Source organism: Schistocerca piceifrons, chromosome 3 (assembly GCF_021461385.2).
Source record: "Schistocerca piceifrons isolate TAMUIC-IGC-003096 chromosome 3, iqSchPice1.1, whole genome shotgun sequence".
Classification (NCBI taxonomy): domain Eukaryota; kingdom Metazoa; phylum Arthropoda; class Insecta; order Orthoptera; family Acrididae; genus Schistocerca; species Schistocerca piceifrons.
In genome coordinates, this window is record NC_060140.1 from 869,715,861 (window position 1) to 870,004,218 (window position 288,358).

General features: G+C 41.9%; 1 protein-coding gene across 1 annotated transcript; it reads left to right on the forward strand.

Moving 5' to 3' along the window:
- Positions 1–56,930: 56,930 nt before the first annotated feature.
- LOC124789137 (AP2-associated protein kinase 1-like) lies at positions 56,931–191,835 on the forward strand. The gene is made up of 3 exons (XM_047256429.1): positions 56,931–56,986; positions 183,831–184,477; positions 191,591–191,835. Exons 1-3 carry the CDS (start codon positions 56,931–56,933, stop codon positions 191,833–191,835), a joined length of 948 nt encoding a protein of 315 aa, XP_047112385.1.
- The last annotated feature ends 96,523 nt before the right edge of the window (positions 191,836–288,358 follow it).

Below are 288,358 nucleotides of genomic sequence, written 5' to 3' on the forward strand. Positions count from 1 at the left end.
CTTCACTTCACTGACCCCTATCTTTTGCCAATGGGGAGATCATCATGACACTTCTTCAATTACGACCTATGACAGGGCTCAGCCAACACTGGGCACAGTTTCGCCATTCTTTTACACACACACACACACACACACACACACACACACACACACACACACACACACATGTCCCGGTTTCTCGCAAAATAAAGATTGCTGAAAGTTGACTAGCAGTCGCAGCTTGAGTTCACGCAGAACATAAAATGACATTTTGTGTGTGTAACAATATGTAACTAGAAATAAATAATACTGCTGTTGAAACATATGTATAGTACATATTTTGAATACTTGAAAACCTATATAGAACTCGAGCCAGTCCTTCCTTCCACTTCTTTTATTACTATTATTCACTCTTTGATAACGCATCAGTTACCTTATTTTTTCTTTTCTCACAGGATTCAGTTAAAGGTCCTCACCTATTTCTTATATATGTGAATGACCTTCCATTTTACATTGAACAAGCAAAACTGGTCCTTTTTGAAGACGATACTACTTTTATAATAAATTCCATTAGATAGTAAGCAACAGAAGAGTTAGTGAATGATATTTTGTAACGAATTATTAAGTGGTTCTCTAAAAATGGTTTCTCTCTAAACTTTGAAAAAATTTTAGTTCTGTACAACAAATAGTCATAAGCAGCATTTGATGTAGGACATGAGCAGAAGTCAGTAAGTAGAGTAGAGTGCTCCAAATTTTTGTGTGTACTAGTTAATTAAAATTTGAACAGGAAGAAATATATTATTGAGATTGTCAGACGATTAAGTTTAGCTACTTTCGCTGTTAGTATAATTGCTAATCTTGGAAACAGATTATTGAGTTTGTCAGACTATTAAGTTCAGCTACTTTCGCTCTTAGTATAATTTCTAATCTTGGAAACAGACGTATCAACCTCCTGACGTATTTTGCATATTTCCGCTCAATAATGTAGTAAGGGATAGCTTGAGCCGCGTGTCGGCTCTCATCATATATCGCGCTGTAAAGATTGTTCTGAGTCCTTCCATTCCATCGTTAATTGATTCTTTCATATTTATAGTTATGCTGCTTACGATTCTGTTGAGATTCCCCTCTGGCGGTGTGTCTGGCCTTATCGATCTTCGAGTCGTTGCTTCCTGTTAGCCTTGTGTAAGGGAATAAGATCTTTGAGGGGATGACCGGTTGATTGCCTAGCGGTGACGAGTCGGTCGGTCGGTTTTTAAAATCGGGAATGAGAGAGTGTCGTACGATGAGACCGCGGCGTGGCGTGGCGGTGGAGAGTTGGCTGTTGTTCCGAGAAGCCGCGTGGTCTATACTGGCGGTGCGAGACGAGTGGGACGAGCTGACGGGACAAGGCTGTAAGCTCTTGCTGTGAGCACCCGGTGGCCACGGCTGTGGTTCCGAGTCACTACTTGGTGGGAGCGGCGACGGATGTCTTTAAATTTTCGCCCCTGAGACGGGAATGATGGACTAGTAGTAACTCGCCTAACCTGAGGAGTGGTTTTTGGCCGCCGTGGGTGCAGAGAAGACGAGGGCTCCGGTGACAGAGCGCGTGTCTGCGTAACTGTGCCCAGTTGGGTATGCTGGCGATGTGTACACGATCGGGTGTGAGGAAACTTTGCATCGGAGTTAACCTGCTTTTTCTCTGATAAACTGCAAGTTAAGTTGGTTAAAGGTTTAGATGTTAATTGAAGAATTTTGCTTTGTGCAACCAGCGTCTTTTCTGTCTTGTGGCCTCCTGCGTTCAGGTTTCCTGTCCCTATCGCCGGTGTATTTATAGACAGTGATCTTTTCCGCTTCTTATTAGTACTGCCCGGCAGGAAGTGTATTTTTGGGCAGTGATTATTGTTAGAGATTACTTTTTTTCTGCCTTGTGGCCTCCTGCGTTCGGATTTCCTGTCCCTGTCGCCGGTGTAATTATAGACTGTGATCTTTTGGTTTCTTGTTAGTACTGCCTGGGAGGCAGTGTATTTTTGGGCAGCAATTATGGTTCCTGATTTGATTCCTCCTCCTCCCCTGGCTTCGCGTGAGGTCGATGTGATTGCTGAATGTGAGGCGTTGTGGGTCTGTTAGTCCGCTTCTAGCCTGAGCATCCTTCGGGAGACAATTGTGGCCGCCCTTACACCTGGTCGGTTAATTATTTCTATCCCAGGACGTTTTGGTGGCAGGACATGGTATTAAAGTTTTTAGTTATTGTAAAATGTTAAATGGTTGTATTTTACTCTGATTGTTTTCGGCCGCTGTTTGAAAAGTTTAAGTTTGCCTTTCAATGGTGGGTTTTTAAAATTACGTGGCTTTAAAATTGTTAGTTATTGTAAAAGGTGAATGACTGTATCTTTACTTTGATTGTTTTACTCTACTTGGCATCCTTTGAAAATGCTAGTTCTGCTTCCCTGTTAGCGAGCCCTTGTAATTTAATGTCATGTTGTGGCAAAATTTAAAAGAAGTGGCTCCCTACATGTTCCGTAGCGAAATTGTATGCAATTGTATGCAATTGGTGGTTTTGTTTCTTTACTTGGAAAGCTATAATTTTGTTAATAAATGCTTTATCAAAGTCTGTTTTAAGTAAAATTGCTTGGCTATTAACGGTAATGTAAAGTTTCTAATTTCATTACTTGGAAAATTTTGATTTGTTATCAAATGTTTTATCAAAGTCGGTTTTAAGTAAAATGGCTTGGCCGTTAACTGTAAAGTAAATTGTTTTGAAAAGGCACTCATGCGTACTAGCTTTTTCTGGATCTGTTCCTGGTCAAGTGATAAAGAAATGACTTTTAGTGGTTGAAGTAATCAATAAAGAAATTTTAAATTGCAACTCGACAGTAACCAACTAATTTTGGCCCCATTTCCCAACTGGGGGTGTTTCTTGATTAATCGTAACACCTGTCTCATCACTTAGAAAGAAAATATTGAGCCGGCCGGTGTGGCCGTGCGGTTAAAGGCGCTTCAGTCTGGAACCGCGTGACCGCTACGGTCGCAGGTTCGAATCCTGCCTCGGGCATGGATGTGTGTGGTGTCCTTAGGTTAGTTAGGTTTAATTAGTTCTAAGTTCTAGGCGGCTGATGACCTCAGAAGTTAAGTCGCATAGTGCTCAGAGCCAGCCATTTTGAAAATATTGATTTCAGAACAGCGAGCAGTAAAAATAATATGTGGTGTTCACCCACGGGCGTCATGTAGGTACCTTCTCGAGGAACTAGGCATTTTAGCTGAACCATCACAACACATATTTTCGCTCATGAAATTCGTCAAACTAGAGGGAAAAATTAGGTTTATTACCCATTGTTAAAGCTGTCAAAGGCCCAGAGAGGAATTCAATGTGCAGGAAAAGAAATTTTCGATCATTTCCCCAATAAAGTTTGACAAGTAACGAAGAAAATTTTAAATCTAATTTAAAATCATTTCTACTGGTCAGCTCTTTCCATTCCATTGACGAATTTTTCTTAAAAACTAGTAGCCATTAAAAGAAAAAGAAATGTTTTTACGTGTAGTTGCATCAGTAGGAATAAAACGATAATTTTCTCAATAATGTAAACACTTATCATGTATACATAGCCGGCCGAAGTGGCCGTGCGGTTAAAGGCGCTGCAGTCTGGAACCGCAAGACCGCTACGGTCGCAGGTTCGAATCCTGCCTCGGGCATGGATGTTTGTGATGTCCTTAGGTTAGTTAGGTTTAACTAGTTCTAAGTTCTAGGGGACTAATGACCTCAGCAGTTGAGTCCCATAGTGCTCAGAGCCATTTGAACCATTTTTGTATACATAACCTACAAACTGACTCGTTCCTTATCATTTGGATGAAAGACTCGTTCAGCTGATCTATGGAACTTGTAACTAACTAACTAACTGCCAAACTAACTAACTTGCTCAAGTAATGAGAGATCTTATATTCAAATGAGATACCGACGGCTGAAGAGGTCATAATTTCCCTCTAATAACGTACATCCGATTAACTGACCATTTGATGTGCATGTCATACTAGGCTGGTAAATTAGCTGAGTCTCGGTGAGCTATTGCAGCAATGGGCATCCTGTTAGCCAGAAGTGGGAGGACCCTATGGGTACCCACTCTCTCGTGACGTAGAACTATGGTAATGCTGCCAAGGCGAATACGAAACCAGAGTGATAAGACAGTGGTAGGTGCATTTCTTTCTAAAGTTATGGCGATCTTGTTGGGAATTAAGATGAGTGTTCGAAGGCTCACTCATGATTCAGGCTATCAGGGTTCCTGCACGTAATGTCGTTTACCTCTCAGTAGACCGATGCAGTAATCACGTTTGATGTGGAATCGCGTGTTTAATTGACTTCAGAGAGCAGATTCGTTCCGCTACAGCTTCCCCGCGGGCTTTGCGGTTCGGTGGTAGGGTTTAATGGAACTTATTGTAAGGTTCTGATACTCCAATGTTCCTTCATCTCCGTTGGTTTGGAAAATATGCTGTATCTTTTCTTAATCATGTTCGTGTTTCCCTCTCGCATTTTCAACAATGAATTAGTAGAGTAGACCCGTATTTGAATTCAACAGAAAGAGGAACCGCACAACTCTGTTTATTATTACTATTTTGTCAAGGACCACAACCTCGACTCATTTATAAGGGCCGCTAAGTCCTAAATCTTTTCCGTTGGGCACAGTTTGCCACTGTACACCTGTGTCGGTGGGAGACTATGTTTATATCGTCAGAGACACTGTTTACAGTTTGCCATAAAAAAGATGTCAGTCATTTGAGACAATTTGGGGGGGGGGGGGGAGCAGACAGAGTATGTATCAAGCCCTTTTGGCCTCTGGTTTTGGTAGGATAAGGTGTAATAGCATATGAGCAGTGTTTGTGTTCAAGTGTTAGCGTGGGGTGCAGCTAGACTGCACACGGCCATTTCAGTGCAACAGATTGTAACTTGATGATGTGTATTCCTCTCGAGTTAGTGTAGACTTTTGATATTCTGTTTTTGGTGACCTGGTATTTAGAGAGACCTGAGTGAACTATTAAACGTTTGGGAATTTGTTCAGGTTCGTAGTATGGACACACGGAGCAGAGGAGTTGGATGCCTTCCTGACACATTTAAACAGCATTAATCCGAAAATCCAATTCACTATGGAGACAGAAAAGAATGGCTATTCTAGCAAGGATATAGATCGAGCACTTCGCTCTAGGCAGAGAGTCAGGAGTAACGACGAACAACAGTCGTCCATGGGCAAAGTTTATCTTCTGTTCATTAGCAAGGTCACAGATCGCATTGGGAAAGTTTTAGGCAAGTATGGGGTGGAAACTATTTTCAGACCTACTAGGAAAATAAAAGAATTTTTAAGGTCGGCAAAAGATGCACGGCACCCTTTGGCTACACCGGGGGTATATAAAATTCCTTGTAGTTGTGGACTGGTTTACATCGGTACCACAAAGAGAAGTGTGAACACCCGTCTTGCCGAACATAAGAGGAATTGCCGCCTGGGTCACACGGATAAACCGGCCGTGGCGGAACATGCTACCAGGAAGGTGATCATGAAATAAAATTCAGCGAGACGAGCGTCATATCAAAAACCTCGTATTATTATGCACGCTTGTATAGAGAGGCTATCGAGATTGATAAACATCGTAATAATTTTAACAGGAAAGACGAATGTGCCAAACTGGATAAAATTTGGATGTCAGCGTTGCACCGCAAGCGTGACGATCGATTAATTTCAGTCGAGAATGTTGGCATTACCAGAGACAATCTTATAGCCGACGCCACGTGATCGACAGTGGCGCCCTCTGTATTGGCTATATAATCAGCGCTTCTTCGAGTTCTCTTCGCAGTTCGCCGCTTTACCTCCGAGGATGTCTCCCGTAGTCGGAGACGAAACGTCAGGAGACAGTTTTATACTTCATGTCTAGAACGTTTAGTGGCCAGCGGAAGTGTGTAATCTCAGAAGAGTGTTTTTGAAGCCAGTCTGTAGCAATTCTGGACGTGTAGGTGTCGCATTGTCCTGCTGGAATTTCCCAAGTCCGTTAGAGTGCACAATGGACATGAACGGATGCAGGTGATCAGGCAGGATGCTTACGCACGTGACACCTGTCAGAGTCGTACCTACACATATCAGGGGATCCATATCTCTCCAATTGCACGTGCTCCACACCATCACAGAGCCGCTACCAACTTGAACAGTGCACTGCTGACAAGCAGGGTCCATGGATTCAAGAGGCTGGCACAATACCCGTACACGTCAATACGCTCGATACAATTTGAAACGAGACACGCCCGACCAGGAATGACGTTCCGAGTCATCAGCAGTCCAATGCCGGTGTTGACGGGACAAGGCGAGGCGTAAAGCTTTGTGTCGTGCAGTCATTAAGCGTACACGAGTGGGCCTTCGGCTCCGAAAGCCCATATCGATGATGTTTAGCTGAATGGTTACGATTCGCACGCTGACACTTGATGGCACAGCACTGAAATCTACAGGAATTTGCGGAAGGATTGCACTTCTGTCACGTTGAAAGATTCTCTTTAGTCGTCGTTGGTCCCGTTCTTGCAGAATATTATTCCGGCAGTAGTGATGTCGGAGATTTGATGTCTTACCGGATTTCTGATATTCACAGCACACTCGTGAAATGGTCGTACGGGAAAATCACCATTTCATCGCTACCTCGGAGATGCTGTGTCCCATCACTCGTGCACCGCCTATAACACCACGCTCAAACTCAGTAAGTCTTGATAACCTGCCGTTGTAGCAGCAGTAACCGACCTGACAACTGCGCCCGTCGACTGCAACGCCGTATTGTGCCTGTTTACATACCTCTGTATTTGAATAGGCATGCCTATAGTAGTTTCTTTGATGCTTCAGTATAATAAGCAGAAAATTCGTAGGATTGTGCGACAAGAGTGTGCTAGTTTTACAGATACCATGCGATCATTGATGTCATCGTTCTTGTGCAGCTAGTGTGTATTGTGTTATAGGCAAACGGAAATATTATAATATGTATAATATTTTATTAATTTTAAATACATTTATTTCGGGTACAGCTTCATGCAGTTCTGTAATACTTCTCTGTCTGTTGTTTATTGAGATAGAGCCATAAAGTATGGTGTAATCGTCACACACACACACACACACACACACACACACACACACACACAGACACACACACACACAGAGAGAGAGAGAGAGAGAGAGAGACAGAGAGCGTTTCAAAACTGGGAGGTTGGAGTCCTCCCTTGTGGCATGGGTGTGTGTGTGTTTTGTTCTTAGCATGAGTTAGTTTAAGTAGAGTGTAATTCTAGGGACCGATGACTTAAGCAGTTTGGTCCCTTAGGAATTCACACTCACACAATTATAAATTCTTCGCTGCAGATGAAGCAGATTTAATACAATGTGGAGATAGCGATTACTTGTTAAAGTGGCGGAACAGACATAAAAATAGTATACGAGGGATGGCTGCGATTACAAGACGTATTTTAATTATTGCAGCAACAAGTGCACCTACTGTACTGTGCTCTAGTAAAGTTGGCATGTTATTAACAAATCGGCGCAGCCAAGTTACTTAAAATGAGTCCGCGACCTACTGCCGATCGACAGTAACTATAAATTTTACCTGAAGTGAAAAGTGTGAATAGTAACTGCAGCGAAAATGTAATGTTCTCCGTATATTTTCTTTAAGAATATTTGAAGCATAGTATTTACCTAATGTGCACGTAATTTCCTATTATTGAAAAGCACAATAAATGTTATGTTTGGAAATGAGTCTTCTTGGTGAGCTTATTTTCCACATGCTGCACGAACTTTACTTTTTTGTTTAAAAAGATGGGGTGTGTGGGAGAGAGGGAGAGAGAGAAAGGAAGAAAAAAGGGAGAGAGAGGATGGGAGACAGGGCGAGGTTTTGACGTGTGCAGTGCGGTGAGGCGTGTTGAGGTCAGGCGACAGCGATGACCGGTCACGCTCGGCCATTCGCATGTCCCGAGTCGGACATCATGCATGGAGTGAGTCGTGTGGGGGCGGACATCAGCCAGCGAGCCGTAACCGATAAACGTAGAGCACTGCGGCCCCCTAGTCTGTGCACTGCGCGGCGCGCCGTGTGCGGTCGACCAAGACAACGTCGACACCAAAAAGGATACTGGTCTGTAATTCTGCAGGTCTGTTATTGTAGCCTTCTCATATACAGGACTCACCCGCGCTTTTTTTCCTGTCGCTCGGCACAACGCACTGGGCGAGAGATCAGCTACAAATGTTTCCTGTAAAACCGAATTGATTTTCATCCGAACCTGGCGGCTTATTTATTTCCAACTCTTTCAGTTGCTTCTCTGCGGAAGGGATGGCTATTTCTACGTCGTCCGTGCGGAAATGTCTGCGACGGTCACACGATGGCATGCCTGTACGATCCTCGTGCTTCAATAATTTTGTAACTCTGAAATTTACAATTTCTGCTTTCCTTTTTGCCACACCGGACAAGTCGATGAGTGACTAGATAGAAGGCTTCGATCCACTTTTTGATTGTACATATAACCGGAATTTTCTCGGGTTTTCTGCAAGATCTTTCCCTAAAGTAGGACGGTAGAAGTAGTTGATGCTTAGCGCATCGATCATTTTATAGACACGTGAATTTCTATTAACTTTTGCCTGTCGACATTTCGGCATTCTTCTCCGACCTGGGAGTGCAACAATTTATGTATCTTCAGCGTTTTACGAGTCTATTATTAACCTACGTTGGGCCTTTTCCCTCTTTAATCCACTTATTGGGCACACGCTTATCCAGAGCTTCAGAGCTTGATTTGTAGTGAGTTTAAACATTGCCCATAATTCCTCTACGTCCGTCATATCGGAGCCAAGTGTGTCCGTTCAGTGTATAAGTAGGAGGCTAACAACTCTTTCCAACGTAAAACTTTTCTATCCTTCTGATTGATTTGTTAACTTTGGTAAACGCCGTCACTATGAAAACATCATGACTCTATACTGACAACGTCGATAAGATGAGGCCTGTTTGTAGCTAGAAGATGAAAAATATTTCCATCGCAAATGAGTAGTCGAACTGACTGCTCATAAAAATTTACGACTTTAACCTATCTAGACTGGATTGTACATGGTTCCATTGCAGGCGAGACGAAGAGCCAGCCTTGCGAAGTAGAGGGTGGTTATAATTACAGTGCAGAAACTCACGAAGTTCATGTGTTGGCTGTAATTAACGTATGGCAGCGAAACTTGGTAATGAGTTAATGCAGCACTGATTTACGTTGGAAAAAAATTTGTTTCTGCAGGTGAAAATAACGTGCTGTACAACATATCGTCGGCGTCTCCGGTGCTCATGTTGAACAAATTGTGTAACGGGCGGACCATGTTAATAATAAAATCAACAATATGCGCTGGACGGTGTGGCCGAGTGGTTCCAGGCGCTTCAGCCTGGAACAGCGCGACCGCTACGGTCGCAGGTTCGAATCCTGCCTCGGGCATGGATGTGTGTGATGTCCTTAGGTTAGGTACGTTTAAGTAGTTCTAGGTTTTAGGGCACTGATGACCTCAGATGTTAAGTCCCATAGTGCTCACAGCCATATGAACCATTTGAACAATATGTCTCTCTCACTGTTTTGACCTTTTCTGTTTATGTACCACTCCTAATCCGTTATATATGGAAGCATTTCTACAGGTTTTCTTGCATTCACAGCGCCAGTATCCACCTGGTGGCCAAAATTAGATCTAAATTTTTTTCCAACGTAAATCGGTTCCGAGTTAACCCCTTAGAATATGTGCCACGTTCCGCTGCCATATGACAGTTACAGCTCACACTGTACCTCTGTGAGTAGCTGCACTTTAATTATAACCACCGTCTTCTTCACAAGGCCGGCTGTCCGTCCCACCTGCAATGGTTTCATATACAATCCAGCCTATACCCGACATGTTACAGTCGCCTCGAACTGATATTGCATGATAACGGAATTCTTGCGTTATTAAGCGTAGATTTTCTTTGAATGATTCTGCAACAGTTACGGCGGTAGTGGGTGGCCAGTAAAAACTTCCGATGGTTAACTTGATTCCACATAGGCCGGTTAATAGTATGCATATAGCAGTTCCCCTTCTACGGTGTCTAATCTGTCTTCTTGGTACACATTACATGCCTCAATAAATGTTTCCGATGTTTCTACGTCGGTTTTCATCCAGATCTCTGCCTATCAGCGAATTATACGGGTATTGAGACAGCCTCGTGAATCCATGGACCCTGCTTGTCAGCAGAGGACTGTTCAAGCTGGTGGAGGCTCTGTAAAGATGTGGAGCATGTGCAGTTGGAGTGATATGGGTTCCCTGATGTGTGTACATACGATTCTGACATGTGACATGTACGTAAGCATACTGTCTGATAACCTGCGTCCATTCATGTCCATTTTGGATTCTGACGGACATAGGCAATTCCAGCAGGATAATTCGCTACCCCACTCGTCCAGAATTGCTACAGAGTGGCTCGAGGAACACTCTTCTGAGTTTAAACACTTCCGCTGGCCACCAGACTCTCAAGACATGAACATTATTGAGCATATCTGGGATGCCTTGAAACGTACTGTTCAGAAGCGTTCTCCACCCCCTCGTATTCTTACAGACTTACGGATTGACCACAGTAACTTTTCCGATGGTCGGTAAATTCAGGAATTTTGTTACAAAGTCTTTGCTAACTTGAAGTTTTGACATTTGCAATTACTTAGCATTGTGCAAGATCTGACTCTGTTACCTGCAAGTCGACTGACAAGCGTTCATCAGAGGATCTTAAACATTCGTTTAGTCTAAGAAAATCTATGTGCAGCTGATAAGTGCTCTGCTATCGAAGTAGCTGCATACTGAGTGCAGTGCACCCCTGAGCTATCAAGGGCAGTCCTGAGATTCTGCAGCCAGAATTCTGCAGGCAGTACTCTCATAGAATGGACGGGACTTCTGGCTAAGAGCCTCTACTTGGCTCCAAGCCAAAGGACCCCGGTCAATTCTTGGTACTGTACTGCCATTTATGAGTTCTGCTGGCACACCGCTAGCGAAGTCAGAAGTCTCCACCATTTCCACCAGCCGCTCATACATCCTCGTATGTTACTTATCAGTGCAACATTAACGTGGTGTCATTTTTAAGGCTCCGTACCTCAGTCGGTAAAAACGGTATTCTTTTAGGATCACTTTCTTCTCCATTGTGTGTCTCTCCGTCTGAGTGTTAACATCCCGTTTTCTCGGGAGCCGGTAGACGTATAAAGCTGAAATTTATTTCACATACTTAAGTCTATGGTCTCTTGGCTGCGTGAAACCTTTAAGCTTCTAAGTCAAGATAATAAAAACCACGGCCATTTATGTAAAATATTTTGATTCTCCCAGACACATTCATTGAAATCCGTAGTGTACTTCTCGTCGACCTAGGAACATGAAAATTTGACCAGGAGCAAGTTTTCACAGTATAATTAGAGGAAAAATTCGGAAAACTGTTAATGTGTAATTACATCACAGGGAAAAATATTTTATTGATATCTGTCTGTCTGCTTGTTTGTCAGTTAAGACCACTTTTTCCTAGGAATGGGTAGACGTAGAAATGAAATTAATGTCATGTGATGAGATCTATCGTCCCTTGGTGGTGGGAAAAAATGAAGCTTGTAAGTCAGTTCTGCCAAAAGATACAACCAGATACAACACAAAAGATACAACACAGGCAGCAGTAGCCGACCGCGACAGACGCAGCAAGAGATTAGTAAACCGATTTTGTGACATATTACAAGTTCCTTATTTAGTTTCACCTGAGTGCTTCGGTAGTTAGGTTTCCGAAAATATGCGTATTACGAGACACACTTCATGCGTTTTCGTCAGGGTCTACATTAGAGTTGCGCAGCACGTGCCGATAGTCCGTTTTTCTGCATAGTTTAGTTTTCCACGGTCTTCGCTATGGGCAGAGACTGCGATTGTAGTGTGCGGATGCGAGCCCCGTTGGTGACACTTCACTCTCAGCTTCAGGCTGTGCTGGCTTCGGTTATACAGCTAGAGGCTGCAGTGGATGGGCACCATTGTTGTAGGCCGGCCGTGGAGATCAAACGGGCGTCCAGCGCGTCAGAGTCCTCCGATCGCTTCTCACTGAGGTTGACCCCTTACCTGTGGTCGAGTGGGAGGTCGCCCCAGGGCGAAGCAGGCGGCAAAAAACTTCCCAGGCGGCCGCACGTAACGCCTCCCTCCCCGGTTTGTCTGACAAACAGGTTCCAGGTGCTGTCTGTGGCTGACACTGTCGCTGATCCGGATGCTGTAGCCTGTCCTGTTTCAGAGGAAACCACTCAGCCTGCAAGATCCGAGCAATCGCAGAGGGTGGGATTATTGGTAGTTGGGAGCTCCAACGTTACGCGCTTTATGGGGCGCCTTAGGGACTTGGCTGACAAGGAGGGTAAGAAATCCAATGTGCACTCCGTGTGTATACCGGGTGGAGTCATTCCAGATGTGGAAAGGGTCCTCCCAGATGCCATGAAGAGCACAAGGTGCAGCCAACTGCAGATGGTTGCTCACGTCGGCACCAATGATGTGTGTCGCTTTGGATCAGAAGAGATTCTCTCTGGTTTCGAGCGGCTAACAGAAGTGGTAAGTTGAAAGCAGGGCTGACCATTTGCGGCATAAACGACAGGACTGATTGCGGACCTCTGGTACAGAGCCGAGTGGAGGGTCTGAATCAGAGGCTCAGACGGTTCTGCGACCGTGTACGCTGCAGATTTCTCGACTTGCGCCAAGGGTTGGTTGGGTTTCGGGTTCCGCTGAACAGGTCAGGTGTCCACTTTACGCAGGAGGCGGCTACACGGGTAGCAGGGGCTGTGTGGCGTGGACTGGGCGGTTTTTTTAGGTTAGAGGGTCTCAGGAAAACATAAGAAGGGCTTCAGTCACAAAAGGTGCAGGATGAACACAGGAAGAACATAGATACAGGAACCATTGGTATAACAGTTGTAAATTGTCGTAGCTGTGTTGGCAAAGTACCGGAGCTCCAAGCGCTAATAGAAAGCACTGATGCTCAAATCGTTATAGGCACTGAAAGCTGGCTAAATCCGGATATAAGCTCACCCGAAATTTTTGCGAAAAATCTAACGGTGTTCCGAAAAGATAGGCTAAATACGATTGGCGGTGGCCTGTTTGTTGCTGTTAGAAGTAGTTTAACTTGCTACGAAATTGAAGTAGATAGTGCCTGTGAGTTAGTATGGGCAGAGGTCATTGTTGGCAACCGGAATAAAATAATAATTGGATCCTTTTACCGACCTCCCAGTTCAGATGATACAGTTGCTGAAAGGTTCAAAGAAAACTTGAGTTTGATTTCAAACACATACCCGACTCATATGATAATAGTTGGTGGTAACTTTAATTTACCCTCGATACGTTGGCGAAAATACATGTTTAATTCCGGAGGTACGCATAAAATATCATCCGAAATTGTGCTAAACACATTCTCTGAAAATTATTTCGAGCAGTTGGTTCATGAGCCCACGTGAATAGTAAACGGTTGTGAAAACACACTTGACCTCTTAGCAACAAATAATCCTGAGTTAATAAACAGCATCAAAACCGATATAGGGATTAGTGAACACAGGGTTGTCGTAGCGAGATTGAATATTGTAATCCCCAAATCCCCGAAAAAAAGCGAAAAATATACCTATTCAAAGAAAGCAGATAAAAATTCACTTGACGCCTTCCTGAGGGACAATCTCCACTCATTCCAAATTAATAATACAAGTGTAGATCAGATGTGGCTTAAATTCAAAGAAATAGTATCGGCAGCAATTGCGAGATTTATACCAAATAAATTAACAAACGACGGAGCTGATCCTCCTTGGTACACAAAAGGGGTTAGAACACTGTTGCAGAAACAACGAAACAAACATGCCAAATTTAAACAGACCCAAAATCCCCAAGATTGTCGATCCTTTACAGAAGCTCGAATTTCAGCGCGGAGTTCAGTGCGAGACGCCTATAACAGTTTCCACAACGAAACTTTGTCTGGAAACCTGGCAGAAAATCCAAAGAGATTCTGGTCGTACGTGAAGTATGTTAGCGGCAAGAAACAATCAATGCCTTCTCTGCGCGATAACAATGGAGATACTATCGAACACAGTGCTGCCAAAACAGATTTACTAAATACAGCCTTCCGAAATGCCTTCACAAAAGAAGACGAAGAAAATATTCCAGAATTCGAATCGAAAACTGCTGCCAACATGAGTAACGTAGAAGTAAATATCATCGGAGTAGTGAAGCAATTCAAATCAATAAAAGCAAGTCTTCTGGTCCAGACTGTATACCAATTAGGTTCCTTTCGGAGTATGCTGATGCATTAGCTCCATACTTAACAATCAAATACAACCGTTCGCTCGACGGAAGATCCATACCCAAAGACTGGAAAGTTGCACAGGTCACACCAATATTCAAGAAAGGTAGTAGGAGTAATCCTCTAAATTACAGGCCCATATCATTAACGTCGATATGCAGCAGGATTTTAGAACATGTGTTGTGTTCGAACATTATGAATTACCTCATAGAAAACTGTCTACTGACACACAGTCAACATGGGTTTAGAAAACACCATTACTCTGAAACACAACTAGTTATTTATTCATATGAAGTGTTGAGTGCTATTGACAAGGGATTTCAGATCGATTCCGTATTCCTGGATTTCCGTAAGGCTTTTGACACTGTACCCCACAAGCGGCTCCTAGTAAAATTACGTGCTTATGGAATATCGTCTCAGTTATGAGACTGGATTTGCGATTTGCTGTCAGAGAGGTCACAGTTCGTAGTAACTGACGAGAAGTCATCGAGTAAAACAGAAATGATATCAGGCGTTCCCCAAGGTAGTATTGTAGGCCCTTTGCTGTTCCTTATCTATATAAACGATTTGGGAGACAATCTGAGCAGCCGTCTTCGGTTGTTTGCAGATGACGCTGTCGTTTATTGACTGGTAAAGTCATCAGATGATCAAAACAAATTGCAAAACGATTTAGAAAGAATATCTGAATGGTGCGAAAAGTTTCAGTTGACCCCAAATAACGAAAAGTGTGAGGTCATCCACATGAGTGTTGAAAATAAATCGTTAAACATCGGTTACACGATAAATCAGTCTAATCTAAAAGCCGTAAATTCAACTAAATACCTAGGTATTACAATTACGAACAAATTAAATTGGAAAGAACACATAGAAAATGTTGTGGGGAAGGCTAACCAAAGGCTGCGCTTTATTGGCAGGGCACTTAGAAAATGTAACCGACCTACTAAGGAGACTGCCTAAACTACGCTTGTCCGTCCTCTTTTAGAATATTGCTGCACGGTGTGGGATTCTTACCAGATAGGACGGACGGAGTACATCGAAAAAGTTCAAAGAAATTAAGCACGTTTTGTATTATCGCGAAGTATGGGAGAGAGTGTCACAGAAATGATACAGGATTTGGGCTGTAAATCGTTAAAAGAATGGCGTTTTTCGTTGCGACGGAATCTTTTCAAGAAATTCCAATCACCAACTTTCTCCTCCGAATGCGAAAATATTTTGTTGACACCGGCCTACATAGGGCGGAACAATCACCACGATAAAATAAGGGAAATCAGAGCTCGTACGGAAAGATATAGGTGTTCATTCTTTCCGCGCGCTATACGAGATTGGAATAATAGAGAATTGTGAAGGTGGTTCTATGAGCCGTATGCCAGGTACTTAAATGTGATTTGCAGAGTATCCATGTAGATGCACATGTAGCTGTAGATGTAGATTTACGTCACATATTTTGATGGAAACACACTCATCAATACGTATAGTGTGTTTCCCGTTGACCTAGAACCATGAAATTTGGCAAGAAGAAAAGTTTCACAGCGCAAGTAGAGGAAAAATTCCGACGATTGTTAATTTGTAATTATATCACACGAAAATGTTTTTCTATCCGTCTGTTTGTGGACCAGCAATTAAGACCGCTTTTTTTCCACGAACTGTTAGACGCAGCAAGTTGAAATTTATTTCATTAACTAAGATTTACGATCCCTTGATGGTGGAAAAAAGCTAAACTTCTAAATCAATGCAGTCAAAAGATACGGTCATTTATGTCACATAGTTTGATACTCGCAAACACACTCATCAGAACCTGTAGATGTTTGTCGTCGACATAGTGGCATGAAATTTGACAAGAAGCAAAGTTTCATAGTGCAAGTAGAGGAACGATTCCGAAAATTGTTGATTTGTAATTATAACAGACGAAAAAATTTTTTGGTTATCCGTTGCTGTATTTTCTTCAGTTAAGACCCATTTTTCCCAGGAACGGGTAGAAGTGTCAAGTTGAAATTTATGTCATGGTCACTTGTCGGTGTAAGATCGGAACGGCAGACATATCGAGTTACCATGCGTCATCACAGATTGTACCATTCTTTCTTCCCATGCGCGGCTGGTCCCGAAGAAGTTTCGAGTCCTCCCTCGGGCATGGGTGTGTGTGTTTGTCCTTACGATAATTTCGGTTAAGTAGTGTGTAAGCTTAGGGGCTGATGACCTTAGCAGTTAAGTCCCATAAGATTTCACACAATTTTTTTTTCTTCCCATGCCACACCGTTTTCTGAAACCTGGGGATATCGTAGCGACACCTTTAAACCTGCAGAGTACACCGTCCGACAGTAATTAATGCAAATACAGTTTGGTGATCTGCTGCATATATGAGTCACAATGTTAGAGATGTTGTGACAGGTGGATCATGCAAAAAAATTACTAAAATAACCCGGGCGCTGCAAACGGCCGCTGGGAGTATAGTTACTTTGAACTCTTCGAGGTCTGGTTGATTGCTGTTTATAGGTCGTCACAATGTCTGACCAAAGTCGCTACAGAATATATAGGCACCGCGATGTACGATAACAATGGCAATGATTATATTTCTGCTCTGATTGTTGTAGGAGATTTCAAAACAGATTTTAAGACCAAACCCCAAAATACAGTTTTTCTATATTTCTGCTTCTAAGGCATTTTACCATTATACCAAGACAGTACAGGAGCCAACATGATTATCGACAAAGTTTTTTCCAGCTTTGATACACAATGCAGTACTAGTCATTCTTTTTCCATAGTCATTTAGAAATTTGGTTCAAATTTAATACTTCAGCAATCATTTTATTTAATTTGCGATTTTCATACGAACTAATAAACCCGCATTTGACCTTAATCATCTGATTATGACTGAATATTGGGCTGAATACAATCCGGTCTTGGAAAACCCAAGCACTCTTTCTTTAGAGATACAACAATGTATTATCGTATTCGGGAACCGTCTTTTTTGGGAAATACTTTTTAGTAAAACATCTACTTCTAGTTTTGACGGGAATTTAAGTCACTGGGCTAAATTTCCCGTGGTTTGAAGTATCACACTTCAGTACCTGTTACTCAGTTTCTATCATAATTTATAATTTAAAAACTTAAATGATGCCTGAGCGCACAGGGTCGCAAAAAATTACGCACATTGATCTTTAAACTTTGTTTCAGCTGACTCAGATATTACACTACTGGCCATTAAAATTGCTACACCAAGAAGGAATGCAGATGATAAACGGGTATTCATTGGACAAATATATTATACTAGAACTGACATGTGATTACATTTTCACGAAATTTGGGTGCATAGATCCTGAGAAATTAGTACCCAGAACAACCACCTCTGGCCGCAATAACGGCCTTGATACACCTGGGCATTGAGTCAAACAGAGCTTGGATGGCGTGTACAGGTACAGCTGCCTATGCAGCTTCAATACGATACCACAGTTCATCAAGAGCAGTGAGTGGCATATTGTGATGAGCCAGTTGCTCGGCCACCATTGACCAGACGTTTTCAATTGGTGAGAGATCTGGAGAATGTGCTGGCCAGGGCAGCAGTCGAACATTTTCTGTATCCAGAAAGGCCCGTACAGGCCTTGCAACATGCGGTCGTGCATTATACTGCTGAAATGTAAGGTTTCGCAGGGATCGAATGAAGGGTAGAGCCTCGGGCCGTAACACATCTGAAATGTAACGTCCACTGTTCAAAGTGCCGTCAATGCGAACAACAGGTGACCGAGACGTGTAACCAATGGCACCCCATACCATGAAGCCGGGTGATATGCCAGTATGGTGATGACGAATACACGCTTCCAATGTGCGTTCACCGCGATGTCGCCAAACATGGATGCGACCATCATGATGCTGTAAACAGAACCTGGATCCATCCGAAAGAATGACGTTTTGCCCTTCGTGCACCCAGGTTCGTCGTTGAGTACACCATCGCAGGTGCTCCTGTCTGTGATGCAGCGTCAAGGGTAACCGCCGCTCTCCGAGCTGATAGTCCATGCCTGCTGCAAACGTCGTCGAACTGTTCGTGCATTTGGTTGTTGTCTTGCAAACGTCCCCATCTGTTGACATGCGGATAAGGTGCCTGTCATCTCGACTGCTAGTGATACGACGCCGTTGGGATCCTGCACGGCGTTCCGTATTACCCTTCTGAACCCACCGATTGCATATTCTGCTAACAGTCATTCGATCTCGACCAACGCGAACAGCAATGTAGCGATACGATAAAGTGCAATCGCGATAGGCTACAATCCGACCTTTATAAAAGGTCCTTGTATGAATGCTCTGAAAAGCTAATCATTTGCATATCATAGCATCTTCTTCCTGTCGGTTAAATTTCGTGTCTGTAGCACGTCATCTTCGTGGTGTAACTATTTTAATGGCCAGTAGTGTACACAATAACATTTTCTCAAAATTTTAAATAGTTGGTGTTCTTTTTAGTACAGCATATTAACGTAACTGCAGGAGTAATAAAAGTAAATGACATTGCAGAAAGACTTGGCAGGAATGTAGCCACCGTACATGATTGCTGGCAGCGGTGGTCACGATAATAAGGTCGCCAGAAGACCGGGGTTCGCACAGCCATATGGCTCTACCGAGAGTGATAATTGACGTCGACGTACGGTTGTGGCGCATCGTACTGCGTCTGTATCAACAGTTCGATGTGTATTTGACACCATAGAGACACAAAAACTGTTACAAATCGGTTACATCAAGGACAGCTCCGAGGCAGACTTCTTGTAGCGTGATCCCACTGGCCCCAAAACCACCTCCGTTTGTAACGTCAGTGGTGTCAAGCGACAACTCGTTGGAGAGCAGGGTGGAGGTCGGCTGTGTTTTCTGATGAATACTGTTCTGCCTCGGTGCCAGTGATGCCCGTATGTTGGTTAGAACAAGGCTAGGTGAGCGTTTGCAACCAATCTGTTTGCGTGCTAGAAACACTGGACGTAGACCTTGATTTACAGTCTGGGGTACGAGATCGTATTAGAACAGCAGCATTCTTAGGGCTATCCCACGCACCCTGCCTGCAAATTTGTACGTCAGTCTGGTGATTCGACCTAGACTGCTGCAATTCATGAAGAGCATCCAAAAAATGGCTCTGCGCACTATGGGACTTAACTTTTTAGGTCATCAGTCCCCTAGAACTTAGAACTAGTTAAACCTAAGTAACCTATGGACATCACACACACCCATGCCCGAGGCAGGATTCAAACCTGAGACCGTAGCGGTCGCGCGGTTCCAGACTGTAGCGCCTAGAACCGCTCGCCCACCGCGGCCGGCAGCGCCTAGAACCGCTCGGCCTCCCCGGACGGCAATGAGCATCCCAGGGGATGCTTTCGAACAGGATAACACTCGCCCACGTTCCACTGTTTTACCCCAATATGTCCTGCTGTCGGAACCGCGCGACTGCTACGGTCGCAGGTTCGAATCCTGTCTCGGGCATGGATGTGTGTGATGTCCTTAGGTTAGTTAGGTGTAAGTAGTTCTAAGTTCTAGGGGACTGATGACCACAGATGTTAAGTCCCATAGTGCTCAGAGCCATTTGAACCATTTTTTTTTGTCCTGCTGTGTGTCGACCCGTTACTTTGGGCTCTTTATACACAGATCTGTCTCCAGTCGAGCACGTATGGGACATCAACCAACGACAAGTCCATCAGCCATGGAACTCCACCCTAGGATATGATATCCGGCAAATGAGCGAAGCAATGCAAACATTCTAGCGGTTACACCAGTATGTCACATTTGCAATGGCTTTTCGAGTGCTTACATTAGCTTGTTAACTTGCAATGTTAATCATTTAAATATGTCACCTAGGCAAAAGTATTATCGAAATAACGTTAATCTGCACTAATTATTTCTTGGTGTTAGTACTTTTTTCTGTCAGTGTATGTATCTCAAAAGACTGCTCTGATGTATATATCACAAATCTCATTTTTTAAAGTTGTCAATGCATTTATTTTTATGTTTTAATCATTAATATTAAGTAAGACATCATCTTTAGTCGAAAAAACTTCCTATATCGATGCATCTCGACTCTGTACATTGATTGTGGCACTTCATTTGCTTTAGAATGCTTTTTAAACAAAGTGCTTAAAACTAAGATTTGTAGTGTTCTCATACAAGACTTTGTGGGATTAATCTTTGTTGAAAATGGCATCAGTGTAATGCAGGAACTGGTAGCACATAAGAAGTTCATAAAATAAATTTCTAAAATACATAGGGCTGTTGGTAAATTATTGCATCAAGAAAAATTTGTGGGATTACTTCTTGAAAGCTGTCCTCCGCAAAACCTATTATGTCACTGTGAATAAGAGTTGGTTCTGACTGCTAATAAAGGTTGGTAATGCTAGAGATGATTTCGAAAAGGGAAGCCAAATACGAAGACTCTAATTACATGAAGACAGCCGAAAAAATTAAATTTAAATGAAATAACTTGTCTGAAAAGAGACGGATAATTACAAACAGTTTTCGATCTAGCCGAAAGGGTATGTTACGTTACATTTAGTCCGACCCGACAGCTGAATGGTCAGCGTGACCGACTGCCGTCCTAAGGGGGCCGGGTTTGATTCCCGGCAGGGTCGGGGATTTTCTCCGCTCAGGAACTGGGTGTTGTGTTGTTTCCATCATTTAATCCCCATCCGCCGCGCAGGTCGCCCACTGTGGCGTCGAATGTAATAAGACCTGCACCAAGGCGGCTGGACCTGCCCCGTCAGGGGCCTCTCCCAGCCAATGACGACAAACTCTCATTTCCATTTCCATGTTACATTTATTACACGAAAATTTAGGCTATGGTGAACAAAGAGCCTTCCGTCTGAAGCAATTGATCGGGTACAATGTGAGTGCTTGCACTCGATGTTTGGTTTACAAAAAGAGTTGAGAATTCAGTAGAATTGTGTCATAGCATATATAGTGAACCAGTTTCATTCTTTAATTTAGACAACTTTTCATTATTTTTTACGTGTCATACAAGTAAACATCGTCAATCGATTTCATATATATATATATATATATGAGGGTTGGAACTTAAATAGTGGCAACTATTTAGCCACAACCGATACAAAAGTGTTACATATTTGGTACCTGTTACTGTCCTTCGAAGTAGTCACCAGCGTTGTGTAGAACCCGTTGCCACCGATGTGGAAGGCATAGTATACCGTTAGCAGAGCCTGTTCTGTTGATGGTGCGAATGGAGCGGTCTACTTCCAGTCGAATCTCTGGAACAGTTCTGAAGCGAATACCTGCGAACACGGTGCACAAAATGCATCGAAACGTCTTGCATTTCTATCTACACAAAATTACCCATGTTCAGGAGTTGCTACCAGCTGACCTGCCAGCAAGACAAACGTTCGCACTGGAATTTCTTGCTCTCAAGGAAGCGGACAATGAACGGGAACGCCCTTGGAACAGGAGAGACGAAGCCAATTTACATCTCCAAAGACATATGGGCAACAGAATAGACGCACCTACATCAGCCGGTACCACTTTATCCTGTAAAGGAGACTGTGTGGTGCGGGTTAACGGTATCGTTTATCGTAGGGCCACATTATTTCGAAGAGGTGAGTCCTACGTGTCCTGTTACCTGGTAAACGCTTTCTGAGTCTTTTACCTGATTTTAATCCGTGTGACTTCTGGCTGTGGGGTTACTAATAATGTGGTCACTGCTCCAATTACGAACGCAGCTGAAGGCACCCATTGCACAACGCATTCTAAACGTGGCCCCCGACAAACAATGATCTGTTGTGGAATATGCTGTTTCTCGATTTTAAATTGTGGCAAGAAACGGTGGACAGTAGCGTCAGTCTCACGACACTTAAAAACCGATGTTATTTTGCTTTTTATGCGGTTTTTGGCTTCAGGGAAATTGAAAACCTATGTTTCTCATCCGATGTGGTACGACCTAGCCATGGTGTATAGGCCTACCTGGCAACAGTGCCACCAGCTGTAGAGTGCCGAACGTGTGCAGTCATGTACATTGAACAATACGGATGATATAACGAGCAATTCACACCATAATAGTTGTACTGCGATTCATTTGTAGCCGACTTCATTTACGTTAAGACGCTTACAGCGCCAGCTGTTGGTAAAATTTTCTTTTGTTCCTTGACATTTTCCCTTACGTCAATCATATACTGTTCAAATCTGACGACATTGCACGTAGTGGTTCTCTTTCTACAGCGTTTTAAAACTCTACAATTTATGTCCTCTCTACTTCGGTAAGCATAAATTATTTTACTGCCCCGAAAAACGAAACTCATCTACTACTTTTAGTGTCTCATTGAAGAATCACGCTCTGTCAGCTTCGCCTGAGTGAAGTCAGTCCATTACCTTTGTTTTGCAGTTGTTAATATTCATCTTACATTTTCCTTTCAACAAACTATCCATTCCGTTAAATTGCACTTCTAAGCTCTTTGTAATCTCTCACAGAATTACAATGTCATCAGCCACCCGGAAAACTTTTGTTGCTTCTTCCTGAACTTTAAATACATCTTAAGAATTTTCTTTACCTTCTTTAACTGCTTGCTCGACTGGACATAGCGGCTAGGCTAAACGCTTGTCTCACGCTCATATCAACCCATTGCTTCCCTTTCAAGAACTTTTACTCCTGTAACTGCTGTCTTGTTTCTGTACAAATTGTAAATAACTTTCCGCTTCTATTCAAGTCAACATTATTAAAAACTTTCTCCAAATCTTCAAGTACTATAAAAGCATTTACTATCAAAAACATTCTTGATCACAATTTATTTATTACGGTGACCGGTTTCGACCACTATTGTGGTCATCTTCAGACCAATGAGTAAGAACCTCCTTCTGCTGGAGAATCACTATCAGTGATCACAATAGTGGTCGAAACCGGTCACCGTAATAAATAAATTGTGATCAAGACTGTTTTTGATAGTAAATATTTGTAACACAATGTATTCAAAAGCTACAGATGTAGGTTTCCCTTTTCTTAGCCTGTTTTCAGACAGTCGTAGGGTCTATTTTTCCTAGCGTGTTCCTTCATTTGTCCGGAACCAAACTGATATTTCACGATGTCCGCTTCTTCCAGTTTTTCTATTCTTCTATAAATAATGCGTATCGGAATTTTGCAAGCACAACTTTTTACACTGATAGTCGCTATTATTCACACTTGTCAGCACTTGTTTCTTTGGAATTGAAGTTATTACGTTCTTCTTGTTGTCTTCGGGCACTTCTCCTGCCGGTATATCCTTTACACTTGGTGGCATAGTTTCGTCATGGCTGGTTCTCTCAAGATTATCAGTGTTTCTGACGAGGAATCGTCTACTCCGGGGACCCTTTTTCAACTTAGATCTTTCAGCATCGTAACCAGTTCTTCTTGCAGTATCATATCTTCCCTTTCTATAATGTTGTCTTGAAGATCTCTTCCCTTGTATAGCCCCTCTATTTATTCCAACTTCCAGCTTTCCCTTCTTCGCTTAGTACTGATTTTCCATTTGAGCTGTTGATATTCAAACAGCTAGTTGTCTTTAATTTTCCTGCAGGTGGTATCTATCTTTTCCCTAGTTATACATGCTTCTACGTACTTACATTTGTCCTCTAACCATTCCTGCTTAACCACTTTGCTCTTTCTGACAGTCTAATTTTCTGACACGATTGTATTCCCTTTCGCCTGGTTCATTTGCAGCATTTTTTATTTTTTCACAATTAAATTCAGTATTTCCTGTGATGACAATGGTGGCAGATCCCTCTTTCACTTCTTTTCCCTAGTCAGTGTTCTCCTATTAGTAGCTTACAAGCATTCCTATATTATTATTCAGTATTAGATCTATTCCTGTACTAATTCTATTTGATTTTGTATTTATAAACCTGTTCTCGACTGACCTGAAGTTCTGTTCATACAGCCACCGTGTAACCTCCCCACAAATAATATATAATCAAATATTATTTGGTTAATGATTCTAATTTTAGTGTAACCTCAGAACAAAACTGATTCCCATTTAATGTATCCTCAAAATTCTATTCTCATTTAATATAAGCTCGAAACAGAAAAATTCCTAAACCTCGTAATAAAAAATAAATTCAGTAACCTGGTAAAATTTGGACGACAGCAGTGCTGCGTCATGGCCCTGTAAGATCATTCTGAATAAAAAGCAAAAATTCTCACATCGATAAAGTCGGCAACTATCTGCTCTTACAATAGCTCTTTTCCGGCACAGCTCTATGCAGTGCTGGCCTATACATTTGTTATTTATGAAAGGAAGTAAATGATTTTTCTTTTGCAACAATCGGAATGATCATGCATTGAAAAAAAAATTAAATTCTTTAAATTGAAATGAATGTTTGTTATTATTAGGACATTTTTAAAAGATATACATCGGAGTTTACATAATATTACTAGATATGCGCGAGGCTGCTTTTTTTACCTTATACAATAATACTCAGGCTCCGGCATCGCTGCACCGCGATCGGCCCAGCCAACATGATACACCAGACCAGACCAGAGCAGACACACACACACTGGCAACAACTTACTGCTACTGGTACACAGTTCGTACAGTCAACACTGCTCTCTGGTCAGCGATTCTCTTATACCTTGCATATCGCAGGCAGCCCATGAGCAATACATCGAAATTACATCTGCTCGGACCACTTACATAAAATTACATCTGTATTACATCTGCTCGGACCTCTTACAACCGAACTTCGCTAATCCGCACTATATTTAATTTCAACCTATCCATGTCCCTTTTCAAATTTTTTAATCTACCTACCCGGTTAAGGGATAGACAATTGTTTGCTCCGGTCCGTAGAATTACAGTTTTCTGTTTTCTGAAGACATTCCCACCCGGAGATCCGAAGGGGGGACAATTTTAGCTCCGTAATATTTTACGGAAGATGATGTCATTGTCGCCGGCCGGAGTGGCCGAGGGGTTCTAGGCGCTACAGACTGGAACCACGCGACCGCTACGGTCGCAGGTTCGAATCCTGTCCCGGACATGGATGTGTGTGATGTCCTTAGGTTAGTTAGGTTTAAGTAGTTCTAAGTTCTAGGAGACTGATGATCTCAGCAGTTAAGTCGCATAGTGCTCAGAGCCATTTGAACCATTTTGCCATTATCTTTTAACCGTACTGGAGAGCTGCATGTCCTCGGCCAGAGCAACGGTTGTAGTGAACAATGCTTTCAGTCGTTTGCAATACCAGCACAACAAGGCCGTGGTGGCTAATGTTACAAGGCCAGATCAGTCAGTCAACCAGACCGTTGTCCCTGCAGCTACTGAAAATGCTGCTTCCTCTCTTTAGGAGCCATATGGTTGTCTGTCTTTTCCACAGATACCCCTCCATTGCGGGTGAATCCATGATACAGTTATCTGTAACGTTAAGGTACGCGGACCACCCCTCCTCGGCACTGTCTGTGTGGCGTGGTTCAGGTTTATACTTTTCAAATATTAGTTCAGCTGATACGTTTTGACTATAATTTTATGTGTGAAACACAATCTACTGTGCTCCAGCATCTGCGGAGTAAACTTTGTTTTACAATGTAGCCATCCAATTAATTTTTAATGTTACACATTAACTTTCTTCCTTTGTGTGTGATATAACTTAGGAATTAGTCCATGAAATCTATTGTCTTATTATGGTCTTTAGTTGCTGTAGGCCCTCAAGTTATGATTGAAAAAGATGGAATAATGTTGCTTCGATAATCGATTATGAATTTATATCGCATGCTTCTCCTCGTGAAACATTCTTGGGCTCTCTCTCCTTAGCACGCTATCTGAAGCCTCTCCACCTTACATGGCACCTACAATTTGATCTCAGTAAGATTCCAACAGGGTTCATGCGGTTTCAGGAAAGAAAGTAGGTGTACACTATGGGATCAAAAGTATCCGGCCACCCCCAACAACATACGTTTTTGGTATTGGGTGCATTGTGCTGCTGCCCAGAGCCAGGTACTCCATATCAGCGACCTCAGTAGTCATTAGACATCGTGAGAGAGCAGAATGGTGCACTCCGCGGAACTCACGGACTTCGAACGTGGTCCGGTGATTGGGTGTCACTTGTGTCATACGCCTGTACGCGGGGAGTTTGCACACTCCTAAACATCCCTAGGTCCACTGTTTCCGATGTAATAGTGAATTGGAAACGTGAAATGACACGTACAGCACAATAGCGTACAGGCAGACCTCGTCTGTTGACTGACAGAGACCGCCGACAATTGAATAGTGTCGTAATGTGGAAGAGGCAGACATCTATCCACACCAGGATCCATTGCGAGTACTATGACAGTTAGGCAGGAGGTGAGAAAACTTGGATTTCATGGCCGAGCGGCTGCTCGTAAGCCACACATCACGCCGGTAAATGCCAAGCGACGCCTCGCTTGTTGTAAGGATCGTAAACATTCGACGACTGAACAGTGGAAAAACGTTGTGTGGAGTGACGAATCACGGTACACAATGTGGCAATCCAATGGCAGGGTGTGGGTGTGGCGAATGCCCGGTGAACGTCATCTACCAGCGTGTGTAGTGCCAACAGCAAAATTCGGAGGAGGTGATGTTATGGTGTGGTCGTGGTTTTTCATGGAGGGGACTTGCACCCCTTGTTGTTTTGCGTGGCACTATCACAGCACAGGCCTACATTGATGTTTAAAGACCTTCTTGCTTCCCACTGTTAAAGAGCAATTGGGAATGGCGATTGAATCTTTCAACACGATGAAGCACCTGTTCATAATACACGGCCTGTGGCAGAGTGGTTCCACGATAATAACATCTCTGTGATGGACTGGCAATGGAAACCACTGCATTAAAGACACGTAACTTGTATCCACAGAATATGTAGGCCTGTAATTGAAGAAGTGTCATGATGATCTCTCCATTGGCAAATCATTCCGGAATAGTCCCCCATTCGGATCTCCGGGAGGGGACTGCCAATGGGGAGGTTACAAAGAGAAACAGATTGAATAATCAACGAAAGGAATACGTTTTACGAAGTGGTGTGTCAGAAGGAACGTGGCAGGGGAACTAGAAAATCTGAAAAGTGAAGTGCAAAGGCTCAATCTAGATATAGTAGGAGTCAGTGACGTGAAGTGGAAAGAAGACAAGGATTTCTGGTCAGTTGAGCACAGGCTAATATCAACAGCAGCAGAAAATGGTATAACATGTGTAGGATACGTTATGAATAGGAAGGTAGGGCAGAGAGTGTGTTACTGTGAACAGTTCAGTGACGGGATTCTTCTTATGAGAATCGACAGCAAACCAACACCGACAACGATAGTTCAGGTATACATGACGACGTAGCAAGCTGAAGATGTAGAGAAAGTGTATGAGGATACTGAAAGGGAATACTGTATGTAAAGGAGAATGAAAATCTAATAGTCATGGGGGACTGGAATGCAGTCGTAGGGGAAGGGGCAGAAGAAATGTTTACAGGAGGATATGGGCTTGGGACAAGGAATGAAAGAGGAGAAAGACTAACTGAGTTTTGTAACAGGTTTCAGCTAATAATAGCCAATACTCTGTTCAAGAATCACAATACAAGGAGGTATACTTGGAAAAGGCCGGGTGATACGAGAAGATTTCACTTAGATTACATCATGGTCAGACTGAGATTCCGAAATCAGATACTTGATTGTAAGGCGTACCCAGGAGCAGATATAGACTCAGATCACAATATAGTAGTGATGAAGAGTAGGCTGAAGTTTAAGACATTAGTCAGGAAGAATCAATATGCAAAGAAATGGGGTAAGGAAGTACTAAGGAATGACGAGATACGGTTGAAGTTCGTTAAGGCTATAGATGCAGCAATAAGGAATAGCTCAGTATGCAGTACAGTTGAAAATGAATGGACATATCTGAAACGGGCCATAACAGAAGTTGGGAAGGAAAACATAGGTACCTAGAAAGTAACTGCGAAGAAACCATGGCTAACAGAAGAAATACTTCAATTGATCGATGAAAGTACAAAAGTGTTCCGGGAGACTCAGAATACAGAAGTACAAGTCGCTGAGAAATTGAATAAATAGGAAATGCAGGGAAGCTAAGATAAGATGGCTGCAGGAAAAATGTGAAGAAATCGAAAAAGAAATGATTGTCGGTTGGACTGACTCATCATACAGGAAAGTCAAAATAACTTTCGGTGAAATTAAAAGCAAGGGTGATAATATTAAGAATGCAACGGAAATTCCATTGTTAAATGCAGGGGAGAGATCGGGTAGGTGGAAAGAATACATCGAAAACCTCTATGAGGGGGAAGATTTGTCTGATGTGATAGAAGAAGAAACAGGACTCGATTTAGAAGAAATAGGGGATCCAGTATTAGAAGCAGAATTTAAAAGAGCTGTGGAGGACTTAAGACCAAATAATGCAGAAGGGATAGATAACATTCCATCATTGGAGGAAGTAGCAACAAAACGACTATTAACATTGGTGTGTAGAATGTATAAGTCTGGGGAGATATCATCTGACTTTCGGAAAAGTATCATCCACACAATTCCGAAAACGTCTAGATTTGATAAGTGTGTGTCTATCGCAACATCAGCTTAACAGCTCATGCATCCAAGTTGCTTACAAGAATAATATACATAAGAATGGAAAAGAAAATTGAGGATGCGATAGATGACGATCAGTTTGGCTTTAGGAAAGGTAAATGTACGAGATAGGCAATTCTGACGTTGTGGTTAATAATGTAAGCAAGACTAAAGAAGAATGAAGACATGTTCGTAGGATATTTCGAGCTGGAAGTAGCGTTCGACAACGTAAAATGGTGCAAGATGTTCGAAAATCTGAAAAAAGTTGGGGTAAGCTATAGGGAGAGACTGGTCATATACGGTATGTACAACAGCCTAGAGGGAATAATAAGAGTCGACGACCAAGAAAGAAGTGCTCGTATTAAAAAGGATATAAGAGAATGATGTAGCCTTTCGCCCCTACTGTTCAATCTATACATCGAGGAAACAATGATGGAAATGAAAGAAAGTTTCAGGAGTAGAATTAAAATTCAGGGTGAAAGGATATCAATGATACGATTCGCTGATGACATTGCTATCCTGAGTGATAGTGAAGAAGAATTACATGATCTGATGAACGGAATGAACAGTCTAATGAGTACAGAGTATGGATTGAGAGTAAATCGAAGAAAGATGAAGGCAATGAGAAGTAGTAGAAATGAGAACAGTGAGAAACTTAACATCAGGATTGATGATCACGAAGTAGATGAAGTTAAGGAATACTGCTACCTAGGCAGCAAGATAACCAATGACAGACGGTGGAAGGAGGACAGCAAAAGCAGACTAGCAATGGGAAAAATGGCATTCCTGGCCATAGGAAGTCTATTGATATCAAATATCGGCCTTAATTTGAGGAAGAAATTGCTGAGACTGAACATCTGGAGTACAGCATTGTATGGTAGTGAAACATGCACTGTGAGAAAACCGTAACAGAAGAGAATCGAAGCATTTGCGATGTGGTGCTACAGACGAATGTTGAAAATTAGGTGGACTGATAAGGTAAGGAATGAGGAAGTTCTGTGCACAATCGTAGACGAAAGGAATATGTGGAAATCACTGATACGGAGAAGGGATAGGAAGATAGGACATCTGTTATGACATGGGGAATGATTTCCATGGTACTAGAGGGAGGAGCTGTAGAGGGCAAAAACTATAGAGGAAGACAGAGATTGCAATACATCCAGCAAATAATTGAGGACGTAGGCTGCATGAGCTACTCTGAGATGAAGAGATTAGCACAGCAGGGGAATTCGTGGCGGGCCGCATCAAACAAAAATTAAAGAAAAGAAAAGTATGGACTGGCCTGCACAGAGTCCTGACCTGAATCCTGTAGAACACATTTGGGATGTTCTGGAACGCCGACTTCGTGCCAGGCCTCATCGACCGACATCGATACCTCTACTCAGTGCAACACTCCGTGGAGAACGAGCTGCCATTCCCCTAGAACCCTTCCGGCACCTGACTGAACGTACGCCTGCGAGAGTGGGATCTGTCTTCGAGGCCAAGGATGGGCCCGCACCATATTGAATTCCAGCATTACCGATGGAGGGCGCCACGAACTTGTAAGTCATTTTCAGCCAGGTGTCCAGATACTTTTGATCGTATAGTGTATGTCCAATAACAAACACTGTCTCTGATCATGATGCATAGTTATAATAAACAAGATAGTACTTCAAAGTATTGACTCCTCTCAGTGAAGATATGTCACAGCACAAAAGTTTTTATGAATGCTTTACAACAGACGGCGTGGAGTAATAGTGAATCAAATGATGACAAGAATTTAATCTATTCCATGGTATTATCATTTTCTTTAAAATTGCTTCCCTCAGTAAGTAATCAGGAAGAACACTAAACAATCACGTAAAAATCTATGGATCACCAGAGAGGTTAAAGTGTTTGTGAAAGGAAAAGGTTGGCAAGGACTAGTAAAGATCCCACATTAGTCGCTTACAACAAAAAGTACTAAGAAGAGTTTTAAAAAAATCAAGGTACATGCACATTTTATCAGAAATTTCGACAACAGATTTAAGTGTATATAGAATGTAGTGAATATAGAACAACAAGCTACAGAATAGTACTGATTTGAACTGGAGGTCTATAATTGATCAGTACAGCTAACAGGTATGTTTAATAAATTAGATTAAATTAGATTAGGCAGACATTTCTTAAGTATGGTAGAAAAAATAGCGAGAGGCTTTTCAAGAGAACAGTGTACCGTTAGCTTTCTGTTCATGACATAATTTGAATTTCCGCGGTACCCGGCATCGTTATTCATCACCTAAGTTTCTGCGTAATCTCTCTGATTTCATGTTTACATTCATGAAGAGCCCTCTTGCGTTACTCCTGTGTTTGTCTGTGGGATGTGGCTTACAGGAAGACACGCGGGCTGCGCACACATAGGTCTGTTATCGTGACGCTGTTAATACCTATGGATAACATGTACCATTCCATTTTCATACGGTTTATGTTCTCTTCCGCTTCTCAACTTCCATAGTTTCCTATTTGTCTGATCTTCTTCCTTCATAGCCCTTGAATTCATCACGTTTTTAACATCTTGCATCCATCTTACAGGCGGTCTTCCACGATTTCTTCACTAGGGTGGAGTCCATTCTTTTCGTTTCAGAATAGCAATTGCAACCTATGTTCTCAATTATTTGCTGGATGTATTCCAGTCTCTCTCTTACTCTACAGTTGTTACTCTCTACAGCTCCTTCTAGTACAATGGATGTTATTCCCCGATGCCTCCACAGATGTCCCGTCATCCCGTCCCTTCTCTTTATCAGTGTTTTCCATATAGTACTTTCCACGCCGATTATGCAGGGAACCTCATCACTCCTTACCTTATCAGCCCACCTAATTTTCAAATTTCTTCTGTAGTACGACATCTCATATGCTTCGATTTTCTTTTGTTATGGTTATCCCACAGTTCATGTTTCACTACCATACAGTGATATGCCCCAGACGTACATTCTCAGACATTTTTTCCTCAAATTAAGGCCTGTTGTGATACTGTGAGATTTCTCTTGGACAGAAATTAAACAGGGCACCGGAAAGAATGAAATGAGAGCTTTCTAACGATTGGTGCCACTTCTCTGAGCCCTACTGATTAGCTCACACTAATTTTCGTATGGCACGCAGTTGTGACGACTTTGATTACTAATTTCTCTTAATTAACAAGGCTTCACTGAAAATTAACAATGATATTTCACTCAAAAGATTTAATGTTATGAACTTGATAATATATGGCGAGTGGCTCGACCTTGCTATGTTTCAAGTTGTTCTGTCCATATGTAATTCATAAGCTCTGGTATTGCATTTCTGATATGATACTATAGAAGTGGAACATTACACAGGTAAGCAGTAAAATAATCAGTGTTAAAGTGCTTCAGTAACATCCATTTGATTATTATGCATTAGATTCTTCGGAATTTCGATAGACTTGACAGACGAAATTTAGTTTTTTAGGTAACGATTAGTTAAATTATAACATAAACTTCCTGGCAGATTAAAACTGTGTGCCCGACCGAGACTCGAACTCGGGACCTTTGCCTTTCGCGGGCCGTGAGTCGTGCTTCGGTGGCTCAGATGGTAGAGCACATGCCCGCGAAAGGCAAAGGTCCCGAGTTGGAGTCCCGGTCGGGCACACAGTTCTAATCTGCCAGGAAGTTTCATACCAGTGCAGACTCCGCTGCAGAGCGAAAATCTCATTCTGGAAATTATAACATGTTGTTTCAAATGTTCAAATGTGTGTGGATTCCTAAGGGACCAAACTGCTGAGGTCATCTGTCCCCAGACTTACACACATGCTCATGCCCGAGGAAGGAGTCGAGCCTCCGGCGGGAGGGACCGCGCTATCCGTGACATGGTGCCTTAAACCACGCGGGCACTCCGCGCTACCATGTTGGTTGAAGACAGCATTATTAGAAAGGTACTGCAAAGAATGTTATTTCCTCGTGCTGCAGAACGATGTGTCTTCGCATAATATTACACAAAATACTATTCATGTTTGTACTGCGCTCTCATGTGCAGCCTTGGGGTACGACCCACCCTCATAACTTCACTTCTTTATTTCGAGAAGTAAGACAGTGACGCTGGCAGAAGTGAAGATTGATAACGGGACCGAAATCACACCTGGATAACTCGGATGGTAAGAGCGTAGCCAATAAAGGTAACTTTCTAGGTTCGTGTTCTGGTGCGCCAAGCAGTTTTAATTTGCCAGTAAATTCGAAAGCCGTGTGAAAGGTAGATTCTGAAAACAATTCTCGAGCCTGTGATTAAGCAGTTTCCCCGCAATATTCTTTCTTTCTGCAGTGCTAGTGCAGCAATCTATGCGGAGAACTTTTGTTAAGTTTGAAAAGTAGGACGTAGGTAATAGCAAAAGATCAGGTATTGAGTCGTGCCTAGGTACCATTGGAGGTAAGAACATTGGCAGTAATAGGTAAGTTTACTAGTTCAAATCCCGGTCCGCACACAATGTTAATCCGTCAGCAACTTTCGAAAAAACACACATTCTGTGGTGTCACCGCCAGACACCACACTTGCTAGGTGGTAGCCTTTAAATCGGCCGCGTGTCGCCACTATCAGTGATTGCAGACCGAGCGCCGCCACACGGCAGGTCTAGAGAGACTTCCTAGCACTCGCCCCAGTTGTACAGCCGACTTTGCTAGCGATGGTTCACTGACAAAATACGTTCTCATTTGCCGAGACGATAGTTAGCATAGCCTTCAGCTACGTCATTTGCTACGACCTAGCAAGGCGCCATTATTAGTTGCTATTGATATTGTAAAGAATGTACAGACAAGAGCTACGTTCAACATTAATGGATTAAAGTTAAGTATTCCATCATCTGCGTCCGTTTTTCTGAAGTCTGAATTCCTTGTCCTGTTCCAGACCTCACGCCAGCCTGCGTGAGCTTAAACGCGTGCCTTTCGGCTTCCTCCAAACTCCGTGGGTTGCCTCCTGCCAGTGCACAACACATTCCACTAGAGAGCGCATTATTAATTATGGAACCAATATCGTAGGTTCTGACTAAGCCATTTCTCCGCAATATATTTTCTTCTAAGAGTGGTACCGTAACGATTGTCGTAATTAGCCCTTTAAGCCAACTCAAGTCTGCGAGCTGTTTCGGATGCAGTATTGTGACTAGTAACAGCAGCTATGCACTTACAATGTGGTGTGACACTTGATATTGCCATATAAGATAAAACGTTTCGTAAGCTGGATGTTGTATGTATCGACACTCTGCCGTTAGCGTCGCGTTTGTATCTTCGGCATGCGCCGAATGCTGCGAATAGGCGGTGTGTTGGAATTTCCCCGATATAGACTGATGGAAGCCTGTCACGCTCAATCGATGGAGTGCTATGTAAGCGGAAACGTTTGAGTGGTAAAAGGCAGTTATTTAGAGTTGCGTGTAGGTGCGCGCCGTGTAATGCAAATGACACATTCAGCCCAGAATTAAAGACTACTCGTGAGTGCTATAAACTTATTTTTTAAAAAAATGAAATCATTTCCGCTTTAGGCCGTTAAAATGACAGACTGCTTTCAGGATGTCTGAAAATAACTATGTGCCGAAATTACAATCGGAATAGATAGTTATTGCGATTGCAATTCTCAGGCATTCTGAAAGCAGTCAGTCGTCAAATGTAATACACGTAATTATGAAACTAACAAACGTTGAAACTGAAAATTTCAAAGCAACTTCCGTAGGATGTTGCAACCCATCAGTAACATAAAGATGTGACATGCTACGTGAGAGCAGTTGCACGCGGTTTCGTGAATTTATCTGCGGTTCCGTATACCATAAACGTTAGAAAAATGGAGAAGCAAATAGGTGTCAAAACTTCAATCTCAGTAAACAACCTTTTAACAAGTTTAATATCCACGACTATATTTTATTCAGCACAATATTCACGACAGCATTGTGTGTGGAATTTGAGCGAACATTCTCGTGATATTAATAAAAAAGTAATTCATCGATACTAAAATAATAATAAATAATTATTGTCAGTGACATAATTTAATTTTCTGTGAATATTATATATTAGACAATACTCACGGAAAAAGATAGTGGAAATATTCATCTTTTGTTACCTGTGGTTCTTCTACAATAATCCATCTTCTTGTTCGAACTGTTGTAATGATCGGACGTGATTGATGTCTCCTAAGACAGAGGTCTGTAAAGAACTATATTATGCTGTTAATTAATATTTGAAAAATAGAGTTTCTGTGTCATTGAAATGAATTTTCTTTGTTTAAACATTTTTTCATTGTAATTCTCGTCCTTTATAAATGTTAAGTTTTCCGCTCAGCTACAAAGGAGCGCAGCCATTAGCGCTATTGATCTGCTGCGCGGTTTATTGGTAAATGCTGAATAATAAGGAATTAACATTGAGAAATGTTTTCAAATGTTAATGCATATAGTGAACGTACAAAAAGATTTAATATATATACCATCTGTTAGTAGTAAAACAGGGCCTGAAGCAGAATCGATGAATGATTGTCTTATGTTAGCCGCCATCTTAGTGAAATATTGCAGCGGAAGTTTTAAATTGATTTTCTGTACGGACATTAATGTTGCTGGTCATAATTCCGATAATAATTGTGTATTGGTGGCCCAGAACCCACTTACAGGAAATAAATTCGACTTAGATTCTGAATGATCTTTAAATAAAGTGCAAATAGCATCTTACGTGATATAAATTCTTATCTGCTGATGTATGAAGCCTGGTTATTTCGTAACAACTTTTATGAAATATTTTGACAGGAAAAGTACATTGGTGTTGTGTGGGTGTCGTATTGTGTGACAAAACTGTTCATTTTGCTTAAAGAAAAGTGCTGCCACGTCGAATAACAGTAGCGTTAAATTCGATAAACGATCTGCAACTTAATGCCATTTACAGTGCTTGACGGACAACAAGGTTACACTTTCCCAGGTGGAGATATCTTTGATAAAATAACGATCATTTGCCGGGAAAAGCAGTGTTTAAATAAAACCTCATGTTACATTGATAACAAGTTACTAGTTTAAATGTAATCTTGCTGAAATTGTACAACACGCAATCAAACCACAATATTCGCAATCCACACAGCGTTCAGCGAAATAATTTCAGTTAAAAATTTCACGAAGACTGTAGACCAATCCATCAGCAAACTGTATTCGTGTGCACCTGCTACATCTCATTAAATCAGGACGCTCTTGATAATGCTTACGATAAAGGGATCGACAGACTTGAGTGGTCTGAATGTGAAAGTTACTGACATTTATGTAAGGGAATAGCGTGCAGTCGTGAGAGATAACAATTTTCAGAGTAGAGACCTGTGTTACTAATTGGTGTAATAGCACACGTTACCTCCACGACCAACTTTTATATTGTTTTGGAATATTTCAGCAGAGCTTCAGAAGACAGTTCCATGAAGAAAGGAGCAGTCTGTGATGAAGTTTCAAGTAGGTTTTACAGGTCACGGTCTCAAAACAAACTGTTCTATCACCTACATAAGTGCAGCAGAAAGATATATTTCTGCAGCTGTGTCGCTTACTCTTCCGTGGCCTCTCTTTGGTAGAAGTGAGATCAAAACTGTTACATCATATTATGTATAACTTTTCCTGGCTTCTGACAAGATGGATTGGAACGACCAGAGACTAACCTTAAGGAACACAAAGGAGAGACCGAGTTGAGCCCTTACAGAGTGCAGTCGTGTTGTGCACTGTTGCACAAATGCAAACAGCCCAGCTCAACACTTTCCTGCACGAAGGGATTTCAAAGTTTCTTCTTCTTTCTAGTGTCATAAAACAGCATCGAGTTACGTCATAAGCTTTTAGGAACCATGTTGACGAGAAAGGACAATATTGTGAGGCTCTTGATGTTTATAACTTTGTCTCACAGATTTTCACCTGACCAAATACAGTGATTACATCCCGAAGGGACCGAGAAGCGCCTCTTATATTTCGTACGTAAATTAAAAAAAAAGTGTTTTTGACAATGCATTGCTCTTAGTTGCTTTTCTACTGTTCTCTCCAAATTTTAAAAGTTTTGATATAGTATTTCATAATTTGACCAGAAAAGTGTTATTTACAAAGATGTAGATTGAATGGTACAGTACTGTATATTTTTTTTAAATCTGCCAGACTCGTGTGAAATAATCCACCATGTCTTTGTAAATGGATTTATTCATTTTTTCTAGCTGCACTGCTAAATCGTTCGTTGGATCGTTGCCAGCTGCCTTACTTTACAGGGTCAGTCTTCTGAGTAGTTTAGTGCAGCCCGACACAATTTCTTCTGCACTAATCTCTTCATCTCAGAGTAACACTTACACCCAACGTATTCAAATTATTTCTTTGATATATTCCAATTTATGTCTTCGAATACACTTGTTTACCCGCTACAAAACCCTCTAGTACAATGAAAGTCATTATGTCCTGTCGAGCTATCCCTTTTCCTTTTCAGTGTTTTCGACACATCCATGTCCTCGCCGATTCTGTGGAAAACCTTTCTATCATCAGATGACTTCACAAAATTTTCAAAATGTTTATCACCAAATCCCGAAGTCTTCGATTCTCTCCTTCTCCGGTTGACCTCAGTCCATAACGCAATGGCATACAATGCTTTGCTCAAGCTGCACCGTCTCAGAAATTACTTCCTCAAATAAAGACCAATGTTTGATATCAGTAATCTAATTTTGGCTAGCGATACCCTCTTTGCCCGTACCAGTTTGCTGTTCACGTCCTTGCTTCGTCCGTCATATGTTATTTTGCTTCCAGTGTAGCTGAATTTCGTTATTCCTAATTCTGATGTTTGTCACTTCTCTCATTCCTACTATTTCTCACTATTTTTGCCTTTCTTCAGTGAACTCTAGATCCATCGTGTATGATCATTAGACTATTTATTCTGTAGAACACTTTATGTAATTCTTCACCACTTTCACTGAGGGTAGCTGCGTCATCTGCGAAGCTTATCATTGGTATTCTTTCACAGTGAATAATACGAGTAATCCCACTGCTGAAACATTGTTTCCCGTCGTAATTGCTTCAATGTGAAAGTTGCTTATCATTCGGCACTCTCATTTCTTCCCATTATACATGGCCGGAAAAAAATTAGTACACGCTTCGACAGGATTCCATTTCACTCAAGATTAATTGTTGCAACAGTGTGTATGGAGTAAGCTACACGAAATGATCACTTTTACAAATCAATAACACAAGCGGTTCGGAGGTAACAGGTATCGACCCATTCTGAAACACCGATGCCATTACGTGGTGTTGCCTCTACAGACCGCAATGCAAGCGCTGACTCTGGCATCAACTCGATCGTACACATGGTGAATGCTGTCCTGGGATATATTATACCACGCCTGCTCGACCTGTTCGCGTAGTTCTGTAAGAGGTGTTGGTTGACGAGTCGCACGAGTGACTTCTCGTCCCATCACATCCCACAACTGCTCGATTGGAGACACGTCTAGAGATCATGCAGGCCAGGGAAGTTGCTGCCGGTCTTGCAGAGCACATTGAGGTTCACAGACAGTGTGCGGGCGAGCATTAACCTGCTGAAACAACACGTCACCTTTCTGTTGCAGGAACGGAAAAAGAACAGGTCTAACATTTTGCACTTATCGAACGCTTCTTAGCGTCCCCTCTAAGGAAAACCAAAGGTGAATGAGAATTGTTGGTTTCGCACCCCATAAAGCCTTGGGGAGAGCCAGTCTGTGTCAGACGAGTGCACCCTACGAGACAGTGTTTACCAGGTTTACGTCATACATGCAACGATCATCACTTGAGTGCAGGCTTACATTGCCGAAGACTACGGCGTGCCATTGCATCATCCAAGTAATCCTTTGACAGCACCTTCGAGCTACGCGCGTCGATGCTGTGGCGTGAGTGGAAAACCGGCTAGAGGTCTGCGTGCCCATAATGCCACTGCTAATAACCGGGTTTTAAAACTTCGTGTTGACACGTCTGGGCTCAAAAGCCCTTTTATCTGTGCTGTCGTAGCTGTACGATCTGCCCTTACAATGATCCTCCCGGAATCTGTGCTGTGTTGACGTCCATAATCTCGTCTACGGGTGTATGTTCACCTGACCAATGATACCAGCATCGTTCCACAACTGACACAGCGCATCCAAAATGTATGAAAATCCTCCGAAAGGATCTTCCTGCCACTTCGAAAGCCACCTTTTGACCCCTTTCAAACTCACTCAGTTGGCTGCAGGAAGCACGAGTGGGTCCCCAAGACATGGTTGCCTGTCTGCTTCAAACGTCTGCACTGCACTCAGCGTTCTGGCTGTGAGCATTCCCTATTAAAGGGTAAACACAAATGGGCTCTGGTAACTATACCACTACGCTATCAAAACCAATGTTGTCTTCCCATGTCAACTATTTTTTTCAGTAGATTTCGATATTTACCTTGCAATACTTTACGTGTATCTGATATTCTCACCTTCTATTAATCCAGATAAACACTGCGATCGACCTCTTTGCATTGACATTGCACGTGATCTCACATCTGTAGGCAGCGCGTTTCTTTCGATCAGTGGGAAGTCATTGCGGGTTTTAAGCCACAAGTCTGGTAGCCCTGTTTGAAATAGCATTCGAAATTCTGTTCTTTTAGTTTCTGGTGCTGTGTTTGGAGGGTCCCAATGTGTATTTCGTCTTGGGATGAAGACTGACTTTGTCTGTGCTAATGTGAAGATTCTACAATGATGAAGGAACTGGGTGAGACCATTTCAGTTATTTCAAGTGGTGAAGCTTAGCTTGAGTGGTTAGGTTATATCACATTGCTTGGTCACGGTTACTCTGCGATTACGAAAGTACTTGAGTGTGGTAAAATGGAAACTCGTAGATTGCTCTTACTTGACTGTGCAGCAGCTGATTATAGCACCGTATATTGTTCTTTCGTCATACTGTAAATTCAAAGTTGTCACTCTCTCCTAAAAGATAAAATAATTATTTCCATGATCAGTGTTCCAATTACCTGTCGTCAATCTTAATTTTGTATCTGCTGCTTTGAAGACCCGTGTCAGCTTGTAAATCATTTACCTGTGTTCAGTAACAACATATATGATTCAGAATCAACCTATTCCGGAATTATTTCGGTTGAAACATCATTCTCTGTTACTGCTCCACAAGACGGTAACATGCTGCGTGGCCGCCATCTTGTTCTATATCATGGTCCATGAATAACGTGGCGTCTTGGAAAAAACATTCAACTACGACTGTAAAACATTAGTAATCAGTCGCTTTTCCTGCATAGTATCAGGTTTCACGTGGAGACAAGGTTGGTTATGTGTGCTGTGTCGACTATTGGTACTTGTTAGATATTGTGCAGATTGATCTCATGTATTACTACAATGTTACTTGAAAAGGATATTCACGAATTATGTATTATTGCTGATGGTTTCATTATTCTTTGTATTTAAAATCGATGATTAAAAACCGAGGAATCATCTTCACTGCAAAACTGGACACTGTAAGCGTTCAGTTTTTGGTCACTGTCTTTATGAATCAATACCAACTGACTAGTACTAAAATTGTAGTTACACAAGCCCATTTTTTCAGCTGCTATGAATTATGGAAGTACATTTGATTGTGACTGTTTCTGTTAAACTTAAGGCGTCTGATAATGTTTCCAAATTCTCTCTTGAGGCATAAGAATTATACGTTGTACATAGAAGTCTTCGCATTTAATACTTTTCTTGTCAATGTCATGCTAGGATTTCTCATTTTATTGTTGTTTTTAGTGCATTTTATGCTTTAATAGACAAGATCAGAATGTATTATTGGTTTTCGAATGGTGTATCGAAATATCCATTGAAACTAAACTCGCCTTGCGTGTGTTTTGTCTTGTGGTAGAGAGCTATGGCAGTTTTCTTGCTGCGTGCTCTTGAGTCCGTTGAAAGACACCATGTTTATTTGCAGATTCATTCGCCAGTCTCCCCATCATCTCTCCAACTCCAGATCGGCGTAGTGCATCTAAGACTTTCTATAGTAATTAGAACGACTAGAAAGAGTAATTTTTGATGTGTCGGCGGCTGGGCCAACACCTTGTAGATCGAGGTGGCTGAAAATGCACGCTAGACTAACGCAGACGGGTGTGAAGTACTGGAACAGGCTACGTAATTAATGCTATGAAGAAAAGTACGTAGCTGGATTAATACTTATCTTTAATCAATCATTGTGGTACATCGCTCTTGACGATACACAGGAGACTTTAATTACAATCACTGTAAGGCTAATGGCGCCTTGCTAGTTGGTAGCCATTAACTTAGCTGAAGGCTATTCTGTCTCTCGGCTAATGAGAGAGAAAGGCGTCGTGCATCTAGTCGCTAGCTAGGTCGTCCGTACAACTGGGGCGAGTGCTTGTTCGTATCACGAGACCTGCCTTGTGGTGGCGCTAGGTCTGCGATCACACAGTGGCGACACGTGGGTCCGACATGTACTAAATGGGCCGCGGCCGATTTAAGTTAACACCTAGCAAATGTGGTGTCTGGCGGTGACACCACAATTTTACCTTCGAGTCTCATCTAATTATTTATCAGAGATGATCACTTGCTTATTTCTTCCGTGAATACAACTTTTACTCTTACTATCGAGTTGTAATAAGCAATATAACATTACACTTAACTAAGAAATAGTAAAAATGGGAGGGGGGCGGGTAATACAATGATAATGTTCGCTTCTCTTATGCAAGGAGTAACGTCTTTGGTTCCTACACACACCATAGTATCTGAAACAGTTATTTCCGTAATAAAATGTGATGTTTCATTGTTCCTACAAATTATCTGATCATTTATTAACTACAGTTGTTTCATCTCATTCAGTGCGTATCACTCTTCTTTTGATCAAACTTATCGATTTATGATTCTGATACTGATGAGAACACATAACTTTACATTTATATCCATGTTTTGGTAGCGCTTGCTTTTCATTTACCATTTAACTGTAGTTTTAGGATACGAAGATTGTGTGGTCAAGTTGCGTGTGCTGGTAAGGTACAGAGGGCAGCACTGACTTTCATAAGTTGCTTAGAAGAAGAGTGAAGGATACTCGTGATCATTTTTTGAGATTATGCTGAGGATTCAGGCAATACAGTGTGGAGAATTGGTAGAATATTGCGGTTTTTGGATGTAATTAAAGTTTTCTTTAAATTTAAATAAACAGTGGAAACTTGGCTTTTATTTGAAAGTAGGACCTACATCTTCGTAAAGTATTCAGTGGATAGGAGATCACTCTCAAATGATTACACGGTGAAATTATGTTATTTTCTGATTGAATTTATTCTTGATTATGTGATGAATATTGTGCGTTGTGTGAGAAAAGTAATTTTGGTAGTTTGAAGATAAGATTTCTTTTGCATTGCTGTTTTCATTTATCATTAATGTACCATACTCTATGGGGTGCTTACTTTGAGAAATGGATATTTGTCCCCTGTAGCTGTATTTTGTTAATTGAAGAACATTATGGAATATCTATTTTGTTCGGTTTTATGGATGAGACGTTTGTAAGAGAAGTCGTGTGCAATTACATCTGTCTCCTGAAAAAATTAATATTGCTATGAGACAGTGAGTGGTGTAATCTTTTTTGGAGAACACCGAGCACATTAAGTAATACTCAGACAATACGGGAATTGACAGTGGATCTAATATGGTGTATGAAAATAACCATAGAAACAGTCAGTCAGGATGTAAACACGATACAAACCCGACTGACTTCACTGGATGTTAGTACAGCAGAAGCGAGACTTCCAAGAACACTGGCGGATAGCATAAGAGATGCAAGAGTGCAAGTGTCTGCTTTACAGGAATCAGTGCACCTTGCAGTACACCGACAGTTGAGGTTTACAGTTCTGTCTCTAGGACCGCATCAGCTGGCCTACAGAATATCCAGAAAGTCTAAAAGTCTAACAGCTGAACTGGGGCATACGACAGTGAAGCCGATAAGCAGAGCTTGTAGTTGTTCTATTATATGATAAAGTTAGAAATCAGCAGTAATGGAGCACAATTACACATGCTAGTTCAGTTTCTGGTGGCAAGCATTGCTGCCCTTTACGGTAGTTTTTCATTCCATCCTTAATCGATGAGATGCAGGCCTCTGGGAAATAGGAACAAGTAAGGACGCAAGAAACATGTGTTGATCTCCAACGCACGGGGAAGCTACGCGTCGACGGGAGAGTTCCGACAAAGCCAAAGGGAAAGGGTTAGTATATGGGCAACAAGGGTGGTCCAGACCGACACGAAAGCGTGTGAGATACAGTTACGCATACATGGAACGAATGCAGAAGGGTGTCGAAGGGGTGTCCTGCCGCCAAATCCTTAATTCCAAAAAATCGGTATGCATTGGATTTACTCCGTGTTACATACACCAGAAGGAGTAATTACAAATTGTTACAAACAAGCTCGACCCATGGAATGACGAGGCTGGAATTACAAAGCAGTGGGCTATTGGCTAATGATACCACTTGCGATGCAATAGGAACTGTCTCCCGTCCTCCAGCTGCTGCCACTACTGTTGTTGTAATTAATTTGACACAGTTTTTGTTGTATTGGCCGCCAGTCTAGAACTGACCTATCGCAGCAATACCTAAAAACCTGACCACCTCCATTCTCTGGATGAGCTTACAGCTAAGAAAAAGATGTGGGAAGCTCCTGGTAAATACGTGCTAGTAAGGACAAGAGAAACAATCTTGGTCTCCAAGGGAAGCACAAATTACGCTTTAATGTCAACGGAAGGGTTCTATCAAAGCCAAAGGATGATGTTGACAGACACGAAAGCGTGTGCGATATAGTTATTCTTGATTGAAATGAATGTATAAGGCAAAGGGGTGTCCTGGCAGCGCACCCTTAATTCCAAAGGGTCGGTATGCACTGGATTTACCCCATACTATACACACCAGAAGTAGTAATTATAATCCGTTACGAACATGGTCTACACAAGGGAATAATGAGACTGGAATTGCAAATTGGTGTGTTATTGATTAATGATACAACCTGTCATACAACGGGTAATATCTCCCGTCTTACAGTTGATTTCACTGGTATCACTATAATGAACTTGACATACACTTCGTTGTATTGGCCGGAAGAATAATTCGACTAACGAACCAACACTTTGAAACATGACCACCTTCAGTCGCTGGATTAACTTATAGCCATGCAAAAAGGTTTTATTTTAGAATAAAAGCCGTCTTCGTTGCGAAGTTATTTAATATCAGTGATACGTTTCACCCTTTTGTGGCGCCGTCAGATTGTGTAAAAGCAGCTGAATGTGTAGTCCATCGGTCATAAAGGAATATGAAATGGAAAATGGACGCAACAGTAACTGGATCCGTCATGAAAACATACAAAAGGCAAAGTGCATACTGAGCACATCAGCTGATCTGCCAATGCAGGGCGAGGTACACTTTGCCTTTTATATGTGTTTATTACAGATAGATTTCATATCCAGTTACTACTTCGTCCATTTTCCATTTCATATGTTGTTATGACGCATGGGTTACACATCCAGTTGTTTTACGTGATGATACATCGAAAGGGTGAAATTTGTCAGTGATATTTAATAACTTTGCAACCAAGACTGTTTTTATTCTGAAATACTTCGAAACTGGTGGCACAATTCTGCATCGAAATGGAATTTTTTTATAGCAGGTGCTCCTACATATACAGCAATAAAGTGACGAAAAGAGCAGTAAAATCGCGACCGCGACTGCCTCGGTTTCTGATACTGCCTATGCTATGTATAATCTGTATTCACTTTAGGTGGAAAACTGCTTGGTCTGTTGAGTTTCCGCTGCTCCAGATCTCAACGGGTATGTTAATCTTAGTAGGTAGTATTTAGATTAATAAACAGCCAATGAGCAGTGCGACTTTCCTAAATTTGAATAAGGAAAAGTGGGGAATATGGGATTTTTTGTCAACTTATCAGACATGTATCAAGACTCTTTTGTCCAAGAAAGTAAAAATCTTCATCAGGTTACCTTCCATTCAGAGGCTGTTGCATGCAGCGACTGTTAATGGCTTGTAAATAATAGATTTCAGCTATCAGTCGTCCTTTTGAAAGTAAAAGTAAAAATCTGCGTCGACCAACAAAAGGACATCATAGAGAGTGAAAGAGTATAACATTCCAGCCTCACCCAAGATTATTATGAAGTGTCTGATACCACATTTTTTTATATGCATCCGTGTATTTATCGTACGATTCAATGCTCAGACAGGCCTTTTTTGTATATCTTTATAGGTATCATTCAGTCCAATTACCAAAAAACCTATTATTCTTTGTGAACACATATAGAATATTCTGGAAGGACGTAAATTATCGTGATTGTCAGTGGATTGTTGTCATTAACTAAATTATGTCCATATGTAAAATTATATATCGAATCGAGATAATGAAGTAATAAATGTTTAGCAACAAATATTAAGAGGCTGTGGAAATATTGGCATAAACAAAAACATTTCTAATTACAATTGCAATTGGCACATTAGTTAAAACAAAAGTAAAAAAACCAAAAATTCAAATGAAAATAGCAATTATTATCCAGTGATGCAGATTCATTCGTTATTCATTTTTATATAATTCATTGTAATTAATGTTGCTTGTAAATTACACCAATAATTATCTCTTTTAGTTACACTACCCAAATTTACAAAACTCCAGCATATAAGACAACAAGTATGTATTTAATTTATGTAATCTGGCAAAGCACGATGTGTCTACTTCGAACTAATGTTAACAACGAAATTCGTACAATCACTAATTCGAAATGAAGTTAAATCAAAATAATAGTTGAAATCAGACTGTAAACTAATTTTCACACAAAAGACCAAAGATGACAATAAATAATAATATATTATTTTGCATTATATGTTATAATCTGTACAAATGTAACAGCAGTTAGTTTATATGAAATTGTTTTTACTTGTAAGTTACATTCTGTAATAAGTAGCAGTGTAGCAATTGTTAAAAATTGTATTTAAAGCGACGCAGCGAGGCTCAGGGATGTCAGTTAGTGAAGTCAGTCAAAGAGGTCAGTCAGTCATTGTTTTTGTTTACCTCAGGAGTCTGTGCAGTTTGGCTGTAAATTAATGTCAGTAAATAATTTTGTGAAGCTTGAAACTTTCGTGATGTTCTCATCAATCATCAGTGCACCTCAAGCGAAGTTAATGTAAGTTAAGTAATGTTAGAAAACATAAGATCGTTACATGTGGTGGAGTTGAGCTGGAATTCATGTTTGAAATTGGAACTGTGTTTAATGAGTGATTGCTTCAGGCCATGTAAAAAAAAAAAATCAATGCAAGACTTCTTTGCCCAGAGAATTATTTGTGGTGACAGTTTATACAAAGATCGAAAACATCATTACCTGCTGTGGGAGGACCACAAATCATCTGTTTTGGGTATCATTACTTGATGATAATGGACCAAATTCTCGGACTTCACCGCTGGAATTCAGATGAGTCACTGTCCTTGTAATTTTCTAATTTTAAATATTGTTGTATGACGACAACACGAAAATGAATCAAGACAAACGTGTAGGCCGTGAATCTGTACGAAACACTTTGGAGCTAGGATCAAGTATCAGTGAACTATCGTCCAGCAGTATTTCAAGTGTAGATCCAAGTTTTCGTCGAGAGGGTTCCAGAGAAAATGTCGCCACGAGTACTCCTATTACACAGGGAAGAGTAGGCAGAGATACTTTGTTAACCATATTATTGCAGCGTATGAAGGAATAGATGGGATAGATCAGGTGGGATATTGATCAGCAAAGTCACCATTTAAGTAAACAAATGGCGGAAGAATACTGTTACTGAAAATACTAGTCAGATAAGGGAAATTGTGCAGTCAAAAATGGTGTAAAAGACTTGGACTTTAGAGAGATTGAGGATGATTTGTTGCATGAAGACAAGGAAAACAGGAAGGAAAAAAATATTTAGGTTGCCTGCATATACTTACAAAAGTTGCAAATTATGAGGGAGTTTGCCTCTTAGACATAGGTAGCCCTGTTTGTGCCATTTCAGACATAGTGCTGACGTTGAAGAATATCCTGTTATTGGAATCAAAATTAAGGAAGCAACTGATAGGCACAGCAAAGTTGTAAACGTGCAAACCCTAATATCTTAGACCATTAATGATGTACAGTATAACCAAGGATGTTTTGTAGGCCCTGACCTCAATGGAAATATTTTGTTCGGAATGAATTGGATACAAGGAAAAAAATGCAGATTTTGATTGGAATAACAAAAACTTAAAACTTTCCAATCCAAAGAAAGATGTAACACATGTGACTGAACTAATCACCCAAATTTTCCTAGAGAACAATTTTCAGATTAGAAGAGTGATTTGTGTAAACGAAAAAATTGACTTTAACGAGGAAGACAGTGAAGAAGAATGCAGTGAAGACAAGTCTGCTGAATTAGTGGCCACCAAACTAAAGGAAACTGGGAGTCTAGATAAAGAACAGACAGATCAGTTAGGAAGCTTGTTGTGGAACTACAAAGATGTGTTTAGTCAGAAACATGCGAAAATAAAAAAAAACTATGAAGGTCGACTTAATGTAAAACCTCACGAACCATTTTTATCAAACCATATGGAGTGATGATGATGAGGTCCAATACTCCAAGGAGTGTAGGAGACATTGCAGGAGACCTGCACCGCCAACTAGGCAAGGTCCTAGCGGAGGTGGTTTGCCATTGTCTTCCTCCGACAGTAATGGCGTTGAAATGAATGATGATGATGAAGACGACACAAAAACACCCAGTCATCTCGAGGCAGGGTAAACCCCTGACACCGCCGGGAACCGAACCCGGGAACCCATGCGCGGGAAGCGAGAATGCTACTGCAAGACCACGAGCTGCGGACTACGATATGGAGTACCCTTCTCAAAAAGAAAAGCTGTGTAGAAAGTACAGAAGATGGAAGAGTGGGAAGTAATTGAAAGGTGCTATAGTGCATACATTATTTCGCTGGTGGTAGTTGAGAGGGAAACTGATCACCCTGAGAACATAGACGAGTTATTACATAAATTTGAACATATGAATTAAATGTCTAGTTCAGACTTAACAGCAAGTTTCTATCAGGTACCACTGGAGATTCAGTCTAGTAAATATCCCGCATTTTCGTATGGAGGAAAATGCTATTGCTCTTGTGTTGTACCATTTGGTCTTAATGTATCAGTTGTGGAATTTATTCGAACATTAGATTTGGTTCTAGGAAAAGAATTGTTAAGTAAACTAGTCCTTTATATTAATGACATACTTGTAACAGGAAAGAGTTGGGAAGAACATATACATTTGTTGGGTGAAGTGTGTTACAGATTGAGACAGGGAGGTATGTCATTAAAACTAGAGAAGTGCAAATTTGGGGTTAAACAACTCAAATTTTTAGTACATACCATCTCAGAAGAAGGAACCTTGTCTGATGAAGAAAAACTTGGAGCCATTGCAAAATTCCCTGCACCCAAGACTAAGATTAGATTAGATTAGATTCGTACTTGTCCCATAGATCAAGAATATGACACTTCGTAATGATGTGGAACATGTCAGGTTAATAAAAGGTGTCTATACCAGATATTACATTAGACAAAATATTACATGACACTCAATATTTTTCATTTTTTAAATTTTTTAAATTGTTTCTGTGGGGTTAGGAAATTACCCACTTACTATATCCAAAAATTCATCTAATGAGTAGAAGGAGCTGCCATTAAGAAATTCTTATAATTTCCTTTTAAATGGTATATGGCTATCTGTCCGACTTTTTATGCTATTAGGTAAGTGACCAAAGACTTTTGTGGCGGCATAATTTACCCCCTTCTGAGCCAAAGTTAGATTTAACCTTGAGTAGTGAAGATCATCCTTTCTCCTAGTGTTGTAGCCATGTACACTGCTATTACTTTTGAATTCGTTCGGATTGTTAATAACAAATTTCATAAGTGAATACACATACTGTGAGGCTACACTGAAGATTTCTAGCTCTTTAAATAAGTGTCTGCAGGGTGATCGTGGATGAGATCCATCAGTTATTCTGATTACACGCTTTTGTGCAATGAACACTCTTTTACTCAATGATGAGTTACACCAGAATATGATGCCATACGAAAGCAGAGCATGAAAATAGGCATGGTAAGCTAAATTACTCAGATATATATCGCGAAAATTTGCAATGACCCTAATAGCATAAGTAGCTGAACTAAAACGTTTCAGCAGATCCTCAGTGTGTTTTTTCCAGTTCAACACTTCATCAATGCATACCCCTAGAAATTTTGAATATTCTATCATAGCTACCGATTTCTGATCGAAGTCTATCTTTATTATTGGGGTCATTCCATTTACTGCATGGAACTGTATATACTGTGTTTTGTCAAAGTTTAATGAGAGCCCATTTGCAGAGAACCACTTAATGATTTTCTGAAAAACATCGTTTACAATTTCACCAGTTAATACTTGTCTGTTGGGTGTGGTAGCTATACTTGTATCATTGGCAAAAAGTACCAGCTTTGTATCTTCATGAAACTAGAATGGCAAGTCATTAATATATATTAAGAACAGCAGAGGACCCAAGATCAAACCTTGTGGCACCCCATTCTTGATTGTTCCCCAGTTTGAGAAATCACCCGAAAGTAGAATGGCAAGTCACTAATATACATATATTAAGAACAGCAGAGGACCCAAGATCAAACCTTGTGGCAGCCCATTCTTGATTGTTCCCCAGTTTGAGAAATCACCCGTTTTTTTGCATATTATGTGAACTGTTTATTTCAACTTTCTGCACTCTTCCAGTTAGGTATGATTTAAATCATTTGAGCACTGTCCCATTCATACCACAGTACTTGAGCTTATCTAGAAGTATTCCATGATTTACACAATCAAAAGCCTTTGATAGGTCACAAAAAAATCCCAACAGATGACTTCCGGTTATTCAGAGCATTTAATATATCATTAGTGAAAGTATATATAGCATGTTCCGTTGGAAACCCTTTTGGAAACCAAACTGACATTTTATTAAAACTTCATTTTTACAAAGGTGTGAAGCTACTCTACAATACATTACTTTTTCAAGGATTTTCGATAAATCAGTCAGAAGCGAGATTGGGCGGTAGTTGTTGACATAAGTCGTATCCCCCTTTTTATGCAGTGGTTTAACAATGGCATACTTCAGTCTATCTGTGAAAATGCCCTGCTTCAGAGAGCTATTACATATGTGGCTCAGAATCCGACTTATTTCTTGGGAACAAGCTTTTATTATCCTGCTGGAAATGCCATCAATTCCATGTGAGCGTTTATTCTTGAGAGAGTTTATTATCTTCCTAATTTCAGAAGGAGAGGTGGGTGGAATTTCAATTTTAACAAATGGTGTGGGTAAGGCCTTTTCCATTAACTGCCTTGCTTCTTCTAATGAACATTTAGATCCTATTTTCTCTATAACATTTAAAAAATGATTATTCAAGATGTTTTCTACTTCCAGCTTGTTGTTTATCAAGTTTCCATTTGCTTTGATGGTGATATCATCATCCTGTACTCTTGGTTGTCCTGTCTCCAAATTGTGTTGATTTTGTTATCAGAGGTATTAATCTCAGGCATGATGCACATCCATCTGGACTTTTTAATAACCTTTCTTAATGTAGCACAGTAGTTTTTATAATATTTGGCTGTTTCTGGGTCATTACTCTTCCTTGTTGTTGGATACAGTTCCCTTTTGTGGTTACAAGATATTTTTATTCCTTTAGTAAGCCAAGGTTTTTTGCATGGTTTCTTATAATTAGATTTAACTACTTTCTTGGAGAAACAGTTTTCAAATTCTCTTACAAGTGTATCATGAAATAAGGTGTATTTTAAATTAGCATTGGGTTCCTTGTACACCTCATCCCAGTCTAACTGCTGAAGATTTTCTCTGAAATTTCTAATTGTTGAGTCATTAACTGAATGCACAACTTTGGAGGGTAGTTTTGAATTACTGAATGGAACTATATCATATACTGTAACTAGCTGAGCATCATGATCAGAAAGCCCATTCTCAACAGGACAAGAATTTATGTTTTTAAACCTATCTTAGTCTATAAAAGTGTTATTTATCAATGTGCAGCTGTCCTTTACTACCCGAGTAGGAAAATTAATGACAGATGTGAAATTGAAAGAACCGAGCAAGACTTCCAGGTCATTCTTCCTATTACACTCTTTCAGTGAATCAACACTGAATCCCCACAAATAATAATTTGCTTTCCCCTATCTGACAGATAGCACAACAAGGCATCCAAGTTTTCCAGGAATAAATGAAAGTTTCCTGATGGGGACCTATATACTGTTACAATTATAAAAGAGCCCTCCTTCAGTTTGACAGGCACATGCTTCTATATGTTGCTCTAGACAAAACTTTTTTGTATCTAAGCTTTCTACACAGTGATAACTTTTGACATATATGGCAACTCCTCCTCCCACCTTATTCTCTCTACTCATATGTGCAGCTAGTTTATAACCACTGATATTTACCTTTTCCATATCGGACACAATGTGATGCTCAGACACTCATAGTATATCTATTACATTATCAGATTCAATGTCATCTAAACAAACCAGGAGCTCATCTACTTTATTCTTCAATCCTGGAATATTTTGGTGAAAAATGGTAACATTATTTTTTACTTTACTTTAGTGAGAATCTACTTTTTTCTTTAATCCACCAATATTTTGGTTAAATATGGTAACATTATGATTTACTTTCCTGTTGTGAGAATTTTGTGAGTTTTGAACCTCTTTAGCACCTGCCTGCCTGAACTTCTCATTGGACACTGATATTAGTCTAAAAAAAGAGGTACATCCATGAGTACTAGTGTCCCTCCCCCTTCTGGATTTCGCTAACAACCCTGCCAGTTTACCCTTCCCTTCCCTACTGAGAAACTTAAATTGCTCTATGGAATTTATGGCTACTACCGTAAGTTTGTCAGCACTTGATCTTTAAATGCACCATGTTAGAACAACTTGATGAAGAAGAAGTTGAAGAAGAACAGCTATTGAGTAGGGGACAAGGATTGTCTGGAGGAATTCGACAACATCAAGAAACAGATGTGCAATAGTAAATTGTCATGTCCATTATAATTATCCAGGCTGTTATGCCGTGGTCAGTTGATGAATTCTGTGTCGATTCCCAACGTTTCGTCTCCGACTGCGGGAGTCATCTTCAAGGGCGTCCGTAGCTCAGTGGGTGTGTTGGACCTTCCATAGAGCTACGGACCCCCTTGAAGATGTCTCCCGCAGTCGGAGACGAAACGTTGGGAATCGACACAGAATTCATCAACCGACCACGGCATAACAGCCAGGATAATTATAATGTACATGATATTTCCGGCCGTGAAAGTCTACGTTTTAGTATAAATAGTAAATTGTTATACAGACCTGACCTTACAGAGCCATTATGCATTGTCACCGACAGCAGTGACTACAAACTGGGAGCTCATTTGTTCCAAGAAAAGGTTGTAGATGGTGTGATAGAGCATAGATCAATAGCTTTTGCCATTAGAACTTTGCAAAAACATGAGAAGATATATACTGCTCACCGAAAAAGAATTGTTAGCTGTCTACTGGGCTTTCACCAAATTCAACAGTTACTTATTAGGACATCAAGTAGTGGTATACACAGACCATAAGGCTTTAATCTCTATACAAGAGCGTACTTTGCATCACAGCAGGATAACTAGGTGGGCAGTATTCCTCCAGTAGTTCAACTATACAGTAAAGTATATAAACGGTGAAGAAAATCTAATTGCTGATGCTCTATCAAGATTGACAATGGGAGGAGAAGATGAAAATAACAGTGATGAGTGTGAAAGGGAATTTCGGATTATGTATCTGAAAGGGGTGAAAGATGAGAATAAAATAGGAAAATTTGTAACGACATCCGAAGAAACCAGAACAATGATTCCAACTGGAAGTTAGTTAAAAGTTACCTGGGTAAGAGAGGATACGAGAAATTAGAGCAGTATTATAAAGTGCACAGGGTATACTTTTCAGAAAATACAGTGCAGACAGTGATACTTGGAGATTGTGTTGGCCAGAGCATTATATTGAAGTACTGATAAAGTATGTACATGAGAGTTTCGGACATTATGAGACACGGTAATGTATCCAAAACATCCAAGAAAATATATACTTTTACAACATTGCCAGGAGAGTGAGGAAGAAATTATCTACATGTGACAGGTGCCAGGGGGTAAAAGTTAGTAATCAAACCTGCAAAGCATATATGCAAAACATCTTGCTAAATGAACAACTACAACTTGTAGTAGTTGATTTTATGGATCAATGCCTAAGACTAAAGAGGGATTTTGTTATATACTTGTCATGGTGGATCTTTTTCAGAATTCATTGAACTATATCCGGTTAACAAAGCAACAAATAAGAAAATCATTTTGAAAATTAGAAGAGACTACTTCACAAAGGTTGGAAAACTGAAGAGCATACTTTCTGACATTGGAGCACAATATACTTCCAAGCTTTGGAATGCATTTGTTGATGATGGGAACATAAACTGTATTCTTACATCTGCTTACCACCCATGAAGCAATTAGAACTTATTGCAACAAAAAGCATGCAAGTTGGATAGAGTTCGAAGACAGCTTTGAAGATATACTGAACAGCTTACAGCATTTGTCTACTGGGTTTTGGCCATATGAAATAATGTATCACAAGAAAACACCAAATCGGAAATGAATTAAATGAATTCCCAGCATGTAAGACTATAATTCCACAGGAAAGAGAAGAAATAGTCAAGAAAGTAATTGAACAACAAGGGAAATTGAGGAAAAACAAATATGATAAGAAGTTGAAACCTACAAATTTTGAAATCGATGCTTTGGTACTGGTAAAGACACATGAAAACTCCAAGGCTATAAGCAATGAATTAAAGAAAGTCTTTGACATCTATATTGGTCCATTCAAAATTCAGTCTATGCCACACCCAAAGCAAACAGGTTAATGTATCCAAAATCTGGAAGGTTGTTTGGTTTATGTGATATAACTGAACTGAAACACTGTAGGCAAGTGTCAAACACCAAGAAAAAATAAAATAGTGCGAAAGCCTTAGGAGGATACCCCATCTTTGTGTGAAGTGTGTGGCGAGCACTAGGTCTCCTAGGTATGTAGTATTCTATTTTCTTCCTTTCGTTTTCGGATTCTACAACTTATACTCATCTATAAACCTGTAATGAGGCTATCTCTTACTGTAAATACTATCCATTATTTGTAGTATAAGTTTTCTGTATGTAAAATGAATATTGATTGACATTATTTGAGAAATAATTAGAAAATGTAAACTGTGTACTAAATTTTGACTTTCTTACAGTAGTGATTGATCAATAATTTATAATTACTTTGCAACTCTTAAGATGTGTAAATAATGATTCTTTAAGCATTTCAGACAGTAGTTACTACTATAACAGAAACATAAGTGAAAAGGACGTTTTAAAATTTGGTAATGAGTAATGAGTTGTGTAAAACATAGTGAGAAAGTTATGGCAGCTTTGTAGAGATAAAAATGATAATAGGTTAAAGTGTGTACTATGTATTTAATAAGTATCACAAGTGTTGCTAAGAAACCACTTCCTGGCCATCACACCCTGTGGACGATCTGTATTAATAAATAATGGTTACTTTTTCTATCCATGTTGTCAGCTATATGAACCTGTGATGATGTTCAGGAGGTAACTGGTGGGACAATGTATAGTGCTGGGAGTGAAAGACAATTTCCCAAATCCATATGAGTGTGTACTGTACAGTGTATAATAGTTATAGATAATTTAGTGTTATCATTTTCTGACACAAGAGAATCTGGGAGTGTATAAGATAATGGAGATTGTTGTAGTTATACTCTGTAAAGCATGTATTTGATTTGTGGGAAGTCCTAGCACCAAGTAGTTCAAACATGGTTCTTTGTGAATTACAGGCACGGTCATGATGAATTTGCTAATGAGAGGTACAAATGGACATTTTTAAAGATGTATGTGTGTTACTAAATGGATCAGTTACACTGTGAAAAAAAGACATTTTGTGAAAAGTATGTCATTAAAAGATTGTGTAATGTGGAACAGTCTTTGAGTTTACGTTTGACATGATAAAGAGTTAAATGAGATCTGGGGGGGGGGGGGGTCAAATATACTGTATAGTGGAATATACTGAAATACTAATTAAAAAGTAGGGGTACTTACATGATTTATTTTTGTTCATTGACTTTAATCTCTAAATAGCTAAATCTTTACAGTTTAGGTATGCATATCTTCGTGTGATTTTATTTATAAATATGCTAATAGGATAGGATAATATGTGAATAACTTTGATACATTTATACTTCACGTGACCTTAACTGTAACCTACACGAGTACCTTAAGTAATGACTTTATCACTGTTCCTACCCAGAGAACTGTATCCAAGATCCTTACCTGACCTGGAAGTAGAACACTAAAAACAGTAAGCATATAGTGGAATGTGCTATTGCAGCATACAGACTGCCCAAAAAGTTGGGTTTCAGACACGAGATGGACAGCGCAAAAGGACTGATGATAGTGAGCCGCCAATTCCCTAAGATGTGTGATGTGAACCAGTGACTGGAATTACAGCTAAGAAAGAAAAAATCGATTATTTCTATTAACATTAACAATATGAAAATGCAAATGAATTGAAAATATGTGATTTTATAGTACCAGATCATGTATATGTATTCAGCAGCCATTCATAGAAGTAATACTTGTAAGAGTAGTGGGGGGGGGGGGGTGTATAACGCTTTCGCCTCTTCCAAGATTGTTATGAAGTGTCCGATAAAACAGTTTTTTATATGCATCTGTGCATTTATCGTACCATTCAATGCTCAGAAAGGCCTTTTATGTGTATCTTTATAGGTACCATTCAGTTCAGTTCAATTTGCCAAAAAACCTATTATTGTTTGTGAACACATATAGAATATTCTGGAAGGACGTACATTATCATGATTGTCAATGGATTGTTGTCATGAACTAAATTATGTACATATGCAAAATTATACATCAACTCGAGAAATTGAAGTAATAAATTATTAGCAACAAATATTAAGAGGCTGTGGAAATATTGGCATAAATAACTAACGCCTCTAATTCCAATTGCAATTGCCACATTAGTTAACAAAAACTCATCATTCAGACTCAAATGAAAATAACAATTAGTATCCAGTGATGCAAATTCATTTGTTATTCGTTTTTACGTAATTCATTGTAGTTATTGGTTCTTGTTAATTACGCAGACAATTACCCCTTTTTAGTTACACTACTCCATTTACAAAACTGTGCCATATAAGACAACAATTGTGAATTTAATTTATGTAATGTGGCGAAACACGATGTGTAAACTTCGAACTAATGTTAGCAACGAATTTCGTAGAATCACTAATTCAAAAGTAAAGTAAAATCAAAATAATTATTGAAATCCGACTGTAAATTAATTTCCACACAAAAGACCAAAGATGATAATAAAAAATGTTATTCTACATTATACGTTATAATCTGTACAAATATAATATCCGTTAGTTTAGATGAAATTGTTTTTAATTGTAAGTTACGTTTTGTAATAAATTAACAATGTAGCAACTGTTAAAAATTGTATTTAAAGTGATGCAGTGAGGCTGCACGGAGGTCAGTCAGTGAAGTCAGTCAAAGAGGTCAGTCAGTCCTTGTTTTTGTTTACCTCAGGAGTTGTCAACTAATGTCAATAAATAATTTTGTGATGTTCTCATCAATCATCAGTGAACATCAGGCCAAGTTAAGTTAAATCAAGTAACGTTCGATAATTGTTACAAGAGTCATCAACCTGAAGTCCAGTGGCTGTTGAGCAATTAGGAGTATTCAGAGTGCAAGAGCACTGATTTAGGACTCTGATGAAGCGGAAGACGCTATCTCTGAAAGCCAAAGTTGTGAATCTTGCAGCTTCTGCGGGACGGCTGGACGAGCTCAGTACACAAGGAATCTTTGCCAAATGAAGTCATCGGTGCTGCTATAAGCACCAGGGGGGGGGGGGGGGTGGGGGGGGAGTGCTGCTGTTGGAGAAGCCGTAGCTAAATGGCGCACATATATAACCCCAAATCAGTCCCTCATTCACCAATGTTCGTTCCATCTAGCAGTATCTACGTGTGTATAGTACGCTGTGTGGGACAGTCTACGCCATATGATGACTACGAGATGGAAACCAGCGGCAGCTCACGATGACGCCGCCATCTGCCATCCACGAACTCTGGTGCCAGTATCCACTGACTCTCAAGTGAGTTACATAGCTGCATGCCTGCATGCGGCGAACTTGGCGCCTCTGCACCACAGAGGCAGGCAGCTGCAGGGTGACAACCTGTTTTTACTAAGCCACCTCCCTGGCCGACCACGAGTTCGAGACTCAGCTGGCTGGCTATAGTGTCGTAGTCTTCCTACCTACGTAGCTCTACATTGTCACTGATCATCGACTGGGACAGGCCCACATCATCATTTTTGGCCATGCCAGGTAACACATCTTAAACTCTGTCTCTGTTGTCATGGAGCAGCTGAATCACGAGGAACTACCATGGTCATTAGGGCACTTGTTTGAGGCTTCTTTGGCCATGCGGGTGTTAGCAGCTATGGCATACTGCAGTCGTTGCCTGTCGGGCAGGTGAAACACTAATGTAGTCACACTGCGCGCCCATGGCCTCCTATATCCCTAAGGCCAATAACCTTCTCTCTGATTGTGGCACCATCTTTGTAATTGACATAAATAGAGAACTATTACAACTAGAGATATTCTACTGGTGAGTCACCATACGTTTATAGATATCGAAATACGTGCAGACCACATTCAAGTGGAGAGAAGACGCTCCATCCTGATTTACCATCAGCTGATTCATGCACTACTACGGGGGGCGTCACGTCTTGAATCCTACGATAACTTATCCGCGTTACTGTGTTCTTATCCAATTTTGGACCTACTCTTGCATTAGTCCTGTTTGATTCTGTGTTTATAACTGTATATTTGCTTGACAAGGAGTTCTGTTTTTCCTGCCATTGCAGTTCGTTAACTCCCAGTCCATTTTCCTTTTCAAATACTGTAACCTCTGTACCCAATTAAAGGGTTAACATTCCACACTCTGACCAATAGAAGTTTTGTTTTTCTGATGACGACATCTTCCTGACTAGTCCCCAGCTGGAGATATGTGTAAGGGACTATTTCACACCATGAATATTTTATCTAAGATGATGCCATCATCACTGAGCCACACGCTAGAGCTACATGTGTTACGGAACAGCTTTTCAAAAACTGCTCCATAACCTTGTTAGTGGTTGGCGCTTACCGTCAGCACACAAACTATATCTGACACGAATACAAAACACAGTTCTGTCCAGGAAATGAAGCATAAATCAAACATGGAATTAATAAACAAACGTCACTGTAAAATAGTGATATTGAAAATACTTAACTTACACATGGAAGATCTGCATATGGTGTGGTACAAAGTCCTTTGTTTAGTGATGACGTTGGCACGCTCACTTGTAAGTCCTCAATACTATAGTTCTGTTGCGCCTGACTGAAGTCAAGGTTCCAAAAAGCTAACTGTCCTAGCTGTGAGTTGGCGTCTCTGAGGCGAGGTAAACCCTGAATAGCTATGTACGTCGCTGTACCGCTAATTGGTTCTGCGCCGGTGTCGTCGTAAACCGGTTTGGCCCTGAAGAGTAACCGGCAAGTAACTGGCCCAGCCACTGCAGATGGCGCCTCTATACACAATCGAGTCTCGCGCCCTGGTGGCACTGTTGCTCAGTGGCCCTGCTACTCGTGTTTGGACGACGCTCGTTGCAGTAGCGACCCCTGGTGGGCGGCTGCTGCACTTGTGCTGCAAACTTTGGAGTCTTCAACGATGTTGGTCGCTGTGTGGTATCGATTGTTCAACGATACCACAATAAATCATTATTCAGATGAAGATACCCAATCCATTTAAACTTTTAACGCTGCATGAAAGCATGTACAAAATTTAATCTAATGTCAACAAATGCAGACGTAAGTAGTAATATTTCTTTTAGTTCTGTAAAGTGATGGGTCCTTTTTGTGTTGTTTTGCAACCTGAGATGGCCAACTAGCTATGAGAATGGACAAGAGTGATGAAGAGGAGCACGGCAGGCAAACAATAAAAATATTCCAGCTGAAAGCTACAAGTCAGGCAGGTGTGGACAGAGCGCTGTTTTACTGACAGATGCGAGAACACCAGGCGACTGCCGAGGGCACGGCAAGATGTCTTAGAGTGCACAGCATACTGTAAGATCGCAGAATTCGAAGAGCTTAAAGAATCAGCTTTCAGAAAAAATATCTGCGGTGGCAGTAGAAAACGCTACTCACTGGGTGTGGGAGATGTTTGTTGGGGGCCAAAGGAAGTCACAGGTGTAGATGTTAAAATGTTGTAAAGAAGCCCACGACTGCTTGATAGTAATCATTTTGGTAGTGGGGATGAGAAATAATGAGTGCCTACTTGCAGTCACTTTGATTGGAGGAAACAAGGAAACATACATACAGTGGCAAAGAATTTCCGTCTTCTGCTCCTCTCTAGAGAACTGAGCCTGCACCTGAGTATCAGCGGAGTGGTAAGCATGAGCCAGATTTGCATGCATTGGCACTGCGAAGTTATTTGTTTCATTGTTCTGAACTAATTCATAGCCAGTTGGCTGTCCTCAATATGCGCTTAGGCGAGAGAACTGGTGCTTGTTCGTACTTACCTGTATCTTTTCTTTAGGCTATCATCTTACCCAACGATCATTGGCGGTTTTCGTGGACTCCGGTTTTGTATCATTCTGTTTCTGTGTCAAATCCATGCATCTGTTCATGACTTTACACCCGTGTGTCTATTTGTAAATATTCTTGTTGTTCATTCACTGATTAGAATCATATAAATGCATCTTGCAATAAATCGGATTGCTATAGTGGCCTTTACATCATTTAGTAGCATCATGGAAACTATCAATATTTTCTGTGAGTTGTATTAACCATATGCCTAGAGTGGAGTACCAATTCTTATGTGTAATGGAATTAATGTGCCTAAAATTTGTTAAGTCCGAAAATCCTAATGAGATGCCAGTGTATTACAGAAAAAGTAGGTATGTCTCCTTACCATGGACTACGATGCCACTGTAACTACATGTTAGTGTAGTATTCTACCATAAGGGCCTCGAGTTTTATTTACAAGGTTTCGAATGTATAATATAATGGTTCTGACATGCTGTAGCTATATGAAGGTGAATACATAATCCAGGTAGCAATAACGTCAATCATAATGCGAACTAGTAATATGATCACATCACGTTCTAATGGATCGAAGCTTAGGTTGCTAATAGTTGGAAAACTATTTGCATAAATATTACATTTTATTATTAGACCTATTTATCCAGTGCGACAACTGTGGTGTCACCGCCAGACACCACACTTGCTAGGTGGTAGCCTTTAAATCGGCCGCGGTCCATTAGTATACGCCGGACCCGCGTGTCGCCACTGTCAGTGATAGCAGACCGAGCGCCACCACACGGCAGGTCTAGAGAGACGTACTAGCACTCGCCCCAGTTGTACAGCAGACTTTGCTAGCGAAGCCACACTGACAAATACGCTCTCATTTGCCGGGACGATAGTTAGCATAGCCTTCAGCTAAATCATTGGCTACGACCTAGCAAGGCGCCATAGCTTTGATAATTAATATTATGAAGCATGTATCATCAAGAGCGATGTTCTACAAATGTGGATTAAAGTTAAGTATTACAGCAACTGCATCCATTTTCTAAGTTCTCATTTCCTTTTAACTGTTCCAGACCTCACGCCAATCTGCGTGAGCTTAATGCGTGCCTTTCGGCTTCCTCTCGTTGTGAATTGGCTGTCTTGCTAAGTCACAACATATTTGGCGACGAAGATTTAACGGTCGTATTGCTCTAATTTACTTGTGTCATGGCTTCGCCACAATCTCCAGATGTACTGTCCGAATTTTATCGCTTGCAGAATCAGCAGACGCAGGCGTTATTGGATGCCCTTGGACAGCTCGTCCAGGGTCAACGTGCAATGCAAAACGATGCGGTAGCCGCCGCTCCACCGCTACTGCAGCCACAACATGCAGTTGCACCACCTTTTCGTCCGTTCGATGCGGCACTGGAAAGCTGGACGGAGTGGTCACGCCAATTTGGATTCCATCTCGCCGCCTACAGAATTCAAGGTAACGAGCGGCAGCCCTTTTTGTTGGCATGTGTAGGTGTGTCCACCTACCGCATCATAGTGAAATTGTTTCCCCGACGCGACGTGGCAACTCTGTCCTACGACGAAATTTTGTCTGCATTAGATGCATATTTCAAAGAATCTGTCAATGTAGTTGCAAAAAGGTACACGTTCTTTCGTACCAAACGTACGGCCGGTCAGACTAATAGGGAGTGGGTTGCAAATTTGCAAGGCCTTTAAAGGGATTGTGCTTTTGAGTGTAAATGTGGACTCCCTTATTCAGATACTATGGTACGTGATGCAATTGCACAGAACGTTTCTGATGTTCGTACACGGGAGCAAATTTTGAAACTAGTCAATCCCTCCCTTCAACAAGTGATGGACATATTGGATAAGCAAGACACACTTGACTTTGCTCAGGAATGGTTTGAACCTTCACCAGCAGTGTGTCACATTAACCGGCCCGCTGGGCGAGCTGCACGGAACTGTAAACAGCCCTCGCGCCCATCCACGCAGCTGCCGCCATGATCTCAACCACGTGTCCCGCAGCAGCAAGCAAATGCAGTGAAATCACGCCCGCGGTGTGCTACTTTTTGTAGACTTGGACATTAATGGCAACGTGGTCCCATTCCAGCTCGATACCGGAGCTGCAGTTTCATTGATCAATAAAGACACGTACAAACAACTGGGCACACCTCCGTTGCGTGCCGCAAATGTTACGTTAAATAGTTATTCAGGTCAGAATATCCCTGTGTTAGGACAGTGCAGCCTTCTTGCGACATACAAGGGACAAACAAAACTTGTGTCATTTTACGTACTTCGGTCTTCTTCTGCAGTGAACTTGTTTGGTTTAGATTTATTTCAGTTGTTTAACTTGTCTATAGTAAATCAGGTCCTCTCAGTGGACCAATCTGTGCCTTCAGACAGTGTTTCTCGTCTATGTGAAGAATTTGCAGACATTTTTGCACCGGGCCTTGGTTGCGCTACGAACTATGAAGCACATTTGGACCTGAAAGTAAACGCGCAGCCAAAATTTTTCAGAGCGCGCAATGTTCCCCACGCATTGCGTGATGAGGTCGCAAGAACATTAAATGATTTGGAATCACAGGGTGTGATTGAACGTGTGTAGGCTTCTCTCTGGGCATCACTCTTAGTAATTTTGCCAAAACCTTCTGGAAAATTTAGACTTTGTGTCGACTTCAAGGCAACAGTGAATCCACAATTAGTGATTGCAACTTATCCTTTACCCCGCCCGGAAAATCTTTTTGACAAACTGTGCCCGGGTAAATATTTTTCGAAATTGGACCTAGCAGATGCTGTAATATTATTGGTATTTCCGTCCTATGAAAGCTTTGAGTACTCTTGGAAAGGCATTCACCTATCTGTATATTAAATGATCAACTTATAAGATGAGACATATTCTTTGAAAGACATTTGTTTTGTATAATTTACATAACTGTAGATGCGCATCTAGCGCGGACGCTAATACATCGATTGCGCAGTCAAAGAAACATTTTAACAGAAGCTGAACTGTCGTTCCGCTTCGATCTAAATAAAAGATGACAGTAAAAAAAAAAAAAACCTTTTGTAGATCTTCAGATTTTAATCTACTTCTGCTTGTAATGTGAAAACGTAAAGGAGGTCGACTTTAAGTTAAAAAAGTGAGCGGTCTTGCCAGCGTGCAGACAACATTATTAATTAATAAAATTAAAGTAATTCATTTTCGGAACTGTAAATCAGCAAGTTATTGTTATCGGAGGTGTTGAACAGTGCAAGAATTGTCTTTAACGAAAGGAGAAAAGTAATGACTGTAATTTGTGACAAAAACGTGAACCAAGGAGACAGCACAGGACAGGCTGAAATCTGATCGCACCTACAGTTAGAAAAGTACTTATGTAAGTTATATTGTGTATAAATAAGCCCTAATTTGCTAGTGAGAATTGTTTGACTATATTTAGTGTTTACCAGACTTCTTATTCTGTTCTTTTCCTTTATACTTTTTTATCCTCCATGCCATATTTTTTTTTTTTATAAATGTCAAACAGCCTTTACTACAGCAGAGAATACTGCGGCATCCTGGTCGTAGACAGAAGGCCGCTCCTTGTCTTCTATACAACTCATAGCTGCCCCATTTATTAATGATTTCATTTGCAAATGCAATTTTTTTTTACTATTCATTGTTAAAGGTCCCTTAGGTAATTATAAAATTCATACTGATTACGTAAAGAAATCCGGGTTGTTCTTTTCCAAATAATAGAAGTCTTTGCGTAATCAAAAACTAGTCTCCTTCTGACAACGATCAGAAGCCGACCAGAAGACGGACGTCTTCGACCGCTTTCGTGTCTCCTATGGTAAAGCTGTGCCAAACTGGGAACACGGCATTCTAGTATGAAATACAGATTTAAATTGAAAGAATTGAGCTATATTTAATAATAATTTTTTTTTATCATACTAGATGTGGCGCCCGAACAGGGACCTGATAAAAATTTTTTAATCTGTTCTGTTATTGTTTCATGACATCATCCGGTGGACATCGGGAAGCCGTAAAGGAAGTACTGAACGAAACCGAGGAGGTATTAAAAAAAAAATTCCAAAAATAACAGCAGTGCGCAAAACGACTGATGTAAGTACGGTTTTCATTACGCATAAAATCTCGCGTCTTGTATAAAAAAAAAACTGATTTCCTGAATTTCTTTCCTTACTGCTTCATTGTACGCTATCGCTGTTATTTCCTTGCAGAATTGCTTATTTACGTAGTTAGAATTCATTTCTGATCATCTCTTCATGCGAAGTTTATTTGTTAGTATTATCTGCATCTTCATTGTTGCTACGGTTAAGAACACAAGATGGATGCCATAATAGCAGGATTCAGTGTGTAGTAGGTGTTTGTCACTTATATTCAAAGTTTGGTGCCATCTTGTCTTCTACCCGGTATAGCTCTGCAATTGTCACCTACCGCGGTGTGACGTTTGACTATCAGGAAGCGTCGCAGCGTGCGCATCTGAGAGTTGACGATCGGCGTGCCGCGAAATATTTCTTTGAGCAGTTACGTCACAAACTTGAAAATAAACATGGCAGATGACAAAGGAAAGCCGACAAACAGTCTGGATGACGGTGATGACACAGTTGTCAAGTCATACCCACTACGTTCGCGAACGGGAACAGGCAGACCCGATTCGCGAATGGAGAGAACGGTAGACGATGATGGTGTGCGTGACGTATCGTCACAGCAATCATCGTCGCAGCAAGCGGGAGAAAATTTGATGGTTGAAATAATGAGAATTTTTTTCCAAGAAAGAGAACAGGAGAAACTGGAAAGGGAAGCTTATAAATTACAAGAACAACGTGATAGGGAACAGGAGAAACTGGAAAGGGAAGCTTATAAATTACAAAAACAACGTGATAGAGAACAGGAGAAACGGGAAAGGGAAGCTTATAAATTACAAAAACAACGAGATAGAAAAGAAAGGGAACAAAAAGAAAGGGAAAAGGAACGGGAGACAGAGCGAAAATGGTTTGACCTAAATACCATGATTGGTACAATGAAAAATAGGTTAGATAATATTAATGCCAACTTAGAGGCAAGAATAAGGACAGTCACGGTGGAATATATCTCGGCATTAAGTACTAAGGTTAATGAAAGGATAGAAGGTATTCTGCAGAAGGTAGATGCATGTGAGAGCACAGTAGGTAACGTGCACAGAGACATCAAAGTACAAATCGAAAGTTGCCAGGCAGTTACAACAGAAGTTTCAAAAAAGTCCGCTGAGGTCGGAACTAAAGTAAACAAGCTTGCAGACAATGTCGTCACTCTGCAAGGCCAGGTCAATGACCTGACACAGGCGCTATCCGAAATAAACATTGAAAAGAGGGTGAATGATGCTGCAGCAAACGTACGTTCCACGATAAGAAAAGAATTTGTAGAATGGGTCGAGGCTAAGGAACAGTACATAGAAAACAAGGTTCAACACGACTTAAAAGAAGCCGTTAAGTCAGCCACAGTTGAAGTTTTAGCTGCTCCAGGTACATCAGGAGATACGATTCTCACTGAATTAGGAGAGATTCGTAGAGTTTTTCACCGAGATCTTCCCGAGTGGAAACGACACCTCACTGAGGAAATCGAGCAGTTGAAACAACAAGTCAATGATTTTCCTAATGACAATAGAAGTGAGCATTCACACTTGCTTTCTTCAGAACATGAATACAATAATAATCCCGTGTCTCGTGTAGAATTCTCTCCACTTGTACATGGACACAGCAGTAAGAATCCGTTAGTATGCAACCAGAATGATCAAGTAACTCTTGTCGAGCTAATGAAAGAAGAAAGCGGTCTCAAGCACCGCGTGTTCCAGCCTTTTCTGCTAGAGAAACGCAACATCCACCCAATGGTTTTTCTGAAGTCATTTAATGGTGTTTTTCCTGAGAGCTGGGATGACAAGCAACGTATGCGCTTTATAGTAGGTTACATTCAAGGAGAGGGTTCTGTCTGGGGAACAGAAGTAATTGACAGATGTAATAATTACGCTGACTTCGAAAAGCAATTTCTGAACAAATTCTGGAGTTCAGGTTTACAACAACGCCTTAGAAAGGAAGTATATAATGCTGAACCGTTTAACACGAGAAGTGCTGGTCTCCGTAGGTACTTTGAGAAATACCTGCGAAAAATACAATATTGGGCACGCCCATTTCCACGAAGGACGTAATTATGATCCTTAAGTCAAAGCTACCGGTATCAATCAGGGAGAAGTTAGTAAATGTCAGTGACAACGACACGGAGGCTTTTCTGTCAGTACTTGACAACCTTGACATGATTCAAGAAGACGTGCGTGCTAGTGCGCGGAGTAATTGTAATCTTGGCCCGCACACTACACAGCCGCACGGTGTAGGCTCAGACCCAGGTATGTCATACCAACCCAACAACAGTAAAGGACACGACGTTCCGTGCGATAATAACAACTACTATCGCCGTAACGGGAAGCAGAAACATAAATTCCAGGATCAAAACAGGTACCACCCCATATACCAGACAACACAACAGCAATACGGTAATTCACCAGTTAATTACAATGATCGCTATCTCTACAATAACGATCGCCAAAATAATAATAATTTCAATGGAAAAGGACGTTGGATTAACACCAACAGTCAACAGCAGTATGATAACCAGCCTAGATTCCAGCACTGTTCTCAAGGGAGAAGTGCTCCAGATCCTTCCAGGCAATACAAACAACAGTATGCTCCAAACTTTAGGAATAGTCCTCCACCTTTTACTAACTATCAAAGTCAAAATCATGAACCTCAAAATTCTCGCATCTATTATGCCTGAGCAAACCCGCCAACACACACCATCTCGACTGAAGTTCCGGCAAATAGCTCGCAACTTAGGTGGAATACGGAAGCAAACTTCGTACCGAGCGTACCGCCTTGTGCTTCAAAAGTAATTGTGAGCGAAATTCAACCTAGTGATCATGCGGAAAACTAAAAGCACACTGCTACCGGTTTCACACCTTCAGAACTAATCTCCAGGCAAAGGGAAAGCAATGAATGGACTGATCCTATCCCCAAGATACAAGGTCCAGAAGTCAACCTAGATAATAAGTTAAGACAAGCTCTGGTTTCTCTCACAACTCATGCCAATTTAAGAAAAAAAGGCATTTGACAAGCATGTCAGTAAAGTTCTGTCGTATCGTTTGAACGAGCGTGTTCTTCTGAGGACACACTTTAAACCATCTCTCATCTTACGTAAAAATCGTAAGTGGCAACATCTATACGAAGGACCGTTTATTATAGTCAGGAAGCCACATATTGGTTGTTACGTGTTGGCAGATCCAGTTAGTGGACGAATAAAAGGACTTTATCACCATGTAGACCTAAAGAAGTACCATGAAAAACATTTAAAAAAATATCATGTATTATGTTAAGCTGCAACTTGAAACAAGAGTGTGATCTGTTTAGAAAATATGTGAGTCAACAGCATGTGCATGTATTCTGCAGGTGACGTAATCATTTGAGTGAGGTGGACACAAAGTAATGATGGAACTTGAAAGATATGAACTGACTGAAGAAGGTACTCCACGTATTTGGAAAATAAGATTTGCTTTAGTTTTAAGGTAGTTTTAAGTTTCTTGAGCAAGAGAAGACTGCAGGCGTTGAATTGAGTAAGGGATGTGCCAAAGTGCCACCTGCTGCTTTGGTTTTAAGTTATGGCAAATCTCCTTTTTACCAAGTAGTAAAGGTTTTCTATAAATCCCTCATTCAGACCAGAATGTACGTATATGTGAAGTATTAACCTAAGTTAAGCTTTCAAAGGATTGATATTTTAAGTCGCTAGAACCATATACGATGCAAAACTGATACATTGTAATCTGTAGATTACACCGAGTATAAGCAGCAACATATAGTTAATGTACAAAGAAATGAATAATGGTACCCGCAACTGGAAAGCAACTTTAATTTACACTCCTGGAAATTGAAATAAGAACACCGTGAATTCATTGTCCCAGGAAGGGGAAACTTTATTGACACATTCCTGGGGTCAGATACATCACATGATCACACTGACAGAACCACAGGCACATAGACACAGGCAACAGAGCATGCACAATGTCGGCACTAGTACAGTGTATATCCACCTTTCGTAGCAATGCAGGCTGCTATTCTCCCATGGAGACGATCGTAGAGATGCTGGATGTAGTCCTGTGGAACGGCTTGCCATGCCATTTCCACCTGGCGCCTCAGTTGGACCAGCGTTCGTGCTGGACGTGCAGACCGCGTGAGACGACGCTTCATCCAGTCCCAAACATGCTCAATGGGGGACAGATCCGGAGATATTGCTGGCCAGGGTAGTTGACTTACACCTTCTAGAGCACGTTGGGTGGACCGGGATACATGCGGACGGGCATTGTCCTGTTGGAACAGCAAGTTGCCTTGCCGGTCTAGGAATGGTCGAACGATGGGTTCGATGACGGTTTGGATATACCGTGCACTATTCAGTGTCCCCTCGACGATCACCAGTGGTGTACGGCCAGTGTAGGAGATCGCTCCCCACACCATGATGCCGGGTGTTGGCCCTGTGTGCCTCGGTCGTATGCAGTCCTGATTGTGGCGCTCACCTGCACGGCGCCAAACAAGCATACGACCATCATTGGCACCAAGGCAGAAGCGACTCTCATCGCTGAAGACGACACGTCTCCATTCGTCGCTCCATTCACGCCTGTCGCGACACCACTGGAGGCCGGCTGCACGATGTTGGGGCGTGAGCGGAAGACGGCCTAACGGTGTGCGGGACCGTAGTCCAGCTTCATGGAGACGGTTGCGAACGGTCTTCGCCGATACCCCAGGAGCAACAGTTTCCCTAATTTGCTGGGAAGTGGCGGTGCGGTCCCCTACGGCACTGCGTAGGATCCTACGGTCTTTGCGTGCATCCGTGCGTCGCTGCGGTCCGGTCCCAGGTCGACGGGCACGTGCACCTTCCGCCGACCACTGGCGACAACATCGATGTACTGTGGAGACCTCACGCCCCACGTGTTGAGCAATTCGGCGGTACGTCCACCCGGCCTCCCGCATGCCCACTATACGCCCTCGCTCAAAGTCCGTCAACTGCACATACGGTTCACGTCCACGCTGTCGCGGCATGCTACCAGTGTTAAAGACTGCGATGGAGCTCCGTATGCCACGGCAAACTGGCTGACACTGACGGCGGCGGTGCACAAATGCTGCGCAGCTAGCGCCATTCGACGGCCAACACCGCGGTTCCTGTTGTGTCCGCTGTGCCGTGCGTGTGATCATTGCTTGTACAGCCCTCTCGCAGTGTCCGGAGCAAGTATGGTGGGTCTGACACACCGGTGTCAATGTGCTCTTTTTTCCATTTCCAGGAGTGTATTTATTACTATGAGTCAACCAGTAAGAAACTTGCATTTATAATAAGAATTAGGTCCTGTATTGGAGAAACTTAGACTATTCCTATGTCACGAGTATTATACAGAAACCTTCGATATTAAGACACCTAGTTGAGGACTGAGATAATCTGCTTATATTATTCTGCTATGTCAGCATGCCGTGATTTTGAGATATATTTGAAGATACTTTGGAAGCGGATTTGTGCGACATTTTAATACTGAAGTCAAGTTATGCCACGTGGATGACACTAAAAACGGTGGAGCCGAAGAATGAATTTGCTCAACTGATTATTTCACCTATTATCTATCTTCGTATCTTTCATTTCCTTGCACTATCCTATTGTATTTTTCTTCTTTAGCATTTTTACCTTTCTACCCTACCCGGTAGGGGAAGAAATTTGGAAATTGGTTCAAAAGACTTGGCGTGTGTATATTGTGTGTATTGACGATCGTGGCTCGTTGGCTAATGCGTATCTGCAGTTACTTATCGAAACATGATGTAAATCTGATTTGCTGTGAGCAAAAGCATCCTAGGAAATAGGAATAATTTTCCCGATTTCTGTTAGATGAAGTTTTGAACGTGAACTGTTCGGCACGCCAAAGTGGGTATATTTTACTGATTATTGATGTAACCGAATAAATGAACAAAGAAACAAAAAAAGGCTGTTATAGAACAATAAGAAAAGGAAAAGAATCAGATTTAAGATACATATAAAAGCTAACATGCTTCAGAAGCACCATTCAGAATAGCAAACACGTTTTTCGTTAGGTCTTGGACAGTAAAAAAAAAAAAAAAAAAAAAAAAAAAAAAAAAAAAGAGCATGTATTTTTGTAGATGATCCTTTCATTATAAGTAATTTAGCATTGCCTGTACTACTCTGTAGTATAAAGACACCTAAATGGACACGTATGGATTGCTCCGTGTGACTCAGTGGCAAAATGATGGACATGTGTGTAAAATCGTAATTTGACACAGGTATGGACACGAGAACTAGTTATCTCTTGTCTGAATCAAAACTGTAATAAACCTATGGACACGAGTGATGTTCCGCGTGTGAAGTAGCATTACAAGTATTCTCAGGTTGCAACGACGATACAGTGACTATCAGTCAAAGGATAGACAAGCTATTGTACTCACTGCAATAGGTGACAGTAGTCATTTTCATCGATGACTGTTCTTCGACGCTGGTGCAGTTAATTTACTGTCCAGATTGACCATGTCACCTTGACGAGCGGCTCCAGTACCCATGATTCAACAAAATGCACAAGTTATAAAACGATTGGTAGCCACTGAACTATCTGCCTCGTGCAGGACGCGGACTGCCAACGCTGTTAAACCGCCAGTTCGTTACCACGTGACTGTGAAGCACTCTGGCAACATTCAATGACTGCTCGCCGGCCCGTACTCAACAATAAGCATTCCTCTCCGTAACGGGCGCGAGCGTGCTCCAGATTTGAGATGAAAATGGTCATAAAAATAATAAAACGTTGATAAACTACGCACGATTTTACTATATTTACATTAAAAGGACACTAATGATGACTTTTCCTTAACTATGAAAATTGCTACGGCAATATTGCTAAATACATTGCTTAAGAAAGACCTGTACCAGACGAAACTTGTTTTGCTAATATTTGCTAACGAAAGAATATAAAACCTAGACACAAAATATGAATAAGATATAATGTATATGTACATAGTCTATGTAGTAATTTTTATTGTCTTAAATTCTTACTCTATATTCCCTTAGATTAAGATGCTAGTTAATGAGCAAGTCCTAATACAGATGTTTTTTCTGTATTTTAATGTGCTGAAACATGAATTGGAATGAGATTAAGACAGCCACCAAACTGACTCATTCGTCATTGAACCAGTCATCAACTTTCCTGTTTCGCGACATGACCCGATGGATCGTCGAGTCAAGAAATATCACTTCCCCCTTCACATAGTGAAATTCCCATTGTTTTCCACCAGAATGTGAAAAGGTGATCCCCAGTTTTAGTGCAGTGAAAAGTGAAAGGTGATGAAAGAATTCCCCTGTGAAAATGACCCGAGTTCATGGGAAATACTCCCAACTACAAAGTGAAGAATGACGTCGCTACGAGAAAGACTGATAAAAGTTTTATGTTCTGTTCACAATTGGCGGAAATGCACCAATACTGTAATAGAATTTTTTTCTTATTGTCAATATTTATGTATATTTGTATCTGTATGTGTATTTAATTTGTACTTGCATCTATGTTAGTATTTCAATGTTTCAATTGACTGAATGAGAGTAATTCTTGAGAACACGCAAAAAAAAAGGAACCTATGTTAAATCCTTGAACACTTATGATGGCATCATGCCACAACCAAGTTTGTTAATGATCAAGCAACTGTGAGTAGCTTTGACGACTTAGTATGAAACGTATATAATTCTATGTGCCTTATGTTATGTTTGTTTTGCTCCCTACAAGGAGAGATCCTTAAATACTTCATTCACTAAGTACGTGAATCCAATAATATTACGACTGCGCGTGAGTCGTAACGATCTTTCAGACTCATTACTCCTCACGCGGAAAGCGATGTAATATTATTGGTATTTCCGTCCTATGAAAGCTTTGAGTACTCTTGGAAAGGCATTCACCTATCTGTATATTAAATGATCAACTTATAAGATGAGACATATTCTTTGAAAGACATTTGTTTTGTATAATTTACATAACTGTAGATGCGCATCTAGCGCGGACGCTAATACATCGATTGCGCAGTCAAAGAAACATTTTAACAGAAGCTGAACTGTCGTTCCGCTTCGATCTAAATAAAAGATGACAGTAAAAAAAAAAAAAAACCTTTTGTAGATCTTCAGATTTTAATCTACTTCTGCTTGTAATGTGAAAACGTAAAGGAGGTCGACTTTAAGTTAAAAAAGTGAGCGGTCTTGCCAGCGTGCAGACAACATTATTAATTAATAAAATTAAAGTAATTCATTTTCGGAACTGTAAATCAGCAAGTTATTGTTATCGGAGGTGTTGAACAGTGCAAGAATTGTCTTTAACGAAAGGAGAAAAGTAATGACTGTAATTTGTGACAAAAAACGTGAACCAAGGAGACAGCACAGGACAGGCTGAAATCTGATCGCACCTACAGTTAGAAAAGTACTTATGTAAGTTATATTGTGTATAAATAAGCCCTAATTTGCTAGTGAGAATTGTCTGACTATATTTAGTGTTTACCAGACTTCTTATTCTGTTCTTTTCCTTTATACTTTTTTATCCTCCGTGCCATATTTTTTTTATAAATGTCAAACAGCCTTTGCTACAGCAGAGAATACTGCGGCATCCTGGTCGTAGACAGAAGGCCGCTCCTTGTCTTCTATACAACTCATAGCTGCCCCATTTATTAATGATTTCATTTGCAAATGTAATTTTTTTTTACTATTCATTGTTGAAGGTCCCTTAGGTAATTATAAAATTCATACTGATTACGCAAAGAAATCCGGGTTGTTCTTTTCCAAATAATAGAAGTCTTTGCGTAATCAAATACTAGTCTCCTTCTGACAACGATCAGGAGCCGACCAGAAGACGGACGTCTTCGACCGCTTTCGTGTCTCCTGTGGCAAAGCTGTGCCAAACTGGGAACACGGCATTCTAGTATGAAATACAGATTTAAATTGAAAGAATTGAGCTATATTTAATAGTAATAATTTTTTTTATCATACTAGAATGCGTACTTGCAAATACCGGTGGACGAAGAATCCCAGCGAGTTTTGGTGGTTAACACGCATCTTGGTTTGTACCGATTCAAAAGACTGCCATTCGGGTGTGCCTCCGCCCCTGCATTGTTTCAGCAATATCTGCAAACTGTTTGTGCGTCGGTCCCTACTGCAGCGAACTATCTGGACGATATTGTGATCTCCGGAAAGACGGAAGAAGAACATTTAGCCAACCTCCGAACATTATTTCAGGTCTTGCGACAAAATGGTCTTCGCTTGCGGAAGGACAAATGTGTGTTTTTTGCTCGTGATTTACCGTATCTGGGACATGTAATCAATGCCCAAGGCATACATCCTAGTCCAGAGCACCTCCGTGCCATACAAGACTTGCCTTCGCCGCAGAATTTGAAGCAGCTACAGAGTGCGCTGGGTAAAATAAATTATTATCATAAATATATCCCCCATGCCTCTTCCATTTCAGCTCCGCTTCATCGCTTACGCCGTAAAGGATGCATCGCATTTCGGGATCGGTGCTGTGCTTGCGCACAAAGATGGCTCGCATGATCGACCTATTGCCTTTGCGTCCAAATTGCTCTCGTCTGCGCAAAGAAATTATTCACAGATAGAGAAAGAAGCTTTGGCTCTCGTCTTTGGTGTTACTAAGTTCCATGATTTCTTGTATGGTCGTCAATTTACCATCATCACGGACCACAAACCTTTGACATCGCTTTTTCATCCGAACAAGCCTGTACCTCCGCGTACAGCGCAGAAATTCATTCGCTGGTCTATTTTCCTCTCGCAGTACCGCTACGATATCTTGTATCGGTCCACTGCTAAGCACGGAAACGCCGATGCGTTGTCCCGTTTGCCTGTTGCTGAGGATCGAGCATTCGATTCTTCCGAACTTGCTTGCATGTTCATTGATTCGGAAACCGATGACGTGGTCGAATCGTTTCCGATTGATTTTCGTCGTGTAGCTACAGCCACAGCTGCTGACCCTGTCCTTGCTACCGTTTTGCGTTTTGTTGCTACGCAATGGCCCTTGTCAAAGTCACGGATCGAGGATCCGTTGGTTCGCCGATTTTTTGCTCACAAGTCGAGACTTTTTGTACGACGTGGTGTTTTGCTGTTGCGTTCTGATAATGATCAGTCCAGGGTCGTGGTCCCACGTTCGTTACAGTCCTGTGTCTTACGGCTTCTCCACCAAGGACATTGGGGTATAGTGCGAACGAAACAATTTGCTCGTCAGCACTGTACTTGGTTCGGAATCGATGCTGCGATTACGAATATGTGCACTTCTTGCATGGCGTGTGCCGAACAACAATCCGCACCACCGCGGAAATTCTTTGCATGGCCGAAAGCCACTTCCCCTTGGCAACGCTTGCACATAGATTTTGCTGGTCCATTTTGGAATGCTCGATGGTTGGTTGTAGTAGATTCTTTCAGTAATTTTCCTTTTGTTGTCTGGATGTCTTCCACGACGTCATCTGCCACCATCCAAGCGTTATCCGCTATCTTTTGCATTGCAGGTCTTCCACAGACTATTATTTTCGACAATGGCCCACAATTCATGTCCGCAGAATTTCAGTCATTCTGCAAGGCCAATGGTATTCCACATCTGACATCCGCGCCGTTTTCGCCTCAGTCAAACGGTGCCGCTGAACGATTGGTCCGGACTTTCAAGTCGCAGATGTTGAAGTTGAAAGAGTCGCTTTCTCGGGAGGACGCGTTATTGCTCTTCTTGTCCTCGTATCGCTCTCAGCCCCGAGATGGTCGCTCGCCGGCTGAGTTGCTCCACGGTCGTCCTCATCGAACCTTGCTGTCTTTGCTGCATCCGCCGCATCAGGTTCCTGTTCAGCGGCAGCCACCTGATTTTGCTCCGGGCGACGTTGTATACTATCGCAACTATCGAGGTTCACGGCGTTGGCTCGCAGGGCGCATTCTTCGCTGCCTCGGCCGCGCTATGTATTTGGTTTTGGGGGCCTCTGGTGAGGTGCGTCGGCATCTCAATCAGCTGCGCCTCTGTAGTCGCACGGGTTCTGCCGCTCCCCGTCTGCTTTCAGCGACGGTGCCGTCCGGTCAGCGCCCTGGGGACCCATCTACTGGCTCGCCTCATCCCCAGGTGTTACCGACGCTGCCTTCCATTTTGCCACATGGCGACGCGCCGCCGCCGCCGCCGCCGCCGCCTGTTCTCCCGCCGGCGACGCCCGCAGTGGACGCTTCGATTTCACCGCCGGGCTCCTCCCTGGGTCACGCGCCGCCGATCGCTTCCCGTGACCAGCTGTCTTCCGACTTGGAACTCTTGCCGGCTCCGGACCAGATGTCGTCTTCGCCCGTCGGGTACCCCGACGCGATGGAGGTCGAATCTTCGGCCCCTCCTGTCTCTTTACGGGCGCATACACCGCATGTTGGCGTGCACCCTGGACTAGGTTTTCAGGCGTTTCCTAGCTCCCCTCGGACCGAATGGCCGGATGCGGGTGGCACAGCCTAGCCTGTTGTTAGGCTCCCCACCTCGTCGCATACGTCAACATGCGGTCCTCCCCACGGCGGGCGGAAGCCTTATAACACAACCGTTCGCCGATTTGCGGGGGAGGAATGTGGTGTCACCGCCAGACACCACACTTGCTAGGTGGTAGCCTTTAAATCGGCCGCGGTCCATTAGTATACGCCGGACCCGCGTGTCGCCACTGTCAGTGATAGCAGACCGAGCGCCACCACACGGGAGGTCTAGAGAGACGTACTAGCACTCGCCCCAGTTGTACAGCAGACTTTGCTAGCGAAGCCACACTGACAAATACGCTCTCATTTGCCGAGACGATAGTTAGCATAGCCTTCAGCTAAGTCATTGGCTACGACCTAGCAAGGCGCCATAGCTTTGATAACTAATATTATGAAGCATGTATCATCAAGAGCGATGTTCTACAAATGTGGATTAAAGTTAAGTATTACATCAACTGCGTCCATTTTCTAAGTTCTAATTTCCTTTTAACTGTTCCAGACCTCACGCCAATCTGCGTGAGGTTAACGCGTGCCTTTCGGCTTCCTCTCGTTGTGACTTGGCTGTCTTGCTAAGTCACAACAAGAACAATTGATTCCAATCAGTATCAACTGCCAACGCTATCCAGACATTAAGCTACAAGTTTTACATATAAGAAGGAGTAATTTGTACAGTACAGTTACCGGAAACCTAGTCAATGTGCTAATAGTTTTATATGAAATAAAGGATAAATACTATAATATATGTGGAATAATCGGGTCTACTGCCGGATGTTTGTGTCGCTCAAGCACAATATTTCGGACACATAACTCGTTGCCTTCTTCAAGTGCTACCGGAGACTGCCGTATTGGAGGAAAAGCGTGAAGAATTACTATAGTATAGTTTCTCTCTTTAGATAGTTTTATTCATATGATGATGTATACTTATTCGTATGACGGTGTAGCGTAACCAAGATGTAATAAAATATGTTTGTTTAGTAAAAAGAAAACTCTTCCACTCGATGTCTATTCAGAAACAATTATAACATCGAATATGTAGCGGAATTAATGTGCACTACACAAGATGCTTTATCTGAATGATCACATTAACTTATCTTACTTTTGACTGTGTCCATGATTTTAGTGTAAACAGTTAACGCCTTTTTCAGTGTGTAGCCCAAGATAAAATTAATCTAGACATCAAGTAACGCGGTATAGAGCACTTGGATATCAGACTTTAATACAATTATGCATCAAAATATTTTACGAGTATATAATGTCATCATGAATAGCATTCGAGCAATTAAGAGTGCTATCTGTGTATGTTCAGTTGCACATAAAACCTAGCAAATAAGATCCCCTATTTTGATGTATGTTACACAATAGTGCTTACTACATTGCGTCACAGAACGATTGGATGTCCCAGTTACATATTATTATTACTGTTTTAAGGGTTCACTTTAATACAATAATAATTTTATAAAATTGACTGGTCGATGTGTGAGGCGGTGGGTAAATTATCAATAATCTTCGCCATTTACAAGAGCCTGAGATCTATTTTTGCGGTCAGCCAGGACAAACTTAAAGAAATTGTTCCTACTTGCTATTTACTCAGCAGGCTCAGGAACTGTGACTACAAATAAAAGTTTTGAGCTGTAACTGATTAACATATTCAGTGAAAGTTTACACACGCAAAATATAAATAATATTACTGATGACATTAATAATAATAATAATAATGTCCTTATTGGAAACATCACTGTTAACAGTTCAGAGCTGAGATCTACGAGAAGTTCTAAGTCAAATAATCACCAAGACTTCTAATCATCAACGTTAATCTCTCGCCTTAAAAGTAGAAAATAGTCTCGCCACTTGCCATGCAGTTGAATCAAAATTACGCTTGGCAAACGAACATTACTTTCGTGAAATCTAAGCGATCCACGACGGTGTACAATCCTCGCGAAACCTTCCTACTTTACCGAAAGACTTCTGGTAGCTATCCAGCAGTGACGTGATTGAAGGCACAACATAGGCAGGCATTTGACTGACGCGGCAGGTTGATATCTCGGTGTGAAGTATCTCTGGCCGTATTTGTACATGGCCGCAGCGTACAGCTGACTGGAATATCCGCTAACAACTGCTCTAGGCAAAGGTAGCAGCATCTAAATGGCCCCTTTCTCGGACAGGTATTAATTAATATCTCTGATTTTTAGTAACTCACAGCCTTCCTAATTCTATATATAATTAAAGTCAAGTTTGCTTTAGTTACTGAAAATGCTTTAGCTCGACTGCGTTTAAACTTTGTTGGCTAGAATTTTTAGAATGGAACCAATAGTAGTTCATGACCTCTCACCTGCCTCTTTAAGATTTCTTGTAATAATTGTTATTTATAATAAAGTCTTGAAACTTGGTACAGTTGTATTATTTCATCCGCGTAATAGAGTGCTGTAATTAGTACTTTCTGAAAAAATATAAATGAAATTTAATCTATTATGAATAAGGATGTTTTCGCTCCACATTTGTTTTTAGTAAATAACTTGAGAACTAATAGAGTCATATAGTTAATTATTTTATATTATACGAATTTTCATCCTTCTGAGTCTAATATTCAGTGCCTTCAATTTTTCGTAAGAACGCAGATTTTGACAAAAATATTGCCCCTCCCAAATTCTAACTTTTGATTGTGACATACTTTTGCAATTCTGAACAGTAATTAGCTTTCTAGCTTGATTATTTAGCGTTAGTTATATTTTTCCTAAAATAATATATTTAGCAAAACATTTTCATTTGATCATTCAGAGACATCACAAAGGTAACATTAATAAGCTGAACCATACATTCACAACATTTGGGAAAATTATTTAAATTTTTAATTTCACTCTTAGATTACGGTGCAATCGTTTCTGTGCTAAGCAAAGGCGCTTTATGTTGAAGTCCCAGCACAGTCGGTCGCCAGTGTATCTCTCACAATGACTCACATGCCGCTGAAGTACTTGATTGAATTGGGCGCCGAAAAAGAATAACGACTATGTTGAAAGCCTTTTTAGGTACTTTTAACAAATCTTTCTTATCGTACAGCTTTTTCAATTAATACAAAAACAGCCGTTATTTTTGCATAATTGTACCTTATCTTACGTAAAACCAAACTGTAAATTGTACTACTGCAGTGCCATGTGGCGAGCTTATAATGAATGTTGCGTGTACCTGGAATTGTAGTCTGTATTCAACAGTGAGATGAGTGCGAACGCTGGCAGTCTGCGCATTAATATTATGTTTTTTATACACTGTTGTTTCAATTATGACATGCCGACATCAAGTGTTTTCTACGATCATTACACATACATTTGTGATATGACACGGCACAAAGCGCAGATTGTATGCACTGTAAAGTTGATGTTATGTAAATTTTCCAAACTGTATCTTTTGTAAAATTATTATCCTGTCAATCTGGTTCTGCCTTTGCAGATACCAAGAGGATAACATAGTGCTGCCGAAACTGGTCATCTAAATGAATACTATAGGTCTTGGCTGTCTGGAGTTTTCCAGAGTTTAATATCCGCATTTCGTATTCACTTGGGCCACCACTGCTTAATTCGGACAGTCAATTAGTGATACGTTGGGCGACTTTGTTTTTTAGTTTCACACGACCTCATGGGGAGTAATCGGTCCATTGTATAGGCGAATATGGCCACACGGGATCTGATCACATTACATCTTTAGAGTTTCCTAAATGTTCAACCGTCACCTCACACATGCCCTCATGAAAAATAAAAGCTGTAGTTTCCTCATGCTTTCAGTTGTTTGCCTTACCATCACAGCCAGGCCATGATAGCTAAATATTACAAGGCCAGATCATTCGCTCATTCATATTGCTGCCCCTACAACTAATTAAAAGCATTCTGTCCCACTACAGCAACCAGATATTAGCCTACCTTTTGCATTGTGGTTTGCTGCTACGGTATGGCTGCATGCATCATTGAGAAATGCAATCCACCAAACAAAGCACATTATATTTGGGAGGGGGGGGGGGGAGGGTAAGCATATTTGAGAATGCCAACGATTCGTCTTTTTTCCACATTTTGTATCTTCTTAAGAGTGTAGTGCTTTAATGACTGACGAATGAAAATGGTCTGACATGCGATGCTTGTTGGTGACAGTGAAATGCGCACATTGTTCATCTAGAACTCTTCCTATACACGCATAGAGCAACTGTATCATTTCTGTATTGTTGGTCTGTAATTTTATTGAATGAAATACCTTTTAGTTAATGTTTCAAGGAACCACATTAGCGAACTTACGTAGCATTTAGAAACTAGGATGAAATAATCTTGAAGCTCTGACTCAAGACAGAACCATTGCTTGCGCAAACAATAAACGTGAAACATTTTCAAGGCAAGTTAAAGCCTCTTTGAAGCAAATGATCACCTAACTGCCACGACAAGGGACAAGTGTGCGCTAATTAAAACATGAATGTATGAGCTGACACGTTGGCTCACCCCATAGAATGGCTTCTGTTAGGTAATTAAAAAAGTTTCCAGCTCGTAACCGAATGGCGAAAAATCGATTTCTGCTCGTCCGAGCCAGTTGTATATCGTGGTTCGTCGGGTAGTCTTAAACTCTCGCTTAGCATCGTTCCAGTAATTGATAGCATTTGCATTGAAAGAGAACACGTTTTGATGAGATAGGATTCGCATGCGTAAACAGAGAGGTGTTTTTTGGATCTTTATGGTGGCATCAACTTGCAAATTCCTCTATGGTAAAATTAACTTCTGAAATATTTCGTGTTGTAGGTTCAGTGAAAGAAATTTCGTTCATTTATTTTTTTCCTTCCTCTTCATTTTACATTCTTTGGATCGAAGCAAATAAACACTTCTGCTTTCTAGAAACTCTCCCTCACATCACATTGTCGTTTCTTTTCTCCTGTTTGTCTTTTCCCCGAGTTCTTGTTTTTTCCATCCTGGTAGCTGGACTGCTGCATATACCCCATGCGCCATAGCGGTGCGGTCATTTACCGCGCGTCTGACGTTCCGCAGCTACACTCCTGGAAATTGAAATAAGAACACCGTGAATTCATTGTCCCAGGAAGGGGAAACTTTATTGACACATTCCTGGGGTCAGATACATCACATGATCACACTGACAGAACCACAGTCACATAGACACAGGCAACAGAGCATGCACAATGTCGGCACTAGTACAGTGTATATCCACCTTTCGCAGCAATGCAGGCTGCTATTCTCTCATGGAGACGATCGTAGAGATGCTGGATGTAGTCCTGTGGAACGGCTTGCCATGCCATTTCCACCTGGCGCCTCAGTTGGACCAGCGTTCGTGCTGGACGTGCAGACTGCGTGAGACGACGCTTCATCCAGTCCCAAACATGCTCAATGGGGGACAGATCCGGAGATTTTGTTGGCCAGGGTAGTTGACTTACACCTTCTAGAGCACGTTGGCTGGCACGGGATACATGCGGACGTGCATTGTCCTGTTGGAACAGCAAGTTCCCTTGCCGGTCTAGGAATGGTAGAACGATGGGTTCGATGACGGTTTTGATGTACCGTGCACTATTCAGTGTCCCCTCGACGATCACCAGTGGTGTACGGCCAGTGTAGGAGATCGCTCCCCACACCATGATGCCGGGTGTTGGCCCTTTGTGCCTCGGTCGTATGCAGTCCTGATTGTGGCGCTCACCTGCACGGCGCCAAACACGCATACGACCATCATTGGCACCAAGGCAGAAGCGACTCTCATCGCTGAAGACGACACGTCTCCATTCGTCCCTCCATTCACGCCTGTCGCGACACCACTGGAGGCGGGCTGCACGATGTTGGGCCGTGAGCGGAAGGCGGCCTAACGGTGTGCGGGACTGTAGCCCAGCTTCATGGAGACGGTTGCGAATGGTCCTCGCCGATACCCCAGGAGCAACAGTGTCCCTAATTTGCTGGGAAGTGGCGGTGCGGTCCCCTACGGCACTGCGTAGGGTCCTACGGTCTTGGCGTGCATCCGTGCGTCGCTGCGGTCCGGTCCCAGGTCGACGGGCACGTGCACCTTCCGCCGGCCACTGGCGACAACATTGATGTACTGTGGAGACCTCACGCCCCACGTGTTGAGCAATTCGGCGGTACGTCCACCCGGCCTCCCGCATGCCCACTATACGCCCTCGCTCAAAGTCCGTCAACTGCACATACGGTTCACGTCCACGCTGTCGCGGCATGCTACCAGTGGTAAAGACTGCGATGGAGCTCCGTATGCCACGGCAAACTGGCTGACACTGACGACGGCGGTGCACAAATGCTGCGCAGCTAGCGCCATTCGACAGCCAACACCGCGGTTCCTGGTGTGTCCGCTGTGCCGTGCGTGTGATCATTGCTTGTACAGCCCTCTCGCAGTGTCCGGAGCAAGTATGGTGGGTCTGACACACCGGTGTCAATGTGTTCTTTTTTCCATTTCCAGGAGTGTATTATTGTTGACATGCTACACATTGATAATGTAACAGCAATGCACAAATATAACAATAGAAAAGAACAGCATATTTGGACAATAATATGTAAGAATTGGCAATAATGGTATCGATTGTTTTGCATTGCATGAATTAAGCCACATGATCGCCTTGGACAATTACAATATTGGATAGAGTGATAAATCACTAAAAATAGAACATTAAACAAACTAGGTTCAGTAAGCACTGCTCTCAAACGAGTTTCTGGATAGTGTAGGAAAGAGTCAACAATAGCTGATTAGTTAGTGTTATTAAGTCTCAGGTGAATTTACAGGTGTAATTACCGATAATAACAAGCTAGAACAATAAAATTAATAAAACTGTAAATATTAAGGAAAATGCATAAAAAAGTTCATTTTCTGCTCTATGTAACACCTCAGATTTTGCTGTCCTGCCAAGGCACTTTACCAGCCTCACTTACAAAATAATTTGCCGTTACATCTCTGTTTCTTATTGCTGACACACTTCTTCTTCTTTCATCCAAGTTTGTTGCAGTCTCAAATCCATTCACAATAAATGTGTCTTCAATTTGGTGTCCATCTCTCTCGCGCACATAATTATGCAGAACACAACATGCTTTTGTTATGTCAACAGCAAAATCCAATTTCACATTCATGGCTCGCTGGAACATGCGCCATTTGTTCGACAATATGCCGAAGGAACATTCAACGTACCTACGAGCCCGTAGTTGAAAATTTTCTTCTCGCCTGTCGACATTTTACCACCATATGGTAGTAGTACGTGTTCTGAGAGTCCAGAAGCTTCGTCACCAAGAAACACATATGGTGTAACTATCCCAGTGGCATTTGGTAAGCCAGAGGGCTCTGGTACAAACAATGTATTTCCGTTCAGACGTTTCCACAGGTTAGTTTTTTTTAAAAATTGTGCTGTCTGAATCTTTTCCAAACGAGCCAATGTGAACAAAAACGAATCTATAATCTGAGTCTGCCACCGCTAAAAGAACATTGGAAAAAAAGTCCTTATAATCATAAATCAGTGAACCACTCGTCTTAGGTTTGACCAACCGAATGTGTTTACCATCGATTGCCCCTATGAAATTTGAGAAATTTGCACGGATTTGGAATCCATTGGCAATATTCTTCCACTCCTCCTCTGTCGGCTGAGGCAGATACTTGTCACGCAGGCAGCCCCAAATCGCACGCCACACTTTCCTCACTATGTCACTGGCTGTTGAGTTGCCTATTCTGTATGTATAGTGCAGATCAACTAAGTGACAACCATTAGCCAAATACCTAAAACCAAAGATATAAATGTATAAAATTACGTTCAATATTTAGTCATTATTTAATGATGTTAAAGATTTTAAAGTTACGTTAAATTTCCGTTTCTTTTTTTCTCCTCTGTAGGCCAGAAGGCACAACAAAAGGGGCGTAACATTAGGGACTATTATCGGAAATATGTAAGGAAAGTGAAGAAATCTGGTTCAGAAGCAGTAAGAATATTAAAATCCGTGTACGCTGACCAGCTGGGGTTCTTGTCACCTGTTTTAGAAACAAGAGATTCAGTTTCAAGTCTACAGGAAAACGAAATTCAGCACTTGGAACATCCTTTGGAATTATCCCTGGCAGAAGACGACACCGGCAATCCAGTAACATCAGTTGACGCCTCAACACCTGAGCAGATTTCAGTAGGCTCATCAGTTCCTCAGAAACCGAAAGTGTGAAGCGTGAAAACAGATCATGAAGCTATGTTATGCAAATTTCTGGATAGTCCTCCAATTCGTTCTCCGTCCGCTTAGGACGAAGACAAATCGTTTTTTGATTCCTTGTTGCCCACGCTGCGTAAGTTTGATTTAGATCAAAAATTGGAATTCCGTATGAAAGTTTTACGCCTACTTCAGCGCATCCGAAACGCAAAATCGCAACCATTTCATGGCTGTTATGCAGCGTGTCAGCAACCTATGCAACATGCACCAACGCATGCAGTAAGCCCAGGACATTTCCAAACATTACATACACAAGGAAATATGTACAACCAGCGTGCAGCTCCTCAGTTAGTGCAGATGCAGTCCCAAAAGTATGGAGCTGAAAGAATTCTGACGCCTAGAGAACAGTCGTCTTCTATTTCACCAGAGTTTATTGATTCTGGCTTTTGAGTAGAGGGTTTTTGCAGAAAAGTGAATTAAAAGGAGTTACTTTCCGTTCTTGCATGTCCATTCTGTTAATTTCATTTAAAGTTAATTGATGTTTCTTATCCTCAAAAGACAGATTTATATCTAACATTTCATCAATAAAGAAAAGAGAACTACACTTGTTCGTTTATTGACCTAATCATTATATATATTTTTTAAATTGAAATGAAACTGTGAAAGTGTTGTTAAAACTAGTGATAGACATTACTGGGTTTCTTTAATTTTAGCTGAGATAATTTTTAGCTGAGACAGGATACTTACACATTAGAATTCACTTACCTTAAAGTTATAGCAAGCATTTCCATTGAAGGTATAGCGAGTCTCATGTTCGTGTCTTGCTTCTGTAAAGCGTTTCTAAGCGGGTGATGTAATCCATCAAAGCTTGAGAAAGATATTCGGAAATAGTTGAAAAATTTCATTTCATCCTCTCGTAGATCGTTAAATATAACGTGAAGCGCTCCTGGCAACAACCGACTACTCACTACCGGATGCACCGAGTACTTTCGGTGTATTTTTCTCTTTTTCAGTATTTTTAACCCTACGTATGCCACTACTGCACAGTGTCGAGCATCCATCGCGACCACCAGATTAAAAAAAAAGGAGAGAACAATTCAGTCTATTTGCTTGGCCTCCTCGCGGCTACGAAGCGAACTATCTTCATTCTAAGAACATTTCGCGCTGTACTAGAATGAAAAGTGTATTTTTTTTCTCGTCTCTATTGTCATTTAATCGCAAGGTAAACAGTTACCAGGTCGACTTTACTTACTTTCTTAAAAATTGTGTTGATAATAGTTATGTAATGTTTCGTGAATGAAACAGTGTAGACAAGAAAAAATGACACATACAGCAAATCATAGACGACATGCGAAAAATAAACACGGCACAACTCTGCATTGTGAGCGAGAATAGCCTCGAGCGTGGCGCGCCGTAGGCAGCTGCGGCAAAGCTCCAATATATATCACTCGATTACTCGAGACTGGAAAGAGATATGGCTCTCCTTCCAGTGTTAAAAATAATTTCGATATCTTAGCTACAATTCGTACGCAGCATTGTTGTTGTTGTGGTCTTCAGTCCTGAGACTGGTTTGATGCAGCTCTCCATGCTACTCTATCCTGTGCAAGCTTCTTCATCTCCCAGTACCTACTGCAACGTACATCCTTCTGAATCTGCTTAGTGTATTCATCTCTTGGTCTCCCTCTACGATTTTTGCCCTCCACGCTGCCCTCCAGTACTAAATTGGTGATCCCTTGATGCCTCAGAACATGTCCTACCAACCGATACCTTCTTCTACTCAAGTTGTGCCACAAACTTCTCCCCAATCCTATTCAATACTTCCTCATTAATTATGTGATCTACCCATCTAATCTTCAGCATTCTTCTGTAGCACTACGCAGCAATATACGACTTCAAATGCACCAAATGCAAAGTAGCCAGCGACGACATTTTTTACTGCAAACTTTACAAAATATGCGCTGTATTTTACTTAATTATGAAGTATCACGATAACCATGGGCAGCAGCGAAAAGAAAACCAGTTCGTTATCAAGCTGTGATATCAGGCTATAATACGCGTAAAAATAATTTTTTTTCGTCGAATAGTTTCCTCACAATCGAATGAGAGAGATTGCGTAGGGCAGAACACAGACGAATTCCAAAACAGTGGTTTTTAATTTTTTACACGAAAAGTATAAGTTGTAATAAGAAACTAACTACATGGACGGATGTAGCTTTCCTTCATTTACATGAAACAATTTTTTTCGAGACAAAATAGATGACTAGATATTTGGCTCTCCGCACGAACATTCCGCAGCTAGCCGCATCGGTACAGGACTGCGTCTAGCCGCAGGCCGTCGAAGGTTGCGGAAACAATCCGCTCTTGTGGCCCCGGCCTTAACCTGCTTTACAGTGCGGGCCAGGCTCCGTCCTGCACGTTCTTTGTGATAAGGCGTAGACGTCGCACCCCTGGTCGTCTGCTGATGGTTTCACTGCTCTTCAACCACTTTTCATAAATGCCGACGACAATAGAACGCCAACAGCAGACAAGATTCGCCGTTTACGAGGTGCTGGTTACTCCGCCAGGAGCCATGACAATCTGCCTTTTGTGAAAGTAGCATATGTCAATAGATTTTCAAATTTGTGATCCGTCTAGTCACTAGAATGATTCCCCATTCGTCTCTAGTTCGGCTATATACTTTCCCTAATGCGTCACGTACCCGCAACATCACCAGACAGCATTAAATTGCGCGGATGGAGACTCCAGAATGATTATATAATCAGTATATGTCTCTAGTATGTGTGTTAACTGGCTCACGTTTAAACATGTCTGTATTCAAAATTCTTTACGTGCAGGTTTCCACTGAACTACATCCCACATCACTGCTATTCGGGGCACTTGATCTTGCTGTTAGGCTAACTGAGAGGGACTGTGGGAGGTTACTAATTGTAGAGTGTGGCAGTGGGGAGGAGAAGTTGAATTGAGGTGGTGTTGGGTGGCGCGGTAGTGGAGGCACGCAAGTGATGTAAGTGTGCAGCTGCATGCATCTCTGAGTGAGATACATTACATACATTTACTGTGACCTGTGGTGTCACTGAAACGCTCTTTGCACACACTTTAATAGCAGTTCACCCTATAAACAACTAAGAATAACAAATTTATGAGAACGGTTTTAAAAGCTTAGTGAAGGAAATTGTAGTAGAAACTCGTTTGGACGTAATGTACATATTATTATTATTATTATTATATTTTTGGGCCATACTGGACCAGATGATGTACAACATGGCGCATTTTTAGAGCATTGTTTTAGGTTACCTGTGTGCCAAAACTAATTTCATCCAGAATTAGCTCCTTCCCACTCGCCAGACCAACGTTCTTCGATCTTCTGCGATACGTTTAATTTGATCTTTGCCTTTACTTTTGATTGAATGCTCCCACTGTCTTTTTAGTTTTGACGCAAAAGCCTTAAATATTAGGACGTAAAATTGAGCGTGAAATTTCTGCAAAGTTCTACCTGCCCTTTTCCATTTGATTAGTCCATTTGTGCGTGGGAAAATCACTAGCCTTGTCCTGAATTTTCTCTCTTTTCCTACTGTGCATTACAATCGCCCATTGGGATTTTCACGTGATTTTGGGAATTTTGCAGATTGTATTTTCCCCGTCTTCCATTAATTGGTTATTTTTCTGGGTATGTTTTATTTTCTTGTTTGATCAGCGTATGTGCATTAATTGCTGTGTAAATTTCATTCTCATCCTTCAAGGAAACTGTCATTAATCTGTTATTCACAGGTTTTACTTTGATTACGAAATTAAGAATGTCGTTTTGTAAGCATTCTTTTGTCTGTTTTACTGTTGAACAGTCTGTAATTTTCAAAATTCACAGTGTTCACATGTGGCAGTATATATATGTATATGTGTGTGAAATCTAATGGGACTTAACTGCTAAGGTCATCAGTCCCTAATCTTACACACTACGTAACCTAAATTATCCTAAGGACAAACAAGCACACCCATGTCCAAGGGAGGACTCGAACCTCCGCCGGGAACAGCCGCACAGTCCATGACTGCAGCTCCTTAGACCGCTCGGCTAATCCCGCGCCGCCATGTGGCAGTCTTTTTTCTCTCAAGATTGTTTTGTTCTTTATGTGTTTCTCTTAATTCGTAGAGCTTTCATGGGTTCAGAGTAAGCTAACATTGGTTTTGCCAAAGACAGTTATTACACTCCTGGAAATGGAAAAAAGAACACATTGACACCGGTGTGTCAGACCCACCATACTTGCTCCGGACACTGCGAGAGGGCTGTACAAGCAATGATCACACGCACGGCACAGCGGACACACCAGGAACCGCGGTGTTGGCCGTCGAATGGCGCTAGCTGCGCAGCATTTGTGCACCGCCGCCGTCAGTGTCAGCCAGTTTGCCGTGACATACGGAGCTCCATCGCAGTCTTTAACACTGGTAGCATGCCGCGACAGCGTGGACGTGAACCGTATGTGCAGTTGACGGACTTTGAGCGAGGGCGTATAGTGGGCATGCGGGAGGCCGGGTGGACGTACCGCCGAATTGCTCAACACGTGGGGCGTGAGGTCTCCACAGTACATCGATGTTGTCGCCAGTGGTCGGCGGAAGGTGCACGTGCCCGTCGACCTGGGACCGGACCGCAGCGACGCACGGATGCACGCCAAGACCGTAGGATCCTACGCAGTGCCGTAGGGGACCGCACCGCCACTTCCCAGCAAATTAGGGACACTGTTGCTCCTGGGGTATCGGCGAGGACCATTCGCAACCGTCTCCATGAAGCTGGGCTACGGTCCCGCACACCGTTAGGCCGTCTTCCGCTCACGCCCCAACATCGTGCAGCCCGCCTCCAGTGGTGTCGCGACAGGCGTGAATGGAGGGACGAATGGAGACGTGTCGTCTTCAGCGATGAGAGTCGCTTCTGCCTTGGTGCCAATGATGGTCGTATGCGTGTTTGGCGCCGTGCAGGTGAGCGCCACAATCAGGACTGCATACGACCGAGGCACACAGGGCCAACACCCGGCATCATGGTGTGGGGAGCGATCTCCTACACTGGCCGTACACCACTGGTGATCGTCGAGGGGACACTGAATAGTGCACGGTACATCCAAACCGTCATCGAACCCATCGTTCTACCATTCCTAGACCGGCAAGGGAACTTGCTGTTCCAACAGGACAATGCACGTCCGCATGTATCCCGTGCCACCCAACGTGCTCTAGAAGGTGTAAGTCAACTACCCTGGCCAGCAAGATCTCCGGATCTGTCCCCCATTGAGCATGTTTGGGACTGGATGAAGCGTCGTCTCACGCGGTCTGCACGTCCTGCACGAACGCTGGTCCAACTGAGGCGCCAGGTGGAAATGGCATGGCAAGCCGTTCCACAGGACTACATCCAGCATCTCTACGATCGTCTCCATGGGAGAATAGCAGCCTGCATCGCTGCGAAAGGTGGATATACACTGCACTAGTGCCGACATTGTGCATGCTCTGTTGCCTGTGTCTATGTGCCTGTGGTTCTGTCAGTGTGATCATGTGATGTATCTGACCCCAGGAATGTGTCAATAAAGTTTCCCCTTCCTGGGACAATGAATTCACGGTGTTCTTATTTCAATTTCCAGGAGTGTATATTGGGCATCAGTGGCCAGAGGACTCCGATTTCCTTTTATCTTTTATCTCCGTCATAACGTCTCAGTTTAGTCTCTCATGGGCACATCTAAAGACGATAGCTCCCTTCTGGAGGAGAGTCACATGACTGCTTGTACCTGACGTACAACGTCTGCAGCCCTCCAAAGCGACCAGTGTGCTCTTTTAAGGGAGTGAACAACATTTCGTGCGTGGAGCTCATGTTATACATCATGTGAGGTTATGAAATGTAGATTGTAGCTGTTGAGTAGGGATGTTGAGATGATGTAGGATGCTATGTAGGATGCTGTGTTGTATCGTGTTTAAGACACTCTTCTTGATGTTCGTTTGTATGTGTAGAAGGTAAAAACAGATGCATATAATGGCACCTCTGTTTGATTCAAAGGGAAGATTTCCACCCCCACGGTAGGCAATTCCACTCAGCGGGAATGGATGGAGGTTGTGCTGTCCAGTACAGGAACAAAAGATAAATCCTCAACGACTAGATGAACTAGTCTACTGGTTCTTGGATTTCTACAGTAAGGCTGTTAAAGTGACTCCCTCAGAGAATGTGCAGCCTAAGCGATGGCATACGCCTCTAAGTGTGGCTCTACAAAGATTGTTGTTGTTGTGGTCTTCAGTCCTGAGACTGGTTTGATGCAGCTCTCCATGCTACTCTATCCTGTGCAAGCTTCTTCAGCTCCCAGTACCTACTGCAACCTACATCCTTCTGAATCTGCTTAGTGTATTCATCTCTTGGTCTCCCTCTACGATTTTTACCCTCCACGCTGCCCTCCAATACTAAATTGGTGATCCCTTGATGCCTCAGAACATGTCCTACCAACCGATCCCTTCTTCTGGTCAAGTTGTGCCACAAACTTCTCTTCTCCCCAATCCTATTCAATACTTCCTCATTAGGTATGTGATCTACCCATCTAATCTTCAGCATTCTTCTGTAGCACCACATTTCGAAAGCTTCTATTCTCTTCTTGTCCAAACTATTTATCGTCCATGTTTCACTTCCATACATGGCTACACTCCATACGAATACTTTCAGTAATGACTTCCTGACACTTAAATCAATACTGAATGTTAACAAATTTCTCTTCTTCAGAAACACTTTCCTTGCCATTGCCAGCCTACATTTTATATCCTCTCTACTTCGACCATCATCAGTTATTTTGCTCCCCAAATAGCAAAACTCCTTTACTACTTTAAGTGCCTCATTTCCTAATCTAATTCCCTCAGCATCACCTGACTTAATTAGACTACATTCCATTATCCTTGTTTTGCTTTTGTTGATGTTCATCTTATATCCTCCTTTCAAGACACTGTCCATTCCATTCAACTGCTCTTCCAAGTCCTTTGCTGTCTCTGACAGAATTGCAATGTCATCGGCGAACCTCAAAGTTTTTATTTCTTCTCCATGAATTTTAATACCTACTCCGAATTTTTCTTTTGTTTCCTTTACTGCTTGCTCAATATACAGATTGAACAACATCTGGGAGAGGCTACAACCCTGTCTTACTCCCTTCCCAACCACTGCTTCCCTTTCATGTCCCTCGACTCTTATAACTGCCATCTGGTTTCTGTACAAATTGTAAATAGCCTTTCGCTCCCTGTATTTTACCCCTGCCACCTTCAGAATTTGAAAGAGAGTATTCCAGTCAACATTGTCAAAAGCTTTCTCTAAGTCTACAAATGCTAGAAACGTAGGTTTGCCTTTCCTTAATCTTTCTTCTAAGATAAGTCGTAAGGTCAGTATTGCCTCACGTGTTCCAGTGTTTCTACGGAATCCAAACTGATCTTCCCCGAGGTTGGCTTCTACTAGTTTTTCCATTCGTCTGTAAAGAATTCGTGTTAGTATTTTGCAGCTGTGACTTATTAAGCTGATAGTTCGGTAATTTTCACATCTGTCAACACCTGCTTTCTTTGGGATTGGAATTATTATATTCTTCTTGAAGTCTGAGGGTATTTCGCCTGTTTCATACATCTTGCTCACCAGATGGTAGAGTTTTGTCAGGACTGGCTCCCCCACGGCCGTCAGTAGTTCCAATGGAATATTGTCTACTCCGGGGGCCTTGTTTCGACTCAGGTCTTTCAGTGCTCTGTCAAACTCTTCACGCAGTATCATATCTCCCATTTCATCTTCATCTACATCCTCTTCCATTTCCATAATATTGTCCTCAAGTACATCGCCCTTGTATAGACCCTCTACATACTCCTTCCACCTTTCTGCTTTCCCTTCTTTGCTTAGAACTGGGTTTCCATCTGAGCTCTTGATATTCGTACAAGTCGTTCTCTTATCTCCAAAGGTCTCTTTAATTTTCCTGTAGGCGGTATCTATCTTACCCCTAGTGAGATAGGCCTCTACATCCTTACATTTGTCCTCTAGCCATCCCTGCTTAGCCATTTTGCACTTTCTGTCGATCTCATTTTTGAGACGTTTGTATTCCTTTTTCTACAAAGATAGGTAGCGGCAATGCTATTTTTCGATTTTACAAAGCTTTAATCCGATGATGGGAGGTTGCAAGGTAGATCCGACGTGAATATAAGGACAATAAAATATCATGTTAAAAACAATGAGAACGAACTGAAGATTGCGCTGCTGCCATACGTTGTAGCAGTTTTCGCAATTGGCCGAGAACGTTAAGGACCAGGTTCCTAAGACCAAAACAATGAAAAAATATCTGGTGAAAAAAATGCTCTATGTCTTAAAAGATATGAGCAACTATTCACCTTCGATACTATGAAACACATCTTTTATGTATCAAACTCCTTGCTTTTCATATTTCTGGAGGAGATAGTGTGGACCAAAACAAGAAAGATATGTCTAGCAAACGTAGGCTCTAAAATGCAAAACTTAAGAGCTAAGAGCACTTGCTGGGAGGAGAGATGTGTTTCACACAAGCGAAGATGAACATATTCTTATAGCTAGTAAAGTATGCTTTTTAAACCACATCTTTACTAGGCTTCTTGTTTTGATCAATACTTCCTGCTCCAAAAATACAGTTACAGAACATTCCAGTACAATGATTCTTGACTACGAAAGTATGATAGGAGCTGAAAAGTAATATGACGTTGGTTTTTTGTTGCTAGATGGGGTCGCTTCAGAGATATGAAGGTAAATTTTGATTTCTTTTTTTAAAACGGGATGCTATAGTTTGGTACGTATTTTCTGATAGCGTCTATTGAGACGAATTCAATGATGTATGACAGTAATGTCTTTGAAGGTCAAGGAAGGTCAAAAAGGTAGCATGAACGTCCGTTTGCAGAAGGTGTTCGAAGTGATGACCATTGGTATCAGTATAGTGATGCAATCTTCTTATCATGGATTGAGTGGTATTCCTTATCACATCGGCACTTATCGAAGCACATGCTCTGACATTTCTCTCTCTCATATCTTCAGATGTAGTTGGAACATCTTGATAAAAAATGTCTCTTACGAATCCCCACAAGAAAGTATCCAGAGGCGTCAAGTCTGACGAACGAGCCGGCCACAACACATCTCCCAGCGTCCAATCCAACGATTTGGGAATTGTCTCTGCAACTCATTTCTAGCCATCAACGAAAAATGTGCCGGACACCCATCGTGTTGATACCACATTCTGTTCCTGGTTCCTAAAGGTATTTCTTCCAATAACAGACCTAAGTTTCTTGCAGGAACGTGATGTACTTCCTACCATTAAGATTTTATTTGATGAAATAGGGACCTATAATTCTGTCTTCGAGAATCTCATACCATGCATTCACCGACCACGGTTTTTGGTGTTCAACTTGCTGCAGGCAAGATGGATTTTGAGATGCCCCATAATGCACGTTGCAGATTAACGTTCACATGGTTCGTGAATGTAGCCAGCAGATTAACGTTTCCATGGTTAGCGAATGTAGCCTCATCAGTAAATAAAATCAAATTAATAAATGTATCATCCCTCTGAATCTGAAGTTGAGACCATCGGCAGAATCCAATGGCACGCATCCGTAGTAGTTAATTCTTGGTGGAGACTGATATGGTAAGGATGATATTTATGGCGATGCATAACATGAACAACACTATTATGGCTCATGACAAGTTCCCTTGCGATTTGACGCGAGGTAATCCAAGGATCTCGAACCGCAGTGGCAAGAGTACCAATATCCGTTTCCTCGTTAGTAACTTTCCCTTGCCGGATATGTTTCCGATGCGTTAAAGATCAAATTGTTCTCAATTTATCATACATATATTTAAATGTACGACGTATAGGGTGAGTACATTGAGGATGTCTGTCAGCGTATAAGTCTCTATGTCTCACTGAATTTCGTTGGCATTCTCCGTAAATAAGAAGCATATCGACTTGTTCTTCGAAGGAATACATCACTCACATTCGCTTGATTCGACGTTATTAGTCTTACTGTTCCTATCAGTGCCCTATTACGAAACCGTCGAATGGTGCTTACATGTCAAAGGCATGTTGGATGGATACGCCGTATTCGGCGAATATTTCCTATTTGCACGATACACGAGAGAGAACTCTCAGGGCATGTGCTTCGGTAAGTGTCGTAGTGATAAGGAATACTACTCAGTCCATGATAAGAAAATTGTAGGACTGCATCGATACCAATGGTCATCACTTCGAATATCTTCTGTAAATGGACGTTCATTCCACCTTTTTGAACTTCTTTGACCTTCAAAGACTTTACTCTTACACATCATTGGACTCGTCTCCATAGCCGCTATCAGAAAATAAGCAGCAAAATATAGCACCCCATTAAAAAAAAAAGTTGACCTTCAGATCTCTGACGCGACCCCCACATAGCAACAATAAACTAACGTCACATTATGGCCCCCGTTGTCCCATGCAACATTTGTCCCACAATCTTTTCACCTACTACCATACTTTCGGAGTTATTGTAGGTGGCAATAGTTAGTGACTCACCCTATATATATATATATATATATATATATATATGTTCGAAATCTGAAATGTGCTTACCCATTCACCTGTGCTCGGACACACCACACACACATTATATATATATATATATATATATATATATATATATATATATATATATATATATATATATGTATAGTGTGTGTGTGCACATACCCATTCATCTATCTGTTCGCACACGTGAACGGGTAAGTACATTTTCCATTTCGAAAAGCGTTTTGTCAGCTATACAGCTAATGATTTCTGGGTTACCATTATTAAGGAGGCATTTCAGTATTAAGTATCGCCGAATCGATGTAAGGGTTTGGTCCTCAGGACAGCCTTTTTAAAATTTTGTTTTACCTAATTTCAGGCAGAGCCTATTTTACTGGGTACAATTATTTCACACAGTGACACAAGTAAGATATTGATGTGACTTCGTTACAAAATACAAAATGTAACTGAACAAGATAATTGGTCAAGGAAGTACGCAATCAGCATTTGAAGCAGCAAGATGAGATAGTCAGCGTAGGGTAGGGCGAGATTTAAACTCCCGCCGCCGATACCGGTGTTAGAAGACGGACTGTGATACACGGGCGCTTTAGAGAAGGAGAAGTCTGAGAGCAGCCTTCTCAAAACATCACGCTCACATTGCGGCAGGAAACCCGTGGAGATTTTATTGCATGTTAAAAACAGCTTTGATCATTATTTAAGTATTACGCGATCCTATTTAGGCATAGAAGAGAACGTTTATTTAGGCAGTAATAAATGAATGCTCTTCAAGACACTTTCATAGTTTTTGGTTTTAAATAAATTATTTCGGCATTATTTTCCTATTTTGGCAAACGCCAGGCCCATTTTCATAAAACTGTATGTATTCACGGGGTCAATTTCAATGCCCAAGCTATCGACAAATACTCGTATTCAGCGTAACAACTGTCTTGTTGAGAAACGGAATTTTTATTTAGGACGAGATGGAAGGACGGCTGGGCTGGCTTTACGATGCAGTCAATGACAAAACGCTAGACCGGTCGGCCAAGGCAAGGGTTTAAATCATCCATAGCTATGTTAATTCCTCTCATATGATCACGGACAGTACGGACAACCTAAACCAGAGGACCCAGTCTGTACTTCCGTCTTACTGCGGCACTGAACAGAGATCGATGTCCTAAATTGTGTCGTGAAGAGAAGGAGTTATATGTACCTACGCAGTGTTATAGTACTCGTGTGCGATTTTTCGGGATGTCATACCAGTGAATAATTACCGCGAGAAACATTTGTGGGGCATTTGGAAGATAAATTTGAAAAATATTACGGGGTTTCTTGCTGGTGTTTCCTATATTGGAGCAACCGCAAGATATTGCTCTGTAACGTATTCCTATATGCTCTGCGGATTTAAGATGTCGTTGGCTTACTGGATTTATTCAAAAAGTGTATGCGCGCTTCCTGCGCAATACGAGTAGAACATCGGCGAGAAAGCCGTATGTGAGAACCTGTCGTAATCTCAGGTTTTATGCGTATGTCATTCGAACGCCACACTCTCCCGATTGGACGTAAAACTGGAGAGCGCCAGTATCACGGGGAATGGCTGCGCTGGCGGCTGTAAGAACTTGAAAGTACCCTCCCCATGGAACTGTCTAGTTGCAGATACTCTCTTCTATGTTCTGCGGATCGAATGTTGCGTGCTGGCTCTTTCGATCGCTTGTAGGTAAAGCAGGCTCCAGAAGGGACCGCGATGACAAGCATTCACACATTCAATTAAGCAGTCCATCCCCCCGCGCTCCATACGTGATCGGAATTGGAAGAAATCCTGATACATGGTACAATATTAATTATCTGCTAACATGCGCTTCTCAGTTGTTGTGATACCAAGGCATTTCTTAAATTCTCCTATATTGTTCAGTGCCTTGTTCTGCATTCTGAATGTGCTGTTAATAACGGTGCACTAATACGTGCAGTGGGGTGTCATCAGTGACGACTGGTAAGTCACAGGTTGCGACACGATTCTCATGTGATGGTTTTTCTTAGCCGAAACTGGATACCTGTTTTAATTTTTGTGGGAATTCTGGTCCGGTATGTTTTTAATGGAGCTGCGAACTACGTTTCGGTGTGTAAATGACTTAGTAAGTGGTAGGGTTACCGGTACTATTGGTATGAAAAGATACTTAAAGGAATGTTCAGAAAAAGAAAATGGAAGCTGAAGACTTCTCTTTGTTTTTTGTTTATTTGTTTGTTTTGCACGTAAATACAGCCTCACATCGTTCAATGTTAGTCCACTGTGTATTTTATGTCCACGCAAAATATAAATTGCATTTTATCAATAATAACAATTAGTTAATCGTGTTACTTCTGTGCTCTTATGCAACCAAAACAATTATTTTTGGTGCAAATAGAATATACACGCACAAACATAAAATAATCTGTTCAATTATTCTTGCTATTTTGTACTCAACAGACGTTCCTCATCATAATCACAGGAAACAGTTTCTGTTGTTATTAATTACAAGCGAAAGTTGTTTATGAATTAAAGACACATGTTCTATTTGAGCTCAACAAAACATTCAAGCAATGTTTTCGTTTGGTACTTTCTTTTAAATTTTACTCTTTTCTGAGGAACTTGCGTTTTCTAGCGTTATACGCTAAATCTGTTTTTTTTGTTTTTTTTTGTTTTTATTACAACATTCCTCTACTTCTAGTTATAAATCAACAATTTTCGAATAAATCTTAATTAAACATTGAAAATTTCAATTTTTCTATAAGAAATGTTTTTTTCTTTTCAGTAAGATAGGAGGATAACTATGTCGAACAGAAATGTTTCGTAGGTTACACGGTCCTTTATATATCCTTACTCAGTTTCTGGTCGCAGGTCATGGATGTGTGTGATGTCCTTAGGTTAGTTAGGTTTAAGTAGTTCTAAGTTTTAGGGGACTGATGACCTCAGATGTTAAGTCCCATAGTGCTCAGAGCCATTTGAACCAATCGGTTTCTGGGCGGTTCACCACTTCCGGTGTCAAGGGAAACTAGTAAGACACTAATCACATATGCAGACAAAGGGATCGAAATGAGGTATCCAACACACGTAATATACTGGTAAGGCAGTTAAGATCTTAACTGACTAAGGCTACCGGGAAAACTACAATAGTATTTATGATAGTCTACAGTAGCCCACGGTGATTTTACTACTCTAGTTTTTAATATAAAGGTCTGCCACTAATGAAAGTGTAACTGCTGAGGTATGGGCTACCATACCCTGCTGGCAGACAAGAAGATTGTAGATACATAATTCGACACTAACGGCCAGTAAAGCCGTCGGTATAAGGACCGTGCATCCGAAAGTTAGCGTTACGCTTGCCGAGTATCTGACGTGATAATGTAGAAAAAGGACGTTGGGGGTCTCTCCAAATGTGCAGAGCAATATCAAGGATGACAGATATTCTGAATGTGCGTTAGATTGTAGAGCAATGAGATGGAAGAACGCCACCTACGTCGTATGCTCCTTCGTCTTTTCAATATAGAGTCTGGAGACGCTATATAGGCTTTCAGTTGGAGCCCCGTTTTTGTTTTATGTCCTACGAATACATGCCATTTCAAAACAATAGAAAATTAGATCTCTTGAAAACCGTCTTTTATTAATACAATCTGTTGTGATAAGACGATGGGAAACGTCTTATTAATAGTTAAATAATTTTAACTATTCGTCAAAAACGCGTTTTTCGTGGTACTATTTGTTATACTGTAATTGGATGCCAGATGATAACATATCTGCGATTGAAGCCTGCAGAACGTAGTAACACAAAAGATAAGTTCGCACTTAATGAAAGTTTAGTGGTGCAGAGAGAATAGAGATACAGAATGACAAAGGGAGGCATGACGTATTTCAGGTTCGCGTCTCACAGCATCCAAATTTTTTTTAATTACCTTAGTTTTCCCGTAGGCTTATTAGCTTTTCAATTGATTTAATATAAGAGTATTCTACAATATTCAATGTTATGTAAACATAACTGCCTTCTCTTTCAGGAGTGTCTGTGTTTGATTGGCTTTATCTGTAAGAGAGCTATAAGATATTTTGAAATTTCTCGTTTAGTCTTCTATTTCACGTGTTCTAAAGACCCTGCTACTGAGTGGGAATAGTGTTGCAATAAGAACATCTTTAAGGACTTACTGAACAGTGACAATGATGAAATAATTTCCATCTTATGTTGGAGACCATTGTAAATTTTTCTCATATTATTTGTAATGTAATGTTTGTAACTAATGTCCTTAAGCACACATTAACTCAAGACGCTTGATGGTGATGTTCCAATACAAGGTCCGCGTGCAACGCTACAAATAAGAAAATGCAAAGAATAATTACTCATAGATTAACAAGGACATTGCGTATTGTATTGTATATTGAACCGGGGTCCTAGAAACGATGGAGAGGCTTGGTCCCGCCGTAGCCCTCAGTGGTTCACAACTCCATATCAGGCCACCCCACCCCATCCCCACCGCCGCCCTCCACTGAACCCAGGGCTATTGTACAGTTGGGCCCCCAGTGGATATCCCCCCCCGCCCCCTCCATCGCGGGAACGTCTCATACCAGACGAGTGTAACCCCAAATGTTTTTTTGGAGTAATTATGGTACACGCGTACGTGCAGACAGTGCTTGCAGAGCAGTCGCCGACATAGTGTAACTGAGGCGGAATAAGGGGAACCAGCTCGCATTTGCCGAGGCCGATGAGAAACCGCCTTAAAAACCGTCCACAGGCTGGCCGGCACACCGAACCTCGACACTAATCCGCAGGGTGGATTCGTGTAGGCGACCGGTACGCCTTCCCGCTCTGGAAGCAGCGGCTAGCTGGGCGAGTGACAAGGACATTCGTACATACCTTAGAACTCGAGTTCATGTTAAACATCACAGAGTATGGAAAGGAGCAAATACAGCTCAGAAACATCAAGGATCGTGCATCTTTGACACTGTCACAGGGTCACTCATTGAAATACTAACAAAATTAGTCAGTGACACCGAGGTCACATTAGGGATAGGAAATCAAAAATCTACGTAATTCGATTCGCTTGGGTGCCCTGGTATCTCATTAATGAACAAGTGAGTGAGGACTTGATCGAGGGGGAGAAGTACTCGGTGCTACGTGATTACCTGATCTTTTAGCTTCTGCGTGTTGCACTGCCAAGGTTTTGACTCCGTTCAGACGACGTTCTCGCATCGGCCGACCGTCTTAATTCGCAGTGCGATCGTCTGTAGGACTGTATCTTGTTTCTGCTGATCATCGTGCACAAGAGGGACCACGGCACAGGGGTCCAGCAGTCGGGGAGGAGCACCAGACACCGTTGTCAGGTAGTGGCTTAGAACGTTCTGTTCTGAGCAATCAGTGGTCTGTCAGAGATGGTAAGCACTGGTTTCGTTGCCGGAGTCTTCACCCCTACAAGCGCCGAAACGTCTCTCAGCAAAGCATACGTCCGCGAAAATGGACAAGAAAACTGTTCTGAATAAAATAGCCACTATAACACCTGGCAGCAACGTTAAGGGAAATGATGTTTAATAAATTGTGATGGCTGCCCGTCTGAAATTTGAGGCTCAGATAGTGCAGTGTTAGGAATCACGTTATGACTTCTTTCTGCAATGAGCATGCTTTATTTCACAGATTATATTTAAACGTTCATCAAATAGTTACGTAATAAATTTTCTAAATACCACAAATAGTTCCAGTGAATTTATGCATTAACATTCTATGGCAATATCTCTCTGAAATACCATAGTCTTTTTCGTCAGTAGGTACACTGGTTCGTCTCCAGAACGAATTTTTTCCTTTGCTTTACCCTTTCAGTCTTTAATTTACAGTCACCAATGAGTTATTGATATTCTTGGTTAATGAAATGAAATTATCGTATGCCATTATTGGCCAGGACCCCCACCTGGGGAAATTCGGCCGCCAAGTTACATGTCTTTTCATTTAACATCACCTGCGTGCCGATAGTGGTGAAACGACGATGAAGCCAACAGAACACGCAGTCCCCACGCGGAGAAAATCTCCGTTGGTAATCGAAATCGGGCCCGCTGCATGGCAGTCAGACGCGCTGAGCACTCAGCTGAGGAGGCGGACGGTATTCTTGGCACTTGGTGTTAGTACTATAGCGAGTGGCGTGTCCTTAATTCAGTGTCCTCCATACAATTCGTGAACTACTACCTTGATCTCGAGTTTTTCATGTGGAGTAAACTGTAAGATTCTTTCAATTCTATCCTGTAATACAATATAAACTTAAATCATGTCGCCAAAAGCCTCCAAATACGCCACTGAAGAAACTGATTTAGCTAGGGCTGTCTGTCCGATGGTATACACAGGAAACCGCGTAGCTCAGACATTCCAAATATTTCGTGAGAAATTCTTTGCATCGAAACTAAGTTTCCGGTGAACAGCAGTACGCAAAGGGACGAATAAGTACATGTGTTTGTACCTCATCTTCTACATCATGACACTGAACCAAGTGTTGGTATTTTAATGGGACGATACTCCCTGTAAGGGGTCCGCAGGCCCTTACTACTAGGTTTGCACTCACACAGGTCGACAGGGCAACTATCGATTAGTGTGTCGGGTCGCGAGAGCGAGAGTTGAGTCAAGTCAGTGCATGTTGTAGGTTCCCGCGAGGCGGGCAGAGCTGAGCGGAAGCCAGCAATTGAAAGAAATTACCGACAAAGGGAGTGACCATCGCCGCGGTTTAACCCCTTTTGTGTTAGAAATATACGGGAAAGTGAAAAAGTATAATTACTAGTGTGATTCAGTGACATTTTTGTGCCGATATTGTAATTACGCGTCTACCGCGCCGGCATCATTTGGATTGCAGTGTTGGATTGCAGTGTTGGATTGCAGTGTTGGATTGTAGTGGTGAATTACAATGGTTGAAATTGCGTGTGACGATAATGAATAACAAAAGGGCCTGTGCTGAGGTTAGCCGTTATTAATTCTGTACGACGAAGGCAGTGGCTGTCTCCTTACTTTGTGTTTTTGTGAGAATATAGGTCGTTGATTAATGAAGCTGTGTTGTTGTTCTTCCTGCCACCAGACATTTCATTATTACAGCATTCGAGAAGGACAAAATGGAATGTAACAACTCCGTAGCAGTCCAATCCGATTGCCAGCCCTATTAGGTACACGGTCACATTAGTTATTATCTATTTGGGCTGCTATCAGATCCCGATCGAGCGGGAGAAGCTAGTAGATTAAACCAGAGTGTTACACCCTTGGCTTACCGTGAAAGGACTAGTGCAATTTTCGGACGAGTAGTAAAGAACAATAGATAATTTTACCTTGCTTAACGCAAGAAAGTGTTTTTTCAATTTGGATCGAGACAGAGTAGGAACTGTAAAATCGTGACAAGGAACAGTGCATTTTTGAACAATACGAAGTAATAATATCTTACAATTGTGACTAAACTGTTTTTTCTTGCCATATTAAATAGAACAATAGTGTCAATAAACTGTGTTATAATGTGCAAATGCATAAATCCGCGCGAAAAACTGTGAAAAGTGAACGCCAAAGAAATACACGTGTGAACAGTAAAATAGCAAAACGAGCCAAGAATTCGTCACGAATGTTTTTAAAGAAGTGTTTAGCGGTAGTATTTTGACTGAAATTGCTTTTTGAATAGTGAAAATCGGACAGCTTCGTATGGACCCATAAACTGCTATGCGGACGACAATGTATTGTGGCGACGCAATTATTGAGTGACGTCACGCAGACCCGTGTAGCAGTTGCACCAAAGAGCTTCGATCCGCGAGGTGATTTCACACGACATCCCACCACGGAGCGGCCGGCTGAGCGACGCGACTTCGAGACACCGAGCGCAGTCCCGGCACCTAGCGGCCAAACTACAAACTACACCCGCCTGCAGCGCCACGGAGCGGCCGACGGAGAACTATGACGACTTGCAACAGCAGCGCAACCTCACGCAGCTCCAGCGGCAGTACAGCGCCATGCCCACCTCAAACGTCAAAACATCGCGACTCGCGGTAACGTCAGTTGGTCAGTGAAGACGACTGGTTGACGTAACATTAAATTGCGGTGTGCAGTCTTCGCGATAAATAAACAATTTTTAACTGATATTTACATTAGGACAAGTGCCCAATTGTAGTAATTTCCGAAAAATTTGCGAAGCATACTCTGAAATATAGCATACTTATTTATGCACACTGCACTGTCTAAATGGTAATTATACAGATATGCTCATTGTTTTTGGGGATTTTACATTTATAGATTTTATGAGTGTTGTGATTATCTTGTTTAAAACATTTTTTACATAAACTGTGTATGTGGAAGTTGTTATTGGAAATTATTAGGTTTTTGAGAGTTGTAATGTTCAGTACTCATGCATGTTGTGTAATTTTGGGGATTAACTGAAAAGACTGCAGGTACTGTTTGATTAGTTTCATGGTAATTAGGAGTGTTTTGGGTTACTAGAGGTTATTTTGTATTACTTGCCTGTGCATTAAAAATAAATCAAACATGTCTACGGAAGATAAGCAGGTTTGTGAGGCAGTAGTTGAAAGGAAAGGGATAGGACAGGAGGACAGAAATGATTCAGGAATCAGTGATTGTGGATTGTCAGTAGATAGCCCATTAGCACACTCAACTAATTATCCCGAGACACCGAGACAAACGACGAGAGATAAGCCAATTTCAGAGGATGCCGATAGATGGTCGATGTTGGTAGACTTGATAAAGAAGACTAGCGCATCGTTAAAGGAAGATGTACAAGAAACTAGAGAAGAGGGAAGAATATCCCGAGAAACGTTAGAGAAGAATTCACAAGAAATAAGAGAATCGTTAGAGAAGCGTTTACAAGAAACTAACGCATCGTTAGAGAAGAATTCACAAGAAACAAGAGAATCGTTAGAGAAGCGTTTACAAGAAACTAACCCATCGTTAGAGAAGAGTGCACAAGAAGCTAGAGAAAGGGAAGAAATATTTCGCAAATCATTAAAGGAAGATTTGCAAGAAACTATAGCACAAGAGATCAAAACATCGCAGATGAAGATGGAATGTAATCTGAAGAAGGAAATACAGGAGCTACAAGAACAGTTGAAAATGGATATCAACGAGAGAGAGAATAAGCTGCAGAAGAGTATAGACCAAGTCCAGGGAGACGTGGAGAAGGTGGAAGGAAAATTAACAAAAAAGATAGAAGACGATATTGAAGAGACGAAAGCAGAATTGGGAGAAAGAATCAACGAAGTGGAAACAAATTGCAATCATCGAATCGCCGAGGTGGCGCAGATGCAGAAACAATGCAATGATGCAGTTAAGGGGATAGGAGATAGGCAAAACCAACTAGCTGTCAATCTGAGAAATGCCATAGCCGTGCAACGAGAAGAGGATAACAAGAGGGTTGAAATGGAGGTCAGGCAGTTACAACAGGGAGTGCAGCAATTGGAGAGCAAGACAGAAGAAATTGATAAACGAATTAGCAACGCCACCTTAGCCATTGGGGGAGGTAAGGTCGTTACATTGATGAGCAGTGATAATCGGTGCATCCAAAATAATACAGGGCAGAAATTTAGACCGAAAGAAGGGTTGCACCCAATGATATTTATGAAATGGCTAAAAGGAGTTTTCCCAGCACATCTTAAGGACTCAGACAAGATTCAATTTGCAATAGATAGAATGGAAGGTGAGGCCTTCACTTGGGGGGTCAGGAAGAAGGAAGGGACTACTAGTTATGATCAGTTTGAAGAGGAATTCTTGAAGAAATACTGGTCCAAAAGCCATCAATGTGCAGCAATTGAGGACCTACTCCATCGCAAGTCACTTAGTACATGGAGAGGAACGTTGAGAGAGTTTGCCGAACATTTGTGGGAATTGAACGAGACCCTGGAACAACCCCTGAGTGATGACGTAATGATATCTGCGATAAAAAGAAGATTGAATCAGAAAATGCAAGAAAGTGTATCTGGGAGCCTAATTAAAAATAGGGAGGCTTTGATGGAGATACTGGAACAGTTGGAATCTGTTCGATCACAGGGACACAATCAAGCTAATGATCAAAACCGAGGGGGAGGTAATGACCCAAGGAATCATTTTGATAATTCGTCTAATTATAGAGGAAGAGGTGGTGGTCATAGGTACAGGAACCATGGTGGTGAACATCAATGGAGAAATGATTGGAGAAGGAGTGACGAACCAAGAGATCAGGAGAGAAGATGGGATAGGCGAATGAATGACACAGTGCATATAGAAGAGGTGGAGAGACCGGAAAACTGAATGACACTCCAGATGAGGTCCGATCGGGAGTGAGAGCTACGAGGACCAGGGTAAACCTACTAAGACACGACAATGGTGGAGACCTAAGAGAAGATCTACTGGAGGAAAGAAGTGGGATTCCCAAAGAACCCATGCTACCCATGATACGGATCAAGTTATGTGGACTGAATATCGAGGCATTAGTCGATACAGGAAGTGAAGCATGTGCAGTATCCAAAAGGTTATATGAACAGATACTAAAAGCAAATATTAGCTTGCCTAGTTTCCCAGTGAGTGGAGTGAGAATTGTGAACACGTTGAGTGCAAGGAGTAAACCTATTAAAGAACAAGTGTTGATTACCTTCGAGATAGAGGGAGAAGAATACGAAGCAACATTTTTGGTGGTGGCCGGATTGAACACATCAATTATTTTAGGGATAGATTGGTTGAATGAAGTTGATGCAGTAGTGAGTTTTGATGAAGGTACTATCAAGGTCAAGGGAAGAAAGGGAGAAGAGAAGAGGTTAAAATTTGCTGAGGGGAGTGCAATCGAAGAAGAGGAAGAATTCAGAAGAGTAAATTTGTGTCATGAAGAGGAACCCACCACGGGATACGGGGAAGAGGAACTAGGAGGAGAAGTGTTGATATACCTTGAGGGATTAGCACGAGAGGATAGGCATAAAGAGGATAAGATCAGGAAAAAGTTGGAGGAGATGACACACCTAGATGAGAGGACTAAGAAGAAATTAGCCACAGTATTATACAGGCGTTGTAAAGTATTTTCTCAACGGCCAGGTATCATGAAAGGGGTGGAGTGTAAGCTAAAGATAAAGAACCATAAACCGTTCAATATAAAACAGTATTCCATTCCCCATGCGAAACGAAGAGCAGTAGATGAAGAAATACAGAGGATGATGGACCTTGGTGTTATAGAAAGGACCAATAGTCAATACAACAACCCCCTATTTGTCGTTGATAAGAAGGATGGAAAGGTGAGGATAGTTTTGGATGCACGAACAGTGAACAAAATCATCAAACCGGAGAGGGACAAACCAGAGACTATAGAAGAACTGATTCAAAAATTCCGAGGAGCAAAGGTGCTTAGTAGTATCGACTTGACTGCTGGTTACTGGCAGATACCATTGGCCACAGAGTCTCGCCAGTATACGGCATTTACTTATGGAGGAAGGTGCTATCAATTTAGGGTGTTGCCGTTTGGACTTAATGTGTCAGTGTCTGAATTTATAAGAGTGATGGATAAGATACCAGGCGAGGAGTTACTTAAGAAAGTCACCGTCTACGTGGATGACCTCTTGATAGCAAGTGAATCATGGGAAGAACATTTGAATAGACTGGATGCAATCTTGGCAGCTTTTGAAACCGCAGGGGTAACTGTAAACCTGGACAAGTCGGAATTTGGCAAATCAAAGATAAAATTTCTGGGCCATATAATATCTGAGGAGGGTATCTATCCTGATCCTAGTAAAATGGAGGCTATTAGAAATTTTCCGACCCCCCATAGTAAGAAACAGTTGCGAGCATTTTTCGGGGTTTGTGAGTTTTATAGAAAATTTGTCAAAGGATCTGTACTTAATGCCCCGAGTATGAGGGAATTGACTAAGGCGAGGATGCCGTGGCATTGGAGTGCAGAGTGCCAAACCGAGTTTGAGAATATCAAGGAAGCACTATATAGTGCGGATATATTGTACCACCCGGATTTTTCCAAGGATTTTTATTTAGGAGCAGACAGCTCTGACTATGGACTGGGAATACATTTGTACCAAATAGAGAGGAGCGGAAATGGTGAGAGTGTAAGAACAATAGCGTTCGGTAGCAGAAGTTTAAATGCTTGGGAGAGGAAATATTCGATTATTGAAAGGGAGGCATTGGCAATTGTGTTGGGGTTTAAGCGTTTCCGGTACTATTTGGCTGGGAGGCATGTGAAAGTCGTGACTGACCATAAGGCCCTTACATTTCTGACTACAAGCAAGTTGAGGCATAGCAGACTAACGCAATGGGCCCTGGCATTACAGGACTATGACTTCGAGATAATTTATGAACCAGGAGCAACACACATAATACCTGATGCTCTGTCAAGATTACCAGCTGACTCAAGAGGAATGTTGGTGGACAGGCCGGAAGGAGAAGGAGTTAGAATTAACCTGATGAGGGGAGTACAGTATGAAGAATGCATAAGGAAGTTCCTAAAGAATGTGCGTAGGGAACAGAACGAGGACGAGAAATTGAAGACAATTAAAAACAAATACAGGTGTGCAGGAGAGGAAAGAATTCGCACATTTTATTATATTCACAATGGGATACTTTATAAAAGGAACAAGGAGAGTGAGGAGAACTGGAAACTCTGTGTGCCTGAGTATGTGATAGAAAAATTAATTTGGTATACGCACTATAGTAATGCGCATTATGGACCGAAGAAGTGCCTGGAAAAGTTGAAATTAGATTGTGCATTCAACAACATGGGAAGGCGTATACGTAAAATACTGAGTACATGTGACACCTGTCAAAAATCTAAAACGACTACAGTACAGCACAAAGAATATATGCATCCAATTGTACCAACAGCAATTAAGGACATAGTTGCAGTGGATCTCTTTGGGCCACTTCCTGCATGACGGGGGAATTACACACAAATCTTAGTAGTGGAAGAACTGGTTTCCAAGTACATAAAATTTTACCCATTGAAGAAAGCTACTAGTAGAGCCATCATTAACCATTTTGAGAAAGACTATTTTCAAAAGGTGTGTATTCCTAAGCGAATTTTGAGTGATAATGGGTCACAGTTCAGGTCAAAGGAATAGACAGAGATGCTAAGTGAGCACGGAATAGAGCAAATTGCCATTTCTAGGTATAGGCCAGCTTCTAACCCAGCGGAACGAACAATGAAGGAATTGAACCGTTTATGCCGAACCTACTGTCATAGGAAGCATGGTTCATGGAAAGAATATCTGGAAGAATTTGAGCGGGTTAGGAATCACCTCCCACATGATTCTACAGGGTTTGCCCCATGTGAAGTATTGCTCAATCAAGAACCCGATAGTATTTTTCGCGAGTTGGTAGTCTACCCACCAGGAAGTTCATTGACCTGGGAAAGGAAATTGGAGCTGGTGGAATTAAGTATGAAGGAGAAGGCTAGGAAAAGACAGGAAAGACACGACAAGCTAGTGAAACCGATAACTTACCGAGTGGGAGACCTGGTATTAGTAAAGGTTCATGCTAGGTCAAAGAAAATAAACTCTGAAATACATAAGTTTAACCACGTTTATAAGGGACCGTACAGGATTATAAAAACTGGTCATCCTAACACTGTGGAGTTGGAATATGCACGGACAAAGAGAGTGCATGGTAAGGAGCATGTGGAAAACATAAAAAGGTACTACTCCCATGAGAGCAGAAATGACCCAGATGAGGAAGAGGAACTCGATTAGGGCCAATGTCTGAACTGAGAGTGTTCAAGCTCCTTGATGTAGTGGGGAAGGACATGGTTAGAACATTTAGCTGTAAAATGGACATTTGAAAGAGGGAAAGGTTTATTTACATTGTGTTTTGTGATGTATTACAATTAGAATTGCATATTTCATGTCGAAGATTATCTAAGAATGAGTATAAAACCTGTAATAACTAATTTGTAGTATAGTAATTCATATGTCCTGTGTTTAAGTAATAATTTTTGAGTGTATATGTTGTGTGTTTCATTCAATATTGGGCTAGAGAGGACTATTGCTGGTTGATATAAAAATTGTAATTTGGACAATGCCATGTTTATGAGATGTATAACCTTTTGTAAAAATTATTGTGGAGGCAGCCCACTACCGGAGTCGAGGGATTATTTGATGAATTGTAATTTCATTAATTATTTACACAGTGTGTTTGTTCAAATGTAGCAATGTTTCATTCCCTTGCCGATTCTTTTTCGCCTGCGGCTCTAAAGAAGTTTTCGAGGGCGGGGATGTAAGGGGTCCGCAGGCCCTTACTACTAGGTTTGCACTAACACAGGTCGACAGGGCAACTATCGATTAGTGTGTCGGGTCGCGAGAGCGAGAGTTGAGTCAAGTCAGTGCGTGTCGTAGGTTCCCGCGAGGCGGGCAGAGATGAGCAGAAGCCAGCAATTGATAGAAATTACCGACAAAGGGAGTGGCCATCGCCGCGGTTTAACCCCTTTTGTGTTAGAAATATACGGGAAAGTGAAAAAGTATAATAACTAGTGTGATTCAGTGACATTTTTGTGCCGATATTGTAATTACGCGTCTACCGCGCCGGCATCATTTGGATTGCAGTGTTGGATTGCAGTGTTGGATTGTAGTGGTGAATTACAATGGTTGAAATTGCGTGTGACGATAATGAATAACAAAAGGGCCTGTGCTGAGGTTAGCCGTTATTAATTCTGTACGACGAAGGCAGTGGCTGTCTCCTTACTTTGTGCTTTTGTGAGAATATAGGTCGTTGATTAATGAAGCTGTGTTGTTGTTCTTCCTGCCGCCAGACATTTCATTGTTACAGCATTCTAGAAGGACAAAATGGAATGTAACAACTCCGTAGCAGTCCAATCCGATTGCCAGCCCTATTAGGTACACGGTCACATTAGTTATTATCTATTTGGGTTGCTATCAGATCCCGATAGAGCGGGAGAAGTCAGTAGATTAAACCGGAGTGTTACAACCCTTTCAGTGTCGTTCGAAGCTTCTGAAACTGTTCAGTGTTAGGTTGAGGTTTGCAGTGAAATTTTTGCAGAAGTAATGCGGTAGTTTCGTAAAAGCAAGTGTCAAAGAGGCACCTTGGCACTCCATCCCTCCTCCAAAAGACACTATTTCCATTGTCGGGCTGAACTTTTGTTAAAATTATCCATTATGGATATTGTAGAATACGTGACTGTAAGTCACTTGAATATATACGTCACTGCGACCAGTCACTTATGAAACGGTTTGTTTCTCCATATACTAATTTTCGAGCCTTTTCAGACTCGTCTCAGACGGGGCAAGCAGAAGTTGTACGTTTATGCCTGGAGCGTCGTGCTGGGAAACTGACTCTGTGCCAAGAAGATACTAAACATTTTGATGTATCGTTCTGAGTGTTAGTAATACGGTTAGTTGCGTCGGAAAACCGAAGTATTTTCTTAATGGGCCAATATGTGCAGTATTGTGGTTAATAACCACCTGACAGCTTCTATCGTCACTGCCTATCGGAAACAAAATTACTCACCATTCGCCATAAATGCTGAGTGTTACCATAAATCCGCCATCATGCAGAACGTGTTGTACAACTGAAGTGTAATACAGATTTTCTTAAACTCACTGGAGAAGTTTAAATAATTGAGATGCCCGAATCTATCCCATGACAACAGTCATATTCGTATAAGTGGTTACTAGCCCACTAGCGGTGAAATGGAGCCTCAGCTGACAAGATGAAGTTTAGCTGGTCCGTCTCGACCTTTTGGGATTTAATTACCTTTACATTTATTTGTAGTTGCAATCCAGAGACAACTTCATCCTTGTCCATTTATGGAATGCACATGGGCATATTACTAGCTATCTTTTACTTCTTTTTAATTCTTCCCTGTGAAGAACACTTGACTTGGGAAAACGGCATCGTTTTCCCACGTCAAGTGTACATAAAAATTTTCCTATGTATCTTTTCAGGCCAAGCACATTTTATCATATATCTATTTGACAATAGCCTTTAATATAAGAGGCGATAATTTTCTTTCGTAGCGCGTAGTGAAATTGACCTCTGGCGGTCGATAGAGTATAAGGGCGATGAAAGAGCGTCGCACGTACGTTCACGCAATTACCATTTTTTTTACACGAAAAACATAATTTGACCTATGCTAGTTATTTGCTATTACATGGCGATGAAGTAGCGTTGCTCGTTCACTCACTCGTTATTTTTAGTTATAAGATAAAACATTAATCTTGATAATATTCTTCATTCAGTGCGTGTCAGCAACAAGAAGTATATCTACATCAACTGATTAAAACACCTTCTGTGTGCAGATTAACCGAGATTATTGCATTATGGCGATTACATACTACAGGTTCGCTGTTTTATTTCCTACGTCATCTTTCACTAATACCGATGGGTGCATTATGCACCATTCGTTGTGAAAGGGCCGATATATTTTAATAGTATAAGTCGGGGTAGTGTGTTCGAACTTATATAAATCCATGCATAGTTTGTTACATTTTAGTCATAACCTGGTGCAGAGGCTTTATGTTTAAGATTGTCAACCTTTCTATAAGTTATTTGTTTTAAGATATAACTGGGTTGGTTCAAATGGCTCTGAGCACTATGCAACTTAACTTCTGAGGTCATCAGTCGCCTAGAACTTAGAACTAATTAAACCTAGCTAACCTAAGGACATCACACACATCCACGCCCGAGGAAGGATTCGAACCTGCGACCGGAGCGGTCGCTCGGCTCCAGACTGTAGCGCCCAGAACCGCACGGCCACTCCGACCCTCAGATATAACTGCATTGGTCTTTTATCTTTGACAGTCATGGTCTGAGTTAGACATGCGCAGTGTTCCCCGCCACTTTGATTTGCAGCGCGTCATCTAGTCCTACTTAGCTTCACGTGAGCTCCCGAGGCCCACTGCACGGTGTCCATGTAGACGAGGTGCACGCCAGAACTTAAGTCAAGTCTTGGTGTTGACTTAGTTCTTACGTACCGCATTTTAAAAATGTGACGACGCCTATTCAGGCTGTTTTAGTTTTATATCTAGACCACGACCTCTTAACAAATTCTTCTGAAGAAGGCTCAATTATTTGGGCTGAAAAGTAGGTAATGGTTGATTTCACTACCGCAATCGAGGATGATAGTTTCTTATATATTACTAGAGAAGCATTGGCTTTAATTATTGCTTTGTCCCTAATATTAAAGTGCCTTTGAGTTGCTGTTTGTAGTAAACTCAGATTTAGTATACTGATGTTCTTGCCCAAATGTCTTTCTGATCAGAAAGCTGTCACCACAGTCCACAACCAGAAGCTGGTAGAGGCAAAGCTGCCCTCAGACTTGTACGGTTGCCACGCGACTATCTCGTATGCCTGCTGCTTCTGGAGTTAGGAACCGCTGTCGACGCAGCACCTTAAGTGGGCCAGACTGTCGCAGGGCTGATCTGGATTACACGCATCCGAGCTTGGAGCAGCGCCACATCCGAGACGCTCTGTGCCTCTTCCCTTCACTGTCGCTTGGCACCTGTACTGCTTGAGCAGCAGACCTAGCGCCGCTGGGGACATCATTACAACTCCACGCTGCCGCATCCTAGTCCCTACCGAGACCGCCGACCCTTCCCACCTGGTTTTTGCTGCCGACAACACGGCCGCTAGGCCAGTATGCATCACTCTGGCGCTGAAATTATCCAGACAGTGCGAACTATGATGAATAAATATACTTATATTACTTTTTGACTGCATCTGTGACTCTACTACCTGTTGTTAATAAACTCTCGTTATACAGGTATTATGATTATATGTACAGGAGTATTAAATTTACTGGACAGCATTGTTTTCTGTAAAGTCCAACCATCATCTCAGATATCACAAGTTGGAAACTATTATAGCTAGAGAAACGTGGTTTGTTGTAAAACGTTTAGCAGCTCTCATATTTTTTTCTTTCTCTCGTCCTTTGTTGCAGATTTAACGCAGAGTGCGTTAAAAAGGCTACAGATCACAGAAGGACCAATGAGCCATATACTATATAGAATCCAGATCTGTCTCAACGGTACTGTCGAATTGTCAATGCCATGGCACTATTAGCAAAAACAAGCACAATGAGTTCATTCAAAAACTTTAAAGAGGCAGGCATGATTAAAGAACTTCCTGGAAGTGAATGACCCAGTGTGTCTCAAGCATGTGTCGACAGAGTGCAAGGTGCATTTCAGTGCAGCCTCGAAACGTCAATTCATCATGTTGTTGTTGTTGTGGTCTTCAGTCCTGAGACTGGTTTGATGCAGCTCTCCATGCTACTCTATCCTGTGCAAGTTTCTTCATCTCCCAGTACTGCATCCTTCTGAATCTGCTTAGTGTATTCATCTCTTGGTCTCCCTCTACGATTTTTACCCTCCACGCTGCCCTCCAATGCTAAATTTGTGATCCCTTGATGCCTCAAAACATGTCCTACCAACCGATCCCTTCTTCTAGTCAAGTTGTGCCACAAACTTCTCTTCTCCCCAATCCTATTCAATACCTCCTGATTAGTTACGTGATCTACCCACCTTATCTTCAGCATTCTTCTGTAGCTCCACATTTCGAAAGCTTCTATTCTCTTCTTGCCAAACTACTTATCGTCCATTTTTCACTTCCATACATGGCTACACTCCATACAAATACTGTCAGAAACGACTTCCTGACACTTAAATCTATACTCGATGTTAACAAATTTCTCTTCTTCAGAAACGATTTCGTTGTAATTGCCAGTCTACATTTTATATCCTCTCTACTTCGACCATCATCAGTTATTTTACTCCCTAAATAGCAAAACTCCTTTACTACTTTAAGTGTCTCATTCCCTAATCTAATTCCCTCAGGATCACCCGATTTAATTTGACTACATTCCATTATCCTCGTTTTGCTTTTGTTGATGTTCATCTTATATCCTCCTTTCAAGACACTGTCCATTGCGTTCAACTGCTCTTCCAAGTCCTTTGCTGTCTCTGACAGAATTACAATGTCATCGGCGAATCTCAAAGTTTTTACTTCTTCTCCATGAATTTTAATACCTACTCCGAATTTTTCTTTTGTTTCCTTTACTGCTTGCTCAATATACAGATTGAATAACATCGGGGACAGGCTACAACCCTGTCTCACTCCTTTCCGAACCACTGCTTCACTTTCATGCCCCTCAACTCTTATAACTGCCATCTGGTTTCTGTACAAATTGTAAATAGCCTTTCGCTCCCTGTACTTTACCCCTGCCACCTTCAGAATTTGAAAGACAGTATTCCAGTTAACATTGTCAAAAGCTTTCTCTAAGTCTACAAACGCTAGAAACGTAGGTTTGCCTTTTCTTAATCTTTCTTCTAAGATAAGTCGTAAGGTTAGTATTGCCTCACGTGTTCCAACATTTCTACGGAATCCAAACTGATCTTCCCCGAGGTCGGCTTCTACCAGTTTTTCCATTCGTCTGTAAAGAATTCGCGTTAGTATTTTGCAGCTGTGACTTATTAAACTGATAGTTCGGTAATTTTCACATCTGTCAACACCTGCTTTCTTTGGGATTGGAATTATTACATTCTTCTTGAAGTCTGAGAGTATTTCGCCTGTCTCATACATCTTGCTCACGAGATGGTAGAGTTTTGTCATGACTGGCTCTCCCAAGGCCATCAGTAGTTCTAATGGAATGTTGTCTACTCCCGGGGCCTTGTTTCGACTCAGGTCTTTCAGTGCTCTGTCAAACTCTTCACGCAGTATCGTATCTCCCATTTCATCTTCATCTACATCCTCTTCCATTTCCATAATATTGTCCTCAAGTATATCGCCCTTGTATAAGCCCTCTATATACTCCTTCCACCTTTCTGCCTTCCCTTCTTTGCTTAGAACTGGGTTGCCATCTGAGCTCTTGATATTCATACAAGTCGTTCTCTTCTCTCCAAAGGTCTCTTTAATTTTCCTGTAGGCAGTATCTATCTTACCCCTCATACATACATCATACGAATTATAGGTAGCAAGGTCAAAGTCCATAAAATGTTAAAACAAGCGGTTACACCTTCAATTTACAGAGTGCATAAGTTTCAACCACTGTAACCAAACAATCGTCCGTTGGGTTACCCATTCGTGTGTGACATGCTGGCACCCATACATGACTATATGAAAAATGGCCTGTTGAGATGAAGCATCGCTACACATTTCTGGACATATGATTCTTGAGAACATTTTGGGCTCTGTAATTTCACACAAGAAGTGAAGAAGGTCTCCCAGTGTCACGCTATTAGACTTCTTTCGTGCGGTTATGTCAAGAATCGTATCTACATAGCACCAGTCAATGACACTCATAACCTTCGCGCACAAATCGCATGAGGCAATCAGAACCGTTATTGCTGACTTGTACATGTTACTTTGATGTTCTACGACAGATAAATAGAGCCCACATTTAAATTCTGGCACAAAATTAAAAAAAATTGAAACTCGCTTAACTTTTCACAACAAACCACGATGCTGTATATCTGATAGTTTCCGAGATAAGATTTCTCTAAGTGATAGTGACAGTTTATGGACATCTAGTATTTACATATGGAATTACTCTAAGTTGGCCAGCTTTTTTCCATTAAGAATGTAGCTATCCATTTAATTACTTCATCTTTCCTTCAAGGATTGCGCCTTTGACCCGTTCAGCCTCCTTCCATCTTTTTCACTGTCGACCAACATCTCTTCTACCCCTTGGTACACAATATGTTGCTTTTGGATACACTATCCTATCTACATGATTTTCCATTTTTTTCCGGTAGTCGGTTATCTTGTCATCCATGGCAAAGACGTTTAGCTTCTGACGAATACATTCATGTCTTATTTTTTTCTTTTATTGTACACCCCTTTACTGATCTGAAGTATCTCAATTGTTCTATATCTAATCTCCATTGTTTCATAAAACCTCAATGAAGTGTCTCTACAAATTTTATTCTTTAGTGATCTCACTGGGTCTCGACTATTCGGCAACCTGGCTTACACCAACGTGCAGCGGGTGGCCTACACAGCAACCTGCAGGGGCCACCTCGGCAAGCGCTAGGAGAGACACTTGGTGTGGCCGCCTGGGCAGCAGGCGGCAACGAGAGCGCCACATGAGGCTGCTGGCCTCGCAGACCTATTTGCTTCCGCAGGGCTATGTGTGTGCAAATAGTTATGACAGTATCCAGGTGCCTTCACAGTATTTAGGCCGGCACTCAGTGGTGCCAGGCTAGTTCAATTCTAGAGAGCTCTCTGGCCAGTCGCAAGCATCTATCAGAGTCTCACTTAGGAACCATCACGCTTGGAGGATCTACAGTGTCCGTTATTATGCTGGAAGCCACCGCTATTTCGAGCAGCCAATTCTGTCATTGAACGTCGCCAAAACAGGGTCGCTTCTGAATGCAGACATCTGTACGCAGCCTCAGAGTCGTAAAGAAATTCGAGATACACAATGTGATCAAAAGTATCTGGACGACCACCCCACACCCTTAGTCTTGATGACAGCTTCCACTCTCGCAGGTATACGCTCAGTCAGCTGCTGGAAGGTTTCTTGGGGAACGGCAGTCCCTTCTTCACGGAGTGCTGCACTGAGGAGAGGTATAGATGTCGGTCGGTTAGGCCTGACAAGGAGTTGGCGTTCTAAAACATCCCAAAGGTATTCTATAGGATTCAGGTTAGGACTCTGTGCAGGCCAGTCCATTACAGGGATGTTATTGTCGTGTAACCACTCCACCAGAGGCCGTGAATTATGAACAGGTGCTCAATCGTGTTGAAAGATGCAGTCGCCATCCCCGAATTGCTCTTCAATAGTGGGAAGCAAGATGGTGCTTCAAACATCAATGCAGGCCTGTGCTGTAATAGTGCCACGCAAAGCAACAAGGAGTGCAAGTCCCTCCATAAAAAAACACGACCACACCATAACACCACCGCCTCCGAATTTTACTTTTGGCGTGACCTCAGATGTTAAGTCACATAGTGCTCAGAGCCATTTGAACCATTTTGTCAGTCAACACATGAGGTCGGAATGTACGCTTTTGTGCCGTAAGTGTCCCTTCACGTTTCCACTTCACTATCACATCGGAAACAGTGGACCTAGGGATGTTTAGGAGTGTGCAAATTTCGAGGGCAGACGTACGACACAAGTGACACCCAATCACCTAAGCACGTTCGAAGTCCCTGAGTTCCGGGAAGCGCCCTATTCTGCTCTCTCACGATGTCTATTGGCTACTGACGTGGCTGATATGGAGCACCTAGCAGAAGGTGGCAGCACAATGCACCTAATATGAAAAACATATGTTTTTGGAGGTGTCCGGATACTTTTGATCACATAGAGTAGTCCTAGAATTGGAGCCAATGTCCGACGCGCCAACGCGGCCAGGATGCTTGAACGTACAAAAAAAGGGCAAGAAAGAAGACTACAGCTGACAGAGAACACGAGACAGCTGCCCACGACGCTAATGAATCCGCACAGTGGTGCGAGACATATTGCCATGGGATGTGGAATAAGCCAGACGAGTGTCATTTGCGTCCTGCATCGAAAGAATTTCCATCCCTATCATCTGTCACTACATTAGGCAGTCGACGACTGTGATTTCCAACGTCGTACAGAATTTTGTCGGTTTGCGATTAAGCAACTGAGAGAAGACCTACGTTTCTCCAGCGTGTGCTCTTTACCGATGAAGCAACGTTTACTAATCACGCTAATGTATATTTGCATAACATGCCCTACTGGGCAGCGGAAAATCCACACTGGCTTAGTTGCAACATCAACAGCCATCTAGTTTACGCCGAATGAGACCTTTTTTGGATGTTGTATAGAATGAACTTCTATTGGCAAATGCCATGCGAGGTCCCCCGATTAGATCCCGCTTGACTTCTTTTTTGGGGACCACTCGCAGTCTATGATGTAACCGCAGCTACGCCAGACGATATGTGTCGTCGAATCGCCAGTGAATACTCTACTGTATTACGCACTGTAATCATATCTGTTCGTCCTTCTTTCGAACGGCGGTTGCAGATATATCTTTCAGTCCATGGTGAAAATTTTGAACACATGCTTAAATAACGGATAAAGTAATTTTTTGGAAGACGACATTTACGATATGTGATTTGGATGGTACGAAATAGTGTTGCAACGTCAAATAAGTCGACAGCGTGCGTTATATGTAGCTGGTAACATTGTCAATACGAGTTTACGTTCAGCATGTAACGTTGTTTCGTCAAGAAGAATAATTTTGTGGTGCATGGGTGGTCACGAAAGTGTTTTTATAAAATGTTTAGTTTTACAAATGTACCCAATATAATTTAGAGGAATGCTGGTAGAGACACTTGTTTGACTGCATGTCTTTTACCTCTAGAAGCACGCAGCCACCTACAGGAAAAGATAGGTCAAACTTTCCTTGTAAAATTTTGATATTTCATACAACAGTTGGTCTTTGCAGCGTATAAGTACTCATTATTTTTGAAGAATGAACAGCTGATCTCTATTTCAGCTCACGTAAATCTGGGAGCATACACAAATTTGAAATAGTTTTCCTGAGCACTTCGTGATACGCTACATTCTAGCCTATGTCGTATTTCCACATACAACATTCGTAGATGAACCTGAATCTAGGTCTTAAGTTGTTTTAAGGGAAAATAAGGCTTTATTCTCGTAGCGCAGACCTACCTTTTGTTTTTTGTGTCATCAGTCTTCTGATCGTTTGATGCGGCCCGCCACGAATTCCTCTCCTGCGCCAAACTTTTCATTTCAGAGTAATGCTTGCATCCTACGTCCTCAATTATTTGCTGAACGTATTCCAATCTCTGTCTTCCGCTACAGTTTTTGCCCTGTACAGCTCCCTCTAGTGCCGTGGAAGTCATTCTCTCATGTCTTAACAGATGTCTTATTAGCCTGCCCCTTCTCCTTGTAAGTGTTTTCCACATATTCTTTTCCTTTCCGATTCTACGCAGAACCCCCTCGTTCCTTACTTTGTCAGTTCCTCTAGCTTTCAATATTTGTCTGCAGAACCATAGCTAAAATGCTTCTATTCTCTTCTGTTCTGATTTTCACACAGTCCATGTTTCACTACCGTACAGTATTGTGGTGCAAACGTACTTTCTTACAAATTTCTTCCTCAAATTAAGGCCTATGTTTGATACTAGAAGACATTTATCGCCCCGGAATGTTCTCTTTACCAGTGCTAATCAAATTTTGATGTCCTGCTGGCTCCGTCTGTGATTGGTTATTTTGCTGCCTAGGTAGTAGAATTCCTTAACTCCATCTACTTCGCGACCATCAAACCTGATATTAATTTTCTCGCTATTCTCATTTCTGCTACCTCTCATAACTTTCGTCTCTCTTCAGTTTACTGTCAAACCATATTCTGTAGTCATTAGACTATTCATTCCATTCAGCAAATCATGCAATTCTTCCTCACTTTCACTCACGATAGCGATGTCATCAGCGAATTGTATCACTGATATCCTTTCACCTAGAATTTTAATTTCACTCTTAAATTTTTCTTTTATTTCCATAATTGCTTCTTCGATGTACAGATTGAACAGTAGGGGCGAAAGACTACATCCCTGTCTTACACCCTTTTTAATCCAAAAACTCGATTCTTGTTCGTCCACTCTAATTATTCCCTCTTGGCTGATGTACATATTGAACACACATCAAAAAAGTTTTGCATCACCTCGGTTACGAGAGTTCGGGAACCTGCTCAGAAAATTGGAATAGGGATCAACATAAACATCATTTTAACCCATTTTATTGCTCATGAAAACCACACATTGCATGTTATACCACAATAGAGCGAGACCTTCAGAGGTGGTGGTCCAGACTGCTGTACGCACCGATACCTCTACTACCCAGTAGTACGTCCTCTTGCATTGATGCATGCCTGTATTCGGCACTGTTGGCCCGAATTGTCCCACTCCTCAACGGCGATTAGGCGTAGGTCCCTCAGAGTGGTTGGTGGGTCACATGTTCGATAGCGTTCATGTCTGGAGAACATGCTGGCCACTCTAATCGAGCGATGTCGTTATCCTGAAGTAAGTCATTCACAAGATGTGCACTATGGGGGCGCGAACTATGTTCGATGAAAACGAATGCCTCGCCAATATGCTGCCAGTATTGGTCGGAGGATGGCACTCACGTATCGTACAGCCGTTACGGCGCCGTCCATGATCACCAGCGGCTTACGTCGGCCCCAGATAATGCCACCCAAAACAGCAGGGAACCTCCACCTTGCTTCTCTCGTTGGGTCGTGTGTTTAATGCGTTCAGCCTGATTGGGTTGCCTTCAAACATATCTCCAACAATGGTCTGGTTAAAGGCATATGCGACAATCATCGGTGAAGAGAACGTGACGCCAATCCTGAGCGGCCCATTCGGCATGTTGCTGGGCCTATCTGTACCGCACTGCATGGTGTCGTGGCTGCAAAGATGGACCCCGCCATGGGCGTCGGGAGTGAAATTGCGCATCATGGAGCCTACTGCGTACAGTTTGACTCGTAACACGACGTCCTTGATGTGAGGATTCCTCCGAGCCATAATCCTTAGGTAGCGGTCATCCATTAAAGTAGTAGCCCTTGGGCGGCCTGATCGAGGCATGTAATCGACGGTTCCTGTTCCTCTGTGTCTCCTCCATGTCCGAAAAACATCGCTTAGGTTCACTCCGAGACGCCTGGACCCTTCCGTTGTTGAGAGCCCTTCCTGGCACAACGCAACAATATGGACGCTATCGAATCGCGGTATTGACCGTCTAGGCATGGTTGAACTACCCACAGTCAATATCTACCTTCAGGAGTTCTGGGAACTTGGGTGATGCAAAACTTTTTCTGATGTGTGTATATTTCACCTCTCTCTACAGCTTACACCATTTTTCTCAGAATTTTGAGCACTGTACTGTATACTATTACTCGTACGAGACACCTGCTTCGCAGTGTTTTCACCGCAAATACTGTTTTCGGCCATCGTGATCACACATTCTAGGACCTTTCTCGCAGGTCTCAGTGTCAGCATTAACAAATGCTACATCATTGTAATTATCTTCTCAATAGCTATCAAATGCAAATATAAAAAGTATACGGTTCCATTCAAAAAGGAAAAGTACTTGCTTCAATATCTCCATTGGTAACAACGCTAAAAACATTTACCAAACAAAGAAATTCGTGCTCCTCGAGGTTCTAACTTTTGCGGAAAACTGCGTTTCGATTTGTGTAACCGATCACGAAATAAAAGGTATGTTACATCTTACACGCCTCAGTCTGTATTACAATATACCACGAAGGTATTGTAAAGTGGGAACTACCTGTGATGAATTTCTGCAGCGGTATGACCCCTGACATAAACGCACCCCTAAGATACACTACTGAATTCTGTAGGCAACAGGCTATCCGAAAGCAAATGATATTATCTGGCCCTAGTAGTGAACCCAGAGTAGGTAAGTTGTGATAATACGACAGCTAACAAAATATCCCACAAAAAGAGCCGACATTACTGAATGAACTAGGTATACAGTAGTCTCTCTTGAAATAAGAAAGGCTGTTCATTAAAATGATTGGCATATTATAACAGAAACGTGCATGGAATATAATGTACAAAGTAAACAATACAGAAAAACAGATTATAAATACACCTATAAACCATAATGATGTCAGCAGAAATGGTCGACTGGCAAAGTTGCGAAGGAATGGAATTCTCCGTGCAACATCTCCTTTGTTTATCATCGATAATGCTACACGACTTGTAACACTTTCATGCCGATGTGCTCTTTGATCATTTATTATTGTATATATACTTATCTTTATGTAAATTTATATGTACACGACGTATGAATTAAATTTGTTTATTTTGCTGTATAATGAACTATGTGTATTATGTAAATATCGCTGAGTAATCGCTGAGGGAATGTTAGGGAAACGTTAGGTTTTTGTCAACTATCGTTGGAGTAGCGGCGTCTCTGGACGCGGGAGGATGTTACGTCAGATCGCGCGCTACACAGAGAGAGAACTCTGTTGCGTGACTTGGTGAAGTGCGGACGCGTGGATGGCGTGCACTGTAATGGAGGAGTGATTGTTTAACGGCACGTGACAGGTGATGAGCGCGGGCGGTGGAAATATTGGGTGCAGCAGCATCAAGAACCCGCCACGCCAATGTCCTTGCAAATAACTCCCGTGCTCGCTAATTATCATGGAAACGAGCCAGCAGCAGTATCGTCGTCAGCAACTTCGTCACGGCGAGAATGGACTGAAGTAAGGCTGCTGCATCACAGCTTGTTGTCAACTAGTTTTGTAACGGCGTTACTCAGCTATGTGGTGTTTTGCGAGTGAATAATTACCGTAGTTCAATCAAAACTGTTTACCCGCGATTCTCCTAAAAATCATTCACCAAGTCGGTTCCTGTCCTCTCCTATTGTTACAATAATCCGATTACCGCTTATAAACAATGAAAATTGCAGTGCCAGTTAATTTTGCTTATGAACTAAATGATTCAGTTAGATTAAAGATTTGAACTTAAAGCATTCAGTAATTTCAGTCTCACTAACTTTAAATTTGAACTTTAATCTGAGTCTATCTAATTGTTGCAAATAGTAAATCAACTAACCAAATTAAAATAATTCCTGGCTCTATGAACAAAAACACTAACTAGAATTAATAAGTGAGTGCAAATATCAGTGAGTATTGTAATTTGTTGTTAGTAAAGTTCTGGTTCACATTTTGACTTGCAGTCGTGCTAAAGTCTAATAAGTACAGTAGTTATCAATTTCTATTTCCCTGTTCAGAAGTCAACAGAGTTTCTTTTAATTATTTTTTGTCATTTTCCAAAATTCATATGAAAATAGTAGATGTCATTGTGAGGAAGCGCCATTGTCACTTACAACAGTAAGTAACCATTAAACTAAGTGTTATCTTGTATGTTTTCAAAATTTCAGCGCTATTAGTTAATGATATTTCGAGTGCAAACTATTTTCTTTCTCGCTTTGTTACGTAAATGTTTCAATTGTTTTTGCTAACGTGCGTGCAGCCCTCTGATGCCGCGCGTGATCGAGTAATTCTTGATACTGACTGTTCGGCTCATTAATTCACCTACCGAACAGAAATTTTGCCCTATTGGGCTGACGACCGTATTTCTTTTAGCTATAATTATTTCAGTAACTCTTATTATTCTGTTCCGATCCACGTGGTACCCCTTCTCGTTGGCACAGTACGTGAAAGATAGCACAAACCTTTCGAACAACCACACTAAATTTTACAGTAATGAAGTAGGCGGAATAAGTTGTCTTAGAAGGCATCTTGTTGTTAATCTCCCCCTCATTTATCGAATTTATATTGAATATTTGGAACGACAGCCTTTTCAAAATTTTATTCCAATTGTTTATGCACATGCTTACACGGTCATATATTTCTAACACTGCCGATAGAAGGGAAGGGGGACGTTACAGACTGACTATCTTATGTGACAATGACTGTGAATCACTTACTTGAAGGGCTGTGGATATGCATTAATAGACAAACAGCTGCCTCAAGCCGAAAGGACTTGCCACTGAAGGTTAAAGCAACACAGAATATTCTCTTTGTGCCAGAGCTGCAGAGATACTCACCATTGATGGCTACCTGTCACAGGTAAACCGCGTAGTCTGCGAAAAATCTGCAAGTCTGCAGGCAGGGCGCCAGTGTACAGGCCCGAACGCTGAATTTCGTCTCGATCGTTGCCTGCGGACGAACTCTGCTGCACAGCTTCCCCAAACTAAATTATTCACTTCGTGTTCCCAGATCAAGTCTCCTGGGTGTACGCCATACTGTACCTGAATGAAGTCTCCAAAAATTCTTCCAGTCCCTTTTTTCCAAAAAAGTTCTCCACGTTGAACACCTCTAAAAACTCAGCCTATCAATTGCAGCTGACAAAATTCCTCCACACCAAATACATAACCAAAAATTGATGCACAGTCTCTCTCTCCGGAGATGGGAAAAGTTGCTCCCCCAGTAGAATGACTTGCTTCCAAAAGTAACTGACATTACCAGTACATCTCTAACATCATGTCGCTCATTTTTTCCATGTGGAGGGAATTACATGACTTGTGAACATAGAAAAAGACTCACTGTATCAGCGAAAAATTGTCGGACATCCAGCTGCATGAGCCTATCACAGATTCAGGGAAGAATCATTTTACAATGCTAACATATAGAGTTCTCTGAAAACAGGGTCCTCGGTCATCTGGCCCGGAAATCGCTGCAGATTCTGAAAAAAGTTTCTTTCCCGACAGGCAAAAATTTCTAGGAAGCTTGTCTGCCATGCGAGAGGGCATGAAAATAATAAAAAGCACTCCTGCAAGCATTGGAACCAATACACTGAACTGCATTAGTAGCAGGACATTGCTGGTTGCTTGATGATTCGCCGTGCCATCATTCTGGCCCTTAAGAAACTTATATCATGACGTGAAAGCACCTACGAGCCCTCAGTTGCTGTCTGCAGTTGTGCCTGTGGCCGGCCGTTGTCGGCTTTCCAGAATTCGGTTCATTACGGTGACACTCCAGTAACTCTCCGAACGAAGCATCTCCTCCCACATAACGGCAGCACAGACGTATCACAAAATCTTAGTCAACAGAAGGAAAGGCCCATCATCTCTAATTACCCACTGTACCTAGATCCCTAGGCACATAATACACAGTCGCCGTCAACCCATCTCATTAAACGTCGTAACAGCAATAAAAATGAAAGAGAGGCAAGCCTTCAGAACTTGCCACCTTTAATTACGACAGGCTAGATACTTAAAAGGACTTATTTGCTATACCATTTTTCCATCAACGACAATCTTATTTCTGAGGACGTTTTCCCCTGAATAACATTACTAGGGTTTTACTTGTGGAGATCTTCAACTCATGTTTATTGACAGGTTTTAGAAAAGTCTTTATACCAGGATCTGCAGTTCGTATTCAGTTTTCCCAAAGACTACTTGGTCGTCCACAAATAAGAGTGCTTAGCTCCTCTTCTCATATGCTATTTCAAAACTGTAGTGCCCATTCAGCCATTCTCGTAGGATGTCGTCAATGTAAATCTTTAACAGTGAAGGTGACAGACTGCAGCCATGGTCTAGACCTGTGTTGACATTTATTGCTTTACTCAGATGTTTGTCAGTTTCTATTGCTGTCTTTGTACGGTTGTACAGACTTTTAAGGATATTAATTAATTATGTGGGGTAGCCTATCTCATCCAGAATCTCCCACAATTAATCCATCTTTCTCACTCAGTGGAAAGCCTGTTTATAGTTGATAAAGGGTAGTGCGTTTCTATTTGAATTCTCTATGTTTTTCAATAATTTTATTCACTAGAAATACCGGTGATCAAAAAGTCAGTATAAATTTTTAAAACTTAATAAACCACGGAATAATGTAGATAGAGAGGTAAAAATTGACACACATGCTTGGAATGACATGGGGTTTTATTAGAACCAAAATGCAGAATGACGCTCCACCCCATATTGTTAGACGCGTGAAAAATCTCTTGCGCACGTCTTTGGTGATGATCGTGTGCTCAGCCGCCACTTTCGTCATGCTTGGCCTCGCAGGTCCCCAGACCTCAGTCCGTGCGATTATTGGCTTTGGGGTTACCTGAAGTCGCAAGTGTACCGTGATCGACCGACATCTCTAGGGATGCTGAAAGACAGCATCCGACGCCAGTGCCTCACCATAACACCGGACATGTTTTACAGTGCTGTTCTGAACATTATTCCTCACTACAGCTATTGTTGTGGAATGATGGTGGACGTATTGAGCATTTCCTCTAAAGAACATCATCTTTCCTTTGTCTTGAATGTAGTCGAATTAAGTCGGGTGATGCTGAGGGAATTAGATTAGGAAATGGGACACTTAAAGTAGTAAAGGAGTTTTGCTATTTGGGGAGCAAAATAACTGATGATGGTCGAAGTAGAGAGGATATAAAATGTAGACTGGCAATGGCAAGGAAAGCGTTTCTCAAGCAGAGAAATTTGTTAACATCGAGCATAGATTTAAGTGTCAGGATGTCGTTTCTGAAAGTATTTGTATGGAGTGTAGCCATGTATGGAAGTGAAACATGGACAATAAATTGTTTGGACAAAAAGAGAATAGAAGCTATCGAAATGTGGTGCTACAGAAGAATGTTGAAGATTAGGTGGGTAGATGACGTAACTAATGAGGAGGTATTGAATAGGATTGGGGAGAAGAGAAGTTTGTGGCACAGCTTGACTAGAAGAAGGGATCGGTTGGTAGGACATGTCCTGAGGCATCAAGGGATCACAAATTTAGCATTGGAGGGCAGCGTGGAGGGTAAAAATCGTAGAGGGAGACCAAGAGATGAATACACTAAGCAGATTCAGATGGATGTCGGTTGCAGTAGGTACTGGGAGATGAAGGAGCTTGCACAGGATAGATTAGCATGGAGAGCTGCATCAAACCAGTCTCAGGACTGAAGACCGCAACAACAACAACTTTGTTATGCAAATTATTGCTATTCTGATCAGATGAAGCGCCATCTGTCGGACATTTTTTGAACTTTTGGTTCTAATAAAACCCCATGTCATTCCAAGCAGGTGTGTTAATTTGTAGCTCTCTATCTACATTATTCCGTGATTTATTCAGTTTTCAAATTTATACTGACCTTTTGATCACCCGGTACATTATCAAACCATGAGCAGTATGGCCTACAGTCAGATTGTTCCTCAAGAAGCAAGGTCTCCCTAATTTCTTCCATTAATTGATTTACTAATTTTGCACAGATTTTGTAGCAGGCTGTAGTAATTATTACAAACTGTTCTGCCACCCTGCTTAAAAACTGAAATTAATCTCATTATTGTCGAGTCTTGTAGAACTTGTTGTACCCATTGCCCCTCAGAATAATATTCTAGGGTCGTACGAAGCTTTGTCCAAGACAGGCTAGTATGCAATATCTATATTGGAATGTCAAAAAGAAAGAACAGGTAATACTGCATGTAGCATAGCTACACCGCCGAGTTAATCGAAATACACCTATGCAGCAGAGTAACCTCATGGAGAAGAGAGAAAAACGTCATTCCGTTGACCACCGCACAAAGAAGTAAGAATGAATTAGTTTCCACAACGAAACGTTGTCTCGAAACCTGGCAGAAAATCCAAAGAGACTCTGGTCGTATGTGAAGTATGTTAGCGGCAAGAAACAATCAATGCCTTCTCTGCGCGATAGAAGTGGAGATACTATCGATGACAGTGCTGCCAAAGCGGAGTTACTAAACACAGTCTTCAGAAATACCTTCACAAAACAAGACGAAGTAAATATTTCAGAATTTGAATCACTAACAGCTACCAACATGAGTAACGTAGAAGTAAATATCCTCGGAGTAGTGAAGCAACTTAAATCACTTAGTAAAAGCAAGTCTTCTGGTCCAAACTGTATACCATTAGGTTCCTTTCGGAGGTGCTCCATACTTAACAATCATATACAACCGTTCGCACAACGAAAGATCCGTACCCAAAGACTGGAAAGTTGCACAGGTCACACCAATATTCAAGAAAGGTAGTATGAATAATCCACTAAATTACAGCAGGATGTAGCAGGATTTTAGAACATATATTACGTTCGAGGATTATGAATTACCTCGAAAGAAAGTATCTATTGACACCCAGTCAACATGGGATTAGAAAATATCGTTCCTGTGAAACACAACTTGCTCTTTATTCACATGAAGTGTTGAGTGCTATTGACAAGGGATTTCAAATCGATTTCGTATTTCTGGATTTCCGGAAGGCTTTTGACACTGTACCACACAAGCGGCTCGTAGTGAAATTGCGTGCTTATAGAATATCGTCTCAGTTTTGTGACTGGATTTGTGACTTCCTGTCAAAGAGGTCACAGTTCGTAGTAATTGACGGAAAGTCATCGAGTAAAACAGAAGTGATTTCTGGCGTTCCCCAAGGTAGTGTTATAGGCCCTTTGCTATTCTTTATCTATGTAAATCATTTGGGATACAATATGAGCAGTCGTCTTCCGTTGTTTGCAGATGACTCTGTCGTTTATCGACTAATAAAGTGATCAGAAGATCAAAACAAACTGCAATACGATTTAGAAAAAATATCTGAATGCTGCGAAAAGGCGGTCGGGGTGGGCGGGCGGTTCTAGGCGCTACAGTCTGGAGCCGCGCGACCGCTACGGTCGCAGGTTCGGATCCTGCCTCGGGCATGGATGTATGTGATGTCCTTATGTTAGTTAGGTTTAAGTAGTTCTAAGTTATAGGGGACTGATGACCTTAGAAGTTAAGTCCCATAGTGCTCAGAGCCATTTTTTTGCTGTGAAAAGTGGTAGTTGACCCTGAAGAACGAAAAGTGCCAGGTCATCCACATGAGTGCTAAAAGAAACTCTTTGAACTTCGGTCACACGATAAATCAGTCTAATCCAAAAGCCGTAAATTCAACTAAATACCTAGGTATTACAATTACAAACAACTTAAATTCGAAGGAACACATAGAAAATGTTGTGGGGAAGGCGAACCAAAGACTGCCTTTTATGGGCAGGACACTTAGAAAATGTAACAGACCTACTAAGGAGACTGCCTACACTATGCTTGTCCGTCCTCTTTTAGAATATTGCTGCACGGTGTGGGATTTTACCAGATATGATGGACGTAGCACATCGAAAAAGTTCAAAGAAATGAAGCACGTTTTGTATTATCGCGAAGTATGGGAGAGAGTGTCACAGAAATGATACAGGATTTTGGCTGGAAATCGTTAAAAGAATGGCGTTTTTCGTTGCGACGGAATCTTTTCAAGAAATTCCAATCACCAACTTTCTCCTCCGAATGCGAAAATATTTTGTTGACGCCGACCTACATAGGGAGGAACGATCACCAAGATAAAATAAGGGAAATCAGAACTGGTACGGAAAGATATAGGTGTTCACTCTTTCCGCGCGCTATACGAGATTGGAACAATAGAGAATTGTGAAGGTGGTTGTATGAACCCTCTGCCAGGCACTTAATTGTGATTTTTAGAATAGCCACGTAGATGTAGATGTAGATTTAGTTGTATGCTTTGCGGTACGCAGACAATGCCGAAAAAACAAAACTGAAATTCTGGAGGGAAGAGTTTTAACACCTTGGTGTAGTGCAGAGCACTGATGGATCCAGAAAAGTAGGGCATATTCGGTCATTCCTGCCGCACTACAGTGTTATTGGTACAGACAATCCGGTACAAATACCGCAATTTCCAAAGCCCAGTTCTCAGTTTGCTGCTAACCAGTGCTGAGGTGGGATCCGTGACGTTCCATAAATGGCTTCGGTCTATGATGCATCAGCCTGTCCAGCCTGGAGGACGTGGCTGGCGTGAGATGCAGCCGTTTTGTTTCTGTCTTCGATGACTTAGGTGCCTCCTACGTCCAGGTATCCTGGACAACTAGCTGACGATACCTGGTGAACTGCGAACTACCATCATAGCACTGGAGCACAGTATCAGCTGCCTCCTGACCTTCGTCTACGAGCAGACACCAGCATGGCTGACCACTCTCTCAACGAGAAGCCGTGCTGTAACTCTTCATGACTACCTCGTGCAGAAGTATCGGGTGCCTTTGTCAGGGCGCTGTCTACGTCATCAATGAGAGTGTCTGGGTAACCCACTTGCCATACTGCTGGCCAGTGTCCGCAGTGTGTGAGGTTAGCAACCTCGTCCGACGTAGCTGCCTGCTGCATATGCAGCCCCTTGACTGCAGAGACCGAGTACCATACGTGGAGGCATATGTGTAGACTGGCCTTGCTTGCCTGCTCACTTGCCTACTGGCAGCCGTGAGAGAAGACAACTTTGTTACCGTGCATAATCAATATGTGTTGTGTTAACAACGTCTTAGTAGTGCTCACGCGGTAGACATATCCTCACTTCTGCACTCCGCTTCACGCCATCCTGGTATTCAAAGCCCTATCTACAGCCCTCTGTACACCCATCACAAATTGTACAAGGGAAGCAGCCTTAAATCAAGGGATAATCCACTATTCTGCAGAATTTCTACGTTAATATTATCTATTCCTGTAGCTTTGCCATTTCTGCTAGTTTTCAGAGTTTCTTTTAATTTTTGCCTTGATACTAAGTAAAAATATAAATTTTCATGTACAAAATATCCCTCTTGCTCTATTTCATCATACCACAACTCTTCATAGTACTTAATACAGTGTTCTTCTTTTGTAAGGCTCAGGCTAGGAAAATCTATCTCTGTTTGATTCCGGTGTTTAATCATCTTATACACAAAATGTTGACATCCTTGTAAAATTTATCTCTGTGTAGTTCAGTTGGTTAATCATCTTACACACAAAATTTTGATGTCCATGTAAATCATTTTAAACATTGCTGATAAACTTATTTCGTGCATCTACGAATTTCGTTAGACATTTCCTTTACTCTTCTCTATAGGGAGCTGTAATTGCATCACTGGTATTTTCTAGAAAGCTTGGTTCTTTTCTTTTACTGCCTCCTTCATGTTTTTCATCCACTTTGGCAACTTATTCATTTTTTGGCTTTTTCACAGTTTCCCCTTGGGCTTCTCTTGCTGCTTGGTGGAAGGAGTTCCGTATTATGTTCCATTATCACCCTATATCCTTCGTTCTCTACTTCCTTCCTGACACTGCTCTCTTGTATTAAGTATGTTTTGTAGTTATGAATTTATACAGTTAATTGGATACAGCTGTGTGATATCTATAGAAACGCATTTTTATTTGACAATCAGCCGTATTATTTATATTTATTTGATGATTTCAGTTGTTTTAAGCATCATCAACTGGAGCAAAGTATTATAACAGTGGTTGGTTGTAAAAATGCATGTTTCATGTAGAAGACGATTTCACATACCAAATGTAACAATGACAGGACAGAAAATGCGACATAACCAGCTTCTGACGTATTATTAAAAAATTTGATAAGCTGCCCATGCACTCCTTACTCAGAGGAAGGCAGTGGCAAACCACCTTGCCTAGTACGGTGGTGCGGGTCTCCCGCATCGTTCCCTACGCTCCTCGGAGTATGGGACCTCATCATCATCGCACTCCTTACAGTTAACAGGCAGTGCCTACGTCCTGTCGATTCTCAGGGGCCTAACGGGTTATAAAACATGCCTAGCATCTCTGGGAAGGGCCAGCGAACATTTTGCCTCTAACCAAATTTATACCCCATGACATGATCTATAAATCCCAGACACATGCCGCAAAGACTGAGGAACACTCTGTGTAAAGGCAGTAGAGAAATATGGGGAGCAGGGAGAGAGAGAGAGAGAGATGAGGGGCTGGATGATTAGTTGATCTTAGTAAATGTTAAAAGTTCTATAGGAAAAACTTATTTCCCAGTCCATCTGTAAACTCATGTGAAGGGCATGGCAAAGTATACCTGTGACTGTATCAGATTTTAGGGCTTTGTCCGATTTCATTCACGTACGGGAGAAAAAATGCGTAGCAAAACTGGATTTGCTCAGGTTATTTAGATGGAGTGCATTCATGTGCTCTTTGAACCTTATGTTTGTAATGCAAGTAATGACCAGGGCTTGCTGAAAAGTAATGCCTCCGCCATTTTATTCTGTTCTCACTATCAGTTGAGATATTAATCTCATGGATAATACCCTGTCGATTGTTCCGCTTCGCTGACGCAAGTTGCAATCCTGTGCCGCTAGAGAGCTCCGTATTGTAGCGTGTAGAATGGCGTTGTACTCATATAACGTAACTATGTCGGTACTTGAGAAACAGCCTGCTGTAATCGAGTTTATGATCGCAGAAAACGTATCCTCAGTTGAAATCCATAGACGAATTAAAGATGTTTGCGGTGATGAATGTATCGACATCAGTAATGTGCAATGTTGGATGGTTCGCGCTCGTTATGAAGGAAATGGTAGTGCTACCCTCAACGTGTATGAAAAAAGTCGGTGTGGACAGTCGTGTACTGCAAGCAGCGAGACTAATCGAAATCTGTTTTGTGGATTCATCACATAAAATCATCATATAATAGACAAAGCTAGCAGGTCAGTACGATATGTCACGAGAGCGCTTACAGGCCACGATAGTAGAATTGCAGTGCAGAAAACTGCGAGCAAAGTAGGTGCCTCGAATGCACACTCTTGACAAGAAGCTGAGGTGACTGGACATCTGTCAACAATTTCGTTGCCATGGTTAGTGTGAGAGTGGCAGGTTACTTAATAACGTTGTGACAGGTTAACCATTTTCACCCCGAAAACAGGACAGCAGAGAGCATCAATGGATTTCTGAAAAAAAAAAAAAAAAAAAAAATCACCACGGAATCAGTAGGAAAAATCGTGGTCAGAATGTTCTGGGATGTTCAAAATGTGGTCCATTCGCCATTCGTGCCTAAATGGACCAACATAAGCTTTGCAAGGTACTGCGATACCCTCGGAAAACAAAAAATGGTTCAAATGGCTCTGAGCACTATGGGGCTTAACATCTTAGGTCATCAGTCCCCTAGAACTTAGAACTACTTAAACCTAACCAACCTAAGGACATCACACACATCCATGCCCGAGGCAGGATTCGAACCTGCGACCGTAGTGGTCGCGCGCTTCCAGACTGAAGCGCATAGAACCGCTCGGGCACACCGGCCGGCTCCTCGGAAAACAGAAAGGACGAATACGAAGAGTTCGTCCACACAGGGATCACCGTTTCCTTCAGCATGAAAATGCCAGATCATAGAGGAGACGACTTCTGCAACAATACGATGCCTTGTACTCACGCCGGCCGAAGTGGCCGTGCGGTTAAAGGCGCTGAAGTCTGGAACCGCAAGACTGCTACGGTCGCAGGTTCGAATCCTGCCTCTGGCATGGATGTTTGTGAAGTCCTTAGGTTAGTTAGGTTTAACTAGTTGTAAGTTCTAGGGGACTAATGACCTCAACAGTTGAGTCCCATAGTGCTCAGAGCCATTTGAACCAACCTTGTACTCACTGTCATCGAACATCCTCTGTACAGTCCTGACTTGGAGCCATTCGATTTTCATCGGTATCCAAAACTTAAGGAACACCTTTGAGGGCTTCACTTTGATAATGATGAGGCAGTCCAAGCAGAGGTGGTGATGTGGCTCTGTCAACAAAGTCAAACATTCTACAGTAATGGTGTCAACCAACTGGCCTGTCGTTGGAAGAAATGTATTACTCGGCAGGATGATTGTGCTGAGAAATAACTATATAGGCATGAAGAACAAATATGTAGAATGTACATAAAGGTTTTTAAAAAAAAGATTGTTACCAGAAATTTCGTTTCTGTACATACAGCCGTTTACGAAACATTCAGCGAGTCCAAATTGTGTGCTTCACTTCCTACGTCTTGTATGTTTCTTACCCTCCTTGGTAGTTAACCAGTGGAAGATGATCAGAAGTTGGGCGTTGAGGGATTTGCAGCCACAGAATCCATATTCGCTATTAGCCAGCAACAATGGATTCAGACCATTCTGAGGCCATTATCTCTCAATAACACGCAATTCCTTGGACGAAGTTTTGCACATAAATGGACATTAGAGTGAAAATAGTAATTTTAAATTTTTATCCAAAGTTATGAAAGGTAGCTAATATTTACGTAACATAGAAACAAATAAAACCTACATGATGTTTTAGGTGTTTTATTTATTTATTCCAGGAATAATGAATCAGTAAGAGCTTCGATATATTGTCGGCTGACACACATTTTAAATCGAGTTGCAAGTTCATTTGGATTGTCGATTTTGCTTATATTACTATTTTACGCTTAAATCGGATTCCATATGAACAAGTTTCGCTTCAGTGTTGCCAGCTCTGCTTATCACAGTGCTGTTTATCAAGTCTGGTGGCCTGAATATGTAGCGAAACTTATGAGCTCCACTGGACGACTTGATTTGGAAAGACCGTGAGAGCAGACGAACGATACGTCCTCGTCTACAGTCACATTATGGGAACCTACCATCTGAAGAGTGTGCCTTCTCCGAAATAATTGCGAGTCTTTCTCCGCAGCATTTGAGCCGTGTCAGCAGGAAGTGAGGATCGTCCGCCATTAGCACGTTTCCTACGACGGATGAATGGTGACGAATAAGACATAGCTAACAACGTGAAGTCTATGAAACCCATTGACAGTATCTCATACACGACCAACAAGAGGCATGAACAACATGAAAAGGTTGTCACTCCGCGCAGCCTGATGTGAAGCAAGTTGTAACAGCAGCTTTACTCTTGCTTAGTGGATCATTAACTGTGACTGTTACTGTACGAAGTAATTCACATTGGTAGCCGATAGAATATAACAATTCCAATCCCAAAGAAAGCAGGTACTGACAAGTGTGACAATTATCGAACTATCAGTTTAATAAGTCACAGCTGCAAAATACTAACGCGAATTATTTACACACGAATCGAAAAACGGATAGAAACCGACCTCGGGGAAGATCAGTTTGGATTCCGTAGAAATGTTGGAACACGTGAGGCAATACTGACCCTACGACTTATCTTAGAAGAAAGATTAAGGAAAGGCAAACCTACGTTTCTAGCATTTGTAGACTTAGAGAAAGCTTTTGACAATGTTGATCGGAATACTCTCTTTCAAATTCTGAAGGTGGCAGGGGTAAAATACAGGGAGCGAAAGGCTATTTACAATTTGTACAGAAAGCAGATGGCAGTTATAAGAGTCGAGAGGTATAAAAGGGAAGCAGTGGTTGGGAGGGAGTGAGACAGGGTTGTAGCCTATCCCCGATGTTATTCAATCTGTATATTGAGCAAGCAATAAAGGAAACAAAAGAAAAGTTCGGAGTTGGTATTAAAATCCATGGAGAAGAAATAAAAACTTTGAGGTTCGCCGATGACATTGTAATTCTGTCAGAGACAGCCAAGGACTTGGAAGAGCAGTTGAACGGAATGGACAGTGTCTTGAAAGTAGGGTATAAGATGAACACCAACAAAAGCAAAACGAGGATAATGGAATGTAGTCGAATTAAGTCGGACGATGCTGAGGGAATTAGATTAGGAAATGAGACACTTAAAGTAGTAAAGGAGTTTTGCTATTTGGGGAGCAAAATAACTGATGATGGTCTAAGTGGAGAGGATATAAAATGTAGACTGACAATGGCAAGGAAAGCGTTTCTGAACAAGAAAAATTTGTTAACATCGAGTATAGATTTAAATGTCAGGAAGTTGTTTCTGAAAGTATTTTTATGGAGTGTAGCCATGTATGGAAGTGAAACGTGGACGATAAATAGTTTAGACAAGAAGAGAATAGAAGCTTTCGAAATGTGGTGCTACAGAAGAATGCTGAAGATTAGATGGGTAGATCACATAACTAATGAGGAGGTATTGAATAGGATTGGGGAGAAGAGGAGTTTGTGGCACAACTTGACTAGAAGAAGGGATCGGTTGGTAGGACATCGAGGGATCACCAATTTAGTATTGGAGGGCAGCTTGGAGGGTAAAAATCGTAGAGGAAGACCAAGAGATGAATACACTAAGCAGATTCAGAAGGATGTAGGCTGCAGTAGGTACTGGGAGATGAAGAAGCTTGCACAGGATAGAGTAGCATGGAGAGCTGCATCAAACCAGTCTCAGGACAGAAGGCCACAACAACAACAACAGCCGATAGTTATGTCGAGCTTATGTGGTTGGTCTCGAGTTTATTGTCATACTGTGTTAAGAAATAAAATAGCGGGAGCCCCATAGACTGCTGTGGAAAGACGTGAATAAACGGTATCCAACAGCATGAAGGCAATACCGATTCCGCCCTGTTGCCAATAAATAAGAACTGAAAACGTGTTCTTGAAACCGTGACTAAATGTGCCAAGACCTGCTGCCTTCCTTTTCAAATGAAGCAGTAGATGGGTATTACGAATATGGTCTTAGTCGAAATTACGCAAGCAGGATATATGATTCTTTATCTCAACTGCCTGATTATCACCATCTGAACCTACTCTATCTACGTGATTGCTTTGCAATTCACAGTTAACTGCCTGGCAGAGAGTTCATCGCACTACCTTTAAGCTGTTTCTCTACCGTTCCACTCTCGAACAGCGCTCGGGAAGAACGAACACCAATAGTGTAATCGAATAGTAATGGACGTCTTCTTCTATTTAAGCACATGCAGTGCAATTATTTACCTTCAAAGTCACCTGCCAGATACTGCACCAATTATCGATCCTCTGCCGGTATTCCTACATTTCGCTTCCGTCTTTTGGTGTTTCAACTTCCCTACAAACAACAGCATCGTTAGCAGACAGCCTCGTAGAGCTTCCGACGATATTCAGTAATCATTTACGTACATTCTAAACAGTAACGACCCTGTAACACTACTTTGGGGTACTATTGATATTACTTACATATCCTTACATACCTGTCGATTTTATCTCGTGAAAAAAAAAAATAAAAGAAAAATCCATACGACACCATACCAGCAGATCAATATGGAAGTGGAAATTCCTTGTGAAGAAAAGAATTATGTGGTACCCACAAATGAAAGCAGCAACCATTATAATTCAGAAGAGATGGAAAACCCGAGAATTGAGTTAAATTTTTCATGTTTGTTGACATTGTCAACGTTAGAGACAAGCGAACGGTACGGTCGTAATTTTTATATTAAGGGTAGAAAATCCTAGAAGTCTTGATCCCAAAAATATATTTATTTTGATTACTAGTATCAGCTACACACGAGCTATCTACAGATATAAGGTATAAAATTTCAGATGAGAACATAGCAACGTATTACAGCTTATAGATATTGCGTTATAGATCCACAATAAAAAACTTCATAGTTCAGCACTATATAAAAAGTAATTACAGTTTACATACTATAAACACAATCTTAATTAGTGTGAATGCCAAGACGGCTTTACACGTCGTTAAAATAAATATTTTTTAAATTGAGAAGGTCCACCGGAACGTATAGGTAAAATAGTTTTACATCGTTCACGACCAACCAAGTAGAATGACTTCCATAAAGCCTAAAAATATACGTTAAGATAAGGAAGAGGCAATGGAAAGAAGAGAATATTTACATAAATCGAAACTGTCCTTTGTAATGAATAAATATGTAGAAGGTATCGTTTTATCTAAGGCATTATGTTCTTAAAACTTAGTAATTGACACAATTTAATCAGTATTTGTAATCTCTCATAGCAGAGATCATCATGAGTACGTTATGACAATGTGGTACATCGAGAATAATATTGCAGCTGATGACCATTACAACGATCAAGAAACGAAACATATGAAATGTACATCGTGTAAACACGTGTGGACAACACTCAGTGAAGAATGGACTGATGACTACTAATTGTAAGTTCGACAAGTTGCTTGAGGCGATGATAACTGCATCCCGTAAGCATTCGACTATGTAACTCATGTAAAATCTTAATTTTCTAATAAAATTTAAAAGAAATACAGGATGTAAATGTATTTATAACACAATTATAAAAATCAGTACTGTTCATCTTATAACTAACTATCAGTGCTTTAACTGATAATATGACATGATAATAAGAGCTTCCCCCTCCCCCCCCCCCATGTACCATCGACCTTGCCATTGGTGGGGAGGCTTTCGTGTCTCATCGACATATATAGCCATACCATAGGTGCAACCACAGCGGAGGAGTATCTGTTGAGACGCCAGGCAAACCTGTGGTTCCTGAAGAGGGGAAGCAGCCTTTTCAATAGTTGCAGGGGCAATAGTCTGGATGATTGACAGATCTGGCATTTTAACACTAACCAAAACGGCCTTGCTGTACTGGTACTGCGAACGGCTGAAAGTAAGAGGAAACTACAGCCGTAATTTTCCTGAGAGAATGCAGCTTTAATGTAAGGTTAAATGATGCTGGTGTCCTATTGGGTAAAATATTCCGGAGGTAAAATAGCTCCCCATTCGGGTCTCCAGGCGGGGACTACTCAGGAGCACGTCGATATAAGTAAAATAATCCATGGAGAATAAATAAAAACATTGAGGTTTGCCGAACACATTGTAATTCTGTCATAGACACCAAATGATCTGGAAGAGCAGTTGAACGGAATGGACAAAGTCTTAAAAGGAGGCTATAAGATGAATATCAACGAAAGAAAAAAGAGGATAATGGAATGTAGCCTAATTAAATCAGGTGATACTAAGGGAATTAGATTAGGAAATGAGACACTTAAAGTAGTACAGAAGTTTCGCTATTTGGGAAGCAAAATAACTGATGATGGGCGAAGTAGGGAGGATATAAAATGTAGATTGGGCATGGCAAGAAAAGCGTTTCTGAAGAAGAGAAATTTGTTAACATCGAGTATAGATTCAGGTGTCAGGAAGTATTTTCTCAAAGTATTTGTATGGAGTGTAGCCATGTATGGATGTGAAACGTGGTTGGTAAGTAGTTTAGACAAGAAGGGAATAGAAGCTTTAGAAAAGTGGTGCTACAGAAGAATGCTGAAAATTAGATGGGTATACCAAGTAATGAGGAGGTACTGAGTAGAATATGGTAGAAGAGGAATTTGTGGCACAACTTGAAAACTTGACTAGAAGAAGAAGAAGAAGAAGAAGAAGGGATCCCGGGCGCTAATGACCGTAGCAGTTTTGCACCCTAAAACCATAACAAAAAAAAAGAAGAAGGGATCGGTTGGTAGAACATGTTCTGAGGCATCAAGGCGTCACCACTTTAGTATTGGAGGGCAGTGTGGTGGGTAAAACTCGTAGATGGAGAACAAGAGATAAATACACTAAGCAGATTGAGAAGGATGTAGGGTGCAGTAGTTACTTGGAAATGAAGAAGCTTGCACAGGATAGAGTAGCATGGAGCGCTGCATCATACCAGTCTCTGGACTGAAGACCACAACAACGACAATAAGAGCTTACTAAGATTACATAAACTAAGTGATCCAATGTTAATTAATGTATCAGATTTGTAATTTACAATGGTTTAACTTCCTTAGTCACAACCTCAAAATTTTTGAACAGCAAATTACAATATGTCTTGATACCTAACCAACTCATAAGGAACATCGGTAACGTACAGCATTATGGACCATAGCTGAGGTGGTCAAATATAATTATTTAATAATTTAAGAGTTTTGGATTCCGAAATCTTTTTTTGTACTCAATAATCATCGTAGTTTGTGAAAACAGTTTACAACAACTGCAGATTTTTTTTTTTTATTTCAAGAAAAACAAGTCGTAAAAGCTCACTCATAGAATCAAAGAACTGTTAATTGCGTCAAGAACAATCCTATTTTCCATTGGAAGTCTAACTATAAATAAGGAATTCGATATCACTCATGCGAACGTTCAGGCCTCGGAATATACATACATCGGAAGCAAACGAATTTTTACATTTGTCCGACGATTGTTAGTCACTCTGTTAAAAATTTCTTTTTTCATTAATTAATATGTTTCAAAGTATCAAGACCTACATCGTACGAACGATTTCATGGTATCCAGTTTGAAGGTGCAGCAACTAACTTTAGAGTATCCTGAGCAAACATCTTCACTTCTGTATTGCTTAGTGTAGTCAAGCTTTTGATTCCCTCAACATTTTTACACCTCACACATCCTTCCATTACCAAATTAACGATTGTGTCATATCTTAGAGTATATCTTATCAACGGACTCCGTATTTAACTCACATTATGATGTAAATTTGTTATCTGCATAATACGATTCTGTACCCCTTCATTAGTTATTCAATCCGCCTATCTAATCTACACTATTCTTCTGTAGCAACAAATTTCAAAAGATTTAATTCTCTTCTTTCTAATCTATTTTTCAACCACATTTCAGGCACATGTGTGGCTCCACTACAAAGAAATCCCGGTACTTACAGATGTTGTTGTGGTCTTCAGTCCTGAGACTGGTTTGATGCAGCTCTCCATGTTACTCTATCCTGTGCAAGCTTCTTCATCTCCCAGTACCTACTGCAACCTACATCCTTCTGAATCTGCTTAGTGTGTTCATCTCTTGGTCTCCCTCTACGATTTTTACCCTCCAAGCTGCCCTCCAATACTAAATTGGTGATCTCGTGACGCCTCAGAACATGTCCTACCAACCGATCCCTTCTTCCAGTCAAGTTGCGCCACAAACTCCTCTTCTCCCCAATTCTCTTCAATACCTCCTCATTAGTTATGTGCTCTACTCATCTAATCCTCAGCATTCTTCTGTACCACCACATTTCGAAAGGTTCTATTCTCTTCTTGTCCAATCTACTTATCGTCCATGTTTCACTTCCATACATGGCTACACTCCATAAAAATACTTTCAGAAACGACTTCCTGACACTTAAATCTATGCTCGAAGTTAACAAATTTCTCTTCTTCGGGAACGCTTTCCTTGCCATAGCCAGTCTACATTTTATATTCTCTCTACTTCGACCATCATCAGTTATTTTGCTCCCAAAATAGCAAAACTCATTTACTACTTTAAGTGTCTCATTTCCTAATCTAATTCCCTCGCATCGCCCGACTTAATTCGACTACATTCCATTATCCTCGTTTTGATTTTGTTGATGTTCATCTTATATCCTACTTTCAAGACTTTGTCCATTCCGTTGAACTGCTGTTCCAAGTCCTTTGCCGTCTCTGACAGAATTACAATCTCATCGGCGAACATCAAAGTTTCTTTTGTTTCCTTTACTGCTTGCTCAATATACAGATTGAATAACATCGGGGATAGGCTACAACCCTGTCTCACTCTCTTCCCAATCACTGCTTCCCTTTCATGTTCCTCGACTGTTACAACTGCCATCTGTTTTCTGTACAAACTGTAAATAGGCTTCCGCTCCCTGTATTTTACCCCTGCCACCCTCAGAATCTGAGAGTATTCCAGTCAACATTGTCAGAAGCTTTCCCTAAGTCTACAAAGGCTAGAAACGTAAGTTTGCCTTTCCTTAATCTATTTTCTAAGATAAGTCGGGGGTCAGTATTGCCTGACGTGTTACAATATTTCTACGGAATCCAAACTGATCTTCCCCGAGGTCGGCTTATACCAGTTTTTCCATTCGTCTGTAAAGAATTCGCGTTAGTATTTTGCAGCTGTGACTTATTAAGCTGATAGTTCGGTAATTTTCACATCTGTCAACACCTGCTTTCTTTGGGATTGGAATTATTATATTCTTCTTGAAGACTAAGGGTACTTCGTCTGTCACATACATCTTGCTCACCAGATGGTAGAATTTTGTCAGGACTGGCTCTCCAAAGGCTGTCAGTAATTGTAATGGAATGTGTTCTAGTCCCGGGGCCTTGTCTTGACTTAGGTTTTTCAGTCAAACACTTCACGCAGTATCATATCTCCCATTTCATCTTCATCTACATCCTCTTCCATTTCCATAATATAGTCCTCAAGAACATCGCCCTTGTATGTACCCGCTATATACTCCTTCCACCTTTCTGCTTTCCCTTCTTTGCTTAGAACTGGGTTTCCATGTGGGCACTTGATATTCAAACAAGTGGGTCTCTTTTCTCCAAAGGTCTCTTTAATTTTCCTGTAGGCAGTATGTATCTTACCCCTAGTGATATATGTCTCTACATCCTTACATTTGTCCTCTAGTCATCCCTGCTTAGCCATTTTGCACTTCCTGTCGATCTCATTTTTGAGACGTTTGTATTCCTTTTTTCCTGCTTCATTTACTGCATTTTTATATTTTCTCCTTTCATCAATTAAATTCAGTATTTCTTCTGTTACCCAAGGATTTCTACTAGCCCTCGTCTTTTTACCTACTTGATCCTCTGCTGTCTTCACTATTTCATCTCTCAAAGCTATCCACTCTTCCTCTACTGTATTTTTTTTTCCCCCATTCTTGTCAATCGTTGCCTAATGCTCTTCCTCAAACTCTGTACAACCTCTGGTTCTTTCAGTTTATCCAGATCCCATCTCCTTAAATTCCCACCTTTTGCAATTTATTTAGTTTTAATCTATAGTTCATAACCAATAGATTGTGGTCAGAGTCTACATCTGCTCCTGGAAATGTCTTACAATTTAAAACCTGGTTCCTAAATCTGTCTTACCATTATATACTCTATCTGAAACCTGTCAGTATCTCCAGGCTTCTTCCATGTACACACCCTTCTTTTATTATTCGTGAACCAAGTGTTAGCTATGATTAAGTTACGCTCTGTGCAAAATTCTACCAGGCGGCTTCCTCTTTCATTCCTTAGACCCATTCCATATTCACCTACTATGTTTTCCTCTCTCCCTTTTCCTACTATCGAATTCCAGTAGCCCATGACTATTAAATTTTCGTGTCCCTTCACTATCTGAATAATTTCTTTTATCTCATCATACATTTCATCAATCTCTTCTTCATCTGCGGAACTAGTCGGCATATAAACTTGTACTTCTGTAGTAGGCGTGGGCTTCGTATCTATCTTGGCCACAAAAATGCGTTCACTATCCTGTTTGTAGTAGCTTACCCGCATTCCTATTTCCCTATTAATTATTAAACCTACTCCTGCAATATCCCTACTTGATTTTGTATTTATAACCCTGTATTCACCTAACCAGAAGTCATGTTGCTCCTGCCACCGAACCTCACTAATTCCCCCACTATACCTAACTTTAACCTACCTATTTCTCTTTTTAAATTTTTTCTAACCTACCTGCCCGGTAGGGATCTGATGTTCCACGCTCCGACCCGTAGAACGCCAGTTTTCTTTCTCCTGATAACAACGTTCTCCTGAGTAGTCCCCGCCCGGTGATCGGTATGGGGGCTATTTTAACTCCGGAATATTTTACCCGAGAAGACGCCATCATCATTTAACCATACAGTAAAGCTGCATGCCCTTGAGAAAAATTACATCTCTAGTTTCCCCTTGCTTTCAGCCGTTCGCAGTACCAGCATAGCAAAGCCGTTTTGGTTAGTGTTAAAAGGCCAGATCTGTCAATCATCCAGACTGTTGCCCCTGCAACTACTGAAAAGGCTGCTGCCCCTGTTCAGGAACCACACATTTGTCTGGCCTCTCAACAGATACCCCTCCGTTGTGGTTGCACCTATGGTACAGCTATCTGTATCGCTGAGGCACGCAAGCCTCCAAGCCTCCCCGCCAATGGCGAGGTCCATGGCTCATGGTGGGACGGGTGAGGGGGGGGGGGGAGTACTTACAGAAAAGAGTTACTAACACTTAAATTTATACTCTATGTTAACAAATTCCTCTTTCTCAGACACACTTTTCTTGCTGCTACCAGTCTGCATTTTATATCATCTCTACTTCGCCCATCTCAGTTACTTTGCTGTCCAAATAGGAAAAGTAATTTACAGCTTTTTGTATGTCTTTTCTTTATCTAATTCCGTCAGTCTTAGCTAATTTGATTGGATTACGTTCCGTTACCCTTATTTTACTTATGTTGATGTTCATTTTGTAAGCTTTTTTCAAGATGTTATCCGTTCTATACAACCAATCTTCAAACTGTTTAGCCATGTCTGAAATAATTACAATATCATCAGCAATTCTTTGTTTCTTCTTCATAAACATTAATTCATATTTCAAATTCGTCCTTGGTTTCTGTTTCTCCTTGCACAATGCATAGATTGAATAACGTGAGGGCTACGTTGCTACCCTGTTTCACTCCCTCAGTTTCAGTCCTTAGACTCTTATAACTTTAGTCTCTGTTGATCCATTGTGGACACGGGACAGCTGGTCAAATATTTAATAATGATTTTTGTCAACAGTCGTGCAATTGAAATGTTATTTTAGTTTATTGTCTAAACAAAATTTAAATCTACAGATGCTGTAAATACATTTTTGCCTTCCTTTCACTTACATTGTTAAGTATTGCCTAACGTAGTCCTAGATGTTATTTTATTTTGACAAAATAGTTTGTCAAAATAAAATAACATCTCAATTGCACTGCTTGTTGCGAATTTCATTGTTAAATACTTATAACTTTGGTTTGGTTTCTGAATAACTGGAAGTAATCTTTCGCTTTCGGTACTTTAACCGTGCCAACATCATAAGTTGAAAGAGGGTATCGCAGTAATATTGTCTATACAAAATTTAAATCTACAGATGCTATAAATATATCTCTGCATTCATTTCACTTACTTTATAAGTCGTAGAATCGGTATTGTCGAACGTGGTCCTACATTTCTCTGGAACGCCAAGTGACGTTCTAGCGGATTGGCTTTTACCATTCGTGTTAACATTCTGCAACTATGATTTTCATGATTCGGTAATTCTTCCCCCCGCCAGCTACAACCTCCTTACGTTTCTTTCGTTATACTTGAAGTATGAGGCTGTTTCGCTTGTCTTATATATCCTGTCTCAGTTGTATAATGGTTTCTTCTCCCAAGGATCTTAATAATTCTGAGGGAATACTTCAGGGGGCTTGTTTCTGCTCAGGGGCCTTGTTCAAGATCTGTTTTAGCTTTCGGTAATCTGTCAAATCCTTCTCACAATATCGCATGCCCCACTTCATTTTATTTCATTTCTGTTCCACTTTGCCTTCAAGTTTTCTTCCTTAACACGTCATTTCTGTTCCACTTTGCATAGTATTGTCTTCAAGTTTTCTTTCGTAACATGTCCATTGTACATACTGCACCTTTCAGCTTCCTGGTCTTCGTTTCTTACTGACTTGCCATCTGATATTTTCGTGTTCATACACTTGCTTCTCTTTTTCCTATCTTTTTGTTTTAATTTTACTGCAGCATCTATTTTTTATATTCACGCATACTTCTTCAACTTTGCCTTTATCTTTTAGCCATTCCTGTTTGCTACTTACAAATTCCGGTCAATCCCTATTCTTATTCGTTTGTATTATGGATATATCTGTAAAAAAAGATTTGCATTTTGCTCAGAGTACTTAACAGCCACAAACAAGTTTTATTGTTTTAATCAGTGAAAAACTAATTGTAATCTTACATCGATCTATCGTTCATCAATTTGTTATTAGCTTACGATTGCTTTTTCCTTATGGAGTGGGATGTGCGAATGTTTCGGTATTATGTTTTTGACTGGATCCCATGCTGTTGCTGAAAAGTAGCAGTACTTCATCAGTAAACTAAGTGGGATAGCTTTCTTTCCATTAGGCAGATGGACATCACTGGCTCATTTTAGAGTACGAGAGAAAAAAATACTAAGGCCTGTATTTGTACATACGTCATTCTATTTTTACAAACATTTCAACAATTCTAACACCGTTATTCTGTAAAGCTGCGCAATGAATTTTTCAAGCTGCCAAGTTAAATTCCAGCGAGTAATGGTAATGCCGCCATACTACGCTAATGGGCGGTATTAAAACGCAATTACTAGCGCGACGGATGGGGGAGTCAGGGGTAATTCTAATAACAGTAGTAAATGAATTATAATGCATTAACAGATGGTAATGGCCATTACCCTTTATTCGCAGAATTACAAATGTGAAGTAGTCGAGGAACGTTTTATCGTTTTTTCCTGCACAATTCGAGTTCCACAAATCCCTTCCATATGTGACATTTCGCTGGAACACATCTCTTCTCACACGTTATCGAATATTGATGTAAATAAGACTATTATGTCTACTGAAGTTATTAGCAGTACTGGAAGCGAATTATTTAGAGTAAATGAGAGCATCAGTGCAGGATGAAACATGGTAATCGGGCGCTTTTACAGGCCGCCTGGCTCGGAAGTAGCTCAGCAAAGTGCTCATTGAAGGTAGTGAGGGAATTTCCTGATCATGCCAAGGAAATCGGTAAGATTTCTACTTACCAGCTGTAGACAGAGACCTATGCGAATAGAGGGTGGTACAGGGATTAGTACGGTGTTCTACAAAAACTGTTTATTTGAAAATTATAGATGTAGTCTCAACTCATCAGGGTGAATTCTCACACTTTCCAGTGATCATAAGAACGGATTTTCCTTGCAGTTATCGTAAATATGAGGTACAGGATGTTTCTTTTGCTTTGGACTCGGAACGTTGGTTTTGTCGATGGTAAAATAAACGCTTGTGATTTTGAAAAACTGAAACTGCAAAACGATTTAGAAAAAAATATCTGAATGGTGCGAAAAGTGGCAGTTGACCCTAAATAACGAAAAGTGAGAGGTCATCCACATGAGTGCTAAAAGGAACTCGTTAAACTTCGGTTACAAGATAAATCAGTGTAATATAAAAGCCGTAAATTACAATTACGAACAACTTAAATTGGAAGGAACACATAGAAAATGTTGTGGGGAAGTCTAACCAAAGACTGCGTTTTACTGGCAGGACACTTAGAAAATGTAACAGACCTACGAAGGAGACTGCGTACACTACGTTTGTCCATCCTCTTTTAGAATACTGCTGCGCGGTGTGGGATCCTTACCAGATAGGAGTGACGGAGTACATTGAAAAAGTTCAAAGAAAGGCAGCACATTTTGTATTATCGCGAAATATGGGAGAGAGTGTCACTGAAATGATAGAGGAATTTGGCTGGAAATCATTAAAAGCAAGGCGTTTTTCGTTGCGACGGAATCTTCTCACGAAGTTCCAATCACCAACTTTCTCTACCGAATGCGAAAATATTTTGTTGACTCCGACCTTCATAGGAAGAAACGATCACCACGATAAATTAAGGGAAATCAGCGCTCGTGCGGAAAGATATAGGTGTTCATTCTTTCAGCGTGCTATACGAGACTGGAATAATAGAGAATTGTGAAGGTGGTTCGATGAACCCTCCGCCAGGAACTTAAATGTGATTTGCAGAGTATCCATGTGGATGTAGATGTACTACCTAACAGAACTTTTCTTCATCACCAAAGGGTTATACGAAGCTATCGTATTATCTTAGGAAACATGCTTCTCTTCGGTAATGTGTGGCTTTTCGGTAGCACAGAACACTTAGTTGTGACGGTAACTGTTTTAGTTTTTTTAAGTTTAAAAAGTTTCTTGCGACCAACTAAGTAAAGATTGGAATTCTCCCCTTTCTTCAAGCATCACGATAAATCCTAGACAAGACTGAATTCATCTGTCGGAATTATTCTTGCTTAGAGCTAGTGGAGAAATTTTGGAAGGTAAGATTTCTGCTTCTGAATCAGGTAAATTTTTGAACACTGGCTCTGCTGTTTCCTACGTCACAAGAACGTTGGCGCAGGAAATTCCTTGTGGACCATATAAAATCCTAGAGCACGGCAGCAACACTTCTGTAGTCCGCTGAATATCTTTTTCTCCTGCAGTGTCCCTTCTACATCTGCATCTACATCCATACTCCGCAAGCCACCTGACGGCTTGTGGCGGAGGGTACTTTGAGTACCTCTGTCGGTTCTCCCTTCTATTCCAGTCTCATATTGTTCGTGTAAAGAAGGGCTGTCGGTATGCCTCTGTGTGGGCTCTAATCTCTCTGATTTTATACTGATTGTCTCTTCGCGAGGCATACGTAGGAGGGAGCAATATACTGCTTGACTCCTCGGTGAAGGTATGTTCTCGAAACTTCAACAAAAGCCTGTACCGAGCTACTGAGCGTCTCTCCTGCTGAGTTTTCCACTGGATTTTATCTATCATCTCCGTAACGCTTTCGCGATTTCTAAATGATCCTGTAACGAAGCGCGCTGCTCTCCGTTGGATCTTCTCTATCTCTTCTATCCACCCTATCTGGTACGGATCCCACACTGGTGAGCAATATTCAAGCAGTGGGCGAACGAGTATTATGTATCCTACTTCCTTTGTTTTAGGATTGCATTTACTTAGGATTCTTCCAATGAATCTGCTTTACCGACGATCAACTTTATATGATCATTTCATTTTAAATCCGTCCTAATGCTTACTTTCAGATAATTTATGGAATTAACTGCTTCCAGTTGCTGACCTGCTATATTGTAGCTAAATGATAAAGGATATTTCTTTCTATGTATTCGCAGCACTTGTCTACATTGAGATTCAATTGCCATTCCCTGCATCATTCGTCAATTCGCTGCAGATCCTCCTGCATTTCAGTACAATTTTCCATTGTTACAATCTCTTGATGTACCACAGCATCATGCGCAAAAAGCCTCAGTGAACTTCCGATGTCATCCACAAGGTCATTTATGTATATTGTGAATAGCAACGGTCCCACGACACTCCCCTGCGGCACACCTGAAATCACTCTTACTTCGGAAGACTTCTCTCCATTGAGAATGACATTCTGCGTTCTGTTATCTAGGAACACTTCATCCAATCACAGAACTGGTCTGATAGTCCATATGCTCTTACTTTGTTCATTAAACGACTGTGGGGAACTCTATTGAACGCCTTGCGGAAGTCAATAAACACGGCATCTACCTGGGAACCCGTGTCTATGGCCCTCTGAGTCTCGTGGACGAATAGCGCGAGCTGGGTTTCACACGATCGTCTTTTTCGAAACCCTTGCTGATTCCTACAGAGTAGATTTCTAATCTCCACAAAAGTCACTATACTCGAACATAATACGTGTTCCAAAATTCTACAACTGATCGACGTTAGAGATATAGGTCTATAGTTCTGCACAGCTGTTCGACGTCTCTTCTTGAAAACGGCGATGACCTGTGCCCTTTTCTAATCCTTTGGAACGCTACGCTCTTCTAGAGACCTACGGTGCAGCGCTGCAAGAAGGGGGGCAAGTACCTTCTTGATGTCTTAACGTGTGAGGGGACACACTGGTTAATACGCTGGACTAGTAGTCGAGAGGACGGCGGTTCAGATCTCCATCCGGCTATGCGGACAGGTGTCCTTTGATTTTCATTAACTGCTCAAGGCAAATTCCAGCATGATTCCTCTCAGAGGGCACAGTCAGTTTTCTTCCTTATACTTCTCTGTCCTGTAATCGTACTCCATCTCAGATGATCGCATCGTTGGCAAAATTTCCATACCTAATCTTTGCATTTTATCACGCATCACAGACTTCAAACTTGTATCGAACTCTTACAATCGTTAGCCTTGTAGCCGGTGGTGTTATTCCAAATTCAGCTGTCCAACACTGTCGATCCTCACACGCTCTGTTTTCTTGTAACTCTTTAATACCCACTTTCATTATTCAAATGATAACTGTTTCTCCATCAGATTAGTTTACAAGAGAGCTTCTTCGATTTCAAAGAGTGTCTACAATATTTTGAGAAGAAGTATTTTTCTGTGCGCCTTTACGAGGGGCGTTCAATAAGTAATCAACATATTATTTTATCAGACATATTCGGTTGAAAAAACGCAGAATTTGTTGTGGAATATCACGTAATATTATCGCTCCTACCCCTGTAGTTTCGTGAAGTTCCCATTGGTGGCGACGCTATACGTTGCCATCAAAATGGCGTCTGTAACAGAAGTGCGTTCCAAGCAGAGACCTGTCATTGAGTTACTTTTGGCGGAAAACTGGAGCATCACAGATATTCATAGGCGCTTTCAGAATGTCTTCGTTGACGTGCAAGTGAACAAAAGCACAGTGAGTCGTTGAGCGAGGAATGTCACCATCGCAACAATGTCACGTTAACGCGTCCATCTTCCGTGTGCCGGCCGGCCGCACACAGTTGTGACTCCTGCAATAATGGAACGTGTGGACACTCTCATTCGATGTCAGAATCAGACTCCTTGCTGCACAACTGAACATCTGTTGGTAGTGGTCACGCACTCGTCTACCTGCTGGGTACTCACACGCGTGTGCCCGCAGGGTTCCTCACCTGCCAACAGAAGACAATAAAGAGGAACGAATGACCATCTGTGCGGAACTGTTTGCTCGTTACGAGGCTGATCCTGACGTTATTTTACGAATATTGCCACAGGCGTCCATCGCTTTGAACCAGAACAAAATTCCAATGCACGAAGTGGCACCACAACACCTCACCTCTTAAGAAAATGATCAAAACCGCGATCTCAGCCTGAGTCATGATGACCACCTTCTGGGACTCCGAGGGGGTTTTCCGTTTGGTTTCATCCTTCATGATGCAACGATAAACTCCGAAGTGTGTTGTGCTACCCTCAGGAAATTGAAGAAACTTTTTCAGCGTGTTCGTCGCCACAAAAATACAAACGAACTTTTCCTTCTCCATGACAACGCAAGGCCTAACACAAATATGGGCACCTGAGAGGAACTTCATTCGATTGTTCTTCCACATCCACCCTGTAGCCCGGATCTCACACCTTCCGACTTCCCTCTGTTTGGCCAAATGAAGAATGCAGTCCACAGAAAGCAGTATATGGAAAATGGGGAGGTTCTTGTCGCAGCAAGACGTTGGCCCTAACGTCGACCAGTGGAGTGGTACCGTGAAGGCATATGTACCATCTCAGTAAGTTGGCGTAAGGCCGTTGCATTAAACGGATATTGTGTTTAAAAATACGGTTTTGTATCCTAACGAGTGGGCAATAATATGGTATATAGGAATCTTGAAAAAAAAACACGATTTTAGAAAAAAATGTGTTGCAGCACTTATTGAACGCCCTTAGTATCAAAGTGATATACATTATTTCAGGAAGTGTGTACATTATTAGTCTTACACTCCCTGAACAGATACTTTTTCAGGATTACCCCTTCTCACAACGCCATTTACACATTAAGCCACGAAGTTTAAAGCACTGAATAAGTACTAGAACAAGCTCCTAACTATGGGGTACATAAGGCATCAACCCAAAACCACCAGCCAGTCATATAATAATGGTCAGCGAATATTAAATACGTGTCTCGGAAAAATAACGCGGGCATTACATTTGAGGCAACAAGTAATGTACAGCTAAAACTACAGTGCAGTATTAGACATAAGACAGGTAAGTTCCCAACAACGCAGAACAGGGAATCAGCGATCATAAAGCGGTTACTGCATCGATGATTTCAGTCGTAAATAGGAATATTAAAAATAGGTAGGAAGATTTTTCTGTTTAACAAAAGAGACAAAAAGCAGATTTCAGAGTACTTGACGGCTCAACACAAAAGATTTGTCTCAAGTACAGATAGCGTTGAGGACCAGTGGACAAAATTAAAAACCATTGTACAGTATTCATTAGATGAGTAAGTGCCAAGCAAGATCGTAAGAGATGGAAAAGAGCCACCGTGGTACAACAACCGAGTTAGAAAACTGCTGCGGAAGCAAAGGGAACTTCACAGCAAACATAAACATAGCCCAAGCCTTGCAGACAAACAAAAATTACGCGAAGAGAAATGTAGTGTGAGGAGGGCTATGCGAGAGGCGTTCAATGTACTATGTACTGACTTGGCAGAAAATCCTAAGAAATTTTGGTCTTATGTCAAAGCGGTAGGTGGATCAAAACAAAATGTCCAAGCACTCTGTGACCAAAATGGTACTGAAACAGAGGATGACAGACTAAAGGCCGAAATGCTAAATGTCTTTTTCCAAAGCTGTTTCACAGAGGAAGACGGCACTGTAGTTCCTTCTCTAGATTGTCGCACAGATGACAAAATGGTAGATATCGAAATAGATGACAGAGGGATAGAAAAACAATCAAAATCGCTCAAAAGAGGAAAGGCCGCTGGGCCTGATGGGATACCAGTTCGATTTTACGCAGAGTACGCGAAGGAACTTGCCCCCCTTCTTGCAGTGGTGTACCGTAGGTCTCTTGAAGAGCGTAGCGTTCCAAAGGATTGGAAAAGGGCATAGGTCATCCCCGTTTTCAAGAAGGGAGGTCGAACAGATGTGCAGGACTATAGACCTATATCTCTAACATCGATCAGTTGTAGAATTTTGGAACACGTATTATGTTCGAGTATAATGACTTTTGTGGAGACTAGAAATCTACTCTGTAGGAATCAGCAAGGGTTTCGAAAAAGACGATCGTGTGAAACCCAGCTCGCGCTATTCGTCCACAAGACTCAGACGGCCATAGACACGGGTAGATGCCGTGTTTCTTGATTTCCGCAAGGCTTACGATACTGTTCCCCACAGTCGTTCAATGAACAAGGTAAGAGCATATGGACTATCAGACCAATTTCGTGATTGGATGGAGTGTTCCTAGATAACAGAACGCAGCATGTCATTCTCAATGGAGAGAAGTCTTCCGAAGTAAGAGTGATTTCAGGTGTGCCGCAGGGGAGTGTCGTGGGACCGTTGCTATTCACAATATACATAAATGACCTTGTGGATGACATCGGAAGTTCACTGAGGCTTTTTGCGGATTATACTGTAGTATATCGAGAGGTTGTAACAATGGAAAATTGTACTGAAATGCAGGAGTACCTGCAATGAACTGACGCATGGCGCAGGGAATGACAATTGAATCTCAACGCAGATAAGGTGTAATGTGCTGCGAATATATAGAAAGAAAGATCCTTTATCATTTAGCTACAATATAGCAAGTGAGCAACTGGAAGCAGTTAATTCCATAAATTATTTGGGAGTACGCATTAGGACAGATTTAAAATGGAATGATCATATAAAGTTGATCGTCGATAAAGCAGATGCTAGACTGAAAGTCATTGGAAGAATCCTAAGGAAATGCAATCCGAAAACAAAGGAAGTAGGATACAGTATACTTGTTCGCCCACTGCTTGAAAATTGCTCACCAGTGTGGGATCTGTACCAGATAGGGTTGATAGAAGAAATAGAGAAGATCCAACGGAGAGCAGCGCGCTTCGTTACAGGATCATATAGTAAGCGAGAAAGCGTTACGGAGATGATAGATAAACTCCAGCGGAAGACTCTGCAGGAGAGACGTTCAGTAGCTCGGTACAGGCTTTTGTTGAAGTTTCGAGAACATACCTTCACCGAGGAGTCAAGCAGTATATTGCTCCCTCCTACGTATATCTCGCGAAGAGACCATGAGGATAAAATCAGAGAGATTAGAGCCCACACAGAGGCATACCGACAATCTTTCTTTCCACGAACAATAGGAGACTAGAATGGAAAGGGAAAACCGACAGAGGTACTCAAAGTACCCTCCGCCACACACCGTCAGGTGGCTTGCGAGGTATGAATGTAGATGTAGATGTAGAATTAGAGTTTACGAAACTGATTGTTAAAGCTACAAGAAAGAATTCACTGAACAAGAAATGTAGCACAAGAGCAACAGATCAGGATTAGAACACCATCTTAACAATGAAAAACATAGTACTATAAAAGCACAGGCCTGATAAAATAAGACACTTGGAAACCCTGTTGGACCTTGTGTTTTGCTGTGCTAAATAAAAGGGTGCGGTTAAACCTTTAAATAAGCAGCACATATCTTTTAATATTTTGGACGACATTTCACAAATACGCCTTTTATTTTACCGAACATGGTGAGATAACCCTGCAGGCTCATTGCGACTCGGGTCGCTCGCTGCCTGCCCGTGTGTTCGTTGCGAGAGCAGAGCACATTGTGCAGCGAGTAAGACGCCAGAAGTCCTTGCATATGTTTATGTTTTCCTTTTAGTACTAATGCTTATAGGTACTGTCACGCCGTAGCCACAGTCATGTCTAAATTCGAAAGCAGGGACGTCAGTTAAGTGGAAGACTTAGCACTAAAAACACCATTATTACGAACACTAACATAGATAAAAGAGAACTGAACTGCTGGACGGAAAGTGCTGCTGTTTATACAAACATCCAGTATGACATCCAGCTGACATTGCAAACATCAGAAATTTTGACAACCTTCCAGAAATGATAAGTACTAAATCCGTACATAAATGTGTTACTAAAATGTACATATGTATATTTGTATGTTTTTGCGCATATTCCACATCTCCTCCTAAACCACTTGACAGATTTCTACCAAACTTGGTGCACACATCCGCTACTGTCAGGTAACAATCGCTGTGGGGATAGGTATCACCTACCTATCACCTATTACAGTTCAGGACATATGACGTTATAAACAATAATATACGTGAAAAACTGCCGCATCATGCATGACTTTTAAATTTATTACCTATGTACTATTCGCAATAAATTTCGCAGACACTATCGAAGTACGCCACTAAATGCACGTAGAAAAATATTGTTTTGCACCACACGCAGTTCAAGAGATATGACGTGGTAAACTCTGAGATGTGTGAAAAACTGCAGCAATGTGAATGATGTCTAAATTTATTACCTCCAGCTAGAAAATCCGAAAAGGGAAATGCACAGTCTCAATCTATATTGGGACTCAGTGAATTGAAATGGAAAGAAGACAAAGGTTTCTGGTCAGGTGAATATAGGGTAATACCAACAGCGGCAGAAAATTGTACAACCTGGTAGGATTCAAATAGTTCAAATGGCTCTATGCACTATTGGACTTAACATCTGAGGTCATCAGTCCCCTAGACTTAGAACTAATTAACCTAGGGATATCACACACGTTCATGCACGAGGCAGGATTCGAACCTCCGACCGTAGCAGCACCGCGGTTCCGGACTGAAGTGCCTAGAACCGCTCGGCCACCGCTGCCGGCAAGATAGGAGTCATTATGAATAGGAATGTATAGCAGAGAGTGACTTACTGTGAACCGCTCACTAATACAGCAGTTACATCAAAATCGACAGCAAACCAACACTGACGATGATAGTTCAGGTATACTGGCCGACATCGCAAACCGAAGATGAAGAGATAGAGAAAGTATAGGAGGATATTAAACAGGTAATTCAGTATATAAAGGAAAATGAAAGTCTAATAATCGTATGGGACTAGAATGTGATTGTAGGGGAAGGAGTAGGAGAAAAGGTTACAGGAGAAAATGGGCTTGTTACTAGGAATGAGAGAGGAAAAGACTAATTGGGTTCTGCAATAAATTTCTGCTAGTAATAGCAATTACTGCGTTCAAGAACCAGCAGAGAAGGAGGTATACTTGGAAAAGACCCAGACATATGGGAAGATTTCAGTTAGATTACATTATGGTCAGGCAGAGATTCTGAAATCAGATACTCGATTGTAAGACACACCCAGCAGTAGATCTAGGTTCAGATCACAATTTAGTGATGATGAAGGGTACGCTGAAGTTTAAGAAACTAGTCAGGAAGAATGAATGTACAAAGAAGTGCGATACAGGAGCACTACATAAAAAAGAGGTACGTTTGGAGTTCTCTGAAGCTACAGATACAGTGATAAGGAATAGCTCAGTATGCAGATCAGTTGAACAGAAATGGGCTAATGGGCTTCTCTAAAAACGACAGTCACAGAGGATCGATAGGGAAACCGTTAACATAAAGAAGATAATCGTGAAGAAACCACGGCTAATAGAAGAAATACTTCAGTTGATTGATGGAAGAATCAAGTAGGTACAAAAATGTTCAAGGATATTCAGGACTAGAGAAATAGAAGTCAACTTAGGCATGAAATAAATAGGAACTTCAGGGAAGCAAAGGCGACATAACTGCATGACAAATGTGAAGAAATCAGAAAAGGAAATGATTGTGGAGAGATCTGACTCGGAATACAGAAAAGTCAAAACAACATCCGCTGAAACCAAAAGCACGGGCGGCAACATTAAGAGTGCTACAGTGATACCACTGTTACATGCATAGGAGAGAGTGGATAGGTGAAAAGATAGTGAAAGTTAAGAAGAATTACAGCATTTGTGGAATGGAATGAACAGTACAGGATACGGACTGAGAGTAAATCGAAAAAGGAAGAAAGTAGTGAGAAGTAGCAGAAATGAGAACAGTGAGAAACTTTACGTCAGAATTGGGGGCTGCGAAGTAAATGAAGCTAAGGATGGATGAAGCGAGAAGGACATAAAAAGTAGGTTAGTGCAGTCAAATATGGCATTCCTGGCCAAAAGAAGTCTAATAGTACAAAACATAGGGCTTAACTTGATGAAGAAATTTCCGAGAATGTACGTTCAGAGCACAGCATTGTATGCAGTCATAGAATGTGGGAAAAGCTAAAGAGAAGAGAATCGAAGCGTTTAAGAAGTGGCGCTATAGAAGGAGATTGAAAATCAAACCACTAACAATAAGAAGGTACAGGATGATTTGGGGAAAATTACGGTCGCCTGTCCTATGGACAACTACTATAATAACTAAAAATGAAAGATTAATTCACATATAATTAGCACTAAAACCGTGGCAGCTGAAGGTTGTGTGAAAACTGAATGTTTGTCAGAAGTAATAAATTTCGCTACACTCTGACTTAATTTAGCAAAAGAATTAATAAAACTGGAAAATTGAAAGTTAATTTAGTGACTGAATATAATAGTGAACTTTGTTTCTGAAGCACTACGATATTCAATAAAATAATGGGCTACCTCAACAATCATTTCCAAAACTATTTGAATCTACGCAATTTAGAAATAAGAGATTTAACTTTGAACTTGAATTAAATGATTCTGAACAAATAACAATAGTAAAATTTAGTACGCACCAAGCTGAGCTGCAGTGACAGGTGAGCTAAAATATGGTAACAATACTCGGACTCTTAATTTCTGCTTGTGTAATCTAAATATTGTAGCCAGCTATGAATACTTTAACTGAACTTTGAAATTAAAGCAGTGAAATGGAATGATATACTTTAATGCTGGCGTATGAATTTCAACGACACTCGGGTTCATTCCAGAAAAGGAAGGGACCCTGCTTGGTAATGCAATTGGGACAACGAGCAACAAAGGTTCTTGCTAAGTTGCTGTATTTTTGTGATGCAACAGTTTGAAAAGCTGAGGTCTGCCATACAGTTATAAAACTTTACGTGCTTTTAGTCTTCCTTGTTGGTTGATTGATGGTTTGCAGTCGTCGATCGGGGAGGTGGTGACAGTCACTCATTGTCGGCCGTCGCTGTTGCAGAAGCTGGATGTTGGCGCGCCTTCTTCTCGACACTGTCACCAGGTGAAACGGGCCCTTGATGTACGCCAGCTAATGCTTCCCGTCAACGACATCGTGCCAGATACTATTATAGCAAGTCGAGCGCAATTACATGCTGCCAAACCCCGAAAGCGCGGCAACTCGCGGGAGCGAATGGTTCAAATGGCTCTGAGCACTATGTGACTTAACTTCTGAGGTCATCCGTCGCCTAGAACTTAGAACTAATTAAACTTAACTAACCGAAGGACATCACAAACATCCATGCCCGAATCAGGATTCGAACCTGCGACAGCAGTGGTCGCTCGGTTCCAGACTGTAGCGCCTAGAACCGCTCGGCCACTCCGGTCGGCTCGCGGGAGCGTCACACAACACACCTGCTCCACCGCCCTACTCCAGCCAGACTCTCTCTGCCCGCGCTCCACGTGGCAGAGTTAACACTACCAAAGATCCTAAACACTTTGGTTCTCCACACGACCTATCGATGTAATCGTCCGATAGCATAGTTTTCCCTAGGCCAGACTCAGCGTAAAAATACAAATAATATTTACAAAACGAACCAATTATACATCGACATAAATGCATAAATATATTTACAAACAGTAGAACGATTACAATATATAAAGACACAGAAATGTCATATCTTCAGGTAACAAAATAAGGAAAAAAAATTCACAGTACAATAGATGGAAATAGGAGGATATACATTTCCGGCGTTACACACGGAAGGTATCAATGATGGGAGGACTTGTTGGAAAACCCAGTATAAGAAGAAACGGAAGTCGATGTTGAAAAGGTATGGGACAAAGTATTAGAATTTGAAAGAGCTCTGGAAGACTTAGAATCAAATAAGGCACAAGGGATGGACAACCTTCTATAAGAATTTCAAAAATTATTGGGGGATGTACCAACGACTGTTCTCGTTGGTGTGTAGATTGTGTGAGTCTGTGGCTGATAATGTAAGCAAGTCTAAGGTAAAATCAAGACACATTTATAGGATTTATCGACAAGGTAAAAGTATTAGGCAACATAAAATAGTGGAAAATGTTAGGAATTCAGAGAGAAAGGAGGTAATTTATAGGGAAAGACGAGTAATATAAAATATGTGTGAGAACCAAAAGGGAAAAATAAGAGTGGAAGACCAAGCACGAAGTGCTCGAAATAAAATTGGCGTAAGACAAAGATGTAATCTTTCGCCACTAGTGTTCAATATATACTGTAAGTACGCTGTTTAGGTTTTTATATTGGTAACGCCACGTAGCGCTCTGTATGAAAATCACTGGCTGTGCTGTGTGCAGTCTTTGGCTGGTTGGTATTGTTGTAATACTCGCCATTGTAGTGTTGGGCAGTTAGACGTTAAAAGCGCGTAGCGTTGCGCAGTTGGAGGTGAGCCGCCAGCGGTGGTGGATGTGGGAAAGTGAAATGGCGGATTTTTGAGAGCGGATGATCTGGATGTGTGTCCATCAGAAACAGTACATTTGTAAGAATGGAAGTCATGAACTGCTATATATATTATGCCTTTCGAACACTATTAAGGTAAATACATTGTGTGTTCTCTATCAAAATATTTCATTTGCTAACTATGCCTATCAGTAGTTAGTGCTTTCAGTAGTTTGAATCTTTTATTTAGCTGGCAGTAGTGGCGCTCGCTGTATTGCAGTAGTTCGAGTAACGAAGATTTTTGTGAGGTAAGTGATTTGTGAAATGTATAGGTTAATGTTAGTCAGGGCCATTCTTTTGTAGGGATTATTGAAAGTCAGATTGCGTTGCGCTAAAAAAATATTGTGTGTCAGTTTAGTGTTGATCAGAATAGGTAAAGAGCGAAATGTCTGAGTACGTTCAGTTTTGCTCAGCTGTTTGAAAATCAAATAATGTAAGAGATTTATCAGCACAGTAATTCAATAATTATTCTAACGGGACATTTCAATACATCCATAAAACAACGACGACAATAAAAGAAAAGTTCAAGATTGAAATTAGAATTGAAGGTGAAAGGATATGAATGATAAGATTCGCTATTGACATTGCTTTTATCAGTGAAGATGAAAAATAATAATAGCATATACTAAATGGAGTGAACAAACAAATGAGTACGAAAATGGATTGAGAGTAAAACGAAGAAAGATGGAAGTAATGAGATGTAGTAGTGAGACGCATCAAAACAGTCAGAAGACTGATGGCTAAAAAAACCAAAACGAACTTCTTGTCAACTAACTTTCTTCGCAATATACACTCCTGGAAATGGAAAAAAGAACACATTGACACCGGTGTGTCAGACCCACCATACTTGCTCCGGACACTGCGAGAGGGCTGTACAAGCAATGATCACACGCACGGCACAGCGGACACACCAGGAACCGCGGTGTTGGCCGTCGAATGGCGCTAGCTGCGCAGCATTTGTGCACCGCCGCCGTCAGTGTCAGCCAGTTTGCCGTGGCATACGGAGCTCCATCGCAGTCTTTAACACTGGTAGCATGCCGCGACAGCGTGGACGTGAACCGTATGTGCAGTTGACGGACTTTGAGCGAGGGCGTATAGTGGGCATGCGGGAGGCCGGGTGGACGTACCGCCGAATTGCTCAACACGTGGGGCGTGAGGTGTCCACAGTACATCGATGTTGTCGCCAGTGGTCGGCGGAAGGTGCACGTGCCCGTCGACCTGGGACCGGACCGCAGCGACGCACGGATGCACGCCAAGACCGTAGGATCCTACGCAGTGCCGTAGGGGACCGCACCGCCACTTCCCAGCAAATTAGGGACACTGTTGCTCCTGGGGTATCGGCGAGGACCATTCGCAACCGTCTCCATGAAGCTGGGCTACGGTCCCGCACACCGTTAGACCGTCTTCCGCTCACGCCCCAACATCGTGCAGCCCGCCTCCAGTGGTGTCGCGACAGGCGTGAATGGAGGGACGAATGGAGACGTGTCGTCTTCAGCGATGAGAGTCGCTTCTGCCTTGGTGCCAATGATGGTCGTATGCGTGTTTGGCGCCGTGCAGGTGAGCGCCACAATCAGGACTGCATACGACCGAGGCACACAGGGCCAACACCCGGCATCATGGTGTGGGGAGCGATCTCCTACACTGGCCGAACACCACTGGTGATCGTCGAGGGGACACTGAATAGTGCACGGTACATCCAAACCGTCATCGAACCCATCGTTCTACCATTCCTAGACCGGCATGGGAACTTGCTGTTCCAACAGGACAATGCACGTCCGCATGTATCCCGTGCCACCCAGCGTGCTCTAGAAGGTGTAAGTCAACTACCCTGGCCAGCAAGATCTCCGGATCTGTCCCCCATTGAGCATGTTTGGGACTGGATGAAGCGTCGTCTCACGCGGTCTGCACGTCCAGCACGAACGCTGGTCCAACTGAGGCGCCAGGTGGAAATGGCATGGCAAGCCGTTCCACAGGACTACATCCAGCATCTCTAAGATCGTCTCCATGGGAGAAGAGCAGCCTGCATTGCTGCGAAAGGTGGATATACACTGTACTAGTGCCGACATTGTGCATGCTCTGTTGCCTGTGTATATGTGCCTGTGGTTCTGTCAGTGTGATCATGTGATGTATCTGACCCCAGGAATGTGTCAATAAAGTTTCCCCTTACTGGGACAATGAATTCACGGTGTTCTTATTTCAATTTCCAGGAGTGTATTTCGCATACACCATCCAAATAGGCCGATAAATGTACCTACACAAATATATCTTTGTACGACACATAGTTCAAGAGATATACTGAAGATCCAAAGAAACTGGTACACCTGCCTAATATCGTGTAGGTCCCCGCGAGCCCTTAGAAGTGCCGTAACACGAAGACGGGCTAGAGGGAACTGACACCATGAATCCTGCAGGGCTGTCCATCAATCCGTAAGAGTATGAGGGGGGTGGAGATCTCTTCCGAGCAGCACGTTGCAAGGCATCCCAGATATACTCAATAATGTTCATGTCTGGGGAGTTTTGGGTGGCCAGCGGAAGTGTTCCTGGAGCCACTCTGTGGCAATTCTGGACGTGTGAGGCGTCGCATTGTCCTGTTGGAATTGTCCAAGTCCGTCGGAATGCACAATGGACATAAACAAATGTAGCTGATCAGACATGATGCTTACGTACGTGTCAACTCTCAGAATCATATCTAGACGTATTAGGGGTCTCATATCACTCCAACTGCACACCCCCCCATACCATTACACGTCAATCCGCTCGATACAATTTGAAACGAGATTCGTCCGACCAGAAAACATGTTTGCAGTCATCAACAGTCCAGTGTCGGTGTTGACGGGCCCAGGCGAGGCGCCGACTATAACATCACATCAGACTTACTTAAATCTTGATAACCCGCCATTGTAGCAGCAGTAACCGATCTAACAACTGCGCCAGCCACATGTCGTATAAATAGGCTTTGCGACTGCGTCACCGTATTTCTTTGGTGCTTCAGTGTATAATGTCATTGAGATGCGTCGAAAAATGCCTTATCAGGCATGAAGTTTTAATACATTTATTCTTCATTGCTACAGTCAAGTCAAGGATATCACTCTCACATGGCAGCGTTTTTGACAGCTTTGAACTGCTAAGCGCAAACGGCTGTACGTGAAAACGATAGCCATCTATCGAGGTTTGAAGAGGCGTTGCCATGGAGACGTTTGCAAAATAGCGTTGGAGATACGGAAGCAGCTGTCACAACGTAAATGGTACATTTGGAATACAAAATTGGCAAAACGAATATCTGGGCAAAGCCGTGTTTGTCAGCTAGTGATCGGATTTGAACTGACGAAGTGCAACACGTGACGCAGAGGCGCTAATTGTGTAACACCCCACCCGTTGCCTGTCCGATTTTTGCGTGTGTTCGCCCCTGACAAACAACATACAGAGAAATTGGGAGTGGAATTGTACGCAGAAATGGATAACGCTAGATTTAAATGTGGCCCTGTCACCCCTAATTAATTTGCGGTGGTAGTGTTGACGGTAAATCACACGTATTTTTCCTTCCAAACATGAACGATCACGAACACTTAGGGTGTTAAGTGACATCAAACACATACACAGTATTAAAATAAAGCAAAAGGGTGAATAAAGGATCAACTACTGAAAGTAAGGGCTCTACTGAATCACAATAATTTTATTATAACATTCAGATGAATGCTGAATAGAACACAATGAACAATTTACAAATTATCCTCCTAACTGACATTGGCAGTAACTGTGTTAAAATCGGTCCAAAACGCGATCTCTTATAACATATATACGAAGAACCACCACACTCCAGAGTACCGTGAAACCTCTGTGGAAACAGCAATTGAAAATGATCCAACTACTAAACGTTACTCATAACACAGGCCGAAGCGGGAGCTATCCTGTTGTAGCGGTGGTCTCCGACGGCGACGTCGCGGCCTTGCGGTAGGCGTGTTCAAATAGCTCTAAGCGCTATGGGACTTAACACCTGAGGTCATCAGTCCCCTAGAACTTAGAACTACTTAAACCTAACTAACCTAAGGACATCACACACATCCATGCCCGAGGCAGGATTCGAACCTGCGGCCATAGCAGTCGCGCGGTTCCGGACTGAAGCGCCTAGAACCGCTCGGCCACCGTGTCCGGCCGGCGCGTGGCGTCTCGGAAAGTACAATCCTACAGTATTCGAACATACTGCTGTCCGTAAACGTGTATAATTGCGACAATGTTCCATCAGGAATGAGCTGGCATGGCTAACGTCCTCTCAGAACGAAAGACCAAGAGGGGAGACGACTTGGCTAACATCCTCTCAGCACCAGAGCCCAGAACGGAAGACCTCTACCAAGAGTCCAGAAAAATCGCTCTTCACCTTTATTTTCTCACCTCAATTTTTATCGAGCGAATCACATCACTAGAAGCTCTCCAAGTACCCAGTTTGCCCGTGCCGACCAATGTACGGTCTGGGAACAGAACTCTTTTCCATAATTCTTTTATTTTTACAAAATTTCACAAGTAATCTCCGCCCTCGCCGGCTGGGAAGAACCACAGCTGTCGGCAATAACACGTTTACTGGACGTTTTCTCCCAAGAGACCACTCGAGATTTTCCCGGCAAGATTCCCCGTCGTACCGAACACAGATTCTTGCATTGAAAGTTCGCTATTCGGAACTCCTGGTCTGCCCCACTTGAGTTACTCGAAGGCATAAAATTAGCGGGACATAGGCGAGTGCACGCACAGGAAAGCCCCTCCAGCTACTCACTGCTCTGTTTTGGTAAACACTTGAACACCTGCAGACGCGCGTCCCTCAGAAGTTGGCGGCCGCTGTGGCCTCTCTAAACGGATTACAGAAATCCACCAGTTCACCATTCATACCGTCAGGCTGTGGCCTTCGGCGGCTAGGCGGGGACGTAGCCGAGCTCTGTCTCGCGTACTGCCTTTCTGCAAAATCTTATAATTACAAAATCGCGGAATTCTCGTGTGCCGATGCGTTTCCAAATAGATTTCCTACACCGTAATTTAGAGTAGTACTCCAACAAAACCTAAAGTGTCACGTTAAAGGGTGCAAGGTGCAAGGCCGTTGCCACCTTACAATTGCTATGCCACATTGCATGAAGCGAAGCTGGCGGCAATATATTATAATAATGGAGTTGGCATCCTGGCGATGCAAGAAACGATTTTCAAAGATGAGACTACAGTGGAGTCGGGAGGGTATATCATCTACATCTACACCTACGTGATTACTCTGCTATTCACATTAAAGTGCCTGGCAGAAGGTTCAATGAACCACCTTCAAGCTGTCTCTCTACTGTTCCACTCTCGAACGGCACGCGGGAAAAACTAGCACTTAAATTTTTCTGTGCGAGCCCTGATTTCTCTTGCTTTATAGTGATGATCATTTCTCCCATTGAAGGTGGGTGGCAACAAAATGTTTTCGCAATCGGAGGAGAAAACTGGTGATTGAAATTTTCTTGAGAAGATCCCGTCGCAGCGAAGAACGCCTTTGTTTTAATGATTGCCACTCCAATTCGCGTATCATGTCTGTGACACTATCTCCCCTAATTCGCGAATATACAAAACGAGCTGCCCTTCTTTGTACTTTTTCGATGTCATCCGTCAGTCCCACCTGATGCGGATCCCACACCACACAGCAATACTCCAGACTAGGGTGGACAAGCGTGGTGTAAGCAGTCTCCTTAGTAGACCTGTTGCACTTTCAAGTGTTCTGCCAATGAATCGCAGTCTTTGGCTTGCTCTACCCACAATATTATCTATGTGATCGTACCAATTTAGGTTATTTGTAATTGTAATTCCTAAGTATTTAGCTGAATTTACAGCCTTCAGATTTGTGTGACTCGTAGCGTAATCGAAATTTAGCGATTTCTTTTAGTACTCATGTGAATAACTTCACACTTTTCTTTATTCAGGGTCAATTGCCACTTTTCGCACCGTACAGATATCTTGTCTAAATCATTTTGCAAGTCGTTTTGATCATCTGATTACTTTACAAGACGGTAAATGAGAGCATCATCTGCAAACAATCGAAGACGGCTACTGAGATTGTCTCATATGTCGTTAATAGAGATCGGGAGCAATAAAGGGCCTGTAACACTTCCTTGTGGAACGCCGGATATTACTTCTGTTTTACTCAATGACTTTCTGTCTGTTGCTACGAACTGTGACCTTTCTGACAGGAAATCACGAATCCAGTCGCACAACTGAGGCGATATTCCGTAGGCATGCAGTTTGGTTAGAAGACGTTTCTGAGGAACGGTGTAGAAAGCCTTCTGGAAATCTAATAATATGGAATCAATTTGACGTCCCCTCTCGATAGCACTTATTACTTCTTGAGTATAAAGAGCCAGTTGTGTTTCACGACAACAAATTTTCTGAAACCATGGTGACTATGTGTCAATAAATCGTTTGCTTCGAGGTACTTAATAATGTTCGACTACAGTATATGATCCAAAACCCTACTGCAAAAAGACGTAAGTGATATAGGCAGGTAATTCAGCGGGTTACTTCTACTTCCCTTTTTGGGTATTGGTATGACTTGAGCAATTTTCCAGTCTTTAGGTACAGATCTTTCTGTGAGCGAGGGGTTGCTAAATATGGAGGTATTTTACCAGCATACTCTGAGGGGAACCTGGTATACAATCTGGACCGGAGGCCTTGCCTTTATTAAGTGCTTTAAACTGCTTTGCTACACCAAGGATATCTATTTCTATGTTTCTCATCTTGACAGTTGTTCTTGATTGGAATTCAGGAATATTTACTTCGTCTTGGTGAAGGAGTTTCAGTAAACCATGTTTAATAACTCCGCTGCAGTGACACTGTTATCAGTGACTTCACCGTTGTTATCGCCTAGTGAAGGCATTGAGTGCGTCTTGCCACTGGTGTGCTTTATGTATGACCAGAATCTCTTTGGGTTTTCTGCCAGATTTCGACACAGAATTTCGTTGTGGAAATTATTAAAAGCATCTCGCATTGAAGTACGTGCTATATTTCGAATTCTGTAAAACTTTGCCAATCTTGGAGATTTTGCGTTCTTTTAAATTTGGCATGCTTTTTTCGTTGCTTCTGTTGCAGAAGCGATCTGACCCGTTTTATGTGAGGGATCAGTACCATCAGTTATTAATTTATGTGGTATATATCTCTCAATTGCTGTCGATACTACCTCTTTGGAAACATTCCACAACTTTTCTACGATTACATGATCAGACTGGAAGGAGTGCAGACTGTCTCTCAAAAAGGCGTTAAAATCATTTTTATCAGCTTTTTTTAAATAGATATACTTTGCGTTTCTTTTTGACGGTTGTAGGTGTTACGGTATTCAGCCTAGCAGCAAGTGCCTTGTGGTCGCTAATCCCTGTATTCGTCACTATTTGTTGCTAAAAGGTCAAGTTTGCTTTCGCAACCATTAACTCTTCGAGTGTAAATGTAAAAGTCCATTACTGGCTTAAGCTACAGCCATTTATTTTTCGCACTTTATATGTGGTAAGCGTAGGTAGTGGTACAGAACGGAAGGGTGTGAATGATATAGACTCTTGTACCTAGTGATGAAGACAGGAAACCACAAATAATGCACATGTGCCAGCTGATGATAAAAAGGGAGCAGGTAATGCAGGAACGGAACAGTTCTGGAAGAAGCCGGTTAAGGTCGTTACCCAAGCAGTTAAGAGAGGAGTAAGCGTCATGATGCGTTATTTGTGTAGGATAATTAAGATGAAAACCATGGCCACTTACTATAATGCAAAGCAGTTAAGAAGTCAACGTGGGTGAGGACTGGAGTGATTCGAGGCAGCAATAAGAAGACTAGGGTCAATATAAGCTACAGACAGTCTTTCGTGCCAGAGCACTAGACACAGTGAAGCAAAGAATTAATAAAAGATACCTTTAAAGCACAACTGTTACAGTCAGGTACCGAAAGTTGGTGTTGCAAGGCCTTGAAATAAATACAAGAGTTCATGAAGGAGGTGAGTTGTCACCGATTGTGTTCAAGGTGTGTTGGTTGGAGTGGTCCAACAGTGGCTAATGCAGGTGTACAAACTGGGTACAAAGTAAAACCTAATACCACGTTAGACTGCCTAGCCTTTGTCAGTAACACGGCATTGCTGTAACTGATGAGCTAAAACATTATGACCTCTGCCCAACACAAGGTTGAAAGCCTCCTGCTGGCGTTATCGTCCAGTGACTCAGTAAGGAAAGACTGGAAGCGGAAAAGAGACGATTCGGCTGTCGTTGTACCGAAGATACAGGCCACAAATGTGGAAGTCCGCTGATACAAGCGGTTTCCACAAAGGGCACACTGTTATGGCCTGCGGCTGGAAACGAGAATTTCTGAAACTGCGGACCACCTGCATTGCTTCGTGCTTGACGTTTCTCCCTATAGCGATGACATAGCGATGACTGTCTGTGTTGCAAGGTCAGAATAGTGTTACAGTGGTTTCGGGAGTGTTGTAGTGAACTCAGATTCATGGTTTGGCCAGCAAATATGCCTGATCTGCACCCAATGGAACACATACCGTGCGAGAGCTGTGTGATCGTAAACCACCATCCCGTAATTTGCGGGAAATGCTTGACCTGTGCATAAACATCCGGTGCCACATACTTTTGGAATCCTGTCAAGGACTTGTAGAATCCAAGTCAATCAGAATCTCTGTCGTACTGTGTTTCAAGAGTGGAACAACACGCTATTAAACAGATGGTCATAATGGTTCGGCTCATTGGTGTATGAGAATGAAGAAGATACAAAAATGGCACTGGAAAATCTTGCTGTCGCAGCAAAAGTCAGCCTCAAGACAGCGTACAATAAGACCAAGGTCCTGAATTCATGGACCAGTTGGATTATTGAAGACCATGTTGTAGAGAATGTTAACGGATTCCGTTATAAGGTGGAAACATAACAGACAAGTTATTGGCTAAAAAGAGCATAACAAATAGGTCCCAGACGCTGCAGAGACTACAGTAGGTTAAGACAACCTATGGAAAGAATAACCTGTCCAGGAACACCAAAGTGAAACATTATATGCCAAAATGAGAAATATCGCTTTGTGCGCAGCTGGGACCACCTTGGGCAAGAAAACCTGTATCTGACTGCAGATAGAGGAAGAAAGGATATCAAGAGAGTGGGACACAGACAAAGAAGGTTAAGCCTGGATAGAGAGATCGAGGCAGGAACTGTATGCGTGAAAACAGATGTGCAAGGACGGAGGACAACACGTTGGCCAAGAAGATATGGAAACGGATATGCTTAAGAGCGAACAACTAGATGAAAGGAAAGATGTGGAATAAGTGAAAAAAGAAACTCATATGCAAGAATGCAGGGTAGGTCCAACTATAAGAATACAGTGGAAGGTCATGAGTGGACATACTAGAATCAATATTAAGATCACGTCCTAAGAAACTGGTCGTGAGTCTTGACATTGCACGTCATTTTAATGTCGGGTGGAAGCTGGATTCCTACGTTAGAGCTCTCCCCATTTATTCCGGTTCGTAATTTAAGGTTCGCGCAACGGATTAAACGAAAAAAAGCTCTCGTAAATGGACAATGGGTGCCAGCCATGCAGACTCATAAAATAATATGGCTGGAGGTTGTCTAGCTACGGAAATAATAGAAAAAGTTCGATAACTGCCCGGTTTATTTACTCTAATAATCGCACGAATGGAAAACTGAATACAGATAAATATTTACATATGAAAAAACCACCAAAATATATTGCACAGTATTAAGTTATATGGTGATATTTTTAGATATTTGTGAGTGGCCGGCAAGGTACTGGGGAAACGGAACGAAAAATATTGTCTCCATGGATCATGCTAGAATCTATATTTACCAATATTGCAGAAGAAACTGCATCGACTACGCTGCGAGAGGAGAATGCTAATAAGGCATGCAAAGGAATTAATGAAAAAAATGCACCTAGACCAGCAGTGGTCAGTCATAGAGTGTAGCCTGTTGTGACCCACTGACATTAGAGGACATCGTCGTTACAGTTCCAAGCGTCCACAGAAAAGAAAATACGGGACTACTGGGAGTAGACAGGCGAGTGCCACACTGCCGCGATGTCTCTCTGCCCAAAAAATTTCAAACGTAATCGACAAGTGGCCTACGACAAATAAAACAACGCACATTATATGCGTAAAGGCCAGGCAAAGCGCCGGACCGTCGCCATCCTATAGTGTGAGACTTGACTTCCACCAGAAGTTTGTCACCACAGAAAATTCGAAACGTCACAGACTGTATGCCTTCTTGAAAGAAAAGAGCCAGACTAGTGTCAATGGACACATTGGGTGCCGAGCTGTTGCCAACCAGTGGTGTGAGGCGTACTGCACTCAGGAGTCCCCCTCTTCAGGAAACTGGAAAGGAAAACATCGGTACAAAGAGTGTCACTAAGGAGGAACCATGGGCAACAGAAGAAATATTTGATCGGTGCAATAAGGAAATGAAAAAATGTTTATGGAAACTCAGGAATAAAGAAGCACAAGTCGCTGAGGAACGATATAAATAGGAAGTGCAGGGTAGCTAAGATGAAATAGTTGCATGAAAAATGTGAAGAAATCGAAAAATAAATCCCGTTGGAGGAACAACCGCAACCAAGCGTACCGCTACAGTTGTGATGTTCTATTGTTTAAATAAACTGTAGAGGTATTTTCAACATCTGGTCGAAAAAGAAATGATTGTCGGAAGCACTGACTCAGCATATAGGAAAGTCAAAATTACTTTCGGTGAAATTAAAAGCAAAGGTGGTAACACTAAGAGTGTAACGGGAACTCCACTGTTAAATGCAGAGAAGAGAGAGGATAGGTGGAAAGAGGATACTCAAGGCCTCTGTGAGGGGGAGATTTGTCACATGTGGTAGAAGAAGAAACAGGAGTCAAAATGGTTCAAATGGCTATGAGCACTATGGGGACTTAACATCTGAGGTCATCAGTCCTCTACACTTAGAACTACTTAAACCTAACTAACCTAAGGACATCACACACAGCCATGCCCGAGGCAGGATTCGAACCTGCCACCGCAGCACCAGCGCGGTTCCAGAATGAAGCGCCTAGAACCGCTGAGCCACAGAGGCCGGCAAAACAGGAGTCGATTTAGAAGAGATAAGTGTTCCAATATTAGAATCAGAATTTGAAAGAGCTTTGGAGAACTTAAAATCAAACAAGGCAGAAGAGACAGATAACATTCCATCAGAATTTCGCTGGGGGAAGTGGCAACAAAACGTCTATACAAGTTGGTATGTAGAATATATGAGTCTGGCGACATACTATCTTTCTTTCGGAAAAGCATCCTCCAAACAATTCCGAAGACGGCAAGAACTGACAAGTGCGAGAATTATCGCACAATCAGCTTAATAGCTCTTGCATCCAAGTTGCTTACAAGAATAATATGCAGAAGAATGGAAAAGAAAATTGACGATGCGCTAAATGACGGTCAGTTTGGCTTTAGGAAAGGTAAAGGCACCAGAGAGGCAGTTACGAAGTTGTGGTTGATAATGGAAGCAAGCCTAAAGAAAAATCAAGGCACGTTCGTAAGATCTGTCGACCGGGAAAAAGCGTTCGACAATGTAAAATGATGCAAGATGTTCGAAATTCTGAGAAAAATAGGGGTAAGCTATAGGGAGAGACGGGTAGTACACAACGTGTACAAGACCCAAGAGGGAATAATATGAGTGCACCTATTACTCGCATTAAAAAGCGTGTAAAACAGTGATGTAGCCTTTCATCCCTAGTGATCAGCCAATACATCGAAGGAGCAATGACGGATATAAGCTAGAGGTTCAAGAGTGGAATTAAAATTCAAGGTGAAAGGATATCAATTATAAGACTCGCTGTTGACAATTCTATCCTTAGTGAAAGTGAAGAAGAATTACAGAATGTGCTGAATGGAACGAAAGGTCTAATGAGCACAGAACATGGATGAGAGTAAATCGTAGATAGATGAAAGGAATGAGAAGTAGCAGAAATGAGAACAACGAGAAACTTAACATCAGGGCTGATGGTCACGAAGTAGCTGCCGTCCACCCTTTCCTGAGAGAGTGGGATCTTAATAGACAGATGGACATACAGACACGTGATATAATTATAGATTTACCGTTTTCGGATTTTTTTCTTTGGTTGTAGTATGAAACCTGACTGCTTTCCAAATTCCATGACTCTAGTCCAACGGAAATTACACTTTAGCATTACTAATATCAAAGTATGGGACATTAATGGCCATATTTCTTGACTGCATTGACTTAGAAGCTTCACATTTTTACACCGCGGAGTGACTATTGGCTTTAGTATGCGCCTTTGATTTCAACGTTATACGTCTGTCCATTCGTAAGAAACACGGGTCTTAACAGACAAACGAACGGACAGAGAGACAGGTAAGAAATTACAAAAATTTTCTTTTTTCGATTGGGTTAATTACAAATCTGGAATTTTCGGAGTTTTCCTCAGATTGACGGAACTGACTAAGAAACTTCAAGTTTCTGCACCGCTAACGGCCAGTAGACATTCGCATGTGCAATAAATTTTAACCTGTTGCGTCTGCCCAGTCCTGAGAAAAAGGAGTCCTAACAGACGGACTAACAGACAGTCAGATAAGAAATCACAAAAAGATTTTTTTTATATAATTACAAATTTATAGTATTCGTAATTTTTCCTTGGTACTGTGAAACCTTCCTGTTTGCCAAATTTCATGATTAGGCTGACGGGAAATACCCCCTATAGGTTTTGATGAGAGAGTTTGCGTGTATTAAAGCATGCGACATAAATTGCAGTATCTTTTTATAGCACTAACTTAAAAGTTTCTACTTTTTACATCATAAAAGGACCATACACCACAGTATGTGTCATAAACTTCAAATTGATACATTTCTCCGCTCTTGAAAAAAAATGGTTTTTTACAGTCTGAGAGAGAGAGATAGACAGACGGACGGTAAAGTGACGTCATAAGGGTTTCGTTTCTACCGATTGAGGAACGGAACTCTAGTAAAGTAATGTTATAAGGGTTCCATTTTTATAAGGTGAGGTAGAGAACCTGAAAATTAATAACTGCTCATACAGTTCCTCTATGAGGAGTGCATCTGATTGCTAGAACAAGGCAGGGTGCGAAAGGTGCTAACTGCTTGTCTTTCGCTGTTATTTCTGTTACTTTTTGAAGTCACTGCATTCATCCTTCTCGTTAGAGTGACAGAAATTAGTATCTCATGAAAAGGATGATACAGACATCAGGAAAACGTCTTTCAATGGAAGCACAGAGAACAGGAGGTATTGAGTGAATGAGGAGATATTAGGAAGAAAGAAGATGTACAGAACAAGTCGCCCTGGAAACTGAGGGTTAAAACGAACCAAATAAGCAAATAACTTGAATTATAAAAATAAAATTATGGCACTATCATCCATATGCGTAATATGATATTGTCACCCCTTCACATATCTAGCCATATTCCCTAAGTAAAAGAGAACATTTTTGTTCATTTTGAACTTATGAATGCTTTTTCATTTCGTCGCGCGTGTAGTGCTAACAGGTGGCCATTCTGCAGCAATAGAAATGGTTCAAATGCCTCTGAGCACTATGGGACTTAACATCTGATGTCATCAGTCCCCTAGGACTTAGAACTACTTAATTGTAACTAACCTAAGGACATCACACACATCCATGCCTGAGGTAGGACTGGAACCTGCGACCGCAGCGGTGGCGTGGTTCCAGACTGAAGCGCCTAGAACCGCTCGGCCACACCGACCGGCTGTAGCAATACAAATTTCCTGACACTGGCACGCAGAGTATCGCTTGTACAACTGTAGGAAATCAAGAATATCATTACGTTTCATTATTTCATACTTCACAAATTTAATTTATATGTTAATAAGAACTGATTATGCTCTGTTGTTGTCTCATTTTCATATGCAACGAGCGAATGCAGCGGCCGAATGAATTTCGTGCGTTGCGGGTCTTGTTCTGGGCACTATTAGCTTGGCCATACCGGCCAGAATTGTAAGCAGATGCGCGTCAACGTGTCATACAGATGATGTTCTTTGATTTTCAACAATAGTTTGTAACACTCCCGGGGGTTCGAATGGGTGGGGAACCCTTCAACTGGTTGTCGTTTCGACCGTACGCCCTGTCCACACCACGTACCTGATACTCTCGCGGCGATCGTACTGTTCTGCACCACACTGCTGCTCGCTTGCCTGAAATTATCTATGGAAATACGCAACCGAGTTTAGGGGAGCCACTCAAAATATAACACTGTCCCGCGTCTGGTATGAACAACTATATTCTGAGACGATAAAAGAAAATCGCAGGATGCACTGTTTACATTCTGTCATAAGTGTTTATCCCAATTAATGGATGATTACCAGTCCACAATATCACTGTGACGAGCTTACGCGTAACCGAACACGGCGCGGATGATTGTTGATGATGCGGAAGCCAATCGAACGAAAGTTCTTACGCTCGCCACGCATACACAGATTTCTTTTGGTACCAGTCCTCCTTGACACTTGTAATGATATAACACTGTTTGTCACTTATACGAGCGTGCGCGTAACAGTCGCAACGCGGCTGATTGTTGACGATACAGAAACACGATGACGGAACGCACTTTCTCACGCCCGCTACAAGACACTGGCACTTGACTGCACTCATTTTTGTGGTAACTAATTTTCATTGATTACATTAGTTCATTCTGGGAGAACGAACACGGAGTGGATGATTGATACCGTACGGTACGACACGCAACGAGAGGATACGCATATACATTGTCGGCGACACTGCTCATTTTAAATTACATCTTGAGGCACTTTTCTCTGAATCACTTCCATATTTCATCACTTTACTGTAATAGCACTTGTAGCAACACTTCAACTTCCATAATAACAATGCCTCTCACATGCAGAGCTACCCACAACACAACGTAACAGTTCCGTGTCCCGCGCTCGACTCTGCAGACACGTTGCCCGCAAAGATACACCGCAACTAAGCTAGCGATATGACAATACGCTTACAAGTTTTTATTAACATTAGTCGACCTAAATGATCAAAGAATAGTTTGCTTTCAGATGCACAAATTTGCGGGGATATGAAATTGAATGATCATATACTCTCTGTCGACGGTAAAGCAGCCAGAAGAAATCGGATCATTAGCAGTCTATATTTGCCTCTGGATACGACTCAAAATCTAGTATGTGATTTCGGAAACTGTGGCTGCCCATGATGTAATCTAGCTGAAATCTTCCCGTATCTCCCTGCCGTTCCCAATTATACCTCTTCCTCTCGTGATTCTTAGACGGAATACTCTACAAGGAAGAATGCTTACAAAACACTCGTGTGGCCCATTCTAAAATAGTGGTCAGGTAGGTGGGACCGGTACAAAATAGGACAAACAGGGCAGCACGAATCGCCACAACACTTTTTCCCTCACGGAGGGCCTTCTTGTAAATGTTGTAAAACCTAAACAGGCAGACACGTGACGACCGATATTATCACCCTGCAAAAACCCCTTACATAGTTTCAAGAAACAGTACTAACCGAGGAGTCTAGAAATATACTACGACCGCCTGCTTATCACTCCATAGGATCAGTGAAGACGTTAGATTAATTACAGCTAGCACAGAGTCATTTCAGGATTCATTCTTCGCCATCTCCACACGAGACAGAGAAAAATTCGTAATGTATTTACAGTAGGCAGTATGTTCTAACACGAACTTCACACTGGATTCCACGGAATGGATGTTTATGTGGACGTTGTTATTTATAACCTCTGATGAGAAGATATTATGGAAAGAATGATTTTAATAAATCATGCAAATAAATGAATGTTGACAGAGATTTCTACATTGTAGCAAAGATTCATATGCAGTTTTATCTGAACTGTCTTCCGAGTGAAAACAGTCACCAGCATGCAGAGTGAAACATTTAAAATTGGTATCTGCGAGGGAGAGTGCTTCTTTGCAACCAGTTCTTTATGTAAAACGCCAAAAAATGGTTCTTTATCTATATCATTATAAGAGTACTAACACCAGTATCAACAGCTTTGTGCACTGCTCAATGTTAGCCCTGCAGTTGTCACGCCATTTTTTGTAACGTTAGTTGTCACGCAGGTAAATATAGATTTGTAAGTAAAAATCGGAAAAATAATTCGAAATATATAATTTATTAAGTTCAAATTTTAATTTCTATGTACATACCTTTTATAAGTCTAATTGTATCCAGTTCCACACAAATCGAATCCCAGGTTCCTTTCAGAAGATGGCCGATTTGGTAATCACAAATAGCAGTGGACACGGAATGCAATCTGAATTAGTTATCTGTAGTACCATACCCAGGTTTGATAGTGGTCCTCTACTTTGGAGAAGAGTGTAATGTCTAAATGAGAGGCTAAGACAAGTTTGCGACGGTACCGGATGTGAATTTCTTGACCTCCGCTATTGAGTGGATAATTGTAGCGTTCCCTTTAATAGGTCAGGCGCGCACAACACGCAGGACGTGGCTAGTAGGGTTGCGGAGTACGTGTGGCGTACACATGCGATCTTTTAGGTCACAGGAACACACCTTGGGATCAGAGACGAATTGCCTGCCAAAGTCGAAGACACATCAGCCACAATGTTCGAAGAGAACGCTCGTCCTCGTAGACCGGTTATAGAAAAGTTTAATATGATATTGGTAAACTGCTGTAGCATCCAAGGAAAGAGGCCAGAATTAGTATCGCTTATTGAAAGTTGGTGGTAACCAAAAGTGAATATCATCGAAATCCTAAGTTCAAATTGGAATACTTATCGTTAACGATAGGTTAGTCGCCAATAATGACGACGTATTTATTACAGTAAAGAATTCGTAATTATGTAGCGAGGTTGTCGTGGATTCGGAATGCAGCATCAAACGACACTCAAAAATGGTAATAGGTTGCTTCAATAGACCGCGTGGGTCATGAGCTGTAGTGGTAGAACGCTTCAGAGACAATTTGCAAAATATTATTAAAAATTTTCCTGATTATTTCGTTGTAGAAGAGGGTGACGTCGACTTGCCAGGTACTCTGGGACAGCCATGCTATCAAAAGTGGTGCCAGAGGGATTTGTATGACATGATTCTCAATCTGTTGTCCGAAAATTACTTAGAGCAGATAATTAGAGAACCAACTAGCGAAAATATTGTCTTACATCTCCTCTCCGCAAACAGATCTGAATCTATGGAAAAAGTGAACGTAGAGGAAGGTTTGCGTTACTTTATTCTTTATAGTTCTGAGCACACAGGGAGCACATAAAGATACCTAGAACAATAGTGTCTCCCGCCAAGTACGAGGGCCTGGTGAGAAATTTCACCTGAAGCTATGCAGCCAACATTACATAACAGTCGCGCGTTTTCTTCTTCAAGACAATTCTCAGCAGCATTCTGCAGGTGCAATGAAAATGATTTTGCACCGTTTTCAGTTTGAAATGTTTGATTACCCAAAATACAGCCCGTAATTGTCTCCCTCTGAGTTTCATCTCTGCTCACATTAACCGCTGGCTATGAAGACAACATTTTGACACAAACAACGAGCTGTAGGCCAGCGTAGAGAATTGGCGGAAAGCACTGGCGGCTGCCTTCCATAACGGGGGTATTGGAAAGTTGGTCAACGCTACGACAGACGTCTAAGTCGGATCGGTGACTATAGAGATAATTAGCTGGTAGTTGTAGCTAACTGTTGCAAATGAAACAGTTTTAATTTTCACTATGTTTTTCATTTCGCGACCTATTGTTCCTTACTTGACGAATAGACCGCGTATTTTTACTTAGTTAAACTTACAGGATACAGATTGCAGAGTATTTAAGTCGTCCACATCAAATGCTCAATGTTGAGGACGAAGATGAGGAGTAAAAATGGAAAATTCACCACCATCATTCAAAATGCCTTAGATGAGGCATGGTTTTGAGGTACGGGAAAGACCCACTGTGGTTTAATGGCCGTATGAGAACACCATTACATAAACAAAGATAAATTCATGACAGTTTCTAGAGAAGTCAAAACCGATAGGAAAAAAGATAAACGAAGGAAAAATGGGAGTAAGAAGAGCAATGAGAGAAGCGTTCATTTGCTTTAAAAGTAAAATTTGGTCAACCAAGCCGCTTAAAAACTCCAAGTAAAATCAGTTAGCGGTTCGAAATCACCTATTAAATCACTTAGTGATCGTACGACACCATCGCACAAGTGTCGAAATGACAGATGTTGAGAACACCGACCGCGAAACAGAAAAACAACTACAATTGCTTATTATGGGAAAGGCATTAGGACCAAAGGAGATACCTGTAAGATCCTACAAAGATTGTGTGCAAGAATTTGCTCCCCTTCTAGCACCAGTTTATCGTAGTACTCTGGAACGACGAAGCGCCTCCAGTGACTGGAGGAAAACGCAGCTCCTTCCCACTTTCAAGAACGGTCGTAGGACATATTCCCATAACTATGGGCCTATTATCAGCGACATCAATCTGTTGAAGAATTATGCGTCATATTTTATGCTCAAGAATTGTGGTGTCTTTGGAGAACGAGAATGTGCTCTATAAAAATCAACATGGATTCCGCTAACAGAAACCTTGCGAAACTCAGCTCGTTCGATTCCTCCACGAGATCCATAGCGCTGTAGATAACGGCATTCAAGCTGAAACCGTGATCATTCAAAACCAGAACAGCTGTTAGCATGAGTGACATAAAATTAGACATCTTCGGTGTTTAGAAACAACTTAAATCACTTAAAAAACGCACGTCTTCCGGTCCAGATGGTATACCAATCAGGTTCCTTTCATAGTATGCCTTTCTTAGCAATCATATACAACCGCTCACTTGACGAAAGGTCTGTTCCTAAAGACTGGAAAGTAGAACAGGTCACACCAATATTCAAGAAAGGAAATAAGAGTAACCCATTGAATTACAGACCCATATCACTGACCTTAATTTGCAGTAGGATTTTGGAGCATATACTGTACTCGAACATTATGAATCGCCTTGAAGAAAATGACTTATTGATACATAACCAACACGGATTCAGAAAACATCGTTCTTGTGCAACACATTATTCCCATGAGTGCTATCGATAAAAGGGATCTGAGATCGATTCCATATTCCTAGATTTCCAGAAGGCTTTTGATACCGTTCCTCATAAGCGACTATTAATCAAATTGCGTTCATATGGAGTATCATCTCATTTATGCGACTGAATTCGTGATTTCCTCTCAGAGAGGTCACAGTTCGTAGTGATGGACGGTAAATCATCGACATAAATGATCTAGGTGATAATCTGAGCAGCCCCATTAGATTGTCTGTGGATGACGCTGTAACTTACCGTCTAGTAAAATCAGCAGACTGTAAATTCCAATTACAAAACGATGTAGAGAGAATGTATGGTGCGAAAAGTGGTAATTGGCACTAAACAAAGAAAAGTGCGAGGTCATCCACATGGGTACTAAAAAAATCCGATAAATTTTGAGTATACGATAAATCGCCCAAATCTAAGGGCAGTCAATTGTACTAAATACCTAGGAATTAAAATTACGAGCAAATTAAACTGGAAAGGCCACATAGATAATCCTGTGGGGAAGGCGAAACAAAGACGGTGCTTTGTTGGCAGAACACTTAAAAGACGCGATAAACCCACTAAAGAGACAGCCTACATTACACTTGTCCGTCCTCTGCTGTAATATTGCTAAGAGGTGTGGGATCCTTACCAGATAGGATTGACGGAGGACATAGAAAAAGTGCAAAGAAGGGCAGCCCGTTCATGTTATTGCGCAATAGGCTGAGAGTGTTACTGATACGATACGCAGTTGGAGCGGCAGTCATTGAAACAATGGCGGTTTTCTTTGCGGCGAGATCTATTTACGAAATTTCAATCACCAACTTTCTCTTCCGAATGCGAAAATATTTTGTTGACACCCAGCTACGTAGGGAGAAATGATCATCATAATAAAACAACAGAAATGAGAGCTCGAACGGAAAGATTTAGGTGTTCCTTTCTCCCACTTACCATTCGAGAGTGGAGTGATAGAGAAGTAGTATGAAAATGGTTCGATGAACCCTTTGCCAGGCACTTAAGTGTGAACTGCAGAGTAAGCATGTAGATGTTGATGTAGATTGACTTTAGGAAGTTATTTGACAGCGTCCTGCGCTGCCGTTTAGTGAAAAAAATACGAGCTAATGAAGTATTGGGCCAGACATGGATTCGAGATATGGATTCCAGACTTCCTTGCAGATAGAAATCAACACGTCGCTCTTAATAGAACAAAATCGAGAGACTCAAAGGTAATTTGTGGAATATTCCAATGAAGTACGATAGGCACGTTAGTGTTTACAATGTATGTAAATGATCTATACTGAAGAGCGAAAGAAACTGGTACATGTCCCTAATGTCTGAAGTAGTGCTGGAAGGAATTAATACCATGAATCCTGCAGGGCTGTCCATCAGTCCGTAAGACTACGAGGGGATGGAGATCTCTTATGAACAGCACATTACAAAGCATCCCAGATATGCTCAATAATGTCCATGCCTGGGCAGTTTGGTGGTCAGTGGAAGTGTTTAAACTCAGACGAGTGTTCCTGGAGTCGCTCCGTAGAAATTCTGGACATGTGGATTGTCGCATTGTCCTATTGGAATTGCGCAAGTTCGTTGTAATGAACAATGGACATGAACAAATGCAGGTGATAAGACAGGATGCTTACACAGGTGTCATCTGCCAGAGTCGTATCTAGACGTATCAGGGATCCCATATCACTCCAATTGCACACGCCCCACATCATTACAGAGCCTTTACCAGTTTGAACAGTCCCGTGCTGACATGGATTCACGAGGTTGTCTCCAAACCCGTACACGTCCATTTGCTCGATACAAGTTGAAACAAGACTCGTCCAACCAGGCAACATGTATCTAGTCATCAACAATCCAATGTCGGTGTTGACGTGCCCAGGCGAGGCGCACAGCTTTATGTCGTGCAATCATCAAGGGTCTACGAGTGGGCCTTCGGCTCCCAAGCTCATACCGATGATGTTTCATTGAATAGTTCGTACAGTGATACTTGTTGATGGCCCAGCATTGAAATCAGCAGCAATTGGCGGAAGAGTTACTCTTCTGTTACGTTGAACGACTCTCTTTAGTCGTTGTTGGTCCCGTTTTCTCAGGCTCCTTTCTGGCCGCAGCGTTGTCGTAGATTTGATGTTTTACGGGATTCCTGATATTCGCGGTACATTCGTGAATGGTCGTACGGGAAAATACCCACATCATTGCTTACCTCGGAGTTGATGATAAGTTACTCATGGAAACTCGAACTCTCATGAGTCCTGAAGCTGATGAGATAACAGACGCAGTAAATCTCTTCGTGATTGCTGCTATCTGATACCACCAACCTTCAGTAGGGAATATAATATGAGCATAAGTCGTGGGTTAATGTGTCTTGCGCAGTTGTAGAAAGCACACAACTTGTCACCCATGTCTACATTGCCTTTCATGTTTTTGTATACACCATTTCTGCTTTGCCTGTCTCTTCGTCAACACTGTCATCATGGTCCAGACCTGATACAAGTACAACATTTTTGCCCTTCTTGGGAATATATGATACAAGAGTACAAGATTTCTTGAAGACAAACATATCTGAACCCTCTGGACGTTTTCTTGTCTTCGTAAACTAATAAAGTTACCTGAAAATCATTTTTCAGTAATTCAGCCAACAGAAGTCTGGTAAAACAGTTACCGAACACAATAATTCCTTTGAACGAGACACACTGTCTTTGAACTTCATCTGCTGGAATATTATTTACATGACATGGCCATTCGGGTTGTGTTCCAAGATACACTTATATACACATAGCATAATACATTCTGGTGTCAGCTAGTGCAAATTATTTTATTCAATATTTGTTGGACGTCATGAATACATACTACCTAAACTAACAGTTGCCTCAAAATACCTCTAACTTCTCATCGATTGTGAGTTGCACGAAGGAAATAGATGCTAGTTTGCAAATTTTGGACAAACGTTTCTTACTTGTCAATTTCAGTCTTTTGTCTCTTGTTAACTTGTCAAATTACATGTAACTGAGAAGGAAGTGAAATCTACGAGGCTTGACCAGAAAGTAATGCACCGCATTTCTTTCCTCAACCGAAAACAATGCTTCGAATGCTAAACGTCACGTAGATATTATTTGAACTCTGCTGAGTGGGCGCGCCAAGTTTCCGTCACTTCCGACAGATAGCTTAGGTGAAAAATCTGCCGTCGACAGAAGTACAGTTAATCGCTTGGCACTGAGGGTTAGGTCATCAGAAGGCGATTCGGCGGAGCTCCACTATTTGCAGCAGTCGGGGAGACCATCCACGGCTGTCACACCTAACAGCCCTGAGCTAGCCCCCTACGACTTCCACTTGTTTGGGGCATTAAAGGATGTCATTCGTGGAAGACATTTTAAGGATGATGAGGAGGTGATTCACACAATGAAGCACTGGCTCCGCCACCAAGACAAGGGTTGGTACATTTGGTAACCTGATATTTTCGAACACACACAGAGACGTTTCCGAAATTCTCTATAGCGTCTTCACCATCAGACCCATCGTGTGCTGTACCAGAATTTTCACATTGTTCTTCTTTCTCATCTACACTTTCTCCACTGTCATCGTGCTAGTCACTTTCATGGTCACTCTCTGCTAAAATCTCAGTAACTTACTTTCTGATTCTTTCAGACTATCTGTTGTATGGATCCCTTATGCGAAAAATGTATAAAGAGAACGAATAACTAAACTAAACCAAACAAAACATTGTATCTAACAAAAAGTAACTCTGGAATAAGAAGAACTGATTGTTGGAAGGACAGACTCAGCACATAGGGAAGACAGAACAAACTTAAGTGTAATTAAAAGCAAGCGCAGTACCATCGATATTGCAGTGGGAATTCCAATGTTAATGCAAAGGGGAGAGAGAGAGAGACAGAGAGAGAGAGAGAGAGAGAGAGAGAGAGAGACAGAGAGAGAGAGAGAGAGAGAGTAGATATGTGGAAGGAGTACGCTCAGTACGCTCAAGGGACCTATGAGACGGAAGACTGTCTGATGATGTGATACAACAAGAAATGCTAGTCGATGGTTGATAAGGGTTAGACATCATTCGATCGGAATTTCCATAATCGTTTAGGGAAGTGACAACAAAACGACTATTCATGTAGGAGTGCTGGATTTATGAGGCTGGAGCAGAAGCATCACCCACACAAATCCGGGGACTGCAAGAGCTGAAAAGTGCGAGAATTACTGCACAATCAGCTTAACAGCTCATGCATCCATAATGCTGACAAGAATAATATATAGAGGAATAGGAATGAAAATTGACCATCTACTAGATGATCGGTTTGGTTTTAGGAAAGATAAAGGCGTCAGAGAGGCATTTCCGACATTGTGGTTGATGATGGAAGCAAAACAGTAGAAAAATCAAGACACGCTCGTAGTGTTCGTCGACCTATCGTAAGGGTTTGACAATGTAGAATGGTGCGTGATGTTCGAAATCCTGAGAAAAATAGGAGTAAGCTGCAGGAAGAGATGAGTAATAAACAAGGTGGTCCATTGATCGTGACCGGGCCAAATATATCACGAAATAAGCGCCAAACGAAAAAACTACAAAGAACGAAACTTGTCTAACTTGAAGGGGGAAACCAGATGGCGCTATGGTTGGCCCCCTAGATGGCGCTGCCGTAGGTCAAACGGATATCAACTGCGTTATTTTAAATAGGAACCCTCATTTTTTATTACATATTCGTGTAGTACGTAAAGAAATATGAATGTTTTAGATGGACCACTTTTTTCAATTTGTGATAGATGGTGCTGTAATAATCACAAACTTATGACTCACAATTTTAGACGAACAGTGGGTAACAGGTTGGTTTTTTAAATTAAAATACAGAACGTAGGTACGTTTGAACATTTTATTTCGGTTGTTCCAATGTGATACATGTACCTTTGTGAACTTATCATTTCTGAGAACGCATGCTGTTACAGCGTGATTACCTGTAAATACCACATTAATGCAATAAATGCTCAAAATGATGTCCGGCAACCTCAATGCATTTGGCAACACGTGTAACGACATTCCTCTCAACAGCGAGTAGTTCGCTTTCCGTAATGTTGGCACATGCATTGACAATGCGCTGACGCATGTTGTCGGGCGTTGTCGGTGAATCACGATAGCAAATATCCTTCCCCACTGAAAGAAATCCGGGGACGTCGGATCCGGTGAACGTGTGGGCCATGGTATGGTGCTTCGACGACCAATCCACCTGTCACTTAATATGCCATTCAATACCGCTTCAACCGCACGCGAGCTACGTGCCTGACATCATGTTGAAAGTACATCGCCATTCTGTCATGCGGTGAAACATCTTCTAGTAACATCGGTAGAACATTACGTAGGAAATCAGCGTACATTCCACCTTCTAATATTACATGTGATTCAAAAATATTTCTGTTTGCTGATGACACCAGCTTGGTAGTGAAGGATCTTGTGTGTAATATTGAAACAGTATCAAGTAATGTAGTTCATGAAATAAGTTCGTGGCTTGTGGAAAGTAATTTGATGCTAAATCACAGTAAGACTCAGTTTTTACAGTTTCTAACTCACAATTCAACAACAACCGATATTTTGATCAGGTAGAATGGTCATATTATAAGCGATACGGAACAGTTCAAGTTCCTACGCATTCGGATAGATAGTAAGCTACTGCGGAAAGCCCATGGCAGGATCTTCTTCAGAAACTAAATGCTGCTTTCTTTACCATTAGAACAATATTTGAAATAAGTGACAGTTCAACACGAAAAGTAGTCTACTTCGCATATTTTCATACGCTTATGTCGTATGGTATTATCTTATGGGGTAATTCTCCTGATTAAGAAAGGGTATTTTTGGCTGTTCGAGCTATATGTGGTGTAAGTTCGAGGACCTCTTGTTGACCCCTATTCAATAGTCTGGAAATTCTGACATTGCCCTCACAGTACATATTTTCTTTAATGTCGTTTGTTGTTAGCAATATTAGCCTATTCCCAAGAGTTAGCAGCTTTCACTCAGTTAATACTAGGCAGAAATCAAATCTGCATGTGGAATGCACTTCCTTGTCTCTTGTGCAGAAAGGAGCGCAGCATTCTGCTGCATCCATTTTCAATAAGCTACCACAAGAACTCAAAAATCTTAGCAGTAGCTCAAACTCTTTTAAGTCTAAACTGAAGAGTTTCCTCATGGCTCACTCCTTCTATTCTGTCGGGGAGCTCCTGGAAGAGCTAAAAAATTAAGCAAATTCCAATGTTACATTGTTCATTTTCTCTATTTAAACTTACGACTTGTCGCTTGAATATGTTTCTTATATTTCATTTTATCTGTTTCTACTATCGTGTTATAATTTCATGTTTGACTCGTTCCATGACCATGGAGACTATTCCTTAATTTGGTCCCACGGAACAATAAATAAATAAAAAAATAATAAAATAGATTGCCATCGAGAAAATGGGGGCCAATTATCCTTTCTCTCATAATGCAGCACCATACATTAACCCGGCAAGGTCGCTGATGTTCCACTTGTCGCAGCCATCGTGGATTTACAGTTGCCCAATAGCGCATATTATGCCGGTTTACATTACCGCTGTTGGTGAAGACGCTTCGTCAATAAATGGGACGCGTGCAAATAATCTGTCATCGTCCCGTAATTTCTCTTGTGCCCAGTGGCAGAACTCTACACGACGTTCGAAGTCGTCGCCATGCAATTACTGGTGCATAGAAATATGGTACGGGTGCAGCCGATGTTGATGTAGCTGTGGTGTCACCGCCAGACACCACACTTGCTAGGTGGTAGCCTTTCAATAGGCCGCGGTCCATTAGTATACGTCGGACCCGCGTGTCGCCACTGTCAGTAATTGCAGACCGAGCGCCACCACACGACAGGTCTAGAGAGACTTACTAGCACTCGCCCCAGTTGTACGGACGACTTTGCTAGCGACTACACGGACGAAGACTCTCTCATTTGCCGAGAATATAGATAGCATAGCCTTCAGCTAAGTCAATGGCTACGACCTAGCAGGGCGCCATTAACAGTATATTGCATGTATCTAAAGAGTCTAACTTGTATCGCCAAGAGCGATGTACACCAATGATGGATTAAAGTTAAGTATTCCAGCAGCTACGTACTTTCTTTATAGCATTCATTACGTATCCTGTTTCAGACCTCACGCCAGCCTGCGTGAGTTTGACGCATGCATTTCGGCCTTCTCTAGCAACATATCAGTAGCATTCTCAACACCGATTTTTTTGAGATTCCCGATTCTAGCGCAATTTGTCTGCTACTGATGTGCGGATTAGCCGCGTCAGCAGCTAAAACACCTACTTGGGCATCATCATTTGTTGTAGGTCGTGGTTGACGTTTCACATGTGGCTGAACACTTCCTGTTCCCTTAAATAACGTAACTACCCGGCGAACGGTCTGGACACTTGGATGATGTCGTCCAGGATACCGAGCAGCATACATAGTAGACGCCCGTTGGGCATTTTTATCACAATAGCCATACATCAACATGATATCGACCTTTTCCGCAATTGGTAAACGGTCCATTTTAACACGGGTAATGTATCATGAAGAAAATACCGTCGATACTAGCGGAATGTTAGGTGATAACACGTACTTATACTTTGTGACTATTACAGCGCCATCTATCACAAAGCGAAAAAAGTGGTCCAACTAAAAAATTCATATTTCTTTACGTACTACACGAATATGTAATAAAAAATGGGGGTTCCTATTAAAAAAAACGCAGCTGTTACCCGTTGGACCTATGGCAGCGCCATCTGGCGGGCCAAGCATAGTACCATCGGGTTTCCCCCTTCAAGCTAGACTAGTTTCGTTCTCTGTAGTTTTTTCGTTTGATGCTTATTTTGTGCGATATTTGGCCCGGTCACTATCAATGGAGCACCCTGTATAACACAATGAGAACCAAGAACGAACTGGAAGACGATGAAGGAAGTGCTCGAATTATAAAGGCGTCTAATACAGGTATGTTGTCTTTCGTTACTACTGTTCAATGTATGCATAGAAGAGGTAACGACACGTATATAAGAAAGGTTGGACACATCTCCGGCCGTAATCCGGAAGGATATCGCCCTTCGATTGTGCCTTTCCGGTTCTAATCGAAGCGATAGGGTATCAGGTGCCAGCCAGCCAGCCAGCCAGCCAGCCAGCCATCCAAGCAGCAGCGGTCCCAGCCAGCAGTAGCGGTCCTGGCCAGCAGCAGTGGTCACGGCCAGCAGCAGCGGTCCCGGCCAGCGGCAGTGGTCCAGCCAGCCAGCCAGCCAGCCCTCCCTCCTCCAGCAGCAGCAGCAGCAGCGGTCCCGGCCAGCAGCAGCAGTCCCGGCCAGCAGCAGCGGTCCCGGCCAGCGGCAGCGGTCCAGCCAGACAGACAGCCAGCCAGCCAGTTCTCCCTCCTCCAGCAGCAGTAGCAGCGCCGGTCCCAGCCAGCAGCAGCGGTCCCGGCCAGCAGCAGTGGTCACGGCCAGCAGCTGCGATCCTGGCCAGCAGCAGCGGTCCAGCCAACAGCCAGCCAGCCAGCCAGCCCTGCCTCCTCCAGCAGCAGCAGCAGCAGCAGTCCCGGCCAGCAGCAGTGGTCATGGCCAGCAGCAGCGGTCCCGGCCAGCGGCAGCGGTCCATCCAGACAGCCACCCATCCAGCCAGCCCTCCCTCCTCCAGCAGCAGCAGCAGCAGCGGTCATGGCCAGCAGAAGCGGTCCCGGCCAGCAGCAGTGGTCACGGCCAGCAGCAGCAGTCCTGGCCAGCGGCAGCGGTCCAGCCAGCCAGCCAGACAGACAGCCCTCCCTCCTCCAGCAGCAGCGGCTCCAGCCTCATCTGCGGCAGCAGCAGCAGCTGCGGCGTTCCTGCCAGCCATCGCCAGCGCCAGCAGCGTTGGACTTTGGTCTTCGTCCGTCTTCGTCCGTCTTCGTCCGTCCCCAGCTTTTTCCTCTCCTTTTCGTCCTGTGCTTTTTTGTTCATCCCTGTCGTCATGTCAGCCCCCACCACCACTGCCACTACTACCACCACTACCATTGTGTACACGTCGCTCTCCACCACCGCCACCACCATTACGTGGTATGCCCAGTCACATCCCCCTCTTTCCATCCCTCCTCTTCTCACTCTCCCTTCGCCCTCGCTCTTCATAGCCCCCTCTCCAGCTCCATCCTCCCGCTCCTCTCTCTCTGATCCTTTCCCCCCATTCCCCTAGCCTGTCACTGCAGCTCCAGGTAAGGTGGTGGCCCGTCGGGCCACTGCCCATGCCCAACTCTCCCCATCGCCTTCGTCATCACCGCCACCACAGTCGCCGTCACTGTCGCCGTCGCCTTCACTGTCACCATCTCCGGCGCCGACTGCTGCGTCCACGCCGGGACCTGCCCCTTCCCGCCACCTACCTATAGCTCCCGTCCCTCATGTCACCATCCACCCTTTTGCCGCCGTTAAACGCCCTAGTGGCACCACCACCTCCTCCGCTCCCAAAAAAGCCCCTCCCCATCCTCCTTCCCCCTCCAGGATGCCACGGATGTCTCCCCACCTGGCCCTGCTCCCTCTGCCTCCTCTTCCTCCTCCTCCCACACTCTTTATACAAATACCTCCTCTCTTGTCCCGATCCTTCCCTTCTTGAGGCACAGAATCTCTCCCCCCTCCTCCGTCAACACTTCCCTGGTGCCCCCATCTCACTCCTCACTCCCAGACGGGATTCAGTTCTCATCTCCTCCCCCAGCCCCACCCTCCATACTGACATCCTCTCCCGCCTCCCCATCACCCGTTTTGGCCCCAACGCCTCCCTCACCCCTGCTCTTCCTCCATCTCCTACCCGCCAACCCCAACGCCTGCGTCGCCCGCCGACCCTCACCACCGTGATCACTCGGTTTAGTCTGACGATCATGGAGGAGGAGGGGTTGGTGGAGCTCAAGGCGCATCCCACGCTGGAGGTGCGGGCAGTCCGCCGCATTTTTAACTCAGCCGGCCCCACCCGTCTTATGTGGGATTTCTCCGAGGACACCCCCTCCACTGACCATCTCCTGAAGGAGGGTGCCCTCCTCTTCAACCAGCGCTGTAAGGTCGACCCCTCCCGTTCCCCCCCCCCCCCAATCCCTGCTCCGCCAGAGGTGTCTGTGCTATAACGCACACCCAACTGCCAAGTGCCGTGAGTCCCCCACCTGCCCGCATTGTAGGCAAGTGCACTTCCTCCGGCAGTGCCCTAACCTACAATCCCCTCCCTCCTGTAATACCTGCAATCTCCCCCATCCCACCTACTCCCAAAAGTGTAAAGCCCAACCCCCTCTGACCACTCCTGAACTCACCGTCCCTGTCTGTCCTCTGGATGCCCCCACCCCTCCTGGCAATTCCCTTCGTCCCCCCACCCCACCTCTGAGGACATCATCAGGTTCCTCACCATTGTCCTACAAAACGTCCACCCTTTCCAGCGCCCTCACACCCTCCAATAGGTCTCCCTCGCCGCCCGTTCCGTTTTCCACGTCAAAATGTACGCCACCTACACCAACAACTAGGCCCATTTCACCTTCTCCCGTCTTGACACCCTCATCTAAGCCCCTGTCATGGTGCGACAGCATCATATCCTTTTCAACAACATCTGCTCCCTTCCCGCCAACAAGAACCTCTTCCTGCACACCCTTGCCACCCACCCTGTGGATGCCTTCCTCCTCAATGGAACCTTCCTCCAACCCCACCACACTGTCCACACTTTGCCCTACCTCCTTCACTGCTCCGATAATCCCCACCTGATTGCGCGTGGCGGAGTTGCCATTGGTCACCACTGCCAGATCCCAGTTTGTCTCCAACCACTCCTTCTTGACCCCACGAACACCTGATCCTTAGTCTCTTCTTCCCCGGCCTTACCGACACCTGCGCCACCATCTACGTCTGCCCTAACGCCCATATTCCCTTCGACTTCCTCTCCCACATTGACCATACCTTCTCCTCCTACGTGATCGCCGCCGACCTCAGCATCCATAGTTGTTACGCCTCCCAGTTACGGCGGTGGCATCGGTTCCTCTCCTCCCTTCAGAGCGACCTCATCCCCATCCCCCAGCACACCTGTCCTAAATCCAACTCCACTCCCGATGTTATCCTTTCCTCCCCTAACCTCCTTGGCCGCATAACGGTGGATGTCCTGGAGCCTATTAGTAGCGACCGTCTCCCTGTCTTCCTCACCGTTTGAGACGGTCGTCGGCCCCGCCCCGACCCTCGTAATGACCCTCCCCCAAAGTACATCCATGACTATTCCCGTGCCAACTGGAATGCCTATCGAGATACCCTCTCTGCCCAGGTCAATAGCTATCCCTTCACCTACCACCACCCTGACGATGTAGCCCATGCCGCCTCCTTTCTCCAGCAGACCTTGTCTGAGGCCGTGGAGGCCCACATCCCTACTGTCGCCATCCAGCCCCACCATCCTACCTTACCCCCACAGGCCGTCCTCCTCCTCCATGAATACCGCCATCTCTACCGTGCCTTCCTCCACACACATGACCCGGACACACTACGATGACAGCGGCAACTCCAGTGACACATTTGTAATTTGCTCGCAACTAAGAAACGCTGGGTCTGGTGGCAGACATGCACCCATTTCAATGCTACCCTACCTATAAACTCGTCCAAGTTCTGGTCATCCTTCCATCGCCTTACCGGAACTAAACCCTCCCCCTACTATCCTCTTCTCCATGATGATCACCCCTTCCCAGACACCCTTAGTAAGGCCCGATGATCCCCAGTTCGATTACTCCCTCTTCCTGGATGTCTGAGATCGAACTGACACCTCTGTCCCTCCCCTCGCACCTGGTTTCCAGTACTAGAACAACATTGCACACACAGGATCTCATTGCTACTCTCTGCACAAAACGCAACACCACTCCTGGTCACGATCGTGTCACCTAACATCACTTTTGTGAAGCTCCTGTCTCTTTCCTCTCCTACCCTGGCCAAGCCCTACAATGTAGTCCTGTCCACCGGTTACTACCCTGACCTGTGGAAAACCTCCCGTATCCTGATGTTCCTTAAACCTGGTTAACCGCCGTCCGCCATCTCCTCCTATCGTCCCATCAGCCTTACCTTGGTCTTCACCAAGGTCCTGGAATCTATCCGCACCCGATGTATCCACCAGCATCTCCACCAGCACCGCCCCCTTCCTGTTACCCAGTATGGCTTTCGGCTGTTCTTCTCCTCCGACGATCTTCTCCTTCACCTCACTCATCTCCTTTCTGAACAGCTTAATTCCCGTCGCTCCGCAATCTTCCTCTCCTTGGACCTCGAACGTGCTTATGACCGCGAATGGGATTCCGGTCTCCTCTTCAAGCTCCAAACCTTCGCCCTTCCCATTAACTACGTCCGTCTGATCGGCTCCTTTCTCTCCCGCCGTCCTTCCTATGTCACCATCCATAACACAGATTCCTACACCTTTTCTCCCTCCACCGGTGTGCTCCAAGGCTCCGTCCTTTCCCCCCTTCTGTACCTTTTGTATACGGCGGACATGCCGCTGCCGTTGCCCCCCATCCACCTTCTCCAGTTTGGCGATGACACCGCCGTCCTTGCCCTCGCCCCCACCCTGCAGCGCTCCCAACACCTTCTCCAATCCCATCTTGACAAGTTCACCGCTTGGTGCAACCAGTGGTTGCTCAAGGTCAATCCCTCCAAAACCCAGGCGATCATTGTAGGCGAAACCACCCCTTCCTTCCGCCTCCTTGATTTCTATCTTACCATCTATGGCCGTCCTATCGCCCTCACCCCCACCCTTAAGTACCTTGGCCTCACCCTCGACTGTCACCTCTCCTGGACCCCCATCTCCAGAGAATCCAAGCCAAGGCATGCTCCTAACTCCATCTCCTCAAGCTCCTTTCCAGCCGTACATGGGGTCTGGACCCCTCCACCATACTCCACACCTATAAATCCCTCATCCGCCCTATCCTTTGTTACGCCCATCCGGCCTGGATCTCCGCCCCCCCCCCTAACTTTTATAAATCCCTTCAAATCCTTGAACGCCATGCTCTCTGCCTCACCTATCGCATCTATCTCCCCTCCCCCACGCGGATCCTGCACAATCTCATTCTGTTCCCCCACCTCCTCCTTTCCCTTGAAAGGGTACGGATCCTGTACACCTCCCGTAAACTCGATCCTCCTCACCCGCTTGTCTCCCCCATCATCTCCCACCCCCGCCCGCTGCCGCGCCTGTATTTCCACGTCCCACCCGGTCTCCATCTCTCCACCCCCCTTACCCTCTCCCAAGGTGGCTACCCGTCCTACCAACTTTGATCCTCCCTCCCTCTTCCTGTGTTTGCTCCTTTGGGCACCCTCCCTCCCTTCTCTCCCCCCTTCCCTCCCTCCTCCATTTCTCCCCACTCCTCCCCCTCCCCTGTCCCTCTACTCCTCCTCCCATCTCCTCAGCCATTGGCATCTTTGTTCTCCCCTCTCCCCCCCTCTCCCTTCTTCCCCACTTGGCAGGCCCCCGGACTCGCACACGCTACGTGGACATTCGCGCGCTGGAGATCATCGCCATTAGTGTCTCGTGTGTGTCGTCATGTTTAGTGTTCAGTGTTCACCGTCACACTCCATCATTCACCAGTGCCATCGACATCTTCAGTGTTTGTGCTTCGTGTCAACAGTTTGAAGTGTGGATTGTCATCGAGTGTGAACAGCTTCATGTCTTTTTATGTTCATGTGTCTCCTGTTTTTTCCCCACCGTTTTGTTCCAACTCATGTGTCTTCTCTGTTTTATCATTGTACTATCTTTGGTTGAAGAGCGGCGTATTGTGCTGCTGCCAGCCTACCTATTATACGGGTATTAAAATCACAATAAAGAAAAAAAAAAAAAGGTTGGATAGTGGGAGTAACATTCAGGATGAAAGGATATTAACGATATTCTTTGCTCATGACATTGCTATCCTGAATGAAAGTGAAGAAGAATTACGGCATCAGCTGAATAGAATTAACAGTTAATGAGTAGAGAATATGGATTGATAGCAAATCGAAGAAAAATGGAAGTAATTAGAAGTAGCAGAAACGAGAACAGCGAGAAAGATAACACCAGGATTGATGGTCACGAAGTAGATGAAGTTAAGGATTACTATTACCTTAGCAGAAAAATAACGAATGATGGACGGATCAAGGAGGACATTAAAAACACACTAGCACTAGCTAAAAGGGCATTCCCAGGCCAACAGATGTCTACTAATATCAAACATAAATCTTAATCCGAGGGAAAAGTTTCTGAGAATGTTCTTTTGGAGTACAGCTTTGTATGGTAGTGATACGTGGACAGTGAGAAAACAGCAACAGGGGAGGATCGAAGCATTTACGATGAGGTGCTCAGAAGAATGTTGAAAATTAGGTGGACTGGCAAGGTAAGGAGTAAGAGGGTTCTCCACAGAATCAGCGAGGAGAGGAATGTATTGAAAACACTGACGAGAAGAACGAGAGGATGACAGGACATCTGCTAAGACTTTAAATAACTTGCGTGGTACTAGTGGGAGCTGTAGAGGGTAGGAACAAGAGGAGAAGAGACTGGAATATGTCTCTGAAATAACTGCGGATGCAGTTTACAATTCGTATTCTGAGACGACAAGTTGGCACAGAAGAGGAATTCGTAGTGGACCACATAAAATCAGCCAGCAGATTGATTACGAAAAAGGAAAAGAAAAAACGTCTTGTGAATAAAGTTGTTGTTGTGATCTTCAGTCCAGAGACTGGCTTGATGCATCTCTCCATGCTACTCTATCCTGTGCAAGATTCTTCATCTCCGAGTATCTACTGCAACTTACATACTTCTGAATCTGTTAAGTGTATTCATTTCTTGGTCTCCCTCTACGAGTTTTACCCTCCACGCTTCCCTCCATTACTAATTGGTGATCCGTTGATGCCTCAGATTATGCCCTACCAAGCGATCCCTTCTGCTAGTCAAGTTGTGCCACAAATTTCTCTTCTCTCCAATTCTATAAAATACCTCCTCATTAGTTATGTGATCTATCCATGTGAATAAAGTAAAATATGGTTATAATAGCTTACCTTTTACTATTTCTCCTAAAGGCAAAATTATATCGAACGCCGTTAGTCTCGTGGGACTGTCAGTCCGCAATTGTTGTCCATTCCAGCATCACTGCTCTATTTGAAATAAAACAAAGGAGTAAGTTAGTACTGGTGACTGCATGATTGTATTTGTGGTGTCACCGCCAGACACCACACTTGCTAGGTGGCAGCCTTTAAATCGGCGGCGGTCCGTTAGTATACGTCGGACCCGCGTGTCGCCATTGTCAGTGGTTGCAGACCGAGCGCCGCCACACGGCAGGTCTAGTCTAGAGAGACTCCCTAGCACTCGCCCCAGTCGTGACTTTGCTAGCGATGGTTCACTGTCTACATACGCTCTCATTTGCAGAGACGACAGTAGGCATAGCCTTCAGCTACGTCATTTGCTACGACCTAGCAAGGCGCCACATTCAGTAATTAGAATGAATTCTGAACAGACAATATTGTGAATCATGTACGTCAAGAGCGACGTTCATCATGAATGGATTAAAGTTATCAAACTAATTACGTCCGCTTTCTGAATTCTAATTCCTTGTCATGTTCCAGACCTAACGTAGGTTTGGTCCTTCCCTCCTCACGCCAGCCTGCGTGAGCTAAAACGCGTGCATTTCGGCCTCCGTTAGTAACACGGTGGTGGCTCTTCTGCCAACACAACAGTATTCGATTCACGCGATTGTCAGGTTCAAAGATATTAGAACGAAAGTCCGGGCGCGACTGCTGCAGAGTTAAATGCACAGCCTTTGTATTTGGGAGGAAAAGCGATGTTTTTCTGCCGAATTTCGCCCACACAGTACAGCTCTGCAGCCCGGTACGTTGCTGCAAGCGAGGTTGATCCACTCCATTGCCGAACATCTCCTGCCGTGCCGTTTCCTGAGTCTCCGCACCGGAATTTCAATTGAGACAGGAGCGGTGGTCCCACGTGCGGTCCGCTCCTGTACTACGGCTGGAGCAACGCTCCGGTAATCCAGGGGAGTGCCCGCGGCGCAGCGAAGTGAGGTCTGGAGTGCGTGTGCCGCGCGCTGCTTTTGTGCGGCTCCGAGCCTCTCCGGCAGGCCGGACGTGGTGGCAGCAGCAGGCCACGAGCAAAGCGGGCACTAAGCTGTCCACCACGTGTGTGCGTGTGTGTGTGTGCACGCGGCCGCGTGCCGCCTCTGTGTGGCAGCCCGCAGCCACTGAATTAGGGACTGGTCAGGACGCTACAGCGAGTAGCTGAGGGGGCAGCATGTGCAGCAGGGTGCGCTGGTGTTGGCTGCGCATCATGACGTACGTCTAGTTGAAGGTCAAGATACCTCGTTTCTTAACTGAGAACACTCGTTATGGTACACAATATAACGTAGTCAAGCCTGAGTTAGTGGCTGTCCTCTCTTGTGCCTTCACTGAATGTTACGCCTCCTTTTTAAGTATGACATTTCGGATCCAACATCCGCAATTAACTGTGGTGGTGGTGGTGGTTAGTGTTTAACGTCCCGTCGACAACGAGGTCATTAGAGACGGAGCGCAAGCTCGGGTTAGGGAAGGATTGGGAAGGAAATCGGCCGTGTCCTTTCAAAGGAACCATCCCGGCATTTGCCTGAAACGATTTAGGGAAATCACGGAAAACCTAAATCAGGATGGCCGGAGACGGGATTGAACCGTCGTCCTCCCGAATGCGAGTCCAGTGTGCTAACCACTGCGCCACCTCGCTCGGTAATTAACTGTCAGTGTTGACTAGGTTAGGCAGCACATGCGGCATGAGAGTTGTATTAGGCTATATTAACGACACCTAAATGTTTTTTCAATATCGAGAGAGTGATGTATCAAGTGCGTAACGGATGTAATGACGCTCACAGCATGCTGAAAGAGAGGGGGAGAGAGAGGGGGTTAGAGAGAGAGAGAGAGAGAGGGGGGTGTTAGAGAGAGAAAGAGAGAGAGAGAGAGAGAGGGAGAGAGGGAGGGCGGGAGAGGGAGAGAGAGAGAGAGAGAAAGTAGTGTAGAAAATACGGTGTTGTTCCTCAGCATTGATAGTACAAAACAGGGTAACGTATTTTCTTACATTTAATAAAATTTATTCATCAGTTCCTTTGTTTCAATGACACTAGCGCAATTTCGTTTATTTAACCCTAGATTACTAAACTCTCGTAAAATTTACAATTACACTTGGTACCAATTCAAGCTTCCCCCGAATCTGGTGTTCTCAGCACACGGTGTAAAAAAGAACATTTAGCATTTATTTTCCGCGTGACATACTGTTGGAAACCCAATTCTAATAAACTAGTCCATAAATACCGGTTCCTGTCAGATCTAAGAACCTTCAACATCGCAGCGCGTCAGCAATCGTTGGTTAATATATTAAAAAACTAGAAAGTCGCCTCGATTGCGAAAAAAGCACCTAGTGTTGACCTAGGTTTCGGCATAGATTACTACACCTTCTTCAGAACAATAAAACCCACAAGAGCCTAAGAGTTTATGGCGGGTCATGGCCTATCGAACATAGGCCAGTGTGAGGTGGACCGTACACCATTAAGTTAAGTAGTGGTTTTGACTTTGTACTTATGTACTGTTTGTGTTTTCCTTTTTTTCGTTTATAAATGTATAGCCATGGCGTTCTTTTAATCATTGACAAAGGTCTTCTTAGGCACTTGTGGGTTTTATTGTTCTGAAGAAGGTGTAGTTATCTACGCCGAAACCTATGTTAACACTAGGTGCTTTTTTCGCAATCGAGGCGGGTTTCTAGTTTTTTAATATCCTGTCAGATCAACGAAGTTAAGAACTGTCGGGCTGGACTAGCACTTGGGTGGGTGAATATCCGGTCTGCCGAGCGCTGTTGGCAAGCGGGGTGCACTCAGACCTTGTGAGGCAAACTTAGGAGCTACTTGATTGAGAAGCAGCCGCTCCGGTCTCGTAAACTTAAATACAGCCGTGAGAGCGGTGTGTTGACCACATGCCTCTCCATATCCGCGTCATGTGATGCCTCTGGCTTGAGGATGACACGGCGGCCGATCGGTACCATTGGGCCTTCATGGCCTGTTCGGGTGGAGTTCAGTTCAGTTCAGTACATAAACTACGAAGTACGTCTTCTTTTCAACAAAACATGGAGAAGTAAAATTTACGATACGGTTAATGAACAGCTTGTCCATAATCAAACTCATCCAGATCACCTGATCTTTAGCCTTGTAACTTCTAGCTATAGAGTTATCTGAAAGATGTTGGATGCTCTCATTAGGAGCATAGCTGAACTGAAGGCGGGCATTGCGCAACGCATTCTGAACGTGACCCCCTAGGCACTCCGATCTGTTGTGCAACATCAGTTTCTTGATTTCAATTTGTGACAGAAAACGGACAGCCGATTGAACATGTCTTGCGCCAGTCTCACGGCAGTTAGAAACCGATGTCATTGTTGCTTTCTATGCGGTTTTTGTCCTCAGGACGATGGGTGATTAAAAACCGACTTTTCCATAGCCGTTGTGGCACGACAAAGTGGTGGTGGATGGACTTACATAACTAACAATGCGACACTTGTTGACTGCTGTACTCGTGCAGTCACTCTCACTGAATAGTTCAAATGGTGTAATGGAAAAATCAAATCGAAGCTGCCGTTTTGCGATTCATCTGTCGTTTGTAAACGACCACATTTACTTTAAGTAAACTTTTTGTTAGTTCTTTTGTTTCTCCGTGACGTTTCCACCTGCATTAACGAAATGCTGTTCGAATTTGACGTCATTCTGAGCAGTGGTTCTCTTTCCACAACATTTTGAAACTGGAAGTTTAATTATGGACAACCTGTATAGGTGGAATCAACCCAAACAAAGAATGTTCGTCCTGTTTTCCACCAATAGCTATTCTCATCTGAAAACATCGTGTTTTGTATTTCAATAAACGCGGCGAATGTCGAAAATGTAATTTTACGTGCCTAGCCGTATGGTGCGATATTCGGCTCAAGCTTGTTCATTGACGAAGACAGCAAAACTCCACACATTCAGCTGCTTTAGGCCAGGGTGTGTTGTGCATGTGAAAACATCTCGATATTTTGTAAAAATGGCCACATTAGGTTTGTGTCATCATCATGCTCACATGCCTAGCGGTTCTAGGCGCTCAGTCCGGAACCGCGCGACTGCTACGGTCGCAGGTTCGAATCCTGCCACGGGCATGGATGTGTGTGATGTCCTTAGGTTAGTTAGGTTTAAGTAGTTCTAAGTTCTAGGGGACTGATGACCACAGATGTTAAGTCCCATAGTGCTCAGAGCCATTTGAACCATTTGAACCATCATGCTCACAAATAATTTAGAGAGCCGCAGAAGACGAATGGTGAGTGACATACGACTCACAGTATAACTGTCGATGTGGAGTAGCATTTCGCTAGTGTCGATTGAGAGAGACGTTCGTGCTGATCGCATCCGCGAATTTAGCAACAGGGTGAAGCGGACTCTAGCATCGGCATATTGGTCTTAGGGGCACTAGCGACCTTCACTGTTCTAAAAGTTTAGTTGCATTAGTAACTGCGTGTAAATTCGTTATTCTAAGAAATTACTACGCAATTCAAAGGTTTTATGACTTTCATATGACGTCAGAGAATTTCATACATGACAGTTATGAACTCTTACTCCACGTGCGATTTTTAATGGTCAGGATAATATGGAACTCTCATCACTCTCATTACAATTATTTTCTGACGATTCACGAGGATCACTTGTATACGTAATACAAAATTACTCTGTATCGGAAAATAATCCATCAGCATAATCAGAAAATGGTATCACGGAGAAACACCCTGAAGCTAAATCTATTTATTTATATATTCTTCATAAGCACAACATTATCTAGGAAGCTTACGTATGCCATACAACTCATATTTTTGTGGATAATGACAATTGTATTAGTTATTTATTCCTGCTACATATAAACACAACGAAAAAATAAAATAAAAATAATAATACAAAAATTGTAATACTAGAGCTGCTTCATACTACTAGTATACTGTTATTCTGATTATATGTAAAATACACTATCGGAAAGACCCAGTCAGTACCTTCACTGCGCGGTGTGAATGGTGATATTATTGATGAGAGTGCAGAGTTGCTGACAGCGGTTTTCCGAAATTGCTGCACAACAGAATACGAAGCAAATATTCGAGAATTCGAATGAACAATAGCTGCCAACTTGAGTAATTTAGTAGATATCCACAGTGTAGCTAAGCAGCTTAAAACAATAAAGGCAAGGCCGACGGTCCAGATTGTATACCAATCACGTACCTTTCAGAGGAACAATAGCTCCATCCTTTCTCAATCATATACAACCACTAGCCCGTAGAAAGAATCCGTACCCAGATACTGGAAAGTTGCACAAGAAAGGAAATAGTAATCTGCTCAATTACAGACCCATATGACTAACGTCGAATTGGAGTAGGTTCAAAAATGGTTCAAATGGCTCTGAGCACTATGGGACTTAACATCTGAGGAACTACTTAAATCTAACTAACCTAAGGACATCACACACATCCATACTCGAGACAGGATTCGAACCTGCGACCGTAGCGGTCGCGCGGTTCCAGACTGTAGCGCCTAGAACCGCACGGCCACTCCGGCCAGCATTGGAGTAGGGTTTTGGATAATATAATGTGTTCGAACATTATGAGTTACCTCGAACAAAACAATTTGTTGACAAATAGCCAATACAGATTCAGAAAATAACGTTCTTGTGAAACATAACTAGCTTTATAATCTTACGATGTAATGAGTACTATCGACAGGGGACGTCAAATTGGTTCCACGTTTTTAAATTTGCAGAAGGCTTTTAACACCTTTCCTCGGAAGCGATTTCTAAACAAATTGCATGCCTATGAAATATCGTCTGAGTTCTGTGACTTTATTCGTGATTTGGTGTCAGGAAGGTCAAAGTTCGTAATACCTGACAGAAAGTCATCGAGTAGAGCAGGAGTAACATCTGGTGTTCCCCAAAGAAGTGTTAAAGGCCCTCTGCTGTTTATGATTTACGTAAATGTTTTGGGAAACAATCTCAGCCATCTTAGATTATTTGGAGATGATGTTGTCTTTTATATAATTAAAAAGAATTCCAAAATGATTTAGGCAAGAAAAGTGGCAATTGACTGTAATAATGAAAAGTATGAAGTCATTCACACGAGTGCTCAAAATAATCCATTAAATTTCGGTTACGCGATAAGTCATTGGGCTGTAAATTCAACTAAATCGTTAGGAATTAAAGTTAAGAATAACGTATATTCGAAGTAACATATACCGGGTGATCAAAAAGTCAGTATAAATTTGAAAACTTAATAAACCACGGAATAATGTAGATAGAGAGGTAAAAATTGACACATATGCTTGGAATTACATGGGGTTTTATTAGAACTAAAAAAAAAAAACAAAGTTCACAAAATGTCTGACAGATGGTGCAGGACAGCAAAACGTCAGTGAGTGCACATGACAATCGTGTATAAGAGGAGCCGTAATGAGAGAGAGAATCAGATGCGCCAGCAGTCGCAGCATGTTGACGTTACCTGAAAAGGCGCTTTTAGTGAAGCTGTATTATCAGAATGAGGAATGTGCTAGTTCAGCGTTACGATCCTATCGCCATAGGAAGGGGATTCGAACGGGTAAAGGTCCGTTGACAAATGCAACTGTGGCGAGAATGATTTCGAAGTTCGAAGCCACGGGTTGTTTAGACGATAGACCCCGTAGTGGTCGACCGAGCACAAGGCATAATGCCGCTGAGACAGTTCAGGAAGAAATGGAGACTGTAGCGGGTTCGTCTATGCACGGGTAAGTCAGCGATCATGCAGTCGCACGTCGCACCGGCATTCCATACACTACTGTTTGGTTGGCACTGAGGCGTACCCTCCGATGCTATCTGTACAAAATCCATCGGCATCATGAACTGGTACCTGGCGATTTAGTGAAGAGGAGGGCATTTGCGGTGTGGGCGTTTCAAAAGATGGCGGAAGATGACGATTAGTTGAGTAACGTGCTGTGGACCGACGACGCTCATTTCACGCTCCGAGGGTCTGTCGACGCCCACAACTTCCGAATTTGGGCTACCGAAAATCCTAGAACTGTCGTGGAAACTCCATTGCACGACGAGAAAGTCACGGTAAGGGTTGGATTTTCCACATCTACCGTTATCGGGCCTTTTTTCTTCGAGGAAATGCGTGATTCTAGTTTTGTAACTGCTACCGTGACGGTTGAGAGGTACGCCGATATGTTACAGAATTGCATCATCCCAAGCCTGGCTGATAAACACCTGCTGGAACGTACGATGTTTATGCAGGATGGCGCTCCACCCTATATTGCTAGACGTGTGAAAGATCTCTTGTGCGAGTCGTTTGGTGATGATCGTGTGCTCAGCAGCCGCTTTCGCAGTGCTTGGCCTCCCAGGTCCCCAGACCTCAGTCCGTGCGATTATTGGCTTTGGGGTTACCTGAAGTCGCAAGTGTATCGTGATCGACCGACATCTCTAGGGATGCTGAAAGACAACATCGGACGCTAATGCCTCACCATAACTCCGGACATGCTTTACAGTACTGTTCACAACATTATTTCTCGACTACAGCTATTGTTGAGGAATGATGGACATATTGAGCATTTCCTGTAAAGAACTTCATCTTTGCTTTCTCTTACTTTGTTATGGTAATTATTGCTATTCTGGTCAGATGAAGCGCCATTTGTCGGACGTTTTTTGAACTTTTGTGTTTTTTTTTTTTGGTTCTAATAAAACCCCATGGTATTCCAAGCATGTGTGTCTATTTGTACCTCTCAATCTACATTATTCCGTGCTTTATTCAGTTTTCAAATTTACACTGACTTTTTGATCACCCGGTACATAATATTTTGGGGGAAGCAAACCAAAGACTTCGATGTACTGGCAGAACATTTAGAAAAAGTAACAGGTCTACTAGAGAGACTGCTTACACTATGCTTGTTCGTCCTCTTCTGGAGTACTGCTGTGCAGTATGGGATCCTGATCATGTAGGATTGACGGAAAACAACGGAAAAATTCAAAGAATACCAGCTCGCTTTTACTATCGAGAAACAGTGGAGAGAGTGCCACGGGTAAGATACACGATTTGGTCTGGTTGTCATTAAAACAAAGGCGTTTTTCGCTACAGCAGGACCTTCTCATGAAATTTATTTGATCAAATTTCTCCTCGGTGTGGGAAAATATTTTGGTGGCGCCCACCTTCATAGGGTGAAACTATCGTCATAGTAAAATAAGAAAAATCAAAGCTCGTACAGAAATATTTGAGTGTTCGGTTTTTCCGCGGGGTCTTCGGAAGTGGAACGGTAGAACCATGCCAACCCTGCAAACTGCGGATAAAGGCACAAGCCAAAAAAGAAGATACCTGTATGTTTTATGTGACACGAAACCAACCATTCTTGGCGTTTCTACAACTCTGACACTTTCGTTTACTTTTCTCTTTATTCTTTCTGATATGTGCCTCAGTACTTAAAAGGGTCAATAGGAGTCACGCTTTCAAATTCACATTTGGGAAACTTATAAATGCGGTAAGAAAATATACTCGCCTCATTGTGAAGCACTTCGAGTGTATTGCCGTCTGCTGACATATTTATTCGGAAATCGCACTGACATATTTACGGATACACATTCACAACTGTACTGTTACAAGAAAATAACACGGACATCTGAGTGAATAATTCGGTCGTTCTATGAATGAAACTGCATTGTTGTGTACCACGGCAACAGTTCAGCGTGCAGGCCGTTTTAATGTTACTCGCGGAAAGAGAAGGAATCTTATTGGTTGCCAGCGGTTAATGGAGGGGGATGCGCAGAATGGCTGAAAATTGGACCGCCTTCCTACACGACGCAAACATAGTGTAGGTTCTCTGAGCTTTAGACAGTGCAGTAGTAGCAACAGTAGTAGCGGTGCAACCGTTGAGTGTGGACGCACAACTGTCGTAGTGGTGGGCAGCAGTGTAAGTGATACTGCAATGGGTAAAGCCCATTTATGCCGAAACATTCGCGTGACAGTCTCAGCATGACAACTTTGGGTGCCGCCGTCTGTTTGTGCCACAGTATTTACAAGGCCGCCTCAACCGTGCAACTCCCCATCCATAAGGTAGTGATCGCAGTGCTGCTGCGTTCATGTTGATGCCCACCAGTGCCTGTCCGCGCTGGAGTCTTCACAGGGCTGCCACGTTCATGCAGCTGTCCAACTACACTAGCGATCACAGAGCTCGTTGTCCATGCTGACATCATTGCGAACCATAGCGTCTAAGTTCTTTCGTGCCTATCCAAGCCGCCCCCTGATCACACTGCAGGTTTCATAGGAGTGCCTGCTCCATGCCAACGCTTATATGGCAACGTCTGTCCAGACCACAGTGTATCCACACCACCGCCTTTTAGCCATTTCGCCAACGAAATTAGAAAACTAGCAAGTGATTGTGGATGGGAGGATAAAGGGAGCGATGAGGGAGTCTTATAGCGCAAGAGCTGGAGGTGGGTATTGAAAATCAATGAGTGCCAGGAAATCAAATCTAATTTCTTTTTAATGCAACAATGCCCAAGATTGGTAGCAGTGTTGGGAAAATTTGATAAAGAGTTTGGAAAGGTCGAAAGTAAATTATTGGAAATAAAATCTGAATTACTTTGAGAAACAGTACCAAAGCTTACGAATAATATGAATAACATTGTGGAATCGAAATCAGAGCTGGGTGGAAGGGGCGGGTGGAGGGAGGAAGAATAATCGAAGTGAAACATTTGATACTTGGAAGTCAAATTTACAAGAATTTTAAAAAAGTCTGAAATAAACGCCAAATTGGTAAAGGGATGATGAGGTAGTAAAAGCTACACAAAGTGATTTTTTTGGCAGATTCAGACACAGAAAGAGAAATGTGAAAAGTGTGAAAGGCAAACAGATGCTCAACTGAAGTGTATCAGGTTATAAACTTCCGAATGTGACAAAGGAAGAGATAGTAATAAGAAAGAATTAGAATGGATTACAATCATTTTGAAAGAATCTGTTAATAATTTAATCTTAAGACACCCTGTGATTCAAGTGTTTTGTAACAAAATCTTTGAATGGGGAGAAAAGACACCATATCACGGACTTCTTGACTGTGTACAAGCATAACTTTGTAGCTGATGTGAAAGAGGTTGCTAGAGGGTGACAATAATTGTATTATATGAAAAAAAAGTCAATTAGTTACAAATTAGGGCTTGCGCACGCTTTATTCAACATGTAAACGTCACTACAGATATTTCGATTTAGGTGATAGCTTGCCTGCCGATAATGGCTACTAACTTAAAATATATATTAAGTTTCACTCACACACTTCAGTACAGATGTGCTAAATCTCTTTGTTGCATATGTTGAGTTGAAGCCGTAGACTACGCTTCGCTCAATTTTTAAGGAATGAAGGTAGTGAAGAATTCTTTGCAGCTGGTGCTAAAGTCAAAGTACATTGTGTTACACAAAGAACATGTAAAAAATCAACGGAAATATTTAAAAACAGTAAGAATGATACTGGTGTTCTGTATTACTACGCAGTTGTCATTTGTAATTCACGTACGTAATATGCTTCGAAAGTTGAAAAAGCTGCTTTTTGAAAACAACAAACAGCTTATTATGATCACGATAGTGTTTTTGTAAACCGCACAAATTTAAACTAGTTGCTTTGGTGTGTGAAGTTGGAGCGCTTCTCTGCGCCGCTTCTCCTTATCTCTTTCTGCATGTTAGTTACCTTATCATGTACTTTTATAAATGCATGTTTTTGTACGCCAAGAGACCGCGATGGTGTTCCAATCAGAATGTCTGCTATACTTCATGGTGGTCAGAAGCAATCGCTTCGGTTGAGTAAGCTGCTCTTCCATTTGGGATCGCATAATTCTGAAAGTTGTGACAGCAGCTACATCTGTATGTTTGGGTTAGAAACGCTACCACACATTTGTGATGCTGGTCCCCTATTCTGGAATAACTGCAGTACCGTTAGGGCAGCAGCTCTCCCAAAGTAGATACGGTTGGTGTCCCGCATCTTTGCGTAGACGGCTTATTATTTGTGAGAGCAACTCTACATATACATCTACATACATACTCCTCAAGCCACTGTGCTGTTCGTGGTGGAGGGTACATTTTACCAGTACTAATCATTCCCCTACCTCTTCTTGGACGAAATGTACGTTGGCGGAAATAGGATCGTTCGTCAGTCAGCTTAAAATATTGTTTCTCTAAATTTTCTCACTAGCGTTGCTCGAAAAGAACGCCGCCTTCCTTCCAGGAATTCTTGTTTGAATTCCCGAAGAATCTCAGTAATACTTCAGTGTTTATTGAACATATCGTTATCATGTCTAGCAGCCCGTCTCTGAATTGCTTCGATATCTTCCTTTAATCCAAGCCGGTGGGTATCTCAGAAACTCGAGCAGTATACAACAATGTGCCGCACTTCTGTTGTATAGGTGGTCTCCTTTACAGATGAACCACACTTTCCTGAAACTGTCCCAATTAACTGAAGTCGACCATTTGCCTTCGCCAGTATTGTCCTTATATGCTCGTTCCATATCATGTTGCTTCTCAACGGTACGCCTAGATATTTGATCGAGCTGACTATGTCAAGCAGTAGACTACCGCGGCTGTTTTAGAACATTGCATTATTGTTTTCCCACTCAACTGCTTTAGGAGAATAAGTAGAACTTGCGCTAAAACCTAAGTACCTCGTCGTAACTGCAGTTAACACAGCTGCTCTATGAACTTAACATTCTGTAATTCAGAGACAATGTTTTATTTTTTTGGGTATTTTAATATTTTTTTGTATGAAATTTAATAAGTGCTTCTTCCCTAAGTCACTAGTTGTACTTATTTTATCTGAAATGGTTGTGTTCATAGTAAACCAGTCTTAGTGAACCAGAGTTCATAATTAAGTGCACATATGCACACTGTACATTATAGTGAGCTCCGATCCAAGGGCACACTTGCATCTTACCTACGAGCAGCGAGTTATTAGTGAAAGTTTAAGAAAGGGAAGATCAGACTTGTTTAACCGCTGTATTCTCTCAATATTTCCGGTTCGTAATTCAGAATTTTATTCAGCATCTAGAAAACAGAGTGTTCTAGGTTTACAGACTAAATTAAGGTATTGAAGTTTGCGAAACAAACAAAAAAATAAATAAATAAAAATAAAATAAAGTAAAATAACACCAGTTTCCGATCAGAGTTTAAAGAAGTTGCTATAACCAGGCACAATAAATGCTGTTGAGAATGAGACAGATAAACCACGGAACAGTACGGCATAACAAACCGTTGTCTGGAGAGACTGGTCCAGGTGTTTTATGAGAACCGGTGAATAGAAGGGCGAACCCGGGCTTTGTGTGCATAGTGAAAACTTAGTTACTGACGGATAAGCAAAGCTTACGACGATGTCTACCTCTAAGGCGCTCTACGCCTCGCCATCCACCAAGACCAACTAACGTGTTTTCGGAACAAACGTTGGTCCATCTTGCTAGGCGCAGAGACCAACTTTGCATTTCCAGCATTACGCTTGTAGGTATATATTCCAAACACATAACGCCCCATGGCGTACTTTATGGGGTCACTTGCTACAGCAATCTAAGGTACTACTTTCGCTAAAAAATTACATTTTTGTCAACATTCTGTGAATTAGTGTGTCGTTTCACTACTTACGATAGCTAACGTGGTCTTATAGTCCCATAGAATCTGTGAAGGAACATGAATCTTCTCTTGAAAATGCGTAAAATATACATTGGTGGACATTAAAACTGAGTCATCGTGGATGATAAAAAAATACAGAAATTTTAGTTATTGCACGTATACAACAGAGTAGGAAGAATACATGACTAAAATTATGGTCTGGGGAAATTTAGCACCAGTACAATGGCTCTAGCACGGCTGTGCATCGAGTCGAACTGAGCTTGCAAGACAGAATTCATCAATCGTAGTGTCTGGCAAGCGGTAGCGTGCCAGTTTCTGGGGAGCCCACGATCATACACACTCTAAGGAATAAGTAAATAATCGCGACGCGGTCTTAAGAAATCCGAATGGGACGGCAATCAGTAGATGTGATGTACTCGTGCATGTACTCGAGCGTGATTTATTCAATATACAGAGCTTCACACATTGAGCTATTCAATAACGCGTCGGTCCACCACTGGCCATTATGCGAGCAGGTGTTCAGCTTCGCATTGTTTGAGAGGATTGTTGAATGCCCTCCAGAGGGATATAGTGCCTAATTCTGTCCAATTGGTTGCGTTAGATCGTCCAAACCTCAAGCTGGTTGGAGGACCCTGCCCGTAATGTCCAGACGTTCCCAGTTTCCGAGAGATCTGGCGACCTTCCTGAACAAGGTGGGGTTTGAGAAGCAGGTGGGCATTGTCTTCCTGAAATATAAGCCCAAGATGGATCGTCATGAAGGGCAACAAAACGGGCCGTAGAATATAGTCGATGTATCACTGTGCGGTACGGATGCTATGGATGGCATCCATAGAAGTCATACTGTGACAAAAAAATAAATAAATAAAAAAAGAATCATCCCTAAACCATAATTACTGGTTGTCCGGTCGTATGTCGGTTGACAGTCAAGCTGGTATCCCACCACTGTCCGGGGCATCTCCTGAGACGTCTTCAGCCCGTAGTCTCTCATTGACTGAAGTAGAATTGTCTTCACTGATGAGATCTGCTTCGAACTGAACCCGGACGGCCAGCGAACACGTGTGCTGAAACCTTACACTGTTGCATACCAACCTGACAATCGCCCGCCGTACAGAGCCACAGCCAAGAATAACGAAATGTAATAATACTTTACTAGCAGCCGTTATATTGTTATTGTTTTACTAGGCTACCAGTTTCGACGTTGCAATAATGTCATCTTTACGCTTGTCCCCTGAATGACACCAAGTACCACTCGGGCTTGTGTAAGACAAGGTACCAATACTCTTATCTGTTTAATTAGGCATCCAAACGTTCTTCATACGTGTGACAGCAACTGTCAAACGAACAATCCAATAATGCTAGTCTGGGATGCCATTTCTATTCACTCTAGGACCTCTTTGGTTGTCATCCGTGACATCCCTACAGCTCAGCGATACGACGAAGATATTCCGCTCTCCGTTTTGTTGCCCTTTATAGCTGGCCGTCCCGGCTTACATTTCAGCCACAAAATACTCGCTCGTACACAGAGAGAGTTTCTATTGCTTGTCTTCGTGCTTGACAAACCCTATCTTGTTCAGCAAGGTCTCTGGATGTCTCCCCTACTCACAATGTTTCGAGCATTGTGGGCAGGGTCTTCCAACCATATCGGCATTTTGCCGGTATAACTCGCCAATTAGGTAAAATTTGTCACGACCTTTGGAGGACATCCAACTCGTTCAATCAGTGCCAAGCCGAAGACTGTTTGGATAAGGGCCAGAGATGGATGAAAGCGTTAATGACTTGCTCAATTTGGGAAACTCTTTTCCTTGGTTAAATCATCAAATACATCCAGTTTTCCTGAAATTGTAATCATTTGTTCGTCTGTAAATGTGCATCACATCTACCGTTTCTCGTCCGGTTCGGGTAAATCCTCCGTACTGCGGCTCTCTCTCTGTCCCTCTTTCGTATTTTTAATTTTATTTTATTTCTCTTTTATTTTTTTGAAAAGCAGGTGAGATATCAGGAGAACACGCTGCTTAGATATTCTGGACATCAGTTACATATGAACGCTGCTTGTGCTCTTCTGCACATATGTGTCACCTGCAGGGAGCACCAATTCCACTGTGCACCGGACTGCACTGATTTCCAAAGAGAAAAGAAAATGCAAGAATACAAGACGCTTGACTGACTCACATGCCAGAAGGACAAGTGGAAATGTGATTATTTGCATCCTGCATGTATGACGATGACGTATGCAATGGCTATGATGACGTCATCTTCTCTATTGACACTACCCACGCACTTCTTGCGTTCCATGTCGAGTCCTTCCAGGCTACTCGACTACATCTGCTCTGCTGGTTGACGGGGCCATCATCCTGCTCTTACCCCATACCTGCTTTGAGAATGCTGACTCACCTCTTGCTGGCGGCAATGATCACCAACCCCGGTATCCTTAATTAGGAAGGAGTCCTCGATACACTCTGTTCCCAGGATTCTGCTGATCGGCAACCGGATACCAGACAGTAGCTGAGGGAGCCACATGTTGCTGATTGTAGGGCATTGCGTTCCTCCTGTTTCCTTGAACCGAGGACAGACAAACCTTCATTGACATCAAAACCATTCCAAGACAGAAGGACAAACCGAACAACTCCTTGAGACAGGGGGTTCCGGTTGTTCCCATGGCACTGGACCTTGCATGTTCGACTTTGTACCAGAGACGGAGTTCCTAGCCGCAAGGTGGGTGGTGTACGGGTAGTTTATGGTGCTGCAGTCATAGTAGTACTGTTCACCGTAAACACAGTCTACTCGCAAACAAGTAACATTAAAATACAATATTTGAGTGAGAAACCCTGAGCCGTGCAACAGCAAATTTTACCTCCACTCGTCGATTTTGCCGCGCCTTGTTGCCTCTTTGGTTTAACCGATTGTGGTCTTTAATTTACCCTCCAGCCAGGGCCGACTCGTAAGTATACATTCTGGGTGTTCACAAATTTTCGAATTCAGATAAATATGAGTGTGTGAAATAACAGCTATGCTTATCAACATATTTATACAACTTCAACTTCTGTTAATAATAATAATAATAATAATAATAATAATAATAACAACAATGTGCATTCTGAAGGTGACAGGAGTACAATACAGGAAACGAAGGGCTATTTACAATTACTTCAGAAACCATATGGCAGTTATAAGTCGAGGGGCATGAAAGGGAAGCAGTGGTTGGGAAAGGAGTGAGATAGGGTTGTACCCCATCCCCGATGTTATACAACCTGTATATTGAGCAAGCAGTAAAGGAAACAAAAGAAAAATTTGGAGTAGGAATTAAAATCCATGGAGAAGAAATAAAAACTTTGAGGTTCGCCTATGACATTGAAATCTGTGAGAGACAGCAAAGGACTTGGAAGAACAGTTGAACGGAATGGACAGTGTTTTGAAAGGAGGATACAAGATGAACATCAACAAAAGGAAAACGAGGATAATGGAATGTAATCGAATTAAATCAAGTGATGCTGAGGGGAATTATATTAGGAAATGAGAGATTTAAAGTAGTAAATGAATTTTGCTATTTGGGGAGCAAAATAAATGATGATGGTCGAAGTAGTGAGGATGTAAAATGTAGACTGGCAATGGCAAGGAAAGCATTTCTGAAGAAGAGAAATTTGCTAACATAGAGTATAGATTTAAATGTCAGACGTCGTTCCTGAAAGTATTTGTGTGGAGTGTAGCCATGTATGGAAGTGAAACATGGACGATAAATAGTTTAGACAAGAAGAGAATAGAAGCTTTCGAATGTGGTGCTACAGAGGAATGCTGAAGATTAGATGGATAGACCACATAACAATGAGAACGTATTGAATATATGTGGGGAGAAGAGAAATTTGTGGCACAACTTGACTAGAAGAAGGGATCGGTTGGTAGAACATGTTCTGAGGCATCAAGGGATCACCAATTTAGTATTGGAGGGTAAAAATCATAGAGGGAGACCTAGAGATGAATACGGTAAGCAGATTCAGGAGGATGTAGGTTGCAGCAGGTACTGCGAGATGAAGAAGCTTGCACAGGATAGAGCAGCCTCGAGAGCTGCATCAAACCAGTCTCAGGACTGAAGAGCACAACAACAGTGTGCATAACTTGTCTGAAAAAAGAATTGTTCTGCGGAATTTTCTTGTTTTCTACATTATTAAGTATAGTTTATGGAAAAAACGAAATAATGTTTTAACCTTCACTACTCTCCGTTTCGCATTTCTGTGTATGAGAGAGTTTTCGATCTTTTTTATTTTTTCGGACACCTGTACCAGATTACTAATAAATATACTAGTTAACGAATTAACTTCCAGCCTGGAAACCAGACACTCTTGCTTTGCACCCGCACAATAATTTAGGCTTATTGTACACTTTTTTTTGTTAAATGTTAGCTTGTAGTCACACATAATTGACTTCATCACTCACAGACAACGGGTCTGGGCAGAGAGGCCCTAGTTCCTCTGTGGTTAACTTCTTCTGTTTCTTTAAACAGGTTCAACAGAGTTCATGTTGACACTGCACAGGAAAGCCATTTTCTGCATAGTAAACAATCAACCCAAAACACACTCATTATTATAGAAATTAAATAAATTATTGGCTATCCTTTGTCCTTACCAAAAAAACTACACATTGATCTTGTCAAAAGGCGATAAGCGATTCTTGTTAGTGTTGTAGCTCTCTGGGGCACCCTGGGATGCACTCCGTGTGAGCGTTCACATCAGTGATTACGTAACTGTTTATTACTGTCTGGGTGGTATGTAAAAGAAAACACAACTGCCTTTAGCAGAAATGATTAAACTGAAGTAGTACTATCTACCAACAAGGTCACTTGGCTAGCATACAGATGAAGGGCTGAGAGATATAAGGGCTAAAAGCACACTGTTTCGACCCCACATTTAAGTGAATGGTACAGAAACAGAGCTTTTCGTCATTGTTCAAATAACGTACAATGTGGGCCTAATCTACGGACAATCTGACCTATCACAAGATCATCAGATGACAGTTGCACGAACAAATGCTACAGTCTCACAATCGCCAATGCTTTATAGTTCTCAGCACCTCCGATGGATTACTATATGATAAAATACAAAACTTAATATACTATGCCTCATTCAGAATTCCCCAAAATAGGGTTTTCTGTCAGTATAATTGTGACATATAATGATGTCCAATCAAATTTTATTATATAGTGAATGAGCTGATATATCTGAGGAATATGCTTCCGTCTATCCGGGTTTGTGCCGAGTGGACGGGGATAGAAGTATGCTGCAGTGTGTTACCACCTGGTGGCATTTACATATATTTGTAACTGTGTAGTAAGGCCTAGCCGTGCCCGCCGTGAACAGTACACGTTTTCTTTTTTATCAAATATCAGTATATTTGGCCCATAAGGCAGTTACGTCACGCCAATCGCGTTTGCGCAAAAGCTTCTTAAACTCTGCACAACTGAATGTGTGCTCGCGAATCGAGAGGAGCAATTACGAGGATTTCCCAGAAAGTAATGTACGCATTTTTTCTTCTCCGCCGGAAACAAAGCTACGAATGTGAAGCCTTACGTATCTACACTACTGGCCATTAAAATTGCTACATCAAGAAGAAATGCAGATGATAAACGGGTATTGGCTCTGAGCACTATGCGACTTAACTTCTGAGGTCATCACTCGCCTAGAACTTAGAACTAATTAAACCTAACTAACCTAAGGACAGCACACAAATCTATGCCCGAGGCAGGATTCGAACCTGCTACCGTAGCGGTCGCTCGGCTCCAGACTGTAGCGCCTAGAAGCGCACGGCCACTCCGGCCGGCAAATGGGTATTCATTGGACAAATATATTATACTAGAACTGACATGTGATTACATTTTCTCACAGTTTGGGTGCATAGATCCTGAGAAATCAGTACCCAGAACAACCACCTCTGGCCGTAATAACGCCCTTGATACGCATGGGCATTGAGTCAAACAGAGCTCCGATTGCGTGTACAGTTACACATGCAGCTTCAACACGATACCACAGTTCATCAAGAGTAGTGACTGGCGTATTGTCACGAGCCAGTTGCACTGCCACCATTAACCAGACGTTTCAGTTGGTGAGAGATCTAGAGAATGTGCAGGCTAGGGCAGCAGTCGAACCTGAAACATGCGGTCGTACATTATTCTGCTGGAATGTAGGGTTTCGCAGGGATCGATTGAAGGGTAGAGCCACGGGTCGTAACACATCTAAAATGTAACGTCCACTGTTCAAAGTGCAGTCAATGCGAATAAGAGGTGACTGAGACGTGTAACCAATGGCACCCCATACCATCACGCCGGGTGATACGCCAGTATGGCGATGACGAATACACGCTTCCAATGTGCGTTCACCGCGATGTCGCCAAACACAGATGCGACCATCATGATGCTGTAAACAGAACCTGGATTCATCCGAAAAAATGACGTTTTGCCATTCGTGCACTCAGGTTCATCGTTCAGTACACCATCGCAGGCGCTCCTGTCTCTGATGCACTGTCAAGAGTATCCGCAGCCATGGGCTCCGAGCTGATAGTGCAGGCTGTTGTAAACGTCGTCGAACTGTTCGTGCAGATGGTTGTTGTCTTGCAAACGTCCCCATCTGTTGACTCACGGATCGAGACGTGGCTGCACGATCCGTTACAGTCATGCAGATAAGATACCTGTCATCTCGACTGCTAGTGATACGAGGCCGTTGGGAGCCAGCACAGCGTTCCGTATTATCCTCCTGAAACCACCGACTCCATATTCTGCTAACAGTCATTGGATCTCGACCAACGCGAGCAGCAATGTCGCGATACGATAAACCGCAATCGCGAAAGGCTGCAATCCGACCTTTATCAAAGTCGGAAACCTGATGGTACGCATTCTCCTCCCTACACGAGGCATCACCACAACGTTTCACCAGGCAACGCCGGTGAACTGCAGTTTGTGTTTGAGAAATCGGTTGGAAACTTTCCTCATGTCAGCACGTTGTAGGTGTGGCCACCGGCGCCAACCTTGAGTGAATGCTCTGAAAAGCTAATCATTTGCATATTACAGTATCTTCTTCCTGTCGGTTAAATTTCACGTCTGTAGGACGTCATCTTCATGGTGTAGCAATTTTAATGGCCAGTAGTGTTATGAAACGTCCCCTTAGAACAATTATACATGACTGTCCTTAAACTGACACACAATATTTTTTAGCGCAACGCAATCTGACTTTCACAAATCCCTACAAAAGAATGGCCCTGACTAACATTAACCTATACGTTTCACAAATCACTTACCTCATCAAAAATCTTCGTTACTCGAACTACTGCAATACAACAAGCGCCACTACTGCCAGCTAAATATAAGATTCAAACTACGGAAGGCACTAACTACTGATAGCCATAGTTAGCAAATGAAAGATTTTAATAGAGAACAAACAATGTATTTACCTTAATAGTCATAATATATATAGCAGTTCATGCCATCCAGTCTTACAAATTTCAAAACTCCGCCATTTCTCTCCACACATCCACCACTGCTGGCGGCTCACCTCCCACTGCGCAACGCTACGCGCTGTTAACATCCAGCTGCCCAACACTACAATGGCAGACAACAATGCAAACTAGCCACAGACTGCACACAGCGCAGCCAGTGATTTTCATACAGAGCGCTACGTAACGTTGCCAATAAGAAAACATAAACAACCTACTTACAGTGTATTATCTGAAGTCTCCTGAATGAGCGCGCCAAGTTTCCGCCACTTCCCACAGATAGCGTAGCTGCAACACATTTTGAAAATGGCGCCTGAATGTGATGTACGTTACAAACAACGTGCCTTTATTGAATTTATCTCTGCAGAGAAGGAAACTGTGGGGGTTATTTAAAAACGCTTGTGCTAGGTCTATGGATCATCTGCTGTCGACCGAAGTAAAGTTAGTCTCTGGGCACCGAGGGTGAGGTCATCAGAAGGTAGTTCGGCGAAGCTCCACGATTTGCAGCCGTAGGGGAGACCATCCATCGCTGTCAAACCTGACACATCTAACCTAGCCCTCTCGGACGTCCACTTGGTTTCGGCCATTAAAGGATTCCATTCTTGGAAGTCATTTTGCGGACGATTAAGAGGTGATTCACACAGTTAAGCACTGGCTCTGTCTACAGGACAAGGACTAGTACCGACAGGACATACACGACCTTGTTTCGCGCTGGAGGTCGGCCATAGAACAGGATGGAGATTACGTGGAAAAATAGGGGGTGTATATAAAACACCATTCTTTCGTGTGTATAATTCTCATTATATTCAATAATGAATTGTTGAAGAAAAAAAGTGCGATGCATTACTTTCTGGGCAACACTCGTAGGATAGCACGGTAGATTCAGTACCGTGTATTTCAATTACCGCATCTACATTACGTTTAACAGAATTCAAAGAAAAATAAGCAATAAATACCCCTGGTGACAAAAGTTGCCACTGTGCAGCAATTCTGAACGTGTGGAGTGTCGCATCGTCCTGCTGGTTTTGCTCAAGTCCGTCGGAATGCACAATGGACATGAATGGATGCAGGTGATCGGACAGGATTCTTACGTGCGTGTCACGTGTATCTAGACGTATCAGGGATCCCATATCACTCCAACTGAAAACGCCTCACACCATTTCAGAGCCTCCGCCAGCTTGAACAGTTCCCTGATGACATGCATAGTCCATGTATTCATGAGGTTCTCTCTATACTCCGTACACGTCCATCTGCACGATACAATTTGAAACGAGACTCGTCCGACCAAGCAACATGTTTCCACTCATCAAGCCTCCAATGTCGGTGTTGAGGGTCCAAATCGAGGCATAAAGCTTTGTGTTGTGCGGTCATCAAGGGTACACGAGTCGGCCTTCGGTTCCGAATGCCCATATCGATGAAGTCTCCTTGAATGGTTATGGTTCGCACGCTGACACCTGTTAATCGTCCAGCACTGAAATCTGCAGCAAATTGCGGAAGTGTTGCACTTTTGTCTCGTTGAACGATCGTCTTTAGTCGTCCTTGGTCCCGTTCTTGCAGGATCTTTTTCTGACGGCACCGATTTCGGAGATTCGATGTTTTACCGGATTCATGTTATTCACGGTACACTCGCGAACTGGTCGTACGAAAAAATCCCCACTTCATCGCTACCTCGCAGATGCTCTGTCCCATCGCTCGTGCGCCGATTGTAATACAACCTTCGAACTCACTTAAACCCTGATAACCTGACATTGCAGTAGCATTAACCGACCTAACAACTGCGCCAGACTTTGTTGCCTTACTTGTTTTGCAAATAAAACTGCCTTTTCTTGCTGCAACTTAATTTATATTTCTCAAAAGGGTTTCGCCTTCTTCTTGTTTTAAGGCATCATGAGGGGGATCTATAACGATACAGATTTGTCATTTTTAGATTATCAAACAGTTCACGTCGCGATTTCTTATGTAAATAAGTAATAATTTACGGTTTGACATTATCTTCGTTTCCTCTCATCTGGTCTGGAGGGCGCACTGCCACATTATTACCGTCACATAAGCACAATTTTGTATTCCAAACTTTTTCACACTGTCCACCATTTTTCTCGTTTTTTTTTTTTTTTTTGGGGGTGGGTGTGGGGGGGGGGGTGTACTGTTATTCTTTTCCCACTCGATGTAGTTATTTCTTCGCACGCTGTGCTTTTAACAACGTCAATATTGTAACTTCATTGTTTCCTCCTCTTTGGTTTGTTTACCTACATGTGGCCAACCTAACGAAGTATATCTTCAAAACCAACTTCTATTCATGATGTTTATGTCTTGTGTGTGTGTGAGAGAGTGAGTGAGTTAGTGAGAGAGAGAAAGAGAGAGAGAGAGTGTGTGTTTGTGTTTGAGTATGGTTTTTTCCTTTCTTTTTTGTAATGTGTGTGTTGGGGAGGGGGGGGTTTGAGTTGTAGAGTCTTGAATATGATTGTACTAAAGTGCGCGTCATTATGTTGGCGGCCGAGTTTAGGTTCGTTCTGCGCATCTGACGTCACAAAACACAGTCAGCCAATGAAAAGAGAACGACGTTGCTAGATCTCGACTGCAGAGCAGAGTACAGACGTTCAATCATAAATAAAGTAATAGAACAACAGCAATGTCTTGATAGCAGACTTCCTTTTATAGAAACTTTGGAAAAAGCATTCTTTATACCAATTGCTTCATATTCTGTTAATTAATTAAACAAAACAAGCAATAAGACTCCTAATTCAGGCGATAGCAAGGAAAGGTGTTTGTATCAATCTCACGAACCGATTTTCCGCAATAAAGAAGAGCGGTAATTGTTTATTTCCTATTGTACTTCGACGAAGTGAGAGTAATTCATAGTCATACCAACAGTGTTTGTCAGTATTTTGCGTGACTTGTTAGAGTCCTCATGGAGTTATATTGCAGAACGAGCTGCGTTAGCGTAACGGTTAAGGCGTTGGGCTAGTAAACAGAAGGTTAAGAGTTCAAGCCTTGTGTAGTGTTTAATAAATTTTCTTTATTTAAAAATAATATCGAAGTGTCTTACTTCACGAATTTTATTCGTTTGAATGCAATTTTCTTAAATTTCTAGTGCTTTGTCTCTTCATTAACCCTTTCACTGCTGCAGACACGTGCTCCCCGCATTCCACACTGTGCGCGATTTTGTCATCACTGCACTCAAAAATGGTTCAAATGGCTCTGAGCACTATGGGACTCAACTGCTGAGGTCATTAGTCCCCTAGAACTTAGAACTAGTTAAACCTAACTAACCTAAGGACATCACAAACATCCATGCCCGAGGCAGGATTCGAACCTGCGACCGTAGCGGTCTTGCGGTTCCAGACTGCAGCGCCTTTAACCGCACGGCCACTTCGACCGGCCATCACTGCACTGCTCGCCTGTGCAGACACATGGTGTTTCGACTGCTTTGACACACTTTATATTTTGATTTCACAAAAATCTGATTTTTACACATCTTCTTGACTGATACCTTCCCCCCATAAATGACTTAATTTTGTTTCGATGGTCAACGCAGTTATTGTGCAGCATTAAATGTAGTAAACCATTGCACGAAATTTTGAAGAGTTTGCAGAGGTAAAAGTCCATAGCGTATACTTTCCGTATGGTCGATTTTAGTTGCCACAATGTTGAGAATGAAATGTGGACAAGATACCTAAATTTCATATAAAATTTACTGTACAGCAGTATCTCATTTAAGTACCACATAGGTGTCGTATGTAATATTAAGAAATATTCCGTCTTTCGCGGCTGTAATAGAAGTTTTATTTACACCGGGCGCGTTTGGCTTTATTTTATAGCACTTCAGTCAATGAAAGGTATGGCACATACACAATGGTACTCATGTTCTCTTTCTTGTTTTTGTTCCACAGTCGCAGTTTTACCAATGGTATTGAAATATATTCATCTTCTGCAACTGTAATAAAGCGACTTATTTAGACCAGATGGTGTCTCTCTTTTGAAGCATCTTCAGTTGACAATGTTTTGTCTCCTCCATTGCCAAGTCACTTTTCGTAGTTTTGTGCTGCGGTAACACAATATTCAACGTTTATGTCGGCTCATCAGTGTTTTAGCAAATAAATGTTGTTTGTGTGTGCAACACACAAAAATTATATTTGACATAGCTCAGACCACTTCACTGATAGACGGTATATTCAAGTCCTAATGTTTTTGTAAGTCCACAGTTTTGTTTAATTTATTTTGTCTACTTCCTTTTGATTGATTGAAGTGCTTTAAAATAAAGCCAAACGTGCCCAGTGTAAATAAAACTTTTATTACAATCGCAAAAGATGGAATGTTTCTTAATATTACGTATGACACCTATGTGGTAATTAAATTAAATGAGATATTGTTATACAGTAAATTTTATATGAAATTTAGGTATCTTGTCCACATTTCATTCTCAACATTGTGGCAACTAAAATCGACCATACAGAAAGTATACTCTATGGACTTTTACCTCTGCAAACTCTTCAAAATTTCGTGCAAAGGTTTACTATTTTTAATGCTGCATAATAACTGCGTTGAACATCGAAACAAAATTAAGTCATTTATGGGGGGGAAGGTATCAGTCAAGAAGATGTGTAAAAATCAAATTTTTGGGCCAAATAGTTTTTGTGAAATCGAATGATAAGAGTGTCAAAGCAGCCGGAACACGATGTGTCTGCACAGGCGAGCAGTGCAGTGAATGCAGGGTGCACGTCTTTGTAGCAGCGATAGGGTTAATGCGGCCGTGGAGGCTTTACTTCATGAACTGCGCGCTTCCCCCTAAACCTAAGCTTGCAGACTATGCTATACTATGGCGCTGCTTCTCTTGGCGCGTGCGTCGTGTGCAACTGGCAACGCAGCAATCTCCCGCGTCTGGGCGGGCATGCGCGAGCCGCCAAGATAAAAGAATTCAACTATAGCTGTTAGCGAGCGATTGAAAGCCTTCGTGACAGCTGATTTGACTTTTCGTTTCAGTGTTCTGTGGAGCGGTAGATGGATAACAGAGTGTAAAGATACTGAGAGGTATTATTATATTTCGTGGTATTATTATATTAATCCTCTTTGGGAGCTTTATTCTATCATTTTATCTATTAGTGTAAAAGATGAATTGTTTGGCATGTGTACTTGATCATTCAACAGTTTTCCTTTCTGCTTTGGTTTTCTGTATGTGGTAAGTTTCTTGCAGGCTAAGGAGGTGTTTTCTATTGTTGATTCTAATTATTTTCATGTCTTCTTCTCTAGTGGTTGGTTTTTGGTTATGTTCTCTTATGTGTTCTGCAAATGTGGAGTGATTTGTCCCATATTTCCAGGCTCATGTATTCTGTGTATCTGACATCAAATGTTTTACCTGTTTGTCCTATGTATCTGCCTTCACAAGTGCTGCACTATAGTTGATATATACCTGATTATATATGCCGCTGTTTTTTGTCAGTTTTCTGGCATATTTTGATACGGAATTCTCTGTTGTGTATGCTATGTTTATTCCCTGTCTTTTGAAAATGTTGGTGATTTTATGTGCGGGTTTGTGTTTGTATGTCACTGTGTACCATCTTGTTTCTTTGTTTCATTTTTTCTGATTATTCTGTGTAGTTATTAAGGGTCTGCATGTTTGTGTTGGGTTCTGTTGTGTTGTTGTCTGTGGTTGGGTGCTTTCTGCTTTTATTTTAATTTTAATTTTGTTGTTTGGCTTTGTGACTATGTTACTATTGCAACCACTGTTTTGTGCTATCTGCATGATTTTTTCCAGTTCTTTTTGGTAGTTTTCTTTGATGAGTGGCACAGAGTTGTGTCTATCAAGCATGTGACGAAGTGCTGTGGATTTACGGCAAATTTCAAAAATCAGCTTAATGATTTGTTTTTTAATTGTTATATCCAGAAGGTTAATTTGGTTTTTCTGTTCTCTTTCAATTGTGAATTTTATATTGTTATGTACCTCATTGTTGTCAGTAGGTAGTTTTTCAGTTCACAATAATCCTACTGCTGAAATGTGTTTGATGCCCACGTGAATGTTGCTTATATTTGGCACTCTCATTTCTTCCCATTATACACGGCTGCAAAAAAATTAGTACACCCTTTCACAGGGTTTCAAGTCATTCAAGATTTATTGTTGCTGCAGTGTGTATGGAGTAAGCTACAAGAAATGATTACTTTTACAGATCAATAACGTTCCGGCGTATCGGCAAGCGCTGGCACGAAGACGACGATTGCAAGAGCAAAGAAGGCGGTGAGACGACGTCAGCCAATAACCCGCTGACAAGGACCACACCACGACAGGAGCAACCTCTAGCCTCGGCCGGACAGTATTCGCACAGTTAACAGACCGGGACTTGCAGACCAGCAATGCATTAGGACAGTACTAAGAGAGCACTACGTGTGATCCATACCAATTGCTTACGTGGACCTTATATAGAGCAAAGGACTTTGATTGTTTGCATGTCCCCCATCGCTTGCGACGATGTTTTAAATTCAAAATATTGTCAATGTTCTTTTTTGTAATTAAAACTGTTAATGTGATTTGCTTGAATTGTTGTATAGCGTTCTGAGAACGCAGCATCCTTTAGGCACCCTATACGAGTCGAGTGGGCAGGACTCCACAAATGAAACAAATGGTTCAGAGGTAAAAGGTATTGACTCATGCTGAAACACCCATAATAGTAAGTTTTTTAGCCTCCACAGCAGCAGTGCAAGCGTTAACTCTGGCATCCACTCGATCGTACAGATGGTGAATACTGTCCTGGTATATGTCCTGCTCGACCCGTTCGCGTCATTCTCTACTAGCTGCTAGTTGACGAGTCTCACGAGTAACTTCTCGTCCCATCATATCCCACAAATGCTCGACTGCAGACAAGTCTGGTGACCATGCAGCCCAGGGAAGCTGCTGCCCGTCTTGCAGAGCACGTTGAGGTTCACAGGCAGTGTGCGGGCGAGCATTAACCTGCTGAAACAACACATCACCTTCCTGTTGCAAGAACGGCAAAAGAACTGGTCTAACATTTTACACTTATCGGACACTTCTTAGCGTCCCCCTTAGAGAAACCAAATGTGAATGTGAATTGTCGCTTTCGCATCCCAAAAAGCCTTTGGGGCAGCCAGTCTGTCTTGGATGAATGCACTCTACGAGACAGTGTTTACCAGGTTTACGTCATACATGCAACGACCATCACTTGAATGCAGGAGGAATCTGCTTACATTGCTGAAGACTACGGCGTGCCATTTCATCTTACAAGTACTCCTGTGACAGCACCTCTCGAGCCATGCATGGCGACGGTGTGGCGTGAGTAGAAGACCAGCTAGAGGAGTGCGTGCTCTTAATGCCACCGCTAATAACGGGCTCAAAAAATTCGTGTTGACACGTCTGGGCTCACAAGCCCTCTTATCACTGTTGTCGCAGCTGTATGATCTACCCTTACAACGATCCTGGCGGCCATCTGTGCTGTGTTGGCGTCCAGAATCTCACATATGGGTGTGAGAATGTTCAAGTGACCAATGGTACCAGCATCACTGCACAATTGACGCAGCATGTCAGCATGCGCCAGTCCTCCCAAAAGAATCATCCTGCCTCTTGGAACTCCACCGTTTGGCTCTTTTCAAACTGTCTTTGTTGGCTGTAGCAAGCGCGAGTGTCTCTCTGTGGCATGGTTGCCTCTTTGATTGAAACGTCTGCACTACACTGAGCGTTCTGGCTGAGAGCATTCTCTGTTAAAGGGTAGACGCAGATAGGCTCCGGTACCTGTGCCTCTATTCTATTTGTTGGCGAACGACGCTGAAACCACTTATCGGATCAAAATCGATGTTGTCTTTGCACGTGTATCTTCCCACGTGTACTACTTTTTTCTGGCAGTGTATTTTGCTTTCAGGAGTTCGCAATATTTATCTTGGAAAACTTTATGCATATCTGGTATTCTCACCTTCGATTAATCCAGATAAACACTGCGAACAACTTTTCATTGTACGTCATATCGCATTTTTAGGTAGTCAGTTTCTTTCGATCAACAGGAAGACTTGCCGTGTTTTAAGCCACGAGACTTGTAGCCCTGATAGAAATGGAATTCGAAATTCTGTTCTTCTAGTTTCTGGTAGCGTTTTGGAGGGGTCCCAATGTGTACTTCGTCCTCGGTTAAGTGATGATTTGGAGATTCTACACACATCAAAAAAGTTTTGCCTCACCGCGGTTCCGAGAGTTCCGGAACCTGTACAGAAAACTGGAATAGAGGTCAACATAAACATAATTTCCGCCTTTTTTATTGCTCATGAAAACCACACATTGCACGTTGTACCACCATACAGCGAGACCTTCAGAGGTGGTGGTCCAGATTGCTGTACACACCGGGACCTCTAATACCCAGTAACACGTCCTCTTGCATTGAAGCATGCCTATATTCGTCGTGACATACTATCCACAAATTCATCAAGGCACTGTTGGTTCCAGATTGTCCCATCCCTCAACTGCTATTCGGCGTAGATCGCTCAGAGTGGTTGGTGGATCACGTTGTCGTCGTCCATAAACAGCCGTTTTCAATCCATCCCAGGCATGTTGATAGAGTTCATGTCTGGAGAACATGGTGGTCGCTCTAGTCGACCGATGTTGTTGTCCTGAAGGAAGTCATTCACAAGACGTGAGCGATGGGAGCGCGAATTGTCGTCCATGAAGAGGAATGTCTCTCCAATATGCAGCCGGCACTATCGGTCGGAGGATGGCGTTCACGTATCGCACAGCCGTTACAGCGCCTTCCATGAACACCAGCGGCGTTACGTCGGCCCCACATAATGCCACCCCAAAACAGTTGGGAATCTCCACCTTGCTGCACTCGCTGCACATAGTGTCTACGGAGTTCAGCCCGACCGGGTTTCCTCCAAACAGGTCTCTGACGATTGTCTGGTTGGAGGCATAAGCGACACTCATCGGTGAAGAGAACGTGATGCCAATCCTGAGCGGTCCATTGGACATGTTTCTGGGCCCATCTGTACCGCCCTGCATGGTTTGGTGGTTGCAAAAATGGATCTCGCCATGGATGTCGGGAGTGAATTTGCCCATCATGCAACCTATTGCGCACAGTTTGAGTCGTAACACGACGTTCTGTGGCTGCAGGAAAAGCATTATTCAACATGGTGGCGTTGCTGTCAGGGCTCCTCCGAGCCATAATCCGTAGGTAGCTGTCATCCACTGCAGTAGTAGCCCTCGGGCGGCCTGAGCGAGGAATGACATCGACAATTCCTGTCTCTCTGTATCTCCTCCATGGCCGAACAACATTGCTTTGGTTCACTCCTAGACGCCGGGACACTTATGTTGTTGAGAGCCTTTCCTGACCCAAAGTAACAATACGAACGCGATCGAACCGCGGTATTGACCATCTAGGCATGCTTGAACTACAGACAACACGAGCTGTGTACCTCCTTCCTGGTGTAATGACTGGAACTGATCGGCTGTCGGACCCCCTCCGTCTAATAGGCGCTGCTCATGCATGATTGTTTACATCTTTAGACGGTTTTAGTGACATCTCTGAACAGTCAAAGTGACTGTGTCTGTGATACAGTATCAACAGTCAACGTCTATCTCCAGGTGTTCTGCGAACCGGGATGATGGAAAACTTTTTTAATGTGTGTAATATTTTGTATTCTTTTGCTACTATTTTGTGAAAATGATCAATTCAGTGTGGTTTACAAAAGTGGCTCCTGAAATTTGGGCTCCCTTAGGTAATCCATCTTCTTGTAAATAATTTTCATTATTGAATTGGAAGTAATTTTGCTATGTTATGAGCTTTATTAATGCGCGTATTTCCTTAATCTGTTCATCAGGGAGTTGACTATAAGTCTTTAGGTTCTTATCTATGATATCCACTGTTTCTGGTGCTCGCAAGTTGGAATACATGCTTTCTATATGAAATTTTAGGAGTGTTGCTGTGTCTGGGATTTTAATATATTTTATTTGTTGATTAGCTGTGTAGTGTTTTTAATTGTTCTTTTTTTTATTGTACTTTGATATTTTCAGACAGTAATCTTAACATGTATCCTGCAAGCTTGTAAGTGGGGATTTTCTGAAATCCAGTATTGGTCTCACAGGAAGATGTGGTTGGTGGATCTTTGGTTGGCTTCAGAGGGCAGGTGCAATGGGATTAATCTTCTTCAACCTTCTTTTCTCCGTGTTATCCAGTATAATGTCTACATTTTTGAGAGTGTTTTTTACTTTGTCTGGGATCTGTTTTTGTTGGGTCTGATTTTAATTTTGTAATGCTACTTTGTGACATTAATTTTTATGTTTTTTCAATGTATTGTTCTTTCCTATCAGCACCACTGTGTCCTTGTCTGCTTTTGCAATGATACCATTTTCATTTTGAAGTTTTTTCCTAAGTTGTCTGAGTTTTGCAGATTCTGTGTTTTTGTTGTTTTTGTGTTGTTATGTTTTTATATTGGTTATTATATTATGGATTTTTTTTCTAGTTCTCTAGTTAGTCAAATGTTGATACTGCGGCTTTCATTCCTATCTTCCCTTGTCGAAACACTTTCTGCTTCTATAATTAGATCTCTTCTGTAATCATCTGTTTCTGAATTTGAATTGTATTTTAATCCTTTCTCCAGCAGCTGTTTTTCTTTACTGTTTAATTGTGTGTCTTTAAGATTCACTAATCTTGGGTAGATTTCATGTGTGTGATTTTGTTCGTTGTGTGTAAACGTATTGTGTCGTGACTGGAGTTTTTTGAGTGGTTGATCTTTCTTCTATGAATTGGTTGCATTCTTTGTACAGCAGTTTTTGTGTGCTTTTCGACCTTGTTGTCTTACATATTCTGCCTCTTTACGTATCTCTGTATTGAAAACGCATGCCTGTACCAGTTTCTTTGGCGCTTCAGTGTAATTTATCGACCTTACACTCCACATGAAGTTCTGAGCTCTGGATTTTCTCAAGATGTGTCGGCACCTTGCAGTTTGAAGCGTCTCCGAGCCCGAGGGTGGTGTCGCAGTGTGCCTTGCTTTTGCACCATTAAAATAGATGGTTTAAAGCATCTTAGAGATAAATTTTCAATTCGTGCGAGCAGTGGGAGGCAATTTCTGGGTTTAAAAAAGTGATCGTTTAATTGTGCTTTGTAGTGTATGTTGAAGATTTTCTAATATCAGTTTCCTACGTTCCAATATGTCATAATTTCGGCCATTTCTTATCTTTGGAATCCAGAAGGAGCTTAGTTGGCCCAGCTACCAGTCATTCACGTGGAGAAGTGTCCCATGCAGCAAATTTATGTTTTGTGTAATGTCGTAATCACAGCGCCAGTCTGCTTCCTGGTACGTTTGTTTATTTTCCTATTCCTCCTTGTAATTCACAACACAATCCTCTCCATTTCTAGCTGAGCAACAATTAGTTTTTAAACGATTTTCGAAGGAAAGCCTTATTTGTCACTGTCAAAGGTGAAATCTGATAAGAAATCTGATAAGACGCACTGACAGGGAACTTCCTGCACAACGGAAGCTTAGTTTCGAAAACCTTATTTAGTGTAACAAAAGTGCTCTATGTAATTATTATAATATTCGTGTTATTTTTCTGTCCACTTAATCTCATCTTTAATGATACTAAGTACGAAAAATCAAGCTATGGTTTTTCTGAGTTCATTATCAATTAGTTCAGTTTTCATTTTGTTATGTTAATTGTGCGTTGTTACAGATTTATTAGAATTAATTTTCAGGCTTTCTTCCAAACTGGCTGTATAAAGTTCTTTAGCTTGTCGAAGTTTATCTGCACTAGAAACGAACAATGAATCATACGCAATATGAAGTTACATTACTATTATTAGCAGCCATTATTCCTCAGTTGCTACTTCAATTACGTTTATTATGTGGATGAGAAAAATTTCGGTCTTTGCAACTAAATGTTTGTTTTGTTCCCAACATTCAGTGGCAGAAAACGATATCCATACATATTGTAGAAGTGGATGTATGTTTGTACGTAAGTGTGTTTGTGTGTGTGTGTGTGTGTGTGTGTGTGTTTTGGACATCTTCTAAAGCACTGAACCGATCTGAAAAAAACTTGATACACACATCCCTTACTTTCAGGCAACAATAGCAGCCTACTTACCATTGTTCAGGAGATACGACACAGACGCATGAAAAATTGTGGCACTGTGCATCGCGTTTAAATTTATTAATTGTTTGCTACTATCTCTGTCCACAAACTATTTCGCAGACAGTATCGATGAACCATGGACTTTGCCATTGGTGGGGAGGCTTGCGTGCCTCAACGATACAGATAGCCGTACTGTCGGTGCAACCACAACAGAGGGGTATCTGTTGAGAGGCCAGACAAACGTGTGGTTCCTGAAGAGGGGCAGCAGCCTTTTCAGTAGTTGCAGGGGCAACAGTCTGGGTAAGATTAGATTAGATTAGATTAATACTAGTTCCATGGATCATGAATACGATATTTCGTAATGATGTGGAACGAGTCGAATTTTCCAATACATGACATTATTAGGTTAATTTAACAACATACTTAAGTTAATATAACAACTTTATTTTTTGTGTTTTTTATTTTTTTTTATTTTTATTTTTTTATTTATTTTTCTTAATTTATATCTAAAAATTTCTCTATGGAGTAGAAGGAGTTGTCATTCAGAAATTCTTTTAATTTCTTCTTAAATACTTGTTGGTTATCTGTCAGACTTTTGATACTATTTGGTAAGTGACCAAAGACTTTAGTGCCAGTACAATTCACCCCTTTCTGTGCCAAAGTTAGATTTAATCTTGAATAGTGAAGATCGTCCTTTCTCCTAGTATTGTAGTTATGCACACTGCTATTATTTTTGAATTGGGTTTGGTTGTTAATAACAAATTTCATAAGAGAGTATATATACTGAGAAGCTACTGTGAATATCCCTAGATCCTTAAATAAATGTCTGCAGGATGATCTTGGGTGGACTCCAGCTATTATTCTGATTACACGCTTCTGTGCAATGAATACTTTATTCCTCAGTGATGAATTACCCCAAAATATGATGCCATATGAAAGCAATGAGTGAAAATAGGCGTAGTAAGCTAATTTACTAAGATGTTTATCACCAAAATTTGCAATGACCCTTATTGCATAAGTAGCCGAACTCAAACGTTTCAGCAGATCATCAATGTGTTTCTTCCAATTTAATCTCTCATCAATGGACATACCTAAAAATTTGGAATATTCTACCTTAGCTATATGCTTCTGATTAAGGTCTATATTTATTAATGGCGTCATACCATTTACTGTACGGAACTGTATGTACTGTGTCTTATCAAAATTCAGTGAGAGTCCGTTTACATGGAACCACTTAGTAATTTTCTGAAAGACAGTATTGACAATTTCATCAGTTAATTCTTGTTTCTCAGGTGTGATTACTATACTTGTATCATCAGCAAAGAGAACTAACTTTGCCTCTTCATGAATATAGAATGGCAAGTCATTAATATATAATAAGAACAACAAAGGACCCAAGACTGATCCTTGTGGAACCCCATTCTTGATAGTTCCCCAGTTTGAGGAATGTGCTGATCTTTGCATGTTACGAGAACTACTTATTTCACTTTCTGCACTCTTTCAGTTAGGTACGAATTAAACCATTTGTGCACTGTCCCACTCATGCCACAATACTTGAGCTTGTCTAGCAGAATTTCATGATTTACACAATCAAAAGCCTTTGAGAGATCACAAAAAATCCCAATGGGAGGTGTTCGGTTATTCAGATCATTCAAAATTTGACTGGTGAAAGCATATATGGCATTTTCTGTTGAAAAACCTTTCTGGAAGCCAAACTGACATTTGGTTAGTACTTCATTTTTACAGATATGTGAAGCTACTCTTGAATACATTACTTTCTCAAAAATTTTGGATAAAGCTGTTAGAAGGGAGATTGGACGGTAATTGTTGACATCAGATCTATCCCCCTTTTTATGCAAAGGTATAACAATAGCATATTTCAGTGTATCAGGGAAAATGCTCTGTTCCAGAGCGCTATTACACAGGTGGCTGAGAATCTTACTTATCTGTTGAGAACAAGCTTTTAGTATTTTGCTGGAAATGCCATCAATTCCATGTGAGTTTTTGCTTTTAAGCAAGTTTATTATTTTCCTAATTTCAGAGGGAGAAGTGGGTGAGATTTCAATTGTATCAAATTGCATAGGTATGGCCTCTTCCATTAACAGCCTAGCATCTTCTAATGAACACCTGGATCCTACTATATCCACAACATTTAGAAAATGATTATTAAAAGTTTCAGGGAGAGCATATGGGAACAATTGACAGAAATGGGGGAAAGAAATACAGTAGAAGAAGAAAGGGTAGCTTAGAGGGATGAAATAGTGAAGGCAGCAGAGGATCAAATACACTCCTGGAAATTGAAATAAGAACACCGTGAATTCATTGTCCCAGGAAGGGGAAACTTTATTGACACATTCCTGGGGTCAGATACATCACATGATCACACTGACAGAACCACAGGCACGTAGACACAGGCCACAGAGCATGCACAATGTCGGCACTAGTACAGTGTATATCCACCTTTCGCAGCAATGCAGGCTGCTATTCTCCCATGGAGACGATCGTAGAGATTCTGGATGTAGTCCTGTGGAACGGCTTGCCATGCCATTTCCACCTGGCGCCTCAGTTGGACCAGCGTTCGTGCTGGACGTGCAGACCGCGTGAGACAACGCTTCATCCAGTCCCAAACATGCTCAATGGGGGACAGATCCGGAGATCTTGCTGGCCAGGGTAGTTGACTTACACCTTCTAGAGCACGTTGGGTGGCACGGGATACATGCGGACGTGCATTGTCCTGTTGGAACAGCAAGTTCCCTTGCCGGTCTAGGAATGGTAGAACGATGGGTTCGATGACGGTTTGGATGTACCGTGCACTATTCAGTGTCCCCTCGACGATCACCAGTGGTGTACGGCCAGTGTAGAAGATCGCTCCCCACACCATGATGCCGGGTGTTGGCCCTGTGTGCCTCGGTCGTATGCAGTCCTGATTCTGGCGCTCACCTGCACGGCGCCAAACACGCATACGACCATCATTGGCACCAAGGTAGAAGCGACTCTCATCGCTGAAGACGACACGTCTCCATTCGTCCCTCCATTCACGCCTGTCGCGACACCACTGGAGGCGGCCTGCACGATGTTGGGGCGTGAGCGGAAGACGGCCTAACGGTGTGCGGGACCGTAGCCCAGCTTCATGGAGACGGTTTCGAATGGTCCTCGCCGATACCCCAGGAGCAACAGTGTCCCTAATTTGCTGGGAAGTGGCGGTGCGGTCCCCTACGGCACTGCGTAGGATCCTACGGTCTTGGCGTGCATCCGTGCGTCGCTGCGGTCCGGTCCCAGGTCGACGGGCACGTGCACCTTCCGCCGACCACTGGCGACAACATCGATGTACTGTGGAGATCTCACGCCCCACGTGTTGAGCAATTCGGCGGTACGTCCACCCGGCCTCCCGCATGCCCACTATACGCCCTCGCTCAAAGTCCGTCAGCTGCACATACGGTTCACGTCCACGCTGTCGCGGCATGCTAGCAGTGTTAAAGACTGCGATGGAGCTCCGTATGCCACGGAAAACTGGCTGACACTGACGGCGGCGGTGCACAAATGCTGCGCAGCTAGCGCCATTCGACGGCCAACACCGCGGTTCCTGGTGTGTCCGCTGTGCCGTGCGTGTGATCATTGCTTGTACAGCCCTCTCGCAGTGTCCGGAGCAAGTATGGTGGGTCTGACACACCGGTGTCACTGTGTTCTTTTTTCCATTTCCAGGAGTGTAGGTAAAAAGAGGAGGGCTAGTAGAAACCCTTAGGTAACAGAAGAAATATTGACAGTCCGCAGCTCGTGGTCGTGCGGTAGCGTTCTCGCTTCCAGCGCCCGGGTTCCCGGATTCGATTCCCGACGGGGTCAGGGATTTTCTCTGCCTCGTGATGACTGGGTGTTGTGTGATGTCCTTAGGTTAGTTAGGTTTAATTAGTTCTAAGTTATAGGGGACTGATGACCATAGAGGTTAAGTCCCATAGTGCTCAGAGCCAGTTGAACCATTTTTTGGTATCGACAGGAAGTGCAAAATGGCTAAGCAGGGTTAAGACAGATACTGCCTACAGGAAAATTAAAGAGACTTTTGGAGAAAAGAGAACCACTTGTATAAATATCAACAGCTCAGATGGAAACCCAGTTCTAAGCAGAGAAGGGAAAGCAGAAAGGTGGAAGGAGTATTTAGAGGGTCTATACAAGGGCAGTGTACTTGAGGACAGTATTATGGAAATGGAAGTGGATGTAGATGAAGATGAAATGGGAGATATGATACTGCGTGAAGAGTTTGACAGGGCACTGAAAGACCTGGGTCGAAACAAGGCCCGGGAGTAGACAACATTCCATTAGAACTACTGACAGCCTTGGGAGAGCCAGTCCTGACAAAACTCTACCGTCTGGTGAGCAAGATGTACGATACAGGCGAAATACCCTCAGACTTCAAGAAGAATATAATAATTCCAATCCCAAAGAAAGCAGGTGTTGACAGATGTGAAAATTACCGAACTATCAGTTTAATAAGTCACAGTTGCAAAATACTAACGCGAATTCTTTACAGACGAATGGAAAACCTGTTGAAGCGGACCTCGGGGAAGATCAGTTTGGATTCCGTAGAAATGTTGAGACATGTGATGCAATACTGACCCTACGACTTATCTTAGAAGAAAGATTAAGGGAAGGCAAACCTACTTTTCTAGCATTTGTAGACTTAGGAAAGCTTTTGACAATGTTGATTGGAATACTCTCTTTCAAATTCTGAAGGTGGCAGGGGTAAAATACAGGGAGCAAAAGGCTATTTACAATTTGTACAGAAAGCAGATGGCAGTTATAAGAGTCGAGGGGTATGAAAGGGAAGAAGTGGTTGGGAAGGGAGTGAGACAGGGTTGTAGCCTATCCCAGATGTTATTCAATCTGTATATTGAGCAAGTAATAAAGGAAACAAAATAAAAGTTCGGAGTAGGTATTAAAATCCATGGAGAAGAAATGAAAACTTTGAGGTTCGTTGATGACATTGTAATTCTGTCAGAGACAGCAAGGGACTTGGAAGAGCAGTTGAACGGAATGGACAGTGTCTTGAAAGGAGCGTTTAAAATGAACATCAACAAAAGAAAAACGAAGATAATGGAATGTAGTCGAATTAAGTTGGGTGATGCTGATGGAATTAGATTAGGAAATAAGACACTTAAAGTAGCAAAGGAGTTTTGCTATTTGGGGAACAAAATAACTGATGGTGGTCGAAGTAGAGAGGATATAAAATGTATACTGGCAGTGGCAAGGAAAGCGTTTCTGAAGAAGAAAAATTTGTTAACATCGAGTATAGATTTAAATCTCAGGAAGTCGTTTCTTAAAGTATTTGTATGGAGTGTAGCCATGTATGGAAGTGAAACGTGGACGATAAATAGTTTAGACAAGAAGAGAATAGAAACTTTCGAAATGTGGTGCTACAGAAAACTGCTGAAGATTAGCTGTGTATATCAAATAACCAATGTGGAGGTATTGAATAGAATTGAGGAGAAGAGGAATTTGTGGCACAACTTAACTAAAAGAAGGGATCGGTTGGTAAGACATGTTCTGAGGCATCAAGGGATCACCAATTTAGTATTGGAGGACGGCGTGCAGGGTAAAAATCGTAGAGGGAGACCAAGAGATGAATACACTAAGCAGAATCAGAAGGATGTGGGTTGTAGTAGGTACTGGGAGATGAAGAAACTTGCACAGGATAGAGTAGCATGGAGAGCTGCATCAAACCAGTCTCAGGACTCAAGACCACAACAACAATGACAATCGCGTAACCGAAATTTAACTGATTTCCTTTAGTACTCATGTGAATAACTTCGCACTTTTCTTTATTCAGGGTCAATTGTCACTTTTCGCACCATACAGATATCTTATCCAAATCATTTTGCCATTCATTTTGATCATCTGATGACTTTACAGGACGGTAAATGACAGCATCACCTGCAGACAATCTAAGACGGCTACTCAGATTGTCCCCTATGTCGTTAACATAGATCAGGAACAATAGACGGCCTGTAACACTTCCTTGATGAACGCCGGGTATTACTTCCGTTTTACTCGATGACTTTCCGTCTATTACTACGAACTGTGACCTTTCTGACAGGAAATCACGAATCCAGTCGCACAACTGTGGCGATACTCTGTAGGCACACAGTTTGGTTAGAAGACGCTTGTGAGCAACGGTGTCGAAAGCGTTCTGGAAATCTAAAAATATAGAATCAGTTTGACATCCCCTGTCGATAGCACTTATTACTTCATGAGTATAAAGAGCTAGTTGTTTTTCACAAGAACGATATTTTCTGAATTTGTGTTGACTATATGTCAACAAATCGTTTTCTAGTTACTTCATAATGTTCGAATACAGTATATGTTCTAAAACCCTACTGCAAATCGACGTTAGTGATATATGCCTGTAATTCAGCGGATTACTCCTACTTCCCTTTTTGGGTATTGGTGTGACTTGAGCAGTTTTCCAGTCTTTAGGCACGGATCTTTCTGTGAGCAAGTGGTTGTATATAATTGCTAGGTATGGACTATTTAACAACATACCCTGAGAGGAACCTGAATGGTATGCAATCTGGACCGGAGGCCTTGCCTTTATTAAGTGATTTAAACTGCCTTGTTACACCGAGGATATCTACTTCTATGTTTTTCATCTTGGCAGTTGTTATTGATTGGAATTCAGGAATATTTACTTGGTCTTCTTTGGTGAAGGAATTTCGGAAAACAGTGTTTAGTAACTCTGCTTTACTGGAACTGTCATCAGTGACTTCACCGTTGTTATCGCGCAGTGAAGGTATTGATTGTGTCTTGCCACTGATGTGCTTTATGTTTGACCAAAATCTCTTAGGGTTTTCTGCCTGCCGCCAGCTTTAAACGTATAATTTTTCATTCGTATTGAGGGTAGATAGAAGTCACCATCGACTATAATTGTATGAGCGGGGTACTTACTTGAAATGAAACTCGTTTTCTTTGAACTGTTCAGCAGCTATGTCTTCTGAGTCGGGGGGTCGGTAAAACGATCCAATTAATAGTTTAGTCCTATTGTCAGGTATAACCTCTACCCATACTATTTCACATGAACTATCTACTTCGATTTCGCTACAAGGCAAACTACCTTTGATAGGAATAAATACTCTACCAGCAACTGTATTTAATCTAGCCTTCTGAACTTATTTCCGGCTTTAGCCAGCTCTCTGCACCTACAACTATTTGAGCTTCAGTTTTTTCTATTAGTTCTCGGAGCTCCGGTTCTTTCCCAACACAGCTACGACTATTTACAACTACAATATCAATCGTTTCTACAACTACCTTACTGTGTTTTATCTGCCCTCTTGTAGACGGACGCCCCTTTTGTGATTCCCTGAGACCCTTTTATCTTGCCAGCTAGTTTTCATATAAACATGAAATGCAGTTTGTTTCGAAATGTGTTATTAAGACATATTTTTTCTTCGTTATGTACACATAAAATAACTGGAAACTTTCAGTGGAATGGGTGAGAATAATTACTTTGGTAATATAAAGTCTGATTTTCTACCTAGCTCTCTACAGCTTTTGTTCAGATTTCGTTGAAACTTGACCATAATCTTTCTCAAAATCTATGAACCATAGACAAACAGCCACTGATATCTACTTTATTCTATGAATCTATTCACGATTTACAAATGATGCATTACCCACTTGTAAGCCCATTTATTTCTTTGCATGGTTAAAATCTCATGTTCGAATATATTTTCCTCTTTATCGTTTTTCAGTGTGTTTGGTCGTATTGTACAGCGACTGGTCTAGAAAGATCAGAGGTATGAATAAACTAAAGAAATCACTATCACTGCCTATCACCGTTTCCGTATCAGACAGGTAGCAGCACTCACCTGCTAATCAACTGTACCTGGACCGTGGAGGCTCCGTCACTTGTTAAGTGTTCCATCACCTAATTGATTGATTAAAGAAAAGGGACAGTGAGAAAGCTATAGAACAGCAATACACTGTAAAAACTATTAAATATGAATAGATGTTTGTTGCAGGACGACACACCAATGCGTTTTAGCATGTCACAGTGTTTTATGGGAAGCATAAAGAATTCTGGGCGGCTTCGTGAGATGCAATCCTGCTGCAGGAATGAGCGAAAAACAGATGTCAAACACAATAGCATTCTAAACGAGATTAGGTCAAATCCCTGGAAACAGTGGGCGATGTTTAACTGAAACGAGTGAAGAGGTTGGTTGGTTTGTGGGGGTTGAAGGGACCAGACTACAAAGGCGCAACGAGTGAAGAGGCTGAGAGCTGCTAGCCATGGCTTGTGTGTCATTGTAACAGAATTTTTATTATTTATTCGTATGGCTCACATGCAGTGTAAAAATTCATGTCTATAACATTAGTATATGCATAGAAAAAGACTACAGAAAAACAAAAGTACATATAAAACTAATTAATGACAATGTCTAAGTTCCTAATCGATACGCCAGCCGGGATGGCCGAGCAGTTCTAGGCGCTACAGTCTGGAACCGCGCGACCGCTACGGTCGCAGGTTCGAATCCTGCCTCGGGCATTGATGTGTGTGATGTCCTTAGGTTAGTTATGTTTAAGTAGTTCTAAGTTCTAGGGGACTGATGACCTCAGAAGTTAAGTCGCATAGTGCTCAGAGCCATTTGAATCATTTTTGAACCTAATCCATAGAAGAGCTGTATCGTCAGCTTTCATGAGGTCTCTGCAATTCCCCTGATAGGAACGGATGAGGCATCCATCTTTGATGGCTAGATTGTTTGGTTCGGAGCCCCACAGACACGAACCGGAGACTCTGTAGCACCCCAAATTGATCAAGCCCAGTGCGATCTCTGTTCAATTTGACCCATAGTTTCCTGTCGAGTTCTCTGTCAGCAGTATCACATTTATACTTTCAGAATCTCTATGTTATTGGCATCTAGCTGTTCTGCTTGCTGCAACGGTGGGTTTCTTGAACGGACCAAAGGCCTTGCTTCTGTGGATGGCTGGTGGATAGTGTTGCTTAGCAGAGGAAGCCAATAAATGGATGTTTGTCGAATGGTCCAGTTATTAACCGCATAGTGTGGTTTAACTGGACGTCGATCAAAGTGTGGCAGCAAGGATGTAAACTAGCTCACGTCCGTATTAGAATACTAAACTTGCATCCCACGTAGCGCTAAATGAGCTAGAATGAACTGCCAGCCGACCAAATATTGGATTTCCTGCCCCTTCAGTCAGAGTGTGCCACCTAAACGTAGAAGGCATTAGCCGAGCTAAAAAACAGGCACTTACCACACTGCGATCAGTGGAGCCGTAATTCCAGGTTCTTGCGGTGAACAACCGCGTGATCGCAAGAAAGCACCCACCGTAATTTCTACGCGTTTCCTAACGACAGACATGCTCACCAAACCGGATGGTGTTAACACAAGGCTGCTCCCAGTGCAGTATAATGGAACGCTTGCGTTGAAAGGTGGCTACACTGAGCCACTGCGCCAGAGATTGCGCCAAAGAGTACTATTAAGCCGCCTCCACAGTGCGTGGAGAGAACTCGTAGTAGTCAGTGCTTGTTGAGAGCTCGTTGTAGTCAGTCGTACCGAGATGTGCTAGTGGGCACTGCTTGTCGTGAAGTCGGAGTGAGATGTGATAGTGGAGAGTGTTGTTCCATGTTTTATGCAGTTATTTGATGGGAGAGATAGCAGATGTTATTCTAATGGAAATACTGTAACGATCAGAGTGCTTTTCGTCAATATATATGAAGGTAAAAACCACAATGTTCTTTTATTATTTGTGTGTCTGAAATAATGCGTCATTACAGGTTCAGTCAACAAAGCATCTGGCTTGTGTTCTTGTATTAGAGTGTAATTCTGGTTTTCTTGAGTAATTATGGTATTTTTATTTCCTTTAGTTACTTCAGTATAAATGGTATTTAAAATTTCTTGTCTTGTTGAAGAAGAACCGTGCCAGATGTGTACGTTGAGTCACACTCCCACACACAGAACAGTTACTCTTGTGCTTATTGGTTTCGTAGGTTTTATAGTTGCTGGGGACTTAATTAATTAACTGTGTTTACGAAAATTTTCTTTCATTGTTGTTGCAGTCAGATTGCGGAATAATTCTAGTCAGGGCCAACCGTTTACGAGACTTGCGTAATCGGACATACAGCTACGAAAAATCTAAAAAATATTTTCAATCATATTTAATTAAGCCCCCATGCACGTGGCGACCGCTGCTTCGAATCGTCCCTTGGAATTCTTCTGATTGTGAAAATAGTAGACGGTAGTATTGTTGTAGTAATTTGTAGTTTAGTAATTGTAGTCTATTTTGCATGTGTAGATTTGGTAATTGGCATTTTTATAATGGTGTTTATCAAAATTTAATTTTTATTGCCTTGTTTACGCGTTTGACAATCTAGTGCAATTATGTCAATTGTTTGTTAATCGTGTTTGAGGGAAACATTTCATGTGAATGGTATTGTTGGAGATAAGGAGTCCTTGTGTGTAATTTTCGTACAGTGACGAATTTTTTTTTTATGTTTTGTAAATGATTACGCGATCAATGAAAAAGGCAAAAATGATGAATAGTGAGAATAACGAAATTGTTGACATGGCGAACTCGCCAACACAGGACAACAGTATGATGAATAATGGTGTTGAAAACAATTTAATAAGCAGGGAAAATAGTCCGGAACCATTTCAAAATTTTTCTCAATCAGAAAATTCACAGAATACGAGGTTAACGACAGAAGAAATGGAGCAGTTAATGAGTGCAATATTAAATTTGGGATCACAAATAGGAGCAATTAGAACTGAGATAAAAGCAATGACAACACGGTTATGCTCAAAAATAGGAACAATTGAAACCGAGATGAAAGCAGTGGGATCACAGTTACGATCTGAATTAGAAACTGATATGGGAACAATGGAAACTCAGTTAGGCTCACGAACAGGGACATGTTTCAAATACATGAAAGACGAATCAAATAAAGAAATTAGAGAAGAAGTACAACCGATATTGAATGCTCACAATAATAGTTTAATTTCAACAGAAATCAGACAAGAGGAACAGGGCAGGGAACAGGAAGAAAAAGATCGCGTGATAGTACAGAAATTTTCAGAGTTAAATTTACAACGTGCAAACGATAAGGAAGAAATAATTGAAAGAATCGAGGAATCCGTACCAAATGACAGAATAGATAACTTAACGCAACAGTGTGAACAGTTAACTACTAAATGTGACAACACCGAAACCCGAGTCGCGACACTTACAGAAGACGTAAATAAACAGAGAGAACAAATAGGTGATTCATTGGAAAGAGTTGAGGAAATCTCAGATAAATTGACAAGTGTTAGTTTAGCAGAGGGCTTTGAAGAAAATAATTTGTTTCATTTACGGGATGCAACAAGAGAGCGCCACGCGCGCGAACTTGACAATAATCGTCATTGGGACTGGGACAGACGCGGTAGGTCTTTGTCGCCACGAGGCGAAAACTTTGACTATAAACACCTTTTGACTGTTCGGAAATTTAAGATCTTCCGCAACTCTAAGAATGACATACATCCATGTGCATGGTTAGATCAATTTACGTACGCACTTCCGCCAGATGTGCCACAAAGTCACAAACTGGAAATTATGTGCGGCTGTTAAGTCCTCAGGGGATTCACTACTCTAAGTGAATATGTGCCGTAGCGAGCATAGGGCCCCGAGCTGTAGTGGTGCTATTTCTCTTTTAGTTTTCTGCACCGCTGCCTACTCTTTTACTATTCTTTGCATCTGTCAAACCAACTCTTCGACTATCAATCTATCTAGACAGTAGATAAACAACAACCGGATTTGACTAATTTACCCAAAAGTGATTTTGGAAATTACCATGTGGAGTTACTGTACCTTCAGCAGCATTCATTCGTAGTTAAACGAAATTTTACCTGTTTATCTTCGTGACAACATTGCTTCATATGTTGGCGATATTCTTATTGCTAAACGTTCTTGGAGTAAGCACAACAAAATTTTGGATTCATTATTACGTATTTTTGCAAAAGTTGGCATTACAGTGAACTTAGAAAAATCTGAATTTGGTCGTTCTCAGGTGAAATTTCTCGGTCACATTATTTCTACAGAAGGTATTCTTCCGGATCCAGAAAAATTAGACGCTGTTCGTAATTATGCTGTTCCTACCACAAAAGGTGAGGTTCGTAGTTTTCAAAATTTTTGTGGAATGATATACTTTAAAAAAAAAAAAATTTTTGTGGAATGACATACTTTAGAGAAACTAACAGCTAGATGTAAACATGCGGAGAGTACAAGGATACCGCGCTGTATTTTGGCGGCGGCACATACTCAAAGCAACAGTCAAGTCTGCGCGCCGCACAAGGCAGTCGTTGACCGCGAACAATTGCTTCCTACGTCACGCGCCTACAGCTGATCGATCGCTCAGTGCGAATGCACTGACAGCCGTAAACAAATACACAGTTTAATTTCTCCGACTAAATTCAGTATAAAGCTATAGTGAGTTGATGAATTATGTGATTAACATTCAGTATTTTTCAGGATACGGTTGTATAAAATATTTAAGAACTTCAGGTAAATTCTGTGTGTCTCCGACGTTAAGAGGACTTGCTATCGAGAAATTTTCAGGAAGAATGTAATTTCGAAGAAGAAACTAATAAACTAAAAAGGTAACTATTAATTGAGTTTATTTTTCAGGTAACAAATTTCCACTTAGGTACGTACTTTAGACGTAATTTGCTGCTCGCGATTACGTGATTCATACTTTGTGCTAAATTTCATGTGCTATGAATTTACTTGTGAAGCGACGTGCTTGCGTACGTTAACTGATTTTGACAATGATTATTAATGAACAGGGTTGTTATTTGTATATATTATGCATCGCTTAGCTGCACTGCTTTTTCACTGATGTCATATTTTTTAATTATGTGCCTGCTGTGCTTATTTATTTAAATTATAATTGTCACCTGATTAATTGTGCTGATGTGGTTAGGTATGTAAATTATACTTTGTGATTTATCTGCTTGCGCGTTCATGTTTACTTATTAAGATGACATATGAACATTTATTTGCTTATGCTGATATGATGCTAATGACCTGTTTATTACGTAAGATATATGTTTGCTGCTATGCGTATTGATTGCATATTTACACATTTCTGTTTTGTTGTCATAACTACTCTTTAATTTGGTATATAGAATTGCTGATATACTGTGTACAAACATAGAGTTTAGGTCACACTATTGTATTAATTATAGATTGTTCGCTTGGCAGAGCCTCGTTGTAAGAATTGTGCTGCATACACTTGTTGACATTCTGTTCTCTACTGGTATATTTACTCGCTATTGCTTGTTTTGTTTACGCTCAGTGCCTTATATTTTAAGATAAGAAAATGAACTGCTATAATTCGACGAACGACATTAGTACAAGAAACTTCATTGAAGTCACATGAGCTGAGGTTTTATGGAAGCTGTATAAATTTATGCTAATAGGAAGGAAGCTAACAACATGACATACCAATACTAGGTTTAGACCATTAACAGTTATTACACTGCATTTTTCGTGAGCAATTGAAATAGGAAGTGACACTTGATACAAGAAATACTCCACATGTTTGCTTCTGCCATAATTCTTGAAGTGGTGTACACACTGTGAAATATTATGATTATTCACACTCCGTAATCGTACTTAATTACTGAGAGTTATTCGAACTAAGTCTGTTGGAGGTCATGTATGCATTTCTTTGTTTATAATTCATAATGAGCAGAAGATTTGGGTCAGATGGATTACACAGAGGTTGTGTGTTGACAATGTGTCTTCGGATTGTATGGGATGATGAGGTTTGCATTAGGATTTTATCTGTACTTGTTCGAGGAGACTGACTAGAGGAAAGAGTTGTGTTGAAAGTGAGATGATATTGGCAATAAGGTTCATATTTATCGACGTATTAAAGAGGTATTATTGAGGTATAGAGATTATATGAAGTTGATGATTATTGGAGTTTTTGTGGACAAGAGGTAAGGTAAATGATATTGATGATAAGAGTTATATGTATCGACGTAAGAAGCATTAGTGAAGTATTGAGATTATGTGATGCTGATGATTATTGGAGTTTTGGTGTATAAGAGGTAAAGTAAGTGAGGAGCATATTTTTTTTTTGTTGGTCTTATGGAACAAGGAGGATGAAGATAGCAGACTAGAACACTAAAGTAGAAGGAAGACAGTCTATACACACACTTTGTTAAATCACTAAGCAGTATATATTTTTTTTGAAGAGAGGAAGTAATTGCATATCGTGGCTCACTGACAGTTGTTCAACAACAGTACATTTGATCTGGCTTGGCAAACATTGGTCTTGACATGATGACTACGACGTTGACTTAACTATTATTGACTGTTATACATTGCTGCCACTATTACTTGATACACATGATGAACATCTGATTTTGACAGAATTACATTTACACAGTTAACACTATTCAGTTACACAGTAGTACTTAATGTGGATGAAAGATGAGTGAGTGTGTTTTGTGTGTTTTCCTTTCCTAATCCTACCCACCTATCTCCTAAATATTATTTTATTTGTTTGTAGTGGCTTGCACTGACACCCATAAATATTATAGGTTTACTGATATTTGAGTATTTGTAATAGTTAATATGACAATTATCTGATATCATTTGTGTGTTTATTAGAATTTGTATGTTTAGTGTAAGAGCATTGTAAAAGCATTTGTATGTGCATTCAAACTATTGTTCATGCCTGAACTGTCTGATTAGTGAAGGTAAATATTGTGAACTGTTACCTGCACTTTTTCAATATAATGTGTGACACTTAGGAATGATTAATTTCTGCTGATGAACAGTGTGATCAGTGATAGTGAATATTATGGACTGTTACTTGTATCTTTTGTACATGATTGGTGCCACTAGGACATGTTTAATTTCTGCTGATGAACTGTGTGATCAGTGATAGTGAATATTATGGACTGTTACTTGTACTTTTTCTTTGGTGTCACTAGGACATGTTTAATTTCTGCTGATGAACAGTGTGATTAGTATGTGTATTCAAACTATTGTTCATGCTTGAACTGTGTGATCGGTGATAGTGAATATCATGGACTGCTCTCTGGACCTGCTCATCATTGCTAGGTGCAACTGATGGACTACTTGTATGGAAATGAAGTCACTTGTTGCTGTCTGCACCTGTCAACATTGCTGGGTGCCACTGATGAACTGATTCTACTGAACTAATGTGACTTGTTGCTGTGTGTACCTCTTCAACTTTACTGGGTGCCACAGATGGAACTGTTTCTGCTGAAATGATGGTCACTTGTTGGTGTCTGCACCTGCTCTCAACATTGCTGGGTGCAACTGATGGACTGTTTCTGCTGAAATGATGTCACTTGTTGGTGTCTGCACCTGCTCAACATTGCTGGGTGCAACTGATGGACTGCTTCTGCTGAAATGATGTCACTTGTCAGTGTCTGCACCTACTCAACATTGCTGGGTGCAACTGATGGACTGCTTCTACTGAAATGATGTCACTTGTCGGTGTCTGCACCTACTCAACATTGCTGGGTGCAACTGATGGACTGCTTCTACTGAAATGAAGTCACTTGTTGGTGTCTGCACCTGCTCAACTTTGCTGGGTGCAACTGATGGACTGTTTCTGCTGAAATGATGGTCACTTGTTGGTGTCTGCACCTGCTCTCAACATTGCTGGGTGCAACTGATGGACTGTTTCTGCTGAAATGATGTCACTTGTTGGTGTCTGCACCTGCTCAACATTGCTGGGTGCAACTGATGGACTGCTTCTACTGAAATGATGTCACTTGTCAGTGTCTGCACCTACTCAACATTGCTGGGTGCAACTGATGGACTGCTTCTACTGAAATGATGTCACTTGTCGGTGTCTGCACCTACTCAACATTGCTGGGTGCAACTGATGGACTGCTTCTACTGAAATGAAGTCACTTGTTGGTGTCTGCACCTGCTCAACTTTGCTGGGTGCAACTGATGGACTGTTTCTGCTGAAATGATGGTCACATGTTGGTGTCTTTTTTTGTATAAACTAATCATTGAAAGCATTTTATGTGAACATTTGTATAAACTGATTTTTTATGTATTGTGTAAACTATTATGTAAAGCCACATGTATGAAAAGAATTTGTATTGCCTACTGTATTTTATATATTAGGTTATTGAAAGGTCAGTGCAAAGCCAAAATTTTAACTAATTATGTGATATTTAAGTATTAATATTATCTATTTTTTGTCTGTATTTTTCTGGACGAATTTGGTGGTATTTTCACCACCAATGCTGGCAAAAATACCATCAAATTCTGACCTGTGGTGGAGGGGCATATGAAAGGTGGCTACACTGAGCCACTGCGCCAGAGATTGCGCCAAAGAGTACTATTAAGCCGCCTCCACAGTGCGTGGAGAGAACTCGTAGTAGTCAGTGCTTGTTGAGAGCTCGTTGTAGTCAGTCGTACCGAGATGTGCTAGTGGGCACTGCTTGTCGTGAAGTCGGAGTGAGATGTGATAGTGGAGAGTGTTGTTCCATGTTTTATGCAGTTATTTGATGGGAGAGATAGCAGATGTTATTCTAATGGAAATACTGTAACGATCAGAGTGCTTTTCGTCAATATATATGAAGGTAAAAACCACAATGTTCTTTTATTATTTGTGTGTCTGAAATAATGCGTCATTACAGGTTCAGTCAACAAAGCATCTGGCTTGTGTTCTTGTATTAGAGTGTAATTCTGGTTTTCTTGAGTAATTATGGTATTTTTATTTCCTTTAGTTACTTCAGTATAAATGGTATTTAAAATTTCTTGTCTTGTTGAAGAAGAACCGTGCTAGATGTGTACGTTGAGTCACACTCCCACACACAGAACAGTTACTCTTGTGCTTATTGGTTTCGTAGGTTTTATAGTTGCTGGGGTCTTAATTAATTAACTGTGTTTACGAAAATTTTCTTTCATTGTTGTTGCAGTCAGATTGCGGAATAATTCTAGTCAGGGCCAACCGTTTACGAGACTTGCGTAATCGGACATATAGCTACGAAAAATTTAAAAAATATTTTCAATCTTTTTTTTAATTAAGCCCCCATGCAGCGTGCCGAACACTTGCTATCTGTGATGTATAATCTGCAAGATCTGCTGCAGGATGCTGGTGAGTGACTGTCGGTGCTGCATGTAAACTAGGGAGGTGCGTTGTATTGTGCGTCCGCAGTTAACAGTTTGCCACCCGCAGCCAAAATGACCGCGCAGGGAAACGAACCGTTTGTACCGCTTCGGCCGAGCAGGGCGCTTCGTCTCTTTGGGATACCTGTTTGATCGCGAATTCTCCGAACGAGGGAGCAACAAGTATACTTAAACATAGACTGACTTCACCTTAAATTTAGATGTAATGGACAGTAACTTTTAAGGAAATTTGCCATCTCGACCATTTCCTACATTAAATCAACTGAGATTATGGAAATTTTTTCGGCCCCTCCATTCGAAATTTCTCCACGTAAAGAAACCATCGATGGAACATGTTGCCTGGGGAAAATTAATCTAACTGCATACACTTGGTATGACTGCGTCATGCGTGTTGTATGCTCTTGAAAAGGCTCTGTGTTATAATTGCAAACCGTGCCTTATACATTACGGCCACGAAGCTGACGAGTCTATACAATTTATATGTCTCGTCTGTTCCCTTTGTTTTGAAGTAGAATAATTACAGCATTGTTCCAATTTGGAGGAATTGTTTTTCTTCGTAGAAAGTCTATGAACTACTTTTAAAGTTCATTTTGTATTTTTTCCCTCCAGTTTTAGCTATTTCTTCTGGAATATTATCACCTGTTAACCCCGCCGTTGAGCACCCGTAACCTACAGACACACATGGTTCTTACCTTTCTTCTTTAGTGACCTTAAGTATCTCATTATTTTCATCGTCAATTGGATTTGCGCTGTAACCGAAATATTTTACAGTTTGCTAGGCCCTACATCGGCACATGCTTTTGCTGGAAAACATTTCCGCAATGCAGTTTAATTCATACGTAGCCAAATCATACGTAGCCAAATGATTGTACTTGCCACACAATGGGTGAAATCTGGTGATCAGCAGTGATGCATTATAGATAACTGTTACTGGCATTTCAAAAACAAGAAAAAAATGAATCAAATCACGGAAAAATAAAAACTGACCACACGAAGTGACAAAGGCTAACGACGGTAACCTCAAACAAACATTAACGCTGCAGCCAAACAAAAATCCTGAAATCATATATGTCCAAAACACAGTATTTGAATTCGTTCTCAAACTGCTTTAACATTTAATTGACAAACATTTAATAGCTATTTGTTATAAGTACATCGAAATTACCGTTGCTAAATATATGGTAAACCTGAAAAAAATTGGAACGTCAATAAGAGCAATTATCCATATTTCTACAGTTCTATATCAAAAGGAAATAGAATAAAATCGACTGATAAATTAATTAGTTTCATGATGAACTACGTCAAGAGGTCATTTGCAGTGTGCGAAAGAGCCTCTTCACACTATTACACGGCGAGACAGTTTGCCTACCTTTTCATTCGTTCAGTTAATTTGTGTTGCTGCTTAGGAAATGCGAATCTTTTTGAATGAGATGTTACTTCTCTAAGTAATCACTCATGGAACTGAGATCAACTTGGATGTGGCAGGATCGAATCCTGACGCAGTAAGAGTATATCGCCATGAGGAAGGGAAGGAGACGTATTGGTACACCATTTCTTACTACCATATTATGTTCCAGGTTCCCAGGTTAAACAACAAATTAGTTTGCCGTGCTTCATGGAACTAAGACATGTAAAACTGTTGACGGTGATCCACCCTTCGGGTGGGGATGTCAAATTCGATTATCTCCTCGCTGTTATTCTATATAAGTAAGCTACTTGCCGACATCTCGTTTCACCCTATCCCTTCTGTGCCATCAACTCTAGAATAAAACTACACTAGTCGCAGTCATACTAATTGACAGCATACAGTTTTTTACCACACACGTCTGACCCCCAAGCCGACGAAAACTGGCCGCCATGCGGTGTATGGCAATGGGTACATGCACTCCGTCTTCAGGCCAAAAGTGACCCATCGGGACCAACCGACCGCCGTGTCATCCTCAGATGAGGATGCGGATAGGAGGGACGTGTGGTCAGCACACCGCTCTCCCGATCGTTATGATGGTTTTCTTTGACCGGAGCCGCTACTATTCGGTCGAGTAGCTCCTCAGTTGGCATCACGAGGCTGAGTGCACCCCGAAAAATGGCAACAGCACATGGCGGCCCGGATGGTCACCCATCCAAGTGCCGGCCACGCCCGACAGCGCTTAACTTCGGTGATCTGATAGGAATGGTTACATAGTGTACAGGTAAATCTCCTCCCTCCCTTCCATTTTCCTACTGCATTCAAAGATGATATGTGGGAAGAATAACTATTGGTACCTCCGTGTTTAAGCTCGAATTCCTGTAACTTCACCCTCATAGTAATCACAACTAATTGTTGAAAATTTCACAGCTCGGAAAATTAATATTGTGTGTTTCATGGCACAACTGCCTTTCATCATCGACTATGTCTTTGAACGATTATTATGCCGAAAAATGATAATTATTTAAACTAGCAGTAGCTCAAGATTATTAAGCTGCTCTTAAAATATTTATTGACCCAACGTAAAAGGAGTTGACCGAATTAAAAAGAACCGATCTCGATAAACAGCTATTCACAAGAACACTAAGTAAGCTGTCTACATTGAGATTACAACTACAAACACCAGAATATTCACAAGTCCGAAGCTTTGGGTGACGTAAGTGTGCAGTAGGTAATGGTACCTCTTATACTCTCTCATATATGATCACTAATATATGATCTTTTATATATAATATATCATAGCACAGCAGAGACAAAGCAGTATTAGAAAAGGTGCTACAGTATTTCACTAATATATGCGAGGCTTAACATTAATTAGCATGTCGAAGTAAATACATTGTGCATGTTTCAGTGCAATACTGACAATGGTTATCACCGAATAAATAGAAAAAATACCACAATAATGAAGGTAAGCCTAACGACACATGCGCAAATGTGCAAATAGTAGTTAACGCAGCCTATAACAGTTGTACTCAGATTAGCAACACACGGTGGAGTCGATTATGACTAAAGCACAACAAGTAAAAGAATGCGCCTGCAATCCAAGTTTGCAGTCAAAGGCTAAGCTAGGCAAAACCAGAAACAACTTCAAGAACAATTACGGTACTTGACAGCGAGAAGTCATCACCTGAGACGCAATGTTCATTACACATAACCTGAAAACACTGAATTACGAGCACAATTTATACTAATTCATTCTTTCACAAACTTCAATGTTTAGTACCCTCGTGATCAATATACACAATGACAGCCTCCATTAAGATAGTGCATGGCACCTTCCCTCTAGAGCCAAGTAAACAAATTGTCTTCGCCGACCATGCATACATCAAGACGTGAACGTTCTGTTTACTCGCCTTCTCTCTACCGAGTCACTCTCCTCCATCTACCGATAGGCTCGCACAGATAAAGCCTCACTTCTGTCAGAGAGGTTACCCTAGCCGACATGACTATAGTGCCCAGACGTGGAACTGGGAAACACATGAACAAAGAACTAATCCGACCCCTGTGACCGAGCGATTCTGGAGCTTGAGTCCAGAACCGCGCTGCTGCTATGGTCGCAGGTTCGAATCCTGCCCCGGGCATGGATGAGTGTGATGTACTTTAGTTCTATGCCTAGGGGACTGATGACCTCAGCGCTTAGAGCCATTTGAACCATTTTCTGAACAACAACCTGTAACGCCGGAAATGCATATCCTCCTATTTCCATCTATTGCACTATAAATTTTTTCCTTATTTTGTTACATGAAGGTATGGCATTTCTGTGTCTTTATATATTGTAATTGTTTTACTATTTATATATATATATATATATATATATATATATATATATATATGTGCATTTATATCGATGTATAATTGTTTTGTTTTTTAAATATTATTTGTATTTTTACGCTGGGTCTTGCCTAGGGAAAACTATGGTATCGAACGACTACATCGATAGGTCGAGAACCAAAGTGTTTAGGATCTGTGGTAGTGTTAACTCTGCCGCGTGGAGCGCGGGCAGAGAGAGTCTGGCTGGAGTAGGGCGGTGGAGCAGGTGTGTTGTGTGACGCTCCCGCGAGTTGCCGCGCTTTCGGGGTTTGGCAGCATGTAATGCGCTCGACTTGCTATGATAGTTTCTGACACGGTGTCGCAGACGGGAAGCATTAGCTGGCGCACACCAAGAGCCCGTTTCGCCTGGTGACAGTGTCGAGAAGAAGGCGCGCCAACATCCAGCTTCTTCAACAGCGACGACCGACAATGAGTGACTGTCGCCACCTCCTCGAGCGACAACTTCAAACCTTCAATCAACCAACAAGGAAGACTGGAAGCACGTAAAGTTTTAGAACTGACTGGCAGACCTCAGCTTTTCAAACTATTCCATTAGCAAATTACAGCATCTTAGCATGAACCTTTGTTGCTCATTGTCCAAATTTCGTTACCAAGCAGGGTCCCTTCCTTTTCCGGAATGAACACGAGTGTCGTTGAAATTCAAACGCCAGCATTAAAGTAATATCATTCCATTTCACTGCTTTAATTTCAAAGTTACATTAAAGTATTCGTGGCTGGCTACAATATTTAGATTACACAAGCACAAATTAAGAGTGCGAGTTTTGTTACCATATTTTAGCTTACCTGTGACTGCAGCTCAGCTTGGTTCGTACTAAATTTTACTATTGTTAATTGTTCAGAATCATTTAATTCAAGTTCAAAGTTAAATCTCTTATTTCTAAATTGCGTAGATTCAAGTAGCTCTTGAAATGGTTGTTGAGGTAGCCCAAGACTAACCTTATTTTATTGAATTTCGCAGTGCTTCAGAAACGAAGTTCACTATTCATTTCAGTCACTAAATTAACTTTCTATTTTACGGTTTTATTAATTGTTTTGCTAAATTAAGTCAGGTTTCACACAAGACGTGTCAACCTTCAGTTGCCACGCTTTTAGTGCTAAATATATTGTAAGAGGTCCGAGCAGATGTAATTCGGATGTATTGCTCACGCGCTGCATGCGATATGTAAGGTATAAGAGAATCTCAGACCAGAGAGCAGTGTTGACTGCAGTAGGAACTGTGTAGCTGTAGCAGTAAGTTGTTGCTAGCGAGCAGTCTGGTCTGGTGTATCATGCTGGCTGGGACGGTCGTGGTGCAGCGATGCCGGAGCCTGAGCATTATTGTATAAGGTAAAAGCAGCCTCGCGCATATGTAGTATTGTTATCTCAAGTCCCATGTAAATGTTTTAAAAAATGTCCTAATAATAATCTTTCTCATAAAAAGTAACTTTTGACAACCATTCATTTCAATTTAAAGAATTTACTATCCATGATCATCCCGATTATTGCAAAAGAAAAATCAGTTGTTTCCTTTCATAAATGACAAATCTATCGGCCAGCATTGCACAGAGCTGTGCCAAAAAAATTTATTATAAGAGCAGATATATATGCGTTATCCGGCGACTTCATTGAGGTAAGAATTTTTCTTTTTTTACTCAGAATGATCTTTCAGGGCTATGACGCAGCAGTGCTGATGTCCAAAATTTGCCAGATTAAATTCACAGTCAATTATTGAAAAGTTATAAGTGAGCGACAATTTAATTGAGAGGTTAGTTACATTGTATTATTACAAGGTTACTGAATTTATTTTTTGTTGGGACGTTACACTGAATGTGAACGACATAATTATATTTTTTACCGGTGAGAGGTTAAGGAATTTTTCTGTTTTGATGTTACACTAAAATGAGAATGAATTTTGTGGGGAGGTTACACTTGGCGACAACCGGCCAGGATCGTATTTTCTTTGTGAACTTCTGAGAAGTAATTAGTTATATATCTGCTCTTATTTACTTAAATATAGTTTGCATCTAGCCCAACGCATTTACTAATTTGTCACTCTTTCTTTCACAGATCATCGCCAATTTATTGCTCTTTGTTGTAATTGTGTTTGTTCCATTTTTGCTTCGTCTTTGTTTCATTTTGTGCTTAATTTTGATTTGTGAAAAATGCTGCGAAAAACTGTTAACAGTACATCGTGTTGTGCAATGAGTGAAATAGCCGACTCGAATAATTTGACCGATAATACTTGCGACACTCAGTGTAATAGTGATAATCATCTAATTACAGATAATCAGTGCCTGCCGATCACTAGTACTGAGTTAAATCCTAATGATGGGCAAACAAATTCAATTATGTCCACAGTAAATTTAACAACTGATGACGCGGCACGTTCTGATACAATGAATGCTGCCCAGTTTGACACATCCGGTTTGCAAAATTTGAATTGTGAACAGATAAATTTTTCTCACGAAGGTGAACAATATACACAAAACACGTCAGATTTATTTTATTCCCGTGTAGTGACCAACAGTGCACTTCCAATTGACGAACCTTTTCAAGAATCAGAGAATGACCAAATGGTTACACAAAACATGACAATTGCAGGTACGCCATAAAACAGCACAGAGAATAGAGTAGGTAATTTTGGCATGGATCAAGTTGTAGCATTATTACTACAATTCAAGAAAGAACAACGGGACAATTTCAAACGACTTAATGAATCGTACAAACAACTTAATGAAAATCTCAAACAATGGAATGGAAAACAAGATAACAATTTCAAACAGCTTAGTGAACAGATTACAGCCGTTGAAGCGCAATGTCATGATACTAAAGAACAATTACTTGAGGAAATTAAGGATTGTACTAGGAACAGTAGTGAAGAAATTAGATCTGTGGCACAAGAATTAAGTAATACACATGCAGCCACAACTAAATTGCTTAGAGATGAAATGAGTGCAGTCGCTAAACAATGTTCTGAAAACGCAACACAGTTACGCGACGAGTTTAAATTAATGTCAGCAGAACTTTCACGCACGCTGGATGCGAAAGTAGACGCGAAATTTGACCAACAGAACAGCCAAATTGACGAACGTTTTAATCACCACCTACAAAACAGAGAAACGCGTTACAGTAAATTTATACAGGAACAGAATAAAATAAAGCAACAAGTCATGGAAACAATTACTGCACAGAGACAAGAAGATAAGCGTAAATTGTTTACGAAAGCAAAAACATACGTAGACAACAATATTGCTACAGTATCAGACGAAGTCAAACAGTTGAACACCGAATTGCATGATGAAATCTCCGATCTTAAAACAAAAACAGACACACACACATTAGACTTTCAGACAATGACCAACAGACTTGAAAAGTTGGAACTAATACAGTATTCCGATGCTATCAAAGCAGACGTTAAAAAATTGAACAAAACCACACGTAAAATACAAAAAAAATTAATGCTTGTGATACTAAAAACGATGATCAGGTAAAAGCACTGACTGAAAAATATGATGAATTGGGCAGTCGTATTGATGTTATCGAAAATAATAATGACACCAAATCAGACGATACGTCACCAGTTTCGTTTAATCAAACACCTGAATTCCAAAATTTACAGCAGACGATCAGTGAGATAGGTTCGTCCAATAATACATTACGTAGAAAATTGTCATCTTTACAGCACGAATTGACGGAGATGAAAAATATTTCAGTCACTAACACGTCACAGCATACGCCACATTCCGAACATTTGTCACACTCACACAGCCAGTGTAATTTAGGTAATTTACAGAGAGGACGTGACTTAGATTCCGAACAGCCACAAACAAACAGATTATCATACAATCCTGAGCCTGCTCAGACATTCAGAGGCGATAATTTTGATTACAAGCACTTTCTATCCGTTAGGAAATTTAAGGTATTGAATAATGACAGAACACAGATTCACCCTTTTGACTGGATACAACAATTTTCTTTCGAATTTTCACCGGCATTGCCTGTAATGCAGAAATTAAAATTTGTTTGCAACGCGTAAGTGACCTCAGGGGATTCGTTACACTTCGATGAATATGTGCCGTAGCGTGCACAGGGCCCCGAGCCGTAGTAGTGCTATTTCATCTTTAGTTTTCTGCACTGCTGCCTTCTCTTTTACTATCCTTTATATCTATCAAAACAACTCTTCAACTATCGATTTATCTAGGATTAGAAATGAGTAAAGAAAACCCGATATGACAAGTTTTATCGAAAGTGACATTTTTCATTAGACACTCCAGAGCTACCAGCGTAATTTTAATGAAAGACAGAAGAGTAATCATCAGTACGTACAAAATTTTCAGCACTCGCAGACACATTTTGGCTACAATAGAGGGTTTTCTCCGCAACAGCATCAAAGCCAGCCGGTTAGCATACCTAACCAACAATGTAGTTTGCAAGGTCAACCAAGCTTTAACGTTTCGCCGCCTACACGTATAGCATCGGCTACACCAAATAGTAATGCACAGCAACATGGAAATCAGTATGTACAGAAAACACATCATTTTAACTCCTATCGCAATGCGCCGTATAGCAACGATTATTATGATAGACGTAAAAGTAAAGAGCACAGTTTTCAGCATAACAGTCGGTCTTACCAGCAGCAAAATCATCCGCAACAACAGATTATCATGAATGAACCAGACAGTCGGTATCATTCCGAACGTAATACGTCAGGACGAAATAACAGAACAGTACAAATAGTCAAGATGCCACAGCATCCTCCCGCTAATAACAGCACGTCAGAAAGAATTTGACTAGAGACAGTACAGGTTGCATCTTCCAGCAACGCAAGCAATACTTTTGATACACAGACTCTTGATCACGAAAATGTTATTACTTTTGACGACATAACTACGCAGCTTCTGGGATTAATTAACTTTTTCCGTAAATTTATTCATTACTCTGCTTTAGACAGCCCTAGATTGTGCCAATTGACGGGTAAAAACGCTGTTTGGTCCTGGGATAGCCAAGCATAGTCTGAATTTGCTAATCTAAAACAAGTTTTGTTGAACGCACCTCTTTTATCACACCCAGATCTTTCTAGAAATTTTTCCATTGCCACCGACAGTTCTAACACCGCTTTAGGCGTACACATTTTTCAGTAAATTGAAGAAGAGGGTACTACAGTAATTAAAAACATCGCCTTTGCGAGTCGCATTCTGTCAGCTGCTGAACGCAATTATTCTGTTACAGAACTTGAAACATTATGCGTTGTATGGGCATTTACGAGATTTAGGCATTTTCTTTATGGAAGACATACGACCGTTTACACAGATCATAGAGCTATCCAATTTTTACTTTCAGCAAAATTTTCACATGACAGATTAAGCAGATGGAAACTTTATTTCCAGAAATTTAATTTTAGAATTGTTCACATTCCCGGTACACAAAATATTGTAGCAGACGCACTATCCCGTTCTCTCAGCAACAATCAGCACGACATCGCAACCAACTTCTGCCAAGCAAATTTTAGCGTCATGTATATTCAACAAGTCGCATTTGAAAATTTCATTTCGTCGTCATTACGAGACATAGCACAGGAGCAGAGCAAAGACAACGTATGGAAAGAAATTAAACACCTTTGGCAAGATAGGAATAATGTTAACATTAGAAACCATTACACTGTACGCAATAACATTCTGTTTCGCCGCTCTCACCGTGACAGCAACAACTGGTTATTATGTATTCCTGACGAGCTTGTTAACAAATTAATTTGGTATACTCATTTAAGTTACGCACATTATGGAGCCAGAAAATGTTTTCTTATACTGAGGCAGAACTGTTATTTTGCCAACATGGAGAAACGTATTCGACGAGTACGCACATTATGGAGCCAGAAAATGTTTTCTTATACTGAGACAGAACTGTTATTTTGCCAACATGGAGAAACGTATTCGACGAGTTTTAGCGTCATGTAAAATCTGCCAGAAAGCTAAATCAGACACGACTTCACATATTCCTCCATTACATCCCATTGTACCCGTTAAATTGAGACACATGGCCACTGTAGACATTTTTGTACCGATTCCCAGAACTAATACAGGTTTTTGCTACATCTTTGTCGCTGTTGAACTCACTTCGAAATTTGTTACCTTCACTCCGTTACGCAAAGCTACTGCTAAAACTATTTCGAATGCATTTGTAAAACATTTTTTATTCCATGTAGGACATGTATTGAAAGTAATTTCCGACAATGGACCACAGTTTCGATATGCGATATGGACACGTATGTTAGGAGCTAGAAACATTTCTCCGATCTATATATAAAAAGTATCACGCTTCTTCGAACCCTTGTGAACGTCTAATGAAAGAAATTGGTGAACTATGTAGAATATACTGCCATAAAAAACATATTGATTGGGACACACACATACTCTCATTCCAGAATGTAATTAACTCCATACCAAATGAATCTACTATGCTATCTCCGACTGTTATACTGAACAATGTTGAACCACCCAACAAAATTAAGGAACTAGTATCTTTTCCTACATCTCGTCGACTACGCCACCATGAAATAATTGACATTGCACTGCGCAACATCAAACGTGCCGCAGAGCGCCGGAGACGACAGCAGAAACAGGTTTGTACACGCCGTGACTTTCACATTGGACAGAAGATATTAGTACGTACACACTATTTATCCAACAGAGGAAAGAGTAGATGCAGTAAATTTGAGCTTCTATACGCAGGTCCATATAGAATTCGCACATTCCTCACCCCAATGAAGTACACGTCGAAACTTTGAGAACCAGAAAAAGCAAGGGCAATCACCATGTCTCCAATATTAAACCCTTTATTGAATGAATATACTTTATGATCTATCACACTGTAATGCCATTTCCTGATTTTTGTATGACCACTTATGCAATTATATTTATATGAACACTTACTGGTGATTATCGTATTTTTTCTTGGCAAGTTCCCGACAAGGTAAGGTTAGCAGGTCGCTTTTCTTGTCGTTACACATCAGACCGTGCACATTTTCCATTTTTTTTCTGTACGTATGATTGTTTTCCTATCGACAGTAGAATTTTTGTCTGTATGCACTATGTAATCTTTAAGATATAACAAACATCAGTTGACTTTGACATTTTGCCTTATGATATCTCAACATCGTGACTATTTTAAATTTTTTTTGCTACTACATTATGATATTCTGTGTACATTTTTTGCAGTTGAAAACTGTCTATGTTTTTGACATAATACGTTTTCTGTCATGCTATGCTGTATGCTTAATTATATCCCTAGAAACAAGTTTTATTTAATGAGTTTATGATTTAAATGCAAGTTATTAATCCTTATTCATCATTTTTAGAAAGCAATAACGTGTAAAAGAAATAAATTAAACAAACCACAGTGGATTACTATGAAATGGGAATTTCACCTTCGGAATGAACGAAAGAAAATGCAATATCTTGTCATGAAGATTAAATGGATCAGAATTAACAAGCATTAACCAGAATATACTATACACATCGTATGATAGCAGTCTTAACTAATTATTTTTCTTTCAGAATACGAGGCGATTGATGCAGGCTGTCAGACAGAACTACACATCTTAGTTTTAGTGATGAAATATGCTAGAAATGAGAAACTCTACAGTGTGAATAGTTGTATGAAGTAAATGGTAATATGAATTATGAATAATGAAGTGTCCTTTTTTGCAGATGATAATAAATGATGATGCATAATTATATGAAGAATATGCTAATATGAATAGTGAGGTTTTTCTTTGCAGGTGACGATAGTGGTGAAGTTATGGTAATATCAGTAATGAAGTTTCTCTTTACAGATGATGATAATGATGACGTTTATATATTTACTATTAGTTAAGAGATGCTATGTAGTTATTTAAGTATTTGTTGCAGTTCGTTTTGACAGTATGTCTTATGTCGCATGGTATAATGACTGAATGTTTTGGAAAGGACAGCTAGAGTACATACATATTGAGTACACGTTTCATTACCTGTTAATTCAAAGTACACTACTTTTCAGCATAATATGCGTTTCTTCTTTCAGCTCAATTATCCATTTTGTATTTTTTCCAGGAGAAGCTATTCATGAAATTAATGTGCTATAAGCAGTTAGTCATTAAACCTGTTCTAGTACTTGCATTTTTTTTACCCATTTGTGTGTATCATTCATGAATGTGAGCATATATAGTCTACTTGTTTCATAACCTTGCAACAGGTGACTCATGACGAATGACGTTATTAATCCTTATTTCCAGCAATAAGTCAAAAGCATATATTTTCATACCACAGCAATTAATTATCGATCCCAACGCAATGCACTCCTAGCACAAAAATTTTATATTACCAGTCCCAACTATTACCAGTATACAACTAAATAATGCTACCAGTTTAAGATATATTTCTAGTCCTAAATGTAACGCAAATTTTTCTGATGTATTGATTCCATTATGTCTAGGTATTAGTGGGCTACAGACTTTGACTAATAGTTCCAATGTCTTATATTTTAAATATGTCTTATGTCACTTACATGATATCATATATGAACACCAGTAGCTTGATGCTACACTCAATAACTCCTGTTTTCAATGATGACTTGTGAATAATACTGAATAATGTTTTGTAAAACTATATGAACACTTTGTAACTGGCCAATGAGTGCCAATAATTACTGCAGTCAGGTGAGTTATGAATAGTTTTTTGTAATACTCAATACTTGCTACATATTTAGTAACTGACCAATGAATGCCAATGATTACTATAATTAGATGAATTATGTATAAATGCTATGCCAATAATTAACTCATTTTGAATGATGACTTCTGAATAATGCATAAAACAATGCTTTGTAACTGGCCAATGAGTGCCAATGATAACTATATTGAGATGACTTATGAATAATGTTCTGTAATACTCCATACATGCTGTGTTAATAGCCAATGAATGCCAATAATTACTCAAATCGGTTGATAGACTAGTGTAATTCTCAATAATGACTAGCATAAGACTTAATGTCCTTCACCTTCTGACCTAATTACGAGAAACTACTGCAATATCCGTTTGTCCAGTCCATCCTCATGATCATGGAGCACTATATTTGGTTTTTGCACTAAATCTACGTTGGTGAAATAGTAGTTGTCCATAGGACTGGCGACCGTAATTTTCCCCAAATCTAATTAACGCTAATTGATTGTTAACGTAACGACCGCATATTTACTTTCTTTATTAATTTTACCCTTTTCTCAAAATTAATTTCCACCAATTTCATTTGCATTTTTCCTTTCATTTAGATGTAACCCTTTCCTCCCTCTTTACCGACAAATTAACTTCGGTGACGATTGCTTTTTCCCAAATTTCCATTAGGTGCACGCGGTTTAATTTTTCACTTTCATTAAGGTCGATAAGTGAGGGGGAGGTTACAGACCCTACACAGCTTTCGCGAATTGACACTGCGGATCGCTATTACTGCCCGTTTCTGGGCTGAGAATATTCTTGGCAAGTGCGAAAAGTGGATCCAAAACGTAACGCGATACGAAATAGTAGAGCGAAAGTAAGCAAAATAAACAAGCTCTCGCGTTTCTGTGTGAGAGACAGAGGAGATTATTGCTTATAGTGAAGATAGCAGCATTCATTTTATGCACAAGATCTTTAACGTGATACTTTCAAGAAAGCCCCAGCTACCCTCAGCAATGAAAGTTTAAAATGGTCAGCTTCACTGTTAGACCGTCTTCGGGTTTTGTAAAGCAAGCTCTAAGGCTCTCTCTGACTCATGAAACATCTCCTATAGCGGTTTCTACAGCAGTTTATTGTCCAAATGTGACAGTCTCCTGTTGAGCAAATAAACCCGTGACGATACAGGCAGCATTGCATTGTTCCTTTTCTATGTTTACAGGTAATTCATTTTGGTATGGGGTCCACACCGTCGAAGAAGGCTTATAATTGGTCAAAGACTGGTTTTGTAAGCTACGTAATGTGTGCTTGAGTTCTTTGGGATTCTCCGAATAAAGCGAGCGAAGTGGTGCAGTAGTGAGACACTCGATTCGCGTTCTGGGGGACGGCGGTTGAAACCCCCGTCAAACTATCCCATGGTTTCCCCAAGCCGCTGAAAGCAAATGCTTTGCCTGGTTCCGCAAGGGTCCGAGTGATTCCGTTGCCTATCCTTCGCCAATCTGAGTTGGTACTGCATCTCTTCATCAACGGGACGTTAAATACTAATATTACTTTCTTCTGGAAACCAGCAGAACGACTAGGGGCCTATCTCTCTTTTCTCAGGAAATACAAATGTAACTTCTCGAGTCTGAAGTAATAAACTATTTTTTTTTAAACTTGAGTGACTGCCAATTTTCAGTAACGAAGAAGATGCAGGAAAGGTTGAAATACTAAAGGTATCTTTACAAAATATTCACAGAGGAAGATCGCACTGTAGTATCTGCTTTAAATCGTCTCGCGTACGACAGATTGACTGATATCTAAATAAGTAATTGTGGAACAGAAAATCAAGTGAAATCGCGCAAGGAAAGGAAAGCCCTGGACCTGACGGGCTACCAGTGCGATTTCACATACAGTATGCGAAAGAAGCCCGCCCGGTTACCCGTGCGGTCTAGCACTCTGCTTTCCCGGTGGGAAGGCGCCCCGGCACTGATCCGCCCGGCGGATTAGTGTAGAGGTCCGGTGTGTCAGCCAGTCTGTGGATGGTTCTTAAGGCGGTTTTCCCTCTGCCTCGGCGAATGCGGACTGGTTCCCCTTATTCCGCCTCAGTTACACTGTATGAAGATAGGTACCATCTTCATATACACTCCTGGAAATTGAAATAAGAACACCGTGAATTCATTGTCCCAGGAAGGGGAAACTTTATTGACACATTCCTGGGGTCAGATACATCACATGATCACACTGACAGAACCACAGGCACGTAGACACAGGCAACAGAGAATGCACAATGTCGGCACTAGTACAGTGTATATCCACCTTTCGCAGCAATGCAGGCTGCCATTCTCCCATGGAGACGATCGTAGAGATGCTGGATGTAGTCCTGTGGAACGGCTTGCCATGCCATTTCCACCTGGCGCCTCAGTTGGACCAGCGTTCGTGCTGGACGTGCAGACCGCGTGAGACGACGCTTCATCCAGTCCCAAACATGCTCAATGGGGGACAGATCCGAAGATCTTGCTGCCCAGGGTAGTTGACTTACACCTTCTAGAGCACGTTGGGTGGCGGACGTGCATTGTCCTGTTGGAACAGCAAGTTCCCTTGCCGGTCTAGGAATGGTAGAACGATGGGTTCGATGACAGTTTGGATGTACCGTGCACTATTCAGTGTCCCCTCGACGATCACCAGTGGTGTACGGCCAGTGTAGGAGATCGCTCCCCACACCATGATGCCGGGTGTTGGGCCTGTGTGCCTCGGTCGTATGCAGTCCTGATTGTGGCGCTCACCTGCACGGCGCCAAACACGCATACGACCATCATTGGCACCAAGGCAGAAGCGACTCTCATCGCTGAAGACGACACGTCTCCATTCGTCCCTCCATTCACGCCTGTCGCGACACCACTGGAGGCGGGCTGCACGATGTTGGGGCGTGAGCGGAAGACGGCCTAACGGTGTGCGGGACCGTAGCCCAGCTTCATGGAGACGGTTGCGAATGGTCCTCGCCGATACCCCAGGAGCAACAGTGTCCCTAATTTGCTGGGAAGTGGCGGCGCGGTCCCCTACGGCATTGCGTAGGATCCTACGGTCTTGGCGTGCATCCGTGCGTCGCTGCGGTCCGGTCCCAGGTCGACGGGCACGTGCACCTTCCGCCGACCACTGGCGACAACATCGATGTACTGTGGAGACCTCACGTCCCACGTGTTGAGCAATTCGGCGGTACGTCCACCCGGCCTCCCGCATGCCCACTATACGCCCTCGCTCAAAGTCCGTCAACTGCACATACGGTTCACGTCCACGCTGTCGCGGCATGCTACCAGTGTTAAAGACTGCGATGGAGCTCCGTATGCCACGGCAAACTGGCTGACACTGACGGCGGCGGTGCACAAATGCTGCGCAGCTAGCGCCATTCGACGGCCAACACCGCGGTTCCTGGTGTGTCCGCTGTGCCGTGCGTGTGATCATTGCTTGTACAGCCCTCTCGCAGTGTCCGGAGCAAGTATGGTGGGTCTGACACACCGGTGTCAATGTGTTCTTTTTTCCATTTCCAGGAGTGTAGTTAAGGCTAACCGGCCATGGACCTTCTTCTTCTGTGCTGGACGCACACGCATTGCCCGAACTCTTACGGGACTCGGTAAGATTTCCGCGAGGATGAGTGTAATGCGCCCGGGGCACTAAGAATGTGGCGTGTGGACATTAAGTTGGGAATGTGGGTCTCACGGGGAGCGGTCAAGGGATAAATCCCTGCAGTCGCAATATCCTGTGTGTCCTTGGTGACTAAGATGGATATAGCGTCTGCCATGTAAGCAAGAGTTTCGGGTTTGTGTCCCGGTCAGGGCAGACATTTTCAACCGTCCCCGCTGATGCATATCAACGTCTGTCGATAGCTTAGGGTCTTGATTTAATTATCATTTCAGTTACACTATGCCGGCGAATCCTGCTGAAACACTTTCTCCACGTACGCGTACACCATAATTATGTTCCCGTGGGGGGTCCACTGGGGAGCCGAACCGCACAATAACCCTGGGTTCGGTGTGGGGCAGCGGTGAGGCGAGTGGACTGCTGTAGCCCTGTAGCCTGTTGCCTGTTGTGGGGTTGTGAACCACTGAGGGCTAGGGCAGGGAAAAAGCCTCTACGTCGTTCCTAGGTCCCCGAATCAGTACAATGCAATACAATGCAAAAGAAATTGCCTATCTTCTAGCACCAATGTACCGCAAGTCTCTGGAACAGTGAAGTGTTCCTGATGATTGGAAAAAGTGACTTTCACTCCCGAGCTCAAGACGGGTCGTCGAACGGACGCACAAAACTATAGTCCCATATTCCCGACGTCGGTCAGTTTGTAGAATTTTGCTCCCGTATTGTGAAATTTCAGGAGGCTGGAAAAGATCCTGCAAAGGAATCAGCATGGGTTCTAAAAACAAAAGTCCTGTAAAGAACAGTTTGCTCTCTTTGTCCACGAGTTCCAGAAGGTGGTACCTATGGCTTCCAGATAGATGCTGTGTTCCTTGACTTCGGTAAAGTATTCGATATAGTTCCATCCTGACGCTTAGCGAGCAAAATACGAACGTACGGAATATCTACATCTACATCTACATACATATTCCGCAAGCCATCACACGGTGCTTGGCGGAGGGTACGCTGTACCACTACTGGTCGTTTCCTTTCCTGTTCCATTAGCAGACAGAGCGAGGCAAAAACTTCTGTCTATATGCCTCCGTATGAGATCTAGTTTCTCGTATCTTATGTTCGTGGTCGTCGCTATGCGAAATGTATGTTGGCGGCAGTAGGATCGTTCTGCAGTCAGCTTCAAATGCTGGTTCCCTAACCTTCCTCAGTACTGTTCTTCGAAATGAAGGTCTCCTTGCCTCCAGAGATTCCCACTTGAGTTCCTGTAGCATGTCCGTAATATCTCCATGCTGATCGAATGTATTGGTAACAAATCTTGCAGCTCACCTCCGAAATGTTTGGATGCTTTTTTTTCAATCCGACCTGGAGCGGAGCCCACGCACCCGAGCAGTCCTCAAGAACAGTTGCTCTATCGTCCTACACGCGGTCTACTGTATATCAACAATCTCAGACCAGCAGGTTCATTTAATTAATGAGTTTCTGGCAAACAGAGCGCAGCATGTCAGTCTCAGTGGAGGTCTTTAAACTTTAAATGACTTTGGGCGTATCCAAAAGGAACGTTGTAGGTCGATTAATTTTCACAATATACATATAAATGAGACTGCTGCCAATATCGGACGTTCCTTGAGGCTTTTTGCTAGTGATGCTGCTGTGTATAGAAACGCCACAGCGCTGTAAAGTTGTAACGAAATGCAGATAGACCTACACGGGATAGACACTTGGAGCATGGACTGGCAAATGACGCTCAACATAAAAAAATGTTCACGGTAAATGATAACAGCGAAACAGTTGCAGGATAAAGATTTATTGGAATCCTTGACCAGAGTTTCGGTATATCTAAATATACCTTCATCAGAAGCAAATAAATCATTATCCTGCAACTGTTTCACTGTTATCATGTACCATGAACATTTTCAACAGTTGCTGCTTCATCCACATTTGAAATTTTGAGATAAAAATGTATCATTTTGCATATACATATACAGAAATAGCTATTATTGTGTGATGGTATGATTGCAGATCAGTCGCTGGAAGCAGTTCTTTCCACAAACTATGTAAGGGTATATGCGTGAAGCGATTTAAAGTAGAACGACCACGTAAAACCAATCGCAGGATCGACAGATGCTACACCGATTCATTGGAAAAATCCTCAGGAATTGTAGTCTGTTAACAAAGGAGGTAGGTTACTAAACCCTCCTTCGACCAGTACTCGAATATTGTTCGTCAGTATGGGATCTGTACCAAAGAAGGATTGATAGAGGATGTATAGAAGATTCAAAGAAGAGCAGAGCATTTTGTTACAGGTGCACTCAGTAAGCACAAAAGCGTCACAGAGATGACCAACCATATACAGTGGTAGACGCTGCTTGAGAAGCTTTCTGCTTCACAACGTTTAAGTTCTGAGAGCGTACGCTCCTAGAAGGATCAAGAAATACATTGCTGGCGAAAAGACTATGGAGATAAAAGTAGAGAGATTCGAGGCCACACGGCTGATAGACAATCGTTCTTCCCTAGAACCATTCGAAATTCGAACAGGAAAGAGTAGAAGTGCTTGTGGTACCGAAAATACCCTCGGCCACACACCGCAGGGTGATGTGGGGAGCAGGTGTAGCTCGAAAGTAATCAATAATTTTAGTGAAGTTCAGTTTATTACACATCTCTCGATGCAATTTCAATGGATTTGAATATAGGTCTTGCTCTACTAACACACCAAACTTTTTCTATTTTATTGACATAATAGAGGCCGTCATATATGTCTAATAAAATTATCAGTGGGCCTAATATCAGCAACGTCAAACCCTCTCGTACACTGGCAGTGAGTACCTACTACTCACTATGCAGACTGAGTCAGTTGGTCTTTGCTTTATGTTAGTTACATACATCATCATCAACATCATCATCATCATCATCAGTGTTCTGCCAAAAGGCAGGTTTTCACATGGTAGTTCTCCAGACTGTCCGGTCTTCTGCCGTCCTCTTCAGGTCCGCATAATTTCCTCTTCCCTTTATGTCGTCTATCATGTATCTCCTTCTTCCTCTCAGTCTTCTCCTACAGACCAATCCTTCCAAAGCTTCTGCTAGCAAGCACTCCCTTCTCAATGAATGTCCCAACCAGTTCTTTTTCCTTTCTCTTACAACCTTCAGCAGACATCTTCACTCACCAGCCCTATCCAATACTCTTTCATTGCTCACTCTTTCCATCCAGCTTATTCTGTCCATTCTGCTCCACATCCACATCTCAAATGCTTCTAACCTATTTTCATCCTCTCGTCTCAACGTCCATACACTGAGGTGACAAAAGTCGTGGAATATATCCTAATATCGTGCTGACCTCCTTTTCCCCGTTGCCGGCCGGGGTGGCCGTGCGGTTGTAGGCGCTACAGTCTGGAACCGCGAGACCGCTACGGTCGCAGGTTCGAATCCTGCCTCGGGCATGGATGTGTGTGATGTTATTAAGTTAGTTAGGTTTAAGTAGTTCTAAGTTCTAGGGGACTGATGACCTCAGAAGTTATGTCACATAGTGCTCAGAGCCATTTGAACCATTTTTTTTTGGCCCGTTATAGTGCAGCAGCTCGAAGTGGCATGGGCTCAAAAAATCGTTGGAGATCCCATGCATAAATAGTGACCCATGGTGCCTCTATAGACGTCCATAATTGCGAAAGTCTTGCCAGCGCAGGCTGTTGTACTCGAACTCACCTCTGGATTATGTTCCATAAATATTTGATGATGTTCATGTCTGGAGGTCTGAGTGGCCAAATCATACGCTCGAATTGTCCAAAATGTCTATAATACTATTGCTGCATTTGTTCCAAATATGACTTTAACGTGCAAAAATTGTTACCCTCTGGGAGAGTTTTGAATAATTTGACCGTGTGTTAACCTAATAGACAGACGGGATCGAACATAGATTTCGTGACTATGGCGATTAGTAGAAAAACTTAAAGACTTTAATTTAGGACGCTAAGAAAGTAACTATGTCCTCGAGAATGAAATAATAAACGGTCGCCAGCCCATATAGGCATAATAATATGGAATCATTAAGTTCAAAGAATTTAACTGTAATTTTACGAAAGGATCTCCCGTTACTTCTCCCTTAGTAAAGTGTAATGAACACACACAATTACCAGACGAACTGCACAGTGGTTAGCATTACTTATCATTTGCATAGATTGGCAATCACAGAAAGACATATGGCCCTATACATCTATTAATAATAATTATCATCTCAACCATTAACCGATTCAGTACCAAATGTTATCAAAGGCATCACAATACCAAATTTGAGCATGAACTGAGTCCTGATTGAATTAACACCCAAACATCACATATCCAATTAAACGACACTGTACATACACTTTTTATATTCACTCTATTGTGGAAATGTTTCATATTTCATTAGCAAAACTACTGTTTAGATTAATTTTCTCATACTAGAAAAGATTCAAGTGGGGACCCATTAACAGTCACTTCCTTTATAAGCAAACTGTTCGCACGTTTCATAAACAATTTGCATCACACTAATACTGATTTCCAACCCCACTCGAGATGATTTATCTTTCCATGCTTTATAGCTTTTACACTAACAATATTCTTAATTAACTTCAGAAATATGTTCAGGGTAACAGTTAAGGTAAAGTTAAGTTTCAAAATTATGTGCGCTTTCGTTACTTGTGAAACAAGTGATTTTAACTAACAACATTTATGTGCCCAGAATGAGATTTTCACTCTGCAGCGGAGTGTGAGCTGATATGAAACTTACTGGAAGATGAAAATTGTGTGCCGGACCGAGACTCGAACTCGGTACCTTTGCCTTTCGCGGGCAAGTACTCTACCGACTGAGCTACCAAAGCACGACTCACGCCCCGTCCTCACAGCTTTACTTCTGCCAGTACCTCTTCTTCCACTTTCCAAACCTTACAGAAGGTATCCTGCTGCAGAGTGAAAATCTCATTCTGGAAACATCCCCCAGGCTGTGGCTAAGCCATGTCTCCGCAATATCCTTTCTTTCAGGAGAGCTAGTTCTGCTAGGTTCGCAGGAGAGCTTCTGTAAGGTTTGGAAAGTAGGAGACGAGGTACTGGCAGAAGTAAAGCTGTGAGGAGGAGGTGTGAGTAGTGCTTGGGTAGTTCAGATGGTCTGCCGGCACGGTAGCTTCGCGTGTTCGGTCAGAGGGCTGCGTGTTCTCTGTAATAAAAAAACTGAGTCAAAGAATCAACGCTCAACTTGAGCAAATGTCTTGTGACGTCCGCCCCGACCAAACGGAACGAAATATATCGAACAAAATGAAAGGAAAAAAAAGGTGATAGAGCACTAGCACGCGAAAGGCAAAGGTCCCGAGTTCGAGTCTCGGTCCGGCACACAGTTTTGATCTTCCAGGAAGTTTCAACATTTATGTGCTTTAACACCAAAACTTTGGCACTTTCAAAGTAGAAACAACTTAAAGCAAAATAAAGTTTTGTGTAAGTTCAGAAATTTTTGTGCCTCTCTCTTTACCTAAGAAACAAATAATTTAACTAGTAACATTTATATGCTGTAACACTGAAACTTCAAATAGAAGCAAGTCAGTGGTTCATCATAAACAGGATACTCGGTCTTTAGCACGTTTAGCATAGGACCCTGCTTGGTTCCATGAACAGGACAGTTTCAAATTTCAAACACGAATTTTCATCATTGAAATTGTTATTGGAAAACACTCACACACAAGCATACTGGTTCATACTGGTGCACATATCTGATTTCCAAAGTGGGTGAAGCAGTGACGAAATAGTGGTGGCAAGTACGTGGCGGCTATCTGTCTCACCACTGGCGGTTTAATTCTCTATTCAATTCTTCTTGGCGACGTATTAATCATTTTCAGAGCCATTCCAAAATGCGAGAGCACCATTTTACAGCCGAAATCACATTCGAAGCCATTCCATCATGAAATGGGTTTCTGAATGCCTAACTTGGGACCCGCAGTGTTAACTGTGTAGTTAACTGCTGGCCACTGACTGTCTAACGTGTTCTCTCCCTTGCCGCCCACATTGACCGCCAATTCCACCTTTGCCCCCCCGGCAATCCACTTACGTAGCGGAGGGGATTCCCTACACCTCTTCCTTCCTTATGGTACAACTTCCTTAACTATGAACCAGTTTTCTAAACACAATTTCTTTTTCATAAACAGACATATTGCATAAGGTTCCATTATTTAAACACACAGTTACGTTTTTACAATAAATATATACACACACATATATATACAGGGTGGTATATTGATAGTGACTGGGCCAAATATCCCACGAAATAAGCAGCAAACGGAAAAACTACGAACAACGAATCGTCTATCTTGAAGGGGGAAACCAGATGGGGCTATGGTTGGCCCGCTAGATGGCGCTGCCATAGGTCAAACCAGATATCAACTGCGTTTTTTTTAAAATAGGAACCCCCATTTTTATTACATATTCATGTAGTACGTAAAGAAATATAAACGTTTTATATGCACCACTTTTTTCGCTTTGTGATAGGTGGCGCTGTCATAGTCACAGACGTATAAGTCGTGGTATCACGTAACATTCCGCCAGTGTGGACGGTATTTGCTTCGTGATACATTACCCGTGTTAAAATGGACCGTTTACCAATTGCGGAAAAGGTCGATATCGTGTTGATGTATGGCTATTGTGATCAAAATGCCTAACAGACGTGTGCTATGTATGCTGCTCGGTATCCTGGACGACATCATCCAAGTGTCCGGACCGTTCGCCGGATAGTTACGTTATTTAAGGAAACAGGAAGTGTTCAGCCACATGTGAAACGTCAACCACGACCTCCAACAAATGATGATGCCCAAGTAGGTGTTTTAGCTGCTGTTGCGGCTAATCCGCACATCAGTAGCAGACAAATTGCGCGAGAATCGGGAATCTCAAAAATGTCGGTGTTGAGAATGCTACATCAACATCGATTGCACCTGTACTATATTTCTATGCACCGGGAACTGCGTGGCGACGAATTTTAACGTCGTGTACAGTTCTGCCATTGGGCACAAGAGAAATTAAGGGGCGATGACAGATTTTTTGCACGTGTTCTATTTAGCGACGAAGAGTCATTCACCAACAGCGGTAACGTAAGTCGGCATAATATGCACTATTGGGCAACGGAAAATCCACGATGGCTGCGACAAGTGGAACATCAGCGACCTTGGCGGGTTAATGTATGGTGCGGCATTATGGATAATTGGCCCCAAATTTTATCGATGGCAAACTAAATGGTGCAATGTATGCTGATTTACTACGTAATGTTCTACCGATGTTACTACAATATGTTTCACTGCATGACGGAATGGCGATGTACTTCCAACATGATGGATGTCCGGCACATAGCTCGCGTGCAGTTGAAGTGGTACTGAATAGCATATTTCGTGACAGGTGGATTGGTCGTCGAAGGCCCATACCATGGCCCGCACGTTCACCGGATCTGACGTCCCCGCATTTCTTTCTGTGGGGAAGGTTGAAGGATATTTCCTATCGTGATCCACCGAAAACGCCTGACAACATGCGTCAGCGCATTGTCAATGCATGTGCCAACATTACGGAAAGCGAACTACTCGCTGTTGGGAGGAATGTCGTTACACGTATTGCCAAATGCACACTGAGGTTGATGGACATCAGTTTGAGCTTTTATTGCATTAATGTGGTATTTACAGGTAATCACGCTGTAACAGCATCTGTTCTTAGAAATGATTTGTTCACAAAGGTACATGTATCACATTGGAACAACCGAAATAAAATGTTCAAACGTACCTACGTTCTGTAGTTTAGTTTAAAAAACCTACCTGTTACCAACTGTTCGTCTAAAATTATGGGCCATATGTTTGTGACTATTACAGTGCCATTTATCACTAAGCAAAAAAAGTGGTCCAACTAAAACATTCATATTTCTTTACGTACTACACGAGTATGTAATAAATAATGGTGGTTCCTATTTATAAAATGCAGTTGATATGCGTTTGACCCATGGCAGCGCCATCTAGCGGGCCAATCATAGCGTCATCTGGTTTCCCCCTTCAGGCCAGACAAGTTTCGTTCTTTGTAGTTTTTTTCCTTTGACGCTTATTTCTTGAGATATTTGGCCCGGTCACTATTCATAGACCACCGGCAATTCGAAGACATTGATCAGTAAAGACCAAACATTTCATAGTTACATGCTTAAAATTACATTCTACAAATTACTTATAATGGATCTTGGTGTTACATGTTGTTCAAATCAATAACAAACAATTGTGGCCGAATGGCTCATTGTCATTCATACAAATTCCGTCGTTCTTTGGGAACATGAAGTCCATGAATGGCTGCAAATGGTGTTCAAGTAGGCAGACATAATCATTTCCAGTCAATGATTGGCTCATTTGGGCCAGAAGACCCAGTCCATTCTATATAAACACAGCCCATTCCATTATGGAGCCACCACCAGCTTGCACAGCGCCTTGTTGACAACTTTGGTCCTTGGTTTCACGGGGTCTACACCACACTCAAACCTTACCATGAGCTGTTACCAACTGAACCCGGCACTGACCTGACAAAGCTGCGGTTTTACAGTGTTCTAGGGTCCAACCGACAACGTCACGAGTGCAGGGGAGGCGCTGCAGGTGAATGTTTGAAATGGCTCTGAGCACTGTGGGACATAACATCTGAGGTCATCAGTCCCCTAGAACTTAGAACTACTTAAACATAACTAACCTAAGGACATCACACACATCCATGCCCGAGGCAGGATTCGAACCTGCGACCGTAGCGATCACGCGGTTCCAGACTGAAGCGCATAGAACCGCTCGGCCACACCGGCCAGCGAGCTGCAGGTGATGTCGTGCTGTTATGAAAGGTACTCTCGTCGGTCGTCTGCTGCTATAGCCCACTGCACTGTCCTAGAGGATACCTTCGTCCTACGTCCCACATTGATCTCTGCGGTTATTTCATGCAGTACTGCTTGTCTGTTAGCACTGACAATTCTATGCCAACACCGCTGCTCTCGGTCAATAAGAGAGGGCTGTCGGCCACTGCGTTGTCCGTGGTGAGAGGTAATGCGTTTACTTTGATATTTTCGGCACTTTCTTGACGCTGTGAAACTCTGGATATTGACTTCCCTCACGATTTTCGAAATGGAATGTCCAATGTGTCCAGCTCCAAATACCATTCCGTTCTGAAAGTCTGTAAATTCCCGTCGTGCTGCCATAGTCACGTCGGAAACCTTTTCACATGAATCACCTGAGTACGAATGACAGCTGCTCCAATGCGGTGCCCTCTGGTACTACCGCCATCTGTAGGTCTGCATTTCGCTATTCCATGCCTTTCGCCACCTCAGTGTATAATGTGTTACTTAAACATTCAGTGACACGAAAGACGATTTCTCTATAACATTGCTTTGATGTACAGAGTAGAAGGCGTGAGGTTTGGTTTTATGGAGACAGAGAGGTACGGCAGCGTTAGAGAAGGTCACTGTCGACTTTTATCGACAGGGGAGAGTGTCGCCTCCCAACGGGGCAGCAAATCCGATGCCAGATGGGATTCGCGGCACGTCCCACGGATCAGCGGAAGCGCCATTAAAGAATCGGCCGGCGGGAGTCGTCATGGGAGGGCAGGACTCAGCGGCTGGAAGACGCGATTGCTGAGCGGGGTCTCTGCCAGGCCAGGGGGCGGCGACCGGCGAGCGTGGCCTTTGTTCCACTGCGGCGGCCCCGCTGAGGCGGAACGGGCTGATAAAAGTACGACTCAGGGTGCAGAAGTCGAGAGGACATTTAAATATGGCGACGACGCGTAAAGTGATTGCCAAAATCTTAAAAATAAAATGTCCTCTAGCATCCGGGCAGTGAGTCATGCACATGCACCATAGTAATATCACGTTCTATTTACTTAAAACTGTAGGAAAATGCAAATGTATTAAATTATCATTGTGAAGCGTAATGGCAGATTAATACCGCTTGCCGGATTTGGACTCGAAGGGGTGGGCATTGGCTTGCGTGGTCGGCTGTTCTATGGTCCGGCCCTGACAACTGTGCCGCAATTCTTGTCACCCATGCCTCACATGTTTAAGCAACAGCATGTTCGTAATGTTCCTGCTTAATATGGTATTAGGCCCGCCGCGGTGGCTGAGCGGTTCTGGGCGCCTCGATTAAGTGATTTCAAGCTCTGGGGCAACTGATGACCACAAAGGTTAAGTCAACCATGTCTCACATGTTTAAGCAACATCATGTTTGTAATGATCTTGCTTAATGTGGTATTGGACCAGCCGCGGTGGCCGAGCGGTTCTGTGCGCCTCGATTAAGTAATTTCAAGCTCTGGGGAACTGATGATCACAAGAAAATGGTTCAAATGGCTCTGAGCACTATGGGACATAACTTCTGAGGTCATCAGTCCCCTAGAACTTACAACTACTTAAACCTAAATAGCCTAAGGACATCACGCACTTCCATGCCCGAGGCAGGATTCGAACCTGCGACAGTAGCGGTCGCGCGGTTCCAGACTACAGCGCCTAGAATCGCTCGGCCACTCCGGTCGGCGATGATCACAAGAGTTAAGTCCCATGTAATGTCCCGGCCGGCCTCGGTGGCCTCCTGGAAGCTTCGATTAAGTAATTTCCAGTCCTTCGGAAAGTGATGACCACCAAAGTTAAGACCCATTGTATTCGGTGCCATTTGAACAATTTTGTAATACTAATATAATATTCTGGCTGCGGGTGCCAGCGACGATGCGCAACCGTAATTGAGATGACAACGCTCTTTGCTGTAACGGCAAAGCTCTTTCCTGTGTGTTGGGGGGGGGGGGGGGGGGATGAGATAAGTTTGCATATAGACGTAATTTGTAATTTTAAGTGCAGAGTAGATACAACTTGTAATCGCAGTTATCAAGAACAAAAAATTTCTCATCTGAAAAAGAAGGAAAATATCGTCTACTAATTTTATTCGATGTTGAATCCCCTCACCTTCATAAAAACTATTAGTGTGGTCACCAATAGAATGCATAGTGATTTATTCGGAGAATACTGGGCGAATCTGCTACTATCACGGTCCGTCTGCTTGTGTGTTCAAGGCGTTCCCTAAGCGATCAGTTTGTTCGAAGATACCGCACTGCCACTGTTATTCAACCTTCTCATCCTGAAAGCGTTTCCAGAAAGCCTTACGGCGCCTACGAGTACTTTAGCTGCCAAGAGAGAGGCGGAGTCTTCATCGCGAGTTGTAGCAGCCTTCTCCGACTCTGCCTGGCGTTCTGCGAGAACCGGAGAAACAAACTTCCGAACGCCAACTCATCTCGTACCTAACCCGTTCTCTCCTTTCAGCAGCCACGAAGAAAACATCATCTATTTTTTGAAGGACATCATCTTTCCGCCAGTGACTGTTCAAAATGTTCAAATGTGTGTGAAATCGTATGGCACTTAACTGCTAAGGTCATCAGTCCCTAAGCTTACACACTAATTAACCTAAATTATCTTAATAACAAAAACACACACCCATGCCCGAAGGAGGACTCGAACCTCCGCCGGGACCAGCCGCACAGTCCATGAGTGCAGCGCCTTTGACCGCTCGGCTAATCCCGCGCGGTGCCAGTGACTGCTATAAGTTTTTATTACACTATTGCAATTTCGGGCTCAGGCCATTATCAAGTGCTGATATTATAGCTTTAAGCCATGTCATCGTAATGTAAGATGACACATTGTCACACTTTGTCAATACTGTTAAATACACTCGTGACGCTGTTGCACAGTTACTGGCGGAAAGATGATGTCCTTAAAAAAATTTTTTTTGACTGTAAATCCCAGCTGCAACAAGTGTAATCACCTATAGTCAAATTTTTTTCACAGATTTTTATCAGATATGTAACAAATTTTAAAATGCTTTCATCCAAGCAAAAAATAAATAAAATAAAATAAAAGAATATCAAAAGAGAGTTTAAATGCAGTATCTGTCTTAAAGTCAAATGTCAAGCTAGTTAATTTTCGTATGCCATAGCAGTTCATTTTGACTTGTAAGAGAAATGATACTGCGGCGTAACGGCTTGGTTACAGCTCAGACGATTATTTCCCGATCGAATCTTCACTTGGCTACTTAGCGTGCTATGAACGCCGGTTGTAAGTGGTGCTTGGCAAGCTCAGTCGGTAGAGCACTTGTCCATGAAAAGCGTTGGCCACATGTTCTAATCTGTCAGGATGTTTCAGGCCAACGCTGCAGAGCAGAGATTATTTCTTGGAAAAATTACCCAAGCTGTTGCTAATCAAGTTGTATGTAATTATCATTGTTCCAGGGATGTTAGGCCAGCAAGGTACGCAGTAGAAGCTTTGCACAGTTTGGAAGACAGGAGAAGAGGTACTGGCGGGGAAACAAAGTTGCCAGGGAACGTTGTGAGTGGCAGTTTGACAGCTCTATCGGTAGGGCAATTGCCCGCCAAAGCCCAGGTCCCAGGTTCAGATACCGATCCGGTGCGCACTTTGATTTGCCGCCAAGTTTATAATCGCTGCAGATTGAAAATCCATTCTGAAAGTATTAACTTGTCACAAAGCCTGATAATTAGCTTGCTAAATTGCCAGTTGCAATGACACTCTATGAGTTGTAAAATATATGTAGAATTTGAGTATCAACTAACAAGTGACATATGCACGAAGTCCTTACATTGGAGTCCGTATAAGGTGCGTTGGATCGTCTGATCAGACAATTTCTACCTGGTATCCTCCATCACAGTATGAAAGGCATCTTTAGTTTTAATGTAAACTCTCCCATTAAACGTGCATCGACCATTCAATACGAAAAAATATTCCAAAAGTATCCAGGATTGAACCACACAATGGAAGAATTCCTTCAGCTGGACTGGTGGGAGATGCGGAGCTACTTTTAACCCGAGCAAATTTAAGAATTCGGTATGACCCACGCGCTATGCCAGTTGTGCTTTGCTCTAATAAAGTGATCGTCGGATATGAAATTTATGTGTCAGGCTGGGAGTGGGTATTTAATCACGAAGTGACAGAGTCGTAATGAAACAGTAACGTCAAAGCCATAACGTACAGTTTAATTTTCCTTTTTTTTGTTTTCAGTTCACAAATAATTTACTTTGATGTATTTATGGATATGTGCCAATATTTTACGGAAGTAAGAGCCAGTGCCTTCCGTTAGCGTGGCATTTTTCTTGTTCAACGTTATAATTTTTAATCACTTTTCGACAATACTTAGTGGTGCTTCTTCCTTACTACAAGCTTGTTTCGGCTATAGCACCATTCTAAAGTGAACGTTAGTTCAAATAGACGCCCATATTACATCAGTGAGTAAACTGTCGACTATTTATTGCTACGCTGTTGTGAGTCACGTAATTTCTATTTGCGTATATGTTTCTTCGTGAACTACTTTAGACATGAAGAACAATAAACTGTTAGTTAGCTGTGAAAAGTAGTTCCCTAAAAAAATCTACACAAATATGGATTACATGACTTATAAAAGTGTATTAACAAACAAGCATCGACAGTTTGCTTACTAATGCGGTATGGGCGTGTATTTCACCAAGATATTTATTTCCGAATGGTTCTATAGCCGAAACAAGTTTGTGGTAAGTGGTACCTCACAACAAGGGTTGGGACAATTTTGAGGAAAAACAAATGGAAAGCAGACCCACTTATTTCGTCATTTGTCATTTCATGGAATACACTTTGTTGCTTAACAACAATTGATATGATTTTAAATTGAAAAACTTGTCAAAAAATTAATAACAGTGATCCAAAAAATTTAAAGAACTTGAACAGGATCAGCTCATTAATAAAAACTTTAACAGTTTACACCATTAAGAACAGGACTTAAAATCAAACCCCGAATACAAGTAAGAAGTCACACCAAGCTAGTTCAACAGAGTTTTACCAGCAAAATGAATTACAAATGACTGCTGCTAAACGTACTAATAATTCACGATAAAACTAAAAACAAATAGAGTACACGCACCCAAAGTACAGAAAAGATAAGTAGTCACACCATTGATTGTGACTGCTTAACAATTGATAACCTTCACAAGGTGCAAGGAAATCGTTTCTGAAGAAGATAAATTTGTTAACATCGAGTATAGATTTAAGTGTCAGGAAGTCGTTTCTGAAAGTATTTGTATGGAGTGTAGCCATGTATGGAAGTGAAACATGGACGATAACCAGTTTGGACAAGAAGAGAATAGAAGCTTTCGAAATGTGGTGCTACAGAAGAATGCTGAAGATAAGGTGGGTAGATCATGTAACTAATGAGGAGGTATTGAACAGGATTGGGGAGAAGAGAAGTTTGTGGCACAACTTGACTAGAAGAAGGGATCGGTTGGTAGGACATGTTTTGAGGCATCAAGGGATCACAAATTTAGCATTGGAGGGCAGTGTGGAGGGTAAAAATCGTAGAGGGAGACCAAGAGATCAGTACACTAAGCATATTCAGAAGGATGTAGGTTGCAGTAGGTACTGGGAGAAGAAGAAGCTTGCACAGGATAGAGTAGCATGGAGAGCTGCATCAAACCGGTCTCAGGACTGAAGACCACAACAACAACCTTAACAAAATCCCTTAAGCAATAAAATACACAGTCCCCCAAAATACAAGAAAATCTGCGAAGGCATACAATTTAAGTGGTGCTTCCAACACATACACACCAGCAGAAACATTAATAATGACCGTTGAATAAATATACTGTCCCTCAAAATATAAGAAAGGTGAAACGTTACAGCAACTGGCATCTACCACGCAAGTTTGACAATGAATGGAGTCAGCTAATGACTGCGAATGTAAAAACTCAACAGTTCTTACTCACAAGTAATTGACTTTAAGACTTGATACTCTGCAGGACCAGCAAAATAAGGCCTGCAACATTTAAATTAATTGTTCAAGGGCAAATATAGAGACAAGGACCTTCGGACTTGCAGAACACACCTTAAGGCTTGTGTGCTTGCTCAACGCTCAATATTTGAATAGAACAGGGTTCCGGAATTAATTAGGTGACACTCCGCCGTGGCTAGTAAGAAAACGATCAAATTTATTTAACCTGAGGTAACTCGAGGCAGCTGACAGAGGCACCTGGCTGCGGGCAAACCTAGACATCGTGCGACGACGGAAGTGTCGTCGCAGCAGGAAGAAAACATGTCTCTGCTCTAGGCCCAGGAAACAGGAACGTGTAGACCGCTGCCAGAACTACGCTGCCAATATGCACAGAAAGGAAACAGTAACTTGCCCAGAAAGCCTACAAGCGACAATACGTACGAGGGTGAATCAAATGAAAACCTTAAATTTGTAACAACAAATCGAAATTTCGCCCCGTTATCCTGTAAGTTGGTAAGAGTGCTATAAACAGCGTGCAGAATGGCCTGTAGGTAGCAGCATAGTGCAGATGCACACATACCGTCGCAGTATCAGTATAAAGATGGTCGCCCCACATGAGACTTGCACCAGGGAAGAACAGCGTTCTGTTATTCGGTTTTTGCGTAGTGAAGGTGTGAAACCTATTGAAATTCATCGACGAATGAAGGTTCAGTACGGTGATGCATGTTTGTCACAGCAGCAAGTCTACGAGTGGAGTAGGAAGTTCGCAAATGGTGTGGCTTCAGGGGAAGATGCTCCTCGTCCAGGTCAGGCACAACGAGTTGTGACTCCACAGAACATTGTAGCAGTTGAAGCCATAGTGAAGGAAATCCGCCGAGTGACACTGAATGACATTGCAGCATGTTTACAGATTAGTCATGGGTCAGCACACCACATTGTGCATCATGTGCTCCAGTTTCACAAAGTGTCCGAAAGATGGGTGCCGTGGCAGCTGACTTCTGAAATGAGAGAACGACGTGTTGATGCTCGTGAAGAACTTATTCGGCGTTTTGAACGAGAAGGTAATGGTTTCCTTGCAAGAATCGTTACTGGGGACGAAACCTGGGTTCACTTCCACCAACCGGAAACAAAGAGAGTGAGCAGGGAATGGCGCCATTCCTCCTCACCAAAACCAAAGAAGTTTCGAACAGAACCTGTCACCAGTGTATCATACACAGATCTCCTAAGAAATCATCTGCGGCCTGCCCAAAATCAAAGCGATGTGGATTGCTGTCAGCAGATGTCCTTTTGCAACATGACAATGCAAGGCCCGTCACTGCCCGTACGACAGTTGCAACAATCACAGACCTGCATTTTGAGTGTCTTCCTCATCCACCACACTCACCAGACCTTGCCCCAAAAGATTTCCGTATGTTTGGACCACTCAAAGACGCAATGGGAGGAAAAAAGTTCCGTTCTGATGAAGAGGTACGCCACGAGGTGCATGAGTGGTTGCGCGGACTAACAAACAATTTTTTTCTAAAGGAATTTATGCACTTTGTAAGCACTGGAGGACTTGTATTGAGCGTGGGGGAGATTATGTTGAAACGTGATACAGATTTGTAACACTTCTGCACAAAAAATAATATTTAAAAAAAAATTTAAGGTTTTCATTTGACTCACCCTCTTAAGTTGTAGGAAATATTAACTTATTGCGGAAGTGGCTACACGTACAGTCTTGAGCTTGACGCTCCTTAATATTACATGATAATTGATGACGTGAACTACAACCACCTGCAAATCCAAAAACAGGGCACACTCTCTTATAACAGTGCATTTCCTTCGACACACTATACTGCAGTCCCAATAACATCAACTCACTTTACAACAGAGAGTATTCATACACTTGCAGTGAATGTCATCTGCAACAAACAGATTAAAGTCAGTTGCACTGACCGTGACCATCCACACAGTCACTTGGAGGCTTAACGGACATGACGAGCCTAATTCAACGTTAACACAGACGTGAGCTTACGACATCAAGTACTAATAAAATATCAACACTTAACTCCACTCAGGTGTGAAGGAGCCATGACTTCCAGAATTCCAAGCAGGGGTGTTACTACCTCCAATCCGTGCAGGTGATCTACAGGTGGCTTATTGTTTAACCAGAGTTGGGCCGGTGCTTGCTGACCAAGTCTCACGCGGCGTCAGCTGCCGTTCCTACAACTCGTCTCTATCAATATTTAATTCAGTCCGAAAACTTTGGCTGCGACAAACTTAACAACTCGCGGCCTAACGAGCTCCCTGCCCGGGTAGCAGGAGTGCCGCAAAAACCAACTCGCCAGCCACATGGCCTCCCGCTAACTGCCCGCTAGACCCAGCAACATACTACTCGACCAAAGACACTAGCCCACGGCTTATGGCCAGGATCGATATCGGCTGTACAAGTAGTTGGTGGCGCCAGTAAAGCGGCATACCACCAAAATTAAAGCCACCTAGGCTCTGTAAGGAAGAAGCACGACCTATTCAACTATTTGCGGCTTGCCTGAAATAATTCATTTCAGTAATACATTTTTCATTACTGTGCTAGTGATTTAAGCTCCACAGCACTGGCCACAGGCGCTCTAATCGGGACCGACCCACAGCCGTGCCATCTTCAGCGAATGGCGTCATTTGGATGCCGTACGTTGGGGAATACGGTAAGCACATCACTCTCCCGTCCGCTGTCAGCTTTCCAGACCACAAAGCCTTTACTTGCCATTCAAGTAGCTCCTCAATTGGCACCACGAGATTGAGTAGACGCTGCCCCAGTCCTCTCACACAAAGAGAACTAAACCCGGGTCCTCCGCATGGCTATGTACACATCTGCACTGACCACTTAGCTATCGCTACTTTATCCTGAGATCCGATATGATGTGGTGCCACTGGTAGTCATTGAAATTTCATTGAGGAAGCCACTTCATTACAAGGAGTGCCAATATTTACAGAGTTCTGGATAAGACTGCAAGACAACTGTTTATCCCTACACCAGCACTAGGTCCGCTGTGGAGGTCCACCACGTACTTAACTTCTCTAGAGATAAATGACATATTGTAAAGTCGGTTAGATCTCGGAATTGCAGTTTGCACACAGATGAACAAATTGCCGAATTACAACTATTGGTTCTGTCCCTTCGTGGGGAAAAACTCTTGATACTAAATTAATTTTAAAGAAGTACTGTTTCTAATTCAGTCTTAGAATCACCTGACAACAAAATATCTTAATTACTATATTGTTAATGAATTTTCCATTTTATACTTTTGTCCATGTTTCTGAATGTTGTTTCATAGTATCGCCATATTTTCGTTATGTAATGTACTATGCGACTTGAAATGTTCAAAAGTGGCTCTGAGCACTATGGGACTTAACTTCTGAGGTCATCAGTCCCCTAGAACTTAGAACTCCTTAAACCTAACTAACCTAAGGACACCACACACATCCATGCCCAAGGCAAGATTCGAACCTGCGACCGTAGCAGCAGCGCGGTTCCGGACTGAAGCGCCTAGAACCGCTCGGCCACACCGGCCGGCACTTGAAATGTTTTTAGGCCTCTTTGAACACGCAGATCGCACATGGTTTTTATTTCATAATATAATACTTTTATTTTACAACACTCTTGAAAGTAGAGTGTATAATTGCATTTATGTTAGTTGTAAAAGGACGTTATGTGTCCGATTTCGTTAGTATAACAGTTGATCCACATTATGAAACCCGACACTAGCATTACTGAGTCTGTTGATTTTTAGCATTACAGTCACATCTAACTGACTGTTCGAGCTCCTCACTTGAGCAAATGACGGAAAGAAGTTATCAGCGAGTGCAGGCTTTCTCGGCGAATTTAATATATGAAGTCTTCACGGGTTGTCAGCCGAGTAGCATCGTCGTCTCGTAGCAACGTTTCGATGGAATGCGGCTCCATCATCTTCAGGCGAAGATGATGGAGACGCATTCCATCGAAACGTTGCTACGAGACGACGATTCTACTCGGCTGACAACCCGTGAAGTCTTCATATAAGAAGTTATCAGTTTCACGTACAATCGATGAGGACGTCGTCAGAGATGGAGAACATGCCGACTGGTAATGGCATGTGGAGGAGAACCGGATGTGTCCTTTTCAAAGAAACCGTTTCGACATTTGCCTCAAACGATGTAAGGGAAGCGCGAAGAACGTAAATCCGGATTTGAAGCACTTACTGCCAGAATTCGAGACTAGGATCTTACGATGTCTCTGCCCCCATCAGTTAAATAGAAGCGGCCGTCGATTGCGGGTTTTGATTTAATCGAATCAGAAACATTCATAATAGATAATTATAGCCTCTTGTTTTCGTGTGCAATAGGTTTAGAACACTTCAGATGATTTAAATAATTACCTGCCCGTTTAGCTTATCACGTAACACGACAGCTTGCGAAAGACGTAGATGAGCTAGATCCCCATCGAATCGGCGCAGTCTGACGTCCATTGGTTCGGTAGCTCGGCCAGAGTTAGAGCGGACCTTAGACAATTTTATACATTCATTTAGACAAATTCTAGGCTTGTCGCCGATCTTCGACTCAGAAAATACGACGTACAACCAGTTAAACACGATAACACATGACAAAGTTAACTCGATTGACTTGTTGCTGCAGCGTCAGGACAAGCATCTGGCCGTAACTGAAAAATGGAAATGAATTATCAAAACATGAATGACTATGGATCCTTTGCAACGGGATAAACATTAGGTCAAAGTGAGGTCGATTAAATAACTCCTACAGACAACTGATTCAGACTTAATATTTTCACATTGTACTAGAAGCGCGTTCTCTTAATTTTGTTTTTAAATGGGAAATACACTGCTTGACAGCAAAAGTTAACCACCCAGAAAACTGTGTCGGATAGCAAGGTACCTTCGAACTGCGAAGATAACACTGTGAATTCAAATATCTATGTATATTTAATTCTAATACTAAAATTTGTGCATAATGTAATATAACACAGTTTGTGTATTATTTGTAACTGTGAGAGACTGAAAGGCTTACGACATCAAGTTTAATATTTTTGTTGATCTTAAGATCATTCGTACATGTTTAAATTGACAAATGTTTAATAATATTTCATTGTGGTTATATTCTGCAAGAATGAGAGTATCGATGTAGTGAGTTTCGATATAAGAATGAGTGTACAGAGGTTGTTGGAAGGTGTGCTGGAATGGAGGGTGAATTTATTATAACCCCACGCACATAGAATGTTTACCTGAGCATTGTGGACTGAAAAGTGTACTTAAATGTTACGCACCCTGAATTAATCTATCACGCAATAGCAGAAAGCCGGTGATATGGGAATAATGCAGAGACACGCCTATTAACAGTGCAGTAACGAAACAGAATGCGGATTGCCGAGTTAAACTTTGAATGTGTCAACGTTTCTCTTATCGTGAACTGACATATGGTCGCGTAATATGAAAACAGTGAACTAACTTCAATATTGATCACGTTGTCCGAACTATGTACCAGCGTCAAGTTGGCTCTCGCTGTGAACAAATACATCGTGGAAAAATACGAGAGCAGTGACTGTTAAAAATATAGCTTTTCCGAGCGAACTGATTTTAGTACTGCTCACAATTCTCCAAATTGTGTAGCATACACAAAAACCACAAAGCTCGAGCAGCGATTACCAGCGCTTATAACACCCAGTTACGTTGGAAAACATTACGTCATTCAGTACAGAATGCATTTGTTCTGGGTCGTCGTCCACCAAGCTTCCACAAACAAGACGACGATTTTCATCTTTTACTGTATTTTCATGCAATTATTTTCAAGAGGAAAACTGTAGCGGGATTATTTAAGGAGCATCACAATTACTATGATATTTTATTTATTTTTGGCTTTGGACAGCAAAGACTGTACAGCCAACAGTAGTTGTAGAAGTGCCATGCTAACATAGATGCCATTTCCACAGAATAATAATAAAAAGAGTTCGATGCACGAACGTAAGTCGTAATGTAAAATAAAAACACTAAAAGGCGAAAACCACACAATAAGCGTTAGTTATAATAGCGCCAAATTGAGATTAGTGCAATTTTCACAATAGAAAAATGGTAAGAGTGTGAAGTACAAAGATAAGTTCGCTATGCAAATGAAAAAAAAGAAAAAAATAGAAAATAGAAAATTTACTTACCAGCTTTCGAACCTGACCGGTTCCAGAGGAGAATGACATCCACAGCAACTTATAATTGGAAACTGGACAACGGTTTCGTTTAGAGAGATAAGTTCTTAATGCAAAATAAAAATACAAACATACGTAGAAGTTTTCAAGCAGGGCTGATTTCATGCGAGAACAAGATGTACACAACTTGCAGGTCAAAGCTGGATACTGGCGACTTTTAAACAGTTCTCGATAAAATAATTCCTATATATATTGAACCGTTGAAGTATAGCAGTTACAATTTTAGGGAGGGGATAGCCCTCGCAACTGACTTTTAGTACAAGACCGCCTGTGCGTCAGTATGACGTAATTTAGGTGTGCCACCGACGTTATATCTTGATAACAGTGTACAGAAGCGGTGATTCGCTATCTGTATGGGTGGGCAGGGTGATTATGTTTGCCTGCCGCTGTCGTAGGTCAGTTAGCCTTTCCTCACAGCTAAATATTCTTCTCTGAACATTGTAACTGTTAGGGAACTCATCATCTCGCGCTTATTTATTTATGTATTTTTGAAATGGTATGTTTAATTTAACCAGCTTAGTTTTGATTTCACGGCATCACTTAAGTAATACCTGAAGTAATTTCAAGCGCTGAACTAAAACTGAATTCACTGTGTAATAGTTTTCACAGAAAGAGCTAATACAAATGAAATCTGTCTACATTACATTCTTTTAGAACTTGTATGCTTTGCAAATTATTAACTACCTGCAGAAACAACAAATATTATCTCTGTCCACTCCCCCCCCCCGTTTTTTTTATACAGGGTGACACAGCTGCGCCCACGGCAGTCACTTTATGCAACCCGCAATGTTACACCTGGTTTTCATAAAGAGGCTCGAGATTTTCATATTCTCTCGATCGCTACGCGCTAGCTGTTAGTCCTACAGGAAATATCAACCGGACCTTTTTGCAGAAACTTTAACTTCAAGACAAAAGTTTAGAAGGACGTTCAATAGGTAACGCAACACACTTTTTTTGCCGGCCAGTTTCGGTTGAAAAAATTGTGGAATTTGTTGCGGGACATCATCGAACATTCCCTCTTCAGGCCCTAGAGTTTCTTGAAGCTCCGATAGATGGTGGCAAGATACATAGCCTTCGAACTGATGTCTGTAACGGAGCATCGATCTGTCACTGAGCTTCTTCTTGGAGAAAACCAGATTATTGCAAATATCCATCTACACCTACATCGATACTCTGCAAATCACATTTAAGTGCCTGGCAGAGGGTTCATAGAACCATCTTCACAATTCTCTATTATTCCAATCTCGTATAGCGCGCGGTAAGAATGAACACCTATATCTTTCCGTACGAGCTCCGATTTCCCTTATTTTATCGTGTTGAACTTCCTCCCTATGTAGGTCGGTGTCAACAAAATATTTTCGCATTCGGAGGAGAAAATTGCTGATTGGAATTTCGTGAGAAGATTCCGTCGCAACGAAAAACGCCTTTTCTTTAATGATGTCTAGCCCTAATCCTGTATCATTTCAGTGACACTCTCTCCCATATTTCGCGATAATACAAAACGTGCTGCCTTTCTTTGAACTTTTTCGATGTGCTCCGTCAGTCCTATCTGGTAAAGATCCCACACCGCGCCTCTGAAAGAGGATGGACATGTGTAGTGTAGGCAGTCCCCTTAGTAGGTCTGCTACATTTTTTAAGCGTCCTGCCAATAAAACGCAGTCTTTGGCTAGCCTTCCTCACCACATTATCTATATGTTCCTATCAATTTAAGTTGTTCGTAATAGAAATACCTAGGTATTTAGTTGAATTTACGGATTTTAGATTAGAATGATTTATAGTGTAACCGAAGTTTAACGAGTTCCTTTTAGCACTCATGTGGATGACCTCACACTTTTCGTTATTTAGGGTCAACTGCCAATTTTCGCACCATTCAGACATCTTTCCTAAATCGTTTTGCAGTTTGTTTTGGTCTTCTGATGACGTTATTAGTCGATAAATGACAGCGTAATCTGCAAACAACCGAAGACGGCTGCTCAGTCTCCCAAATCGTTTATGTAGGTAAGGAACAGCAAAGAGCCTATAACACTGCCTTGGGGAACGCCAGAAATCACTTTCGTTTTACTCGATGACTTTCCGTCAATTACTACGAACTATGACCTCTCTGACAGGAAATAACAAATCCAGTCACATACACGAGACGGTATTTCATAACCACACAATTTCACTAGAGCCGCTTGTGTGGTACAGTGTCAAAAGCCTTCCGGGAGTCCAGGAATACGGAATAAAGAGCTAGTTGTGTTTCACAGGAACGATGTTTTCTAAAACAACGTTGACTGTGCGTCAATAGACCGTTTTCTTCGAGGTGATTCATAATGGTTGAACACAATATATGTTCCAAAATCCTGCTGCATAACGGCGTTAACGATAGGGGCCTGTAATTTAGTGGATTACTGCTACTACCTTTCTTGAATATTGGTGTGACCTGTGCAACTTCCCAGTCTTTGGGTACGGATCTTTCGTCGAGCGAACGGTTGTATATGATTGTTAAGTATGGAGCTAACGCATCAGCATACTCCGAAAGGAACTTAATTGGTATACAGTCTGGACCAGAAGACTTGCTTTTATTAAGTGATTTAAGTTGCTTCACTACTCCGAGGATATTTACTTCTACGTTACTCATGTTGGCAGCTGTTCTCGATTTGAATTCTGGAATATTTACGTCGTCTTCCGTTGTGAAGGCATTTCGGAAGGCTGTGCTTAGTAACTCTGCTTTGGCAGCACTGTCTTCGATAGTATCTATATTGCTATCGCGCAGAGAAGGCATTGATTGTTTCTTGCCGCTAACATACTTTGAAACGTCCCCTTTGAACAATTATACAAGACTGTGCTTAAACTGACACACAATATTTTGTTAGCGCAACGCAATCTGACTTTCAAAATTCCCTACAAAAGAATGGCCCTGACTAACATTAAACTATACCTTTCACAAATCACTTACCTCACAAAAATCTTCGCTGCTCAAGCTACTGCAATACAGCGAGCGCCACTACTGCCAGCTAAATAAAAGATTCAAACTATGGAAGGCACTAACTACTGATAGGGATAGTTAGCAAATGAAAGATATTAATAGAGAACAAACAATGTATTTACCTTGATATCATCATATATAAATATAGCAGTTCATGACAAATTTCAAAACTCCGCCATCTCTCTCCCCACATCCACCACTGCTGGCGGCTCACCTCCAACTGCGCAACGCTACGCGCTGTTCACATCCAGCTGCCGCTGCCCAACACTACAATGGTAGACAACAATGCAAACTAGCCACAGACTGCACACAGCACAGCCAGTGATTTTCATATTGAGCGCTACGTAACGTTGCCAATAAGAAAACATAAACAGCCTACTTACATAGAGAAAACATAAACAGCCTACTTACATAGCCCCCATGCTCCCCACAAAAAATTTTATAAATTTTTTTTGGGCAGTGGCCAATAATGATTTAATAAAAATTTTCATAATTACAATAACAAAGATATCAAATGCACACACTTATTGATACAACATTGGTCAAAAGCTAAAATTGTCTCACAGTCCATAAAGACAGTCCTAATCGTTCATTACGGTAAAATATAGTGTTTTTCTCAAAGTCTGAGCAGTAGAAGAAAATGCACACGGAAGTAGTGGATTTCCATGCAGTCTTGAAGAAGTAGTGTTGTCCTTCCAACGGAAAGACAGTGCTGACTCTTGACATACATACAGGTAATGGGCCACAACAGAGCAAACCCACAGCAGAGTCATTCGAAGTTTGGAAGAATATTGGTAGGTAGGTCATCACAGAGCAGACCCACTGTAGTCCTGGTAGAGATTACGGTATTGGTGGGCCACCAGAGGTGCAGACCCACTGTAGTCCTTGTAGAGATAATGGTAATGGTGGGCCATCAAAGATGCAGACCCACTGTAGTCCTTGTAGAGATGGCCAGCAGCCATCTGTTGCGATTGTGCAGGTGCACATTCACCATCGAAGAGTCTTGCGGAGAATATAGCAAGTCCATAAACCACCACTTGTGCACTCACAAAGTTTTTGGAATTGTCCTTAGAACCAGCAATGCTGTTATCCAGTCCCTTGCTGAATCATTAACACACGTGCAAACACTAACAGTCCCTACTTCTCACATATTGTCCATATACTATGACCAACAGAAACGTGTGCAGTGAAATGTAACTAACAAGTTAATAATATCATGAACTGGTGACAATTACAATTTTATAACATAAGAATACAATAACAAAGGTACAAAATACATCATTAAAAACATAACAATACAGATAACATTTGTAGTACCGGCTTTACAACCGAATAGAAATAAACATATACATCAGTGGAATTATGACATGAGTACATACATAAAAGATCACAATAACTTTTGAAACATCAACTTCACACATGAGCATTAAACAGAACAGAATTAATAATGTCTAACATCTTTACAAAGTAAATAACATAGTATCAGAAAAATTCTACAATGTAACTCATATCCGCTAAACACAGAAAGACAGGAAAAACACAAATATACAAGAGTACACAAACACATAGCAGAATAACACAAGAGGAAAGGGCAGGGTTTGTTTTCAGTGTAACATTTGGTACTGCAGTCCAACCTAAAACTTCATTCCATAGATCTTTCGTCTTATTTCAAAATTTGTTTCCACCAAAAAAATCCTATCAAAGCATGCTTTCTGTATTTATATGTTCACATATTTCTTACCTCATTATTTATTTCCAAGAAAATCCTACGTAAACCTGTTGTCCCTAAACCCTACTTTTTTGCTCATATCCTCTTTCAAAATACTTTTTTTGGCCAAACCATTTTCTTATAGCTTCTCAATGCATTTCTTCCAATTCATCACATCTCGTTCTCTCATATAGCCTACCCCATCTTAAGCTAACTTAAATCTACTGAGCTCAGATGCTAAACTAAGGGACGAGGCAATGCAGCAGCACAAAACAATTAACACAAGCAGCAATGACAAAAAATACAGATTGGCAAAGCTAGCAGCAGCAAATGTAATAACTTATATCAAAGCATGACATAGCTCAAGCAGAAAAAAATATTACACTAAAAATGGCCATGTCTAATACCTATGTCACATCTTAACACTAGAGTGAAGCATCACAATTTATTCTACAAAAGAAATTACCAAGTACTTGAAAAGAAAATTATGAATGCAGTTCCTGTGAAGGTAAATGTCGCTTTGTGCTCCCTCATTTTTTTGAAAAAAATTATTATATACTCGATCTGTAGACAGAAAATATTTATATTAGTACATCTATAAAATTTTATTTTAACCAATGCTGCAGTGCAGCTAGAAACTAGATATCAAATGAAATAAGCAACTATGTACAAAGCAAAGCATAAGAACATCGTTCAATAGTCATGTGGCATTTCATAAGTAGTAAAAAAATCTCTCATCTAGAAAGACAGTAGTCATAGTCAGGTGTGTAGACAAACTATTTCTTGTCATTTCATTAGGTATTTCAGTAAATATCAGAAAGTACGATATGTTTCCAAGTAATCAGCGTGTCGGATTTGCGATGCTTTCTCTAAAGGAATGACAATGGCCAGGATAATGGCCTTCCTTTTTTTTCCTGTGCTCTGAAAGGCACGCGCTAATGGCTTTTTCTCCAGGCGTCTGACACAGCTGGGTGCCCACGACGCATTACGTGCAGGTGGTCACTTAACTTTCGTATGGAAATATTTACGACAGCAGTTTCCGCTACAGTGACAGTCTCACATAAAAATATTTCACAGGTCAAGAATTAGCGTTGCAAATCTGTAGAAACAAAATCCTATGAATATAACAGTGTCCAAAAAAATTTTCAGTGGCATTGTGATACATTCACACATGATTCACACATGTCATAACTCTTAAAGTACGATTCTTGGTTTCCAACATCCTTTTTCACAAGTCAAGAGTCCCTACCCACTATTCATTACTCCTTACCTTATTACACATATACGTATCCATCGACACTCGTCAATATTTCGTCATTATAAATATGAAGCATAATCAAATAACTCATATAGCCTCAGCCTATTAATCATAAACATTGTGCTGTGTGCAGTCTGAGGCTGCTTTGTATTGTTGTAATACTCGCCATTGTAGTGTTAGGCAGCTGGCTGTGAACAGCGTGTAGCGTTGCGCAGTTGGAGGTGAGCCGCCAGCAGTGGTGGATGTGGGGAGAGAGATGGCGGAGTTTTGAAATTTGTCATGAACTGCTATATTTATATATGATGATATCAAGGTAAATGCATTGTTTGTTCTCTATTAATATCTTTCATTTGCTAACTATCCCTATCAGTAGTTAGTGCCTTCCATAGTTTGAATCTTTTATTTAGCTGGCAGTAGTGGCGCTCGCTGTATTGCAGTAGCTTGAGCAGCGAAGATTTTTGTGAGGTAAGTGATTTGTGAAAGGTATAGTTTAATGTTAGTCAGGGCCATTCTTTTGTAGGGAATTTTGAAAGTCAGATTGCGTTGCGCTAACAAAATATTGTGTGTCAGTTTAAGCACAGTCTTGTATAATTGTTCAAAGGGGACGTTTCATATGTCGACCCTTAGCCGAGGATACCTCACTGGAATCTTCTGATTTTTTCTTGTAGTTTGTGTATTTAGTGTAGCTTTTGTTTATTGGTAGCGTGTAATCATAGAGAGAATTTCCTTTGTAGTTGTAGTTTTTCATTGTTGTACAGTAAAACAGTTGTGGCATGCATGTAGATTTGCAGCAAGTTTTTCGCAGCTGCGCTTGCAATTAACTAAATATTATTTTCAGTGCTATGTTAATGTGTTCTCTTATTTTTGCTCTTCAAATTGTGTTTTTCTGTGTTGTCGTGTGAAATACTGTGACAATAATGGCGTGTGAAAAACGTAATACTAGGCTCCAAAGTAAACTGAGAAATGACAGTGAAGACGAAAGCAGTGTGTTAGCGCCGCAGAGTAATGAATTAACTAATGTTCAAAGTAGTAATTTGGTAATTGCGCATAGGGAAATGGAGCGGGCGGCAAACAATGGTGTAGACAGTGAAACAGGTAGTGAACAGGGAAGCGTTATCGATCGATTGGTCGGCAACAGCTCGCCTCAGGAATCGGGAATGACAGAACACAATATTGCAAATACTGCAGACTCAGGTTTTGGGTTCTCACCGTTTTCTCAAATGAGTCAAGACACATTTTCCGCTTGTCAAAATGTGAATGTTGCCGGTGCAACTTCACTGCCGAAAAGCGCTGAGGAACATGTTTCAGACACCAGTGCATTGTTATTACAATTAATGCAACAAATGGGACAAAAGCTTGAAAAGTTAGACACAATGGAACAACACCAGAGACAAACACAGCAACAGTTAGACACAGTGGAACAAAATCTTAAAAAGTTAGGCACAGTGGAACAAAATCTTAAAAAGTTAGACACAATGGAACAACACCAGAGACAAACACAGCAACAGTTAGACGCAATGGAACAAAATCTTCAAAAGTTAGACACCACACTTGAACAAACACGCGAAGATTTAACTACTGAGTTACATAACATTGAATCGAAATGTCAAAAAGTCTGTAATGACGTAAAAACACAAATTTGTGAGCATTTTCAACCTATTTTTTCGCGGCATGAAAATGCATTACAGAATCACGAAGCAGCCATAAAAGAACTGCAAACCATTGTTCATGAAAATCATGAGACCTTGTGGGCTAAAATTGACTCAGTTGCATCTACCGACTCAGTTACGCAACTTGCAAGAACTCAGGAAAACTTAAAGGACACAGTAGATACCCTGAAAATTGGTTCAGAAAGACACATGGAGGAAATAAGTACACTATTGGAGAAAGTAGCCGAACTTTCGGATCAGGTCACTAACTTATCTACAAAGGTAGATGATGATCTGAATGACACAAGACCCGTAGCCTTCACTGACACAGAAGAGTATGAACAAATAAGAAAAATCAAACAAAATCAAAATCAAATCAATACACAGTACAAAAGAGAAATCCGGGAAGTACAAGATCAGTTGGCACAAGTAGTACAAGAATTACGTATTTCAGAGGACACTCGCGCCCCAATACGGGAAGAGGGACATAGAAATACGGAACAGCCACAAAATAATAACACAGGGCATTTCGGAAGTTATGAAAGAAATTGGCAATGTGCACCGAATTTTGAGATGGAACGGCCGACACGACCTAACAATGACCAATATGCGACTCGCCGACATGATGATTTTGACTATAAGCTGTTCATGACTACACGTAAATTCAAAACATTTAAAAATTCTGGCAACGACATTCATCCACAAGCATGGCTCCATCAATTCTCGCGTTGTTTTCCTCCCAACTGGTCGTTAGAACACAGATTAGAATTTATGTGTGGCTACTTAGAGAATGAACCAGCTGTAAGAATGCGGTCGGTCATTCACGATTGCCACAGTGAAGGAGAGTTTTACCATGCCTTCCTCTTAGCATATTGGTCTCAGGCCACACAAGACCGAGTAAAACAAAGCATCATAATGATGAAACGTTTCGAACAATCTGAATTTTCCAGTCTTATGAAATATTTTGAAGACATGTTCCACAAGAATCAGTACCTGTCAAACCCATACAGCCCCTCAGAACTTATCCGCATTTGCTTAATCAAATTGCCTGAACATTTACGACACATTATTTTGGCAGGACGTTGCAAAGACGACATTGAAGCTTTTCAGGGACTGTTACAAGAATTGGAAATTGACACTGACAATCGCGGAATGCGGAAACAGGAACACAACAATTACAGGTCACATCCGTCACAATTCCTCGATAATAACTGGACGCGACAAGGCTATTCTCACAACACAAATCGTGACCAAAACAGACACCACCCATATGACAACCGTTGGCAGAGTAATAATAGTTACAGAGAAAGATCGCATTTCCGTAGTAATGACTATCACAGAGACAATCAGAGAAACAGACAATATGGGAACCAAAACAAGTATTATCAAGGGAGGCAGAATAACTTCAGACGCAACAGTTCGGCGCAGAGTTACGATTCAGGGAGAAATTCTCCACCACATGACCGACAAACAAGAAACTATGTAAACTACCGACAAAACGACAGACGTGAATTTCATCAGAACTGGCGGGATTCTAACAGAGCTGGGCCTTCTCGTCAGAATGAATTTGTAGAAGTTAGGTCTCCTAATCCCAATAACGGCGCGCGCCAACAAAGAGACAGACAATGACTCGCACAGCAGGCAGCCGCGTGCGCCCGCTGGCTCCAAGAAAAATAACATAAGACGCTAGCCTTGAGAAAAATTTTAGCATTCTTTACCGATGTATACAACATGATAATTGCTTTGAAGTTGAAACTCTGCGTACTAGGAAGAGTAAAGGTTTACACCACATTTCACATGTAAAACCATTTATTGAAAGATAATCTGCTTTTTAACTTAGTCTTTGCCATAAAATTTTTCGCTTCACATTACTAATATGCATTGTCAGACTTAGAATCTGTTAACATACAACAATGTTTGAAGTTAAATATCCAATCAAGAACCAAGAGAACTTACTTAAACAGAAATGACGAATGCATTGCTATAGTGAACAGACGTCACAGTGTTATTGTGTGTGTACATTCTTGCTTGTTAGTTGCACGATTATGGAATGACTATAAGGCTTACATACTTAGAAAATTTACCAGTACTGCTAATGAGATTTTAATGCAACATTTTGGTTTACTTGAAAATACATTCTGGGTTTAAAGTACTTTCTGTGAGATACCAGAGGACACAGTGGTTAGTTTATGTGACAGCCACACGATGTTATCACGACGCTACTAATGAGTGACAATTCACAATGTTGCTTTTGCAGTGTATCTGTTTTATATCTGCACAGTTTTCTGAATTCTTCTAGGAAGAAAAACATGTTTTAGTAGTAACTTTTGTGGTATAGCAACAATGAGACAGCCTTTTTCGTGGCATAACAATACGTTACTGTACAGTACTTTCTTCATCACAACAATAAGCGTAATAACTACGATATCTATACGCAAAGCATTTCACTTTTGTGTATTATGAGGTAAGTACATTGACTTATGCAGAACTTAGCTTTCGGAGGACGATAACTACGACACTTCCACACAGATTATGTTGCAACAAGACGCACATTTAGCGCTACAGTACACGTATTTGAGTGATTAATTTTGTACTAAAACATTTATTTTTAAAGATTTTTGAATTACAAAGAAAGTTTTCCGTGATATATTTCATTCTATTGCTGTAATCTGTAACACCTGATGGTATAATTACATTAATCCTCAGGGGGGTACATGCTTACTTTGTGTACCATGTGTTTGGCAAGCACAAGGAGCCCTAGCTAATATGGTATTTGCTTATACAACTTTACACGTTGGTACCATATTTCTCTAACACAGAATTACACAGCTATCTGATCATTTAACAGAGAAAGAAACTTTTTTTACTACATCAGTGACAGGTGTTTACATAAGTACACAGTTGGATAACTTCACACTTATGAAACTGTATTTTGTCTGTACTTTGTGAACTGTTCATATTTTTTCAGAACCATTGTGATACTATGAGAGCTTTGAATGATGTATTTGGTAAAGGGATTATGATTTTTAAAGTACGTTTGAGGCAGATGACACTTTTGACATGAGCAGAGAATTTTTTTAATTATTGGAGGAAGCTACGACGATTTTGAGATTTGACTGAGGTGTTATGATGTTATTTTTACGACGACGATGTGTATTATGCTGCTGAGGTATGTTTATGATTAATAAGCTGATGCTATATGAGTTATTTGATTAAGCCACGTAGCTGTTATGATGAAATATTGAAGAAGTGTCGACGAATATGGTAAGGAATAATGAGTAGTGTTTAGGGACTCTGGTTTGTGAAAAAGGTTGTTGGAAATCAAGAATCGTACTTTAAGAGTTATGAAATGTGCGTAAATTCGTGACTGTATCACAATGCTGACGAATATTTTATTTGGACACTTATATTTATAGGATTTTCTTTCTACAGATTTGCAACGCTAATTCTTGACCTGTGAAATATTTTTATGTGAGACTGTCACTGTAGCGGAAACTGCTGTCGTAAATATTTCCGTACAAAAGTTAAGTGGCCACCTGCACATAATGCGTCATGGGCACCCAGGTGTGTCAGACGCCTGGAGAACAAGCCATTAGTGTGAGTGCCTCGTCAGAAGCACAGGTAGAAAAAAAAAGAAAGGGAAGGCCATTGTCCACGCTACTGACATCTCCTTGTTGAAAGCATACTGTGGAGCTCGTAATTTATGATATTTACTGAAATGCCTAATGAAACGATGAGAAACATTTCACAGCTATTGTCTTGCTAGTTAAGAAAAATG

Coding starts and splice junctions, on each gene's coding strand:
- LOC124789137 (XM_047256429.1), top strand. CDS start 56,931: ATGACGCCGCCATCTGCCATCCACGAACTCTGGTGCCAGTATCCACTG. Junction 56,987..183,830: donor CAGTATCCACTGACTCTCAA/GTGAGTTACATA, acceptor CACGGCCAGCAG/CAGCGGTCCCGGCCAGCGGC. Junction 184,478..191,590: donor CCATCGCCAGCGCCAGCAGC/GTTGGACTTTGG, acceptor CCGGTAATCCAG/GGGAGTGCCCGCGGCGCAGC.